The 276,818-nt window shown below is 37.1% G+C and overlaps 9 protein-coding genes and 1 long non-coding RNA gene across 14 annotated transcripts in view; 7 read left to right on the top strand and 3 right to left on the bottom strand.

Annotated features, from left to right (window-relative positions):
* Positions 1–8,191, top strand: part of LOC131440488 (peptidyl-prolyl cis-trans isomerase G) — a 21,304-nt gene extending 13,113 nt beyond the window's left edge. The window contains exons 3-10 of one of the 2 annotated variants that reach the window (XM_058611805.1): positions 3,567–3,672; positions 3,738–3,825; positions 4,344–4,373; positions 4,435–4,574; positions 5,885–6,011; positions 6,069–6,165; positions 6,334–6,513; positions 6,570–8,190. In XM_058611805.1, coding sequence (XP_058467788.1) covers positions 3,567–3,672; positions 3,738–3,825; positions 4,344–4,373; positions 4,435–4,574; positions 5,885–6,011; positions 6,069–6,165; positions 6,334–6,513; positions 6,570–8,066 — 2,265 coding nt within the window. In that variant the 3' untranslated portion in view covers positions 8,067–8,190. Of the gene's footprint in view, positions 1–3,566; positions 3,673–3,737; positions 3,826–4,343; positions 4,374–4,434; positions 4,575–5,884; positions 6,166–6,333; positions 6,514–6,569 lie in introns of both variants that reach the window. The other variant, XM_058611804.1, reaches the window with a different exon arrangement.
* Positions 8,192–19,288: 11,097 nt separating this feature from the next.
* Positions 19,289–20,903, top strand: LOC131438554 (uncharacterized). Its single transcript, XR_009230959.1, has 3 exons — positions 19,289–19,466; positions 19,529–19,826; positions 19,885–20,903. It is a non-coding gene; the product is annotated as an uncharacterized LOC131438554 (long non-coding RNA).
* A 3,796-nt stretch (positions 20,904–24,699) lies between these two features.
* Positions 24,700–73,925, top strand: LOC131440489 (protogenin). The gene is made up of 9 exons (XM_058611806.1): positions 24,700–25,774; positions 56,337–56,954; positions 57,015–57,189; positions 57,301–58,340; positions 64,735–65,294; positions 65,355–65,551; positions 65,642–65,769; positions 65,832–67,111; positions 69,126–73,925. Exons 1-9 carry the CDS (start codon positions 25,699–25,701, stop codon positions 69,726–69,728), a joined length of 4,677 nt encoding a protein of 1,558 aa, XP_058467789.1. The 5' UTR covers positions 24,700–25,698; the 3' UTR covers positions 69,729–73,925.
* An 11,166-nt stretch (positions 73,926–85,091) lies between these two features.
* On the bottom strand, positions 85,092–88,110 carry LOC131440490 (eukaryotic translation initiation factor 4E type 2). Of its 2 annotated transcripts, none has more exons than XM_058611808.1 (4): positions 87,831–88,110; positions 87,565–87,721; positions 87,390–87,512; positions 85,092–85,493 (listed from the first exon to the last, which is right to left on the bottom strand). In XM_058611808.1, the coding sequence occupies exons 1-4, from the start codon at positions 87,839–87,841 to the stop codon at positions 85,170–85,172; spliced, it is 615 nt and encodes a 204-aa protein (XP_058467791.1). In that variant the 5' UTR covers positions 87,842–88,110; the 3' UTR covers positions 85,092–85,169. The 2 variants fall into 2 exon arrangements, with proteins under 2 accessions (XP_058467791.1, XP_058467790.1); XM_058611807.1 differs by having other exon boundaries at positions 87,822–88,109.
* An 8,992-nt stretch (positions 88,111–97,102) lies between these two features.
* Positions 97,103–103,015, top strand: LOC131440491 (structural maintenance of chromosomes protein 1A). The gene is made up of 5 exons (XM_058611809.1): positions 97,103–97,330; positions 97,381–97,613; positions 97,678–99,101; positions 99,159–99,901; positions 101,724–103,015. The coding sequence occupies exons 1-5, from the start codon at positions 97,213–97,215 to the stop codon at positions 102,890–102,892; spliced, it is 3,687 nt and encodes a 1,228-aa protein (XP_058467792.1). The 5' UTR covers positions 97,103–97,212; the 3' UTR covers positions 102,893–103,015.
* Positions 103,016–111,327: 8,312 nt separating this feature from the next.
* Positions 111,328–128,171, top strand: LOC131440492 (bifunctional glutamate/proline--tRNA ligase). The gene is made up of 7 exons (XM_058611810.1): positions 111,328–111,529; positions 111,593–112,990; positions 113,048–113,562; positions 113,627–113,851; positions 125,117–126,694; positions 126,755–126,872; positions 126,938–128,171. The coding sequence occupies exons 1-7, from the start codon at positions 111,487–111,489 to the stop codon at positions 127,906–127,908; spliced, it is 4,848 nt and encodes a 1,615-aa protein (XP_058467793.1). The 5' UTR covers positions 111,328–111,486; the 3' UTR covers positions 127,909–128,171.
* LOC131440494 (NAD-dependent protein deacetylase Sirt2-like) lies at positions 127,940–130,298 on the bottom strand. The gene is made up of 4 exons (XM_058611811.1): positions 129,659–130,298; positions 129,251–129,607; positions 128,800–129,179; positions 127,940–128,695 (listed from the first exon to the last, which is right to left on the bottom strand). The coding sequence occupies exons 1-4, from the start codon at positions 130,131–130,133 to the stop codon at positions 128,456–128,458; spliced, it is 1,452 nt and encodes a 483-aa protein (XP_058467794.1). The 5' UTR covers positions 130,134–130,298; the 3' UTR covers positions 127,940–128,455.
* An 8,172-nt stretch (positions 130,299–138,470) lies between these two features.
* LOC131440495 (phosphoglycerate mutase 2) lies at positions 138,471–139,661 on the bottom strand. 2 transcript variants are annotated; one of them, XM_058611813.1, is made up of 3 exons: positions 139,416–139,661; positions 138,688–139,348; positions 138,471–138,622 (listed from the first exon to the last, which is right to left on the bottom strand). In XM_058611813.1, the coding sequence occupies exons 1-3, from the start codon at positions 139,516–139,518 to the stop codon at positions 138,619–138,621; spliced, it is 768 nt and encodes a 255-aa protein (XP_058467796.1). In that variant the 5' UTR covers positions 139,519–139,661; the 3' UTR covers positions 138,471–138,618. The 2 variants fall into 2 exon arrangements, with proteins under 2 accessions (XP_058467796.1, XP_058467795.1); XM_058611812.1 differs by having other exon boundaries at positions 138,471–139,348; positions 139,416–139,659.
* A 17,025-nt stretch (positions 139,662–156,686) lies between these two features.
* Positions 156,687–157,911, top strand: LOC131440496 (splicing factor U2af 38 kDa subunit). Its single transcript, XM_058611815.1, has 3 exons — positions 156,687–156,865; positions 156,945–157,099; positions 157,154–157,911. The coding sequence occupies exons 1-3, from the start codon at positions 156,822–156,824 to the stop codon at positions 157,666–157,668; spliced, it is 714 nt and encodes a 237-aa protein (XP_058467798.1). The 5' UTR covers positions 156,687–156,821; the 3' UTR covers positions 157,669–157,911.
* A 4,686-nt stretch (positions 157,912–162,597) lies between these two features.
* On the top strand, positions 162,598–261,763 carry LOC131440497 (leishmanolysin-like peptidase). 2 transcript variants are annotated; one of them, XM_058611817.1, is made up of 9 exons: positions 162,598–163,321; positions 228,262–228,338; positions 242,908–243,039; positions 243,098–243,292; positions 243,349–243,734; positions 243,789–244,014; positions 244,076–244,263; positions 260,420–260,712; positions 260,770–261,763. In XM_058611817.1, exons 2-9 carry the CDS (start codon positions 228,264–228,266, stop codon positions 261,234–261,236), a joined length of 1,962 nt encoding a protein of 653 aa, XP_058467800.1. In that variant the 5' UTR covers positions 162,598–163,321; positions 228,262–228,263; the 3' UTR covers positions 261,237–261,763. The 2 variants fall into 2 exon arrangements, with proteins under 2 accessions (XP_058467800.1, XP_058467799.1); XM_058611816.1 differs by lacking the exon at positions 228,262–228,338.
* The last annotated feature ends 15,055 nt before the right edge of the window (positions 261,764–276,818 follow it).

Below are 276,818 nucleotides of genomic sequence, written 5' to 3' on the forward strand. Positions count from 1 at the left end.
GTTTAACAAGTTTCTTGAGCAAAATATTGTTCCACCTGACTGGAGGCAAGTGAAAGTTATCGCCATTCAAAAGCCGGGGAAACCAGCTTCCAATCAGAACTCATATAGACCCATTGCGATGTTGTCCTGCATCAGAAAATTGTTCGAAAGAATTATTCTACGACGTCTCGACACTTGGGTCGAGACAAACGGGTTGTTGTCTGATACTCAGTTTGGCTTCCGTAGAAATAAAGGGACGAATGACTGCCTTGCATTACTTTCGTCTGACATCCAAATTGCCCTCGCTCAAAAGCAACAAATGGCATCTGTATTTTTAGACATTAAAGGAGCATTTGATTCAGTTACCATTGATGTTCTTTCAGACAAGCTCCACCAACATGGACTTCCACCGGTTATAAATAATTATTTGCACAACCTTTTGTCAGAGAAACGCATGCATTTTTCACATGGCGATTTGGCAACATTCAGAATTAGCTACATGGGTCTACCGCAAGGCTCATGCCTCAGTCCGCTCCTTTATAATTTTTACGTGAATGACATTGACAGCTGTCTAGTAACCCCATGTACACTAAGACAATTGGCAGATGATGGCGTGGTTTCAGTTACTGGACCCAAAGCTATTGATCTGCAAAAAACATTGCAAGATACCTTAGATAACTTGTCCGTTTGGGCTGTTCATCTGGGTATCGAATTCTCTGCGGAGAAAACAGAGCTGGTAGTCTTTTCAAGAAATCATGATCCCGCGCAGCTTCAGCTTCATATGATAGGAAGAATGATCCAACAGGTTTTGACTTTCAAATACCTTGGGGTGTGGTTTGATTCCAAATGCACGTGGGGAGGACACATTAGGTTTCTGATAACAAAATGCCAACAAAGAGTAAATTTTCTTCGAACAATAACAGGATCTTGGTGGGGTGCTCATCCGGAAGATCTAATAAAATTGTATCAGACAACGATACTTTCAGTGATGGAATATGGATGCGTTTGCTTTCGTTCCGCTGCAAACTCTCATATTATCAAACTGGAGCGAATTCAGTATCGTTGTTTGCGAATTGCTTTAGGGTGCATGCATTCGACACATACAATGAGTCTTGAAGTTCTGGCGGGAGTTCTTCCATTGAAAGATCGTTTTTGGGAGCTTTCATCGCGACTGCTAATAAGATGTGAGGTACTGAATCCCCTGGTTATTAATAACTTCGAAAGGCTAGTTGAGCTTCAATCTCAAACAAGATTCATGACAGTATATTTTAACCATATGTCACAGGAAATCAACCCTTCAAGATATATTCCTATCCGTGTCAGCCTCCTAAATGTCCCTGGCTCAACTTTATTTTTCGACACATCCATGCAGCGCGAAGTGCGTGGAATCCCGGAACACCTACGCTCGATGGAAATCCCAAAAATATTTACAAGTAAGTTCAGGCATATTGACTCTGAGAAAATATTTTACACGGACGGATCACGAATTGAAGAGGCTACTGGGTTTGGTATATTCAACAATAATGTTTCGGTCTCATTTAGGCTTCAAGAACCTGCATCTGTTTATATAGCAGAGTTAGCAGCAGTTCATTATAGCTTGAGTGTAATCGCCACATTATCTCCAAACCATTATTTTCTTTTCACAGATAGTCTAAGTGCAATTGAAGCTATTCGCTCAAACGCCGCTTGCAAAAATGAACCTTTTTTCTTGGCCAAAATAAAACAGTGCCTGAACGTCATATTGAATAATAATTATCAAATCACAATAGTTTGGGTTCCGGCTCATTGCTCCATTCCAGGCAATGAAAGAGCCGATATTTTAGCCAAATGTGGTGCTATTGAGGGTGAAATTTATGAGAGACCGATTGCTTTCAACGAATTCTATAGCGCGTCTCGCCAAAGAACACTTGCCAGCTGGCAAGCTTCTTGGGATAAAGATGATTTGGGTCGGTGGATGCACTCAATTATTTCTAAAATATCGACAAAGGCATGGTTCAGGGGACTGGATGTGAGTAGAGATTTCATTCGTGTGATGTCCAGACTCATGTCCAATCACTACACGTTAGATGCACATCTCCTTCGAATTGGACTTTCCGAGACTAATCATTGTGCTTGCGGCGAAGGTTACCGCGATATTGACCATGTTGTTTGGACATGCGTGGAGTTTCGTGATGTCAGATCTCAACTAATAAATTCCTTGCGTACCCAAGGTAGACTATCCAATGTCCCAGTTCGCGACATTCTTGCTTGTCGTGACCTTCCATACATGAAACTTCTTTATCATTTCATTAAATCCATTGGAGTTCCAATTTAAATTTTATTTTATGTTAGACTGTTTTCTCTTCCATGAGTTCAACCAATAGCCAACTATAGGATATTGAATATAAGTGGTGAACTGATACAAACAATCCTGAAATAGTTATAAGATCATGTACAAAATAAATGTATTTTATTTAATGTAATTTAAAATAGCAACTCGCCAACATACTAATATGATATTCGAAATGTATTAGGTTTAAACTACTATGTATTGTGGATGCCACGGCGAAGAAAAACTTATGTATATTGCCTATGAAATAAACGTATTTATGAAAAAAAAAATCAAAAACTATCCGATTGAGGTCGAAACCTCGAGCAAAGCAGCGATGAAAATGATTAAAACCACTAAAAAATTTTTATAAAACGACTAGTACGAAAATCACACAAACAATAACGATGTCTTATATATTTTGTGCGTTTAGGCTATTCAGATGGGTATCGAATTCTTTACGGAGATAACAAACAGAGAGAGCAGGGTCTTTTCAATCCTCATACCTTCTCCTTTTGAAATTTTGTCATCTCAACGCTCAAGACACTTTTTTGCGAATTATTCTCACCACAATCAATCAACGGATTGCCATAAAATCACAACCAATATATTTTACTCGGCTATGAAATGTAAAACTAAATGTAATGTAATGTAATAATTAACCTAGTCATGTGGTGTTCTTTGCTGTATCTACCAAACATGTTGGCAACACTGCCTTCGTCTTCAAAACGAGACCAAACCGAGGTTAGTGTGTTGAAAACTCTTGACGCAGATAGCATCTCTCACGAAAAATGACGAACGTATCTTTCGCCTAATGCGGTATTCTCGCCGGCATTCACTACCTCGTTGCGAACAATAAAGCTCTAGAAAGACGCTAAAAGTTCAAAAGGTTCAATAAAAGGAGGGACATGCTGACCAAAAGAGTCTGTCTGCTGCACGACAATGCCAGACTTCACACGGCCAACGCCATGAAGATACTCCTGGATTCTTGGATGGGACGTTTTGAACACCCTACTATAGATGATGGATATGAGATGAATGTTTTAACTGGGATGATTGAGGGTACGGTTACATTAAAATTTTAGTAGTTTCAACTGCTATAAGCGTAATAATTTTTCCGTTACTTATTATCATTTGTACAGGTCATGTCAATTTAAATACACTCTATTGGTTACAGTATTTCTCCTACGGATAAGCGTAAATGATTCAACATAACGATTTATATATGTATGTGATTCGAAATAAATACTAACATTGTCTTGATTTGATTTTTTTACAGGGAACAATTTTCCATCGGGTCGTCAAAAATTTCATGATTCAGTCGGGTGATTTTTCGAACAGTAATGGTACTGGAGGCGAATCGATATACGGTGGAACATTCGATGGTTTGTCAATGAACTTATAATTGGAACACACAATTGCTCACATGTTCTTTTACGTTTCTTTTCAGATGAAGATTTCATTTTAAAGCACGATAAACCATTTCTTCTTTCTATGGCAAATCGTGGAAAGAACACAAATGGTTCGCAATTCTTTATGTAAGTGTTTATTGCTAGGTTGTATGGACCAGGTCCCTTCATAATCCTACATATACGACGAGTTAATCCATTACTTTCCAGCTTTTAAAAAAGTTTCAGCTAGTTCTGTGATTTTAATGGTATTGTACAATTTTTTGTACCTCGTTTATGTTGTGTGTATAGAACAACAGAATGATCCAACTGCTTCAACACGTTAAGTGACCTCCATGGTGCCTCGTTGCTAAGGAGCCAAAACAACAAAAACGTTAAGGAATAAGCGTTACTTTATAGATCGAGCCTATCGCGATAGACATTGGGCACGGTGAAATAACATGACGCAGTGCTCAATTTCTATCGTATGCACACGTTCGTGTCGCGGCTCGGAGCAGCAGCTTGTACACAAATGGTATGCCAAAGCCGCACCAAATGACGAAGCAACCAATATTTTTCAAGAACTCGCCCAATATCAACTCTACCCGACTAAAAACCAAAAGCATATGCAATCAATTTTGTGTTTTGTTCTTTCTTTTCTATTGTAGTACAACGCAACCTGCCCCTCATCTTGATAAGTGAGTACATTTGCTATATTTGAATAACATAATAAAAAGCATTGCAATGCTTCCATCACAGCATCCACGTTGTCTTCGGACACGTAGTTTCTGGTCATGACTTAGTGCGACAGCTGGAACAACTGCCGGTCGACAGAAATTCTCGTCCCCTACAGGACGCTGTCGTCTCCAATTGCGGCGAGTTGGTGCGACAGATCAAGGGTAGGTATTCCTATTCACACAATATTCCACAGAAACTGTTTCCGTTATTGTTCTTAAACTAGATAGAACTGAGATGCAAAATCTCAAAACTTCGTCTTCGTCAGTCACTGAGACCAATTATTTTTCGATTGGTCAATATATCGGTCAGAGAATTCATTAGCTTAGGGACAAAATCGATCTTGTCCGCAGCATACCACTTCAGCACTACTTTGGAGTAGTAGCTGCTGGTTAAATCGAGCCAAAAGATGATTTTCCTCCTATGCTTGTGGATAAACGGCTTTCACAGGTATTCTTCGGTGTATATTGTCAATATAGTAAATGACGCACTTTTCTTTTAAATTTTTACATCTTCCCCATATTTTGAACACCCCCTCTCTTAAACCCCTTTTTTCTATAATTGTATTAATTTTTTTCATTTTTAAATAGACACTTATATTTTTAAACTGTGTATTAGACTAAATAAATATTTAATGAAATCCCAATTAGTGGCAATAACGGACTTAACTCCAGATGGGAAACGACTGCATGCCCGAATCAAATGCTTTTTGTTCACGTTGATCATTGTTGTTATACAATGAAATAGTGCTATGGGGCAGTTTATTGGTCTGTCGCTCAATTGTGCCCCATACGTAATAATCAAGGGCACTAAGATCCGGAGAGCTAGATGGCCATAAGCTTGAAGTGATGAGGTCGTAAAAATTTTCGGCCATCCAATCTTGTGTCGTTATTTGAAAAATTTGGTATTTCTAGTAGTACCCGAACGTTCGTCATATATTTTGCATTTTGCAACAGTTTCTGCATGGTCAGTTGATACTTTCAAATCACAACGAACCTTATTTACGAATTATGGGGTGTAGTTGAGAAAATTGAAGATTTCTAAAAGAATATAAATACAAGAAAAACAAAAAAAAATGTTCTTTTTAAATTACAGCCACATTAGGGTGTCATTTTTTTCGGGTCATATCTAATTTCGTGAAGGTTTAAGTTTAAGCACCTAAAAAAAGTTCTTATGCAAAATTTCAGCTAAATCGGATATGGGTAAGGGGTGCCGCCAGGTTTATCGATCTAGAAAAATTGCCATCCGAAATCAAAAAATTGTGTTTGGCGTCAAATGTCAGAATTGCATGGAACGTCGAGATCTAGTGTCATCCCGAAAAAAAAAAGTTTGCTCGAGAATTAAAAACAGATGTTCAAATAACTATTTGATGAAAGAAGCGATAGTTTCATAAAAAAGAGCAAAAAGATTTGAAGCACTGAAATTCCAATTGCCAATTCTTTTAACTTGAACTTTTGTTGGTGTGTCGTTGCAGAAAAAAAAGAAAAAAAGAAGAAGAAGAAAACACATTCAAATGACGATTCGGAAAATGATGAAAGCACAAAAAAACGCAAAAAGGACAAGAAGAAGAAAAAAGACAAGAAATCGAAAAATGAGAAAGAGTATGTATTTGTAGATACTAGTGATGAACGCAAAAACAACACTCTGTATATTTTTAGAAATGGCAGTAATTTAGAAGAAGGAGAGTTAAGGGATGACGGCGAGGTGCACCCGATGACTACTGTGACCAAAATAGATCCAAATGAAATTCCCGAGGTGCGATATTCTACTATTACAAAACATCTCTCTCGAAGTATTGATTGTTTCGTAGATTACATAGCTTTGGTTCAGTTGTTTGCCAAAATATGTTGAAATTTATCGAACTATATAAAAACTATTACAAATTTATATTGATGCAAAGCATTGATCATCTGTTCTTAACAGGTTTCCAACAAATATCTTATGCGTAGTGGCGGCAATAAACAGAACGATGACAGAGATAGCGACGACGGTAGTCGTGTTCGACGGCGAGAGAAGACACGGGAACAGCGTGGCTTCGGATGGTCAAAAAAACGCGTACCGGTATCAAAAAGTGGCAGAATCATTAAAGGACGCGGTAACTTCGTGAGTATAATTACTAAATCATTCTACCCTATAAAAACAATTTCAAAAATTTACAGCGTTATCGAACACCTTCTCGCTCACGATCTCGTTCACGTAGCTTCACGCCGATCCATTGGAGAGTTGCTCAGAAGCGCACTATTAAAATGACTGACCTAGAAAAGATGGAAGAAGAAAAACGATTGCGCGAATCGGAAATTAAACGTCGCGAAACCGAACGTAAGAAACGGCACGAAGAAATGGCAAAGAGTGCCTCGAAAAAATCGTTTTTCGAACTGAATCAGCAAAAAGAGTCAGATTCTCATACTAATGAGGATGGAAGTGGCATGGATCAGCACCCTGAAAAGGGGAATAATAAGCCAATAGATATGAACGCACTAGACTATGAACATCATGGAGCTTACTCAGATCTAGAAGGTGATGAAGGAAGCAAAAATCAACACAATGAAACAATTGCAAAGGCCGATTCAAAAAATAAAAACGCAAGTGAAAAACAAATAGTTCGTGAGACAGATTTGCAGCAAAAACGTGAAGAAATTGCTAAGAAGTCGCATGTAGAAGATAAACAAACGAATCAAAAGAAAAGTGACAAAGAAGAAAGTCGAGAACAAAAGAAGGATAAGGATAAAAATCGAACTCAAAAGCGAGAAGACCGCAAAAAGGACTTTTCTAGAAGCATCTCAACAGAACGCAAAATGGAAACGTCTAGAAGCCGATCTAGAGAACGTAATTGGGATTATCGAGACAGATCTCCCGCTTTTTTTCGAGGTGGGAATCGGAGACAATTCGTGGGACGGTGGAATAATCAAAGACGAGGCGGATTTTTTTCGCCCCGTGGAAGAGGTGGTCGGTTCGACCGTTATCGACGCTCTCGGAGTTACGATCGCAGATCGCCAGTGAGACGTCGAAGAAATCGCTCTAGATCCAGAAGTGTTCGGTCTTATGATCGTAGCAGTAGAAGTCGGTCCGATTCTCGTCACCGCAATAACGACCGCCGTCGCAGTAGTGATTCAAGATCTAGATCACGATCCAGGAAATATGATAAAAAAGATTCTTCTCAAGCCAAACATCAAAAATCTCCCAAATTCGTTCCACAGATCAAACAAGAATTAACTGAAGAAGAAAAGGCGCGGCTTCAGAAAGAAAAAATGCTTAAGCGAGCAGAAACGCTGCTACTTTTAAAAAATCACATGGAAAAGGAAATTGAGGAGCAACAAAAGAAAGCACGAGAGAAACAAAAAATAAAGGAGGAAAGAGAAAAACTTGAAGCTGCATTAGAGCTTGCTCAGCTCGAGAAACTGAAAAAGGAAACAATTGAAAAATTACACGCTCACGACAGCATGCAACTTGTAGCTGCTCATAAAATTCTGGAGACTGTAGTTTCGTCAGTAAAATCTAAAGGCGGTCCTAACAGTGTAAGCAAGAAAAAACAAAGACGAAAGCACAGGTCAAGTTCATCATCTTCTGTGTCATCAGATAGCGACAAATCTCGCAGAAAGAAAAGAGACAGAAAGAAGAGCCGGCGTCCGTCAACATCTTCGTCCTCGTCAGAGTAAATTAGTGAAGTTGTCAAATGAAGCATTTTCTAATGGTTTGGTTTGGATAAAATTGATTTCCTTATAGTGCTAGTGATAGTACATTAATTGTCATGGATTGAAGAGATCTTGATAAATCTTTTATTTTACAAAAGAATTAAAAAATGTTTAAAAGTAAGATAAATTTTGTTATTTTATAACTTGAAGACAACTAGTCATTATTTTCAATTCGCAAAATTTTATAGACAACAGGAAACTTGAAGACTAGCACCTTTCATCAACAGAATACTTTTTTAGCATTTTTCATGCACATTTTTTCAGGTTTGCTGCCCGAAGTTAACACTTATCTGGGTTTTCGTATTTTCACACTAGTGCTAAACGTTACAGAGCTGATGAAATGTCTTTTTTTTTATTGACCGAACTATGATGCCGTGGGTAAGGCAAATATGTCTTGATTATAACCAAATCCAAGTAAGTGTGCTCGGTGCTACACTGTTGATTTTTTTTAAGACTCACCGCATTGTCACCCCGGTTTTGTATTTCAATCGAATAGAAAAAAATTTCATTCTGTAGTTTTTGTATGAAAATTTCTATTGAAATACAGAATCGGGATGTATATTTTCCAATACATTCAAGTACACGAATCGTTAACTATCGAAATAGTAATCTAAGGGAGCACTCTTTGAAAAGCACTACAGAAAATGATCCATTTTCTTTCTTTTTCTGTGCAGAATCAGAAAAAGGCGACAACTAGCTTTGAATTGACTGAGCGAACGAGGCGGTTACAGATCTGTATACTAGAAAAAAGCAAAGCATTGGTATTACATTCCTGTAGTGGAATTTGACCTTCTGTTTCAAGACTTCGCAGCCGATTCAGAGTGTACAGAACCATTGCATGGCTGGTGCTATGATTCTACTGACACCACGAAATCTTCCAGATCTGGCTTGAACATACGACAGCTGGTTTGTAAGACCAGTTCTTTATGCATTGAACCGCCAACCCGGGACCTGTATACTAGAGGCACTTCCGATTGGTCGACCTGTATCATATAGGCTAGACTCCTACTTTTGACTAGGACAACCGGGTGTATTATAGTTTTTTTTTTTGGAAAAAGGTTAAATCCTAGTCGAACGAGATGACTCAGCCGGCGTCGCATCGTTTAGGCTTTGAATCGCATAGTATCCTTGCCTTTACTTATTAGGCGTCGCATAAATTACGTCACGCCAAATTTTAACTTTAACCCCCCTCCTCCCTTGACAAGGTTGGTCACAAATTTTGAAACCCCGTCTAAAGAATTACGTAACAACTTTTGAGAATATCTTCATGGAAGACGAAGGAAAGTGAATCGGATTATTTACAGCTCTAAAGTATTTAACAAAAATATTTATATTACTATGGGATTCATAGTAGAATATTCATTTTACTCTCTATTTTAAATTTAACTCAATTTTTAGTATCGAAAACCAAAGCGATCAATTGCACTTTGCTTATTTTTTTTATTCAATAATGTAATATAATTTTAGGTACACTGCTTAAGCTCTAAGATGCCAAGGGTATTTTCTAATCTTAATTAACGACTAACTTATAACTATAATAGTATCATTAGACTATGTCATCTCGGGTTCTCGTAAATCGTGATGGCGATCGGCAGTGGTCGATGAATTGAGTGTTGCATGAGTGTTCCAGATGGCGTTGGTCCGTGTGGGTCCGCGGGAAACACCCCCAGGCTACGAAGGCCCGGCGGGTGACCCGCATGCTGGTTTTCGACTGGAGCGGTCTTCCGTGGGCGGTGATGATGATATTGTCGAAGAGAATAAAAGAGAAGTAAATATTGTGGAAAACGTGGTAAAAAAGGGGATATTGGAACAAAATGTTTGAAAACGACAGAGATCTAATTAGTTGTCATCGAGATGGTGAAGAGACAGGGAAGGGGAAACGAAAAAGTTAGTGACAAAAAAAAAGATCTTAGTTCCAATGAAGATGGTGGACAGGGACGGGGATCGAGAGAATCGGGCGGATGTTAGTGTCGAACCTGTAGGTGGAGTATATACTTTCTGAGCGAGGAATATCACATTACACTTGTGTATCAATGTGTTTAAGGTACTGGTATATGAAGCAAAGCAAAGTCATTTTGTGGAATTTGGCCTTTCTGTTGCAACAGACTTCGCAGCCGATTCTTAGTGTACAGAATCATTGCATGGCTAATACTATGGATCCTACTGACACTAAAAATCCTTCCAGGTCGGGACTCGAACATACGACAACTGGCTTGTAAGACCAGCGTCCTATGCATTGAACCGCCAACCCGGGACTGGTATATGAGAAGCATATATAAACTATCCCGACTCGCCAACACATCCCGAACCGGAACCTCAGGCGGTCTACCTCGGGCCCTAAGGGATTCCAGTAGCTTCGACCTGGCGTCACGATACTCTACGCACGACCACACGACATGCTCGATGTCCTGATAACCGTCGCCACAGGTGCAGAGACCGCTCTCCGCGAGCCCAATACGCCGGAGATGTGCGTTGAAAGTGTAGTGATTTGACATGAGCCACGACATAACACGAATGAAGTCGCTACTCACGTTCAACCAAGGTTTCGTTGATACCCTAGGGATAATGGAATGTAGCCATCGTCCCAGTTCGCCATTGCTCCATGAAGATTGCTAACTTTCGAGAGTTTTCTGACGAGAGATATTGAAAAATTCATTGAAGCAGATTGGTCTTTCATAAATATCACCTTCCAATGCGCTCACTTTTGCCAATGAGTCTGCCTTTCCATTGCCCGGAATGGAACAATGCGAAGGGACCCAGACTAACGATATTGAGTAAGACCGTTCAGAAAAAGTTCTCAAATGTTCCCGTATTTTCCCCAGGAAATATGGGGGATACTTTCCTGGCTTCATTGCCCGGGGAGCTTCTATTGAACTTAGACTGTCCGTGACAATGAAGTAATGGTCTTTGGGCAAGGTTTCAATGATCTCGAGGGTGTACTGAATAGCAGCTAATTCGGCGACGTAAACTGAAGCCGAATCACTGAGTTTGTAAGAAACGGTGATGTTTTGATTGAAGATGCCGAAGCCTGTGAACCTGTTGATGTTTGATCCGTCAGTGTAAAACACCTTTTCAAAGTTGACTGTTCTAAATTTATTATAAAAAATATTTGGGGCCACTTGAGGGCGCACGTGATCCGGAATTCCACGAATCTCTTCTCTCATGGAAGTGTCGAAAAACAGTAGAATCAGAAGTATCCAAGAAATGAGCACGGTTTGAAACAAACGAAGAAGGATTAATATTCTGAGCCATGTAATCAAAATACAAGGATATAAAACGGGTCTGAGAATTGAGCTCGACAAGCCTTTCGAAGTTTTCAATCACCAAGGGATTCAAGATGTCGCATCGGATTAGCAATCGATATGAGAGATCCCAGAATCGATTTTTCAATAGTAAGACGCCCGCGAGCACTTCGAGACTCATCGTATGAGTTGACTGCATGCAACCTGAGGCAATACGGCAACAACGATACTGAATTCTTTCCAGTTTAATGAAATGGGTGTTCGCGGCGGATCGGAAGCAGAAGCATTCATATTCCATTACGGACAATATCGTTGTTTGGTACAGTCTGATCAGGTCTCCTGGGTGCCCACCCAGTTCCGGTTACTGTGCGAAGAAAATTGATTCTCTGCTGGCATTTTTGTTTCAGATACCTAATGTGACATCCCCAGGTGCCTGTGGAGTCGAACCAGACCCCGAGATATTTAAATGTGAAGACCTGAGCTATGGTTTCACCCCCTAGTTGAAGCTGTAATTGTGCTGGTTCTCGCTTCCTTGAAAATACTACCAGCTCAATTATCTCCGTACCCGATACCCATTTGAAGAGCCGATGTCGACAAGTTGTCGAGGGTATCTTGCAGTGGTTCTTGGAGATCGGCAACTTTGGGTGCTATAATAGACACAACACTGTCGTCGGCAAGTTGTCTTAGCGTGCAAGATGTGTTGATACATTCATCAATGTTGTTTACGTAAAAGTTGTATAAAAGGGGGCTTAAGCATGAGCCCTGAGGAAGACCCATGTAACTGAATCGTATTGTCGACAAATCACCATGCGCGAAATACATGTATTTCTCGGACAACAGATTATACAAAAAGTTATTCAAAATAGGTGAAAGACCATGCTGATGCAACTTCTCAGATAGGATGTTTATGGAAACTGAATCAAAAGCCCCCTTGATGTCTAGAAAAACTGACGCCATTTGTTCTTTATGAGCAAATGCCATTTGAATTTCGGTTGAGAGCAACGCAGGACAATCGTTCGTTCCTTTGCCCCTGCGGAAGCCGAATTGTGTATCTGAAAGTAAACCATTAGTCTCGACCCAATTGTCTAGACGAAACAGAATCATTTTTTTGAACAATTTCCGGATACAGGAAAGCATAGCAATCGGCCGATACGAATTGTGATCGGAGGCTGGTTTCCCTGGTTTTTGAATGGCGATAACTCTTACTTGTCATGTGGGAAAATATTATCCTCGAGAAGCCTATTGAATAAATTCAATAAGCGCCTTTTGGCAGAGTCAGGCAAATTTTTCAACAAGTTGAATTTGATTTTGTCTAACCCCGGAGCTTTATTGTTACACGATAAAAGCGCAAGTGAGAACTCGACCATCGAAAAAGGTGTTTCGTTTCTGTGAGATGAGGCGATGCGCATGATCGTCTGTTCCGGAACAGTATCAGGACATACTTTTTTAGCGAAATCGAATATCCAGCGGTTAGAATATTCCTCGTTTTCGTTCGTGGTGTTTTTGTTGCGCATTCGTCGGGCTGTGTTCCAAAGAGTGCTCATTGATGTTTCTCTCGATAATCCGTTCACGAATCGACGCCAAAAACCGCTTTTCTTCGCTTTAATCAAGCTTTTTATTTTAGCGTCTAATGCCGCGTAGTTTCTAAAATTATCAGGTGTTTCGTTTTTCCTAAACTCGATAAAAGATGAAGCCCTCTTCGCGTTTAATTCTGAGCACTCTTTGTCCCATTACGGGTTGGGGGAACGGATGTTAGTTTTCGCGCCGAGTACAGGTTTCGTCTGAGCTTGAGTCGCGGTGTCGAGAATCAAGCCAGCCAAAAACGTGTACTCTTCCTCCGGAGGGACTTCTTGTGTTGTTTCTAGTTTCTCAGATATCAAATTTGCGTTGCATTTCCAATTAATATTTCGTGTAAGGTCATACGAAACATTGATTGTCTCCGATGGTCTTAATCCGTAGGCGATTGAAATCACGATAGGTAGATGATCACTACCGTGGGGATCATGGATCACCCTCCACGTGCAGTCCAACCGTACAGTCCAACAATACCTGGTATCGAGGGGAGGTTAATGCGATAGAAAGAATAGCACTTTTTGACCCCCAAAAGTACTCCTCCATAGGGATCATCTCGATCCAGACGAATCAAATTGATATTGCTAGTCGACCCAAATCTCTGGAATCCGTAGTCGGTGTTTAACAAAATACAATAGCAGTTATTGTACCTCATATACACCTTTAAATTGAGGGGGGATAGGGCTCAATGGATGATTGATAAAACCTATTATCTTTCTCCGAATTGCAGGAGTTACTTTCAGTTATTAGAATACCATCACTTCAAGGAATTTTTTTGATGTGGAACACATCTTTATTAGGGGTGCAAATCACAAACTACACGTAGAAATGTGGTCAGGTTTTAAACACTTACAGCTCAGTCTGTTTTGTATCAATTATTAATATTATTTCATCATTTGATAGGAAATATTTCTACGTATTGATTTGAATGTTCATAGCCATGTATTTTGAATTGTATATCATTGAAATGTTGATTAATAGCTAGCAGTGTCCTATTTTGTCTGCAAAAAATCTCCAGCATACCGGATTTCCCTGCCATAGTCGACGGTTTTGAAAGAGTAAGCGATGTATCAAAGAGAGAGCATCGCTCTGATTGGTCAATCGATGCAAAAGCGAAGCTGTTGGAAGCACGCGAATCTATAAATAGAAGCGAAATTAAAGCTAACGTTTCAGTCCTATTCCTAGCATGCTAGAGATAGGTTGTTGCTAGACAGCAAGACAAAAACGTGCCATAAAACGATTTGAAGCTTGGGCTGATGCCTGTTGTTAGCGTAAAACCGTGTCGCTCGCTGTGCGTATTACATTTCTCTTCATGCTCTCTCGTAAATGTGTAAAATGACTCTCGATGTGGCCGGGTGGCCAAGAAAGTTTTGATATTTTCGGTTACAAGTTTGACTACATCACATAAAATCCAATAAAGCTACCGCTTGTTTGGCAGCGGCATATTTCTCTCTCATGTTTCGTTACGTTACCAGGGAACTAAAATTACGCCGACATAGAAATCGACTAACCTCCACAAAAATAACTTTCACTTAATTTTCATCGCGACAACATATATGTTTTTATGCACTAATCGCATCTAAACTAAATTATCTAAACATTGTCAGGATAGATTTTTGATCTATGCTTTTGAAGGCGGGATTTTCAATGAACAAGTTGAAAGTTGCCGTTTTCAGCTATGCAATTCTTCCTTAAGAAAAAAGACTTTCCCGACCGCTAAAGTCAAACAATCATTCTGAAATTTTCACAGAATAATCTGAATTAAATTTCTAAGAGATTGTCTGTTGGGTTTTTTGATATTCGTCACCGTTTCTGAGAAAATCAGATTTGAAGCGTGAAAATAGCCCTTTAAAACGCCCTAAAACACACTGGCCTCAGCCCTTAATTGGTATACTCTGATCTTGTGTCATGCATGCTCGGAATTCCATGTTATGTCGTTTCCCCATGAGAAATTGACAACTACCTCTGGATAAATTTTGAGTGCTTAAGATTAATTTCTAATTTATATTAGATGAGCTCGATTGATAATGAGAAATAGTTTATCGCTTCAACCGAAATCGCAGAATGGTAGAGAAACTTAACGCTAAAAAACAGCTTGCATAAAAAAACTTGAACACAAGCTTGGCGAAGAGAAGCTTAATTATCGAAATCGCAAGTATGTACAAAGATATAATTGCATATATTTGGGATAATGGTGTAATTTCGTCGGTCATAAAACAAATGCAAATCAAGACAAATGATGTTCGGTGTTGGTTCGGATTGATTGAACTTTTTGATTGTAGATCATTAGAAATTTTGGTTGCCTTGTTCCACATCAACGGCTCGAACAACCCCATGGGGCTGGTCCTTGTAGTTTTTTATCTATTTCCTCGAGTTATTAGGAATGGTCTAATCAAAAATGATTCATACACGTTTCTCATCGCTTATTCTCATGGGGTGATTCGTTAGCGGAGCTTTTATTGAAATTGTGTAACCTTTTTGTTAGTAGTTTTTCTTATTAAGCATGCTTGTATAGTAACTTATTTTAAGAATTCAGTTTTCTAATGCATATTGCGAGCCTTTGGTGGTGAGTTCAGTTTATTCGCATCCTTTGAATCTTTTTCGAATATGACTATTCGTCAGCAAGAAAACTGTTCCACTAACATAAATGGCCCTCAATTAAAATCACTCCATAGTTATCTCTCAGCATCTGGTTGTCTGGGGGATTGAAAAAACTATAGGTTTAAAAACGAACATTTCGTTACAAATTTAACAATACATGTTATAAATCAAGCGGCTATTGCGAATAAGTTGTCATTTCCATGTTTGTAGATTGTTCTTACAAAACAATTGTCATTGATATCGTATTATGAGGTAAGATTGATGGTTCGGTTAGTTTCAAATTGATTGACCTAAGAATTTAAACTGATTCCACTTTAAAGAGAATTTAAATTCATTCCACTGAATGAAAATATTGCATTATTGAAATATGGCGGAATTATGCGTCGTTGTGAACCGGTTTAATATGATAAATAATTCATATTATTTATACACTTTAAGATCGGCTACAAATGAGCGTACTATCTACTAAGTCAATCCTGATCGTTTCCTCACTCCACTAACCCCACTCCGTAACACTTGTGGTGATGCAGAGAATTCCTCGGTCACTAGTAGTAGCAAGTGTTGAACTAACATTTCTTTCCTTCCCACAGTGACGTTCATGTCATACTCTAAGTCAATTTAGGTTACATATTAAGAATGAGCATGATTTGTTTTCTGATCAATCTTGAGAAACCCCCTCTTGTCACAATTTGTCACAATATTCGAAACTTGGATTGTGTTCGATCAAGTTCAAATATCAAACATATGACACTTCCGGTTCCGAAGATATTCTCGTAGAATTGATGTAATCATAAAACCGCGCTCAACTTGGGTTTCAACAAGCTCAGGCTCATTTGTAGGCTAATATTGACTGGTGGATAAAGTTCGAAGATCAAACCGTTGACACTTTTGGTTCCGGAGATATTCTCGTAGAAGTGACATATCCGTCAACTCGTACTTGTTTTACGCTCACTTTTATCGATAATTTCTCACCCAATTCAAGCAAGCTTAGGTCAGTTCGAAGGCTACTATGGGATTCTGGATCAAGTTCAAATATTAAATGGAAGACGCTTTCGGTTCCGGAGATATGACCGTAAAAGTGACGTATCCGGTAAATCGCACCTTTTTATACGCTCACTTTTCTCGGAGCTTAGGCTAAATCATACTTTTGTATTGAATTTGTATAAAAAATGAGACCAGATTTGTGTTTTTAATGAGACTGTGTGAATAACAAGAGAAATACATTATCACACCACTAGGTGAATTAAAAATACATTTTTTTTTGTGGAAGAGAAGCCTTTTGTCATATGCGAAAAACCTCTCTCGTGTTTGCTCGTTGAAACTCATATACACCTTCCGGTTTCGGAACCACAAGATGATGTGTGTTGAAAACGTTCAAACAGTCAAATAAACGACAACTTAAGAAAGTGACGAAATACTCTGATCTTGAAACTCTTTCCAAATTCAGGTCTTGTCTTGTAAGTTGTAGGATAATGTTAAAAATTTCCGAACTTCATATAATTGATAACGTAAAAACAGGGACGATGTTATCAAGATTTTCATCAGCATTATTGTGATTTGTTGATCTGATAAGTATGATTAGCTTTAAAATACCGAAATGAGTCACGGTGAAATTTTCGAAATTTTCTTGAAGCACATCATGCCCCCAGAACAAGCCCTGACTATTATTGTTATTATCATCACAGAGAACAGAAATCACCGTTGCGCACGACTTTGCACGCATGAATTTCCATTGTATGGAAGCAAGAGCCGATAAGGGATTACTGGACTGCTCGAAGCGCTTCTACAGAAGAATTGCTACTTGGTGGTTGCTTTTTAAAACAACCGTAAAATTTCTTACACTTTTCTTATTTCTCTACTTGGATGTCTCTTCTCTGTGGAGTAATCATCAAACAAATCACAGATTATCATCAAACGTATAAAGTGCTTAGTCCACCTAGCAGTGAGATTATACCATTTTTCATCAATCAGTATGTGTTTTTCGTATGAATATTCTTTGATGTTTTGAGTTTTCGTAAAATTATTTTAATGAATTTCGTTCTAAATGACAGTATAAAATTTCGATCACCTTGTGATTTTGGAACTACAATATGAATCGAAGAGAGAAATTATATGAAACCCTAAAATAATTCCTTTTAATCTAAACTTGTGGCAATCGATTAAGTATTCCATGAGATGTAGAAGTGAGTTCCTCTTTAAAGTTTTTGTAATTCATTCGGTATTCAGAGATCAGCATAACCAAAAATAGTTCGTATGGCCATGAATTAGTATAACGAATAAATTGATATAGTTTTGAGCCCTGCTTTGAAGATTTTTTGGTATCGTCATCTTCTAGGACGGATTGAATTTTAAATACTCATCACTCTGTAATTTCAAATTGGAAGTTTGAATCGAATAAAATTTACTAATTTTTTATGGAACCATAAGTTTATTCTAATATGAATTTTTGTTTATTAAATTAGTGTTCGCCTTATTTCAGCTTCTCTATTCTCTATACTTTAGGAAACGGAATTCGAATATCGGTGTAGCCGAAGTCAGTTAAATTCGCCCAATGGATTGTTAACCATTTCATTAGATTTGAAATACTTGAAAATCAGTGTAGCCATTTTAGAGAAATCGTAGTGCGTTCCTTATAAAATTTTTGAGTACCTTTCGGGATCGAAAACCAAATACCGGTAAAGCTGTAATAAGTTCTTTTGGTCATCGGCTCTCAAAATCTGTGAACCCGATAAACCCGATAAATTTATGTGAAATTTTTATACTAATCACGCTGTATCTCCTGAACCGGAAGTAGAATCAGATTAAGAACAATTAGTGTCTTTGGAACCTCAAGATCATTTATTGGAATGTTATATAATTATTATTATTTTTTTCACACACAAATGTGCTTCTCTCGACGATGTTCTTCGAATGATATAAGGGTGTAAGAGTTTGTGTTCTTCCAGTAATCATAAAACAAGCAGTATAAATCAATATAAACAATGAATATTGTTTTGAATTTGATAATACTACCATCTTTCTAACACATATGTCATATTCGAACGATTATGATGCTAAAAACTAACCGTGCTTAAATTGAAATGTCATGAAAAAGGGTGCTGTGCATAATCTTCTAGGTACCAAAAACAATTGCAAAGAACAGTATTGAAAATCGTTTTTCACTTTGCTCTAAAACATCGCTTTATCATCAAGCACCTAAAACTCCTACTACTGGAATAAGGTGAAAAGTCGCTTACACAGAAATATCGATATCTCCGTTAAAAATGGACGGATTTTGACAATCAATGGCTTGTTGGATAGCTATTACCGGAATCTAAGTCTGAAACATATTCTGTTTTTAAGGTCTATAGTGACAGATATTGTCAAAAACCTGAAAATTTTTACATAAAACTTCGTATACCTCAAAAAGTAAACATCCTATCTCAAAACTTTTCAATAGCGTTCAGGGTGACGGGAAGACCTTTCATTTGCGACTAGTTTGGTCAAAATCGATCCAGCCATCTCCGAGATCTCGACCTCTTTGTTGACAACACACATACACACTTAAATTTTATTGCTGAATCTCGTAAAAAATGCCGAGATTTGCACAGCCGAGTCGACGACACGACCAGACACTCCGAAGAAAAATTGAGATAAAAAGTGTCTGTGAGGGATTTACCGCCAGTTACCACGAATATAGCGGCCCCTTGAAAATGATAAAAATATTCTTCTTGCGCAACACTGTTTAAGTTGCTACGAACTAGTTACCAAGGAGGCCCCATAATAAATAAACAAACCATAATGTCGAATAAAACCACAACAGTTTTTTCTAGTGATTTCAAACTTTTGCAGTACCGAATATATATCATTTATTCATTGTATTGAATTGTGTTATTTGTAAAATTATCCTGAGTGTAAACTAGATCTTGCTGGATTACTCTTCGGGGGACGCTTCAACAAGGCAGAATTGGTATTGGAAGATTAAAAAGTCTTAATGTTACTTCGGGGTTTTATTATGATGGATCGTTTCAGGACACCAAATATAACACCTAGACTAATCGTCATGATAATAAGTATCAGGACATAGTGAAAATTACCGATGCAGTAAGCTCAATGCATCTTCAAGCTCTCGTGAGGCTATTTGCAAAAATCATATCTTCGAAAATCTTGTACCCGGTAAAACATGTTGGGAAGAAATAAGGCTCTTTGAGGATCAAAATTTGGCTGGCTGTGCGAATGCGGTTCGATCAATAGCTGTGATTTCGAATGACACGCACTTTATGATTTTTGAAGGGGCTTGGCGTCTGAAGATTTTGATTTGGAAATGATGGTTTGATCTAACGTTTCCAGAAGCTTAGTGTTTTATTTTTATTTATTCGCAATTACAGGATTATCCTGCACCAGTGCCAGGTTCAACAATTGATCATGCAGGATAGAGATGGGCAAAACATTTCATTTCAAAGAGGCGTTAAGTGATGCAGAGTTCTATTAAAAGAACTAGTTATGTTTGCTTGTTGAATAACTAACCTGAGGTTTCGCAATAAACTGTTTTCTACCGTTCTCGAAAAAGACGGGGCGATAAAAAAATATAAGGTCCACAACTATAAACTGAAGAACTATCGTTCTAGAAAAAAGAACTGTTGGTCATTAATACTTTCAAAAGAACTATTTCTTTTGAACCGATCGCGAACGAATCGCTTATCTCTAATGCAGGGTAACGGAGATATTTTAGCCACTAATATATTTTGGTCCAGCGTACATATTTCTGAAAATAATCAAAATGAAGTACATCGTGACCCAAAATTTTAAAGATGTTTCCATTCGTAAACATGTTAGCTATGAATATGTACTCCATTTTGATTACAACCAAAAATATGAGCGCCAGTCCAAAATATATTAGAGTAATCAAAATATTTCCATTAGCCTATTTCTTAGTTTAGGAAGTCTTTTACCGCTACCGCGAAAGATAAAGATTATATAACTGTAATAAAATTAAATTTAAAAAAACTGGCCCCATGAATTTTTTCGCGACCATGAACCATTTAAAATTTGTTTCGTATGAATGTTTTGTTTGATTAGAATCTATGTATTAGATCAGAGTTTTCACTTGAATATACCGCAAAGTACAATTCAGTATCTGTTAAAAAAAACACCCAGAAACAGGTCAGGGTAGGTTCGATTGTGAAATCTGGTATGGTATCAATAGATCTAATAAATTATGCACAACGAAGATCAATCCTATGAATATTTCCTAATACGTTCCGTTGTCGACTCTGATTTCTTCCTTATACGAATAACTCATATCAGACTTCTTTAAAATATACAACAGTGTGGCTTCGAATACCAGTGCAAAGAAACCGTAGAAACCCCAAAAGAATGGTTTCTCTTTAAAAATGGTAGAGCTTCTCCGTAGCGGAACAACCTTCGCAGTTAAAAATAGGTATATTTAAATCCTCTCTTTCGACTGTTGTGAAAATATTAAGGTAAATAAATGTAACTAAGGCAACAATAGCTGTTATTCCAAAAACCACATTTTTCAGGCTGAGTTGCCAGTTTCAAACATTTTTCAAGCGTTTTCATTTTGACATTACGAGTTACTGAGGGGTAGTTAAATTTGTGATACAGTTTTGAATAGCGAGTGGCAGGTCGTGTCGTCGGCCGAGTGCTCGGTAATCGTTTCGGCAAAATGTATAATTACTGAGAATCCCGGCATTCCTAAATTCGTTAACTGTCAATTATTGCCAAGCTTGTCAGTAGCAATTTTGCTGTAAGCTCGCAAAGGCGATCAGGGTTGAATCATAAATCAAATAAACATAGATTTCCGACTGTACTGTGACACTAACAGCACCTCTAGTGAAAAACGGGTGTACTTTTTTCCATTAGCTACTGTGGTTTTGTTAAATGCTCAGGCAACTTATGCATGCATTTTAGGAGCATTTACGCACCCATTCTCCACCAGACGGTGCTTTTGCTGTCACGGGTTGCTCAACTACATTAGTATTACACTGGGAAATCTATGTTTATTTGATTTATGGTTGAATCATGAATTGCCGATTCATATAGGTAAAACGTTCTTCCTGTTGCTGAGTTTGATCTAAGGGACTTAATCCCTCCTAAATTTCTAAGATTCTCTGTTCAACCTTTCTGAAATCTAAAAGCATGTTCAATAGTGTTCTAGTTCTAGATGCATGTTATGTCAGTTTTACCATTTGAATCTGGATTCTCTGTTCAACGTTTCTGAAATCTAAAAGCATATTCAGTAGTGTTCTAGTTCTAGATGCATAGGTTATGTCAGTTTTAGGGCATATTCAGTAGTGTTCTAGTTCTAGATGCATAATTTATGTCAGTTACAAAATTTAAATCTGAATATTATAACAAGAAAAACTGGCAGCTCCAGCGCAGTGTTTTACTCGTGTTTCAAATGTACAAAAAATAGAACGGCATCGTAGACCAGTTTTAAATTTGACAGAAGAACTGGTCGAATAAATACAACTAGAACGGCTTGCTGGAGATACGTTTGTTCCAGTTTCTGCTCTATTATAGATCTTCCATATAGACTGCTTCTAGCTGCTGAATTTGATCTTATCATTTAAATCTGGATTTTATAACAAGAAAAACTGGTAGTCGTGTTTCAAATATAGAAACAATAGAACGGCATCGTATGCCAGTTTTAAATTTGGCTGAAGAACTGTTCGAATAACTAAAACTAGAACGGATGGCTGGGGATACGTTTGTTTTAGTTTCAGTTCTATTATAGATCTTCCATATAAAACTTCTAGATGCTGAATTGCACCCGCACAATCCCTCCCGCATACGCATGGCTGCCAGATGGCTGACTAAACGCTGCCTGGAAAAATATGGCTGGCAGACATTCTGGTGACCGACTGCCTCACCGCTGCCTCAAACGATACAACCGACGACACGACCTGCCACTCGCTTTTAAAACTGTATCGTAAATCGAGCTACCCCTCAGTAACTGGTAATGTCAAAATGGAATCGCTTGAAAAAATGTTGGAACTGACAACACAAGTTGGTAAATTATTGATTTTGAAAAACAGTTACCAGTAGCCTTGGTAACCACAAAATAAATGTAAACAAAAACAAGAGATTCTCACTTAAAACGAAACCACTGAGTGTAGTTGGCACGCTGGCAGGTATTAAATTTATTCTTTCAGAGATCTGCCATAGCTGCATAATCTGCAGCTTGGCAGCTGCATAATCTTCAGCTGGCGCGTTGTATTCTCGACACTTTTGGAGTACTTGTCTCATAACGAATATGTAATTCGTAGTGGCGTACCGTACCGGCAACGCAAATTATTCACTACTAAAAATTTGATTTTGGATGTTTAAGGCAATAAAAAACTTCTCGTGTGTTATCTTCAGGGGGAACATATTCATTTAACTAAGCAAAAAAACTAAAACTAGTCCACCAAGCCGAATGAATGTAGATTTTTTGATAACTCGCTCCAGGCGACTTGTAACTTCACTAGTAATGATACTAACCGAATAATCATAATCCATCATAATTTCTTGGTGTGAGGGCAGTTTTGAACGCCGTTAATAAGGCATCGACTTGCACTATAAGGCATTGTATAAATGTTTCCCCAGCTTCATACGATGCCAACTCTTCCTCAGCGAGGTTGTGATTGTGATTGATAAATTGGTCAACACACGGATGCAAACGAGGTTTAAAAAATTTTTGCACGTGCCTGTTCAACGTCACTAGTTTGTAATCGCCCTTGCTAGATTGAACTTTGAAGTGCCGATTGGGCTAGATCAGGGATTCCCAAAGTGGTCGATATAGACCCCTTGGGGTCGATATGCTTTTTGTGGGGGTCGACGTATACGAAAACTGACTATGGGGGTCGACGAGGTCTAGAAATTGATATAAGTTGTTATTTGAAATATTTACCCTAACAAAATTGAAAAAATTGGTAAGTATTTTACATCAATAATAAGAAGTAAATTTTTTGAATTTTCAAATGAATTTGTTGATGGGGGTCTGAGGCCTAAGTCAGTTGTAGTAAAGGGGTCCAAGACCCAAAATAGTTTGGGAACCCCTGGGCTAGATCTATGTAACCGGTAGGGTAACCAGATTTCAGAGGTGATTTCAAAGCATTTATGAAGTCTAGTTCCAAGCAACTAGCAGCGTTATTAACAACAGCACACACTCCGTCTAGCGATTGCGTTCCACGTTCCACGTCGAATGCACTTCCGAATAATGAAAAATACATCATCCAACATGCTGGAGCATTGCTGCCCCGTTTCAATGCTGTACAAAATTATCGCTTTCAGGACGCTTTCTTCCATTTTCTCTAAAAGTAAATATGTCCCAAGAATTTCCTGCATTTGCGTACTCAATCGGGACTTTTCAATCAACTCATTTAAAGTTTTTAGCTTTGCTTCCTAAGTATTTGGTTCCAGAGAACTTTTTTCGAGGTCGAACTAAAAACACAAAGCGATTAGAAATTCATTTATACAAATTAGAATATCATTTACACTCACCAAGCATCGGCGTTTGACAAACTTTATATACAATTCAGCCCTCGAATGAATTATTGTTATTTTTTGCAAGATTTTTAAAAACCATGAAATGTGGAATTATTCCACAACTGTTTCAAACTGTTTGTTTATTTATCCTTGTGCTCCTTGGTAACTAGCTCATAGCAACTTAAACAGTGTTGCTCGAATAGTTAGTTTTTGTCATTTTCAAGGGGTCGCTATATTTATGGTAATTGGTGGTAAATCGCTCACGATCACTTTTTATTCCGATTTTTCTTCGGAGTGTCTGGTCGTGTCGTCGATACAACCGTATCCACCAGGATTTTTCCACATTGAAATCTTTGAAATTTTCAGCGAAAGTGAGAAGATGAAAACGCTCGGCTAACTTAGATACAGGCGACTTTGTTTTGTCAAATTGGATTTGACAACCGTCACTGAATCAATTTTGGTAGCCGTCTGGTGGCAATGGCTGCCCAGGCAGCCAAAACGCTATGCGGGCTCCTGATTTTTTTAATCCCTGTATTTGCTCTGAAAAACTCCGTCGACAATCACACCATCTAGTGTAAAATTGCAACCAAGCAACGCATGTCGAACGCGTCGCTTCGCTGCACGAAATTTATGTTCCACAGAAACACCAACACATAACTGTTCTTCAAACAACCAACACAGAGTTACAAGATCGTCAGTTTTCGGTCGGTCGCCTTAGTGTTGAGACGTAATTTACGCGTTCATGAATTGTACTGAAAAACACCCGGAAAAAACCATTATGGATGGATACAGCAAAGAAAAAATGAATTGGATTGATCGCGGAATGATTCTTATCAATAAATAAAAAGTATATCTGTAGACAAAAAACTTACAACACACCGGAAGCTTAAATATAAAATCGATATTTTTCGGAACTCAACGGATTGCGGTGTGTGCAAATTAAGCACATAAAGCTGAAAGGATAGGGTATGGATTTTTGCAAACAAATCTAAATGGTGGTTTGATTCGATTGTATTGGTCTTTTGGAACACCTCTTAAAATCGAGTCTAATAAAAAAAATCGTTGCATAGAAGCTGTTTCTACTAGAAGATGCTGCGAATGGTGTAGTTGTTAGATGACAATAATATATTTGTGCTTGGAAAAAGAGCAGTCATCAGTGTGACGCACAAGTGTTTGAAATTTAAATTGATAGAAATAGTTTGTAGAAGAGCGCTAATTTGTATTGCACGTATGAATTGAAAACGCAAAATTCTGTTTTTGGTGTTTGTATAGTGTTCGACGGTTTCATGTTCAAATTCTGCCTACGCAAGAAATCTTATTTTCGGAGTGTATTTCGGCCTGTTACCTTTGGTACTGAACTGAAAAGCATCTAGTGCAACAGCAACAAATGATTCATTAGTATGAAGAAAGTGTCTAAAACGGAGATGTGTGTTTGCTGAGGTTACTATTTATGGTAATCGCACATGTACGCAACTTGCCGAAAATTGAAAAAGAAAACTAAGTGAATTCTATATAGATTAGATCGTTGATACAATGATGTTACTGGAAAAAATTGCAAGAAAGTGTTTATGTTTACATTATAAACAGCAAAACTAAAATAAGGCTGCAAAAGTATACTCATATTAGCAGCATCCTCCAATGGGCCACGTTTGCTGAAAACGTGAAAAGTATCGTCAAATCTGGAAGTGAAGTCCAAATGATTACATACTTTTATGGCGCTGCTATTTCGATACTGCCCAATATTTGTTTTAGGACTACTTTTTCTGAATGCGTTTACAGATACTTCAGGTGAGTGAGTCTGTCCGACTATAAAAATTTATAGAAATATTGATGGTTTATTCCGTATCGATTCTTTTTGTTGACGAGGAAGGTGTTGGTAGAAATAAAAAACAAAAGTTTAAGGTCAGCTATTTAGCCATGGCAGTATTATTGAAACGGTATAAATATTTAGGGACATCTTTACTGAAATAACGAAAACAAGTTCAGCAATTTTTAAATCATTGTACGGTACAGCACATGTAACTTTTTTGATCAATGTAAAACACATTTCAGGTTTGTTTTCATTCGTGGTTTTCTTGTCAAAACAATCAAAATGGCGAACGAGCCGTGGCTTGATTGCAGGATAGAGGGGCAAAACAGCGAATGCGCCATGCCGTGTGTTAGAGAAATATTTCTATGTAGAGAGTGGTTTCGGTATTCGGTATTCACTAGGAGAGATCACGTCGCCGAACAAAATACAGTAAGAAAAACTAAACGCCAAGGAGAGAAATAATTATATACAAAATTCTCCACGTGTAGTTGTGAACTAATTTTAATAGAATGGGTTTGTATTACTCGAAAAAGGCCAGAACTGATTAACTATTCTGCTTGCACATATAGTCTACCATTTCATGATACTTCTCTTTCAATATTTATGATTAACTAATGATGCATGTAGAGCAAGCATCAATTATAGCACAATACTACATTTATTTACATCATATCAAAACTTTCGGAGGTAAAATCTCGAAACAGATGACTAAGTTTCATATTGGAATGTAGAAAGGCTGTGCATTGTTTTGATCACAGAAAAACTTGTATTTTCAACAAAATTGTCGAATCTTATATATTTATAGCTCCATTTTTATAGCTAATACACTGAAGTCTTTTTTTATGCGAGTTTACGTACCGCATAAAAAAACGCATAACTCTGAAAATTCGCATATAAAATCGCATAACTCTAAAACTTCGCATAAAAAAAACCGCATAACTCTGGAACTTTGCATAAAAACAACCGCATAACCTTGAAAATTCGTATAAAAAAGTCGCATAAAAAACACCTCAGTGTATATTGTTTTGCCGATGATTGAAAGACGTTCGCATTTATTTTTAATTTTTCGTTACTTTTTTTTTATTTATTGTTACTTTTACAATTCATCGGACAATATATGTCCGTATATTCTATTAGATGTATTTACTATAAATTGTAATTTTGTTTTTGCCTTTCTCTTAAGAAAGATAGTAGAATTGATGGAAAAACCGACTTCTGAACGGTGTTTCGGAGACATGTGGTGTTATATACCATTCGGCTCAACTCGACGAGATAGGAAAATGTCTGTGTGTGTGTACCTTTCAACGATTTTTATATCGCTCAATGTTCTCGGAGATGACTGAGGCGATTTCAACAAGCTTCGTTTGAAAGCTACTATTAGGTCATCGATCAAGCTCGAAGATCAAATGGTTGTCACTTCTGGTTCCGGAGATATGATGGTTTAAGTGACTTAAACGACAAAACTCATCACTGCTCAATTTTCTCGGATATGGTTGAGCTGAATTAAACATTTTTTGACTCGTTCGAGACTATTATTGATTTGTGAGTCTAATTTGAAGATCATGTGGCTGCCTCAAATTTCTTTTTTTTTTTCCTTTATGGGCTACTTTGGCCGAGGGTGGGGATTTCCAGGTTCCACTACTAGACGGAATAGTGTCTGGTGCCCAAATGAACACAAGTAACACTGGAAAAAAACCAAGGTCATCATCGAAATGATAAGTTCCTTTCTATCTAGATGATAGGATAGCTTGTATCCAAGGCGACAGATTCCTTTTAAATCAAAGCCTTGGCACTACATTTCTTTAAAGGAATTTGACATTTCTGTTTCAACAGACTTCGCAGCCGATGCTTAGCGTACAGAATCATCGCATGGTTAGTACTACGATCCTATTGACACTAATGGCGTTTTTCATTGAAAAACACTGGTATCGTGGATTGCTCTGGTTTTGCACTTTCGAGCAGAAATCGCAATGAAACACCGTCAGAATGTTGCATTTCTGCTCGAAAGTGCAAAATCAGAGCAATCCACGCCACCAGTGTTTTTCAATGAAAAACGGCATAAGATCCAGGTCGGGACTCGAGCATAAGACAACTGGCTTGTAAGATCAGCGCACTATGCATTGAACTGCCAACCCGGGACGACAGATTGCTTTGCGGTAACAAATTTCCAACGAGTCGATTTAAAAAAAAACCCCTTCTTAATCCACCTAGTGGTGTGATAATGCCTTTCTCTTCTTTCATAACAGTCTCATGAAAATATGTTTCATATGTTATAAAATAAATTTAGACACCAATTGATTCAGATTGATTCGAGTAGTTCACAAAAGCATGCTTCAGTGTTTATTTTACACAGTCAGCATCATTTTTCCAAACTAGTGCTTGACATTTGCGTTGCCTATTTGTATGAGAACAGTAATGCTAATCTAAAAAAAGCCTTCTTAGTCCACTTAGTGAAATTTTCATATATCTTGAAAAATCACCATAGGGGGGAGTACATGAAATTTTCGAAATCGAAAAAAAATTTTTGATGCCAAAAGGCTTAGAATTGCATGAAACGTCGAGATTTAGTGTCATCTCGAAAAAAATTTTTTTTGAAAAAGTCGACTTTTTGGGACTTAGAAAAAATATGAAAATTTTTCTAAGTCCCAGAAAGTTGATTTTTTCAAAAAAAAATTTTTTCGGGATAACACTAAATTTGGATGTTTCATGCAGTTTTAAGAGTTTCGGCATCAAAAAAAATTTCGATTTTGGAAATTTCATGTACTCCCCCCTATGGTGCTTTTTCAAGGTCGAAAATTGTCAAACCTTTACCACCGGGCAGCACCCCTTACGCATGTCCAATTTAGGTCAAATTTTGCATGAAGGCTTTTTTCGAGGTGCTTAAACTTTTGAGCACTAGAACTTAACGAAAATAGTTTGTTAAAATCGGTTCAGTTATCTCTGAGAAAATTGAGCGCGTTCAAATACAACGCTTTTTGTCGGTTACGTCACTTATACAATCATATCTCCGGAACCAAAAGTCACAGCCATTTGATCTTCGAACTTGATCATTGGCCCGATAGTACCTTTCAAACGAGCCCAAGTTTGTTAAAATCGGTTCAGCCATCTCTGAGAAAATTGAGCGCGTTCAAATTCAACGCCTTTTGTCGGTTACGTCACTTATACAATCATATCTCCGAAACCAAAAGTCACAGCCATTTGATCTTCGAACTTGATCAATGGCCCGACAGTAGCTTTCAAACGAGCCCAAGTTTGTTAAAATCGGTTCAGTTATCTCTGAGAAAATTGAGCGCGTTCAAATACAACGCTTTTTGTCGGTTACGTCACTTATACAATCATATCTCCGGAACCAAAAGTCACAGCCATTTGATCTTCGAACTTGATCAATGGCCCGATAGTACCTTTCAAACGAGCCCAAGTTTGTTAAAATCGGTTCAGCCATCTCTGAGAAAATTGAGCGCGTTCAAATTCAACGCCTTTTGTCGGTTACGTCACTTATACAATCATATCTCCGAAACCAAAAGTCACAGCCATTTGATCTTCGAACTTGATCAATGGCCCGACAGTAGCTTTCAAACGAGCCCAAGTTTGTTCAAATCGGTTCAGCCATCTCTGAGAAAATTGAGCGCGTTCAAATATCTTCTAAAAGTGCACACACACACATACACACACACACACACACATACACACAGACATTTTCCGATCTCGTCGAACTGAGTCGAATGGTATATAACACTATGGGTCTCCGAGGCTCCGTTCGAAAGTCGGTTTTTCCAGCAATTCTAAAGGGTGATTTTTTAAGAGCTTGAGAACTTTTTTAAACAATAAAACGCATAAAATTTGCAAAATCTCATCGGTTCTTGATTTTAAACGTTAGATTGGTACATGACATTTACTTTTTGAAGATAATTTCATTTAAATGTTGACCGCGGCTGCGTCTTAGGTGGTCCATTCGGAAAATCCGCTTTTTTATCGACAAATTTTGTTCAGCGATGAGGCTCATTTCTGGTTGAATGGCTACGTAAATAAGCAAAATTGCCGCATTTGGAGTGAAGAGCAACCAGAAGCCGTTCAAGAACTGCCCATGCATCCCGAAAAATGCACTGTTTGGTGTGGTTTGTACGCTGGTGGAATCATTGGACCGTATTTTTTCAAAGATGCTGTTGGACGCAACGTTACAGTGAATGGCGATCGCTATCGTTCGATGCTAACAAACTTTTTGTTGCCAAAAATGGAAGAACTGAACTTGGTTGACATGTGGTTTCAACAAGATGGCGCTACATGCCACACAGCTCGCGATTCTATGGCCATTTTGAGGGAAAACTTCGGAGAACAATTCATCTCAAGAAATGGACCGGTAAGTTGGCCACCAAGATCATGCGATTTGACGCCTTTAGACTATTTTTTGTGGGGCTACGTCAAGTCTAAAGTCTACAGAAATAAGCCAGTAACTATTCCAGCTTTGGAAGACAACATTTCCGAAGAAATTCGGGCTATTCCGGCCGAAATGCTCGAAAAAGTTGCCCAAAATTGGACTTTCCGAATGGACCACCTAAGACGCAGCCGCGGTCAACATTTAAATGAAATTATCTTCAAAAAGTAAATGTCATGTACCAATCTAACGTTTAAAATAAAGAACCGATGAGATTTTGCAAATTTTATGCGTTTTATTGTTTAAAAAAGTTCTCAAGCTCTTAAAAAATCACCCTTTAATACCTTTCTATAGAGAAAGGCAAAAATTGTTTGAGATTACTCTAAATCTCGACGTTTCATGCAATTCTAAGACTTTTAACATCAAACTTTTTTTTTCTGATTTCGGAAATCTCATGTACCTTACCCGCCGGGTAGCACCCGTTACTCATATCCGATTTAGCTAAAATTTTGCATGGAGACTTAAACGTTTGAGCTCTACCGCTTTACGAAATTAGAGGTGGTCCCAAAATATTGGTACCCTTATATGTATTAGAGCGGTAAAAAACAACGTTTTGTCGGTACGTCACTTATACCATCATATCTCCGGAACCAAAAGTCACAGCCATGTAATTTTCGAACTTGATATATGGCCAAATAGTAGCTTTCAAACGAGCATAAGCTTGTTGAAATCGGTTTAGCCATCTACGAGAAATTTGCGCAACAAAAAAAACAACGCGTTTTGTCGGGTCATCATATCTTTGGAACCACAACCATTTGATCTTCGAACTTTATCAATGCAAGTTGGATCAAAAACAGAAATTCTTCGAAACCATAAAATTTTGCCTTTGAATCTAATCATATAACAATCGATTAAGCCAAAAATCCAAATCGAATTTCATAAAAAAAAATTTAAATTACAAGATTTACATAGCTGATGAAATTTATCCGCTTCCAACTTCCAAAAAAAGCTACGAGTTTTTAAAACTTTAACCGTTATGGAAGATGACGATACCCAGAAAAAAATCAACGAAGACTTACGAAACATGTCTCTGAAGGAAAAAACATTCAACAGTTTGTAAAAGATAGGAAAAAAGTATCAAAACTCTTCGCCGCAAAGTCTGCGCTGGATCTAATGAAGAACGTTTGCTAGAAGGTGCGCCAGCTAGCCTTCAATCGCTAGATAATAAATACTAATCTGTTATAGTCCGACATTAACAGTACACTGAAGTATTTTTTATGTGAGTTTACGTACCGCATAACTCTGAAACTTCGCATAAACAAAAAACCGCAGAAAGGAAACCGCATAACTCTGGAACTTCGCATAAAAAAACCAAGAAAATTAAGGAAGAGAACATATAGAAAAATGGTCGGGATTTGTATACTTACAACCATTCATTTTTTGGATTATTATTGTTAACATTTATTTGCTTTCAGTTCTGTTTGTTTTGAACAAAGGTAACAGCTTTTACCCAATGAGGTAGAAACAGGTGGGACAAACATAACTTTTTTTGTATTAGTGAACTTTCCTTTAGCAAACCAAGTAAAACTAAAATCCACGTACTTACTTTCGTCACACCGTTCGAACTGATTGGAATATAATCAAAACATGTTTATATTACATGCATCTCGTCATACCGAACTGTTTACAAAGTGTCGGTTACCAAAGCAAGCAAGCCATGTGGTCTGCACCACCTTTTTATACCACGGCTTGCACCCGCTTTTTGACATTTCGCGTGACGCTTAAACTTTGCATCAACCTTAGGGCATGTTCAGGAGTGTTCTAGTTCTAGATGCATAATTTAAGTCAGTTACAAAATTTAAATCGGGATTTTATAACAAGAAAAACTGGCAGCTCCAGCAGTGTTTTACTCGTGTTTCAAATATACAAAAAATAGAACGGCATCGTAGAACAGTTTTCAATTTGACAGAAGAACTGGTCGAATAAATAAAACTAGAACGGCTTGCTGGGGACACGTTTTTTCCACTTTCTGTTATCTAGATTACAGATATTATAGATCTTCCATATAGAACTTTCAACTGTTGGATTTGCTCTTAGGTTACTACCAGAACGAAGCGTCTAGATGCTATTATTCGAGTAGATTATAAGTTCTAAGCGGACTCAAGTCAAGTTGTCAACCTACAATCAATAGATTGCGTTTTTGTTGACGTCACCATATTTGCTCTCGGTTCTAAAATCACAGCAAAAACAGTTTGGAAGATGTGCAATGCTTCTGATATTGATTTGCCAAAATTTGAAATGAAACACCACTTTTAAACGTGAAGGGCTCTAAGAAGCAATACCATAGAAAAATTAGTTTGGCAAATACGTAGTACTGTTATTATAGCGATGCGAAAATTCGCAGCAAATGCATCTATTTTTATATTACACTTTAAGTATGTACACTGTGCAGCAAAAAGGAAGAAAAGCTGGCTTATCTTCATAATTTCATGGAAATAAAAAAATACAAATATACAATCGATGGATGATGATAGTAGCCGCAAAATTCATCCCTGTTCTGGTCCAATTATTCTCTTTTTCTGAATTTACTTCGAAGACTGACTGAAAAAACTATGAAAATTGATTGCGTCTAACCAAAATGTATTCCTAACATAAGGATAACTCCAATGAATGGATTGCTTTTAATTAGAATAACGGCAAATATTTCTATCCTGTTTTACACCAAGTCCTCTCATTACATGAATTTTTAGAAAAAAAAGTTGAAAGTGATGAGTATTTGAGAAAATTTTGGTAGCTTCAATGATCGCATGAATCGGATTATATCGTCTCATCCAAATTTTTCCTTAAGCTTATTTCTGAGTTGAATTCTGATCTACAATCCTGAAGCAGTTAAAGGAAAACTTAACTCTATTTGTAGTATACTCTAAAGAGCATTCTTTTTTAACCCACCGCAATCAAAATCTCTTTTCGCTATTTGTAAGAAAATTTAACTGAAGATACGAATAATGAGAAAAATTGGGGCTTAGCGGTCTTATGCTGTCAGCGCTGAGGTTTCCTAAGTAATATGGACTAATATTTATAGGTCGTATTTGACCTACTCCAGTATTACATATGAGAGTACAACTTGGGGTTGTTAAATATTGGGGTAAAACGGTACTACTCGTTTCATACGGTTATTAAAACTATAATCTATTGAAAATTGACTTTTGAATCGAGGTTCGGAGGGTCTAGTTCATTGTACTATTCAATTCAGTTCGTAGTTATCTCAAAATTTCTGTGTATTTGCAGAAAATATGCACTTGATTTTCCCGGAAATGGCTAAGTCGATTTTTCTAAACTTAGATTTATATGAAAGGTCATACTTTTTCATCAAACGCTATTGAGTTTTATTCAGATTCGACTTCCGATTCCGGAATTACAGGGTGAGCGAAAAATTGTAAAAATAAGCACGCGATTTTCTCCGAAATGGCTGAACATATCTTTTAGAGTTAAAGCCTTACAAATCCTATAGAACGCTATTGAAGTTTGTTCTACACGGAACTTACTTCATTTTAGCAGAACCGATATTCAAATGGAAGGCCTTACGGTCGCATAGACAACTATTGAATTTCATACGGACTTCCGGTTCCTGAATAACAAAGTTAAGTGGGTTTTAAGTTCTCAAACCGTCATTCAGAACGACGATGCAAAACGGGGAAAAATCTAAAACAAAAATAAATCTAGGAAAAATAGATAATGGATATAAATCTCACATAGGAAACACTTTGAAACAAAATATTATTATGGAAAGCTATAATTTTAGTTCAGTTTCGGATGCCCCACGTACTTCCTGGGGTCATATAAGCTACAATTTGAAAATGTTTGAAGTCAAATTTCCCTGTAATTGCTCATTAGACTCAGATCACGCGAACTGATTGCGAAAACCGCTTCCTAATCCACCTAGTGGTGTGATAATGCCTTTCTCTTGTTATTCACACAGTCTCACGAGAGCCATTTATTTTTTATTAAAATAATTTCTAACACGAACTTGGGCTCATTTTGGATAGATAACAAATGTATGCTGCAGCGCTTACGACACATATTTAGCAAAATTTCTCAAACCTGAAATCTCAAAATAATACATTTAGACTTTGATATAATTTTCGGATTGAAAAAGTGCTGTTTGTCAAAATAGTATCACTGAAGAAAGATGTAATTAATATCCGAAATACGTATCTGTATTATTACGTCTGTTATACATGTTACGTCTGTAGTCATTTTACATTCCAATTTCTAGTTACAATTAGTGCTATTTGTTTGATTGCGTCACTTATACTTATCTCCAGAATAGAAAGGGTTACTCATATGATCATCGAACATGATCAATAATCTTATAGTAGCTTTCCAATGACTTGTTGAAATCGGTTTAGCCATCTGCGATTAAGAGTGAATGGTTTGGTGGTTACGTCATTACTACGATCATATCGCCGGAATCGAAAGTGTCATCTACCTGTTCTTCGCGCTTGATCCACAATTCAATAGTAGCTTTCAAATGAGATTGTCTAAATACCTAAAAAATAACATTCGAGAACTTTCCAATAACTCTTTAATTTCACAAGAACGTGGGAGCAATAATACACATTTAAACACACAACCATTTTTTGCTATACGCACGTGATAGAACCTTACAGACAAACGTTGCTTGACAGGTATCAAAGGATTGTTTACATGTTCATCCTAATCAAATCACAAGCATTCATGTGATAGAAAATGTAAACAAATCACTGATAGTTGTCGAACATGTCATTCGTGAACCTCAAGTTTTAAAACGAAACAGTCACGAGTTGGGAAACGCACCGGTGGATTAGGCACCAATAGGCATCGAAACACCAGAAACACCTTTTAGTTTTTCTAGCATCCGCTAGAGCAATTATAAACGTTTATGCACTAGGGTGAGAATCCACGTACTGTACTACTGAGATGGACCAAAACAATTTGTTGCAATGTACCAGTAGCGTCTCGAGGCAAAGTTTACGGATTGTACACTAAAACTAAAGATTGAGGAGTTGATTTTCGCTTGTGTTTTTCAATACAATGAAATATCGACTTACTTTTGGATGTGATTTTTTTATTGAAAACTTATTTCGTATCATCGATAAAATAGAAAAAAATCCGCGTCATCAATAAAACCGCTTCGACGTTGCAACTGAGACAACCAAGGATTTCAGGTCGTTTTTTTAATGTGTGTTCGAATAAAAAATCAGTCCGATTAATCTGTGAACCTGGCATCTCTGGAGACAGCAATTTGTTTTCAACTACTTGAGCATAACAGTTCGGCTGAAATGTTCGTATCGTTTAATAGAAACACACATTTTTTTGCCAAAATTCGTTTTTATTATTCAACATAATTGCCATCAGATACAGCGATTATAGCGATCTTCCAACTTTTCGATACCATTTTTGTAGTTCGATTTGTCCTTTGCCTCAAAATAGGCCTCAGTTTCAGCGATTACCTCTTCATTGCTTCTAAATTTTTTACCAGCGAGCATTCTCTTGAGGTCTGAGAACAGGAAAAAGTCACTGGGGGCCAAATCTGAAGAATACGGTGGATGAGGGAGCAATTCGAAGCCCAATTCGTTCAATTTCAGCATGGTTTTCAATCATCAATTCGTTGTTGTTTTTGATCGATTGTGAGCTCACGCTGCACCCATTTTGCACAAAGCTTTCTCATATCCAAATATTCGTGAATAATATGTCCAACACGTTCCTTTGATATCTTTAGGGTGTCAGCTATCTCGATCAACTTCACTTTACGGTCATTGAAAATCATTTTGTGGATTTTTTTCACGTTTTCATCGGTAACAGCCTCTTTTGGACGTCCACTGCCTTAATCGTCTTCGGTGCTCATATGACCAGTACGAAATTTTGCGAACCACTTACGAATTGTTGCTTCGCCCGGTGCAGAGTATGGATAACACTCATCAAGCCATTTTTTGGTATCGGCGGCACTTTTTTTCATCAAAAAGTAGTGTTTCATCAACACACGAAATTCCTTTTTTTTCCATTTTTTTCACAATAATAAAAGTAGCTTCACTCAAAATGCAATATCTCACAAACTAATAATCAGACAGCTGTCAAATTTATACACGTATCTTTTGAAGGTTGGTACTAACTGAAAATGGTATGGATTTAATTGTAGTGGCGCCCTCTCATAGAAACGATACGAACTTTTCAGCCGATCTGTTAAGCCATTGAAGCCTCTCCTGAAAATGAGAGTTCAAGTTCTCACAGAGCCAAACGAGACAGAGAGAACAACAAATTTCTGAGCTGAGTTGAATAATTCCCTCTCTTTGGAACCTATGCAGTAACTCCTATGCACGGAAAAGAAGCTAACACTGCGACAAGAGATACTTGAAATTTTAAATTTGATGTGTATGAGATGTGTGTAAATGTCAGAGCGTCACGTATTGACAATGCGATATGAAAAGATCGTTTGGCTGTCATTGACCGGCAAGCGCCAGTAGCTTAGAGTGAATTTGTGCATATTGTGCTGTGGACAAAATCGCTCATTATTTTCTATTCGGTACAATCCGACCTGATTTCGTCGAGAATCTTAAAAATAATAGAATGCTGATAGAGATGCTGTTGATTCTTTCAATTTGACCGGTTGTGCAGTGCACGAGGTGCACATAAGGACGAGACCCCACTGCAATATACATCGAAAAATTGTGTCGATGTAGGTTAAGCAGTGTGTGAATCTATGTGTGTATGCAATTTTCGCGTTTTCTATCCGCCTAATCTTAGGATCATTTTGAAAATACTATTGGATCATTCGTCAATTTCGAAAGACAAATAAATCGGTATTATAGTCGTATAAGTAAGTAAAATTGATATCGGCAATCTCGTCTGAAATGGATCCATCAGACCATCGATCAAGTTCAGAAGGCTTATGATGAACACCTCCCTTTTCGGAGATATGAATGATGGAACCAATATACCACACTTACTCTGAGATAGATGCGGACGATTCCAACAAACTCAATGTAAAGTGTGTTTAAGTTTTCAAACCGTCACTTAGAGCAAAAAAGTTCTAAATTTCTTATTATTATTCAAGACACAATGAAGAGTTTTTTGAATACCATGGTATAGGCGTAATATGAGAAACGCACCATCATACAACTGAGGGGATTTAAACTGGGTTTTCTCCTAACATTGACTTTTTCAAAGTACTGCGATGTTTCATTTTATTCGCTTACGAACTGTTTCGATTTCCTCATGTATCGCTCGCATAATTTGGGTGACGAACAGGTGAAATTGAAAAATCATTTCGAAAATATACCCGAAGAGCGACTGAATAACTAATAACTAATAAAACATGCCTTTCAAAAAACACTCTTCAACACATCGGCCGGTATTTCACGAATAAATGATTCAATATTAACTTTCATTGCGTCAATCGTTGCTGGTTTATCCTTGTAGACATGAGACTTAACATGGCTTCACAAGAAATAGTCAAAAGGCGTTAAAACACACGACATAGGCGGCCAACTGACGGGCCCAAAACGTCAGATAAACTGTTCATCGAAGACGGCTCTCAATTTAGTCATTGTTTCATGTGCCGTGTGGGATATGGCACCGTCTTGTTGAAACCACATATCACATATGTCCAATTCTTCCATTTTGGGCAAGAAAAAACGTCAGTCATCACACGGTAGCGCTCGCCATTCACAGTAACGTTCCGCTCATCGTCTCCTTTGAAGAAGTACGACCCAATAATGCCACCGGTCCATAATCCACACCAAACAGTAACGTTGTTGGGATGCATTGGTAGCTCTTGCAACACTTCTGGCTGGTCTTCACTCCAGATGAGGCAATTCATCTTGTTGACGTATCAATTAAACCAGAAATGAGCTTCGTCGCTGAACGCAATTTTTCAATAAAAAGTGGATCTCACTCCAACTTTGCCAACGCCCTATTCACCAAATATTAGTATGTTAGTATGATGTAAGTCGATTCATGATTAAATTATAGACCAAACTGAACAAGTTTGATAATGACACAAGACACGATTCACGCGTGATCTGTCAAAAACAGTGTTGCCAAAGAAAATCCCGCAAACAAAATTTATTGGGGTGCGAAATAAAAATATGGAAACTAAAACCGTACAAACAGTAATCGGGTTTTGAACATCTATATATCAACCAAATACCTAAAGATTTTTGATATTCTTACACCTACAGTTGGGGAATATTTCTAGATAAAACAATACATTTTAAATAACTGGTGGTTGACATTTTATTTAATAATGCGCAATATCTCATTTTCCCTGTTTTCTTTGCCATTATCATGGTTTCCTCTAATCATGGGTTTTTATAGAAAATTCGCACTTCAATGTGTGTGTTCTCGTATAAGAAAAATCGCTCTCACAGAATTATAATCAGTATCGAAAGGTTGCTTGTACCCATCAACGAGTGGACCTTCTACGGATTTATTTTATGCGCTGTTCGCCGCACCCGATATGCAAAGGTCTTCATAGGAATTCGCTTTTCAATGTGTATGTGTGTGTTCACGTTTAAACAAACCCCTTTACAAAATAAGTGAAATTTGTTTTTTATCCCCAATTTAAAAAAATACCCCCGAATTATAGCCTTCAAAGTACTCTCCTCCTGCGGCAATACATGCATGCCAACGCTTGATCCAATTTTCCATACAAGTTTTATAGGCCGCCGAAGGTATGGCTTTGAGTTCACGCAGCGAATTCTCTTTTATGGTCTCTATGGTCTCAAAACGCGTTCCCCGCAATGGCAATTTAAGTCTGGGGAAGAGGAAAAAGTCACACGGGGCCATATCTGGAGAGTACGGTGCTTGCTTGATGATATTGGTTGAGTTTTTGGCCAAAAATCATCTCTTTGGCCACATCAACACGACGCTGTTTTTTAATGAAATTCAGCTTTTTTGGCACCAGCCGAGAAACGACGCGTTTCAAACCCAAAACATCAGTTAAAATGCGTTCGGCTGATCCACAAGAGATGCCCAACAACACAGCAATCTCTCTAATCGGTACAGAACGATTTTGCAACACGATTTGCTTCGCTGATTCAATGTTTTCTTCAGTAACAGATGTTGTTGGACGGCCAGGGATCTCATCATGATCCAAGCTTGTACGACCACCTTTGAAGCGTTTATACCACTCGTATGTCTGTGTTTTTCCTAGACACGATTCACCAAAGGCCTTTTCTAACATTTTCAACGTTTCGGAACACTTAAATCCATTTGCAACACAAAATTTGATGCACGCACGTTGTTCTAAATTTTCATCCATTATAAAAATCGCCACACGAAAATTTTTCAACTTCTTTGTATAGACGCCAAACAACAACTAATCGTACGATATGCGTCCAAATTTGACAGAATGTGTATAAAAGTGTTGCCAACGTTGAGAGAATAAAAGTTTACCGATAGGACATGCGCGGGAATTTTAAAATGAAAATTCCGGTTCTTTTTTGATCATAAGGTATATTACCCATTTTGATCTGATTTTACGTTTCGTCTGTGACTCATCAGTGCATAGCAGTTTATGTTGAACTGTTAGCGTGACCTGACGGCTCGACATAAACCGCTAGGCAGACGTAAAGTTAATGCCACTTGAAAAACACTTTTTACACCGGAGTGTAATGTCTTAACTGACGTCTCGGACGAAACAAGTTTCGGCTTGCTAGCCATACAGATTGTGGTAATTTGCAGAAGGGAAAAATTTGTTACCCACAAGTTTAGGCTAGGCGCACATATCCGTAACGTAAAACGCAAAATCAAATCAAAATTAATATGTGCATGTGCAAATTTATGGGTAAAATAATTTTTTTCACTTTCAAATTACCCTTAGTTGTGTAGTCCTATGCCAACAGATCGAACAACCTCATAGGGCTGTTCTTTGTACTGACCAAAGGTTTTTTTTATATATGTCGCAATGACTACGCTGTAATGTAACGAAATGATGAATGCAATGAAAGTGATTAACATAAATAGACAAATGTTAGTACATTATGTTCGATTTTGTAATCGAAAGTAAGTAGTAGTAGTAGAAAAAAATATTGTTTACTGTAAGTTCGTCCAAGCATAATTGCGGAGAATTTTACTAGAAATTTTGTTTAATAAGATTTTTCTTTGCCACAATTTGAAAACCAAATTTTTATCTGTTTCATTACGTCAAAATAAGAATCATGAATTATTCGATACTATTTGCATCCTACCGACTTTGGGCGTTTCTTCTACTCTTAATCATCGGTCTATCGGTCACTTGTCAAGATAGAGTTAAGTGTTCCATCCACATTCAGACACATATACAAAATTCCGAATGGTTCAAATTTAAACGAAGTGCATTTAGATTTCTTCCCCGATTCCAGACAATTTGACTTCCAAAACAGTCGAATTTACCCTCAAGGACAATCGAAAGTGAACACCATCTATACATAGAAATTGTGAGTTAAACATAAATTCACAACCGACACAACCGCGATACGTTACAGCATGAGGAGAATTTTGCACTAAAGAACACTTCCCTCTCAAATGTAGTCAAATTCACGCAATGACGTCCGATTCGGTTAAAATTTTAATATTCAAAAACCATAAGAAAACATGCCTTGCCTTGTACCAGAACTGAATCTTCATTGCAAATGATATATGAGATAGTATATCGACACCATCCATCAATTATTCAGTTTGAAGTTCGGATCAGATTCAACATACTTCTAAAATTATTTACTACATTTACTATCGTGTAGCAAAATTGTATCAATCTAAACAACTTGCTTTAAATAAAAAAATAAGGAAAATATTTCGTTCTTATTATAATTTAATTGCCTCGGATAATTCTAAACCGATCAGAACGTTTCTAGAAGTCGATCAGACCATTCTTTTTAATCAGATTTTCGCTATCATAAATTTATTTTTTTTTTGATCCTATTAACATTTTTTTCGTACTGTAATTGCTCTTGAAAAACTACTATCTGCGTGCCATTATCTTGCATTATTTTATTGTTTAAGTTATTGAAATCACACAATATTAACACAAAACTAGCATACGCATAAAACGACAACGTTCAAGAAAACACTGATAATAATAATATAGTTGCCATACATGAGTGGAACGTAGATGGATAACAATCAAGTAACGAATGGTTACATGGTGATACACATTGCTGATCAAAGAAACCATAATTTTTATAATTAGAATTTTTGATTGTTAGCAAGAGAAGGATCTGAATTGTTGAAGATATCGAAGAACTTTAAGGTTCAATTTTTTTGTTCGATCGCCTTCTGAATTTATGTTTAAAATCATCACAATACATTCCTTCGCCCCACCGGAAGCCAGATGATGTATCTGAAAACCAACCACTGTTCACAACCTCATCGTCCAAGAGGAAAGGGATAATTTTCTTGATCAATCTCGTAGTGAAAAACATTGCAATTTATCGACACGAATTGGCATCAAAGTTTCTGGAAACCTCACTTGCCCTCAGTTATGACCTTACTTTTAATACCAATAGGTAATGACTTTATTCTACAAATATGCTGGTGGGTAATCCCAACTGATCAAAGGTAATCAGTAAAAGAATCATGATTTCGCAAAAATATCATTATATCTATTATTTCTTTGTATGATACAGATAATTAACGCTTCAAAAGCGAGGCAAAGATTCTTGCTAATTAGATGAATCCTGTTAAGCTTTTGAGTTATTATAATTTATGTCTTGCAGACGCATGCGAGAGTACACACACAATTCCAATGTGCTGTAGTTGAAAATTGCACCCGAAAACGATCTGAATCTTTTGTAGAGTCAGCAATAGTTCGCATTTTCTCTGCTCAGTAATAATATGACGATTTTTCATAGACGATTTTGTCGGTATAAAAATGACACGATCAAAAAAATTACAGGGTTGTACGAGACACGATCTTCATAATGACATTCAAAATGCAATTTTCAAACTTTCTCATCAACACATTTAAATTTGAAAAATAGTTAAATAATTGTGGAACACTATCTAGGATTCTGAAGCAAATTTTAGAAAGTTAGAACCTTCATCATCGTCAAGTGCGTTCAAGAAGTATTTATAATGATATTCATAACAATTTTTTGCAAACTTTCGCCTCCTTTCGTAAATAGAGGTTTCTATTCACGACAAGCGCAGCCATTGATGCATGTTATTGGGTAACGTTGAATAATCGTCGTACGTGAAGTCCGCAACAGATTTGCGTTTCTGATATAATAAGCCTATATGAAAATTTTCAATGTTGACGCATATCTACGGATTTCTGCTCCACGGAATTACTTCTTAGGACTTATGTATTTTGATATATTTCGTTAGAAAACTACAGAAAATTAAAATAGAGAATTATTCAATTATGATCATTGCCAAATTAAAGAAAAATATTTCTCCCCGGTTTTCCTTTTCATAAATCTTCAATCTAATTAACACCAATATCTACTTCTTGGCAAACTGCATTTATCCCATAGAAATAAGGAGTTCATGACGATCCATTTTCTCATACTATATTTTCCGGATATCTGTCGATTCAATACAAATTGCCATCAGGAGAAACTGGAATCAAAGATAAACTCAATATTACAATGTCCCATACGATCCATCGAAAAATATCGGATCAGTAATCGTGAACCAGTGAAATTAGTAATAGTGTAATTTGGTTGACCCTTCGTTAATAAGCGTCGATAAACATTTGAAATTGACGGTAAAATACCATAGGGGGCTGTCCATAAAAGACGTCACGCTTTTTTGACGATTTTTGACTCCCCCCTTTGTCACAAATAGTCACAGAAGCAAAGAACCCCCCCCCCCCCCCCGCTTCCCCCCTCCCCCCCCCCCATGTCACATGTCACGAATTCAAAATACATAAAATTCATCTCAAAACATTCTTAATATGTATGACAAACCATACAAATATGAGGGAAAAATCGATTTATTACATACTGTCATTAGATTAAAAAATATCCCTAAAACTTCAAAATCATCGGAATTATTTTATTAATATCAATTATATAAATTAACAAAAGTATTTGGTTGGAATTGATGAAACATTTAAATCATCTATTTTATTCCTCCTAGGGGTACACAGATATATTATTGTTTTAGGTAAAGAATAATATTTCCTTAGTGTAGCATATAGGGCTGAGAAAGTAAAGATCAAAACCTCATCAAAACGAGACCACTGCCGGAGAATCTTTTCATGATCAGTTGATCAGTGAATTTTAAATCACATTGATCAATATCGGTACTGATCTTCCGTCACACAATGGATAGTGATTTTGAGGTAAAAAATGCGTGCACTTTTGCTGATCACAACAGAAATGATTTCCTGCATCATTCATTTCCGAATTTACAAGAAGAAGCTTTTACATCAACAAATACACGTTTTCCTATAGAATGTAAACGTTTATTGTGGAGATTTTTTCAGGAAATAGGGCAAAGCAGTAATATAATTAGGTTTTTCAAAAATGCGCTCATTGAAAATATTGGACGTCACATTCCAAAAACCCTTCTTCCCCCGTGTCACAAAAGGTCACGTTTTATGAAACACCCCCCTCCCCCTTGCGGCGTGACGTCTTTTATGGACAGCCCCTAGTAACAATACAAGTTTGGAAAGAAGTAAATCTTTGTAAACATATCACACAAATTGTGTTACTTCCATTCACTTTAATGCTTCGTAATTGCTCATTCGATGCGACATTTTGAATCCGATGGTGATTGAAAATTTCAAAAGATTAGTTAAGCTTAATTCTCAAACCCGTTTTATGTCCTTGTATTTTGATTACATGGCTCAGAATATTAATCCTTCTTCGTTTGCTTCCAACCGTGCTCATTTCTTGGATACTTTTGATTCTGCTGTGTTTTTCGATTCATCCATGAAAGAAGAGATTCATGGAATTCCGGATCACGTACGCCCTCAAGTGGCCCCTACTATCTTTAATAACAAATTTAGAACAGTCAACTGTGAACGGATCAAACATCAACAAGTCCACAGTCTTCGGTATCTTTAATCAAAACATCACCGCTTCGTACAAACTCAGTGATCCGGCTTCAGTTTACGTAGCAGAATTAGCTGCTATTCAGTACACCCTCGAGATCATTGAAACCTTGCCCAAAGACCATTACTTCATTGTCACGGACAGTCTAAGCTCAATAGAAGCTCTCCGGGCAATGAAGCCAAGAAAGTATCCCCCATATTTCCTGGGGAAAATACGGGAACATTTGAGAACTTTTTCTGAACGGTCTTACTCAATATCGTTAGTCTGGGTCCCTTCGCATTGTTCCATTCCAGGAAATGAAAAGGCAGACTCATTGGCTAAGATGGGCGCATTAGAAGGTGATATTTATGAAAGACCAATCTGCTTCAAAGAATTCTTCAGTATCTCTCGTCAGAAAACTCTCGAAAGTTGGCAAACTTCATGGAGCAATGACGAACTGGGACGATGGCTACACTCCATTATCCCTAAAGTATCGACGAAACCTTGGTTCAAAGGGATGAACGTGAGTCGCGATTTCATTCGCGTTATGTCACGGCTCATGTCAAATCACTACACATTCATCGCACATCTCCGGCGTATCGGGATCGTGGAGAACGGGCTCTGCACCTGTGGCGACGGTTATTAGGACATCGACGCCAGGTCGAAGCTACTGGAATCCCTCAGGGCCCGAGGTAGACCGCCTGAGGTTCCGGTTCGGGATGTGTTGGCGAGTCGGGATGCTTTGAAAGTTCCTTCTATTTATCGACGTTGTTTCAACTGTGGCTAAGAATAATCTTCACCTGCAGGTTCGACACTAACTTCCGCCGATTTTCCCGATTTCGCATCTGTTCACCATCTTCATCGGAACTAACAAGATCTTTTTGCTGTGACTAACCTTTTCGCTTCCCCCCTCCCCGTCTCTTCATCATCTCGATGCTAACTAATTAGATCTCTGTCGTTCTTAGTCATTTCATTCCCATATCCCCTTTTTACTCCGTTTTTCTGTAACAACACCATCATCGCCCACGGAAGGCAGCTCTAGCTTATCAACAGCATGCGGGCCACCCGCCGGGTCTTCGTAACCTGGGGATGTTTCCCGCGGACCCACACGGACCGAAGAATGCGGCCAACATGGATAATAATTTAATTGGTTTTTCAAGTTCCAAGATCTACTCGATATGCAGCAAAATACCGAGATTTCTTTCATATTGCAGCCTAGGATTAGTACTAGGTACATAAACAAACATTGTTATAGTAACGACGCATGTAGCGATTGGACGCTTGTTGTTTTGTTTCAAATAATAATTGAACTACAACTGACGGTGAACCGAAATCATCGATGGGTCGTATTTGAATAGTACATGAGAAATCATAGACTATTCCATCTTGAGTTTATCTTTGCAGGAATCACTGGTGGTGCTGTAGGATATTCGAAGTAAAAAACGATGTATAAGCTACTCTGATTGGTTTAAACCAACGATATAACGAGTTTCATACTGACTTTCAAAAGCAAAACTCACGGTGGTTAATGTCAGAAACAATAGTACAGAGTCGACGTTGATATACTATTGCCTTCTAGCACATGCTAATGGAAGAAGGAGAAGCAGATTATTTTCTGCTTTTCCGTTAAAAAATAAAGGGAAGTATATAATACACCACTTATATTGGGGCCTTAACCTAATGTGGAATTTTTGATTATCGACAAGTTTTCAAATCCTATTTGACAACCCAGATGCCATCTTAGATTTGAAAATAGTTCAGAACTTGACTTTTTGGCATCAATTTGCCATATCCGTTCCAATGGGGGCTGGAGTCCACTTGGAGATTGATAGTACCTATTATCTTTCTCTGGACAGTACCAGTCTAGATGCCGTGTGGAATCCGGCGGAAAAAACTTAACCAAGAATAGGTCCATTGGGTTCCTGCTTCCATGTCGTAAAAGGTGACAATTGCAGGAGTGTCTTATTCCCTTCAGTTATCAGATTTTTTCAACGTTTCACATCTGGTTACTCTATTCTTCTAAATTATCTTAAATTATTAGCTTCAGAGAAAAGTTTTATTTGGTATTTTTTCTTCTTCCATGTTATTGCTTGTCTTTCACGATTATAAATTGAATGATAAAATCAACTATGGCAAAGATTTGTTGATATTACAATGTTAATAACAGAGATAACGTAGATACTTGTTTGTTTCAAAAATAATAATGTTTTCTTGGTAGCCGGCTGCCCAGTTTAACCAATATAACAAATAAACCATTATTCGCGGTGAATAATAAAGTGGTAATAATAAACAATCCCTGGGGACGGGTATAGCGTGATGGGTAAGTCGATGCCTTTCACGCAGCCCGCCTGGGTTCGATTCCCAACCCCGCACATAGGGTCAGAAAATTTTTCTGGCCCGAAGAGGCGAATGACATTAATGTTAAAACCTCTATAATTGAAACAAAAAAAAAAAAATAAACAATCTAGACGCGCGTGAAATCTGTTGACCTTTGTTTGGCGACTTAAAATTATTTGATATAATTTATAGAATATGTGACTACAATGAATCAAATAATTTGTTTAAATCATATTCACTCGTTTTGTAGCAGGTAGTTCCATTTAGAAAAAATAGGTTTTCAATCGTTACGCGATAGTATTTAAATTTTTCCATTTAAATTGTAAAATGGCATATATTAATAGATTCCTTTTTGTGCGTTGTGTTTGTACGATGCAGAAGGGAGCCGATACGATCTTACATGGTGTAAATTCTCTCTATACCTATCGAAGCACAATTGCTACTAAATGACATTCGAGGTGTAAAGCAACAATCCAAACCGTCGGCCGTGCGAGAGAAAAAAACGTATGACATTAGGATGGCATGCTGTGTCTGGCTAATGAAATCATATGTCTATTCAAACCAATTTTTCAATAGTATGCTATTAAAATACTGAAACTACTTTGGTTGTTCAATTATATCAATCCATAAACAAATGACTAATGTCGTTTTCGTTTTTAAATTGCACTACACCGGTGTAGCGAAAGCTGCACCTAAACCGTTCGTTTTTACCAATTGCACTACACCAGTGCTACACTTTTTCTACACCGATACCACTGGTGTAGCACTCATCAAAAGTTTGGTGTAGCTCTGTGCAATGGTATTGTTTATTGTAGTCAATGGTTACTGTTTATGTTTTCGTCATTTTTGTTCGTTTATTCATGCCTCCGTGTAGCACTGCACCGGTGTAGTGCAAATTAAAAACGAAAACGCCATAAGTTATTATCGTTCAAAATTATGATAAAAATAGTTTTAGTGGCTATTTTTGAAACTTTTAATTGAATCCTGGCCCCGTATAGTGAAGCCTAAAGTGTTTTTAATAGTAAAATGTATACTGAATTATACAATTGTATACATTCGTTTTCGAACGGGCAAACTCAAACTGACACCTGAAAAAATATGGCGGTTTTAAAAGCTGAGTTCAATTTCAGCACTCTTAAATTGCTTACAATTACTTTACATACTATACCACAGTAAAATATTGATTATCAATTATGCTCTCTCAATTTGTTACTCTTACCAACACAGTTCGAAAAAATCTTGTAATTTTACATCTTAAAACATACACATAAATGATGCGTCGTATTTCACATAAATTTATATTCAAGAACATGCAAAATTGCGGGATTTGAAAATTACATGGCTCCAAATCGAATGAATTAAAAAACAAAAGATCGATAGCAACAGCGCGACATGAATCAAGAACCATTAAATCACAAAGCACGTCAGTAAATCGACTGAACCACAGCTTGAATAATTGATACGTATGAATCCATACAGTGTCGTTTGTAGAATTATGTCACCTGACAAATTCATTTTTTTTTGTGTAAGGATATGGGAGCAAAAAGATCATGACATGACATGACTCAATCTGAAACCGTTTTTTAGTGTTCGGTGAGTTTTACGTTTTTGAGAATATTAGCAAACCAAAGTCCGTTTATGAGTCTTTGAATCCCTAGTTACAAAATTTATTTACAACTGTTTTTATGTAACTCGCATGGATTGTTCAGTTCAGTCGTTTGAAAAAATTTCTCCATTTAGCTAAAGTGGGGTAAAACGCCAACATCGCTTTTAGGTACATAAGAGAGAAAATGAACATCTCAATTTTGTTTATTGTTAAAAAGTGACTGATTTTCACGAAAGACAAGAAGCCTCCTTCTGTTTCACAATTAGGTTTCGCAAAAGACCTTGAAAAAGATCGTACTTTTTTGCCATAAAGTTGACTTTGGCACCTTTTCTAAATTTCTTTCAGAGCACGCTTAATGGCGTTGTCGTCCGGTTTAGGTAATTTTCTTTTGAATTTGCTAAGCATAATGCCAAACAAGAATCATTTTCTATCTGGCTGCATGATGAGAAGTTGCTGTTTTATCCCACCCATTGCTTGTTTTTTTACCCCACACTCTTTTTATCTTCATCATATAGAAAGGATATGCAAACGCTGTGAAAACCGATCTTTGCACAAACGCCTGGAGGCCCAAGTTTCATATACCATTCGAATCAGTTCGTCGAGATGGCAAAATGTCTGTGTTTGTATGTGCAAAAATTATGCACTCGATATTCTTGGAGATGGTTGAACCGGTTTTAAAAAACGGATTCATATGAATATGGATATGGTAGTCTTGAAATATAGTTTCGGTTTAAAAGACAAACTGAACAAATTTTAGCACGTATTGTAATTGCGCAGAAATGGTTTCAACTGATTTCATTTGGGACACAAACATGTGTATTAGGAAACTCTAAATTGATCTTTTATTTGTGTAAGGTGGAACAGGGATCTGGAAATTTATATATTGGTAATCAAATTGACTAACACAATATACGCAAGTTAAGAATTATATGACTTGTTGAAAGGATTTTATTCGTTTTTACGTTACGATGTAAACATAAATAGGCGTGAATTCGAAGCTTTTTACATATCATCCTGTAATTTCAAAGCCAGGTGTTCTATGGGATCGTAAAACCAAATACAAAATATTTGTATTTGATAAAACTTTCATCTGAATATAAGTTTGTTAAAATTCTATTTCTACCCCTAAATAACTTGTTAAAATTTGTTCAGCCGTCCCCGAGAAAATTGAGTGCTTGTTTTTTTTTTTGCACATATAACTTCCGTAATTCCGGAATAGGGTTCAAAATTCAGTAGCGCTCTATTTCTCTATGGGAAAATAAGAGCTTTCATATGAATCAAAATTAGGTGCTAGCACTCAAACATTTTGCGATCTCGACGAACCGATTTGAAAGGTAGATGACACTCATGCCTCCTCGCGAAAGTCAGTTTTCACAGTGTTTGCTTATACCTGCTATATGTAAAAGTCAGTTTTAACAGTGATTGCATATTCTTTCTATATGAAAAAGTTAAAAGGAAGTGGGGTAAAAAACAAGCAACAGTTGGGGTAAAATAACCACTTCTCATTATGCGGCCAGATCGAAAATAATTATTTTTCAGCATTATGCCTGAAGTATATATGTTATGTATTTCTATGCAAAATCAAGTTCCACAAACAAGTTATCGTTAAGCACAACACACCTAGAACAGCATCTAAAGTTCCTAGAAATATTTAAATTTCGCACTTAAAGCAGTGAAAAGAAGAATATTAATATTACGTTGTTGGTAATTATACAAAGGATCAGAGTAACTCTAACTGGCATAAGTGCTCAGAGTGGGTTTATGACATAGGAAATACGATGTAGAATTAATTGCTATATGGTTGTATATCTGACCATTTTACTCCGCCTACATCCACTACACCAATACGGCTAAATCTCACTTATTGGTTGTGTAAACTTCAAAAGAAGTCTGTCGAACTCAATATTTGGTCTACGCACTTATTAATACATGGTCGAAAAGGAAGAACGCATTTGATCCATTAAAGAAAAATACCGGTTGTTAGGTGTTTTTGATCATGTTTCATCGCAGTTCTTCTACTTTACCAGTCTCGTAACACCTAGTTCCATCACATGGAGGAATGAAAGCTGGGCTAATCCTATCTCTCTTCGCGCAAACTCAAATCGTCCCACGAACAACAACAACAACAAACAGATGGAATGCGAATTTGATTCACGCATAATTGCTACCTTCCTTTTCACAAAAAGCTTTCGTAGCTCTTCTGGTGCCTCTCCCAAAACAATAAGAGAGCACGCATCGCCGTTTCGCGGGTTGATGAACTTTTTCGGTTAACTTGGATCTACAATTTACGCGTGGCTGCGTACACTGTACAGTTATGTGCTCTTCATCAAAGAGGTACTTAGTTCGGATCCGGGATACATCACGCACAAAAGTATTATAGTAAGGTTATACCAGGTGGGGAAGATTTGTGCTATCACTGTTTAGTTACTATATTGAAACACATAAGTATTTATAATAAATTTTTAAAACTTTCATAATTTTTTTACTAACCCTGAAACTGAAAACGCATGAAAATTTCATTATTTCAATCTCTACAACAACGATGTATGTTGGAAGTGCACTGCACTAAGTCAGGGACTCGCTCAAACTGTATGATTGATTTTTTCAATAAATCTCCCAGGTGAATGGAATTGACATATTCGCTTTAACTGAACCGAAGGCTATCTACATCTGATATTTCTCCGCTGCATTTGTGGAATCACCCACGCACGTACATCCAGTATCGACAACAACGGACTCAATCTACCTATAGACATTCCATTGTATAGTCTGGTTAAAATAAGCTGGTGATATACATACAAGTAAATATTTGGAAAATCAAAGTGGGAAGTGAGCTTAATTTGAACCTTTGAAGGAAATAGTGTGGCATAACCTAACTTTTCATGACAATAATCAAATAGAAATACAATTGCGAATAAAAGTTTGTATTACTCGGAAAGTAATCATCAGATCCAAGTGCAATGTGTCTTCAAAATTAGATTATTGAATTGACAAAAAAATCAGATCCTAAAAAAAAACAATAGTGCATAAACTTCCTAGAATGTCATTTTTCAATGTTTGAGTGAACTGTATATATTTTCATTTATATTTATGAAAAGGAAAAATTTTAAAACAACATTTTGGGGCCTCCGATAAACTCGGCAATGATATGATTTACAACTTCTCCGAAGAAATGAATTCTCTATCACACAATATAGACAAATTATAACTTTAACCTGACTTCTAGGAGAACTACTGACAATTATATCAAGTGAAAGGGGCAATTCCAATCAGAAATTCTTCAGAATGCATTACGGCTCCAAAATCAACCAAAGGCAAACAAAAAAGCGTGTTGATGTAATTGAGACCACTGTGTACGGGCGTAGGGAGGAATGTCGCTCACTCAAAAATATCGGTATCTCCGTTAAAACAACAATCTTCAAGCTTGTCGGATAGCTATTACTGTGTAGAATTTAAGTCCCAAAACATATTTGGTTTACAAGGCCAATTGTGACAAGTTTTGTCAAAACACAGCAATTTTTTACATAAAAGTGTGTATAACTCGGAAAGTAATCATCAGATCTAAAAACGTGCTTAATCCACCTAGCAGTTAGATGATACATTTTTCTATCAGTCCGCATGTGTTTTTTACATGACTATTCTTTGGTGATTTTAGGTTTCATGAAATTATTTCACTAACCGTCGTTTTAAATGGCAGTTTGACATTTCAATCACTCATTACCCTGTAATTTCGGAACAGTAAGTCGGGTCGAAAAGAGAAACCATAAAATTATACCTTCGAATCTTAACGTGCGATAATCGATTCATCATTCCATGTAATCCCCATGAGGTTTTTGGTCATGATTTACGGTACTTCCAGAATCGATATTCAGGGACCAGCATAACCCAAAACGGTTCGTATGACCAAGAAGTAGTATGACGAATGAATTGGAATAGTTTTGAGCCCAACCTTGATTTTTTTTGGTTTGAATTTGAAACGAACATCAGAATTGGAAGTCGAAATCGGATAAAATACACCAATTTTCCATTTGCAACCAGTCCGAATAAACCGGTCCAGTCATCTTTAAGATCTACGCCTCTTTGTTCTGTACACACATACAAACACACACACACTCACACATTTACTCAGTTCGACGTGCTGAATCGACTCTTGTGAAGGTGTAATGACGTCAAATTAATATTGTAGAATCCAATGTTACAAAAAAGTTAAAGTGCACATTTTAGGGTTACACATCGTCCCGGGTTGGCGGTTCAATGCACATGACGCTGGTCTTACAAGCCAATTGTCGTATGTTCGAGCCCCGACCTGGAAGAATTCTTAGTGTTAGTAGGATCCATAGTACTAGCCATGCAATGATACTGTACACTAAGAATCGGCTGCGAAGTCTGTTGAAACAGAAAGGCCAAATTCCACAAAAGGAATGTAATGCCAAGACTTTGACTTTCAACACATTTTGGGGCCTCCGACAAACAATCCTTCATATTTCGACACCAATCCATTTTGAAGAACAGTCTCACTTCTAGGTGGATAGATGATAAATTTAATTATATAAAGAAAAAGGGGCAATTCCAATCGTAAATTCTTCTGAAGGCATTTAGACTCCGAAATCAACCTCAAAAGCGCAAATAGAAAATGCGTTTTGGAATAATTGGAACCACTGTGCACTGGAATAGGGAAAAAAGTGGCTTACACAAAAATATCGATATCTCCGTTAAAAATGGACCGATTTTAACAATCATTGGCTTGTTGGATAACTATTACCGTGCAGAATTGCGACAGATATTGTAAAAAAAACTGGAAAACTTCGTATAACTCAAAAAGTAAACATCCGATCTCAAAACCAATCAATAGCGTTCAGGGCGACGGGGAAACCTTTCTGTTGTTTGCGACTAGTTTGATCAAAATCGGCTTTTGAGAATGCATTATATTAACACTACCCTACTGATAATACAATGTACACTATCCTATTTGACATTAATAATACTCTATACTGCCCATACTTGCATATCAGTCCCATATGGAAAATCGGCATAACGAGAAAAAGACGATCAAAATTTTATTTCCGAATTTTTTGATTTATTGTGCTACCTAATGCTAAATCATTATTACATGAAATATCGATAATACACTTTTGCTGTTCCCATATGGCAACAAATGAAATTATTGAAATTTGCACTGAATGGTACTGATATGAGGGTATTTTGCATATGGGACAGACATGAGTTGATAATTTGTTCACATTTTACTAAACAAACCTGAACTTTTGTTGCAATTTCTCGGAGTATATTACATGAAATATCGATAATACACTTTTGCTGTTCCCATATGGCAACAAATGAAATTATTGAAATTTGCACTGAATGGTACTGATATGAGGGTATTTTGCATATGGGACAGACATGAGTTGATAATTTGTTCACATTTTACTAAACAAACCTAAACTTTTGTTGCAATTTCTCGGAGTATATATTTAATTTCTCAAGCTTACTCAAAATTGGCGAAAATCGATATGGGACTGATAAGCGAGTATGGGCAGTATACACGGAAAGACCGAAATCAGCATTTGGGCGAAAAAATTAGTTGATTTTCTGATTTTAGTTAGTTATTTTTTGAGACAACTAAAAAAATCTTGCTTTTGCTAATTTAGATTTTTTCATTCTAATTCCCTTATCAATAATTAAAATATTCGTTGAAATGGCTATTTTTTTAGTTGAATTCACCAATTAAACGTGCTGTCATTTCTTAGCTACGGCAAACTTCATTTCCATTCAACTAATTTTTTAGTTGAATTAGAGAAATAAAACGTTGTTTTCAACCAACATAAATAGTTGAATTGGTTTCTGCAATTTGCAGCTATATGGCGCTCTGTCACCGAAAAAACGTTAACACCGTAATGACTACTAGCCACTAGATGTTCACTTCACTGTTCCGCGTAAAAACATTATTACTCACAATCGCTTCAAATGCGCACAAATTCTGAATAAATACACTTTCCTCTGAGAGTTTACGTCATTTTTACATATCGGTTAAAAAATGTATATATGGATATATCGTAACACATGCGAAAAACATCTAAACAATTTGCAAGCAGTTTCAACAAGACTGTCCTTTTAAGGTTTTTAATGGATTGTCTTGCTTTGACTCTTCTCAGTTTTTGGCTAATGAACTTGTTAATAAGACCAATTTCAGTCTTGTTTTCTTTGTGCTGTCCTTCAGTAATGTTGGTGATAGATAAATAGAAACAAATTTTCTGATTTTATTATCAAAATTAGTTGTCAATGGGAATTTCGTGTTGGATTGAAATATTGCTGGTTTGTGTCCAGGATATTCGGCAACTAAACACATTCTCTAAAAATAAGAGTTTTTTCAGCAAAGTAAATTCTCAATGTTAACTAATTTTTTAGTTATTTTGGAAATTCTGCTGTTAAAATCAACTAATTCAAAACCAGTAATATGAATTAGGTGCATAGCTAATTTCGGTCGTTCCGTGTATAGTAATGTATTGATACATAACGTGCAAGTATACCCTAGGGCGAATACGGATAGAGCTTTCACAATAAAGCTTTCTAACGTGAATTCAATCACCGGTATTAATTGTATGCAGCTTTCCGTGAATGTCAAATTGAATGTTTACAGATGAACATGCCACGGAAGACTGCTAAGTTTACGTATTGTTGACCGTTTTCGTTCCATACGGCGTGCAGGCTGTTTGTCCCAATTACAGGTCTTAACAGATCATCTCTAGAGGTTTTGGAACTTCAATGGTACAGGTTTGTGACTCATCAATGCATTAGCAGATTATCTTAAGCTGCTAACACCACTTCGTGTTTCAAGATAGATAAACCGCTAAATAGACGTAAAGTAAATGCTACTTGCAAATCACATCTAACCTAATCAAAAACTAATTTTAAAGGATCATATTAACACAAACGCACGCTGAATGCATGCACTCGAATACTCCAAGAAGTGTGGTGCGCAGGTTAATTATTTTTAAAACACATCTCTCAATTGGTACACGGTTTTGCGTACAGTGAGACATGTGGCACCGTTCACCCCAAGTTCTTTTGGGGCAAAATGTGTGTTATCAGCGAAAAATATCATTTTCCATTGGATCAAGTCCATAAAATGCGCCAAAAAGTTTCAATTTTTAACATTTTTAATGATTTGTGTTCTGAAAAATCAGGAAATCGAGAAGTATGTTTTTAAATGGAGCCGTTCATGACGTGCCCTTCTTGTTCGATCATTCGTCCCATTTTTGTATCTGGGATCAGTGCTGATTAAACAGAAACATATATTAAGATGATAAACTGCCAAACCTCAGTACTTTCGAAAATGGATTCCCGTTTTGATACGGAATGACATGTCAGTGAGTTTGCACCAATTTTTAGATTTTCTTGACGTTTTGAACAAAACTTTTTGTTCTTGATTGTCAAATACAGTAAGTACCTTAAGTTATTTTCAATGTCGAAACGGACAAAATTGAAAGTACGAAAATAATGTTTTGGAAAAGAAAATCGTCTAGAGTCATCTCCTCAAATTCTACTCAAGCACGATCTCCTTAAATTCTATTCAAGTACTAGATATATTGTTCTAAGAGCTAGTCTCACCCGGACTTGAATTTTCTATACAGATTTTTTTTGTGATTTTTTTCAACGCTTAATGGGTGCGTGTTCCCTGCATAAAAAAACACTTCACAACAAAAAAGGTTTTATGGTCACTTAGGCTGCTATTGAATTTTATCCTGATGCAAGTTTATGTCCAAACAAATTATTTTTGTTTTTGTTCAAAGTTATAAAAAAAAAGATTATTTCGAAGAGCAGTCATTACAATTAGAACAGATGTTAAACACATGAAACATACTTTAACATTTTTTAAAATTTCTTAGAATAAATGTACACTTTCAAAATTACTCTTATGTTATATAATCATGGGATCACTCTCAAATAGTGAGCTGCAAAACAATCTAAAATATTCGAACCATCCGTAAACCGATAACATATGTTTGATGTTTATTGATTCCAATAACTAATAATTACCCGTTCTCTACTTACCTGACAGCTCAATGCTGAAAAAATGCCTTTACCCTTAATAATTTTACAACAGGATTCTGGTTAATCAAAGCTTGAATTGGAAATTTATAGATATTATCAGTAAATACTCCAGTTCCAAATGCTAAATTATTTGCAAAGATTCTGTTAACATCTTTCTTTTCTTTTGCTTATAGTGTCGGCTTTCGTCAACAAAGCGGGACCCGACAGACTGCGTCTCACGGTGTCTCCACCGGCACACGTGATTATAACAGCGACCAAGAATTCTCCTATATTTGTACCATGCCATGCAGAAGCCGACATCGACCCGAACGACTGGGTCGATTCCGAAATGGACATGGATGACGTAGAGTACGAGAACACTGCCAACGAGGAAGTCGACATTCTGCAATCACCACAAGTTGAACGTCAGGGATTCTATGAAGATACGATAGATCTTAACAATCTAGCTCATGATAATATCAATACCAACAACAATGATAATGATCTAGAGGTAGAAGATGAATACGACGAAGATAGTGCAGACCGATACCGTCGTTCGCTGTATGGTCGGGAGGACCTGATTGAATACGTGTGGTATCGGAATGGTCTAGAATTTTTTAGTACATCTTTTCAGAATCAGAACTACAAGCAAACTCATAAAGGATTTCGTCTCTTTCCTAATGGAACGCTTAAAATACCGTACAACCGTCAATTGAGCAATATTTCAGCTGGTGTTTATCGCTGTAAGGCAAATTTGACACGGCATGGTACAGGGTCAATTTTGTCTACTGAGAGTGTGGTTACTGTTGCATGTGAGTTCGTAACAATTGTGCTTTTTTATTGGTCTATAATAATATATACTTGGTTTTTAGATTTGGAAAGAGATAATTCCCTTATATTCGAAAACAATACCGTGATAGCTACTGCCCGAAGGTCGTTGGTACTACATTGTCCATTTGTAAGTCATCCACCAGCGAACATCACATGGATGGTGAACAGGACACAGATAATCATCAATAACAATGCACTGGACGCACAAGAAAATAGGCGAGTGGAAGGTTTATTTATAATTTAAAATCAATTTTTATTATTTATAACATGGAATAAATTTATCAAGTAAAAGTACACTAATTTAGGTAATTCTCATATTATTTGCAGGTACTATCAGCTAAAAAATGGTAGTTTATTACTCGTTGGCACTAAAGTATCAGACGCTGGAAGATACCGTTGTAATGCAACCAATAGTTATGCTGCGAAAAACTTTCGAAGTTATGGATATGTTGTCGTAGTTCAGACAAGTTCTACAACTGATACCCTTGAACGGCTATTACCAAGAATGCAACAACAGATCCAACACATTCATGCTGGTTCCACTCTTCAGTTAAATTGTGCAGGGGAAATGGATAATCCTCATTGGACATTTACACCCCGCCAAGGGAAAATACCAATCCAGTTGACCAACTTCACAAATCAAGTTTTATTCACTAATGTTTCTGTTGAAAGGCATGAAGGGATTTACAACTGCTCTCTCGGTATTGATGCTCATATTTTCAATGTTACGATAATCGAACCACCTAGGTTCCTCAACAACATGTCTTCGTATACATCGTCTGTTGTCGCTTCGATGTCGTTTAATTGCAGTGTAAGTGGGAACCCTCAGCCGAAAATTACATGGTTCAAAAATGGCAGGGAGATTAAAAACAGCTATATCATCCATTACAACTATCCTATGCTTCGAATCCACACAATCGATCCTGAAGATGAAGGTCTTTATCAGTGTATCGCTAAAAATGAAGCTGGAGAAAGCAGTGTCTCTATGTACTTGTCCATCCGCGATAAAGATAAGTACAGACGAATATCAAAACGACCCGAAAGCATCCAGTGTTACCCACTCGATACAAGTAGTTTGTATGTGCGATTTGAACGTAGCGTTCAGCATGTCAACACGGAATACGTTATGTACTATCTCGCATCCGATGATCCATATAGCTGGTACAGTTCACCTCCAACTCAATTGTTAACTAACAATAGTATGAAAATCACCGGTCCAATGGTAGTTCCATTTCGGAACTATACAGTATATTTGCGAGCTTGTTCGGTAACCAGTGTTCCTGATGCGGAAAACGCCGGTCCAGCGGGAAAGAAACAAGTTATTCCGTCAAAGTTATCCAAAGGTGTTCAGTGTACATCACAAGGAGGTATGATAGCCATTATTACTCTAACTCTTTTTTTTTTTTGTTTATTTTTTTACTTCTTGTTTAGGTCGCATTTTCTATTATCCCCCTATAGTTGGGATATAGCGATCAAAAATTTATATTTAGTTCATTCATTTATAGTTTGTATGCATAAACGAACTCTGCAGATTTTTGTTTGTGGTGGGTGGTGGTTGATTCGTCACCGCTGTTGTTGCATTCGTAACTGTAGCAGTTGGAAGCATCGTTATAAGTTGGATTGACGGAGTTATTGTTAGCGTAGTGGACGTAGATTGCTGTAATCAATTTTTGTTGCAGAAATGCTAGGGTTGCCAGTATAGAAAAGTTTTCAGTATCTTTGGGTGTAGTTGTTCTTTTGTTCGATTTCTCGCAAGGCCTACCGATGAAGGTAGATTTTTGACAGTACTGGCATGTGGTCAGTTGATTCTCGTATGTGATATGTATGTGATCATTGATTTCAATTGGATCTACCGCTTCGAAAACCAAATGAGAAGGAATTGATTTGAAGCAAAGCCTTGGTATTACATTCCTGTAGTGGAATTTGACCTTCTGTTTCAACAGACTTCGCAGCCGATTCAGAGTGTACAGAACTAGTCCATGGCTGGTGCTACGATTCTACTGACACTACGAATCCTGCCAAGTCGGGGCTCGAACATACGACAACTGGTTTGTAAGACCAGCGCCCTATGCATTGAACCGCCAACCCAGGAAGAATTGATTTGAAACGCATACGTATTACACGAATACCATTCGACATGCCAGGGAAATAGTTCCTCCTCACTTTCTTCCCGAAGGAAAAAAAACATCACTGTGCAGCACCATTTGAGCTCGAATAGAAGTATCACTAACACCTTTTACGGCCATAAACATCTTACATGCATAAGAACAACGCCAATTTTACTTTAAACCTTCAGCTCTGGTACAGACTTAGGTAGAGTCTATAGGGCGATTTTTTTTGTGTACAAAGTCAGTTTCTCCATACTAAATCCCATAGAAACTTTTAACCTTTATGCTTTCTATTTTTTTTATCCAAAAAACTAATCTACTATATGGAATGAGAAGTCCCGGGCTCAACAAAAAAAAAGGTTGATGTTTTACCGTGAAAATTTTTTTTTTCTTCAGTTTCAGTTCATCGGTCCTCCAACATTGTGATGCCCTTAAAAAAAAAAGATTTTGAAGGCTTTAAAAAAAGGCTTCCGCTTCTGCAATGACCTCAGCATTCGACGAAAATTTCTTTCCCTGGAGAAACCTTTGGAACCTTTCAGATTTGGAAACAGATAATAGTCGCTGGGGGCCAGGTCAGGAGAATACGGGGGATGGTGGACCAATCTGTACCGCAAATCATTCAATTTTACCGTTACTTTTATGCATGAATGCGCTGGTGTGTTGTCGTGGTGGTGATGAAAACAAGGTCTCGTCTGACACGATCAGCAGTTATTCAAACACTATTGTCATGAAATTTCATAATATTTGCTCTCACACTAGTGTTCATTCCATGTTAAATGAACCGCGCTAGTTTCATATTCGTGTGGCGATTTCAGGATCTCTTTGATAGCACAGATCCATAAAACCCCCCCAACGATAATCCTGCGTACAGGCCTGACACGGCTCGAAACCATTCACGTCTTTTCTGTGAAAGGTTCAGCACTTTTCGTTCTATGTAGTCGAAATGATTGCAAATCACTTTCACATTCGAAAGGAAAGTTGTTGAAAACTGGTTAAACTGTTTTCGATGTATTCAAACAGTAAACGAGAATTGAGCATTTATTTGAAGAAGAAGTTGATATTTCAACATTTTGTGACAAACTAGTCGCATTAGAAAGCATTCGAGGGGAAACAATCGGAATGACGACGAACTCATTATCGGAATGACATCAGACTATCATTTAATCAGCGGAAAAAAGATCTTGGTGACTGTTGCGTTTGTGTACGGGGGATTTTGTTTTGATTTGTTTGAGCAAACCTGGAGCATTGCGACGTCATCTAAACTTTGAGCGACGGTCAAACAAGGAACCGCTTTTGAAAAAACAGTACACGGAATTCATTCACGAACAGTGCTGTAAAAGTTCATTCAATTCAATTGAAACTGAATGTGGAACACATTGACGATCCCTCTAATGCAGTAAACTTCACTCTCTGACACACACACAATGTTTGCTGACGGACCGAACGGGCAGCATTCAATTCATCACTCGTTTCTCTTCAATTGAGGCTCAGTTTAACCACCGTCAGTTGATCTCTTGAAATGACAAAATATATTTTCAATAGTGTGAGAGCGGCCTTCAAATGAGATTCATGTAAACATTCGAATTGGTTCAAGATAATAGATGAAAGACAAACCAGATAGCTGAAATATCAATCACAGAATACACATAAATTAATTGCTTCCTCCTTTAGTTTTCATTTCTAATACTTTACTCCATTTATAATTCTATTCGTTCGAATTTGCTTACTACCAAGAGCGAAGGCATTGAAGCAGGTAGACTACTTGGCACTCGAAACTGAGCAAGCAAAACTTCAAATGACTAGGTACGATTAATCAACTGACGATGAATTCCGGGAGCTTCACTTGAAAATGGCAGCAAAAGTCAAATGAATTAGTAGGGATATGCTGACTGTCAGCGGCCATAAAGTTCATTTTCATCTTATATTATTCGATTGAAAATGAAATTTTACCGCACTGTTCACGAATATGAACACCGACCCGTCCGTACCCATAGAAAATGAAAAAATAGACACACGTAACCGACCCGACCCGACCCGAACAAATATATCTTTTTCTGTGCCAGAACCCGATCAATACCTGTCGGTTTCAGGTCGGGTTTGTTCACAGAATGCGGAGTATCAGAAATAATCACTAAATGTTGGAAGATTTTTTGTGAAGAGCTACCGGTATTGAATGAACTTTAAATTCCGAGATGGATTCTTGCTGAAGATGTGAACATCGTTGAATTGAACGGATTCTGTGATTCTTATAATCAAGTTTATGGGTCCTGCTTATGCACGAGACTCGTTTATGCGAATGGGTATTCAACTATGAGACTAATTTACAGTAAATCTTACCTAAGACAAAGGGTAAAACCGAACCGATAACGACGCCGAGATCGGAGCTTCTTGCAGTCGTACTTCTTTCTTCTTTGAGTCTTTGCGTCGGTGAATCTGACTTTTCATGCAATTAATTTGTGGAGCGACTCTCAAATCGCCTTATGTTGGCTTCGTAAACCTTTTGAGCTGGAACTTTTTGTTTCAAACTTACTTACCTTACTTAACAGCCAGACGTCCGATTTTACTTGTCCGTACGATAGGTGGTTCTCCTAGCAGCTGTTGCAATTTGTGATTAATACGCCGTCTCCACGTTCCGTCTTCCATATGCACTCCGCCATAGATGGTGCTCAGTACCTTTCTTTCGAAAACACTGAGGGCGCGTTGGTCCTCTGCCAACATAGTCCAGGTCTCGTGGCCAAAGAGAACAACCGGTCTAATGAGCGTTTTGTAGATGGTCAATTTCGTGCGTTGTCGTATTTTTCTCGATCGAAGGGTTTTTCCGAGTCCAAAGTACGCACGATTCCCTGCCAAAATACGTCTATGGATTTCTCTACTGGTGTCATTATCAATATTCGTGGTGGGAGGCGTAGTGTTTCTTCTCTAGAGCCTCTTCCTCTCATATATTTTGTTTTCGACGCATTTATGACCAGTCCGATACGCCTAGCCTCGGCTTTCAGTCCGATGTAGGTTTCCGTCATCTTCTCAAGGTTACGTGTCACAATATCACTATCGTCAGCGAAGCCAAAAAGTTGTACGGACTACCGAAAGATCGAGCCACTCGTGTCGATCCTCGCTCTTCGAATCACACCTTCCAGGCAATATTGAATAAGATACAAGAAAGTCCATCACCTTGACGTAGCACATCACTCTATCCATCGTTGCTTTGACCAATCGCGTGGGTACGTTGTATTCACGACACTTCTGGAGTACTTGTCTTATCGCGAATATGTGATCCGTAGTGGCGCGGGCTCCAGTAAATCCCGCTTGGTACGGCCCTACGAATTCCTTAGCTATTGGTGATAGACGATGGCAAAGGATTCGGGAGAGTACCTTGTAGACGGCGTTCAGCAATGTGATTGAGCGGTAATGGCAACAGTCTAGCTTATCGCCCTTTTTGTAGATGGGACATACCACTCCATCCATCCATTCCTGCGGTAGAATCTTCTCCTCCTAAATCCTAGAAATCATCCAGTGCAGCGCTCTAGCCAGTGTCTCTCCTCCATGTTTGAGCAGCTCGCCTGGCAACTGGTCATTACTCGCGGCTTTGTTGTTCCTCAGCTTGCCGATCTCCTCACTTATCTCCGACAGATCAGGGACTGTGAATCTGTCGTCGGCTGAGCGTGCACCCAGATTGATTCCTGTACCGTTCTCTGTATTTTGTGCTTCGCCATTCAGATGCTCGTCATAGTACTGCTTGCACCTGTCGATCACCTCACGTTCGTTCGTGAGAAGGTTACCACTGCTATCTCTGCACATTTCGGCCTATGGCGTGTAGCCTCTACGTAAGAGGTTCACCTTCTCATAGAACTTCCGTGTGTCATTTGCGCGGTACAGCTGTTCCATCGCTTCACGATCTTGGTCTTCCTGGTGGCGCTTTTTCTTTCGGAAAACCGTGTTCTGTCTTCCGCGCCTGTCTGTATCGTTCCTCGTTCACTCTAGTGCGGGGTTGCAGCATCCTCGCCCTTGCTGCATTCTTCTCTTCGACCAACTTCTGACATACGCCGTCAAACCAGTCATTTCCTCGATTCGATAACCTCGTACCTAGAACGGTTGCAGCAGTGCTACTCACGGCGGGCCTTACGTTCCTCCAGCTGTCTTCAAGAGTCGCCGCGCCAAGCTGCTCTTCCGTTTGTAGCTCCAGTTGTTGCGCGTATTCCTTTGCAGTGCGAATGCTACGTAGCTGCTCGAGATTGAGTTCCGGCGTTCCTGTGTGACGAGTATTGTGTACCGTCGATAGTTTTGAGCGCATATAAACCGCGACAAGGTAGTGGTCAGAATCAATATTGGCACTGCGGTAAGTGCGGACATTGATGACGTCGGAGAAGAATCGCCCGTCGATGAGAACATAGTCGATTTGATTTTCCGTATGTTGATCAGGTGATCTCCAGGTGGCTTTGTGGATATCTTTGCGAGGGAAGAAGGTACTTCGAACTACCATTCCTCGGGAGGCTGCAAAGTTTACGCATCGTTGACCGTTGTCGTTTGTTACCGCGTGCAGGCTCTCCAGCCCGATCACGGACTCGTATATTGCCTCCCGGCCTACCTGAGCATTCATGTCGCCGATGACGAGTTTTACATCCCGCCGTGGACAGCTGTCGTAGGTTCGTTCCAGCTGAGCGTAGAATGCTTCCTTCTCGTCATCGGGTCTCGTCTCATGCGGGCAGTGCACGTTGATGATGCTGTAATTGAAGAAACGGCCCTTGATTTTCAATACGCACATTCTATCACTGATTGGCTGCCACCCAATCACGCGCTGGCGCATCTTGCTCAACACTACAAATCCCGTTCCTAGAACGTTGGTTGTGCCACAGCTCTGGTAGAAGGTACCGCTCGATGCCCACTTTTCCACACCTTCTGTCCCGTCCAACAAAGTTCCTGCAGTGCTACGACATCGAAGCCGCGGATTTGAAGCTCATTATGCAGCATTCGGTCGTATACTGGGAAGCCAAGCGATTTGCAGTTCCATGTGCCAAGCTTCCAATCGTAGTCCTTTGTTCGTTGCGTAGGTCTTTGCCGATTACTCCGAGTCATATTTCTTTCTTGATCGTACGCAACATGTGTTTTCCGGGCGGCTTGTTAGGCCTGCACCAACCTCCTATCTCGCTTGAGAGCCATCGTGTCAGCAATGTTTAAAGTTCCACACTGACACAAGGACGGTAATCAGCCGCTCCTAGCATGGAGAACAGACGCTGTTTCGAGCCGCCCCAACATGGGGAACAGACTCGGATAGGCTTGCTCTCTGTAAAGCCTTATTTTACACCACAAGGTATTGTTCACTACGCTGTATTGTACTTTGTATCTATCACCGAGACTGTAACAACACGTCTGATTTAGTCAAGGCACGTACTGGGCCTAATACTTAATTTACTACGTTTCTAGATGAAGTAAATTGTTTTTCATCTAGTTTCAACGAAGAACCAAACATATTAGTCTATCAAATATCGCAAAAGAATTATTAACATTTTCATTTTGTTGTTTTTATTTGATTGTTTTTTCATTATGTAACATTTCACTCATTATAATAACTAAAATACGTGAATTCTAAATGCATTATATACGTCAATGTTGTGGATTGATTCCAACTGCTCAATAAATTATGCATATTTGTTTCTAGTTCCTGTGCTGTCGATATTTTATCAAAATGGTATATTTATTTGGTGGCCACGATTCACTAGTTTGCAACCGACGGCTTATGTGATTCAAATTAAACATAACGATAACGGCAGCTTGCCACTGGTCACGGAACAAATCAATGGTACTAGACACATTTTGGACGACTATATAACGCATGAAGATGTTGAACCGCTACTGATGAAGATAAATGTAACTACAACTCAAGTTTACGAAAACATACTAGAAGAAAACAATGGAAAGCGGAGGCGAAAGCGACGACGTCGTGCTTTTGATGTAGGAAAAAATCCCAAAAAGATTTTCGAATCTTTAACTGGTACACAACTGGACCTAGAATCATACAATAGTAATACAGGAATAGACAACTATTCCAAAAATGACAAAAAGTATCGTCAAGTATTGATCACTCAGATCAAAGTATCAGGAAATGTTACAGGAATACTAATCCCGGATACTAAAAATGCTGTCGTTAGGATCTTAGGATCAATCTCACCTAGTGGAGACCCAATGCAACAAGATCTGCGTTTTGTTCAATGGAAAACGGTAGTTTTGGAATGTAGAATACAAAACATGATTTATTCTTCTGTGTTATATTTCTTATAGATTGATTCATCAATACGCCGTCCAGATACAGTAAATCGTTTCCAAGCAAATCACGTTGATGCGCGTAGTGTACAATTCACCTGGAGTCGTTTTATCGCAACTGATCTAATCAACAAATGTTTGATGTTGTGTTACAAAAATGTTAATCATGATGTTTTCATTAGAAGAGGGTCCAACCGAGTAAACTGTCAGAACATGTGAGTCCGTATGGAAGATATGAAAATTTTCCGATACCATGCGATTCTATAGCACGTAAAGTAAACAATAATTTTGTATTTTTTTTTCAGACAAAAAGATGCAAGCCATTTCAATTTGGTAGGATTGTTACCATTCACACTATATAAAGCTTTCCTTAAATCATGTCACTCCAAGGAACCAATAAGTGATGTTTTGGACTTTCAAACGAAACAAGATGGTATTTTGATTCTAATAAATCGAATGAGTTCAAACTATAAATTTAAGTCATACCTTTTCCAGTCCCTGGACCAGTAACAAATCATGGCTTGGAGAGGAAAGATGGACTCACACTTACATGGGGCCCACCAGAGAATAGGAATGGCATCCTACAGGGATATCTGATTGAATGGGTTGATAAAGATAGAGTGCACAATGCAGTTAATTTGACAGTTGGCGCGAATCACTTCCAGTTTCCGAACGTTTCGTCCGATGAGAAAATCAATATTTCTATCAGAGCCATCGGAAGCACTGGCATCGGTATACCAATTTACATGAATCTTTTAAACCATGTGGATGTCGCATACGATGAACCTGAAATGTACATTCCTTGGATAGAAATAATGATTGGAACTTTCATCGTGATATTTCTTCTGCTGTTTTGCTGCTTATTACTAGTACATCGAAAAAATTGCAGGAAAAGACATCATAATCATGCAGCAACAGCTGCCTCAACGGCTTTACAAATTCACTCCTCCAGCTGTAATGCTGACATGCATGAAATGCAAACATTGATCAGGACACCAGAGCAACTACCAGTATTAATACCAAATGGAAACTATAAACAACCACAAAACCAGAAATCTGGAGCTCAGCCACCAGTTGTAAATACTTCAGAAAGTGTTATGAATCCTTCCGTTATCCCAAACTCAACTTCAGTTTCTGACCCCACAAATGCAAAACTTCAACCGACGCTATCCAGCATTAGGGTTGTATCGCATGGGGGCAATTCTTCCCTATCTACAACTACACTTCCTATCCAACAACCATCAGTATCCCCAGAAGTTTTAGGTAGAAATATAAGTATACATAACAAAATTCCGTTAAAGATTAGCAGCAGAAGTGAAAATCCTATCCTCGATCTAAAACAGATACCTTTCACCACTAGTAGTATTTGTAGCCCTAATAGTAGTTATCTGAATATATGTCAGCAATCTGACAAAAAGGCAGAATGCTACAGCAGGCAAAATGGTAAAAATAACCATTCCAATATTACGGGTGCAGTAGTTCAACGGCAACCGAAACATTCCTCCAGAGCTAAGGACACTTCTATGGCAGTGGAACAAATACCAAACTCTACTGCTACTTCGACGTCGCTTTCATCGGCCTCAAACTTCTCAGGCATATCGACTGGTTCGAGTGGTTCGACTGTATCCTCCTGTTCTTCCCAAACGCAACCGCACCGATCAAACACTGCTAACGCAAATGCCTCCAATCTATGCGACAACAGTAATGATTATATAGTTCTCAATGCAGCTCCAATAGCATTAAATGCAGGAGTACGTATTACTGAGAATCCACAGGTAAGTGTCGAAAATGTTGCTTGACTAGATTACACATGAATTGATATCTGTAGATCACACATGATTCTGAAGATTGCTTAGACAATAACGGTTTATGATGTGATAAATTATTCTTTTTAACATGACCTTAGTACATAGCACTGTCCAGTTCTTACAATACAACTTTTTTCTTTATTTGAGAGATTTTTTAAGCCTTAATACGTGGGGCCGCCTTGAGCTAGTTTTAAAATTTGATCAGTATCCAATGAGGAGAACAGACTGGAAAAATACCTACGAATACAACTAGGGCGGTTCTACACATTTCCCCGAAAACTATTCTCCAGAACATAAAAAACCGAAGCTTTTTCCTCTCGTTTGGACTTAACTGAGAGATAGCCCCTAGCTTTGAGTAATCCGGGCAAACGCACGGATCTAGACAGAGGTGATTTCTGCGGGGCGCATCAATTAAAACTGAATTTTTATCGAAATCATTTCTTCCGCGTCATCTCCAAGCGCGTTTACAAAGTCAATCTATGAATTGAAATATTAGCAGGTTGATAAGATATTTAAGCTGTCCAGTTTAACACAAATCTCCAATTATCAAGGGGAACGTGCAATTTGAGCCAATTTGTTCTGATTCCTGATTCCACTAATTGATACCTTCGTGACTATGGTTTTCTGGAAAATGGTACATTCTGGGGAAAATACTTCGTTGCTTTCTTTTCTGGGAAATGGTTTTCGAGAGATTGTCGTACAACCAACTAGGGCTATTGTACCAATAACCATCTCAATAGTAGAGTCGCCATGTTAATTAGCGTATTACACGGCTTTGAATCAACAAAATGTGTTAAAATCGAAGACGAATATCTTTGCTTCGGCTCTAAGAAGCAGAGAAAAAGGTCGAAAATTGTTCAATACTTTTGATATAGAGACTTGAAGTGAATGGCCCTATTTTTATATTACCCTTAAAGTATTTTTTTTCGTTTATAAGATGACTACTGGAGCTGAGATGATAAATGGGGTTACCATATAAAATAAACACTGCGTAAAAGTTACTGCACAGACGGGACTCGAATCCTTAGCTTCCTCCTTACCGATGGAACAGCGTGACGTTCTAGTACAGCTGAACATGCTCGGTTGCTTCTGTTAAATTAGGTTGCTTCTTGGTGTGTTTCACATTCACAGGGGAAGCATGTTATTTGTTTTTAATATAAGATTACTGGAAGAACAATTCCTTCCATGCAATAGCATATGTACATCGACATGGAAAATGTTTTTTTTTATTTCATCAATTAGCGTGCTTCAAAAAAACCTAAAATTTTGAATTGAGATACTTCAACTAGGGCGGGTAAAATCACCACTCTTTGGGAGTTAGACCAACATTAACTTTTTATGGAATTCATGACTTGAACTCAAAGATTCATTTTTTTCAATTGACCTCAATCATATCTAACAATCCGCGAAATGATAGTGAAAATCGAAGTCTGCACAGATGCACAAAGACAGATAAAAAAAATAACTTTTTACTGATAGCAGATAGAGAGTTTACGTCTTCGATCATATTGTACCAATGTAATTTGACTTTGCTGAAAACAACATTTCGCTAACTGAAGTTTTCATTACTAATTGGAGTTGTCAACAATACTAGAAAAGCTTAAAATGATTAAAAAACAATATCTCAAGCCTTGTTATTTGGTTGTCCATGCATATTCTCTTATAACGTGTTGATTGACGAGAATCTAAAAATTTCCAGCGCCTTATAATCTCATTTCTCTAATATAAATTGCTTTTAAAACATCGTTACTATAAAATCGTTCTATTGTTTCATGACAATGTTGTTATGCAGATTGACAATTTTATGAATAGTTCTCGTGTCTCATAACAATCCTAAATTCAAGGCACCTTTGCAGCCTAGCACTTTGCTGAAGGGTTTATCTGTTCGAAGCTTTCTATTGAAACATGAGACTATGAAACACTAGAAGCTTTTCAATTCCATATGAGTAACTAAAGTATAAACTTTTTTTTTCAATTCCAGTATTCAAATAAGAACAACATGGTAGAAGGACACCATCCTACAACAACCGTACTAAACACTTCGTTGTTCGACAATAGTCAGCGCAGATTATTAGACTTAACAATAGATAGTAATAGTATAGAACAGTATGACGATGACGTAACTAACTGTGATCATAACGACGATACCAAGCAACTAGCAACTGACAGCGTTTATATGTGTAGCGAGAACTCCCCAGAGGTGATCCGGAAGTCACAACAAACAGTGCGGATTCACTTAGAGCCGATAGTAAACACCATGGAGGAGGACGACAACAACAATGAACAGCAGACAAACGGAGCACTTAATAATTTCCGCAATGAGTGTGCACATCTTCATCATCAGCAATTGCTCAATCCAAGACATTTGACTTATTGCTGTACTGAAAACAGTACCGTTGATTCGATCGATTGCAAAAACGATAGCAGCAATGAGAATGGCGAAGTCTATGATGATACTTCAATAGATGATGCAGACAACTCTTCGTCGTTGCTGGATGGTAGTAATATCAGTTCCAAACCCCTGCACCAGCAGCATACTGCTAATTGGAGCTTCAGGAGACCAATAATTGGTCCAAACGGTTAGTTACATCGTTGTCGTAACTTTTCTTAGCACCATTTCTTACGCATCATGAACATTGTAAACAAGATGATTTAGACATTTTACAATTCGGTATCTTAAAAAAAACGTTCTTTTTATGTTCAGTGAAATTAGTTGCAGTTAGGTTCGATCAACAGACAGAGAATTCAACCACATGTTAGAGGCTTATTCCGATTTATACGGCAGTTAAAATAATTAAAAACAAGATACTCAGCGTTGAGTGTTGACGATCTATTTGTTCTATCCAAATGCTCATTCTAAACGATCAAAAATATTGAGAAAAAATAAGTTCTAGTTCATAATTTGCAAAACAAGAATGATATGAGTGTAATTACTACGTTTAAGCACAATTTTCAGCATTGATGTTCGAAATTAACTGCTTCCTATACGGTCATCTCTCACGATCACAATGAAAACCAACGTACCTAAATGCAATAGAGGTTAATTTGCAAGTAAAAACTGTTCCCGTGAATAAAATATTAGCTGCTACGAGAAAAGTAAATTAATGAAAACCGTTATACCCATTGACGATGTGCGATGGCAAATGCGAAAGTAAAGTGTTGGACACTGTTGGCATAGAATACCTAACTTTATGTAAAGTAAATCAAGATGACAATTTGGAGTGTATAGTGATCGAAAATTCATAAACATAAGCATAATTTGTATAACAAACTGGTACCTGAAACAAACAGTAGAATATAAGATGAACCATCAAACAATAGCATTGTAAGAGAACACCTAAACTAAAGCTAAAGTTCTGAAACTACGGACACACAACAATACTGGCGAATACTATACCACGTAATGACAAGTTTATTGACAAATTTTTACTGTTTGAATAGTTTCAGCAAAATATTTTGTTCTCAAATTTCTGAAAAAAAAGAACACTAACATTTTCTACTAAGGTTAGAACGTTTAAGCCGTTTTGAGAAGTAATTGTAACTAATTTAATATACATAACAACTTAACACATTGATAGCATACTATCCAGTATCGAAATCAAATTTCGAATAGCTATCTAACGCTTAAAACTGAAATTGTGATTTAAACTGTTATGCAAACCAATTGAATTATAGTTACGCAGATATGGAAAAAGAGACAGGTGTCTCATACTGAGTTAATTAGATTTAAATATTTCTTTAACTAAAATTATGCATCGGATAAGTTTACCATCTCTCAATCTCGCTGTTGCAGCAATTAACTTGAACTCGAACATTGGCAATTGAAAACGTGATTCTGTAACCGCAATGGAACAAAGGAACGAAACAGAAAAAAAATCATCGGCAAAGAAACGTATTGAACGTGCCTTGCTTGTACAAAACGACACAAAATATAAAAAAGTAAAACTTTGTAACTCAAGCCACACAAACCGTAATGGCGATGCTCTCAAAACGGTCTACTATCATTAATTTTTGTTATTTTATTCGATATTTTTTCGTTAGCTAGGTTTATAATTTTCATTTCCACAACAACAACAACACAATAACACACTTTTGGGATAATACTGGTAATGAAGCATTCCTCAGAGGTAGATGCGGACACTTTTGAGTTGATCGCAACTCATCCTTCAGTGCCATTTGTAGTTTAGTACAGAAATGACAACAAAATGAAGATTTAACACACGTGCAATATTAACAATAAGAAAAGAACTAAATATGTACTTTATAGAGGGGCGCGTCCGTTTGGTCTAAAGTCATTTGGAATAATCGACGAAAATGAATTATTACTATTATGGAAAAAATGTCGTTTGGGTTGGTTGTTAATTTACATAATGCTTTTTGACCTTATAACCCAAACTTTTTGGAGTTAGTCAAAATCTGATATCTGACTATTTTTAGTTAACCAGTGTTTTGTGATACCATGCATGAACGTAAGCATGATCAAGTGTATCACAAATCAATCAACAAATTTATGGTTCAATGTGAATTACAGAGTAGTTTCTAAATCCATAACGATAAAGTTTATTCCAAACAATATACACTTAATAAATTAAATTTGAAATGGTATACTGACATTTCACAAATGATTTTATATTAATTATTAACGAAATACCAATCGGCCAAATAGAGGTGACCCCTTTTTAATTACTGTAGATCATCAGCTTAAAATATAATCTCGTTCGGTTACAAACGAAATGGCCCATTCCAGTTGCTTTATGGATTGCTATTTGATTTTTGTGGTTAAACACTTAGAACTGCATTAAAATCATAAAATCAGATGTACTATTTAAAAAAAACTTCATAGCAGTGAAAATTTATCCTCTTGCATTTTTGAAAAATGATCAGATTTCCAGGTTTTATTTCTCTGAATCTGGTTCTGTATTTAACTTTACGTGATTAAACTCAAGTAATTGTCGATCGAAATTTTGAATCTCTATTATTTTCGGACCATTTTAGAACAAAACCTCAGCATTCAGTTCAGTTTGTTGTCATTTCTTTTTAAATTCAATGTCAAAAGAAACAAATATAACAACATTTAACTAATACACTTTCCTTGAACGCGAAAATGTCCCTAATTTACATTTCAATTTCGATACCTATGATTTCTCGTCGAAAAATGTTTACATCAATCAATCGAACAGACCAAATCAGTTATCATTCATGATACATTAAAAAATAAACGACTTATGTTAATAAGAAATCAAACGCAAGTTAGTTCCATGTATAATTCGTTATACATTTGAAAGCAGTCAAAAAAATTTACAATTCAAAAATGATACTCATCGGATGACATTCAAACGTAAAACCTCTTCTTAAATGTATCTCCATTCATCATCCACACAAATTCAAAATGTAAAACGCAAATAATTTTTCAGAAAAATAAATGTATTTCTTGCTATTCGTTGAGGTCTAATTTGTGTATTAAAAATGCTTCAGACACTAGTTTATAGATTCATAAAGAGCCCGTGACAAGACTCGACAATCTAGTTAGAATCACCCTAAACCGAGCAAGAATATTACGTTGCAGTTTCAGTTAAACTTGTTTCAATGCTTACAGTGTTTCTCTATACAAATCGAAAACCTTCTACTTACGATAATTAGTTCCGTAAACATAAATTAGATAACATTTTGTATGATATATGTTTAGGTATCGCCGAATATAAATTAAATCTATAGTTGAACACAGTTACCATTAACAATGCACTCCATTTCATTATTTCACTTTGTATTTTTAAATGAGTTCATTATTGTATCATGCATTTGAATCATTTCTTATAATTCCAATCCTGTGTTCTGTGAAGTTTACTAAAACATATCACCAACCACAATCATTACCTGCTCACAGTTACTGATAATCGCAGCAAAACACCTCCCATTTTTTGTTTCAAGGCATCCGGATATTCAATCATCCCCACCGCACAGACATAGAAGAAAACCAAATAGAATTATTAGATGCAAGTATCATTACTACTCGCCACACTCGAATACATCTATAGCCAAAGCATTTCTCAGATATTGTTTTTAGATGTATAATAGCAACATATTATAACAGACACATTCACACACTCTTAGTAGTGTCCGGTAGCAAGAAAAGAAATATGTTTTAATCCAAACAACACCCAACAAGGCTTTTGTGAACATTTTTCACATTCCATAGGTCCGTAAGCTGAATTCCAACTATTAGTTGGTAGTTTTGTCCACTGTTTCCACACAAGAAATCTTATAGTATTTATTATCAGTTCATTTAACTGTGTTAATTTCAGTTTAAGCGAATCCATTAATTATGAAAGAATTATTTAACTAAACAGAGAAAGAATCTTTATTTATTCCACCCCTTCCACACAGATACAATCATGCAGATGCACCCGAATCAAAATATAGCGAAGTTCATTAGTTTCGGAGCGAATTGTTTCCATTCAACTATACTTAACCATGATCATAAATATTTATTTGCTAAGAACAATTATTGTGAACAAGTGAAGAAATCTAAAAATATTAGGCTTGCAAGAAACTATTATTTTACACTTAATCTGTTAGTTTTCACAAGTTAACAAGGCTAACGAAATAATTGTAATTGTTTTATTTTTATCTCCTAGTTTTCAAGCAAGCTAAGCGCGAATGAATGATTGCATTTTTGGATGAATTGTTATCTACCTCATAACAACAAGATCATTTTATGACTTTGTTTTTAAATTCTAGTAAGAAGAAACATAATAAACGAAGTAAATTTTATTAATTAATTTTAGTTATCCATGTATAATATATACAGTATACAATAAATTAAATATAAATAAAACCATTGAATATGATGTAATTATAAAGTTTTTTCTTCCGAACCTCCAATGTAATATACAAATTGGTATACAGTTTGTTAAGTAAGAGCATGCGCAGCATAATTTTGAAATGGTTTATTTAATTATAGTTTTTTACTTATACATACATTAAATATATTCTGAGGTAACGCACATTTATTTTAATAGTGAGTCCAACCAACACCAGCATCAATCATTGCTTGGCATACTTTCCACTAAATTTTCGGCATATTCGAGTGGAAGGACCTCACAAATGATTCCAATTGTCTGGCGAGCTGCTTCGAGGTGTCAACATGCTTTCCACGGTGCTTCAGCTCGATGTAGGTAGCGAAGCCCAATCAAATGTTACGATAAAATTTCCCGTTTCCATTCAGTACAGAGCCGGCTCCGGTGTTTGGGATCATTCTTTTCTTGCAAGATACAGGTTTCGTTTTTACATTTTTTTGGGCACAAAGGATCCTGAATGGTTATTCAAGACCCTTTTGCTTCAATTTCGCTTGTCCTTGACGCAAGGAAAAGACAGGCTCCTTTTGATCACTATTCTTATCGAACAACGACTTGGAAGTAGAAATGGAAAACTTATCGATAACTATAACTTAAAATCGACGAGATCGAGATCGGAATGTCGATATTCCTAATATACATATGGGGATCCTCACACAATCAGCCACCAACTTTTTTTCGGTTTAAAACTTAAAAATATTCGATACGTATTTTTTAAATTTCAATGTGATACGTGGAATTTTCGAATGTTTTTTTAAATATTCATAAAAAAGGTAAAAATGTGATTTTCTTATAGAAATGAAATTTCAAAACTATGAAACCCTGGTACGCCACAATTGGACATAGATGCAAAAGTTAGGTTAAAGTATATGCTTTCGAATGATCATTTAGCGTCGACTTGCGCAAGATTTTGCACCTGGGTTGGTGGTTCAATGCATAGGACGCCGGTCTTACAAGCCAGTTGTCGTATGTTCGAGCCCCGACCTGGAAGGATTCTTAGTGTCAGTAGGATCCATAGTACTAGCCATGCAATGATTCTGTACACTAAGAATCGGCTGCGAAGTCTGTTGAAACAGAAAGGCCAAATTCCACAAAAGGAATGTAATGCCAGGACTTTGCTTTGCGCAAGATGTTGAAATTTGGATTATGCCAAAATGAACTTGACATCAAATTTGAAGCACCTATTTCCAAACATCAACACTTCGCATTTAGGCACTGGAAACCGTATATTTTTTGCTTATTCGAACAATTATTTATTGAGAATTTTCCTCTTACGACCTTTACCCGGAGCGGGTCGAACAGTAATAATGAATTAGAAAATTCGGGTTATTCATCAAAATTATCTATTTGTTTTTATATCTCCTGGATAGTTGATGTGGCGCTAACTAACCGAAGCCAAGATGGCTTGGCGACAACAGCAGAGTTGGCCACCGACCCGCCGTCGGAGGCAGCGGCCTCTTACATACAAACCTGGAGACCAGTAGGGTAACAGAGGTATTTTGGTCCGCTTTAGGATCGATTTTATTTTGGCCCACTTTGTAAAAATATCCACCAAATGTTTTAATATCTTTGAAAAATCCTTCCGCAATAGGTAATTTAATGTGATTAACTTCAAACTGATGCAACATAGGTTACCTAAGATCGATTGAATCCATATAGTTTGTTAGGTGGGCCAAAATATATGAAGTAACCAAAATACCTCTGTTACCCTATTAGAATTATCACACCATTAACATTTTGAATAAATAAATAAAACATTCTGAAACGATCTCACTATTATCCAGCATTTCATCAATGCGCTCGGGTACTTGCAGTACGTTTGATAAATTTGCCATCAGAACAACCAAACTCATGTCACCGAAAAATTAAACGGCAATGACTACTACCATAAATCAAATAAACATAGATTCCCCAGTGTAATACTAATGTAGTTGAGCAACCCGTGACAGCAAAAGTACCGTTTGGTGGAAAATGGGTGCGTAAATGCTCCTAAAATGCATGCATAAAGTTGCCTGCGTATTTAACAAAACCACAGTAGCTAATGGAAAAAAGTACACCCGTTTCTCACTAGAGGTCCTGTTATACCGTTTTCGTTTATTGATCAGAGCAGCCCGAAAGCTGACCCAGAGTCGCCCAAACAACGTTTTATATGTTTGTTTTAGCAACCTGAGGTCGCTCTAGATCGGACTCCAATCGCGTAGTTTCGCTCTGAATATTTTCTCGGGTCGCACCACGCATCCAGCCGAGTTTGTTTATTTATTCTTTTCTTCATGAGTTGTTGTTGTACCACGTGTTCGTTTTACTCGGAATCAGAGTAGCCCGCGTCTAGGTTCAAAAACGAAAACGGTATTAGTGTCACCGTACAGTCGGAAATCTATGTTTGTTTGATTTATGCTATACCAACTAGATGGCGCGCTACACCCGAAAAGGATTTTTCACTAGCGGTTATCTTTTCTAATTCGGTAGGTAGAATACCTGCCTGTATTTACGGAAAAAATACACAAACGAAAAAGAATTCTAGCCATTCTGCTATCAGCGAAGCTATATGTCTTTCCAATCACTATCCGCTGATCGAAAGTGCTATTTCATTGAAAATCTCAAGTACTCGGAAAGTAAGGCCCGAGTACAAGTTTTAGTCCGGATGGCGTAGCCCGAGCAAAACATACAATGAAGCAGCGACAGAGAAAAGCAATCGCCCGCTACGAGAATTGTTTGCAAACTGGACTTCGATCTCTCCTCTGCACACACAAGATACTCCTACACAACACAACACTTGAACTTTAAAAAAAAAATGGCACCCCCATCGTTGGTTTACCCAATTATTACTTTCCCGGCCTCCTAAAATTGTTGCGACCGGGGCGGATGCCCTCTTCGCCCTCTGATATTTTAATATTTTGTGGCGAACGTGTCGCGAATACTTTATACGTATTTGTTCAAAACTATTGCGTTCGAGAATAATATGTGAAATATTATATTTCAACTTGACTGAAGACTGTTTGCGACTAAAAGAAATAACGGAACATTTAAGAGACATTAGCGGACCTTACACTATCATTAAAAGTGTCATTACTAAAAAATAATGTCATTTTTATGAACGTGTAATGGTGCAGTAATGACGAGATTTCTATCAAATTTGAAATACATCATTACTTAGACATCATTAAAAATGACAATAATAATGCTCGTGTAAGGGCCGCTATTCAAACCCATTCTGTTGATATAACACAAATTTGCCAACTTATCTAATTGTTCCAGTAAGAACTCAGAATCCGTTTGTGGATTTGATAATATGAAATAGTTTGAAATCACCAGCAAAAGATAATCACCCCTATTCTGTACGTCGTTCGATTCGAAATATTCCGATCGAATGTGCAATTTCCATTCTGCATTCCGTTCGAGTTGGGTATGAACTCGAATATCATTAGCGGCCCTTACACGAGCATTAAAAATGTCATTTTTAATGTAACTAAGTAATGATGTATTTCAAATTTGTTAGAAATCTCGTCATTAGTACACCATTACACGTTCATTAAAATGATATTATTTTATAGTAATGACATTTTTAATGACTCGTGTAAGGGTCGCTATTCGTTCGAGTTGTTAAAATTTCGAAAATTACTCGATCGACTTGCGTTTGTATTACTTCTGTTCAATTTAGAATCGTTCTAATTTGTTTATACAAGTGTGACCGTTTTCTTTACCAAGAAATGAATAATATAAAAAGAAAAAGAACGTGTAAGTAGTGTTGACAGCTTTGATAGTTAGTGTTCGAAATTTCAAGTGTCCCGAACGAATCATACAAGTCGAACGGAATAAAGAATGCAAAATTCGAACTCGAACGACAGTGTAGAATCGTTCGTATCACAAATCCGTCGGATTGCAGAATCGGGGTGAATGTCATGTACTCGGAAAATTTAAATCTCATAAAGTAAAAATATGAACGGTCAAAGATGATTCCTTGAGGAACTCCAGAAGTAACAGTGGATGGTAAAGTAGTACAGTATGCTATTCTCACTAAGATTTCGCGGCCAGATAGATATGATTGAATCCAATTCAAGAATGCACCGCCTAATCCCTGCTTACTCAACTTAGAAACTGTTATGTATGATTGATCTTGTCGAACGCTGCGGAGAAATCGGTTCTGTTGAATAAGAGCGTGGTCTTGATTTCTCGCGATCGGTAAAGTGAAATGGTGTGATTTTTTTTAAATAGAGGGATCAGCTGACTATTGTATCGCGTACGCTTCGCTAAAACAATATTCAAAAGTGTACTCGTGCTGAGTCTTTTCATTTTCTCACGACAGTGACCACGCTTTTATGTAACAGACTGTAGATAGAATCGACTTGCAGTCTTGCTTGCAAACAGCATATGATGAAGGAAGTGTAGGATACTAAATTGGTGGAAGTTGAACGCTTGGGCATATATCCATGTTGATTCTCAGCAGACCCTGTCATTTTGGCGCTATTTTGGCGCGCACGAATTTGACATTTCTCTCCCTTACTTCTATGTACGAGATTCGATACGGACTCGCAGTTCGTGTTGAACACTCAAAGCGATCGGTTCATATATCGTTGCTGCTCATCACATTTCGTTTTTCTGTCTCATCGTATTCTATAGTGCGTAAACGACAACTCGACATTCGGAGGAAAATTTTTCAATAGTTAGTTTTTTGGAATAACTGGTGATTATCCCGTTGTTGCCGTTACTTGCCGAACCACGCACAAAGATAGGCCTCCTCGGAGTGCCGATTAGCACGTGCCCCGCTCGATATTGAGGTTGTGTTCTAACCTTTCATTTACCGCGGAAATCTACGATATACATCAAGGTTCCAGTTCTGCCTCGCCGCTCATGGCGAAGGCACTTGATCCTTTTCCCCTTCGATAATGGCTTTGCCGGCCCCCTTCTACTGGACTACATGGACAAAACCGGCCTTTCCGGTCCGATTCACGTGCTTCGCATGGAAGCAATATCGGGTGTTTTACCTAAAAACCCATTCGTGATAAGGAAATCAGTAGAAAATTGCGTTGGATCGAAAATCGACTTTTCCAGAAAATAAAGGTACAACGTATGCCCTCAAGATACGGAGTAAAGCTCAAATAAAAAAAACTATTAGACCTAACCTCACTCATCGATAAAACTGAAATCAAAATCACAGAACACCCTACTCTTAATATGACCCGATGCGTAGTGAGATGCAGAGACGTCGTAGATATGCCCGATGAAGAGTTGAAGCAATGGTTATCCGGACAAGGTATTCGCGGCATTCGCCGTATAACTAAACGCGTCGCCGATAAAAAAGAAAACACACCAACCATAATACTCACGATAGCCGGTACGGTGCTCCCCTCACACATAATTTCGGATGGATCCGATGCAAAACAAGTCCATATTACCCAGCCCCATTGCAATGCTTCAAGTGCTGGTCCTTCGGACACACCCGTCCACGTTGTCAGCAAAGCTCACCAACATGCGGACACTGCTCAAAAGACCACCCGATAGAAGATAACACCCAATGTGAAGCCGAAAGCTACTGCAAACGATGCGATCAATAGAACCATCCCATATCTAGCATAAAATGCCCCGAGTATTGCAAAGAACAAGACATTCAGAGACTAAAAGTAGACAAAGGTATTTCCTACCCATTGGCCAGGAAACTATACAAACAAGCTCACCCCCATGTATCCTTTGCATACATCACCGTCGCCAGTAAAGATCAACAAATTAAGGAGCTTTCTGCTAAAGTGGATAAACTCCAAAACGAGCTACTTAAAAGAGACTGTCCTACCGCACCCATCGAACCGCTCGATAAGGATAGAAATCTTATTTCCGAACTCATGACCAAAATGGATTCTCTGACCAGAGAGATGAAGAAGAAAGATGAACGCATCAAAGCTCTAGAAAAATTCTCGATTAAACCTCGTAAGGAAAAATGGAACTATCGAAGATCTTGTTGCCAAGGTTACAGGCCTCGAAGCTAAACTAAACAACAAGAACAAGGAAATATCGATTCTCCGAAACATCTTCGACCACCAACGTGAACAAACAGACAAAGTATCACCAACAACGTCTCAGAACCCTTCTCTAGTTCGCTCCGGCAGTAAAAAACCAAACAAGAAGCCTAGTCAGCCTAAAACTCAAACAAACCATATGTACGACAGTGATACCAGTCCAACACCTCAACCTCAAACTCCGTCTGAAAAACACTCCAAAAGAAACCATTCTCCGATGGACTCCGATGGATCATCGGACAGACCCAAAAGTAAACAACCTACCGGAAACGACATAAGCATCAATCTCCCTGCCTCAAGCTGGGATGAAAGTATGTCAGAATAAACCAGCGCTAATTTCAACTCATGCAATCAGTCACACTCCGAAAAACTAGTCATACCAGCAATTTCAAACTTCCCAAACAACAACAACGAACACAAAATCAATCAATAACTCACCGTCCACATACATCGTGGAGTTGACTGAACCGTCAACCGCATCAAACATTTTAAATGCAAGCAACCTCACACAGGAAACATTTCTCCGCCCAAAACCGAAAGGAAACCTCTACCAACTTAATATTGTGACTTCACACGGAACACAAAAGAGTAAACCCGCTCAGACTCTAGTTTTCCCGACTTCTCCTCGGGACAGTAGAGGCACCGTCGGTGCGGAAGTTACACCACCACCGGAACCGGCGGACACCCCTCTACATCCCGGGCGCGTCGGAAGAGGGACGGACAAGGGCAGTGCTGCCTATTCCCCTTCGGACAACGTGGGAATGAAAAAAATCGGAAACACAGTTTCGTTACCTCTGCCGCCGGCGGGCCCCTCACCGAAGCCTTCCTGCGGTGGGGCAATGACACCCATCCGCTCGCCGCACCATCGGATACACGCAACGCTGAAACATACGACCGTTTTTTACTTCTTAATTACGGATCCGGCGCAATCACCCCGGCCAGCACATCTTCAATAACAGCAGTGACCAGTACTCACCATGCCAGTTCGTCATCCCCAGCAACGCCCACCTCTTCCAGTAGAACATCGCCGGATCTCTCTTGTTCACTATCATCATACGCTAAACTACATCAGCCAAATGAACAAACCAATAACCAACAACCAAACCGAACTAAATTAGCACTACAATGGAACATAAATGGGATACACAACAATTTAGGTGACCTCGAACTACTCATTCAGGATAACCCTCCAATGATTCTCGCAATACAAGAAGCACACCGTACTACCGTGGAACAATTGAATCGTTTACTATCCGGAAAATATCGATGGACATACAAATGCGGAACAAACATCTACCATTCCGTAGCTATAGGAGTACTTCAGGGCATTCCTTTCTCCGCGGTTCAACCAAATACAGATCTTCCTATCGTCGCCGTTCGGATCGAATACCCCTTTCCTCTATCGGTGGCATCAATATATCTACCATGTGAAAAGATACCAAACCTCCAAAATCGTCTTCTACAAACTATAGAAGCCATACAAGATCCAAAGCTAATACTGGGCGACGTCAACGGTCACCATCCAAAATGGGGAAGTGTCACTCCTAACAACAGAGGCATTATTTTGTCTGATATCTCTGAGGCATTAGACTTGATAATACTTAATGATGGATCCACGACATTCACCAGTGGACAACGTACATCCGCCGTAGACATCTCCATGGTTAGCCCTAGCATTACACACAAGCTACTATGGCAAGCAAGCTCCGATCCACGAGGAAGTGACCACCATCCAATCACGATTCGCGTAGCAGACACACCACCAAAGACCACACGTCGCCCACGATGGGTTTACGAGAAAGCAGACTGGGAGAGCTTTGTCCTCTCATTACAACAAGAAATGGTTTCGCAACCCCCACAAGATGTGTCTCAACTGGTGCAGTTGATTCACCAATCGGCCAGTACCACGATACCTAAAACCAGTTCTAAAGTCGGACGCAAATCATTGCACTGGTGGTCAACCGAAACCAAACTAGCAGTTAAAGCAAGAAGAAAGGCACTTAGAAACGTTCGCCGAATCACAGATGGACACCCGGCAAAAGCGGCAGCCGCCGAACACTACCGTAAGACACGAAACGAATGTCGGCAACTAATTCGAGACGCTAAGAAAAAATCATTCGAAGAATTCCTCGACGGCATAAACTCCAATCAATCCCTCGCTGACCTATGGAACAGGGTTAACGCTTTGAGTGGCAAACGAAAAACTCTCGGTATGTCTCTCAATCTCAACGGCTCAGTAATCAGAAACCCCGCAATTATAGCCGACGTACTTGGAAATTATTTTGCTTCGTTGTCGGCCTTGAACAAGTATGACAGCCCTTTCACTCGCAAGAACGAATGCTCTACCGATTCATTGGCAAATCTTATAATACCAGAAGACACCGAATACCGCCTCGATATCAACAAACCGTTTCGTATGTCAGAACTCGAATACGCATTAGCCCGTAGCAAGGGCAAATCAGCCGGCGCTGATGAAGTGGGTTATCCTCTGTTAAAACAATTACCTCTTGAAGGAAAAACCACCCTACTACGTCTTCTAAATAAGGAATGGGCAAACAACACGCTTCCAATCGACTGGACGCACAGTTTAGTTGTACCAATTCCAAAAAATAATGCCGCTTCAACCCCAAACGATTTCCGCCCAATCTCCCTAACTTGCTGCTCTAGTAAGATACTAGAAAGAATGGTCAATCGTCGGTTAGTCCACCTTGAAAACGGAAACTACCTTGACCATCGTCAGCACGCCTTTCGACCAGGTTACGGCACCGGAACTTACTTTGCAACTTTAGCACAGGTCCTACAAGACGCCAAAACAGCTAATCTGCATACGGAAATCGCCACGCTCGACTTAGCTAAGGCCTACAATCGAACTTGGACACCAGGAGTAATCAAACAACTCGCTATGTGGGGTCTATCAGGACACATACTGTATTTCCTACGAAATTTTCTCCGCCGACGAACTTTCCAAGTCGTCATAGGCAACCACAGATCAAAGGTCTTTCCAGAAGAAACCGGCGTACCATAAGGCTCTATTATATCCGTTACTTTATTTTTAATAGCAATGAACGGAATTTTTAACGAGCTTCCGAAAGAAATCTACATATTCGTATACGCAGATGACGTAGTGTTAGTTGCCATTGGCAAAACAACGATAGCTTTAAGAAGAAAAATACAAGCAGCCGTAACAGCTGTTGTTAAATGGACAGTTCGAACCGGTTTTCAACTTTCCCCGGAAAAAAGCACCGTAACACACATATGCTCCTTACGACATCGTCCAAGCCGAACTCCCGTTATAGCCAACAAAATTGCAATCCCGCACAAATCTTCAACACGCGTCCTCGGTATAAGAATTGATCGTAGATTAACCTTTAACGACCACTTTAAAGAGGTAAAATAGGCGTGTAAGACAAGGTTGAATCTGCTACGAGCACTATGCAACCGACACCAATCGAACAATCGCGATGTCAGATTCCGCATCGCAGATGCAATCGTAGATAGTAAACTGATGTACGGTATCGAGCTGACGGCTATATCGACGGACTCTCTCATATCAATTCTATCACCGGTGTACAACAAAGCAATCAACATAACATCTGAACTACTACCTTCCACTCCTTGTACGGCAGCCTGCATCGAAAGTGGCAGACTTCCCTTATCTCTCCGAGTAACAGAAACCATCAGCAAAAGAGCCGTGTGCTTCCTAGAAAGAACTACCTCAAACTGCGACAGAGTCTTTCTCCTCGACGAGGCGAATCGACTTTTATCAAGAGACACCAATCAAGAGCTCCCCCCGGTGGCTGAATTCCACTGGAATGGAGCCAGAGACTGGAACGCACCCCGCATAAAGATCGACCTCACCATTAAGAACAATTTTAAAGCAGGCGCTAACCCCTCTGCGGTCAATAAAGCAGTCACGGAACTACAACAAACTCGCTACAAAAATTACCACGTTCGTTTCTCGGACGGCTCAAAAGCTAATGATCGAGTTGGAATCGGTATCACAGACCTTGTTACCGGTTCATCTTTCCGTCTTCCAGATCAATGTTCCGTTTTCTCCTCAGAAGCAGCCGCGGCCCTTATCGCTGCAACCACGCCCGCGCCAGATTCAAAACCGATCGCTATTTTCACAGACTCGGCAAGCGTTGTCAGTGCTCTCTCCTCAGACACTTGCAATCATCCATGGATCCAGGATATCCAGTCTCTGACTCCAGCCAACACAGTATTCATATGGGTCCCAGGACACTGCAAAATCCGCGGAAATGAAGAGGCCGACCGTCTAGCTGCCTCAGGAAGAAAGGCCCCCTTTTATACTAACGAAGTCCCAGGTAAAAACTTAAAACGTTGGATATCATCTGAGCTCAGATCAACATGGGCCACCGACTGGTGGAAAAACAGAACCCTTTTCATACGGAAAATTAAAAACGATGTCGAGCGTTGGGAAGACGTCGGAGACAAAAAACAACAAAAAATCTTATCCCGCTTACGAACAGGACACTGTAGAGCATCACACAACATGGGGACCGAGGGTCCCTTCCGGAAATCATGCATCGTGTGTAATCAGCATAACTCAGTAGAACACTTTATATGTCACTGTCCACAATATCAAGGCGCCCGAACGCAATGGAACATTTCAGAAAACATCCGAGAAGCTCTGAGTAACAATCCTACTTTCTTAGCCGCACTTATAAACTTCCTCAAGGATACACATTTATTCGAACAGATTTGATTTAAGCAGTGACCTACTACATGTACTATACACACCTAATTGTTTATACCACCTAGCTTCTAAGCAGAGACGAACCAGCCACCGGCTGAAAGTCTCTTTAATAAAGAAAACTAAACTAACTACGGACTCGCCTGAGGGCGACATGCTCGCAAAAAAGGATGTTGCCAATGATTTGTTCGGGAAATGTGAGAGCTGGATATCTTGTTAATATGATGTCTTTGGTCTCAGCTAAGTAGTTAGAGCAACTATGAGTTATGAAATCTATAATTTCAAACAACTTCGATACAGCACCCAAAGCAGATATTCCTCGTTAGTTTACTTATGAGCACACACTCCTACGATTTGAATTAATTCAACTATTTTGAACTGTTTTCTAGTTTTCGAAACTAGCAATTTATTTTTATAAGCGCCGTAACTTTTGAAAAGAAAAGTTAATTTCAAAGATACTTGAGACTGTCGCAGTGTGGTTTGTATTCCATGTGTGTCGAAGGAGGTAGATTTAGAATCCGTCTTAATGTGTCACGGATACGATTTGTGCTTGTGGTATCAGTAGCTGTTCGATTCCAAATGGATAACAGGTCCTCCGGGAACTGAGTGGAAAGCACTACTCCGCATATTTCAGGTCCAACGAGAAATTGTTCCCCAAGCATTGCCATGCATACGTTTTCCCAAGCACGATCAATTTTATTTTTCTTTAAGCGGATAACCCACTTTCCACCTCGTACATTTCCAGGATCTTCCCACATGGGCTTTATACCACTCTGAAACGAAAATAATGCAAATAATAAAAATTAGACAGATTTCCTTCTACAATTCATTAGTCTATAACTACATCAAGACAATTACGTTATAAAAGCCAAATCAGGGGTACTACATTCCAACACAGGAAACAGACATCCAAGTAGAGATTTCAATATGTAAGAAATTTAACGATTATATGGCAAAGTGATCGCCAAGTAGCAAATAGGTATCGTCCGTTTAAACCAGGCTTTATTTAATGAAATCAATTTCTACACTAAGAAAAAAACCATAGTAACCGTAACCTGTTTTTCATTGTCATTTCAACTATACGCTTAAAAAGTGTCAACAATCATGATATATGACTATTCACCATTTGTATTGTATAAATTACTAGACAACAAAGACTACGACTTGACTAAACTATTTGTATTTATGACTTTTCTGGCATGGTCATCCTGACAATGGTAGTCATCTCAAATATAAGAACAAATAGTTAGAATCACAATTTCTAGTAAGGTGAAATTGCTCTCGAGCCTTGATATATATGAGAAGCGAAATAGTTATTGCTACTAGTAAATATGTTCACAATAAATGTTACCATAAATAGATACATGGTTTAAAAGACGATTATGAAGTTTGAAAACACTATTCATGTAGTCCATATCAACAGAATTTATGTAGTAAGCACATTATCGTATAGTGTTTTTCAACCTACTATGTATTACATTTGTGCTGACTATACAAATTGTCAATGAACGGGTGTACTGTTATTGTCACATAAAGTTACAATTTAGCAGACAATTTCGTACATGGGTAACACATCAGTGATGGATTTGAAAAAAATATTCTATATTGTGCCTGTGTACTTCGGTAAGTCTTACAGGTAAATAAAGTTTGTAGCCTTACTAGTTTCCGTCATTGAAATTCGATTTTTCAACAATTTTGCAGGCAACGGTTATGTTTTCCAGTGAAATCAACGTCTCGTATACGGTTTATTATTTATTATCGGTCGCTGTAGAAACAACAGCAAGCGATTGATGAAAAGGGAGATTATCATTTGATTCCCGGATTCAATTCGCTTGAATCCGACGGAAAATCGCAGGTGTGTATCGAGGTTTGCATCTGGACTTGGCTAATAATTTATTTCCTGCTGCCAATTCCTTCTTCAGGAAAAACTCCACCGGACAGAGCCTTGGATCAACTGATGCTCTCAAGCAATGCTAAGCAATATTTCACCAGGTATATTATCATTTGATTTGATGCGAAAATAAAATAGAGTTTAATGAAATTATTTTGTTGTTCTTATTTTAGAATATAAATTCATAAAACTTTTCAACATTAGCTCATGTTTTGCTGATCTTCAGCATTGTTGAATCAACCACTGCTTTTAGTTTCAAAATAACTAGAAGTGAAATGTCAAAAATACCATGACTCTGGTTATAGCAAAAACTACAATGTAAAAAAAATCGGTCATGGTTAGGCCAACCATCTCAATCGTATTAGTTATTCATACAATACACTGTTCAATATTACTATTCTAGAGCCGATACCATTCATAGTAAACATGAACTTGACTATTGTTGAAATCATCTGATTTCATAGTCGGCTGAAAACCACTATACTCGCATGGTCAGGTTGGCCCTCTATATAGTAACAGTTACCATACTATTTTTCTGAGTGTACTATTCATAAGCCATGTCTTATGGAACTCAAAATTGATTTTGATCTGCTACATCTTTTTAATGCATAGTCAATGTAAGGTAAGATAAAAAATGGTGCAAAGCTTTGAATGAAAGCAGTATTGCACATCTGTTGAACTATTTTTTCTGTGTCAAAATCTGAAAAAATGCTTATTTCTATCACTATATGAACACATAATTTCAGGATAGATGTTTCATGTCACATGAGAAACTTACCTTGAAGAGATGCAATCTTCTAAAGGGATTCAGACCAGTCGGTTTTATAAGATGACAATAGAGAGTCCACCACTGTTCAACACTGGCGCAGCGGCCAACAAAATGAAGCGATTTCCCATATTCCTAAAAGTTCGAAATAGGTATTTTCGGAATTAAAATTTATAGTTCCACTCACCGCAGCTCGATGTGAGCCTTTCTTTCCAAACCATAGGCAGTAGGTGTATTGCAACTTGTGTTCTCCTGGGCCAACATCCAAGGGTTCCAGCTTATCAACATCGAAATCGCTTCCCTCATCACCACTGTCATCGCTATCACTAGCATATGGCTTTAATCTAAAAAGCAAAGTATACATTATTGGAAATAATAACATGTGTAATGAACCATAAATGTAACCTAGAATCTTGCTCGATACCCAAATAGTGACAAACTTACGCATCGTACTTGTTGGTCATATTTTCGTCCAAGATTATTATACCAAACTCGTATTCAACTCTCTACCGCAATCTCAATCTTATCACAGATTTTACTTTAGATTTAATGTATTGACACTATACACTACAAACTTTTCAAAAGTAGTTAGCTATATTCAATATTTTCGTTTTCACAGAGAAGATTTTGCTTTACTAATCATTAATAACTGCTTTATATCTGTCACAATTAATCATCATTATCATCAATAAACGAAGTACATGTTCATTCTTCTTGACTACAAATACAACTAACCTCAATTACTCAAAAACTACAAGGAACAGCCCTATCGACGACTGTTGGCCCTATCCGCTTGCATGAGTTCTTGGCAGATTTTCCCCCAGACGCCTGGCAGTGTCTGCAGAAGATTTTGCCACAATGCTGGCAAAATTTCGGCAAGAGTGTGGCAACAATACAACAACCGTTTCTGGCAGCGAATTTCGCCTAGCGGTTATTAACGGTTCTGTTTCTGCCTGATTTTTGCTAAACAAGATTAGCAGAATCGTTTGAAATCTGTTTTTCAATTAAAGTGCCTACCCGCTTGTGACGAATTCTGGCAACCGCCAGAAAGCTGGCTGCATTCCGGCTGCTGTCAAAATTGTCCAGGTGAAATTGCGTCATTATCTCGCAGTACGTGTCTTTTTTATTTCCCTCCTATTTCTTTTTTCTTATTCGACTTCATTTGATATTCGTCAATCCCGCATGTTCTTTTCTGTCCGATTCTTGCCATACAAGATTGGCAGAACCGTTTTGAATCGGTTCTGCATTTTAAGCGTCTTGGTTTTATTTTTTCAATAAAAGATACATATGAAAGGCAATAAGTTATTGCCCTTCATATATGCTAATCATGGAAAATGTTATTGTAAATAACATTGCTTTCTCACTACCAAACATACCCATATTTCAATCTCATTTACCTCGTCTCAAGATTCGCTTTTTTGTACGTACATGCGGGATTGACGAATATCAAATAAAGTCGAATAAAAAAAAAGAAAAAAGAAATAGGATGGAAATAAACAAGACACGTACGGCGAGATAATGACGCCATTTCACCTGGACAATTTTTACAGCAGCCGGAATGCAGCCAGCCTTCTGGCGGTTGCCAGAATTCCTCACAAGCGGGTAACCGCTAGGCGAAATTCTCTGCCGGAAACGGTTGTTGCATTGTTGCCAGACTTTTGTCGGAATTCTGGCAGAATTCCGGCAAAAAATGGCTGGCAGACATAGCCAGCCGTCTGGGGGGAAATCTGTCCGCCGCGTACAAGTGCACTCAAAATAATAATCATATTATAGTTACGTGAAAAGCTATGTGAATATTTTCCACCCTACTTTTCACGTAGGTTTTAATGGACTGGCATTTAAAAGCTGTTTAATGCATAATCCAGTAAAAGTTACGTGTTTCATAGGTAAAATGTAATGTACTGTTCATATCACATTTATCTATCAGTTCATATCAAATTTAGATATCAGAAAATTACTATATATTTTATATGTTGGTTGAAGTCAAAAGGGAGATTTCAGATTTTGATATAAATCTATGAAATGAAAAATGCCATGAAAAATAAAACATTTATTTCAGAAAATTGTCATATAATTCCAATGGCTTAAAAAGCAACTAATAACGTCGTGCTATCTCAAACCGATGCAGGTTGAAGTCGCATTACGTGGTTCCAGTGTCTCTAGCTTCATACCGACGGCCTGTTTGAAGCATTCGGCAGGAGCGGGTAAACTTCCGGACTCACGCAGGCACTCGGTCCAGTTGAACACATGGAAACTTTTATACTGGAATGGTCCGGTCGATGGCAAAAACGACACTTACGTCGTTTTGTAATTTGATTATGTACATTGGACAGTATGATAGGTCGTTTTTTCCTGGTTGACTTGACACATAAGTCGTTTTGCTTCTGTTAGTTACGTCGTTTTGCGGAAGTCACAGTGTTCATTCGTCGTTTTGTTTCTCGCACTTGTGTGAAAACCAGTTTTGTTCGAAAACATTAGTAAGAGCTAGTTTTTCATGTCAAGTGGAAAAAAATGACAGTCGACTCGTTTTTAGTGTGTTTTGATATTTTCGCTTTTGTTTGACGAAGGATTCATAACGGTTTCTACGATTGGAAAAAAATCAGTTGCTTTCCAAATTATTCAGCGCATTTTTCAACAAGCTTAATAGCAACTCGATCCCATTAAATACTCTACAGCAAGCTCATTTTCATAATATCACCCTAGATCTGCTTTTTCGTGGAAAACTATTTTGTCGTAAGTCCGCGCATACACTTTTGTTTATGTCTTGGTACATTGGTCAAAACATTGCCAATTGACGAAAGTAGCATTAATGATTATTTTTCATTGACTTCGACATACGTCAAATGTATTGACAGATTTTTTAGTGAATCTATAGTGAATCGAGAAACGGTGGTCGGGTAGTGCGTTTATTAGAACATTCCTAACAAAATGCAATAAAAATCTCGGTTTGTTTACTTTTTTTACTTATGTCGTAATGAACATTTTATACAGGTTTTTTTTCATTAGAAAATTTGAATGAAGGCAATAACAAACAGCTTTTGCACTACCAAACATTATATGCAAAGCTTCTTATCTCAATATACCAGTATTTTCATTTCATTTACCTGGTCTCAAGACTTTTATTTTTGATTGTACGTGCAAGATTGACGAATATCAAATTAAATAGAACAGAAAAAAAGAAGGCATAGCGATCTTGCAAGACGCGACGTGGCAAGAGAATAACAAAATTTTGCCTGCAAAACTTGACAGCTGTCGGAATTTTGCCAGGCTTCTGCCGACTGATAGTAGCTGCATACTATTAGATTAGGAAATTCGAAATTCACTCTAAATTTCCCTCGAGCACGCCTTGCTTATTGTGCAACAGAAATGCCAGGTAAAAAAATCAAATATCTTCAGACAGAGTTGCAAAAGTCAGTAAATCCGAAAAAATGTCAGAAGTCAGCAATTTTCTCTAGAAAATATCTCTTGCAGGCAGCAATTTCTCTACAAAGTATGATAAGCTGAACTGACTTGGCGAGCAAAAAAAAAATAGGTCGCGGCAATTTCAAAAGTCTGTAAATTTTGACGAAAATCTGCAAAAAACTCGTTTTCAAAAGCGAAAAAATATGCAACAAACAATGTCCGCGATACTATATACGAAATCTGCAGATTTACAGACAAATCTGCGGATCTGGTATCTCTGTTGTGCAACCCCTTTTTTCTTCTTTTTCGCCTACCAGTTTCTATATTTCCCGTTCCCATTCAGCACGACATTTGCATAATCGCTACGCCGGGTTGCCATTTATTCGCTAATATTGACACCAAGAGGTTTCGAAGACACAATCATATTCTAGCTAAAAATCATTGGAAATCAAATTCAAAAATGCACTAAATATTTTGTTATTTTAAACGTGCTCCCTTTCTATGCGTGTACTAAAATAGAACTACTATATACACGATCATTCTACTTCACTTTCAAATGAGCAATTTGTACTCACTTTTGTTTATTTAGTTCAAATGTCAAAAAGCGAGTAATGTTGATTAAGAAAACTGAATAACTTCTACTCTGTTTCTAAATTGACAACAAATATTACTCATCGTGCTTTGAAAACGTTGTGCGAGAAAATTGTGAAAAACTTGACCGCTGACGCAATTACAGGTTGTCGACGAATATTCGAAGAACTTCTTGTAAGTTTCGTACCGAGCCCCGGTTTTCTCACCGTAATTGTGAGAGCAGATTCTGTTCAGTATAAGGTGAGTTTGAAGTTGTTCTATTTTTTCAAAGGTATGTTTGAAGTTTTTATTCGAAAATTGTAAATATGTTTGATCATGTTCAAATATGAATAGGAATTATCACTACACACAAAGAAATGTTATTGTACCAATGAAAACGTCAAACTTTGCTTCTAAAAGGCATCAAAAATCATAATTTCAACCAGAAAAACTTTTAACTGTCTTCTACTAGGTTCATAAGATCATAGCTTACACACTTAGAAAATTTTGCAGTATTCGGTAATTTATTACCGAATTTTCAATTTTCAAGAAATTTAAAAAGTGTCAGATGTTCTGACTGACTGGAATTATGAGCGCCTTCCAAAACACTGCACAATCCGTCGAGTTCAACAAAAATTACCCTTGAACGATTTGTGTTGGCAGCAAGTGGACAAGTGATACAAAGTTATTTTCTGCCTATAAGTAAACAAAAAGCTGTTAGTGGATCTAATGTCTTAAAAACTTTTATCACCTGTACCTCAATCCATTCGATGAACCCTTCAACATTTTTTTCGTTTGGTTAATAAAAAGACACTCACTGAATATTTTAATAACTGTTCGACAGTTAGTTTCATGACAATCAGTTTTCACAGAAGTTCGGTTATTGGAAGATAACTTTACCAAACGGACAGTATGATTTTTACCGTATTCGGCGACTATTCAGGTTTACCGTATCAATTGTATATTTAATACAGAATTCTGTAATGAAAATTTACGTTAAACTGATCGTTCGGTGAAAATTTGCATAATTGTTGTAAAATAAAACCCATGTACCGAAATATCGGTTATTTCTATAGTTTACCGAAAGATCTCGTCAAAAATATTACCGAACAAAGGAATTAAATCTTAGTGTGTACGACACTATATGCATTTTCCGCAGTGTATGATTATGAGTCAAAAATGTTTTTACCTCAGTGTAAGATTGAACCCATAACCCTAAGAGCAAATTCAGCAGCTGCAAGATTCATATGGGTGGTCTATAATGTAAATGAAACTGAAACAAACGTATCCCCAGCAATCCGTTTTAGTTTTATTTATTCGACCAGTTCTACTGTCAAATTTAAAACTGGTATACATTGCCGTTCTATTTTTTCTACACGTTGCCAAAAAAAACCCAACGGTTGACTTAAATTCACCTAACGTGAAGTAATCAAGCATGTTTTTAATTGTTGGGTGAAAAGTACTGTATCGATTAAGTAGTTTTCACTCAACAGTGTAGTTTACTTCAATAAGTTGCTGTTGGGTGAAAAAATTTCGTGTGTTGCATTGCAGAAACTATCGGTCAGATTTGAAGTGAGTGAAATTATTTTGTAAAATTGCCAGTTTTGAAAGAATAATTACACCGCTATATCATTTCAGGCGATGGAAGATATTGAGATGCGTTCGATCGCTCAACGGTGCAGTTCCAGCAGCTGAATAGAACCATCGAACGAAAACTGAAATCAAATTACTCAAGTTGATATTTATATCGCTTGCGTAGTTTCTACCTAATCAGTACTATTGATGCTTTTACTCAAAAATAAGTAAAACCCATTTTACCCAAAATTGGCTTCCTGCACGCAACCCCTCTATTGAGTGAAAAGTACTTAAAATTAGGTAATTTTTTGGCAGCGTGTATATTTGAAACACAGCCCCGCATAGCGTTTTGGCTACCTGGGTAGCCATGGCCACCAGACGGCTACCAAAATTGATTCAGTGACGGTTGTCAATACCAATTTGACAAAACAAAGTCGCCTGTATCTAAGTTAGCCGAGCGTTTTTATCTTCTCACCTTCGCTGAAAATGTCAAATATTTCAATGTGGAAAAATCCTGGTGGATACGGTTGTATCGTTTGAGTTGTATATCTGGCAGCGGTGAGGCAGTCGGTCACCAGAATGTCTGCCAGCCATATTTTTCCAGCTGGCAGCGTTTAGTCAGTCATCTGGCAGCCATGCGTATGCGGGAGATAAAACACTGCGGGGGCTGCCAGTTTATTTTGTTATAATTTCTAGATTTAAATTTTAAAACTGACATAAATTATGCATCTAGAACTAGAACACTCCTGAATATGCCCTAAGACAAGACCTGACAACTGGCTTCTTATTCTTCCTTCCGAATCATCCTTCTCGTCATTTTCGCCCTGTGGAATAAATACCAACGTAGCGGCTACAGTGTAGCCATATTTACAGATTTTTTTAATAACTATGCTAGGAAAAAAATATAACATTTAAATTTTTAGACTTTAGGTTTTTGATTTGAAATAAACATAAAACATGTTTTAATGAATGCATTTCTTTATTATATATTAATGCTTAAAACAATTAATTGAGCTTTGATGACAAAACACGAAATATCTCATGTTGAACGAAAAATCGAATCCATTGTTGGCGTATTACCGGATCTTTTGGAAACCGGAAAAAAGTCAGATTTGGATAGAAATGCTTAGTGCGACCACAGTGTGGAACACAACAGTTCATTCTTCTCGTAAAACTAAACACACATTCGAGTTTTCACTCATTTAACAAATCTTTTTTGGTTACACTTTAATTCACTAAAAAGAAAAACGGCTTGATGCCTATTTTAATTACACAGTCCTGTCACTATAAACATTTATTACCAATGAAATTGAAAAAAAAGTGAAGCATTCTCCGAAAATTTTCATTTTCATTGGTGAGCTAAAATTTTACATTTTAATAAATTTGTTTTCTGATTTTTTTTTATACTTGGCATCATTGCTCGCGAACCCTGCAAAAGTTTTTCCTTTTCACAATGTGCAGGTGGCAACATCAAAATCAGCCAATCAGAAACTGGTTCATTTTGGAACAAAAGCAGCCCCCCCAGATGTCAGGTCTTGTCTTAACCATAACCATTCGGAATCCATTCGGATCTGATAATGCCCACATTATCAGATCCGAATGGATTCCGAATCGGCGAGAAATTTTCATTCGGAATTTCATGTGGAAATCATAATGAATTCCGAATCAATTCCAACTCCAGTGCAACAACCGATACCGAATGAATTTCGCCTACAACCGGATGATTCGGAAATCAGTCGGAATTGAGTGAGAAGATGCGGACTGAATTGTCAATTTGTCTTCTTCTTCTTCTTTCCCGATTTTGCACGTTTTCGTGCTGACTTTCAGTTTATTTTTAAATGAAAACTTTACATAACTGATTATACACATTGAAATCTTCATATTTTTCGGATATACAGAACCAGTAAATAACCAGTTCTTCTTAGAATTCCAACATAAACTGTTGAAATTCGCTGGAAATTAACAAAACGGCCTACCTTAGTCAGCATCATCCATTCCTCTAGCTGGAGTGTAATGAAATGGCTTAAGTCGCCTAAATTTTACACTAACACATTCATAAAATGAGCGAATATTCAATGACATTTATAATGACAATCAGGTTGATCGAGCAGCCAACTCAGACGAAAATTCTAGCACTGAACCGATCGAGCACTGAAAAATCATGCAGTCGAGTAAGAATTCATTACGCATTCCGTCATTTCGATAATGTGGGTGTGGGTTCTAATTTCGTATCAAAGACATCATATTAACAAGATATCCAGCTCTCACATTTCCCGAACAAATCATTGGCAACATCCTTTTTGCGACCATGTCGCCCCCAGACGAGCCCGCATCGAATCTTATACATAGAAGTAGGGGAGAAAAATGTCAAATTCGTGCACGCTAAAATAGCAGGGTTGCGCACCCATACAATTGACGTGATATGTTGAATGTTATGCCGTGCGATGGCGTTGCTGATTTGAAGATTGACTTCGCTCCAAGCTGACAAGGTCTGTTTCGTATAGAAGAAGCCCGCTTGTGAGGAATTCTGGCAACCGTCAGAAGGCTGGCTGCATTCCGGCTGCTGCCAAAATTGTCCAGGCGAAATAGTGTCATTATCTCGCCGTACGTGTCTTGTTTATCTCCCTCCTCCTTCTTTTTTTCTTTTTTTTATTCGACTTCATTTGATATTCGTCAATCCCGCATGTACATACAAAAAACGAATCTTGAGACAAGGAAAATAAGATTGAAATATTGGCATGTTTGGTAGTGAGGAAGCAATGTTATTGGCAATATCATTTTCCATGGTTAGTATATATGAAGGGCAATAACTTATTGCCTTTCATATGTACTTTTTATTGAAAAAATAAAACCAAGACGCTTAAAATGTAGAACCGATTCAAAACGGTTCTGCCAATCTTGTATGGCATGAATCCGACAGAAATCTGGGAATCTGACCGCAACGTACAAGTGGGATGGACAATTCAATTCGCCTTTTCTCACTCAATTCCGACATATTGTGATTTTCAGCGGGGCATAGAATGCGACGGAATCGCCGCAGAATAGCGAAATAATGAGCGTCAGAATCACAGGTGCCAGGTTGCAGATTTGCATGTACATTTCTTTTGTAAACAGACTCTGAAATTTTGCAGACTTAAAAAAATTTGGATTGTAATTTCGAAAAGGGTGAATCGATGCGAATGACAGTTTTGCTATCGTTGCGGCATTTTGTCGCATCGCAGTCTTTGTTAACCGCCAGTGAAAATTACAATATTACAGAAACAATCATTTTTCGACGAAATTCATTCAGAATCAATTGTTGCACATGACTCTACGTTAATTTGGAATTTGTATGGACTTCCACTTGGTATTCTGATTGTGAAATTATCGCTCATTCGAAATGGATTCGGAATTTATTGCGAGCTGTATGAGTGTTTTGCTTTGCTGTGTAGGATAACTTGGGAATGGGTAGATAATAATTGTAGATGATGATTCTACTTTTAAAGTACATTTTATACAAAGTTTCAATCAGAGTTGCCATGTTATTTTTTCATTGGTCTGTGTTGAACTATGTACAAGGCAATTTCGACCGAGCTTCATTTTCAGTGAGCAAAAAAAGGTCTCTCCACCTATCGCCTAATGCCCCGTTTACGCTTCTGCTGGCTGCCAGCATGCTGGCATAAATCAGATAAACATAGATTCCCCAGTGTAATACAACTGTTGTTGTGCAACCCGTGACACCAAAAGCGCCGTCTGGTGGAAAATGGGTGCGTAAATGCTCCTAAAATGCATGTACAAAGTTGCCTGCGCATTTAACACAACCACAGTAGCTAATGGAAAAAAGTACAACCTAGAAGCGCTGTTAGTGTCACCGTACAGTGGGAAATCTAGGTTTACTTAATTTATGATGCTGGTGTCAGTGTACTGCCCTCTTAGGAAAAAAACGTTCAACGGTGGTCCTTCGGTGGTCTAATACTTTGGATCATTGGACCACAGTTGAACGTTTTTTCCTAAGAGGGCAGTACACTGACACCAGCATGCTGGCAGCCAGCAGAAGTGTAAACGGGGCATAAAGGCCAAAAGCGTAAAAATCTGGTGAGATCTGACAAAATCTGGTAAAATTTGTAAAATCTGGCAAAAGATCTGGTTTGTTAGTGTCTGTCGAAACGAGAAAAATCTGGCAATAATGGCAACGCTGGTTTTAATACATTTTCAAAAGTGTGCATAAGTTGACGCCATTTGATACATTCATTTGATGCTGAATTTGAAATAATTCCAGTGAAAAAAAAAATTTATTTGCTATGCAACAATGTTAACTTCGGCTTTTCTCCAGTTCATAGAGGTAGAGAATTTCAAGTCCTACCGTGGAAAGGTTACAATAGGACCTCTGAAAAAATTTTCCGCTGTAATCGGTCCTAATGGCTCAGGTATGTGTTTATTTTTTCATGTTATCCAATTTCTATGAGCGTTGTTTCAGGAAAATCCAATTTTATGGATGCTATCAGTTTTGTTATGGGTGAAAAAACCACGAGTTTACGTGTTCGAAAACTTAATGAATTGATACACGGTGCGTCTATTGGAAGGCCAGTAGCCAATCGAGCTTCTGTGATGGCAAAGTTTATTATTACCAATAAAGAAGGAGAACAAAGCCAAAAAAGTTTCCAGCGATCTGTTATTGGTTCTTCATCGGAATACAGAATCAATGGGAGTGTAAGCGTGAAATGTTCAAAAATAATGTATGTAGTATAATGCGTATATTTCATTGTTTTTCAAGGTGGTCGCTACCAATACCTATCTGCAAGAGTTGGAACAAATCGGTATTAACGTAAAAGCAAAGAATTTTCTCGTTTTCCAGGGAGCCGTCGAAAGTATTGCAATGAAAAATGCAAAAGAAAGGACTGCATTATTTGAAGAAATTAGTGGTTCTGGTTTACTAAAGGAAGAGTATAACAAGCTAAAACATGAAATGCAAATGGCAGAAGAAGAAACTCAATTCACTTATCAAAAGAAAAAAGGTATAGCGGCGGAAAGAAAGGAAGCTAAATTGGAAAAACAGGAAGCGGATCGGTATGCACGCTTGAAACAGGAATATGGTGAAAAACAAATACAATATCAGTTGTATCGATTGTATCATAATGAGAAAGAAATGAAACGCCTGAATGAAGACATAGAAAGTAAACAACAAGAGTTAGCCATAGTTGAAAAAAAGAAAGAGGAAACCGACGAAGTTCTCAAGGAAAAGAAAAAAGAAGCAGGAAAAATTGCTAGAGAGTTAGCAAAGTTCGAGCAAGAAATCCGAGAAGTGGAGAGCGAAATGAGTAAGAAACATCCTATGTTCATCAAAGCCAAGGAAAAAGTGGCACATACTAAAAAGAAACTGGATGGAGCTATGAAAACACTGGAACAAGCTCGTAAGGCTGACGAAGCACATCAAGCTGATATTCGTAAACTTGAAGATGAACTACATGGCGTTGAAAGTAAATTGAAAACGTTTGAAGATGAAATTGCAGGAGAATCGAAGAAGCGTGGAAGTAATATTCATTTGGAGCAGAATCTGGTACAAGAATATGATCGCTTGAAACAGAAAGCCGATGCTACATCAGGAAAATATCTTATCAAATTAGATTCCGTTAATCGGGAACAAAAATCTGATCAAGATTTGCTTGATAATGAATCTAATAAAAAAGCACAGATTGAAGAGAATTATAAAAAATATGAGTCTGAGAAAAATGAAGCAATCAAACGACAAGAAAAACTCATTGATCACATCAAATCCAGTAAACTTGCTTTGGAGGAGCAGATTCGATTGAAACAAGAGCTCAGTCAGGACGTTGGATCGTCCAAAGAACGTATTCTAGAACTGCAAGCTGAATTGGATAATGTACGGGAGCAGCTCGGAGATGCGAAAATTGATAAGCACGAAGACGCTCGACGGAAGAAAAAGCAAGAAGTAGTAGAATTATTCAAACAGGAGGTTCCCGGGGTGTACGATCGCATGATCAATATGTGTCAACCAACCCACAAACGGTACAATGTTGCCGTGACGAAGGTTCTTGGTAAATATATGGAAGCTATCATTGTCGATACAGAAAAAACTGCTCGCCGTTGTATTCAAATTCTGAAGGAAAAAATGCTGGATGTTGAAACATTCTTGCCACTGGATTATTTACAGAAAAAACCGCTCAAAGAACGCCTAAGGTGAGTTGCATGGAGAGTATAATTCTGCAAAGATTTGTTCATTTGTGTTGATTTCAGAAACATTGAGGATCCTCGAAATGTGAAACTTATTTATGACGTGCTGAAGTTTAATCCACCGCAGATTGAACCAGCAGTTTTGTTCGCAACGAATAATGCATTGGTCTGTGAGACACCGGATGATGCTATGAAGGTAGCATATGAAATTGACCGCAGTCGCTACGATGCATTGGCACTAGATGGGACATTCTATCAGAAATCCGGTATCATTTCAGGCGGTAGCCATGATTTGGCACGTAAGGCCAAACGTTGGGACGAAAAGCACATGGCACAGCTGAAGGCACAGAAGGAAAAAATTACCGAAGAGCTAAAAGAGGTGATGAAAAAAACTCGTCGTCAAGGTGAACTTACTACAGTTGAAAGTCAAATACGCGGTTTGGAGAATCGCCTAAAATATAGCCAAAATGATTTGGATGCTTCGAAAAAGAACATTAAGGAGTATGACAAAAAATTAGATCAGTTACAAAACGAGCTGGATCAAATAGGGCCAAAAATCAGCGAGATAGAACGTCGTATGCAACAGCGTGACTTGAAAATCCAAGAAATTAAAGAAAATATGAACAATGTGGAGGACGATGTGTATGCTGAATTTTGTGCACGACTTGGTGTTGCCAATATTCGTCAGTTCGAAGAACGGGAACTGGTTCTCCAGCAAGATCGAGCTAAAAAACGAGCCGAATATGAACAGCAGATTGATAGAATTAATAACAATCTCGAGTTTGAGAGGTCCAAGGATACGTCAAGTAAGTTTATTGGATTTCTATATATTATTATTTATTTATTTACAATCTACCAACACACACAATTTGGTCCTAATGATAATGCCTAATAATATTAAGGAAGTTTGTAAGTATTCTATTTCGTAACACATTAATACTTGTTTCATTTTACCTGTTTGTGTGATGATGCTTTCCTCATTAACGGGTACAGCGTGATGGGTAAGTCGATGCCTTTCACGCAGCCCGCCTGGGTTTGATTCCCATCCCCGCACATTGGGTCGGAAAGTTTTTCTGACCCGTAAAGGTAAATGACCTTAAGGTTAAAACCTCTTCCTTTCGAGCCCAGATTTGAAGATTATGTTATTCGCATCGTCACTCGGACGGTTGTAAAATTTTCTTCACCTTCTAATTGTATATTCTAAAAGTTTTCGGACTCATTTTTAGAATCCACTACGATTTTATTCCAGCTATTCCAGTCCTGTGTGCGGATTGGGTGACAGAGTTTTCTGAATGTCGTCACGGCAAGTAAGGTAACTGAGGTATTTTGGCCCACTTTAGAATTGATTTTATTTTGGCCCACTTTGTAAAAAGTTCCACCAAATGTTGTAATATCTTTGAAAAAAAAAACCCATCCGCAATAGGTAATTTAATGTGATTAGCTTCAAATTGATTCAACATGAGTTACTTAACATCGATTGAAGCCATAAAGTTTGTTAGGTGGGCCAAAATATATGAAGTGGCCAAAATACCTCTGTTATCCTACATTTTCGTGTTATAGCATTCAAGTGCTGATTTTTGCCCTATTAAACATATTGTTAAAATTAAATTGAAAAAATGCTGATTCTATCTCACTCATAGCCTGTCAGCTTAGAGAGAAATCAATCGTCAGTTCACCTATGCCATCGCATGGCATCACATGGAAAATATCATGTAAATTGTGTGGGTGCTGTGCTGCTATTTTAGCGCGCCATCTAGTGGTGCGATGGTGCCTTTCTCATGTTAATCATGCTCTCATAAATATTACACCATGTAATTTCGGAACCGTAGTGCACAAATAACAGTCGGTATCGTTATACGAGTATATGAGATCTTTCATTTGAATCTATGTTTGTAAAAATCTGTTTAGCCATCTGCGAGAACAATGAGTGCATTTTTTGGCACATATCACCCTGTAACACTGGAACCGGAAGTCGAATCTTTGATACAACTCAATAGCGTTCAATGGGACCATAAGACCTTTTATATGAATATAAGTTTGTGAAAATCGGTTCAGCCATCCCATCTCCGAGAAAATCAAGTGGATATTTTTTGCACATACACAAGCATTTTGCGATCTCGACGAGCTGAGTCGAATAGTATATGCCACTCGGTTCAAAAGTAGGTTGTCACAGTGATTGCAAAGATTTTCTATTAGAGAGATAAACGAAAAGTATGTAGCTGCTGATTTGTTCGTAGAATGTGAGAGCTGGATATCTTGGTAATATGATGTCTTTGCCTCACTCTAGATGTCTGTCTCTTACTGAATCGGATACCGTTTTAATTACCTCCATAATAAGTTGTTTTATCTATTGGTTATGTTTTTGGAATTCCGCCCATTTCAAATGTTGGCCTAGAAGTAAAAGCGATCAATTATATGTATAAACACAGTTCACTTAATAGAAATCTCTGATACCAGCCATCATCAGGGTTATCTGGAAAACAATTCTCTTTCGAGTAAAAGCAATCTCTATCATCGCTTCTATACACAATAGTATGAAATGTAGATAATGAAAAAAATGTTTGAATTTGTGAATGTTGTATCGACTAGTTGTCAATGATATCTTTTTTTTCCTATTTTCAAACGCAGAGAATGTTCAACGTTGGGAACGTGCGGTTCAGGATGACGAAGATTCGCTGGAAACGTTTAAACAAGCTGAGACCCGTCAACGCCAAGAAATAGAAAAAGATAAGGAACGTATTGAAAAGCTGAAAACTGAAAAACTTTCGAAAAAAGCTGCGGTAGATCAAATGGAAGAAGAAACGGCCAAAGCCCGCAGAGATGTTCAACAGCAGGCCAAAGAGTTGGCCGCCGTTCATCAGCAAATATCTGGAATCGAATCCAAAATTGAAACAATGAAAAATAAGCGACACAATCTTCTAATGCAAAGCAAGATGGACGCTATTGATATTCCGATGGCACATGGTAACATGGATGATATAGTGCAACAAAGCACGGATAATCCATCGGAAAATTCATCTCTCACATCGATTTATGAACGAGAAAGTAAGATACATATTGACTACAGTTCTCTGCCGAAGAATTTGACTAATCCGTCGGAGCCAGATCAAGTAAAGAAGGTAGGAGATAGTTTGGCAAGAGAACTTCAGTCCAAATTGGACACACTAGAAAAAATTCAAACTCCGAACCTCAAAGCGATGCAGAAACTAGACAGAGTAACAGAAAAAATCCAGAGCACAAATGAGGAGTTCGAAACAGCTCGTAAGAAAGCGAAGAAAGCCAAAGGCGCTTTCGAAAAAATAAAAAACGAACGCTGTTCGTTGTTCACCAACTGCTGCAATCACATCTCCGATGCAATCGACGGCATCTACAAACAATTGGCTCGCAACGAGGCAGCGCAAGCATACCTTGGTCCGGACAATCCTGAAGAACCATATTTAGATGGAATCAATTACAATTGTGTTGCACCAGGAAAACGTTTTCAGCCAATGAGCAATCTCAGCGGAGGTGAAAAGACTATAGCCGCATTGGCCCTATTATTTGCCATCCACAGCTTTCAGCCGGCTCCATTTTTCGTTTTGGATGAGATAGATGCTGCTTTAGACAACACTAATATAGGCAAAGTAGCATCATACATCCGAGAAAAGTGCACGAATTTACAGACGATAGTAATTTCATTGAAGGAAGAATTCTACAGTCACGCTGATATTCTCATTGGTATTTGTCCAGAACCTGCCGAATGTCTCGTCTCACAGACCCTAATTTATGATTTAGAACAATTTCAAGCAGTTCCATAAAAATCTTAAGCTCCTACATTTGTTCGAACATTTGATGTATTAATTGCATACTCTGATTCCTTATTTCATACCGAAAACCTATTATACTCTTTTTGTACGCATAAAATGTTAATGTAATTTACTTTTATAAGAGAATAGATAACGATCTTAATCTTTTTACACCGAAGTTTTTCTGCCGAACCTAATTATTTTTATTTATTAAGTTATTGAAGAACGTTTTCGTTTTGTTACTTTCAAATTCAATGCATCCTGAAACAAGTCTCTACTTCATAATAAATTATTTTTGGTCATTTCAACAAATATTCCGATCATTATGTTTTAAGTTCACAGAAAAGGCCGGATCAGTTTTCCATTAGCAGGTAGGCAAATCAACGTACATTACAGTCATAAATAACGTGTTCAGTGATGATGGTTGTTAATATATTCATAAAGCTCACTTAGAGTCCCTTCATGAAATTTTTTCAACTCACGCGCGTCCAATCGACGAAATTTTAATTGTTGGAGACTTCAATTTTCCCGGAATCAAATGGCAAGGAACTTCCGGTGGATTCTTTTTCGCTGATCCGACGCTTTCAACATTCCATGTTGGCATTACGACCTTGCTCGACGGTTATAGTGTGAACTTACTTCGCCAATCGAATCCTGTTGCCAACGAAAACGACCGAATGCTGGATCTATGCTTCTCGAGCAGAGCAGATGTTGCACCTATAATTAGTGCCTCACCGTTTCCTTTGGTCAAATCTGTTCGACATCACCCGCCACTTCATATTGTGCTCAACTCTAATCTTCCACCAGATGGCTACAACACGACCGACATCATCAGCTATAATTTTAATAAAGCTGACTACACTAAAATGACCGACTTTCTAATACATATTGACTGGGAGGAAATTCTCGACAATGATGATGTCAACGCTGCTGTACAAACGTTCTCTAACGTCATGAGCTACGCGATTGACTTCTTTGTACCAAAACGATCCAAACGGCTGTCCCTGCATCCACCATGGCAGACCACCGTAGTGAGACAACTGAAAACGACTAAAAGAGCCGTCCTAAAACGGTATTCAAAACATGGCGGATACACACTGCGTAATCAATATGTCCAGATCAATCAATTATATAAGAAAACTGTCAAGCGTTGTCATGTCAGCTACTTGAAAAATGTACAACGGAAATTGAAATCCAATCCGAAGTCTTTTTGGAAACACGTGAACGAGCAAAGGAAGGAGTCTGAGTTACCTTCTATAATGAAGTTTGGAGAGTTTACTGGTTCGTGTAAGCGGGAAATCTGCCAGCTTTTTTCGGAAAAATTTTCTCGTGCCTTTACAAACGAAACTTTAAGCCCGCAACAAATAACACTCGCCGCGCTCAACGTTCCAGAATCTTATAATTCTTTAAATCTCATTCATATTGACGAGGATTCGATTCGGACGGCAATCGCTTGCATGAAGTCGTCTACCTCCTCTGGCCCTGACGGTTTACCGGCAGTTATATTGAAAAATTGCTCGACTGGTGTAATTGCTCCCCTTTGTCGACTATTTCGGATGTCACTCTCTAAAGAAGTTTTTCCCAACTTATGGAAATCTTCTTTTATGTTCCCAGTGTATAAGAAAGGTGACAAAAAAGACGTGAACAATTACCGTGGCATCACATCGCTTAGTGCAGTTCCTAAACTGTTTGAAAAGGTTATTCTGGCACCGATTTTCAACCACAGCAATATATTGTTGACACTCAACATGGTTTTATGCCCAAGCGCTCCTCAACCACCAACCTATTGTCATTCATGTGCTACGTGACTGATGGTATGTCAAAAGGCTTACAAACAGACGCTATTTACACCGATCTCTCTGCTGCCTTTGATATAATTAATCACAATATAACAATTGCTAAATTGGAAAGACTTGGATTCGGCTCTAGCATCCTTCGGTGGCTGCAGTCATATCTTGTAGATCGTCGTTTAGCAGTGAAAATCGGCGATCACGTTTCCAATGAGTTTATCGCTTCGTCCGGAATTCCGCAGGGTAGTCATCTCGGGCCTTTAATATTTTTACTGTATTTCAACGACGTCAACTTTACTCTAGAGGGCCCTCGTCTATCGTTTGCCGATGACGTTAAGATCTACTATTACATTCGAAGCCCAGAAGATGCAGGTTTTCTTCAACGACAGTTGTTGAGCTTCGCCGAGTGGTGTAAAGTAAACCGTATGAAATTGAATCCTGACAAATGCTCGACCATCACATTCTCGAAGAAGAAAGAGCCATTTCATTTTGATTACTTTCTGGAAGGATCCCCGATAGTCAGAACGACGTGTGTTAAAGACCTTGGTGTCTTTCTCGATGAGCAACTGACATTCAAGCAACACATCAGCTATATCATTTCTAAAGCTTCTCGCAACCTAGGATTTGTTATGAGGATGGCTAAACATTTTACAGACGTGCACTGTTTAAAATCTCTGTTTTGCTCGCTTGTTCGTTCATCCTTGGAGTACTGTTCTGTCGTTTGGAACCCTCACTACATAAACGGAGCTCATAGAATCGAATCGATACAACGCAGATTCATTCGCTTCGCCCTACGGCGCTTACCGTGGAACAATCCTCACCAACTACCAAGCTACGAAAGTCGCGGGTTATTAATCGGTCTCGATACACTACAAGTTCGTCGAGATGTGGCACGTGCTTCACTGATAGCAGATGTTTTGACCGATAGGATTGACTGCCCTGCTTTGCTCCGCGAAATTAATATCAACGTCCGACCCCGGGCTCTTCGCAACAGTGCATTTCTTCGACTTCCTTTACGACGAACTAACTACGGTGCTAACAATGCTATTATTGGCTTGCAGAGATCATTCAACCGCGTTTCATCAGGATTTGACTTCAATCTATCACGCAGTAGGATACTTGGAAATTTTTTATATATTACTAGAAATTATCATTAGGACCATATTGTGTCTGTTGATTATACCTAAATAAATTACACCTCAAAGGATAATTAAGCGCTCGCAAGTTTCGGTCTGTGTCTTTGATGACATTTGGTGAATAGAACGTCGACTTCTGTGTTAGTATCAAAACGAGAGGGTGTGAATTAGTTACCTTGCGAGCATGTAAACAGTACTACTGAATTGTCAAATGAATTGAGGATAGCAGTGACGGTAAAAACCTAAGACTGGACCAGACTGAGATGCCATGTAGATATTTCAAACCGGGCTATTGTATCAGTAGTCATCTCTTTAGTAGAGTCATCATGTTATTTTACCGATCACTTGACTTCCAATCAATGAATTAATTATGAAATCGAATACAATACCTAACGGTGCTAAGAAGCAATACCGCAGAGGAAATAGTTCGAAAATTGTTCAACACTGCTGTTATAGCGACTTGAAGCGACTAGTCATCTAATTTAATCTTACACTTGAAATCAATCTATCGAACAGAGACAAAAGATCTCACTCTAATTATCCGGAATCCTGCCATCTACAACTAGTAGCTATCGAATGGAGTAGTTTTGAGACAAGTTTAGAAAAACTTTTACATATTTTGTTTTGCTAGTTTAAGTGATGGTATAAAATTTTTTATTATTAATTGATTATAATTCCGGAAACGGAGTTCGGATCCAAATGATATTTAGAAATTCTGTATTGGACTATAGGACCTTTCATTTGAATCCAAGTTTGTAGAAATCTATGAGAAAAGTGAGTAAATAATATGAAATTGGAATTTTTACACTAATCATTCGATAATTCTAAAACAAAAAATCGGATCCAGATAAAATTCAGAAGTTTTGTAAAAAACCATAAGACCATCCATTTGAATCAAAGTTTTTAAAAATCGGTTACGCCATCTCTGAGAAAAGTTAGTATAAATATTTTAATTTTTTGCACATTTTATTCCATAACTCCGGAACCGGATTCAAACAAAATTGAGGCATTTTATATGACATCATAACACCTTTCAATTGAATTTAAGTGTAAAAATCGGTTCATCCATCTACGAGAAAAGTTAGTGCACTTGTTTTCATATATTTTTGAGCATTTTATCCTATAATTTTGTCTGGGACAACAAAACCTTTCATTTGAAATTAAGTTTATGAAAATCGATTTAGTCATCTCCGAGAAAAGTTAGTGCAATAAAACGTTACATACACACACAGACATTTTGTGTACTCGACGAACTGAGTCGAGTGGTATATGACACTCGACCCTCAGTTCAAAAGCATGCTTTACAACAGTCTGCAACAAAAATATGTCTTCAACTTTTTTTAGAAAATTTCTACAGACTATGGTATTGACAATCTAACGCAGAACTTATTTTATCTAACCCGCCATCTAGGTTATATTGTTTGAACTTTTCTTACGATGACGTTTGAATTTTACACTGGCTGTTCTGGGGAACTCATATAATTTTAATTATTTTGTAAAAGTTTTGGATCTGTTACAAGAACTAATCATTTCTTAACGCAAGAAATTATTTTTTTTTTGTTTGGTGTAATAGTTTTTGATTTTATAAGATGATATGTTAACCAATATCGAGATCAGGAATTTGTTTCGCTTCAGTTGATGTTATTTTGAACGCTTAGAATAAATCAAAAGTCGGGGGAAAGCTCATAATGTTTACGTTTCGGCTTAGATTCGTCAGTGCATAACAGTTTATGCTTAACTGTTATGCCACCTGCAATTCAACATAAACCACTAGGTAGACGTGAAGTCGTTGCTATTTGCATTACACTTATAAATAGCACCGAAAAGCAAAGTTCTTCATGACGTGCCGAACGAAAACAAGTTTCGACTAATACTGGCCGATTCAGATGGTCATTTAACCAATCACATAACTAATTTCATTATATTCACGGAAGATCTTAGTTTCCACCTAAAAATCATTTATTGGCAATCTAACATAGAACTAATTCTACGAGTACTTGCTTCTGCCAATTTGGTCCAAAAGCAAAGTCTTGGTATTACATTCCGTTTGTGAAATGTTATGTAAAACCAAGACTTGTAGGGGGTACATTCACATTAACAAACCGTTCAAAGTTATGTGTAGAATTAGAATTAAATTTGTCCTCTTCACATTCGAAGGCACATTTGTAGAATCAAAAAATTGTAATACCCAATTCGAAAACGTTGGCGAAATTCTGGAATTGGAGTGAAAGATGAATTCGTTCAATTCTGCGTATATATTGAGTTTTACATAGATTGAAAATAAATTTCACATACACTAGAAAAAAAACATTGTAACAATCTCGATGTGATATTAGTACTGAACATCAAATGCAATAATTTTCTGCATTGCAGATGAATCACACGTTATTACATCGAAATAACGTATTGAGTACATTACGTCACCCTAACTAAATACTGTATGTGATTCTGATATGAAATTATGCATCGTCTCGTGTAATATTAGAACCTTTAGAACGACACCAAGATTGTGATATTCACCCCTATTCTGTATTTCGATCGAATCAGATTTTATCGAACAAATGTAAAAAATTGTATTCTGTAATTCGATCGAGTGATGCTTTTGTATGGAAAACTCAAACTCGATTGAGCTACAGAATGCAAAATGTCGTATTCGATCGAAACAATCCGATTCGAACGAAATACAGAATCGGGGTGATTATATCGTAATCGCTGTACATCAGTAGTCGATCAGTAGTGAGTAGTGGAATCTGCTGCGTAGTCTGTTGAAAACAGAATGATCAAGCTCCACAAAAGGAATGTATTAACAAGAGTTTGCTTCAGCTGAAGGTTCCCGCATGGACATGGCTGCCAGACGGCTGACTAAACGCTTACAGCCTTATTTTGCCCGCTGGTGACCGACTGCCTCACCGCTACCAGATATACACCTCAAACGATAAAACCGTATCCACCAGGGTTTTTCACATCGAAATCTTTGACATGTTCAGCGAAGATGAAGACGCTCGGCTAACTCAGGTGGTTTTGCCAAATTGGATTTGACAGCCGTCACTGAATCAGTTTTGGTAGCCGTCCGGTGGCCATGGCTGCGGGTATTAGTGACCTTTTTTGGCCACAAAAGGCTGTGCGGGTGACCTTTTTTGCCACCGCAGTGTTACTGTGATATCCCTCGTGAATCACAGAAGTGATCCATATTAATAAATAATACATTTGAAATTAAACATTTTAACGGTTGTTTTGTGCGGTTATTTTGTGTCGAGTAGTTAAATTTAACTAAAACTGCGGCCCATTTCAAAATATGACGAACGGAAAGTTATTTGGGTTCATTTTCCACTGGAAATAATTTCAACTAAAGAATTAATATTAGAATTTGTATTGCAAGATTTTTTTCAGTGTCGGAAAATAACCATTTTTACATCAAATCAACCGCTCGAGTGTCAGATTCTACCCAAAAGTTAAAATTACCCGCGAAATGGTTCACAGCCTCAAAGTATTATCGTTTTATCGTTAAACAAGCAGCGCCTCTATATTTCATTCTAGCGTCATTGTATCAATCTCGAAAAACATCTTTCGCCATCAGATTTCTTATGAAGTGCTTCACATTTTTTGTTGCAGACTTTTGAAAATCGAGCTTTTTGCAGACTTTCGTCAAAATTAACACACTTTTCAATTCGTCTCACTGCTTATTTTTTGTTCGCTAAGCCAGTCTTGTGTGACTTACTTTATTGTCATATTGTCGCAGAACTGAAATGTAGAGGCGCTGCTTGTTTAGGGATGATACTTTCAGCAAGAGCTGTCAAGTCGGTAGGAAAATTTCTAATTACTCCACCTCTTCAACGATTTCTTATGAGAACAGGCAAATTCATTTGAAAAATCATAGTAGAAGTTGAAGAAAAATTTTTAACTCTGAGGTGGTAATGTTGATCTTAGTTCATTGTGCGAAATCTATCGTTTATTCAGAATGGAGCATTTAACTTGGTTTGATACCATTTTTCAAATGCCTGGAAATAACAATAAAAAAAAGTATCCAAAATAAATAGTACTCGATCGCTATACATTCTAGTACTCGAGAAATCAACATTATACTGGTGTCTGTTAAAAAAAATGTTTATCCGAAAAAAACTAACCTTACCCAATTTCACACATTTCTGAAGATTTACCATGTTTAATCGTAATTTACACTAAAAAAAAGTAGTAGTAATCACTTTGAAATCGATTTTCTTTTACTCCGAGTGTACTTTTATTGCTGATATCTATTTGTAATATTCAATAAACGATAAGAATGTTGCAAATCACTACTGCCGTTATGAAAATTTCCGAAAGAATCCTCCGTTTCTTGGTTCCATTTTTCATTGGCAGGTGTCGCTACCGGTAAATCAGCTTTGCGACAATGTGCCAATTGGCATATTGTCGCAAAACTGAAATGTAGGGGCGCTGCTTGTTTAGATGATACTTTCAGCAAGAGCTGTCAAATCGGTAGGACAATTTTTAATTTCTCCACCTTTTCAACGATTTCTTATGAAAACGGGCAAATTCATTTGAAAAATCATAGTAGAAGTTGAAGAAAAAGTTTTTATTCTGAGGTGGTAATGTTCATCTTAATTCATTGTGCGAAATCTACCGTTTATTCAGAATAGAGCATTAAACTTGGTTTGATACCATTTTTCAAATGTCTGGAAATAACAAATAAAATAACCAAAATAAATAGTACTCGGTCGCTATACATTCTTGTACTCGAGAAATCAACATTACACTGCACAGTGGTTCAAAAGCGCAATTTCGCGCTCTTAATTGATAACTCATAGGAACGTGGTTTTTGAGGTACAGTATCTTCAGCAAAGTTACTCAGAATGATAGACGCCATCTTTTGGCAAATTTTATCAATGCGATTAATCCCCTTAAAAGTCAGATAAAAATATTATTTTAGTTCAGAGCCAACATAAGTGCTAAGTTACTTCGAAAAAGTTGTTCAGAAAGTTATTTCAAACAAATTTGCTGAAGGTACTATTCCCGTAACTTGAGTGTAATTTATAATATAATGTATTTTCTGAAAAGGGTGTCCTATAACCAGTTTTTGTATGAAAACACGTATATTTTCAGTTTACATGAGTTGTTCATGTTCTACAAAGTTTTTCATCATTAAAAACTACACAACTTTCTAAAACATACTATGCTGCTATCATTTCAGTTTAATAAAATAGAGCCATTTTTCATGTTTTTTATTACAAAATTTCAACAATCGCAGACGAGTAATTCAAACACGGTATGAAAGCTCTTGTCAAGTAGTTTAATATGTAAGTAATTAGAGTTGTTCCACTTTTTCTGTAGATGAGTGAGATCTTACTCATTTTTGAGTAACTATTTTTAAGCGTGTCGTTTTGAACTGGGAGCTGTCATTCCAAACGAACAGCTGTCGCCACTCTGATTATAGTCACTCTACCCCAGACATATTGTCGGATTCACACCCTGTCTGGACTTTTGCAACCCTGTCTGAAGGTATTTTTAATTTTTACCTGGCATCTCTTTTCGACACATCTCTTTTTTATCATATAGTTGGACCAACTAGTAGTACAGAACCAAAATTAGTTGCATATTTTCTTGACTTTTGAGCACTGAATCGAATTAAAGATAGTACTGTAGTGATTATTTTGAAAGTAATCTAAGGCAGTTTAATTGTTGCAGAATGGCTAAAAAGCTTGTTTCCAGTTTCAACGAACCAGCAATCGGTAATTTATTAGCAAAATGTGCTTTTGTTACATTTACAAAGATGATGAAATCTATATTTATAGGTGGGTTAATTGTTGCTGAATTAACCAAGAGCACAAATCCAATTGAAATAGGATGGGGTAACGAAACATCTATTACATTTTCCAATCGAACTTTAATTTGTGTAACGAACAATGATGTTCTAAGAACACTTGCTCGTGATGCCCCAAAATATCAACTCTACGGCAAGACCCCAATAGAGCGTACCCAAATAGATCACTGGTTGACCTACACACTTTCAGTAGAAAAAGACCCGGCCGATGAACTGAAGTATCTTAATAAATGTCTAGCCCCGTTAACGTTTCTTGTGGCAAATCATTTGACAATAGCAGATCTTGCGGTTTTCAATGAAATGTTCAACAGCTATGATGAGTTGAAAACAATCGGAATTCCAACTCATGTCCAGCGCTGGTATGAACTAATTGCTGCTCAACCGGCCGTTCAAAATGTTTTGAAACATTTACCTAAAGATATCAAGTTAGTGAAACGAATGATTCGAGGCGGAAGTGCTGAGAAAAATACCGAGAGAAAGCAGGAAGGAAAATTTGTAGACCTTCCAGGCGCCGAAATGGGGAAAGTAGTAGTTCGTTTTCCACCGGAAGCATCTGGATATTTACACATTGGTCATGCAAAAGCTGCTCTACTGAATCAGTATTACCAGCAAGCGTTCCAGGGAAAATTAATTATGAGATTCGATGACACCAATCCTGCTAAAGAAAATATTCACTTTGAACAAGTGATTTTAGAGGATTTGAAAATGCTTCAAATTAAACCTGACTTATTCACGCATACGTCACAATATTTCGATCTAATGCTACAGTATTGTGAACAATTGATGAAAGAAGGAAAGGCGTATGTTGATGACACTGAACCCGAACAGATGAAAAAAGAACGCGAAGAAAAAGTTGAATCGAAAAATCGTGCTAATTCCACTGAAAAGAACCTTCAAATGTGGAACGAAATGCTTAAAGGTACAGCACAAGGACAGAAATGTTGCGTCCGTGCTAAAATTGACATGTCGTCTGCAAATGGGTGTATGCGAGATCCTACTATTTATAGGTGTAAGAATGAACCGCATCCTCGAACCGGAACCAAATATAAAGTTTACCCGACATATGATTTCGCATGTCCGATTGTCGACGCAATCGAAAACGTAACGCACACACTTCGTACAATGGAATATCATGATCGTGATGATCAGTTCTATTGGTTTATAGAGGCGCTAGGGTTACGACGACCTTACATTTGGGAATATAGCCGGTTGAACATGACCAACACTGTTCTTTCGAAGCGAAGACTTACGTGGTTTGTGGAGCAAGGACTTGTGGATGGATGGGACGATCCTCGATTCCCAACTGTTCGAGGTATTCTTCGCCGAGGAATTACTGTTGAAGGATTGAAAGAGTTTATCATTGCTCAAGGTAAATCAACCAAATATGACCAATACTGTAAAAGAAATAATTTTAACTTGTTTTTAGGATCCAGTAAATCTGTGGTTTTTATGGAATGGGATAAAATTTGGGCATTTAACAAGAAAGTAATAGACCCCATCGCTCCTCGATATACAGCACTAGAGGCTACGAACCAGGTGATCGTAAATGTTGCGGGTGCTAAACTCGAATCTGTAGAAGTACCTGTACATCCTAAAAATGTCGCTATCGGTATGAAAACTGTTTGGCGTGGACCACGCATACTGATCGATTATGCTGATGCCATTGAGTTGAAAGAAAAAGAAAACGCTACATTCATAAATTGGGGCAACCTCATGATTGATAAAATTCATAAAGATGCTAGTGGCAAAATAATGTCGATAGATGCTTCCTTGAATTTAGATAACAAGGATTTTAAAAAAACACTAAAGCTAACTTGGCTTTGCGAACAGAACCCGAAAGAATATCCGCCCACTTTTTGTGTATATTTTGACCATATAATTAGCAAGCCAGTATTAGGCAAGGATGAGGACTTTAAATCTTACATAAATCAGCAAACAAGAGTACGCTATCAATCCGGTTTAGAGTACAGGTTAAATATGATCGAACGATTCGTTTTGCTTGCAGGTAGAAGTTCAAATGTTGGGTGACCCCGAGCTCAAGAAACTACAAAAAGGCGATATTATTCAACTACAACGCCGAGGATTTTTCAAGGTTGATCAAGCTTTTAAACCAGCTAGTGAGTTTAGTTCTGTTGAAACTCCAGTTGTATTGTTTTCGATTCCTGATGGACATACAAAAGAGCAACCTTCAACAGGGGCTCCGAAAAAAAGTGTAGCTGAAGGAACCAAGGTAAGCGTGTGTTGTAAATATTAATTCATCATAGTACGTGTCCATAAAAATACGTAACTCTCCACGTTCTTATTTTGCAATGTTAGGGTTAATCAAAGACATCATATTAACAAGATGTCCAGCTATCATATTTCAAGAACAAATCATTGGCAACATCCTTTTTGCGAGCATGGAACCCTCATGCGAATCCGTATCGATTCATGTAGGTGAGAGAAATGTCAAATTCGTGCGCGCGGAAGTTGCAGCACTGCGTACCCATTAGGGTGGGACAAGGTTGTATGAGGAAAAGATGAAAAGGTTTATTTTCTCGCTAAACCAAACTTTTCGTTTTCCTTTTGGGTTCCTTAAGCATCATGCAAAATTTTAGCTCGGAGAAACTATATTTTCGCGCCCACGGTGTAAAGTTTGTATGGGATTTAGTATGGAGAAATTCACTTTTAACAAAAAAAAATCGGCTGGAGATCAACCTATGAACTCTAAAAATCAGTCTATGTGTTATTTTCGTAGAAAATTTATCGAGGAGGAAAACTTTAGAAGACAGAAAAACAATCCGACGTTTGTAGAAAAAAAGTTATTAAAGGAAAACCGGCACAAGGTCCGAACAATGGCTCATTGCTTAATATATTTAGCACCACTACTGCTAGTGAAAGTAATATGATGTGACTTCCTTTTAATGTGCTATAAGGTTTGATCCGAGTTGTAGGGGCTGGGTCCACTAGGAGATTGATAGTACCTATTAGCTCTCTCCGGACAGTACCAGCCTAGATTCCGCGTGGAATCCGGCGGAAAAAATGAACCAAGAATAGATCCACTGGGTTCCTGCTTCTATGTCGTAAAATGCGACAATTGCAGGAGTTTCTTGTTCCTTTTAGTTATCACATATTTTCAATGTTTCACTTCTGATTACTCTATTTTACTAAATTATCTCTTCATTTAACCTATCAATTTCCGTCTTCGAAAAAAAGTTTTATTTGGAATGTTTTCTTCTTCCATGTTATCGATTGTCTGTCAGGATTATAAATTGAATGATAAATAAATAAATAATCTATAACTATTGCGCAAATCCGTTGATATTACAAAGTTAATAACAGAGATAACATATATCGATATATCGAACACTTAGTAAAAAACACTTAATAATAATATTTCAAACAATAAATTTATATTTTTCTCGGTAGCCGGCTGCCCAGATCAACCAATATAACCAATTAATAATTTTAATAAGTAATTAAAATAATAAAGATTATTAAATAATAAATAAAGACGCGCGTGAAATCTGTTGACCTTTATTTGGTGATTTAAAATGATTTTATAACAACTGTTTAGAATATGGCAATGCAATGAATCAACTATTTTGTCTAAATCCTATTCACTCGTTTATATTGTATCACGTAATTTCATTTATAAAAACGTGCTTAATCCACTTAGCAGTGAGATGATACCTATTTTTTTATCAATCCGCATGTGTTTTTTGCATGAATATTCTTCGGTGTTTCATTTCTCGTGACATTATTTTACTGGCCGTCGATTTAAGCGGCAATTTGAAATTTTAATCACTCATTACTCTGTAATATCGAAACTGCAAATCGGATCGAATTTGAATCTAAAAGTGTGACAATCGATTGAACATTACATGATATGCCGGAGTAAGTTCCACTTTAGAGTTTACGGTAATTTAAGGTACTTCCAGGGCCGGTTTGAATTTAAAAAATTCATCATTCTGTATTTCCAGAATCGGAAGTCAGAATTGGATAATATTAATTAATTTTGTCTTCGTAGATCTGGCTTTTTTTAGAAAACGATTGAGGTTTGAGAAACGATTCGATACTGGAACCGGAATTCGAAAATCGGTTTAGCCGAAGCCAGTTAAATTCACCTGAGTAGCTGTTTAGTTTACATTTGTTTCAAAATGTTTGAAAATCAGTATAAACATCTTTGAGGAATCGTAGTGCGAATTAAATCCGAATCGAAAACTGAATACCACTAAAACTGAAATAAGTTTATTTGGTTATCGACTATCCAAATCTGTAAACTTGATAAACCTGATTAATTTATGTGAAATAGACATTTTTATACTAATTATCCTGTATCCCCTAAACCGGAAGTTGGATCTGACTGCAAAGCAAGATGTTTTACAGGATCTTAAAACGTTTCATTTGAATTTTTGATCGGTTCAGCCATCTACGAGAAAAATGGGTCCACAATTTTCATTTCGTTTCACATATCATCCTGTAGTTCCGGAACCAGAAATCGGATCCAAACATAATTCAGGAACCTTGTTTAGGAGCATACGACTTTTCGTATGAATCTGAGTTTGTTGAATACGATTGAGTCATCTCCGAAAAAAATTGAGTGAAATTATTTGTCACACACACATTTGCCGATCTCGACGAACTGATTTATTACTGTAAGTAGTTTAAATCAATATAATTATGAAATTGCTTTCAACTGGAAAATACTGCCATCATTTGGTTCACATATGTCATATTCGAACAATTAAGTTGCCAAAAACGAACCGTGCTAAAATCGATCCGAGGCAAAATGTCATGAAAAAGGATACTGTACACAGTCTCTTTGGTACTTAGAAACAATTGTATGTAACAGTATAAAAAATCGTGTTTTACGTTGCTCCCAAGCATTGCTTTATAATATAGCGCTCAAAATTCCTACTGCTGGAATAAGGGGAAAAGTCGCTTACACAAAAATATCGATATCTTTGTTAAAAATGTACGGTTTTTGCCAATCTATTGCTTGTTGAATAGCTATTACCGTGCGAAATCTAAGTCTGAAAACATATTCTGTTTTCAAGGTCAAATGTGACAGATACTGTCAAGAAACTGAAAATTTTGACATAAAACTTCGTATAACTCAAAAAGTAAACATCCGATCTCAAAACCAGTGCTGGAAACGGTCCCTTCACGTGACAGTTTTAAGTGAAATTCCTATGTTGGTATTTAAAACTGTAGATGTTTGCCTTGAATGTCGTGTGCTGGAAACTTTCATGTTGCCTACTATCTGGGTAGTCACACATGAATGTCGCGCGAACCATACAGATGAAAGTCGCATGTGACAGTCATGAGCGAGCGCTTCATGAATGTAGTGGCGACAGTCTTACTCGTGTTGGGCGATGAATGTAATGAAAGAATGATAGAATAGAATCGGCTGCATTTTGTTTTCGGTGCGAATTTCTTTTCTGGCAATAAACTTTCATGAAGAAATTCAAAACGGCGTCATTAGTGATAGTTTTCATTTCGATACTGTTCCATAGCGGCCCTTACACGAGCATTAAAAATGTCATTTTAAATGATGACTAACTAATGATGTAATTCAAATTTGTTTGAAATTTCGTCATTAGTGCACCATTACACGTTCATTAAAATGATATTATTTTTTATTAATGACATTTTTAATGACTCGTGTAAGGGCCGCTCATGAAATGGTCAAATTTCATAACATTATTGCAAAAGGAGAACGTCAATGTCAATGAAAAAGCGCGGGTTAGGGTTGTCAATCAACGCAAATTATCAATATTTTGAAAATTTTCAAACATGAATTGAATGGCAAAAGGAATGAATATTAATCGAAAATCACAACATTTAAACATTTACTAGATGCATAGGGTTGTCAACCAGCTAAAATTTCAATTTTTGAAAAAAAAAAAAAATAGTAACTGAACAAAAAAGCAAGTCTTTAGAGTACAAAATTTACTATACAGGGTCCGGCACTCGAAGTGTAACCAATTAGAAAGGCCATAAATTCAGTTTGGAAAATTACTTTTACTTAATTCAAAGTACAAAATGTGTAAAAATAATACAAAATTGCTCGATATGACCACCTTTTGCCTTGACTTGATGACTTGAGAGAGCGAAGGAGTTGCTTCGTTTGGCCGAAAGCGGTCAATTTCCGAACATTGTATTTTCTGACGAGAAAATTTTTCCAATTGAGCAATTCGTAAACTCTCAAAACGATAGGGTTTACTTGACCGACCGTTCATACGAGAAGTTGAGTCATCGATTGGTCACCAGGAGGCAGCACCCGCAACAGATAATGGTTTGGGCCGCTGTAACCGCAGATGGGCGCTCTCCAATCGTTTTCATCGAGCCTGGCGTCAAGGTAAATGCGACATATTATCGGGAAAGTATTCTGGAGGTTGCTTTGAAGCCGTGGGCAGACAAACATTTCGGTGGCAGACCATGGACGTTTCAGCAGGACTCGGCACCGTCTCACAAAGCTCGAGTGAACCAAGAATGGCTGAAAAACAACGTTCCGAACTTCATCACGTCCACACAATGGCTTTCGAATTCACCAGATGCGAATCCAATGGATTATTCTCTTTGGGCCATTTTGGAGAGCAAAGTCCGAACTAAAAGATACACCAGTCTCGAGGCGCTGAAAAAAGTTATTGTCCGCGAGTGGACCAAAATACCTGCAAGTCACATTCGGCCAAACGAAGCAACTCCTTCGCTCTCTCAAGTCATCAAGTCAAGGCAAAAGGTGGTCATATCGAGCAAAAGTGAATTGATTCTGAATTTTGTATTATTTTTACACATTTTGTACTTTGAATTAAGTAAAAGTAATTTTCCAAACTGAATTTATGGCCTTTTTAATTGGTTACACTTCGAGTGCCGGACCCTGTATTCATGTACTTTAAAATTGCATAGAGTTGTCAACCAGCAAAAATTTACTACTTTGGAACAGTTTCTATCTTTATTTCAATGAATAGTAAAGTTGAATTTTGAAAAAAATTAATGCATTAGTTGAATGAAAAGGCGAATCAATAGAGTTATAAAATTGTTAGGATCATGCCCTTTTTAAAGCGCATAGGGTTTACCAACAGCGTAAATTAACTATATCTGTAAGAACTCCAATATCACACCAAAACCTCCATTTACGTAATAATCGAGGATTCGTCAACCGAATCATGAAGCAAAAAAAGTATATGTAATTTATTATTTTCATTACGTAAAATAAGTTGACGATATTTCAGATTTTCCACATAATTTTTATCTTATGTACATTATTCGACATAATATAATGAACATTCATATCGACATTTGTAACAAACCATAGCAATATGAGTATTTCTCGAACGGATTTGATGAGTGGATGTTAGAAAACGATGTTGGAAGCCGTTTCTAAATCCAAGAGGGCGACTTCCGGCTTATCGATATTGGTTACAAACCATCACAATATGAGTATTTTTCGAACGGATTCGATGAGTAGAAGTTGAAAACGATACTTACAGTCGTTTCAACATCCAAGCTGGAGGGAATGAGAATGAGCTGCATTATCTCTTTGGTGCGAATTCCATTTTTGGTTATAAACTGTCATAAATAAATTTATAACTACGTATTCGTGATTGTTTTCCTTTCGATACTCAGATAAATCTTATATTGCTGCTGTGGAGGCGATCAAAAATCGCAGTTTTGTGGTTTTTCATAAGGAAGTATTTTGGCACAAGCACATAATGCAATCACTTGCCTACTGCTGGTTGTCCCTAGTATCAAAAGTTTCGTTTTGAATTAAATGCTTGTGAGTGATGCTGGTGAAGAAATTCAAGATAGCGACAGAATGAAAATCTTGCACTTTTTAACGGAATTCATGATTTGTTCCGATAAATTGAGACAATATAAAAAATTGGGAATATGTTACAGATAGTAGTATTATACAGCAATATTAGTATATATTATTACAGCAAGAAATTTCGCATCAAAACAAATGTTCATCCCGTCCAGATCAAATCAAAACAAATGCACATCCTATTAAGAACGATTCAAGTAGGATTTCTTGTTGTTTGTAATATGACAAATTCTGATAAAAAAATTTTTTTAAGAAGTAATAAGTTTGGAATGATATGTTATTGCGTTCAACGATTATGTTTTTGAAATCCAAAGATAAATTTTAAGCAAAGACGAAGTTTGCTGGGACAGATAGAAGAGTATACATTTAAAAACCAGAAAAAAGAATTTCTTTATTGGTATGACAAGCGTTTTCTTATTAGACGTTATCAAAATATGCGACAATTTTCTTATTCAACAGTCATACCAATAAAGAAATTCTTTTTTCTAGTTTTTAAATGTATACTCTTCTATCTGTCCCAGCAAACTTCGTCTTTGCTTAAAATTTATCTTTGGATTTCAAAAACATAATCGTTTATTGCTATAGCAATAAAAAGTCCATTTGAAAATGTTTGATAATTTTCTACCACAAATCAAATTAAAAATAAATTCAATCGTATCGTGCAACATTACCTGCAGCGTTGCGATGAATCCGTTCGAAAAATACTCATATTGTTATGGCTTGTAACGAATATCGATATGCCGGAAGTCGCCATCTTGAATTTAGAAACGGCTTCCAACATCGTTTTCTGACATCCACTCATCAAATCCGTTCGTAAATACTCATATTGTGATGGTTTGTAACGAATGTTGATATGCCAGAAGTCGCCATCTTGTATTTAGAAACGGCTTCCAACATCGTTTTCTTACATCCACTCATCAAATCCGTTCGAAAAATACTCATATTGTGATGGTTTGTAACGAATGTTGATATGCCGGAAGTCGCCATCTTGTATTCAGAAACGGCTTCTAACATCGTTTTCTGACATCCACTCATCAAATCCTTTCGAAAAATACTCATATTGTGATGGTTTGTAGCGAATATCAACATGCCGGAAGTCGCCATCTTGAATTTATAAACGGCTTCTAACATCGTTTTCTGACATCCACTCATCAAATCCTTTCGAAAAATACTCATATTGTGATGGTTTGTAACGAATATCAACATGCCGGAAGTCGCCATCTTGAATTCAGAAACGGCTTCCAACATCGTTTTCTTACATCCACTCATCAAATCCGTTCGAAAAATACTCATATTGTGATGGTTTGTAACGAATATCAACATGCCGGAAGTCGCCATATTGAATTCAGAAACGGCTTCCAACATCGTTTTCTTACATCCACTCATCAAATCCGTTCGAAAAATACTCATATTGTTATTGTTTTGTAACTAATGTTGATATACCGGAAGTCGCCATCTTGTATTTAGAAACGGCTTCTAACATCGTTTTCTGACATCCACTCATCAAATCCTTTCGAAAAATACTCATATTGTGATGGTTGGTAACGAACATCAACATGCCGGAAGTCGCCATCTTGAATTCAGAAACGGCTTCCAACATCGTTTTCTTACATCCACTCATCAAATCCGTTCGAAAAATACTCATATTGTGATGGTTTGTAACGAATGTTGATATGCCGGAAGTCGCCATATTGTATTTAGAAACGGCTTCTGACATCGTTTTCTGACATCCACTCATCAAATCCTTTCGAAAAATACTCATATTGTGATGGTTTGTAACGAATATCAACATGCCGGAAGTCGCCATCTTGAATTCAGAAACGGCTTCCAACATCGTTTTCTTACATCCACTCATCAAATCCGTTCGAAAAATACTCATATTGTGATGGTTTGTAACGAATGTTGATATGCCGGAAGTCGCCATCTTGTATTTAGAAACGGCTTCTAACATCGTTTTCTGACATCCACTCATCAAATCCTTTCGAAAAATACTCATATTGTGATGGTTTGTAACGAATATCAACATGCCGGAAGTCGCCATCTTGAATTCAGAAACGGCTTCCAGCATCGTTTTCTTACATCCACTCATCAAATCCGTTCGAAAAATACTCATATTGTGATGGTTTGTAACGAATGTTGATATGCCGGAAGTCGCCATCTTGTATTTAGAAACGGCTTCTAACATCGTTTTCTGACATCCACTCATCAAATCCTTTCGAAAAATACTCATATTGTGATGGTTTGTAACGAATATCAACGTGCCGGAAATCGCCATCTTGGATATAGAAACGGCTTCAAACATTGTTTTCTTACATCCACTCATCAAACCTTTCATTTCGTTATTTAATTAATATTTTTTTTTTAAATTCCCTTTTTCCATTCGTTGACAACCCTACGCATCTTGACAAAGTTAAAAGCTACGATATTTGATCCCCTCCACAGCAGCAATTTAAAATTCAACCATTTCATGGAACGGTATAGATATGAAAACCGTCACTAATGACGTCGTTTCGAATTTCTTCATGAAAGTTTATTGCCAGAAATGAAATTCGCACCGAAAACAAAATGCAGCCGATTCTATTGAGGACTATCATTCTTTCGTTACATTCATCGCCCAACACGAGTAAGACTGTCGCCACTACATTCATGAAGCGCTCGCTCATGACTGTCACATGCGACTTTCATCTGTATGGTTCGCGCGACATTCATGTGTGACTGACCAGATAGTAGGCAACATGAAAGTTTCCAGCACACGACATTCAAAAAAAATGTCAGCAGTTTCCACCACTGCTCAAAACCATTCAATAGCGTTCTGGGCGACGGGAAGACCTTTCATTTGCGACTAGTTTGATCAAAATCGGTCCAGCCATCTCTGAGATCTCGACCTCTTAGTTGACAACACACATACACACACACGGACATTTGCTCAGTTCGTCGAGATGAATCGATTGGTATATGACACTCGGCCCTCCGGACCTCGGAAATTTTTCTAAAGTTTGAGCGAATTCTATACCTATTATATATATATATATATATATATATATATATATATATATATATATATATATATATATATATATATATATATATATATATATATATATATATATATATATATATATATATATATATATATATATATATATATATATATATATATATATATATATATATATATATATATATATATATATATATATATATATATATATATATTCAGTTTCCTCGAACAAGAGCTGTCAATTAAGACTTGCCGGGACTTCAATATAGGATATTGTTGAAACGTTCACTCGGGAAGTCAATGAGTTTAGTGGTGCATCCGAACATCTTGAAACCAGAACATACTGAGTCGCGCGCGATCTACGTTCGGGCCTGGCCGGCGCCGGTACTGATCAATGAATTCTGGGATTACCAGAAGATGTACATTGAAGGATGATTTACCAGTCCCAGGTCGGATCATCTAGAAACTCCCTGTACAATTTCAGCTAATCCCGATCAGTAACGGAGTAGCAACCAGGGGTGGTCGCTCAAGCTATAACGTTTGATCCGAGTTGTTTGATGTCTTCACGTTAGTTACTCAGCAGAGTATAAAGATTATTTTTAAGTGACAAACCATGCTCCAAACTTTACTGTAAAGACACAAAAAGTCATGTAATTTGTGTTTTTGTTGGCATAAAATAGTACCATCTATATCTTCTAAACTATAAAAGATAGAACGTTTATATATTCGGCTAAGTTATTGGATTGGAGTTTATCTAAAGTCTTGTAGAAGATTCCAAAAACCTATTTCTTCAAATTAAAAAGTTTGATTTTTTGGGTCTTTACAGTGAGTTTTGGAACATGGCTTGTCACTTAAAATTAATCCTCATACTCAGTGGACAAACTTTTGTGAAGACATCAAACAACTAAAATCAACCGTTATAGCATAATAAAAAAAAGCACAATCATGTCACCACCACTAGCAGCAGTGATGCTAGATATATTAAGGAGTGTGTCATTGTTCGGACCCTTGAGTCGGTTTCCCTTTAATAACATTTTCTTCAAACTTCGGATTGTTTTTCTGTCTTCTAAAGTTTTCCTCCTCGGGAAATTTCCTACGAAAATAGGTTAATCCAGCAATCCGATTTTTTTGTTAAAAGTGAATTTCTCCATACTAAATCCCATACAAACTTTAAACTCTGGGCGCGAAAATATAGTTTCTCCGATCGAGCTACAATTTTGCATGATGTCTTTAAGACCCAAAAGGAACACGAAAAGTTTGGTGAAGCTGATATCAATTTTTTGTCCCACCCTAGTACCCATACAATTCACTTAATATGTTCAATGTGATGCCGTGCGATGGCGTTACTAAACTGAAGATTGATTTCGCTCCAAGCTGACAGGGTCTGGTATAATCTAGGACTGTTTTTTTGCCAAAAATAAATGCATTTTCTTATTCTCTTGGCCCATGTTGCCAGAACTAAAGGAAAGATGAAAAATATTCAAAGTATTTTTAATTACAATTCATGTAAAAGCTATAATCTTGAGTTCTGGATTTTTGCACAATTTACTTCGCACTTCACATTTATTCCATTTGCAGATTATAGCAAACAGTAATCAACTAAAAACACTTAGTTATTACCACATTAAAAAACAAAAACAATTGCCGGTGGTACATGACAACAGTTTCATTTCATCCTGTAATAACATTAATTTCTAACTCGACTAATTGCTTATGCGAGTTTCAACCAATCATGAGCTGATCAAAATTGGCTCTAAAAGCGGAACATAGTTGTCTGGTTCTTCCCTAGGGTATATTTATTATGAATTATTTATTTAAAATAATCTTTCCTTGTTTGAATATATATTATGTTTAGTAGTTTACATTACTTGCCATACGATTACGAAGCGCAAAAACTTCTGTATGAAGTCACACCAGAAATTTCAAATCTGGTAATCTGGTTTAATTAATAGAATTGGCAAACAATGAGAAACTTTGATTTGCCGATGCAGACTTTTGAACTACTAGTTACTAAAACCATTTAACAAATTCAGAGATCTAGGTTCAGAATTTCAAAGATTATTCTAATTTTTAACATACTAGGTATGAGTATGTACCTAATTTGGATTATAACCAAATATATGAGCGCCGAGCCAAAATATATTAGTGTCCAAATACTTCCGTAACCCTACTATCTCTGCTATTGCACATTTCACATTGGTAGAACTAGTTTTTCTGTGATTTGCTTCTTAGAGCCAAAGCGAAGCTGGAAATCCATAAAATAACCTGGTGTGTTTACTAATGGGATGACTGATAACCTTAGCTATACTATGGCGATATTTTCGTTGATCTTGATCTCGGAAGTAACGTGACTTGCATTGAACCTTGCTTGCAATTATTTATAAAAGCTTCAAGTTACTCACTCGCCTCAGCATGTATAACTTTATAACAGTATATAATTCAAGAGGCTTGAGCGAGTCGATGAAAGCTCATTCAAAGAAGAGCTTACCATGATCAATGTTTTAGTTGTTGATGTGATATCCTATGCCCACCATCATATAAAGACTCTTACTCGCATAATAGCAGTAATACAATCGTCTACGCGTCAAGTGAAAGTAAATGAACAATTTTTGCCACACGTTAAAGTTCGTCAAAGGTACTTTAAGCAAATATTTTATGTTTCTGTTTTATATGCATTTTTTCAGGAAAACATCAGATCATCTAACAGTTCATCAAAAGGTTTGTCCACAGAAGAAATCAACGAATCAATTGTGCAACAGGGTGAAAAAGTAAGAACACTTAAAGCAGCTAACGCTGCAAAGTCAGACATCGAGGCTGCCGTCAAAACTTTACTAAATCTAAAAGGCACATTTAAAGAAAGAACTGGTCTAGATTGGAAACCGGAAATAGTTTCAATCAAAAAAAGCATTACAACAGAATCTACTGATTCAATCAACCTGAAAATTGTTCATCAAGGTAACGTGGTTCGGGATTTGAAAACTAAGAAGGCCAGTAAGTCTGACATCGATGCTGCGGTTAAAATTCTGTTGGATTTGAAAGCTCAGTATAAATCGACCACCGGGAATGATTGGAAACCTGACATTCCAATAAACAAAACAATAACAAAAGACGATTCCAAATCCGCCGATTCTATCAATGAACAAATTACAAAGCAAGGAGACGTTGTCCGTGATTTGAAAGCAAGAAAAGCGTTAAAAACCGAAATCGAACCACAAGTGAAGGTTTTGTTAGATTTGAAAGCAGAATATAAATCGATAACCGGTAAAGATTGGAAACCTGACTCTGCATCGGTTTGTGTAAAAGCAAACGAAGAACCGGTCTGTCCCAAAAGTAAGGAAATTGACCTGTCGAACAAAATCACTGCTCAAGGAGATAAAATTCGTGGGCTTAAATCCAGAAAAGTCGATAAGGCTGCAATAGATGCAGAAGTCAACGTTTTGTTACAGTTAAAAACCGATTTTAAATCACTAACCGGAAAAGATTGGAAACCGATTCCTACCACCGCCGTGACGCCGATCGTCAAAGGTGACAAAGAAAATATGCCACCCACAAACAAAGAGTCCACCTCCGCTTCCGGGAATGACGCTTTAATAGCGAAAATAAATTGTCAGGGTGAAATAGTGCGAAAATTGAAATCTTCTACTTCATGCAAAGAACAGATTGATTCTGCTGTGAAAATTTTATTGGATTTAAAGGCGGAGTATAAAAAGCTGACCGGAAAAGATTTCCCTGTTGCTGGAAGAACCCCGAAAACAACTGCCAACAAAAAAGAAGAAAAATCGAAACTTAAAACAGAAACAGGGAAACCGAAAGAAGACACCCAAAGTGGTACAAAAAAACAAACCAGATTGGGTCTTGAGGCTACCAAAGAAGACAACTTGCCCGAATGGTACTCACAGGTTATCACAAAGGGTGAAATGATTGAATATTATGATGTGTCTGGTTGTTACATTTTACGTCACTGGTCTTTTGCTGTATGGAAAGCTATCAAAACGTGGTTCGACGCTGAAATAACTCGGATGGGTGTGAAAGAGTGTTATTTTCCCATCTTTGTTTCCCGAGCTGCATTGGAGCGAGAAAAAACACACATAGCCGATTTCGCTCCGGAAGTTGCATGGGTCACCAAAAGTGGGGATTCCGATTTGGCCGAGCCAATTGCTGTCCGCCCAACGTCGGAAACTATCATGTACCCAGCTTATGCTAAATGGATCCAGTCGTATCGTGATCTGCCAATTCGTTTGAACCAGTGGAATAACGTTGTGGTATGTAAGTTTAGCATTCAAAGTAAACATTTTTTTTTAAATTTTTATTGGTTATTTCAGAGATGGGAATTTAAGCATCCGCAACCTTTTTTGCGCACTCGTGAATTTTTGTGGCAAGAAGGGCATACTGCATTTGCAACCAAACCGGAAGCTGATAAAGAAGTACTTGAAATCTTAGGTAGGTTTGATTATTGGTATAATTTGAAAAATCAAAGATTAAGATTTTGATTAATAATATTTCAGATCTATATGCCAAAGTTTACACCGATCTACTCGCTATTCCAGTTGTGAAAGGGCGTAAAACTGAGAAAGAAAAGTTTGCCGGAGGAGATTACACCACAACCGTTGAGGCGTACATTTCTGCATCAGGTCGTGCTATCCAAGGAGCCACCAGTCACGGTTTGGGTCAGAACTTTTCCAAAATGTTTGATATTGTTTACGAGCACCCAGAAACAAAAGAGAAGGAATACGTTTATCAAAATTCGTGGGGCATAACCACCCGTACTATTGGAGTGATGATAATGGTGCATGCCGACAACCAAGGACTGGTTCTTCCTCCGCGCGTAGCCTGCATTCAGGTGATTATCGTTCCATGTGGTATCACAGCAAATACAACCGACGATGAAAGGAAAGCGCTTTACGATAGCTCTAAAGAGCTAGAATCTGCATTGAAAACGATGGGAATCCGCTGTGAAGGTGATTATCGCGACAATTATTCTCCTGGATGGAAGTATAATCACTGGGAACTAAAAGGAGTGCCGATTAGAATAGAGCTTGGGTTTAAGGATTTGAAAAATAAGCAGTTCGTTGCAGTTCGACGCGATAACGGAGAAAAGAAGACCATTCAGCGCGACAGTATCGCAGATATCAAAACTTTGTTAGAAACTATCCATAATAGCATGTTCCAACGCGCGGAGCGAGATTTACATGATCATTTGAAGGTTACTAAAAAATGGGACGAGTTTTTACAATTCCTGGAAACAAAAAACATCATAATGGCCCCGTTCTGTGGCGAGACCCCATGCGAAGACAAAATAAAGTCCGACAGCGTTCGTGATGATGTGGAAGCTGAACCTGGTGCACCTGCTATGGGTGCCAAAACTCTTTGTATACCATTCGAGCAGCCAGCCAAGATTACTGCCAATGACAAGTGTGTTCATCCTGCTTGTGGCCAAGACGCTAAATTTTATTGTCTCTTTGGAAGAAGCTACTAGGCAATGGCGAGGTAAAATAAGACAAAACACATTAATAATAATGATTTATTTCGTCAGTACTGAGTACATGTTTTAATTTTGTTTTCTTGACACTGTTATCGGATAATGAATTGAAGAATACTAAACGAATCAAAGTTTCGCAGAAAAAGCAATCAAAGTGTAGCTTTTCATTTTAGTAGAATCTGACACATGCTTTAAAATGTAACCAAACCATTCGGATTTTCTAAAATTGTCAACATTATAAAAGATTTATATTATGAAAAGATTGCGTGGAATTTTTTTTTTATACACTATTAGATTTAGAAACTGTTCATACTACGCTATTGGCTCTCGTTGCTACACATATACCAATAACCTTTTTTCACAAATTCTGGTAAACCCTATACCCTCATGCTTTCTAAAGCACCATGTTATTTAGTATGTCAAAGCATATATCTAATAGGTTCGCAAAGGATTTCTGCGTTTAAACTTTTTAGAGATGTTTTGAATCGATAATATTTCTTCTAAACCCCAGCTTGAATAATAAATATACACCCGTCTACCTATCTTACTCATTATCATGGACCTTCACTCCTTTGCCTTCAGATATTTTCACATCATCCGATAGTATTGTGGCAACCGAACCAGATGAATTCACCACTTCATGTGGTTGTGAATTTTCTGTAGTCTCGGGATGTTTAGTATCTACAGTGTGTTCGGATGACGCACCTGGGACACTTGAAAGAGATCCTGGTTGACTATGATCCAGTTTTTCGTGCTCTTCTTTTACCATTTTGCGAAGCTCGTCCTGGAAGCATATAATGCGGTAAACCAGTGTAATAACCCAAGTCATTCGTTAATTTGAATCACATCAATCATCCAACCTACTGCTCAATGTGTAAAATTCCTTACCCCTAATCCCAGTCTGTCTGCAAGCATAAAACAACCGTCATCGCAGCCTCCGGTCCACGCTACATCTCGTCGATTACCTGGTAAATCAAAGCACAATCCTTCGCCATACATCATCGCTCGGAAAATGCCATACCCTCCTCCGCCGACTTTATCTCTGTTTATTAACAATCGCACACAGTCATCGGTGACGTATTCGACAAGCGATGCAAAAGGTTGCACCGTTAATGATGTACCCATAATGATAAGCAAATCACACTCTGCGAAGTCTTTTTGCGGTAGAAGATGAAATTTTTCCGGCAGTCCTTCTCCGAAGAAAACAATATCTGGTTTGATTACACCACCACAGATACATGTTGGTATTTCATCCGCAAAGATTTTTTCTGTAATGTTTTGGGAAACGATAGAAGTTTACTTACTAGATTTTACTGGCATATAGTCGGATTTTATATACCTTTCACGAAATCCAAAGAATATGCAGCTTTGCATTGTAGGCAATGATTAGTGAAAAATGTTCCATGAGCTTCCACAATCTTATCCTCGCTGATACCAGCGATTCGTTCAAGAGTATCTATGTTTTGCGTATAATGACGAATCAGAAGTCCTTTATTCTCCAGTAGTTTCACAAAATAATGTGACGGAGTTGGTTTAAATGTTCCTGGATACAATTCTTTTGCCAGTTGAAAGAACGGTTTTGGGTTTTGGTAAAAATATTCTAACTCAAAAATTGCTTGTGGGTATGGTAAATTGTACTTCCATAAATTGTTGTATAAACCAGTATTTGGAGAACGGAAATCCGGTATTCCAGCAGCTGAAGTAGATAGTTAGTTTATTGAACAGATATACCGGTATATGTACTTACATGTAGATATTCCTGCTCCAACCATGGTAACGATCTTTTTAAAACCTCCATTCTTCCAATGTTTGATGACACCATCAATATCCACAGTTTCCAATACTTTGCGCCTAGGAACACTGTCCTTGTCGTCATAATTGTCCGATGTGTAGAAACCTAGTTTATCCGATAAATACTGTCGAATTCGTTCGATGCTAATCGTATCCGAATGCAACCCATCACCACTATGATAGTGCTCATCATCCTCGCTATCATCGAATTGTGAGAAGTCCGGCGGATTCGTAACTGACGAAGGAGCTTGATCCAGCGAGCTACTATCATTCTCACCAATAGCCGAATTGAACAACGGCGACTTGATGACTACCTCCTCCCGGTAGTTTCCATCGATTGGGTGACTATTTGACACTACAGGGTCATCACCAGTGCTTTTTTGTGAGCATCCACTATCATTTATATCTGAAATAGGATTTTCAGTCGACATTACAACTTTACTCTTATGACGATTTGTCGAGATCGCTAGACTAGGGACAAGTCTTCTGGTGAAATTTCTTATAATAAAAAAAATCAGCTTGATTTTATTTTACTTAGCAATAAACCAAAGATACATTTGTTGATATAAAGTTTAAATCGTAGTACACTCTTATTCGCCGCTACTAAGTTCTGAGATGTAAAGTTTAACTTAAAAATTAAAAACACTATTGGCCTTCTAACGACAGTTCGACATGTAGATGGCGCTGTTGTACAAACGATGATGTTTTCAAATGAACCTTCAAATAGAATGTTTATTCTCCAGTGAATTTTTATTTGTTTGTAGATGAAATTCGAATAAATAAAAAATATTCTGTTGTAATTAGGGAAAAAACATTGATTTCTATCAATTAGAATTTCAACCAATATTTTCAATATTCCGCTTGGGAATAAATCTAAGTTTTTTTGCTTTCAGAATGACCTACAGATTGATAATATTGACTTTACTTGTTAACACCGCTCTGAAATAATTGCTCTGGTCGTTTATTCCACCATTCCATTTGTTTAAACCTTCAATTTCGATTACCAAAATTGATGATATAACCACAGACTAACAGACAGGACACTCAAATTAGATTCTTCAATCATTTTAACGGTCATTTTGAATATTCCTTTATTTGGGACAGTACTCACATGTGTCATGATGGCGCCACGTAACCCTATCAAAAACATCCTGTCTGTCATCTAGACTGTGTTTATTTTTTTCATTTACCAACAGAGTTGCCAATCATACAGAATTACCTGTAATGTTTTGATTTGTATACGTCCATGTGAATTTCATGCAGGATACAGATTTAATACATATTGCCAAAACTATGTACATAATTTTGCCTACTTCTCATCCTCCAACGCAATACAAAATCGAACCCGCTTTGTTACAATATTTACTTGCTTCTGGTCTGCCGCCACTTAATTTCGGGTGAAAACTACCAACACAATAAAAAATAGTCTAGATGAACAACGTTGAGTCAAATAAATGGTTACCTTCTAACATCGCGAAAAAGTTAAATATATTATCAACATAATCCAATAATTTATTGTGACGATTCATTTTCAAATATTTTGATGAAATCAGGCAACCCTGCAAGCAGCTGATCGGTGTTGACAAACGAGGGGAAACCAACTAGTAAAAAAAACTTTTACATAACACAAGGGGTGTACAGATAGTAAATAGTTCGCGCAGTACAATATAGGTGGAACTAGTGCATCACGAAAAATTATTTTTATAAGAAATTACTCATACTGTCATGTCTGTTAGTCTGTGATATAACCACAGACTAACAGACATGACAGTATGAGTAAATTCTTATAAAAATAATTTTTCGTAATGCACTAGTTCCACCTATATTGTACTGCGCGAACTATTTACTATCGGTACACCCCTTGTATTACGTAAAAGTTTTTTTACTAGTTGGTTTCCCCTCGTTTGTCAACACCGATCAGCTGCTTGCAGGGATGCCTGATTTCATCAAAATTTTTGAAAATGAATCGTCACAATAAACTATTGGATTACGTTGATAATATATTTAACTTTTTCGCGATGTTGGAAGGTAACCATTTATTTGACTCAACGTTGTTCATCTAGACTATTTTTTAATGTGTTGGTAGTTTTCACCCGAAATTAAGTGGCGGCAGACCAGAAGCAAGTGAATATTGTAACAAAACGGGTTCGATTTTGTATTGCGTTGGAGGATGAGAAGTAGGCATAATTCTGTATATAGTTTTGGCAATATGTATTAAATCTGTATCCTGCATGAAATTCGCATGGACGTATACAAATCAATACATTACAGGTAATTCTGCATGAATGGCAACTCTGTTGGTAAATGAAAAAAATAAACACAGTATAGATGACAGACAGGATGTTTTTGATAGGGTAACGTGGCGCCATCATGACACATGTGAGTACTGTCCCAAATAAAGGAATATTCGAAATGACCGTTAAAATGATTGAAGAATCTAATTTGAGTATCCTGTCTGTTAGTCTGTGATATAACCTCATCAAGTATCAATATCTAAATATAGTTAAGTATTGAAGAAATTACGCACAAGTAGAATGAATGCAAAAGTTTTACTCACTCCGTAGGTTTGTTTAAAGAAAAATTACTATGTTAGTAACTATTTCCGCATTTAATACTTGATTAAAATATTTCTCTATGTGATAATTTGCTAACATCATTGTTTTCTTGGTCCATAATGTGAAACATAGAAGGCGCGGAGTTGATATGAGGTTTGCGTTTGAAAGCCAATTGATTGATGTTAGCAAATTATAACATAGAGCGATATAGGAATCGAGTATTAAATGCGAAAATAGTTAATACATAACCAAATATACGGTATTATGATGAAAAATTGCTTTTTACTGCCTTTTGATTTATTCCTCTAGCGTTCAAAATAACTTCAACTAAACCGAAACAAATTCCATTGGCCAACATATATAATGAAATCAAACATTCCGAATGTGAAGAATATTAAAGCGGAATATTGAACCAAATTTGTTGTTGCTATTTTGACGCGCACGAATTTGACATTTCTCTTCCTTACTTCTGTGTACGAGATTCGTAGAGTGCCTATAACCAGAGTGACGACATCTCATCCGTAATTTTGGCAACAATTCAAAACATTCCATTAGCTTTACATTGAATTGACAGGTCGTTTGCTCGTTTGAAACTGGGAGCTGTCATTCCAAACGAACAGCTGTCGCCACTCTGATTATAGTCACTCTAGAGATTCGATGCGGACTCGCCTGAGCGCGCAATGCTCGCACAAAAGGGTGATGCCAATGTTTTGCTCGAGAAATGTGAGAGCTGGATACCTTGTTAATATGATGTCTTTGCTATCTTTTAATGTTGAGAGCTGCGGTTCAATTTGAACAATCCATTCCGCGTGGTCACCACGAGATAGCGTTATGGTGATTGTTTTGACATATCCCATGTATTTAGAAAAATTTTTGACGAATTTTTCAATTTACTTGAGTTTGAAAGAATGCAGATGGCAAAGCCTTACAAATATGGGTAAGAAAAACGATTATTCACGTGTTGTCATCAAACATATGATTTCAAATTGTCCTATACTCTTGGCAATCTAGGATGAAATTTAAAATTTTCAGTTCACATAAAGATTTGATTTAGATGATAAAACATGAGTAAATAGACTAGTCATACAACTTTTGATCATAATTTATCAATTAATCTCAAAATCCAACCCAAAAAACACAGAATGTCCCAGATATAAAAACAGTACCCAACCTCACTTCTTCGAATTTGGTATTTCATGTTACGATTTCTCCATAAATATCAATCAAACATACCAAGGAAAGTTACTGAATCATTAATGATTGATTTTTTTACCAAATTTTCACACGTTTTTGTATGTTAATATTCGATTCATAAGAAAACAAATAAAAACCCTGCATTTTGTTCGAATCTTCAAGCAAAATCTGAAAATTATCACCATCGCTTAGTTCAAAGCTCGCCACTCGGGCAGCGCAGCGATCGCAGAAGAGTTGGTTGGATTCTTCAATTGGCACATTGTCGCAAAGCTGAATTACCGGTCCCGACATCTGTCAATGAAAAACGGAACCAAGAAATGGAGGATTCTTCCGAAAATTTTTCATATCGGCAGTTGTGATTTGCAACGATTGTTTTGTTTATTCAATAGTACTAATAGATATCAGCAATGCAAACAAACTCGGAGTAGAAGAAAATCGATTTCAAAATGATTACTACTACTTTTTTTAGTGTAAACTACGATTAAACGGAAAATCTTCTGAAGTGTGTGAAATTGGGTAAGGTTAGGTTTTTTTCGGACCAGCATTTTTAAAACCGAAACCAGTGCAATTTCTCGAGTACTAGAATGTTTAGCAATCGAGTACCATATTTTACATATTTTATTTGTTATTTCCGGGCATTTGAAAAATGGTATTGAACCAAGTATAATGCTCAATTCTAAATAAACGTTATTTTTCGCACAATAAATTAAGAATGTTATTACCAACTCAAAGAAAAAACTTTTCTTTCTCTTCTAATATGATTTTTCAAATGAATTGTCCCGGTTTCTAGGGAAATCGTTAAAACGGTGAAGTAATTAAAAATTTTCCTACCGATATGAATGCTCTTACTGAAAGTATCATCTCTAAACAAGCAGCGCCTCTATATTTGATTGCTGCGTCATTGTGCCAAACGGTTCGTGAGCGTTCGCCAGAGAAGCCAGATCTGCAGATTTGTCTGTAAATCTGCAGATTTTGTCAGCCCGGTGGCAACAATAAGTCGCTCCAGCTAGTGCTATCGTAACCAACATCTCAGTCCTTCGGGGCCATCAAAGCTAGCAAGTCAGTGAGAGCAAAGTAAACAAAATGAAGTAAAATACAACACTTCATTGATTGTGAAAGTCAGTATTACAATTTGGCAGCGCACGTTTCATAACGATATCACATTTATAATCAAACATAAAAAAAATCAACTTTCACAGCTAAATATCACAGATATTTAGCAACAACGAACTTATATACTTCTTCGTTGTTTTCGTCTTTGCGGAAAAGATGATGGTCACGAAAACATGGCAGGGACTTGGATTTTGGACATAGTGCTGCAGACATTTTTTTGTTGTGCAATCCCGAGTTGCCATTTTAAAATCTGTGTTTCAACTTGAAAAATCTGTGTACCATCTGTGTTGCATATTTTCGATCATAATCTGTAAAAATCTGTGAAAAACATTTTGAAAATCTGCCTTTTTCATGAAATTTTCATAAGAATCTGTAGAAATCTGTGAATTTTGATAAAATCTGTGTTCTGTGTTCAGAATCTGTGTGGCAAAATAGTAAAAACATCTGTGGTTTTACAGAAAAATCTGTGAATATGGTAACTCTGGTGCAGACTTTTGAAAATCGAGTTTTTCGCAGACTTTCGTCAAAATTTACAGACTTTTGAAATTGTCGCGACCGTTTTTTTTTTGGCTCGCCAAGTCAGTTTAGCGTATCACACTTTATAGAGAAATGGCTGCCAGCAAGACATACTTGCTGACTGAAGATTTTTCCAACCCTGTCTGATGATATTTGAAATTTTTACCTGGCATCTCTGGCGCTCGCCCATCACTAGACAGCACTAGACCAAGTTCCTGCTAGGCCGCCATGTTTTCGTGACCATCATCTTTTCCGCAAAGACGAAAACAACGAAGAAGTATATAAGTTCGTTGTTGCTAAATATCTGTGATATTTAGCTGTGAAAGTTGATTTTTTATGTTTGATTATAAATGTGATATCGTTATGAAACGTGCGCTGCCAAATTGTAATACTGACTTTCACAATCAATGAAGTGTTGTATTTTACTTCATTTTGTTTACTTTGCTCTCATTGACTTGCTAGCTTTGATGGCCCCGAAGGACTGAGATGTTGGTTACGATAGCACTAGCTGGAGCGCCTTATTGTTGCCACCGGGCTGCACTAGACCTTAGACCGAAGCAGAAATGCCATTTATACAGATTTATCTGTATAATCAGATTTTTACATACGCATACAGAATACAGATTTGAAACAGGTTTTCTAAATTTAATACGGATTTCCCAAGAAGCAAAAAAAAGCTTTTTCGCATTAGCAATCTATTACTTTGAATGCAGTGACGAGAAGCAAAGTCTTGGCATTACATTCCTTTTGTGGAATTTGACCTTTCTGTTTCAACAGACAGATGGAAAGAATTATTGCTCATTGAAATTTAATTTTAATAGTGAATACAGATAAATACAATTTTTTATACAGAGTAATACAGATTTCTTATAAAAAAATCTGGCATCTCTGGACCGAAGGCAGAGTGGTCGCGAGAAGCTGTGCCGAACTGATGACTGACATTAGCAAACTCTGACAGGGCTCCTTTGATTTGCTGCTAATATCATCCCCGCTCAGGTATGTCAGGTTCACAGATTAATCTGTTTTTCACAGATTTTGATTTTTCTGCACAGATTGTCACAGATTTCTGAAAATGATCACAGATTCTTGAATAAATCACAGATTTTCACAGATTTTTGGAAATCAAGAACAATTTAGCACCAAAAAGTACAGAGCGATAGAGGCAAAAGGTACAAAGCGTGTTGGTAGTGAGACCTTCTTTTTTGCTCACTAAATTGAATTCGATCTGCTAAAATGGTACGGAAAATGAGTAGTGAGACCTTTTTTTTTGCTCACCAAATTGATTTTGAACTGCTATTGGGGTACGGAAAACGGTCACAGATTTTCACAGACTGGTTTTGGGTTTGATCACAGATTTTTGAAAAAATGACCTGGCATCCCTGTCCCCGCTCTAGGTTTGCTAAAGTCAGTCACCAGTTCGGCACAGCTCTACTAATTTGAAATGCCAATAATTAGTAATCATTAAAACTGACATTATAGTGATTTTCACAGTCGGCTAGTAAAGATTGCGACGCGATAAGATAGCGACAAAATGCCGCAAAGATAGCGAAACTGTCATTCGCATCGATTCAACCCCTTCGAAACCACAAGCCAGAAAAAAATGTTTTTTAAATTGACCGTTACAATGACTAATTTTTTATTTATTATTAAGAAAACTTCAGTCATCATGAATTCATATTGATAATGCGTATGTGGCAGATTACGGCTACAACATAACATTTGACATAATGTGCGATTCGTCACCGTCACCGGAACGTCAGCTTCCGTCAAAATTGATTTAATACTTTCTTTACCGGAACGTTTACACGCTTCGTCCGTCAAGACGTTCCGTGAAGGTGACGTTACGAGTGAATGGCTCCATAAGAATGCATGTAATTAATGTTGACGGCCGGTGGCGGAGATTGACTGTGACAAAAGAAGACGGATCGTCTGAATCGTACATAATGGTTATTTTGTGCTTAGTATGTTCCCTTTTCATTTATATTTTGTATTAATCGACCTTGGTTTTCAAAACCTCGTGCTTTATTCGATTGCGCTATTTGTTTACTCCAAAAAGTTGGTCGTCTTTGACAGATATACATTTGTTGATGCTTTCGATGAACAATGAAATAACAATTGTCGCTAAGGAATTTTACCAGTTGAAAATGCAATTGTCCTCAATCTAACAGCCGATTAATTTTTCTTTTGGCTCTAATGCTAGTTAATTTCAATACAACAGACAGCGAAGCGGTTAAAACAACTGTCCAATTTTCTGGCAGCGATGCCAGATGAAATTTTAGACGTCTGCGTATTAGAAATGGTCCTATGCGACCTCAATATTTAGAAGTATGACGAAAAAACTAAACGAAAACCCTACAGTAATAGCAAATGTCATTAAAATGGACGTTTGTTTATAAAAATTTCGAAAATCTGCAAAAAAGTCGGGTTAGTTGCAAAGTCTGCTAACAAACGAAATTGCAAATTTACATATCAATCTGCAAACCTGGCATCAGTGGTTCTGACGCTCATTATTTCGCTATCCTGCGACGATTCCGTCGCATTCTATAGCTGGAAACTTCATTGGATTGACGAAAATATTGTCAAAAAATCAAAACTGCTCATCAATCCAACAATACTTTCTCTCCAGAGAGGAAACTGCCAAATATGTGCAATGAATTCATCTCTCAATATTTCAATGTTCATTTGCAATATTTGAAGCTCCAAACGCTTGATTTTCTCGAAAAAATGCGGACTCAAGTTACCAAGTCAATTGGATTGACGGTATTGACAATACTTTGGATTGACAATAATATTGTCACGTGTAAAATGGAAACTTCATTGGATTGACGAAAATATTTTCAAAAAAATCAAAACTGCTCATCAATCCAACAATACTTTCTCTCCAGAGAGAAACTGTTAAATATGTGCAATAATCTATTCTCTCTATATTTTAATATTCATTTGCAATATTTGAAGCTCCAAACGCTTGATTTTCTCGAAAAATGCGGACTCCAGTTACCAAGTCAATTGGATTGACGGTATTGACAATACTTTGGATTGACAATAATATTGTCACGTGTAAGGGCTGCTTATGTCCAGCTGAAAACCACTATACTAATTCTCGTTTAAGGGTCTCTTTAAAGTTACACAGTTAAATGTTATGTTCAATGTATTCGATATCAACATGCCCGCACTTAAGAAGTAAATGTGATGACATTCGCACATGTCATATGACACTTCATATGTATGCGCTAAACTTTGAAAAACAAATGGAACGAACTTGATTACTTAGTGCGCTTAGAAACATAAAATTTATGTAGAGAAACACTTTTTTAGGAGTGTAGCGGGTTCCCGTGAATTATGATTTAAATTCAGAATTTCGTAGCATTTGAATAAAACCGTTTTTACAAATATTTTTGAAACATTTTATGTATGATGAATACTTCAATGCTTTGGTTTATTAACATCAACAGTTTCAAAAGGATTAGATGGTATAATTACTTAATGTTTATTGATTACTTTTTTCGTATGTGATAATTCTACAAATTTGTCCACGATTTCATCTAAATGGTGCAAGTTATAATAAATTAGTAATCAATATATCGCTGTCTAAACTCAAATATTTTACTTAGCTTTGCCTTGGTTTGCAACAGATTCAATAGCTTTTCGAACAGTTTCTTCGTCCCCGAGGAATTTCATAGAGACCACAGGTTTCAAACTTTCATCCAGTTCGTAGACAAACGGGATACCGGTTGGCAAATTTAAACCCATGATTGCTTCATCGGTCATCTGGTCTAGATGCTTAACAATACCACGGAGGCTATTTCCGTGGGCAGCAACAATGATGTTCTTGCCCTCCTTGAGTTGTGGAATGATAACATCGTTCCAATAAGGCAGTGTACGCGCAATAGTTAGCTTAAGAGATTCGGCCATCGGAAATTCTTCTGGTTTTGGATCCCCTTTGTAGCGATCATCTTTAACTATAGCATTATAGTATGCATGGTCTGGTTCCATATTTGGCGGTGGAACATCAAAGCTACGACGCCAGATTAATACTTGATCCTCGCCGTATTTTGCCGCGGTTTCCGATTTGTTCAACCCAGTTAAACCACCGTAATGACGCTCGTTCAAACGCCATGTCTTCTGAATTGGAATTCCTGTTTGCCCAGATTCTGTTAGAATAGAGTTCAAGGTGACCTGTGCACGGGTTAAAAGGGATGTATGAGCAATATCAAATTTCAACCCTGCTTCCTTGATAGCTTTTCCGGCGGCCAATGCCTCTTCCTTTCCTAAAGTAGTTAATGTACACAAAATTATGTAACATTGTGATACTAAAAAAACTTACATTTTACTTACCCTTATCGCTAAGGTTAGCATCGAACCATCCACAGAAGAGATTTTTCTGATTCCATTCGGATTCACCATGACGGACCATCACAATACGGTATTTAGCAGCCATTTTTCGTACACAGATCAATACTTTAATTTTTACTGACTTAGTAGTTTATTTCGCTCAGATATTCCGAGAGGAAACGAAGACTAGCACCGTACGGACCGACTCTCAAGGAACTGTATTTTTGCTATTCGGTGACCTCTCCTTGACAATCACAAGGTCAATAAGCCCTTCAGAATATTAGAATATTTTTGATAGAATGGCGAAAGGATATACACGCTCGTTCAATGTTTCTCTAAAGTGAGTACAATTTCACTCACTTTCGTTAAAAGTGGAATTACTCTATTGAGGTTTCTATGCCCGGTGAAAAATGAATGGCGGTCCTACTGAAAAATGGGTGGCCAACACGTTTCCTGATGAAAACAAAACAATATGTAAAAGCGATTCACACGCAGCATCAAGCGACTATCACCAGCATGGAACGAATACGAAACAACAACATTAATAGTATGCAATTAATCTGAAAGGACACTACGTCAAGTTCACGGAACATTTTAACGTTGGATACGTGAGCAATATTCGGCTTAAATGATTCATAAATTAATCTGGACGTCGACCGAAGTTGGTTGATCGTCTGAATCGTGTTTAATGCATGCGTTTCCTGATGAAAACAAACCAATCTCATTTGCATTTGTGGTTGTAAGTGAGCTGTCAGAGAGCCTAATAGTGAATCTAGAGTGCCTTAGACCAGAGTGACGACAGCTGTTCGTTTGGAATGACAGCTTTGTTCCAAACGAGCAAACGACCTGTCAAATACAATACAAAGCGAACGAAACTGTCAACATTTCGGATTATACGTTTTTAGTTGTTGCCAGCATTACGGATGAGATGTCGTCACTCTGGTTATAGGCACTCTAAGTGAATCAAAGACAAGACCTGACAACTGGCTTCTTATTCTTCCTTCCGAATCATCCTTCTCGTCATTTTAGCCCTGTAGAATAAATACTAACGTATCGACTGTAGCCATATTTACAGATTTTTTAATAACTATATGCTAAGAAAAAAAATTTATTCAATTTAAATTTTTAGACTCGGTTTTTGATTTGAAATAAACATAAAAAATGTTTTGGTGAATGCATTTTTTAATATATAATAACGCTAAAAACAATTAATTGAGCCACAGAAAACAGATATACAGGCTCACATATGGGCTGTGTGTAAAATTTGCTCTCCAGTGTGGCGAATAATTGCAGATGTCGTTCTGATCGCCAATATGTGTTCCAGGGATCAGATCTCACTCACGCCAATTTGTTTGTCATTATGTGTTCCAGGAGTCAGATTTCAATCGAGCCAATTTGTTTTTATGTAGCCTAATACCACATGCCAAATCGTCGTGATTGTTCTGCTATTGAATTTAATAGCAGCTTTTACACGAGACAATATTATTGTCAATATAAGGAGTATTGACAATACTTTTGATCGTGTAATGGAAACTTCATTGGATTGACGAAAATATTGTCAAAAAATCAAAACTGCTCATCAATCCGACAATACTTTCTCTCCAGAGAAGAAACTATCAAATATGTGCAATGAACTCTCCTCTCAATGTTTCAATGTTCAGTTGCAATATTTGAAGCTTCAAACGCTTGATTTGTTCGAAAAATGCGGACTCAAGTTACCAAGTCAATTGGATTGACGGTATTGACAATACTTTGGATTGACAATAATATTGTCACGTGTAAGGGCTGCTAATGTTATTAGATTTTGCTGTTTTCTGTTACATGGTAATCAAAAGACATGGGAAGAAAATGTGAATTTTATACTTGTGGAAATCGCGAGAGCGGGTGTAGCCGCAGTGACGGTATTTCGTTCTATAAATGTCCTAAAAACAATAAACTGTAAGTAACTTATTATTGTAGAGTTGAATTGCGTTTGAAAAAAAAAATCTATTTCTTAGGTGTTCTTTGTGGGCATGTTGCTCTCCCGAAGCAACTCATATTTTTTAAACGAACGGAGTAGAAACTTTTCGAATGAGAAAAATCTGCTCTAACCATTTTACATCAACTGCATTCAAAAATATTGATAGGAAAAATAAAGAGTAAGTACTTCAATGTTAATTCCTGCGTATATTTTAATAGAATAATATAAATTATAGATTGACGCTTGGTGCGGTACCGTTAACTTGTGAGGAATTTGTAAACAGAAGTAAAGATATTACACCAAAGATGATTTTCGAAAACAAGGATCGAAACCCTGAAATAAAATTGTGGGATCAGAAGTACATTGAAAATGAGAAACTAAATAATGATCAGATTCTCGCAGACTCTTTATTGTCGATAGTGTGCCATAGAGATAGTTATCATATATTATTAAAAAATGAAGATATCAATCTCAAAGCTGAAAAGTCAATACAGTTTTTGTCATCTGATTGTTTTCATGACATTATTGTCAAAGAAGAAATTCTGGATGATGAACAAATTGCCACAGAGTTACCTTCGTTACAGAAAACTACCATTAAGAACGAGTTTTTGGAAGTATTAACCAGTAAAACAGACGGTCTTGAGGCTTCTTGTTATTCTATATATGACCAAGTTCAACAAGTTGCCAATGACAACACTCTGAAAAATATATCGATGATTGAAAACCAGAAAAACACGTTCAACGATGACAGCGAATCGTGGAATAAAACTAAAAAAAGGAAACGTATACAAAATAAAAAGAAAACTATTAAAATCCTTAAGGTTAAGCTTAAGCCCGTTCATCGTCAGCTTTTTGTATCTATGCAAACCAGTAATCGTCGATTAAAAATGATCAATCGAAGCAAACGTGTTTCAATTAAGCTATTAAGTAAGATAAAAAAAAAAAATCATTGCCGTTTCAACCTTCCGAGCGAACGGACGTGCTTTGTGTTTACTGCGAAAAAAACCAGTGCCGTGTGTGATAACGTGACCGGACGATCAAAACTAGATTATATCGCTATTGTGTAATAGACAATAGTGCTTTTTTCTGTGAGAGGTTTTTTGTACATTATACACTGAAGCAGTGCATTGTTGTGAGCGGACGATCGAAACAGTACCGTTAGCCGGTGATTGTTTGATCGATCAAGGCCAGATTTCAGTGGCCATTGTGATTATACTGTGCGGATTATAAGTGAGTGTGCTTTTTCCTCTCGGAGGTTTTTTGCACACCCTCGAAGCGGCGATACGCCGATCGACGAGGGCTTGGCCTTGGTGGCCCCCGTTGGATTAAAAGTTAAGTACTATTATTTTGTATATTTTTTTTTCTTCTTCATTCGACCGTTCATGACCCCCCTCCCCCCCCCCCCCCTTCGAATCATTTATTTCTGCGCGGAGGTAGCTCCGCGACATGTCAAATTTGACTCCCGACCCCTCCGTTCTCGATGATCAGATGGAGACTTCTGTTGGCAGCAATAAGTCTCGCATAAAGAGTTATCCCGATGGGCTTGCACTCTCGGCCGGGCCTTACTCGGTTTATTTCCGGACCAAGGCTAAAGAAAAAAAATTGAATGTTTTGAAAATATCGCGGGATCTGTCCTCGCGATACAATACTATAAAAAGTATTGATAAAATACGACCAGATAAGCTCAGGGTTCTGTTCACCAGCTCAAAGCAGGCAAATGAGCTCGTTCAAAATGACCATTTTACGCGGGAGTACCGCGTCTACGTGCCAGCTCGCGAAGTAGAAATCGACGGTGTGGTCACCGATTCGAGTTTGACTTGCGAGGACGTTCTTAAGTACGGAGAGGGCTGTTTTAAGGACCCCTCACTTAAGAACGTCAAGATACTGGACTGCAAGCGATTGCATTCAGTATCGATCGCCGGGGATGGAACAAAGTCTTATCCCTAATCTGACTCTTATCGTGTGACCTTCGCCGGCTCTGCTTTGCCCAACTACATCCTCTTGGACCGGGTTCGTCTGCCTGTTCGTCTTTTTGTACCTCGAGTAATGAATTGTACCAATTGCAAACAATTGGGGCATACAGCTTCTCATTGCTGCAATAAGCCCCGGTGTGCTAACTGTGGGGAGGCTCATGCGGATGGCTCTTGCGGTAAGGATGCTGAAAAGTGTCTCTACTGCAAGGAGGGTCCGCATGACCTAATGGCATGTCCTGCGTATAAGCTGCGAGGAGATCGGATGAAGCGTTCCCTGAAGGAACACTCCAAGCGTTCCTTTGCCGAGATGCTTAAGAGTGCCACCCCTCCTAAACTGACAACGAACCCATATGCCTGCTTGTCAACTGACGAGAGCGATTCTGACGACCCTTTGGAAGGTCCATCATCGGCGGTCCCTCATAGCTGTAGGAAAAGAATGAATAAATCCTCTCATAAGCTACCTAGTAAGGGCTCGAAGGTGTCTTCCGAAGGGCTTCGAAAAGTTACAGCTAACGGGAATCGGGACAAACCACCGAAGCAAAAGGCTCCTGGTCTCGGAAAACTCAGTTCCGAGATGGAATTCCCACCACTTCCCGGGACAACAAAATCCCCAAACGTCCCTGAAAATCTATCAGAGAACCAACTAGGTGCTGGACTTATCAAGTTCTCTGATGTTGTGGACTGGATTTTTACAACTTTTAATATTTCTGACCCTCTTAAAAGCATTTTAATTGCTTTCATGCCAACAGTAAAAACATATTTAAAGCAGTTGACTGCAAATTGGCCCCTTCTCTCAGCGATTGTATCCTTCGATGGCTAAATCATCCATCGAGGTCACGGATCTAATCACTGTTTTACAGTGGAATTGCAGAAGTATTATCCCAAAAATAGATTCCCCTAAATTTCTAGTAAATAATCTGAAATGTGACGCATTTGCATTGTGCGAAACTTGGCTAACTTCTGAAATATCCTTAAACTTCCACGATTTTAACATTATTCGCCTGGATCGAGATGATCCCTACGGAGGAGTACTTTTGGGGATCAAGAAGTGCTATTCTTTTTATCGAATTAACCTCCCCTCGATATCAGGTATTGAAACTGTCGCATGTCATGTTACAATCAAAGGCAAGGATCTTTGCATTGCTTCAATCTATATTCCCCCAAGAGCCTCGGTTGGGCATCGGTGGCTCAGTGATATCATTGAGCTCCTTCCCGCACCGACGTTGGTTTTAGGAGACTTTAACTCACACGGTACGGGATGGGGCTGTCTTCACGACGATAACAGATCAGCTATGATCCATGATATCTGCGACAACTTCAATATGACAATCTTGAATACGGGAGAAATGACACGGATTCCTGCACCACCAGCAAAACCAAGTGCGCTGGATTTATCACTTTGCTCGACATCGCTACGGTTGGATTGCACGTGGGAGGTAATTCCTGATCCCCACGGTAGCGATCATCTACCGATCGTAATATCAATCACCAGCGGCTCAAAACCATCGAAGACAATCAATGTTTCCTATGACCTCACACGAAATATTGATTGGAATAGCTATGCGACCGCGATATCTGAGAAACTTGAAAGAACACAACAACTTCCTCCGGAGGAAGAGTACACGTTTTTGGCTGGCTTGATTCTCGACACCGCGACTCAAGCTCAGACGAAACGTGTACCCGGCGCAAAAACTAACATCCGTCCTCCCAACCCGTGGTGGGACAAAGAGTGCACAAATTTAAACGCGGAGAGAGCCTCCGCGTATAAAATATTCAGAAAAAATGGAACACCTGATAATTACCGGAATTACGCGGCGTTAGACGTTAAAATTAAGAACTTGATTAGAGCTAAGAAACGCGGTTACTGGCGTCGGTTCGTAGACGGCCTAACAAAAGAAACATCTATGAGCACTCTTTGGAACACAGCCCGACGAATGCGCAATCATAACACAACGAATGAAAGCGAGGAATATTCTAACCGCTGGATATTCGATTTCGCTAAAAAAGTATGTCCAGACTCTGTTCCGGAACAGAAGATCACCCGCGCCGCGACACCAAATACAAACGAAACACCGTTTTCGATGGTAGAGCTCTCACTTGCGCTCTTGTCATGTAACAATAAAGCCCCGGGATTAGACAGAATAAAATTCAATTTGTTGAAAAATCTGCCTGACCCCGCCAAAAGGCGCTTGCTGAGTTTATTCAATAAGTTCCTTGAGGACAACATTGTTCCACATGACTGGAGACAAGTGAAAGTGATATCCATTCAAAAACCAGGAAAACCAGCCTCCGATCACAATTCGTATCGGCCGATTGCTATGCTTTCCTGTATCCGGAAATTGTTCGAAAAAATGATTCTGTTTCGTCTAGACAATTGGGTCGAGACTAATGGCTTACTTTCAGATACACAATTTGGTTTCCGCAGGGGCAAAGGAACGAACGATTGTCTTGCGTTGCTCTCAACCGAAATTCAAATGGCATTTGCTCGTAAGGAACAAATGGCGTCAGTTTTCCTAGACATCAAGGGGGCTTTTGACTCAGTTTCTATAAATATCCTATCTGAGAAGTTGCATCAGCATGGTCTTTCACCAATTTTGAATAACTTTTTGTACAATCTATTGTCCGAAAAATACATGTATTTCGCGCATGGTGATTTGTCGACAATACGATTCAGTTACATGGGTCTTCCTCAGGGCTCATGCTTAAGCCCCCTTTTATACAATTTTTACGTAAACGACATCGATAAATGTATCAACACATCTTGCACGCTGAGACAACTTGCCGACGACAGCGTTGTGTCCATTATAGGACCCAAAGCTGGCGATCTGCAAGGGCCGTTACAAGATACTCTTGCCAACTTATCCACATGGGCTCTTCAAATGGGTATCGAGTTCTCTACGGAGAAAACTGAGCTGGTTGTATTTTCAAGGAAGCGAGAACCAGCTCAACTACAGCTTCAACTAGGGGGTGAAAACATAGCTCAGGTCTTCACATTCAAATATCTCGGGGTCTGGTTCGACTCCAAAGGCACCTGGGGACCCCCACCCAGGAGACCTGATCAGATTGTACCAAACAACGATATTGTCCGTTATGGAATATGGATGCTTCTGCTTCCAATCCGCCGCGAACACCCATTTCATTAAGCTGGAAAGAATTCAGTATCGTTGTTTGCGTATTGCCTTGGGTTGCATGCAATCAACTCATACGATGAGTCTTGAAGTGTTGACGGGCGTCTTACCGTTGAAAAACCGGTTCTGGGATCTCTCATATCGTTTGCTCATTCGATGCGACATTTTGAATCCTCTGGTGATTGAAAACTTCGAAAGGTTAGTTGAGCTTAATTCTCAAACCCGTTTTATGTCCTTGTATTTTGATTACATGGCTCAGAATATTAATCCTTCTTCGTTTGCTCCCAACCGTGCTCATTTCTTGGATACTTCTGATTCTACTGTGTTTTTCGACACATCCATGAGAGAAGAGATTCGTGGAATTCCGGAACACGTACGCCCTCGAGTGGCCCCTAATATATTTTATAATAAATTTAGAACAGTCAACTGTGAAAAGGTGTTTTACACTGATGGATCAAACATCGACAGGTCCACAGGCTTCGGCATCTTCAATCAAAACATCACCGCTTCTTACAAACTCAGTGATCCGGCTTCAGTTTACGTCGCAGAATTAGCTGCTATTCAGTACACCCTCGAGATCATTGAAACATTGCCCAAAGACCATTACGTCATTGTCACGGACAGTCTAAGTTCAATAGAAGCTCTCCGGGCAATGAAGCCAGGAAAGTATCCCCCATATTTCCTGGGGAAAATACGGGAACACTTGCGAACTTTATCTGAACGGTCTTTTTCAATATCGTTAGTCTGGGTCCCTTCGCATTGTTCCATTCCGGGCAATGAAAAGGCAGACTCATTGGCTAAAGTGGGCGCATTAGAAGGTGACATTTATGAAATACCAATCTGCTTCAATGAATTTTTCAGTATCTCTCGTCAGAAAACTCTCGAAAGTTGGCAAACTTCATGGACGAATGACGAACTGGGACGATGGCTACACTCCATTATCCCTAAGGTATCGACGAAACCTTGGTTCAAGGGGATGAACGTGAGTCGTGATTTCATTCGCGTTATGTCACGACTCATGTCAAATCACTATACATTCAACGCACATCTCCGGCGTATCGGGATCGTGGAGAACGGGCTCTGCACCTGTGGCGACGGTTATCAGGACATCGAGCATGTCGTGTGGTCGTGCGTAGAGTATCGCGACGCCAGGTCGAAGCTACTGGAATCCCTCAGGGCCCGAGGTAGACCGCCTGAGGTTCCGGTTCGGGATGTGTTGGCGAGTCGGGATAGTTCATATATGCTTCTCATATACCAGTTTCTCAAACACATTAATATACAAGTGTAATCTGTTACATCTGGCTTAGAAAGTTCCTCCTATTTATCGACGTTGTTTCAACTGTGGCTAAGAATTATTTCTCAACTGCAGGTTCGACACTAACTTCCGCCGATTATCCCGATTCCTCATCTGTCCACCATCTTCATCGGAACTAACAAGATCTTTTTGCTGTCACTAACCTTCGCTTCCCCTCTCCCCGTCTCTTCACCATCTCGATGTCAACTAATTAGATCTCTGTCGTTTTAGTCATTTCATTCCCATATCCCCATTTTACTTCGTTTTCCGCAATATTTACTTCTCTATATTTTTTCGTTATATTTACATCACCATCATCGCCCACGGAAGGTCGCTCTAGTCATGCGGGCCACCCGCCGGGTATTCGTAGCCTGGGGGTGTTTCCCGCGGACCCACACAGACCGAGGGATGCGGCCAACGTCATCTGGAAGACTCATGATATATTCCACCCACCGGCCGGTGCCGATCGCCAGCTGAAGGTTGGATCTGCCAAAGTCGACCACTGCGACCCCAATACAACATTATCCAATCATACTATCCTAGTTTTAAGTTAGTCGTTAATAAAATTAGAAAAAGTCCTTGGCACCTTAGAGCTAAAGCAGTGTGCCTTAAAAAATAATTATATTATTGAATAAAAAAAAAAAAAAGATTAAAAAAATACAGAGGACAAAAATCTGATAGGGAAATGCTCGGGGAATTGGCTGAGGTTAATCCCATAGTAAAAGATTCTTTGCTTAATGCAGCGCGACGCCCAGCGGCTCGTCGTTATCATCCAGCTACGATGAAATTCGCAGCTGGAGTGTATCTAAACGGACCTCGAACTTACCGGTATATAAGAAACTCAAAGCAAATAATGTTACCACACATAAACAGTGTGTACAATTTCAATCGAAACATTCGTTTAAAGCCAGGGTTGGACGGAGCAATCTTGAATCGAATGAAATCTAAAACTAAGTGGCTGCGAACTAAACAGAACAAATTAGTAATGATCTGCCTAGATGGAATGTCTGTTAAATCAGAACTGACTTATTGTGCTAAGTCCGACACGTTCTACGGATTTTCGGATTACGGCATTGTAAGGAAGGTCGAAAGGAATGATCCTACAAAACTGGCAACTGAAGCAGTTTGTTACAATATTTACTTGCTTCTGGTCTGCCGCCACTTAATTTCGGGTGAAAACCTAGGACAGGACCTGACAATTGTTAATCCACTTTTAGGACCAATTTCAGACCAGCTCGTGATTGGTTGAAATTGACATAAGCAAGTACAAGTTGTTGAAATCAAAATTACTGCAGGGTGGTAGAAAAAGTGTTGTCAGTATCGTCGGTAACAATGTAGCTTGATATTGGATATTTTATTTTTCGGGTCATCTTTTCAAAATTATTGATTTCAATAGGATTTAAGTTCAATTTGTTTTTAAATCCTGTCAATGCGAAAAGTATACGAGTACATTTAACAATCACTGGATGATACAAAGAGAAAGCCTGAAATCACGAAGTGTGATATGGACGAGAATATTGATTATGTTGGTTGAGAATAGCACCCAATCTTTGGATACTTCTGTATGTTATTATTTTTCTCAAATAGAATATGTTGAATACTTTAGTTAATAAAGCTGCAAAAATTAATTACCCAAAATTGAGTGTTTTAGAAAAATTTTATTAAGTTGTTTCAACTAAACGTTTTTTTCAAAACAAACATCTGATCAAAATGAATCCAGAGCTATATTTTTGACCGATATAACATTTGTCTAAGTGTTTTCAAATGATAAATAATTGCATGTGCGAAAGTTTTCAGAATGAATAATTATCTCTACTGGCAACAGTGATCGCGAGGCATTTATTATTTACAGCAGGGAGCAACCGGAATAAGAAGAGAAATATTTTTCTAGAAAAAGAAGCCTGGTCCTGTCCTAGGTGAAAACTACCAACACAATAAAAAATAGTCAAGATGAACAACGTTGAGTCAAATAAATGGTTATCTTCCAACATCGCGAAAAAGTTAAATATAGGTTAACAGAGGTATTTTGGCCACTTCATATATTTTGGCCCACCTAACAAACTATATGGATTCAATCGATCTTAGGTAATCCATGTTGCATCAGTTTGAAACTAATCACATTAAATTACCTATTGCGGAAGGATTTTTCAAAGATATTAAAATATTTGGTGGATATTTTTACAAAGTGGGCCAAAATAAAATCGATTCTAAAGCGGGCCAAAATACCTCTGTTACCCTATTATCAACGTAATCCAATAATTTATTGTGAATATTCAATTTCAAATATTTTGATGAAATCAGGCATCTTTGCAAGCAGCTGATCGGTGTTGACAAACGAGGGGAAACCAACTAGTAAAACAACTTGTACATAACACAAGGGGTGTACAGATAGTAAATAGCTCGCGCAGTACAATATAGGTGGAACTAGTGCATCACGAAAAATTATTTTTATAAGAATTTACTCATACTGTCATGTCTGTTAGTCTGTGATATAGCCGTTATGTTTGATCCACCCCATTTGTTGAAAAATGCACGAAATGCACTGTATAAGTACAACGCTGTATTCGAAGACCAGATAGCCTCATTTAATCACATCAGTTGCGTTTAGTTCCCAAACTTCTTTATAAAGACATTCAACTTCCACCGTTTTCGAAAATGAATGTTTCTATAGCAACACGTACGTTAAGCGAATCATGTGCTATTGCCATTCGACATTATGTGGAAATAGGATCACTCCTAACAGCAGCACTACAATCAGTGTCTTTCATCGCACTCCACGATAAACTATTCGATACATTCAATTCGAAAGAACGTTACGTGAATTCAATTGGCAAGGTAAAAAGAAATATTGTTATTTTGAAACCAACCTATCTAAATCAGATCTATGCAAGCTAACTTAATTAAAAAATCGTTCAAAGTTTCTATCGAGCAGTGGTTCTAGTTTTCATGGAATATATGACTGAATAACAGTTGTCCTAACCACATTTATTACTTCAGCCTTACAGAACTCCAATAACAGACAATTCCGTGCATCTTAAATTTCTAGAGGAAACACAACGAGTCTTCAAGACAATATACTATACTGTAAATACGTGCTTCAACATAAAAAAGGTAAAAAAAATTTGGGCATATTAGAACTCATTACTTATACCAAATATATTAATTATTTTCAGGCAAAAAAATTGTCCAGAGCACTAACTAGTGCCCAAAACCGTCCGGTATACCTTAAAGGTTTTATAGGGAACATCAACGCTTTGAACCATGCACAAACCCACTGTGCCAGGACCACAGACTAACAGACAGGACACTCAAATTAGATTCTTCAATCATTTTAACGGTCATTTCGAATATTCCTTTATTTGGGACAGTACTCACATGTGTCATGATGTCGCCACGTTACCCTATCAAAAACATCCTGTCTGTCATCTAGACTGTGTTTATTTTTTTCATTTACCAACAGAGTTGCCATTCATACAGAATTACCTATAATGTATTGATTTGTATACGTCCATGCGAATTTCATGCAGGATACAGATTTAATACATATTGCCAAAACTATATACATAATTGTGCCTACTTCTCATCCTCCAACGCAAGACAAAATCGAACCCGTTTTGTTACAATATTTACTTGCTTCTGGTCTGCCGCCACTTAAATTCGGATGATAACTACCAACACAATAAAAAATAATCTAGATGAACAACGTTGAGTCAAATAAATGGTTACCTTCCAACATCGCGAAAAAGTTAAATATATTATCAACGTAATCCAATAATTTATTGTGACGATTCATTTTCAAATATTTTGATGAAATCAGGCATCCCTGCAAGCAGCTGATCGGTGTTGACAAACGAGGGGAAACCAACTAGTAAAAAAACTTTTACATAACACAAGGGGTGTACCGATAGTAAATAGTTCGCGCAGTACAATATAGGTGGAGCTAGTGCATAACAAAAAATTTTTTTTATAAGAATTTACTCATACTGTCATGTCTGTTAGTCTGTGCCAGGACTGCTTAGATAACTTTTTTTTCCTGAAATTCGACGCCGTTGTGGGTTTAATCATAAATCAAATAAACATAGATTTCTCACTGTACGGTGACACTAACAGCACCTCTAGTGACAAACGGGTGTATATTTTTCCATTAGCTACTGTGGTTGTGTTAAATGCGCAGGCAACTTTTTGCATGCATTTTAGGAGCATTTACGCACCCATTCTCCACCAGACGGTGCTTTTGGTGTCACGGGTTGCTCAACTACATTACTATTACACTGGAAAATCTATGTTTATTAGATTTATGGTTTAGTGAAGCTCCTAATGCTTTCCAATTTTGAACTGCATTTAAATATGCCATGATATCATCTAGTAAATCAAGTAACATCTCCAATGAAGGTATGAAATGTGAGAACGAGAGGCTTCCAATTTTCCTGAATGAGGAAGATCTTGAAGAAACTTTCACGGCGGTGTCAAACACTCCCACATTTGATTTCGAACCATTAAATGTTGATGCACCCTATTAGTTCCTCGCGAAGGACATAACTCGGTTGATTTTTCATTAGGGCGTATAAGCAAGTGACAGTTTCTCTTTGTTTACTTTCTCTTCTATTAATTACCAAGCGGTTTCCACGTTTATCACTCAACTCTTTGCATGAAATGATACCCGAAACTTTCGACTTTCAAACAGAATAGTGATATCAAAGAAAATCTTTTTAATCACATCTCAATAATGAGAGTGATTAAAGAGAAACTGTCACTTGCTTATACGCCCTAATGAAAAATCAACCGAGATAAACGCATTGATATATTATATCATTGGAGCAGCAGTTCATAAACTGCCTCATGCAAGATGTCGTTCAGTGTTGAAAATTGCAAATTAAAATCTCAATTTTCTTCTCGTCAGATTAATATTCCTAACAACAAACTGTATGATATTGCGATAGTTTCATTTGCCGTATTTAAACAAAAATTTAAAAAAAATTTATATGAAAATAGAAAACATGTTAAATTGTGAATGAAACAATATGTCAAATATGAAAGCCTCGAAACCGCAGTTTGAAAGCATGTTTTACCAAATTAATGGATTGTATTTTTAATACGTTTGTTCAGGGATTTTTATAAGAGACTCACTTCGGGAACAAAATAACAGCGAATAATAATGTCGACGCTTAAGAAACGCAACCGCAAAGCTGTTCGCATGAATTTATTTAGAAAGCTCCCGTACTCTTGTTAATTAATAGAATCACAATGAAATTGTGCGCATTTTTACTTATTTTATATCTAAGCTCTACCATCTACAAAGTACGACAAAGTACTACTTAAGCTGTTAACGATTTAGGCATAATCCATATCTTGGTTGTCTCCTTGCCTATTATCGAGTGATTTTACGAAAGGTTCAATCCTAGTACTCGTTCTCTACGTACCAAATCCGCCATTCAGCACATACTTAAGGTTCTTATTGTGACATTCAGATCTTTATTTACAATCCGGGAATTGGATGTGAATTCAAAATAAGATTGGCGTACACTGCCGTAGTCGGTTTGAAAACGATAAGCATGACCAAACACTGCGAATTGATAAACAAATGTATGGATTAGAGACTCCCGTTATTGTGTCTTACCTTATAATTATTATTTACCATATGTAACACATGGATCAATAAGTCCCGAGACTAACAATGGAAACAACATTTTTATTGCAAATTTTTTTTTATTCATCAACATAATCACCTTTTAGGGTGATACAATGGTTCCAACGGTTTTCCAATTTTTCAATACCATGTTTATAAAAAAATTATCTTTTGCTTCATAATAAGCTTCAGTTTCAGCGATGACCTCCGCATTTGAGCCAAATCTTTTTCCCTGGAGCATTTTTTTAAGATCAGCAAAGAGCCAGCCCAAGTAACATTTTTAATATTAATAAATACTTGTAGCTGTCTTCAATGCTATATAATAAATCTTGCATTAAAACTCTAAACTCCACGAAAGCCTACTGAAACCCTCTATAAAAGCATGTTCCTGCCAAGTGGACCATTCTTCATAAGGTTTATAAAGCAATGTGAAGAATCAGCATAAACCTGCGTTAAAACTCTAAATTCAAGAAAATTTTGAAACCAGCTTTACGATCAACATTAAATTTATTCGGATGGAATGAATTCCGCTATGAATAAACTGTCGTTTTGATCATATTTTTCTTGACTATGTGTTTGTCATGTCTGCTTTGAATGCAATCAGTAAGAATTTATTAGATTTTTTTTACTAGTTTAAGGATTTTTCCGAACGTAGAAATTTCATGCGCTTTTATTTTTATCGTGAATGTATGGATAAAAATATGAATTATAGCTAATCGCCTTGAAATAAATGCGGTTTTTGCGAAAGTCTCCAAAATTTATTAACATTATTTTCTGTGATTCATCGTCATTTTTGTATAAAACTATTTCGTGGCGTTAAAACTTGTGCATACGTCCTGGAAATGAATCATGAAAGTCCATCATATTTCCTTCTTTTTTGCATTTCGAAGTTCATTTGATGTCAATAAAAGCTACGGGAAAACACATCATAATGGCGGCCATGAATTTTCCTTTAATACAAATTACACTTAACGTAAGATGCAATAAATCAAATAGGCCACAACAAATATGTCATAAATGTACTTTAGAACCCTCAAATTTGCTCTGAGTGAAACTGTCATTCAATGAACACGCACACACACAAGACTAGATTTATGAAAGAATTTAACTGACAATAATGATTTAAAGAAAATGTTTGAAAGCAATATTAAGAGCGTTTGCATGGTTTTATTCTAGTGCAAATTGTTTTATTTTCAGCCAAGTTGTTAGTCTAGGTAAAGGGTTTTAAAGAAGCTTTAAAAACTATGATATTACTTTTCAAAAGAGACACTTATTATAGTTGTCATAAAACAGGTAGTGATTGAAAAATCAATTACAAAACTCCTATAAATTATAATCAAAACCATAAGGCATTCGAATTGTTACTTGGGAGTAGTCACTGGGGGCTAAATCTGGCGAGTATGGGGGGTGGGGAAGCAGATCAAAGCCCAATTCGTTCAATTTCTGAATCATCGACTCCTTGCTGTTTTTGTTCCATCGAAAGCAATCGCGGCACCCACTTGGAAAAAAACCTTTTTCATGCTCAATTTTTCATGAAGGATAGTAAATACACTTCCATATGATATCTGTGACATCTCAGCAATCTCACGGAGCTTCACTTTACGAACTTTCATTATAATTTATGTCACTTCACTCACATTTTCCGGTGTAACGGCTTCCACAGGTCTACCCGAGCGTTCCGCGTCATTTATGTCGGGACGACCACGTTTAAACTCGGCGATCCACCGACAAATCGTTGCTTTTGATGGACAAGAGTCCGGATAACATTTTTCAATCCATTGTTTCGCTTGCACGGTGTTTTTACCCATTAAAAAACAAAGTTTTATCAAAACACGAAACTCGGTTTTTCCATTTTTTAAACAAACTACAAAACGACTTTACTCCAACCTCGATAACTCAGCTGTTTCTGGTCGGATCGACTTAAAATTTTGATCCGTTTCAAGCAAAGGTTAATACTCTAGAAAGACGTGGTTACTGGTTTACTACGAGCGCCATCTCTGCTTTAGTCTCGGGACTTATTGATCCATGTGTTACTGTATTTGCCGGCAGTAGCTCAAGGGGATGCTAACCAATGTCGAGGACTGCAGTAGTAGTAGTAGAGGTTCAGTCAATGATGCGTTTAAGAGAAACATGATCATTCATAAACATCATATGCAGTCGGATTGCCACTGCTTAAAAAACAGTTTCGGTTTATTGATTTTTATGCAATGTAGTAATTTTCCATTCAAGGAACAAAGAGCCGGAATGCTATCGAGTTCTGTCAACTGCAGTGAATTTGCGATTCAGTGCATATTGTTTGCTTTGTAACAATAGTTTTGTAGCTCGTCCAGCTCTGTACCATCATAGGAAACCGGATACATATGATCATATGTTTAAATGTCTAGTAGAATGAAGAGGTCGATAGTAAACTTTAATCAGGAATTTTATATCGCATCTCCGTTGTTAATGTTGTACCGGAAAAATGTCCAAATCATATTCGATCAATATTACTTGGTTCCCGAATGCTAATTATTCACATTTTCTCATCGATCTCATCAATCCAACCAGCTTTAACAGCCTGGAAAAAATCAATCTAAATCATTAAATCATGAATTGATTATATAAAATCACCTCCCAAGCATCTACTCCACAAACATGTTGCTAAATGTTGGATATTCGATTCGATTTTAGAACTACTGCGGAAAGAAAATTTGTTCTATAAAAAAATAACCTTTGTTATCGTTCCGGAACGAAGAGGAACGTTTTTAAATATTGATGCTGAGTCCGAGGCGAACAGTCGAGTAAGTAGCAGTAGTGAGCCCAACGTACAGCAAATTTAAAATTTACACAGGAATTTGAAATTTTTTGTTCGAACCTGTATATATGTTTTCTGTGGAGTAAGAGTTACTCATTATCATGGATGGTTACTGCTCAATTTTTACGTTTCCATGTGTCATTTGAAAATGAGTAACTTACTCAAACTGTGAGTAACTTTTTATAAGCGTGTAACATTTGACATGGTGCTAATTTTTATTAGTGTAGGAAGAAGAGTTGCCATTTTAAAAATCTATGTTCCAAATTGAAAAATCTGTGTACCATCTGTGCTGCATATTTTCGATCATAATCTGTGGAAATCTGTGAAAAACATGCCATTTTTATGAAATATTCATAAAAATCTGTACAAATCTGTGAATTTCAATAAAATCTGTGCTCTGTGACACAGAATCTGTGTGGCAAAATAAGCAAAAATAGCTGTGGTTTCACTAAAAAGTCTGTGAAATTGGTAACTCTGGTATAGGAAGTGCATAATTTGTAGACTTTTCTTTAATCGTGTAGTGGTGGTTCGCCATTTTTGGTGCGCTTCAGCAAAATAATATAATTGTGCCGGAAATTTTTACTAACAGTTATTGATAGAGTTCTAATTTTGGCGTAAGATTTGAAAGGTAGCGATGGCTGAATATTTAGCTTCAATTTTTGGCACTGAAAAGGATAAGTATGTCAAACATTGTGCGGTTGGAAAAGCATTGTTTTAATTGTCTCCTGTGGACGCAATGGCATTGATTGTATTTTAGAGTTAACTGTTCATTCTACTTCAAAATCGGAGCTTGTCGTCATGGGGACCGGTGCTCTCGTATTCACAACAAACCTACGTTTTCACAGACATGTTTACTTCAGAATCTATACGTAAATCCTCAAAACTCAGCTAAGTCCGCCGACGGAAGTCACTGTGAGTATATTTTATTCTAGTATGTAACTTGATTACTGAATATTTTTCTTCAAGTGGTGGCGAATGTCTCAGATGAAGAAATGCAGGAGCATTACGACAATTTTTTTGAAGACGTTTTTGTTGAATGCGAAGACAAATACGGAGAAATTGAGGAGATGAACGTATGTGACAATTTGGGAGATCATCTGGTCGGTAACGTTTACATAAAATTCCGTCGCGAAGAAGATGCTGAAAGGGCGGCAAAGGATCTTAATAATCGTTGGTTTGGTGGGCGCCCGGTGTACTCTGAGTTATCTCCTGTAACCGATTTTCGAGAGGCTTGTTGTCGCCAATATGAGATGGGTGAATGTACACGTTCGGGATTTTGCAATTTCATGCATCTGAAACCGATTTCACGTGAATTACGACGATATTTATATTCGCGAAGGCGAGGGCGTTCTCGCTCGCGATCGCGATCACCCAAAGGCGCTCGACCACGAGAACGCTCACGTGAACGCAATCGGCGTTCAAGAAGCCGTGATCGCAAAGCACCAGAACGAAACGATAATAATCGCAAAGGAAGGTATTGAAATAGTGCCTGTAAAGATACAACTGGTACAAGTTTTTGATATTTTTATCAGGATGGCCAATTTCGATTTCTTTCATTTTGCTTTGATTTTATGTTTGTTTCCTTCTGCTGAAATGACGTATTGTTGACATATTGCCTGTTTAATCGACAGGCCTTTTGTACGTTTGCAAGCAATTGGGAAAACAGGCTCTTTATGATACAATTTTTATGTTCAAAATTGACTAAACAAGAGAAATTGAATAATCCTGTTTGTATTGACTTTATCCGAAATCCACGGTAAGTGATGCATGTATACATCCACAGTACACTTTCTACGTCATTTTATGCATAATCTTTTCAATCCACTATTTGGTACACAGGATAACCGATTTCGTTGTATTCTTGACGACAATTTATAAACGGAATAATGTTAGTTTTGTAAATGACAATTTATTAACCGAATGATGTTAGTTTTGTAAAGTTTTACATAGATTAAGATAAATTTTGCAATGAACTGAAGATAATTCGCTTCAGTTTGAATGAACATAATTGTGAAAGATCACAAAAACACTCATTTTCAAGAGCTATATTTGATAACACTCTAAAAATTCTCCGAATTTTTCAACCATATTTGCCCTGCAGATAGATAAAAGTTTTTCAAAGGTCTGTATGTGTTTGTAGAACCATCCGCGCGCAAGGTACTTTGAACGATGGCCTTAAGGGCTGAGGTCAGTGTGTTTTAGGGTGATTTAGAGGGCTATTTTCACGCTTCAAATCTGATTTCCTCAGAAACGGTGACGAATATCAAAAAACCCAACTGACAATCTCTTAGAAAATTAGTTTAGATTATTCTGTGAAAATTTCAGAATGATTCATTGACTTTAGCGGTCGGGAAAGTTTTTTTTTCTGAAGGAAGAATTACATAGCTGAAAACGCCGTCTTTCAACTTGTTCATCGAATCACCCCGATTCTGACATCCGACGGATTTTTGATACGAACGAATCTACACTTTCGTTCGAGTTCGAATTTTAAATTCTTTATTCCGTTCGACTTGTATGATTCGATCGTCTCTCGTTCGGGAACATTTGCAATTTCGAACACTAACCATCAAAGTTGTCAACACTACTTACACGTTCTACATTATTTATATTATTAATTTCTTAGTAAACGAAACCGTCACACTTGTAAAGGGTGATTTTTTAAGAGCTTGAGAACTTTTTTAAACAATAAAACGCATAAAATTTGCAAAATCTCATCGGTTCTTTATTTTAAACGTTAGATTGGTACATGACATTTACTTTTTGAAGATAATTTCATTTAAATGTTGACCGCGGCTGCGTCTTAGGTGGTCCATTCGGAAAATCCGCTTTTTTATCGACAAATTTTGTTCAGCGATGAGGCTCATTTCTGGTTGAATGGCTACGTAAATAAGCAAAATTGCCGCATTTGGAGTGAAGAGCAACCAGAAGCCGTTCAAGAACTGCCCATGCATCCCGAAAAATGCACTGTTTGGTGTGGTTTGTACGCTGGTGGAATCATTGGACCGTATTTTTTCAAAGATGCTGTTGGACGCAACGTTACAGTGAATGGCGATCGCTATCGTTCGATGCTAACAAACTTTTTGTTGCCAAAAATGGAAGAACTGAACTTGGTTGACATGTGGTTTCAACAAGATGGCGCTACATGCCACACAGCTCGCGATTCTATGGCCATTTTGAGGGAAAACTTCTGAGAACAATTCATCTCAAGAAATGGACCGGTAAGTTGGCCACCAAGATCATGCGATTTGACGCCTTTAGACTATTTTTTGTGGGGCTACGTCAAGTCTAAAGTCTACAGAAATAAGCCAGTAACTATTCCAGCTTTGGAAGACAACATTTCCGAAGAAATTCGGGCTATTCCGGCCGAAATGCTCGAAAAAGTTGCCCAAAATTGGACTTTCCGAATGGACCACCTAAGACGCAGCCGCGGTCAACATTTAAATGAAATTATCTTCAAAAAGTAAATGTCATGTACCAATCTAACGTTTAAAATAAAGAACCGATGAGATTTTGCAAATTTTATGCGTTTTATTGTTTAAAAAAGTTCTCAAGCTCTTAAAAAATCACCCTTTATAAACAAATTAGAACGATTCTAAACCGAACAGAAGTAATACGTACGCAAGTCGATCGAGTAATGTTCGAAAATTAAACAACTCGAACGAATGATATTCGAGTTCATACCCAACTCGAACGGAATGCAGAATGGAAATTGCATATTCGATCTGAATATTTCGATTCGATCGACGTACAGAATAGGGGTGAGTATCTCGCCCTCAAAAGCATGGATCAAAAATCTATCCCGACAATGTCTAGATAATTTAGTTTAAATGCGATAAGTGCATAAAACATATAAGTTGTCGCGATAAAAATTAAGTGAATGTTATTTTTGTAAAGGTAAGTCCATTTCTATGGCGGCACCATTTTTTTCTGCTCTTGTATCCTGATGGTAACGTGACGAAACATGAGAGAGAAATAAAATCAGCTCAGCAAGGCTGCTAAACAAGCGGTAGCTTTATTGAATTTTATGTGATGTAGTCAAACTTGTAACCGAAAATATCAAAACTTTCTTGGCCACCCGGCCACATCGAGAGTAATTCTGCACATTTGCGAGAGAGCATGGAGAGAAATGTAATACGCACAGCGAGCCACGTGGTTTTACGCGACGTACTGGTCTCAGCTCTTAAGTGACGATGTACAATATTAAACACACTTTACCCTATAACTCCGAAACCGGAAGTCGGTTCCGGATGAAATTTAAAAATTCATATGGAACCGTGAGACCTTTCATTTGAATCTAAGTTTGTGGAAATCGGTCAAACCATCGCTGAGAAGAATGAGTGAGATCCATTTTGGAATATATTACCACTAATTCCGGTACTTCCGGAACCGGAGACCGGGAACCAGGAAGTTTTGTTGCCTACTGATAATGGCTATCGATTTGTGTAGTTTTGAGACCAGACCACTGACGGTGTACAATATTGAACCCACTTTACCCTATAACTCCGGAACCTTCCGGATGGAATTCAGGAATTTCGTATGGGACAGTAAGACCGAGAAAACCTAGTTAGATTAGAGTTTAGAGAGAGCGAGAGATTGCTCAACTCGATGAACTGAGTCGAATGGTATATGACACATTTTTACTAGTTGGTTTTTCAAGTGGTTGCATAACCTTTCTATATGAGAAAGGCAAAAACATCTTCCAATCTTACCAATACTCGAGTTGGCATTCAATGTCACATTTCCTACCGTACCGAAACCCTCCAAACCTTCAGTCTTCTGAACCACCCAATGATATAGTATGATTATTGCACACTTCTGAATATTTTTTCTGAAGACGTTCCTGCATAAAACACTTATAGAATTCTTATGTCTACCCAACATATGGAAGGATGATACGAAAAATGCTATTGTATTAATTACAAGGATGCTGCATACAGTTTTCATGGAAATAAGTTGACAATTAAAAGTTACATTAAGGTGCTTACCACACTTCAGCAATAAGACGTCAGTGCGAAATACTTGACCTATTTGAAAGATTTTCAATAATTTTTCGCGTTTCAAATGAATTATTGCATACAAACCAATTCGCACCCTCTCGTTCTGCCACTAACGCAGAAGGGCACCCAGTCGACGACGTTCTATTAACAAAATGTCATCACACGGGGATGCATGAGATATGAGCTTGTGAGAACTTAGTAATCTAACCTTTTGACGAGCTTCAATTTTTTAGTGGAGCGGTTGCTTCGAAATTAAAATATAATGAAAATCAATAGAATCAAAATAGCCCCGTCAATCATTCTATTCTGAATAGCGACGTGTCGTTTTTTCGATCTTATTTTATTCGTATTCCTAATAACGCTAGCAAAATAAAAGGAAGCTAGGATTCGACCGAACAATATTCGATCGAAAAACCAATACGTCGTTATTCAGAATAAGGGCGAATATGTCAGTAAAAGGTTTGAAAATTCGGGAAAATTGTTGCCAGTCCAAGTTCTCTTTCAAATGGTGTGATATGAATTCTCTTTGCAGGCGGATTTTACTTGCTTGTCCGGCTATACACTGTTTTCACCAGTAGATAAGCTTGTATGAATTTTATAAGTGAAATTTTATTTGCTTTTTTTTTATTTTTTTAAACTGCTTAACAATCATAACATTATTAAAAAAATGAAACTGAATATCTCAATTTTGACTAGACTGATAAAGTACTGAGTCATTGGAAATGATAAAGATTTACTATTGCTTGATGAAGTAATAATAATTTACATACGGCGACCTTGGCCGTTGCATATACTTATTCTTTCTTTGTTTGATTGGAAAAGTTACAATGACCATACATCCAGCGGTTTCGTTTATAGTCACATGGACTTTACTATTTTTGACTACCAATTGTATCTCACAGCGTCGCACCGCCGAGCCACTTCAGCACGAAAAACCTTTCTTTCCTTCTCGCGAATTACTCGAATTTCTAACGCACTATCCGCGAATCACCGTGCTTACACGTTGAAAGCTCCACCGGAAGTGCGTTGCATATTCATCGTATGTATTTGGTTCCAATTTATTAGTGTTCAACGTTGCATTTTATAAATAACGGCCAGTATACAAAAATTTTCTTTGACGAAGAATTCTGAAGAATTTGGTACTCGCTAAAAATTAGTCATACCTAGTAGTGAACGAAAATGAAAAGAAACGGTTTGCCGGCAGTTCCTTTTCATTGTTGATGTTGACATGTCGCTTATTGGTCGGTTTAAAAAATGTATTTCTACACCGTGGAATTGGCCACCTTTCTTAACTTCACGCACACTTTCAAAGATAGAATAGTATCACACCTGATGGTGTATAAATAATCCATCGTTTGACAGCTTTTGTCATTATAAGTAAACACCATGCAGCTGTGTTGGGTTTGGCATCAATTGGTTGATGCTGTGTATTTATTGATCTCGTTTTCGACTAGTATAGCTTTGTACGTGGAGAGATACCTACCACCCCCTATGTAGTATCCTGCAGACAAGTCAGAGTCAGACAGACGTTGAGGGATTTTCGTAATATTTTACTCTCATAGCAAGTAAAGCTGATCGCTGAAGAGACAGAAGCTCAGTTCGGTGAGTGCATTCGTAGAGATCGTTTCGCGTGTTGTAAATTAAATTTGTATTACAACCTCAAGATCATTTTATGATAAACTATGTTTTGTAGTGAACCGTCGTTTCTTGTTGTTTAGAAAGAATTCTCAAATAAAAATTTATTTTACCTTAGCATTTATTACCAAGTCGAATTTCTTCGTATGCAATGAAAGTAAAAGTGATAGTGGTTTTTTACATATTGTGTATGATGTAAATATACTAAACAAATAGTGAAAATCTTTACATTACCATAACCTTTGTGTGTCAAAATCGGAAAAAAACTGTGAAATTGTAAAATATAATAGTAAGCACAACCAGGGATAATCAAATGAGAAATCTAAACATGCAATATTTTGAAATTGCATCCTGTATACGAGTATGTGGCATACTGGCAATTGCAATACAATTTCTAACTCTCCACTTAGTGGAAGGAGAATATTCAAATAATTTACGTCATGACGTCAAACATGAACTTCTGGGAAGGCATTGCAATCACCAACATCCTAAAGCTCATGAGGTGAGTAAACGAATGAAATAACAAATCGTATGTTTGAATTTTAGACATAAAATTATATTGAACATACAAAATCGTTGTGAAAGTTACGTTGTGCAGTGCCAGTGGGATTGCCGGACGTTGAGAGTTCAAATTTGATTGCGTATGGTTTGTGAAATTGCTAGTTTCATGAAGACGGTTTCCGGTCAGTCACTTTTTAGAGACAATAAACTGGCAATTCGATTAAATTCAGAAAACTACTGCATATGATAGAATGTTAATGTTAAAAAGATGTCAGCTGTTTTTCAAAGAAGGGCGAAATCTTACAAAAGTATACAAAATGAGTTTTTCTTTCTTACGAATAAATTCAAATTCTACAATTTTGCCTAAAAATTCGGATTCGTAAGTTTCGTCCTCCGTGTTTCATCCAACACAACGATATTACATTTGTTAGAAAGGAAGGGTGAAACTATTTATTTTCGTTGTTTTAAATGGTTTAAGAACTTTTTATCACTGAAAATAATAAATGAGACGCTAAAGTTAGCCGCAGTTTGGCTTAGTCGCGGAAACCAATCAATTTCACGAAAAATACGCACCGATTCCACAAAAAATTGATGAGTTTCAATCACTATAAAAAAACATTTTATTATTTAGCGGACAATCGATCTCTTCAACTATTCATTTTCGAATGAAGTTTATAGATAATAGTATTTGTATATTGTTATATGAGTTCAAGCAACGAGACTATATTGAAGGAGGAACGAAATGAAATTAAATTGATTATTGACTTAAAATAAGTGAAGGTGGCTGCATTCCACAGTAAAAGTTGACTAGAAATGTTTCTGTGAAAAAAGCCTATTAAATAGATTTGAAGAGTAAAAACTAATCGTATATTAATCTGGTTTTTGTAGTTTTTTCAACTTCTGCAATAATGCGTTTAGCAGGCTTTTTCTGTTTTGTTTTGTTTGTTTTGCACATAACAAAAACATTGGAACAGATGATGAAAAGTTAGTTACATCTACCGGATTCTAATCTTCATTCGATTATTCTATTTAAAATATCATTTATTTACCATGATTTTGATCTGAGTCGTTCATATATGCCGATGACTACAAAATGAAAATCACTCGAATCGTCTACTGTTAAATATCAAAAATGATTGGAAATTTATTTCAAATTTCATAATTATATGTTTCTCCTAGGACATACATTCTCTTTTATCTCAACGAAAGTGTGTACACCTTGTTCTTACATCGCTCTTCGTTTCATTATGTTTTTACATTCTTGGATTTTATTGACGTTCTTTTTTCGGAGACCAATATTACTTAAACTACTCATCAGCTTATTCCTGTGGTGACATTTGCTCCATCAAACAAACGGCTGCAAGTAGCTTTATCCATGGCCGCTCTTCGCCAGCTACTCAAGGTACGGATACTTCGACTCTTCACTTGATCGTTCAACATTGCTTGCAATGCTCCTCTTTTTCTTTTGTCTACCGGATCAGATTCAAGAACCATTTTCACTGGGTTGCCGTCCGGCATTCTGACGGCATGCCCCCAAGCCCATCATAATCGTTCCATTTTCGATGTACGTACGACAGGTGGTTTTTCAACCAGATGTTGCAATTCGAGATTCATACAATGCACCGTCTCAAAGTTCCATCTTCTGTATATAGGCGGCGCTATAGGGTTTGCAGCACCTTTCACCTAAAAAGGATCAAGCGGTCTGATGGTACCATCTACGATTTAGGGTTCCATTTACTTCACTATCCACTTTAGTCACCCAATTTGGCATCCTCGAACTATCACGATCTCCTTGCGCTTATTTGTTGCAAAATATTAAGAAATCGATATGAGTGTCATTTTGAAGGTTTCGACTGGTACTTCCGGAACCTGAAATCGGGAACCGCTGAAGTAAGTTTGTATGGCTATCAACTAATATGGCTTATAAATTGGAGTAAGGCGTTCAGAAAACTTTCTGTTACTCACGAGTCCAAACAAGGGAGCCAGCTTGGACCACTCATTGTCATACTATTCACGAATGATCTATGCAGTGAATTCAAAAAGTATATCGCACCATTGCAAATTCTTGAGAATTTAGTAGTCTTCAAATAGAGAGGGTTTTATAACCGAAGCGGTATCCAGACTGTTGCTGCGAATGCTAATGCAGTTTTGGTACTCATCACATGCAACACTCAAGACTTTAATGATGTGTATTTTCTCTGGAATGTTTATATTGCACTAGTACACAGTATTTTGGAATATTGAGCTACAATTTGGACTTTGTATCACAATGTTCACATCGATCAGATCGAAAGGGTATGAAGGTCAAGAGTATTTCGTTATGTTATGAGAATCATTGTGCTTTCATCAACCAACATGCTCTCTAAAATAGATGAATATTTCTTCAGTGGTTCTTCGTTTTCGATTCACTCGAAATGTCGCATCCCTACTAATATATCATAATTCACTTGAAGGGTTAATTATTTTCTATGGGAATTCGGAAATTCTGTTCAGTTCATGAATTACTTTTGAATCTGCATTTACGCTTCTAAGAAACAAGAGGTACTAAATGCGTAATATTAAAAGTATTAGTAATATAAAAAAGTAATATGTATTATGTTCGATTAGGGCCCCTCCCGAGACGAAATCCTGGGAACGGGCCTGGCACTGGCCACACTTGCATAAACGCAGGTTAATTAAGGTAATCGCAATCTAACGTAACAGTTTATGAAAAATGAGAGCAACTTTTGACACATACCAAAATTTCTGTTCTCGATGAGTAGAATCGAATGATTGTACTTTACGGTCTTTCTTTTACATAAATGTCAAGTTTCGCAGTGATTGCCTAGCTTTTTCTTTGAGAAAGAAAAACAACTTCCGAGTCGGTTTATGTTTATTTTCAAACAGTTCCAAATAAGGCACGATTTGAAACAATGAAGACGTATAGCACAATTAGTATGATAAACACGTATGTTCTTCGTTGCGCTTGAATCATGTTGTTCTATTGCACTAATACTGCATAACAGAGTTCCTTTGACTTGGTATGTACCTAAACTAACGGTAGTACTGGAAAACATTGAGATAGAATGTGAATTTCGATCCAGAACAGTAATGAATTCTATTCATGAGTTTTTCTTCTTCCTGTTATGACGGCATTTGTTATATATGTTTCGAAATGTTTCGCTGGCATGCTGGAAGACTCATTGTGTCAGTGAGGTGCGAGAACCTGGAATTGTCGATAAATCCCTTGTTTCACCATTGGAGAACTTCAATCACTTTATCAAGGCTTGGCCCATCGTATACAAATATACTGTTTGTGCTGTGCGCGATATATCTGTTGTTGTAAATGACATTCATACTTGGTAGTATATTGCCATTCTTTGTTTTATTACTGGCACGGGCTTAGCTCACGATCATTTTGTAACTCACTTAAAAATCATATATTTATTTCGATCTTAAAATCTCTATATCAGGTAGAACGCTTGACAATTATTTTAAGCGAGGGTTAATGGATGAATAGTTTAGTTTCAAAATTAATCGGCTTGATCGTTAATCTTTATATTATTTAATAGCTTTTATGGTATAGAGCTAAAGATGGCCTTCCATGTTACTACCAGTTGTTTCAAGGGATACTTCTATTATCAATAATTATCGTTTTCGCAATTGTAATCATTTTTGTCGTGAGCAAACCTGAACAAATATTCAAGTCTTCTATTTGGTTGCACCAACATGTTGTTCTTCGCTAAAATACTCATTGATTTGAACGGGTTGCCTTGACTGTCATAAACTGCTGGTTTCAAGCATCATCGATGGAGCAGCATAATTTTAGCGTGACTCGTGATCACGACGCCGGTTGTTTGCTTAGGTATTCACTGCCCTTTGGCGAATTTCCCGTGTGGTGCTACAGAATGCTGTCAATATTGTGCTGTATCAAAACGATATAATTATACACGTTTTTGTGCATAGCATTGGAAGGTTTTGAAAATGTCGCGATGATTCTTCATTTCTTCATATTCATTTGTATAGATGCGTACTGGTATTTAGGTCAAGGTTTTATCAAGGATCGTGTACATACTTGTTTTAGATCCCAGATTTTTAATTTTGTAACCTTTGCTACTCTTGAGTTGAACAAGTCAATGACCCGCAAGCAGAAAAGTTTACGCGCTCTTCAGCATAAATATCTATTTGAATCCATCCTGCAAGCAGAATCCACCTGATGGTTTGTTTTGAAAAGGGCGCCTCTGGTATACCCTACAAGTATTGGTATATTAGTTAACATATTTTCTTAACATTAAAAATGCTTTACTTTATTATTAATTAATCTTGTTGTCAAGAGAAAACTCGTCGTCACACTTTATTAGCATTTTCGGTTTACGAACTATTTTTTATCATGATCGACTGAATCTATATGTTTCTAACGTGATTTTCGCTTAACTTATATTTAACGAGCTAGTGCGACTGTATAAACTTAAATTTAATATGTTCCTGTCAAGCAGATATGTGATTTTGTTGCACAGTCGATAAATGAACCTATGTTATAATCCAAATATACGCAGTTAAAATCCCACTCGCTACCGATTGTTGTTGTTTTTATTTCAATGATTTCACGTTATGTTATTTTTAAATCGCACGTAAAGTTCTGTTAAATAGAATGGATGCCTTTTGTTACAGCTGATTCATGAAATTTCGCAGGTTTCTTTTGAACTGTGTATAATACACGTGATACTTTCTATAATATAATTATTAGGGTGGCAAGCGATCGGGAAAATCGGGAAAAAGTCACGAATTTGGTTTTATCGGGAAAAAGTCGGGAATTTTAAAACATTACTAGCCCAAATCCTAAGTATCGATTTTCAGCATCATGATTTTTCGAATTCAACAAATGAAAAGTCGAAGGAAATACTCAATTTCGCGTTTGTACGACAAGTTTAGTCAAATTTTTGAAACAACTTATTGTCCGACGCAGATTCTATGTTGAGCAATACATTGAAAATTGGGCCAACACCTCATGTCTCGTTCAACGATTTTTGTAAGCGTTTGGCAGTAACGTGAAATAAATCAGAACAGAAGCGAATCAGGTTATAGCTGAAATCTTTTTAAATAAAGACAAGAAAAATATAATTTTATACTAAAAAAATTTTTAGGAGCCTTCATGATTGCCCTAATTCTATCATAATTTGTCTCGGTAATGTCATCTTGAGACAATACTTGTGTTTTAGTATTGACATTGAATTCAATAGAACTTACCAAATCGTTAAAGTTGTCGACTTTGACCTTCTCCACCGATTGCAAGAAGTATTGGATTTGCTTCTTTGAGACCTGAAATTGGTTTCTGAGGACTAGTATATGATTTAAACATACAACTATATATGATTTAAATATACAATATATTATAATTATAATCAGCAGAATTTTTCAAAACAGTTTTTAATGGTTCACATTGCTTTCGATGTGAGATCTGTAACACATGGATCAATAAGTCCCGAGACTAACAATGGAAACAACATTTTTTTTGCAATTTTTTTTTATTCATCACCTTTTAGGGTGATACAATGGTTCCAACGTTTTTCCAATTTTTCAATACCATGTTTATAAAAAATTTATCTTTCGCTTCAAAATAAGCATCAGTTTCGGCGATGACCTCCTCATTTGAGCCAAATCTTTTTCCCTGGAGCATTTTTTCAAGATCAGCAAAGAGCCAGTAGTCACTGGGGGCTAAATCTGGCGATTATGGGGGATGGGGAAGCAGATCAAAGCCCAATTCGTTCAATTTCGCCATTGTTTTCTTCGACTTGTGGCAGGGTGTTTTTGTTCCATCGAAAGCAATCGCGGCACCCACTTGGAAAAAACCTTTTTCATGCTAAATTTTTATGAAGGATAGTAAATACACTTCCATATGATATCTGTGTCATCTCAGCAATCTCACGGAGCTTCACTTTACGATCTTTCATTATAATTTTTGTCACTTCACCCACATTTTCCGGTGTAACGGCTTCCACAGGTCTACCCGAGCGTTCCGCCTCATTTGTGTCGGTACGACCACGTTTAAACTCGGCGAACCACCGACAAATTGTTACTTTTGATGGACAAGAGTCCGGATAACATTTTTCAATCCATTGTTTCGCTTGCACGGTGTTTTTATCCATTAAAAAACAATGATTTATCAAAACACGAAACTCGGTTTTTTGCATTTTTTAAACAAACTAAAGGGTGATTTTTTAAGAGCTTGAGAACTTTTTTAAACAATAAAACGCATAAAATTTGCAAAATCTCATCGGTTCTTTATTTTAAACGTTAGATAGGTATATGACATTTACTTTTTGAAGATAATTTCATTTAAATGTTGACCGCGGCTGCGTCTTAGGTGGTCCATTCGGAAAATCCGCTTTTTTATCGACAAATTTTGTTCAGCGATGAGGCTCATTTCTGGTTGAATGGCTACGTAAATAAGCAAAATTGCCGCATTTGGAGTGAAGAGCAACCAGAAGCCGTTCAAGAACTGCCCATGCATCCCGAAAAATGCACTGTTTGGTGTGGTTTGTACGCTGGTGGAATCATTGGACCGTATTTTTTCAAAGATGCTGTTGGACGCAACGTTACAGTGAATGGCGATCGCTATCGTTCGATGCTAACAAACTTTTTGTTGCCAAAAATGGAAGAACTGAACTTGGTAGACATGTGGTTTCAACAAGATGGCGCTACATGCCACACAGCTCGCGATTCTATGGCCATTTTGAGGGAAAACTTCGGAGAACAATTCATCTCAAGAAATGGACCGGTAAGTTGGCCACCAAGATCATGCGATTTGACGCCTTTAGACTATTTTTTGTGGGGCTACGTCAAGTCTAAAGTCTACAGAAATAAGCCAGTAACTATTCCAGCTTTGGAAGACAACATTTCCGAAGAAATTCGGGCTATTCCGGCCGAAATGCTCGAAAAAGTTGCCCAAAATTGGACTTTCCAAATGGACCACCTAAGACGCAGCCGCGGTCAACATTTAAATGAAATTATCTTCAAAAAGTAAATGTCATGTACCAATCTAACGTTTAAAATAAAGAACCGATGAGATTTTGCAAATTTTATGCGTTTTATTGTTTAAAAAAGTTCTCAAGCTCTTAAAAAATCACCCTTTACAAAACGACTTTGCTCCAACCTCGATAACTTAGCTGTTTCTGGTCGGATCGACTTAAAATTTTGACCCGTCTCAAGCAAAGGTTAGTACTCCAGAAAGACGTGGTTACTGGTTTACTAAGAGCGCCATCTCTGCTTTAGTCTCGGGACTTATTGATCCATGTGTAATGTAGTTTAGTTCAAAGGTGGTAGAATATAGAACTAATTGAATCAATCATTGTTTTATTTGTGTCTGTTTTATTACCCATTGCACTACTAATGTGGTATTGATCTGTTAGAACCAGAGCTCAATTGTAAAGGAATTTTTCAAAGAGATATTTTTGAATTAAATTTGATTGGATGAGAATTGAAAATGTTTTGTCTGACAGGACATTGCCAATAATTGAATTTATGGTCTCCATCACAATAAGAGCATGAATTTCGACAATTGAACAGTGTTTGCAAGTGAATTATCGCGATTTAAACAGTGTATGTCATGTATCATGACCGAAGCCCAGTTTAAGAAAGACTGATTTTCCAGATAACCGTTATAAGACTGATTTAGTGGTAGTCTTGCAAAAGAAAATGATTATTTGAGTAAATATTCTTCAACAAGGCAGCAGATTAATTGTTAGGTTTTCAAATGACTGATGGTAATTCTGGCAACCTTGAAAAAGGTTATCGAAATCGGAGTAAGTTTAGGTAGCCACAAATCTTCTAAGTCTAAATACAATGTGTTGGCTTTTTGACAGAATTAACAAGAATTTTAATGGTTCATTTCTTCGTAAACTTCAAGACAGACCAGCTTTATCATATCCGTTGTCTTTGGTTTTGATCCTTCTGTTACATCGAATTCTTTTAAATTAGGCAAAAATGCAGATTTTTCTTAAAGAGCTACTAGATACGAATAGCATTGGTGGCGAAAGTATTGACGCAACCAAAAACCGCTGCCATTTCGCAATGGTTCAGAATCTGTTAATTTTTATAACTGCGTCCTGTTGTTCACACTCTTCTCTAACCACTTGTGTTGTTTATCCGTTTTCGTTAGTTTGTTTCGAAATGCGTGGACTTTCAGCAGAACAACATCGAAAAATTGTGTACAAATGGTGCACAGAACGCGGACTGTCACTGAGAAAGATAGCAAAAATGAAAGGAGTAAGTGAAAAAGCATGCGAAATGCTATCAGGAATTTCGGTGAGGATAACACCTTTGAGGATAAACCGAAAACGGGTCGAAAAAAGGTCCTGCTAACCCTCAGTTGAATAAACGTATACTGAAAGTGTTCGAGCAAAAGAAGGAGGTTTCAGTTCGGGATGTGGTAAAAAAGTGGGCACTTCGAAGTCAAATGTTCTTCGTGCTAAAGAACGTTTGAATCTTCGCACCTATAAGAAGCAGAAACAACCAAAACGTAGTCCGGAACAAGAAGCATCGATCAGGCCGAGGGTTCGAAAGCTGTACAATACAATTCTTGCTGGAAATTTGAACTGCACAATCATGGACGACGAAACCTACGTGAAACTCGATTACAAATCCTTGTCGGGACCACAATATTATACGGTGCGAGAAGGGCAAGTGTTAAACCAGTCCGAGACATCGATTGAAGTCGAAAAATTTGGTAAGAAAGCAATGGTCTGGCAAGCAATTTGTAGCTGCGGTAAAATTTCGAAACCCTTCATCACCACTGCTTCAATGAACAGCGAAATATACATCAAAGAATGTTTACAAATACGACTTCTACCCATGATTCGAAGCCACAAGGATCCTGTTGTCTTCTGGCCAGATCTTGCTTCTTGCTACTACTCGAAATCAACGGTAGAATGGTATACTACCAAAAATGTCACTTTCGTCCCAAAAAACATGAATCCACAAAATTGCCCATAACTTCGAACAATTGAGGAATCGCCTAAAACGTATTCAAAGACTTGTGGCTCAGTGTGTTATCATAATCACATAATCGATACAAGGAAGCTGTCGTATCGAAAAAAACAGGAAATTGTCCTATTTTCTTGACGCGCATGGTAGCCTCTAATGTTTCCATACGTTTGACCGTTGGTTCAATTAACATACAAAGAAATGTGTCACTAACATTTTCCGTTTTTGAAACAAATTACTGAACCGCGAGCAATTTTTGATAGCTCAATATTTGCGGATATTCCTAACATTTACAAAGTGTTTTGCTATGTAGAGCAGAATTTTCTAAGCTTGCAACTGTTTGGCATGGTTATCTATTCTATGTATTTTCGTTCTATAAAAATTCACGCAATTGTCGTGTGCGCAAAAAATCAGCAGCGAAGTTCAAAACCGAAGCTTCACAATATAATGTAGTACTAAGGTTTTTTTTACGTTTTAAGCTTTTCAAGCATATTAGCTTGCAAAATGTCTGTGCGTATGTAACAAAAATGTTCGTTTGATTTTTGTATGCGCCCGGATTGATTGGATTCAAATAATGGTTCCTTGATAATTGATTCCGGAAGCCACATAACTAACAGCCTTCCATATCGACAAACTTTTACAAAAAAGGCATGATCGCATTAATAGGTGGATGAAAACGGGTTTTTACATGCTACAATAACACATAGCCTGTAAATGTAAATCAACAGAACCAGAGTATGAGCTTGGGTAAATATTGATCATCATAGTCATTTCGATTTTGCTTTGCATCTCATCCGGTTCAGGATATTGACAATACAGATACAACTAAAGTTAGGATCACCACTTGAGTTCTGGTTGGGAACCTCAACAACGCCATGTCACAGACCCTTTAAACTTGATTCCACGATTATAGCAGTGATGAATACGATGGCTTAGTTTGGGTAAAGATTGTTACGTCTTACCAAATAGTTTTCGTCATTAATCCAATCACATCAACTCAATGCTAGCCTACTGTTTTCAGTCAAGTTCGATGCAGTGATAGTAAAAACATTTTCGCTCTATTGTACTCGTGATAGCATCTTTTGCACATCACTTAATTTGCAATTTGCTTAAGTAGTCCGCGCAACTTACACCTCGACTAAAGGTTCGGCAATTCCGCGCGGATGTTCAACGAAGCATGAATAGCAATTCAAAGGCCCCGGATTGTCATAAATCATGGTTGAGTGCGAATTTAAACTACAATGCAATCTCGATTGCGATGGCGTATGAATAAACGGAAATTGATATTTAGTGATCCCCTGGCCTCAGTTCTCAGTTTTGTTCAACGTAACAATTTCAAGTGATAAAAAGCATTCTAAAAAACATTTTAATACCTCAGTAACGTCTTGTTCACCATTAGACCGACATATAAAATTATTTTGTTTACTAATAAATTTCTCAATCTGAATCTATACTAATAGTTTTTCACAACACATTAATGATGCGTCAAATTGTATCATGAATTAGAAAAATAGTCAAACATAGCTGTTAATTGACTCTTTTTAACCGTCTACATTCACAAAGTCGACGATGTAAAAGAGGAAAAAATTCTTCTAAATTGGACTCAAATTGTTCCAATGCATAAGTAATGTAAACTGTTGGCCATACGAACCGACTTCGGCTATATCGAAAAGGAAAGCGGCTCCACAGCCCAAACAAAAGCTAATCCGAAACTACTCAGAGAAGTTTGTTTTAAATTTCAAACGTTGTTGTTGTTGTCGTTTATTAGCGGCTTTAACCACGTTTGGGTCGTTCACCGCACAAATTTCAAACGTCATTTAGAAGGATACTGGAAAAAATCTAATTTTGGCTCGAAACTATTTCTATTTCTAGGCTTTATAAGTTCACGCCAGAACATACTTCTCTGTTTCTATTCAATGAGCAGTTTTTTTTAGAATACCGCAGTAATATTGCTAAGAATACAAGTCACATGAGAAAAGCGTCATCACATCCCAAGGTATTCATAGGTAGAACAGGTTTTGACTTTCTCTGTAGAATGGTAATAGAATTGTTCGAAAAACCGACTTTCGAGGGGAGCTCTGGAGATCTATTGTATATATATATATATATATATATATATATATATATATATATATATATATATATATATATATATATATATATATATATATATATATATATATATATATATATATATATATATATATATATATATATATATATATATATATATATATATATATATATATATACCATACGACTCAGTTCGAAAAGATTGGATGTGCTTCTTTCAAAGATTTTTTACCGCTAAACAGTGGTGGTAAAGCATCGATTCCGAACACGCAAAACGTGTTCGTTCCGAACCAAAAAGCGAACCACCATCGCGAGTATGAATTTGCCGATACCATCGTTCGAGCAAGCATCGCCGAACCAAGAAGCGATGCTGATGGTGAAAGAACCGATGCTTCAGTTTGTGAGCCTATCGTTACTAGTATGTTCATGAACATCCGATTCGAGTACTATAGGCTGTTGCTTCGGATGAACCGAACAATGTCAGCTGCGACTGGGCGTTTCAGTTTTTGGGTAGCTTAGCAGAGTATGGTAATTTTGTACATTTCCAGCGAGCGTAGGGTGCCTCACTATGATAAATTGAAAATGTTTTAACATTTGCAAATTCGATATTGATTAAATTGGTGAGTGAATAGAAATTTAAATTGAGTAATTTTGGGCATTTCTAACGAGCGTAGGGTACCTGTATATGGAAAATAGGATTTTTTTTACTAATGTCATTTCGATGCTCTATTGATTGGTAAATTCGAATTGGATCATTTTTTACATTTTCAGCGAACGAAGGGTGGCGCTATATGAAAATTTGTAAATTTTTTGATTTTTACTAATTTGATGTTTTATTAAATATTGATTCGAAAGCAATTACAATTTAACAATTTTGGACATTTTCAGTGACCGTAGGGTGATTCAATTTGAAAAATCGACAAAAATTGTATCTCAGACTAATTCAATGGTCTGTTGATTCTGGAAATAATTTTTTACATTTTTATCGAGCGTAGGGTGGTGCAAAATGAAAATTTGCATATATATTTAGACTTTTGCTGACTTCATGTTCCATTTAAAAGTAAATCAAGAGCAATGTAAATTTGATAATTTTGGACATTTTCGACGAGCGTAGGGTGGTGCTATTTGGAAAATTTTAAAATTTTTGACTAATGTCGATTCAGTGTCCTATAAATTGGTGAATCAATAGCAGTTCCAATAGGATTTCCAATTTACAGCGAGCGTAGTGTGGTTCTATTTGAAAAATGTTAGTATTTGAATTTGCAGATCCGATGCTTTATTGATTGATGAATGAATTAAATTCGAATAGAATAATTTTATACATATCTTGTGGGCGTGGAATGGCCTAATATAAAAATTTGGGAATACTTTACCTTTTGCTAATTCAATGTTTAATATATAGCAGTTGGAATATTAGAATTTTAAGCATTTTATTCGGTGGTAAGGCAGCTTTATATGAGAAATTGTGAACTATTTTTCCAAATCGGATGCTGTATTGATTAATATTTAAACGACTACTGGTGAACCATCGGATTTAAACATGCAAATCGTCGAAGTGCCTGTGATTTTGATTGTAATTTTTAACGCGCTATTGCTTTGATCATCAACTGAAATAGAATTTAGTTTTGATGCTTTCATCGAACCATAAATAATAAAATTACGCATCGAATAGAATGCTTTGGTACATATTGCTCCGCCGAACAGCAAGCGAACTTTACCATAAACCGAATGAACAGCTTTTGCATATTTTTGCTAGGAAAACATTTCTAAACCAATATGTATAAAGCATTGGTGCTCGGTTCCCGCTTTACCGTTGGCATGAAATTGTAAATAGTTTAAAATTTACAATTTCTATATTAAGTCATCCAGCTCGCTGAAAATGTTCTTATCATCATAATGAAAATCATCTTATCTGAACTGCTATTAATTCATCAATCAATAGAGCATCGAATTGACATTAGTCAAAAACTTTGCCACTATACAGATAGAACCATCCTATGGTCCCCGAAAATCTCAAAAATGAGCAATTTGTAATTGATATTAATTCACTATTAAATGAAACACTTTATCAGCAAAAGTCAAAATATTTACAAGTTTTCATATTGCGCCATACTACACTCGCCGAAAATGCCCAAAATCATTCAATTCGAACTGCTATTGGTCCAACAATCAACAAACGATCGAATTGGTAGTAGTCAAAAATTTTTCAATTTTTCAAATAGAAAAACCCTACGGTGGCAGATAATTTCCAAAGATTTTTTACTATTTAATAAATCATCGAATCAGTAAAAAAATCTGAATTTTCAAATTTCGCCACTCTACGTTCTCTAAAATGTCTAAAATTATCCAAGTTGAACTTCTATTGATTCAACAATATAGAACAACAAATTTAAATACGCTCGTTGAAAATACCTGAAATTACTTAATTTTCTTTGCTATTGACTCAACAGTTTATTAAACATCGAATTTGCAAGAGTAAAAAAAATCCCTTTTCATATTGCTGAAATTTTCCAAAATATTCAATTCTTATTGTTGTAGATTCTATAACCAAAATCATAAAATTAGCAAAAGATCCAAAACTTACTATTTTCCATATCGAGCCACCCTACGCACACTGATAATGTCCAAAATAATGCCATTTCAATTGCTTTTGATCGTTTTATCAATCGAGCAAAAGAATTTTTTTTGTGCTGATCACGTGTGCATTGATAATTTCAAAACCAGGATGCGAGACTTGAAATCAATAAACCATCGTATCGAACGCAGTTTACTCGGCCCTCGCCGATGGTCCGCCAACCGAACGGTTCGAATCAGATTGCTTTGCCGAACACCGAGCACAGAACACCTTCGCATTAACCGAGGGAATAGTTTTCGAACCTAACGCATGCTTACGCTCGGCGAACATTTTTGAGTAAATTTGCAGAAGCATCGGCGTTCGGTTCGCAATTTACCACCACTGCCGCTAAATTTCCTCGGATATCCGCAAACATAGGCTCATATGAAAGATACTATCTTTTTTTATATCGTTTATTTATACCCGGCTTTAACCTAATTTTGGTCGTTCGCCGGGTAAAGATACTATCGGATCATTGATCAAGTTCGAAGTTCAAATGGTTGTCACTTCCGGTTCCGGAGGTATAATGGTATAAGCTACGTAACCGACTAAACGCTTTGCTTTCTTACTGCTTAATTTTGGCAGAGATGGCTCAACCGATTTTAACATCCTTAGACTCATTTTAAAGCTACTTTTAGGTCTTTGATCAAGTTCGAAGATCAAATGGCTGTGACTTCTGGAGATAAAACCTTCCGGAGATATAATGGCATAAGTGACGTAACCGGCAAAATGCGTTTTATTTTTACCGCTCAATTTTCTCAAAGATGGCTGAATCGATTTTAACAAACTTAAGCTTGTTTTGGAGCTACTTTTGAGTCATTATTTAAGTTCGAATATCAAATGTCTGTCACTTTCGGTTCCGGAGATATAGTGGTATAAGTGAGGAATCTAAATGCGTTGTTTTTACGCTCAATTTCATCATAGATGGATGAACCAATTAAATTATTTGAATAACTTAAAGCTCAGGTTTGTTTTGGAGCTACTTGATCAAGCTTGAAAGTCAAATGGCTGCCACTTCTATTTTCGGATATATAATAGAATAAGTGACGTAACCGATATAACGCGTTGTTTTTTACCACTCAATTTTCTCAGAGATGACTGAAACGAACTTGAATCCGTTTGAAAGCTACTATTGAGGCATTGATTAAATTCGAAGATAAAATCCCTGTTATTTCTTGTTTCAAAGATATGATGGTACATGTGACGTAACCGACAAAACGCATTTTATTTTTTACCGTTCCATTTTCTCGAAGATGGCAAAAACGATTTCAACAAACTTAGACTCGTTTTAATGCTACTATGTTTTCATGAAACAGGTTTGAAATTCAAATGGCTGTCACTTATGGTTCCGGTGATATAATGGTATAAGTGATCTTAACGTCAAAACTCATCATCGCTCAATTTGTCTCTGATATAGATTAACTGATATCAATAATTTTAGGCTCGTTCTAGACTAATATTAAGCTGTGGGTCGATTTCGAATGTCATAAACGCTGAAGCATGCTTTTGTGAACTACTCGAATCAATCTGAACAAATTGGTGTCAAGAATGGGCCAAATTAATGTCACAAATTATCATAATAAAAAGGCAGAAAATATTTTTATGAAACTATTTCCATAAAAGAGAAAGACATGATCGCACCATTAGGTGGATTAAGAATATGTTTTTGAATGTTAGTTTTGGTATGCAGTGAAATGAGTTACGTTTAGGATCAGTTATAGTTAGTGATTTACCGCGCATATTATCTGTTACTTGGAGAGTATTTTCATACCCTACTCTATGTGTAGATAATGGGTGGAAACTAAAATTATGGAATTTCTTTCTCAAGCTGTAAAAAAAGATAAATATACTTGAAGATGATCTTATTTTTTTTCATAAAATATATTTATTAAGGCACAATGCGTTAGCTCTATGATGCCAAAGGCATTTTGTAATAATAAGGATTGTATAGGTGCTGGCCTCTCATGTTTTACTGGTGACGTTGCTACTCAATGGTAGTGGCCGTATGCTTGTCCGTATGGGTGCACGGAAGACACCCCTGAGTCAAAGACCCGGCCGGTGGCCCGCGTGCTAGTTATCGACAGGAGTGGTCCTCCGTTCTTGGAATCAGCCAGGTGACGTGAAAATGTATCAAAAATTGCTGCATCCTTCAGTGGGCCCGCGGAAAACACCCCCAGGCTGCGAAGACCTGGCGGGTGGCCCGCATGTTAATCATCGACTGGAGCGGCTTCCCGTGGCAATGATGGTGATGTTGCCGAATGGTATGAAGAAAAAAAAATAGAGAAGTAATTGTTGTGGAAAACGGATTGTTAAAGGGGGGTATGGGAACGAAATAACTAATAACTACAAATATTTAGTTAGTTGACATCGAGATGGTGAAGAGACTGGGGAAAGGGGAGCAAAAAGTTAGTAACAGCAAAAAGATCTTGTTAGTATCGATAAAGATGGTAGACAGCCGGGGGATTGGGAGAATCGGGCGGATGTTAGTGTCGAACCTATAGGTGAAGAGTATTCTTAGTCTCGAAAAGAGTAAGGAAAACTTTCTATGCCAAATACAACGGATCACACTTGTATATTGATGTGTTTAAGGTATTGGTAAATGAGAAGCATATAGGAACTATCCCGACTCGCCAACACATCCCGAACCGGAACCTCAGGCGGTCTACCTCGGGCCCTAAGGGATTCCAGATAAGATGATCTGATTGATTGAAATTAAACATACATTGTCCATTGTTGAAAAAAATTAGTGAACATTTGAAAACGGTCCGTAATCGGATGTTCGGCGAAGCTTCCGTTTGATGTCGGAACAGGAGCGTTGTACGGCCTTCATGTCAACTTTGCGAATGCATCTCTTGATTCTACCAATCAACCGTTAGCAATTTGTGGCTCTCCAGTTATTTTTGTACACCAAGAAGCTTGTACTTCTTATTTCGACGGCATTTTGAGCAAAACTGAGCAAGCATAAACAAAACAGAAAATACTAACAGAAAGAGGAGAGAGAGCTAACACATACACACTCTTATTTTTCTCTGAGCTCGTTTGTTGCTAAGCATACAGGCCTCGAAAAAATTCCAAAATTTTAGGTGCCACCCGTTATGCGTGATCGTAAAATAGAGTTTTCTTTCAGTCGTCACTTATATGTCGATTTAAAATGTTTATACATTCATTATTCTGTTACCAGAAGTCGCATGCGGATAAAATGCAATGCTAGTCGATGGGATCCTACAACCATTCCTTTTCATCTTTTAGAATTCAATAATACACTTTCTTCAGGTAGTTGAAGTGAATCTTGCATTGATTCAAGTGATTTTAATTGCATTCAAGTTTTGCTGAGCTGTTTTTTCTCAAGACCGAGGTAAGGATATTGGTTACAAATTTAACAAAATCCGATGCAAACCTAGTATTAACTAAATATAAGTTCAATTGTCCTAGCAAGTACCAACCTAAATAGATGTTTATAACGGGTGGTTTTAGGAGGTTTGTTTTTTTTAAAATAGGGATTACTCTATTGTCTGAAAGTTGTTTTGACAGTGTAAAGTGACGTGTCTACTTAGTATTGTCTGGTAATTCACCATGAATAGGTTTACTCCAGAACAACGCTTCAAAACCGTGTAAATTTATTTTCTAAAACAGTGTTCAATTAAAACTGTCTGTAGAGCACTTCGTGAATTACCATAAAGAACGTATTTGGAGCAAAGATAATCCAAAAGCCGTTCAAGAATTACCGATGATTCTGGTATTTGTAAGTTAACCGCTTCAGTAGTATTTTCTTCATCAATTGATTGTCTATTTGTTTATTTATTTCTTTGTTTCATCTGTCAATAAATGTGTTAATGAAACTAAGGTCAAGTTATAAAATCGAGGGTTGACACACTTTTGGAAAAAACTTATGCGATGATTCACCAAAATCAAATAAATTTTCTACTAGGGAGAAAGTGTGAACACATGATGTAATAGGTTCGTTGGATCCAAACGATGTCCGATAGAATCTTAGTTGAAGCAAGCCTGTTGATTTTAGAGTTCGTTGTAAAATGCGGAAGTCGATGAGGGACAGGGTCTTTGGAGTGTCGATTTCGCCGTTGATAATCTTCGCCACAAATGCAGCTTGTTGAATCTTCCTTCGCCAAGGGATTTCGCCAGGGGAGATCTCTTAGCGCAAACCGAATAAATCTTTCTTGATTGTCATCCTATGTTTACGATGTTATTAATGCATATTTATCTATTGTTTTAGTGCTAAAGAAATAAATTTGAGTAATTTTTTTATATCGTTAGTTATGCTGTTGAATCTCTCTTCAACGATAAATTCTGCCTGAGCTATTAGATAATGCTTATGTTGTTCTTGCGTATAGAACATCCTACAAATCTCATATTTCGAATTATCTATGAATTATTATGAATTCATGTGCTGTATTGAAACTGTGTGAATTTTATCACTTACAGTTGCTCCAGTTATATATCTAATGCTCAGCATGGGTTTATGCTAGAACGATTTACGTTCACAAATCTTTTATCATACATAAATCTTACATCAAACGATCCTTGCAAGCACAACATCGAGTCATTTATCTGTTGCTTTTGATAAAATTAACATCAGATAGCAGTTACAAAGCGTTTTTTTAATGGACGTAATATGATAGTGATAGCATAGCATAGCACAGCATAGCAAATTTCAGAGTTACTTTGAGAAGCCATCTGGGGCCGTTATTAGTTTTGTTATATTTGAAAGATTTGAATTCTCATTCTGGTGTATTTTAAAACTGGTCCAACCTCGACAGAATGATGCCGAATATCTCTAAATGTTCCGTCATCCCTTTCTCTTTCAAACGACTAACGATCACATATGACTACTCTACTTCTCGAGCGGTCCTAAAATTGGAATCGTCGATCATCTAGAATCTAGGATTGCTATTAAATCCTAAACCTAATTCCGGAAACCATATAAAATATACTGTCTCTGAAAGCTTCAAAGATGCTAAAGGGTTCATCACTTACTTTTTTTTTTTAAATTTCGACAACACATACGCTAACGTTGTCGCCGATTTATAAACCTTGATCAGCTATCAGTTCGCCAAGATAATATCAAAGCTGTTCTCGTTGTGGGTTCCATCCAATCTCAATTAAATTTAATTGAATCCTTTTCTCAGAATTTATCGCACTATGAAGCATCTTCCAAAATTCCAAAATTCAATAGTTTTTCTAATGGATTCGATTTTCGTGTAAATCCGAATACTCACAAATCATTTAATTTAGACTCTTTTCCTTCCAGTTTTATCAAAGTGATTCGTAAGGAGTTTTTGTAATTATTGATGTTCGTTGGATTGTAGTAAGCGAAGGATAATAAATTAATCTTTGCTCCAGTAGGCTTTACATTTGCTCCTAAATTAATAAATAAAAAAAAATTCGTAAGTAATTATTATTCATATAATTCAAGGGTTAGCCTAATATTTGTGTCTAGGACACATATTTACTGCTTCACATAAACATTATGTCGTTCGAAAATAATGTATGCAGAGTTTATTCGAAAGGTTTACACTGTATTACATATCATCTGTGGTTTTTATAACCTCGTGAATCTAGAAAATGATATATGATATTTTACGGAATCAAAATTTTATCAATGGCCCTTATTATCGTTCTCACTTCCACTTTCATTTCACTCACATATCACTTCACTTGATTTTTTCTATTACCAGTATCACGCACAGTGAAGTAATCAATGTAGAAAAATACATTTTGCCAACAAAATTTGGTGATGTGTTGTTCGTAATAACAATAAGCTCATCTAAGTAATTACTTTTTTCTCTGAAGCGACTTTCGTGATAAAGAGCTTCACTTCACTTGATAACAAAATTATGAAAATCATGAAACGTGTCTTCTCATAAGATCATATCTATTATTAATGATATTATGAGCAAAATTGTTCAAATCATGAAAATTGTTATGGAATTTGCTCACAAAATCATCAGCAATATGCGTGGTCTTTTCATAATTACTTAATCGTAGTACCGGCAATGGATTTTTATCCGTGTAATAAGGGCCAACATATCATCTTGAATTTGAGTGTAATACAATTAAATCGTATTTGAAAGTAATACAGTTAAACCGTTAAATCGTATGATTTTTTGCGTTTCTAATTCATCTGTATGATTATGATATCCGACGCAGAGACACAATTCAAGCAAGGTTACTTAAATAAATAATGACTGACCCACATTAAGCTCCAGTTGCATCATCATTGTTCGGAAGTAGTGTATTTTCGAGTCTACGCTTTCATGACACACTACTCTGAGTATCGCCAATTTTGCCAATTGACTGGGCTATAAATGGTGTTGCCCAATGTACTAGAAAAAATGTGTTATGCTGATGCAGTCTCGCACAAGCGGATAATAGCTATTTACACATGGTATACATAGTACTAACCTAAAAAAATGTTTTGTGAGTATTGTGCTGCATCCCGGCGATTTCAAACCAAAAAATGTTGCCCGCAGATTTTTGTTGGCAGTTGAGCAAGTAAAATTGTCAATGTTGTGGCTAATAGTTTTGATACCAGTCTATAACTTTTCCTCTTTATTCGAAAATGCCATTTACCGTAAATTCATCCTAATTTCGAGCCACATCTAGATTAACTGTTGATTGATATTTGTCTCATTAATCAAGAACTCCCAGTCGTTGATTTGTTGATCACGTTTCGTTGAATGTCAAATCGATGAGAACAATTCATTCACCGATCGCATTTAACCCTGTGTCCAACGCTTCAGCTGCTCATGTTGTGTATGAATTATTTGTGATTTCTTTCTAAATATTTACATTTTTAATTTATAGTCATCTCACTATTGGATAGAGACGATGCATCGTTGGTTCTTGTTGCACAAATCTACAAATATCTTAAGCCTCTAAATAGATGCATTACCCTTTCTAGCATTAAACATCGACCGTACCTCGCAGGCAAAGAACAGAATGTTCTTCATGAACAGCAATGCTTGCAAATTGTTGAGCCACTCCTTATGCAAAGTGTCAGAAGAAACCGGTTATGGAACTCGGCTGCAATAATAGCAAAACATTTTCTGGGAAGTCTGGATTTACTAACGTAGTGCTAGGCGTGTTTGACTGCAGCAAATACAATTTTATTGAATAGGAATAATTAGGATAAGGCTTTTGTTTATGTTGCGGAACGGAGAGTATAAATAGTGAGTAGTAGAATGAACTCTGACGACAACAATCCGTGTTATCAACTAAGCAGCATGCACCCGATCAAACATATACAAGAAGCTTCTAGAAAGATGCATTTATCATAAATTTCGATATGATTCAAGCCCGATGTAAGTTCAAATAATACTGATTGACGAGTCGAAGACGAAACGTAAAGAATAGTAAAAACGGTTATGTGCCTCTAAATAGCCAAAATCTGTGGTCGTGGTTATCATGAGGACGTAATGGAAGAGGGAGATGCACTAGATACTGTGGTTGGAAGAGCATCTTTTATCCCCATGGAAACTCACGGCTTGAAATTCAAAAAAAAAAAACGGTGGCGATTGCTATTTGAACCATAGTTCATCGACTGATCCACAAAATCGCATATAAAATAATACCGTTGCATTTGCTAGTCGAGTGTAAATTACATTATCTGGAAAATCTATTCAAATGCGACATAAAATATTTACGAAAGGCACATTTCGTAATATGCTACACATTGAAGTCATTCTTGTAATACCCAGCTATTTGACAAGTATGGTCTTACATGTACTAGAGATGGTCGGGTATCGGGTATTTTACCCGAAACCCGACCCGTACCCGTACCCGACGGGTTTTTGGTCGGGTACGGGTAAAAAATTTTATTTTCAATCGGGTACGGGTAAAAAATTTTACTGCTCACTCGGGTACGGGTCGGGTACGGGTAAAAAAATTTATCGCTCACTCGGGTACGGGTCGGGTACGGGTAAATTTTTTTTTCGGATCGATTACCCGACCATTTGTACTTCACATAAATATGTTTACACGTTGACGAGATTTTTTCATTGCAAACAGTTTAATAATCAATTTGATTCAAGGGGTTTTGACATTCCCGCCTAGGACCAGACCTGTTAAACGACATCTTTTTCCAGAAAAAAACATTTTTTTCTTCATGAAAAGTTATGTGAATATTTCCCGCCCTACTTTGTTTATAACATATTTAATAAGACACACTGCCTTAGCTCTATGATGTTGCGGTCGGAATCTACTTTTCACGTAGGTTTTAATGGACTGCCATTTTAAAGCTGTTTAATGCACAATCCAGTAAAAATTATTTCATTCATATACTGCCCATACTCGCATATCAGTCTCATATCGATTTTCGCCAATTTTGAGTTAGCTTGAGGAATGGAGTCATTCCTCAATATACTATCAGAAATTGCAATGAAAGTTGAGGGTTTGTTCAGTAAAATATAAAAAATATCAACTCATTTCTGTGTCCCATATGCTAAATATCAGCATATCAGTCCCATTCAGTGCAAAATTTCAATAATTTCATTTGTTGCAATATTGGAACAGCAAAGGTGTATTACCGATATTTCATGTAATAATACCAATATTTTGCATTAGGGAGCAAAGCAAAGTCTTGGCATTACATTCCTTTCGTGGAATTTGGCCTTTCTGTTTCAACAGACTTCGCAGCCGATTCTTAGCGTACAGAATCATTGCATGGCTAGTACTATGAATCCTACTGACACTAAGAATCCTTCCAGGTCGGGGCTCGAACATACGACAGCTGGCTTGTAAGACCAGCGTCCTATGCATTGAAGCGCCAACCCGGGACCAGCATTAGGGAGCACAATAAATAAAAAAATTCGGAAATAAACTTTTGATCGTCTTTTTCTCAACATGCCGATTTCCCATATGGGACTGATATGCAAGTATGGGCAGTATATAAAATGTAGTGTAGTACTCATATCACATTCAGATACCAGAAAACTGTTATTTTAAATATTGGTTAGAGATTTTCAAAATTTTCATAAAAATCATTGGGATTCTTACCATAAAAACATGAACATTTATTTCAGAAAATCTACATAGAAGTTCTTATTATTCTGCACTTCTGGGTGGTGTCACCTCACTTTAAATGACACCGATTGATGGCACAGCAAGTTGGGCTATATTGCTAGTTAATTTTCGTTTCATTTCACTGGACTACAAATGAAAATCTCGATGCGTGACAACGTGAAGTCGCAAAAGTAAGGGTGAAAATCTTTTCTCGTGAAATACTCAAATTTTCACCGTGTTCACTCGTTTAGGGTTCCACCGGTTCAATGGCTGTAAAAACCACCAGCTACCGATAACATCGTGGGTGTGGGTTTGTGAGGTTTACAAAACGGGCATAGTTGACAGATTAATTTAAATCAAAATCATAATTAATTTTGCTTTGTAGTAAAAAATTGTAACCAAAAAAATTTCCTACGAATGTTCAAACTACTTACACTTGAAGGACTCACCGTTCACCATGTTCAAAATTGAATTTTTCACACCGGGAATACACGTACATTGTTTGATTCTTTGGTCGAACTGATAACACACTATTCATTTTAGGGGATGTTCGCATAACATTCATTTTCGTCACGTATAATATTCAATTTGACATTTAGAACTATTCTACGTGATTTTTCAAGTGATTCGAATGTGAATTATTATGTGTGTCAAGATAACGAGCACGCTTACTTATAGTTCTAAAGAATTGGATCAAAAGTCGCACTGTTTCGTAAAAACCATACCTACCCAAAATTGAGTACAACGGGTATTACGACATATTGGGTAAATATGCTTTTTGAAAAATTTGAGTAGATATTACTCGCTTTTGTTGACATTTGTAAATGAGTGTAAAGTACCAAAGACATTGGAAATCTACAGGGTCCGCCATCTAACATTTATTTTTGAGCTAGCGGTTATTTCGACATTGGTAACCTAAATGTCACTTCTGATTTGACAGAAACTTAGTTGTATCCTTCCGCTGAACGAAAATGGTTGTGTATACGCTTGAGGACCGCGTGAAAATAGTGCAGTTTTACTTTCAAAATCATGGTAATGTTGCGAAATGTGTGCAAAAAAATCATCTTCTCGGATGAGGCACATTTTCATCTCGGCGGGTATGTTAATAAGCAAAATTGTCGCATCTGGGGACGGAAAACCCGCACGTCATCATGGAGAAGCCGATCTCAGAGAGTGACGGTTTGGTGCGGATTTTTGTCTGGCGGTATCATTGGGCCTTTTTTCTAAGAAAATGAGGCAGGAGCCGCCGCCACGGTCAATGGCAGCGGTACCGCGTCATCATTAGCGATTGGTTCTTCCCGTTACTTGAAGAGGAAGACTTGGACACCTTTTGATTCCAACAAGACGGCGCTCCGTGCCACACAGCCAACGCTACGATCGATCATCTGTGCACAGTCTTCGGATATCGAATTATCAGTCGAAATTCGGATGTCGTTTGGCCGCCTCGGAGCTGTGATTTGACACCGTTAGACTATTATCTTTGAGCGGCTGTCAAAGATAAGTGTTATGTGGACAAGCCAGAGACAATTCAAGCCTTGAAGGATAACATTCGTGCATCCATAGCTGAAATAAAGCTGCATACAATCGAAAATGTATTAAAAAGCTGGACCGACCGTATGGCGTACTGCAAGGCCAGCCGAGGCAGCCATTTGAATGAAATTATATTCCACAATTACCCGGAAGGACTGTACTTTAATATGAAAAAATAAATTTTGAATTCGGATGAACCGTTTGTTTTTTTATGCATGTTTAAAAAAAGTTTCATTACATTATTCATGCTTCACAGTGTATTTATATGTTTAAAAGTAAACAATCATTTTAATGTATTTTTCTTACCAACTAGAGCCTGATACGGCTCGATATCTAAAACACTTTATTTTTTCCATACTGAATTTTGGTAAAATTTTTACTACTCATTCGGGTCGGGTACGGGTACAGGTAATTTTTAATCGGGTACGGGTCGGGTACGGGTAAAATAGTTTATTTTTTTTCGGGTACGGGTCGGGTACGGGTAATTTTTATTTATTATTGATCGGGTACGGGTAATTTTTTTAATTTTCGATCGGGTACGGGTCGGGTACGGGTAAATTTTTTTGCTGACCACTCGGGTACGGGTCGGGTTCGGGTATAAGAATTTCTATACCCGACCATCTCTAACATGTACAAAAGTGAAAAAATCAGTATATCACACGAGTAAAATATTTTTGTGTTTTTTTAGTTAATATAATTTTTGAGATCCGACTCAAAAAAGTGTTATAATAGATTTAATCTGTTTAAAAGGTTTTTAATTATGGCTTGAAATTCATGAAGAAACAATTAATGTGTGATAGCGCGTTACCACAAACCTACTTGGGATGCCAGTAGGCGAACAATCGACTATAAATGGAGTAATCACGTCACTAAAGCGTATGGGCAGATAGTAAAAAGCCTCATCCATCGCGAGATTTTAAATTTTCCCCTCATAATTGTTAGTACCCACCAATAGAAAGCAACCAAACCAGACGAGTTGCAATCGTTCAGTGAATGGAAAAAAGTGTTGATATGGAATATCTCATACAGTAAACACAATGGACGATAAAATGAGTCATTTGTGTGACTATTCACACTGTGTTACCGAATAACAAAGACACTGTATGTTTATTAATTGAAGCGGGCTGAATGCACGGCGATATACCATTTTTGAAGGTATGCTATATAAAGTGAATTGTTCGAATAAAAATTGGTGGCAGCGGGCTCAATGTCCATTTTATTTGTTTTCAAATGATAATTCTACATTAAAACATTCTTTAGAAATGTTTCGCTCTAATAAGAAATCGTAAATGCATAAGTTAATGGATCATCGCGAATTTAAGAACCATTTTTTAATCAGTTGAATACCTTATAACGCTACGTTGTACACTTTTTCCAAGTAACTTTCAATTCTGGTTCTGAAATTGGTGATGTCGACACCTAAACTTATGGAATTTAAAATATAAAGTACGCACGCAAAGCGAAGTCTTGATATTACGTTCCTTTTCCTTTGTGGAATTTCTGTTTCAAATTACTTCGGAATTGATTCTTAGCTTACAGAAATATTGCAGGGTTACTACAACTACTATTACAACTTTTTTGTGATGAATATTAGTTCTATACTGTAAGAGTTAGATTACCAAAAATTTACGTTGGAACTTATTGTAACTTAGTGTGATGATATGCCAATTCGTAACCTTATTTTGACTCTATTGCCACCTTCGACTTGTTTCCTCGTGTTGGTCATGCGACCATTATGAAGCAGTTGTTTTATTTTATTTTTTTATGAACAAGTTACATGTGCTACTTGGGCTGAAATCTGTTCGATCGAAACGATTGCTGTGCGAACTTCTGAAAGCCAAACGAGAGACGGAAAACGAAAAAGAAATGATGATGAAGTGGAAGAAACAGAGAAAAACCTGTTTTAATCCACCTAGTGGTGTAATGCTGTCTTTCTCATATTATTCATCTTCTATATGTTACATTACTTTTCAACTTTCATGCTTCTCAGTGAGCTCTACGCTTGGCTAGTTTACTTCAACTTAGGTTCCATCGTACTACATTCGGACTCCATGAACCTATAACAACATGTATCCGAGCATTTTCTAAAGTTGAGCATCTATTCGAATTTGATGAACCATCACATAAGTTTGCACAAAAATCAAGTGTTTCTTTATTTTAAATTGACCGTTTGTACCTCGTGTTATTCATTAAGACTATTATGTGTCAGATGAATTACTTTAATTAATAAACAGTAGAAATTTCCCGGAACACTACAATTTAAATACGTTTAGAAAAGAGCTTTGAAGATTTCTATTGCTACATTGTACTACTATACTACTACATTGATATATTACATTTGAATTTAAGTTAGTGAAAATCTATTCTGGAACCGAAAGCTGGATATCGGCATACACAGGAAGAAAAGATGAAACTTACACGACATGTAAACCGAAAGTACTATGAAATAGACATCAGTTGAAATGAAAATCTGATTTAAACCCATGATTGATGTAAAATTACATTAAAATTCATTTTTAGTTTTTCATCGAACAAGACTGTATATTTACAAACCGCTTAGTTTTGTAATGTAACTTTCCATTCAATTGCCTTCTCCAAATATGTGCATGAAAATAAATGAATAAATTCGGTTCATCCAACCATACACTAATATGACCTACAATTTTTTACGATTCTCTATGACGATTTGAATATTGGAAAAAATGTACCGGATTTGGATAAAATTCAGCAAATCATTTATGTAACTATCAATGGTTTATTTGGTTACAGAATCTCATGTTTCATTTCTTGCAATAAGAGAAATTTACTAGCTAATATTCTTGAAATTGACATTTTTGCACTAAGTACCCTAGCTCCGGAACCAGAGATTTGATCCGAATGAAAATGAAAATATTCTTAAAAGACGTCACGCTTTTTTGGCGATTTTTGACTCCCCATCCCCCCTTTGTCACAAATTGTTACAGAAGCAAATGATTCTTGATTTATGTAAGTTAAATCATTGGATGATTCGATAAGCTTTGATGTTAATGGAGGAAAATCACATATTATCAAGATAAGACATGACATGATCTACGTCTGAAATCGTTGATATCCCGCCCTTTTTCAAATGGAGTACAATTGAATAAACTGCATCAGAGTCAGATAAGAGAAATTCTTATGACATACTATTATCAATGCTAGAAAATCAAATTACTGAAAAAATTGTCAGTGCATAACTTAAGTTAAACCGTTTGAAGGCATCTTTTTCTTTTTTACTCATATTAGGCAAAATTTATTAATTTCGCTAATTTACTCGCTCCTCCACGGAACCACCCGCGATCCCATTTCAACCAGAATATTAGTTGATTTTCTGAATTCGATTGGTTAAAATTTGGTACAACTAATCGATTGTTGTTTTAACTAAACTGTCATTTTTGTTTTTCGATTAACAGAAACGATGGTTGAAACAACTAATTTAACTGTTTGAAAAAACATGCTGTCAATTAGTGAGGACACATACCTTTCAATTTCAACAAATATTTTAGTTGAAATAACTGGTGTTGTTATTGAAACAAAATTCTGTTAGTTGAAAAATAAATCGGTTTTATTTGTTTTAGACATTGCAAATAGTTGAATCAACTCGACCAATGTTATTGATTTGTGAATATAATCAAAATATACTTACTGATACACGTCATGATCTATTTGAAATAAGTTCGGTATGTTGAGATTCATGAAATAAATATCGTTGTTAAAATATAAACAGTATTTTATATTTACATGTAATATCATTAGGGCTGGGAAAACCACCGATCTTAACCAAGGAATAAATTATCATTACGAAATCAAAACTGATCTGATCTCTAAGTGCTTTTGATTTTTGTATGATCATGATCATGTCAAGTCGAGATCAGTAAAGATCTAAATTAAAAAAAAATACTTCTGATTCGATCGGAAATGATTTTCTTTTTCTTTTTTACTCATATTAGGCAAAATTTATTAATTTCGCTAATTTACTCGCTCCTCCACGGAACCACCCGCGATCCCATTTCAACCAGAATATTAGTTGATTTTCTGAATTCGATTGGTTAAAATTTGGTACAACTAATCGATTGTTGTTTTAACTAAACTGTCATTTTTGTTTTTCGATTAACAGAAACGATGGTTGAAACAACTAATTTAACTGTTTGAAAAAACATGCTGTCAATTAGTGAGGACACATACCTTTCAATTTCAACAAATATTTTAGTTGAAATAACTGGTGTTGTTATTGAAACAAAATTCTGTTAGTTGAAAAATAAATCGGTTTTATTTGTTTTAGACATTGCAAATAGTTGAATCAACTCGACCAATGTTATTGATTTGTGAATATAATCAAAATATACTTACTGATACACGTCATGATCTATTTGAAATAAGTTCGGTATGTTGAGATTCATGAAATAAATATCGTTGTTAAAATATAAACAGTATTTTATATTTACATGTAATATCATTAGGGCTGGGAAAACCACCGATCTTAACCAAGGAATAAATTATCATTACGAAATCAAAACTGATCTGATCTCTAAGTGCTTTTGATTTTTGTATGATCATGATCATGTCAAGTCGAGATCAGTAAAGATCTAAATTAAAAAAAAATACTTCTGATTCGATCGGAAATGATTTTCTTTTTCTTTTTTACTCATATTAGGCAAAATTTATTAATTTCGCTTATTTACTCGCTCCTCCACGGAACCACCCGCGATCCCATTTCAACCAGAATATTAGTTGATTTTCTGAATTCGATTGGTTAAAATTTGGTACAACTAATCGATTGTTGTTTTAACTAAACTGTCATTTTTGTTTTTCGATTAACAGAAACGATGGTTGAAACAACTAATTTAACTGTTTGAAAAAACATGCTGTCAATTAGTGAGGACACATACCTTTCAATTTCAACAAATATTTTAGTTGAAATAACTGGTGTTGTTATTGAAACAAAATTCTGTTAGTTGAAAAATAAATCGGTTTTATTTGTTTTAGACATTGCAAATAGTTGAATCAACTCGACCAATGTTATTGATTTGTGAATATAATCAAAATATACTTACTGATACACGTCATGATCTATTTGAAATAAGTTCGGTATGTTGAGATTCATGAAATAAATATCGTTGTTAAAATATAAACAGTATTTTATATTTACATGTAATATCATTAGGGCTGGGAAAACCACCGATCTTAACCAAGGAATAAATTATCATTACGAAATCAAAACTGATCTGATCTCTAAGTGCTTTTGATTTTTGTATGATCATGATCATGTCAAGTCGAGATCAGTAAAGATCTAAATTTAAAAAAATACTTCTGATTCGATCGGAAATGATTGATGTAGAAAAACGTTTTTAATCAGCAAAAGTGCCCGGAGGGGCGAGTAAATTAGCGAAATTATTAAATTTACCTAAAATGAGTATTGAAAGATGATGCCTTTAAACGGTTGAACTAAAGTTATTCACTGATAATTTTAGTCAATTTATATGAGCTTGGGTGCATCAACCGCTGGGAATTGGAATTTTGCGACGGCAATTCAAACGCGTTCTGTGTGTTTGAAACCCTTCGCTCCTGTTACTTTTATAAATTAAATTCATGTCAAAAAGCGTTTTATTGCCAATGCATGAACATCATCATCGGTATCAAACAGCTCTAAGTAAAACAGTCTGCTGGAAGTAAATCAATGATCGAATTAGAAGTATAAAATTTTTGCGCATACCTGAAAGATTACAAGATGATCATTAACATTTTCTAATTTTTCACCAAATCTTTTTCATCTTAAACAAGGTTAACTTTATCACAACACCGCTGTTAGATAAACACTTGTTATCATAAATTTCTCAAATCGAATGAACACAATTTCACCAAACGCTTTAACCATCGATGTTTTTTTCATTGACATTTTAAAGCGACGCGAACAGATTTCAACTAAAAAAGTTGTTGATTTTGCATTGCGATTATTGTTTTGCTTTCAACTGTCACCGGCATTTGACAGCATTCAAAACAACATATTTTTCAACTACTTGAATATATGCAAATCAAAAATCATATTGGTTGAATCAAAAAGAAATTAGTTAAATCAACTGTCGCAAAAATCAAAAACTGCGATATCGCAATTTTATGATCGAAGGGTTCTCCGTGTCCGTGCACTTTTGCTGATCACAACAGAAATGATTTCCTGCATCACTCATAGCTTTTTTATCAACAAATACACGTTTTCCTATAGAATGTAAACGTTTATTGTGGAGATTTTTTCAGGAAATAGGGCAAAGCAGTAATATAATTAGGTCGCTCATTGAAAATATTGGACGTCACATTCCTAAAACCTCCCCCCTCCCCCCTGTCACAAAAGCAAACACCCCGTTTTATGAAACACCCCCCTCCCCCTTGCGGCGTGACGTCTTTTATGGACAGCCCCTTGAGACCTTTCAGTAGAATCTAAGATGGTGAAAATCGGTCCAGCCATTTCCAAAAAAGTGAGTGACATTATTTTCACATTTTTGGTGCATGTCACATTTGCATATGAATGCATTTAATTTGAATCTAAGTTTGTGAAAATCGGTTCAGCCCAAGGGGAGAGTTGCCTAACACCAATATGTTGTGCCTCTAAAAAACACGTGATGTACTGTGTTTCACTTTGTGCCCCAGCTACTTATCAAAAACTGTGAACCTGAATTAAAACAAAAGTGCTAATATTGATTGTGTGTTTTTTTATTGGAATATGAGTTAAAATTAAATTATAAAGATTTAAATTGGGTGTTCAGTCACAAGTGGTGACTTTTCAGCCCTATTATATATATGATTTGGTTGTTACCATGAGGACATCATTTGCTTCCGCAATTCTGAGATTTTTGTGTAGGGAAAATTCTAAACCTACTTGTATTGTGTAATGGGGAAAAGGAACTTATATACTAACTTACTAACTAATACAGAGAGCGAATCGATTCAATTGAAGATTGCATCGATTTTTGTCGGAATTTTCTTATAATATTATGTGACATTACATCTAATGGTTCTATATTTATGAGTCTCACTCATTTGTACTAAACCAGGGAGGACGCTTCAAAATCATTTTCAGAATTTTTTTCTGAATCCTTTGAAGCGTTTTCTTCCTGGTGGAACAACAACTTGACCAAATTGGTACTGCATAAAGCATGGCTGGTCTGAAAATTTGTTTATAAATTAACAATTTGTTTTTTAGACAGAGCATAGAATTTCTGTTTATAAGAGGATATAAACATTTAATATATTTATTACACTTTGCCTGGATTCCTTCGATGTGATCCTTGAAAGTGAGTTTAATATTGATTGTGTTAATGTTTGTCAATGCATTGTGTTAATGTTTGATTGGCACTGCTCTAAGCGACCCACCCCTTGGTCAGCCATCTCAGAGAAGTGAGTGACATTCATTTCATATTTTTGGTGCATATCACCCCATAATTCCGGAGCCGAAAGTCGGATCCAACTTACTCTTACTCTTTCAGTCGACGCGAGTCTCTGCTGTATACAGGAGGCGTCTCCATTCAACTCGGCTCATGGCTGTTCGCCGCCAACCTCGGTAGCTGCGAAGGGTCCGCAGGTCGTCCTCAAGAGGATCCGTAGAGGATAACCGTTCTAATCAGCGTTTTGTAGATAGTTAACTTCGTACGTCGGCGAATTTTGCTCGATCGAAGCGTCCTGTGCAGTCTAAAGTAAGCACGATTTCCTGACAATATGGGTCTCTGAATTTCTCTGCTGGTGTCATTATCAGCAGTCACCAGTGAGCCAAAGTACACGAGCTCGTCGACCATTTCGATTTCATCACCACCAATCAGAACTCGTAATGGGTGGCTGACGATATCTTCTCTCGAGCCCCTGCCTTTCATATACTTTGTCTTTGACACATTGATGTCTAGTCCGATCCGCTTAGCCTCAGCTTTTAGTCCGATGTACGTATCTTCCATTTTCTCAAAGTTGCGTGCTATAATATCAATATCATCAACGAAACCAAGTATCTGGACGGACTTTCTGAAAATCGTGCCACTCGTGTCTATCCTCACTCTTCTTATCACACCCTCCAAAGCAATGTTGAATAGCAGACACGAAAGGCCATCACCTTGCCGTAGCCCTCTGCGAGTTTCGAAGGGACTGCGAGTTTCGAGTTTATCCCCGATACTCGAACAACGCACATCACTCGATCCATCGTAGCCTTGACCAATCGTATCAGTTTGTCCGGGAATCCGTAGTCGTGCATGATTTTCCATAGCTGTTCTCGATCGATTGTGTCGTAGGCTGATTTGAAATCAATGAATAAGTAATGTGTGGGCACATTGTATTCGCGGCTCTTTTGCAACACCTGGCGGGTGGCGAACACTTGGTCCGTGGTAGCGCGTTCGCCCATAAATCCTGTCCGATATTGTCGAATTTGTTTGCAATCGGTGAAAGTCGACGGCATAAGATTTGGGAGAGTACCTTGTAGGCGGCGTTCAGCAGAGTTATCGCGCGGTAATTGCAGCAATCCAGCTTATCGCCATTTTTGTAGATGGGACACACGATTCCTTCCATCCATTCCTCCGGTAAAATCTCGTCCTCCTAGATCTTGGTAACGACCCAGTGCAGTGCTTTCACTAGTGCATTACCACCGTGTTTTAGTAGCTCGCTTGGTAGTTGGTCAACGCCAGCGGCCTTATTATTTTTCAACCGGCTTACCACCTCCTCTACTTCTTGGAGGTCTGGGACCGGCAGTCTATCGTCCTCCGCACGCGTTCCCAAGTTCGTTACCGCGCCGCCACTTTCGTATTCCGCCACATCGCCATTGAGGTGCTCGTCGAAATACTGCCGCCACCTCTCGATCACCTCACAGTCGTTCGTGAGAAGATCCCCGTTGGTGTCCTTGCACATATCGGCCTGTGGCACATGGCCTCTGCGCGAACGGTTCACCTTCTCGTAGAACTTCTTTGTGTCATTAGCACGGAACAGCTGTTCCATCGCTTCGCGATCTCGGTCTTCCTGTTGGTGCTTTTTTCTACGGGATACCGAGTTTAGTCTGTTCCGCGCCTGTCTATATCGCTCCTCGTTTGCTCTCGTCCGGTGTTGCAGCTTGCTCGCCCAAGCTGCATTCTTCTCGGCCACTAACTGTTCACATTCGTCGTCGAACCAGTCGTTCCTTACGTTCGGAGCCCCCGTACCTAGCGTTGCTGATGCAGTGCTACCTATGGCAGAACGGATGTCTCTCCAGCCATCTTCAAGAGTAGTTGCACCCATTTGCTCTTCCATTGGTAGTGCCACTGCCAACTGCTGCGCGTAATCTTGGGCTACTCCAGCATCCCGGATTCGGTTTCGACGTTGGGTAGCCACCGTCGAAAGTTTTGAGCGCATGCATACAGCAACCAAGTAGTGGTCCGAATCTATATTCGCACTGCGGTAGGTGCGAACATTGTTGATGTCCGAGAAAAATTTTCCGTCGATCAAAACGTGGTCGATTTGGTTTTCGGTCTGTTGGTCAGGTGTTCTCCAGGTAGCTTTGTGGATATCCTTGCGGGGAATGAAATTGACTACCATTCCTCGGGAGGCCGCAAAATTGACACACCGTTGGCCGTTGTTATTCGATGCGGCATGCAGGCTGTTCGGACCGATTACCGGTCGGTACATTACCTCCCTTCCTACCTGGGCATTCATGTCACCGATGACAATTTTTACGTCTCTGCGTGGGCAGCCGTCATAGGCTTGTACCAGCTGCACGTAGAACGCTTTTTTCTCGTCATCGGGTCTCCCTTCATGTGGGCAGTGCACGTTGATGATGCTGTAATGTAATACACATCCTAGCGTTGATCGGCTGCCCCCTAATCACTCGCTGACGCATCTTGCCCAGCACTATACAGCCAGTTCCCAGCTCGTTCGTTGTGCCACAGCTTTGGTAGAAGGTAGCCGCTCGATGTCCGCTTTTCCACACCTTCTGTCCCATCCAACAAAGCTCCTGCAGCGCTACGATGTCGGATCCAAATGAATGGGTATAAGACCTTTTATTTGAATCTAATTTTGTGAAAATTCACAAAAAAAGTAATTCACAATATTTGTCACACACACAGACATTTGCTCGTCGAGCTGAGCCGAATGGTATATGAGATTCGGCCCTCCAGGCCTCGGTTCAAAAGTCGGGTTTCACAGTTATTCATCATTTCGAATAGCAATTTTGCCAATTAGTCTAAAGAGTCGCCATAATGAACGATTTACTCTTTAATTCGCGCTAGGAGCTTGGCAAGTTAGTTTGGATAAGTGGTCCTCAGACTTACCCTACCACTGCGGCTGCGAAATATCTTAAGCGACACCGTGTGCTGCTACGCACTGAGGTCGATATCGATCCCTTTGGGAATGATGATGAGGATGATCTAAACCAATCCTCGAGCTGTTTTTAGGAAAATAATCTTATGCCTTCTGCTATCGGTCCATCATCTAACTCTTCGCCCGCTGTTTGTGCAAAGCAAAGTCATTGCTTTCGTGGAATTTGGCCTTTCTGTTTCAACAGGCTTCGCAGCCGATTCATAGCGTACAGAATCATTGCATGGCTAGTACTATGGATCCTACTGACACTAAGAATCCTTCCAGGTCGGGGCTCGAATGTACGACAGCTGGCTTGTAAGACCAGCGTCCTATGCATTGAACCGCCAACCCGGGACAAAGTTGTTTGAAAAGTCAATCAAAAGTCGAAGTTTTGTATTCACTTATGAACAAATACTTACGTGTATCCAAAAGGCTAAAGATAAAATTGTATATTGAATTGTATATTGAACTGACTTGTAACATGAGATGATCAACATCATAGATAGCCATACAGATCACTGCAAGATGAAAGGAATGTTATGGCGTTTTTGGTTGAAGCAAAATCCAACCCGGTTTCGACCCCAAGTTGACAAATGTATTTGACAGCAGTTAGGGTTGGAACTGGGTTATTTTGGCTTCAAGCGAAAACGGCATTAGTTTAAAACTCCAACATATCGTGGAACTTTCTGCATTATCACAAGTGTCACGTTAACTTGGCCACATATCAACTTGACGAAAAGTAGCCTGTTCAAAATGCGTTCTACTAAATTTATGGATGCGCCAGTGTGTCTAAACGATACGAGTTCATTTAAAGGATAATTTACAATCTTAGGTAAACAGCCATTGTCGTAAAACGCAAAAACAGTTTTCTCCGCTGCGGAATAAGATTTAAAATAAGAAATATCAGTTTATTTGGTACATTTCTTTTAATAAATTGTTGTTTTTTGTCTTTCTCATATAGATAGGTATATGCAATCACTTGAAAAATCGACTAATAAAAATTGTGTGTGTCTGTGTCAAATAATCTCACTTGGTTTTCTTGGAGATGGAGACGGAGATAGCTGAATCGTTGAGAAACTTAGGCTCAAATGAAAGGTCACGTGCTTCCATACGAAGTTCCTGAATTTCATCCGGGTCCAATTTCCGGTTCCGAAATTACAGGGTAAAGTGTGTTAAAAATTTTAGCTTTGTTTTCTCGCAATCCTGACTTGTTCTTACGTACCGACTGCCGAAAATCATTTTATCACAAAAAACTAGACCTTGATTTTTCCAGAAGATAATGATCCCAAACACCGGAGACTGGATGGAAACGGGAAAAATGCATTGTGACACTTGGTTGGCCTTCGTAATCGCCTGATGCAATTTGACTCATTTGAAAAGCGCTTCCGTCGAAAATTTAGTGGAAAGAATGCCTCGGAAATACCAAGCAATAATTGATGCTGGTGATGATTGGACTCTCTATTAAACCAAAAGCGCGTTACCTCAGAATGTTTTAATGTATGTATAAACCGCACCTTAGGGAGAAATCAGTATTCAGTTCAGCTACGCCATCGCACGGTATCACATTGAACGTATTATGTCAATTGTATTGGTGCGCAGTGCTGCTATTTTGATACGCACAATTTTGACATTTTTCTCACCTACTTGCATGTAATAAATTCGATGCGGATTCACTTGAGGGTACCATGCTCGCTTACGATTTGTTAGTAAAATGTGAGCAGTTATAGATAAAATGTAATTCCATAACATAAATAAAATGATTTTTCTGTCTTATTTTTAATAAGAATAAAATTTCACCCTCTTTTGTTGAACAAAACGCACTCTGTTTTGTCCCCGGATTTAATTTACGTGAACTTCAGTATTTGGTATGTAATTGTAAGGTGCACACAAATCTAAAATTACATCCAGATGCATAAGTCGAATATTTAAATTATCTGTTTAAATCGTATTCCGGTATTATGTTTGTTTTTACCTAATACAAGACCTGACAGCTGGGAAGCTGGTTTTGTTCCAGTTTTATTTCAGAATGTTCCAGTTCATTAATTCAGATTCAGTTCCACTAAATCAGTTTTACCAAAAGGCATCCATTATATATAACATAATTCTATTGCATTTCAATGATCTTAAAATCCTCTCCACCTTTGCTTTTAACAGACGACGAACACCATAATGATACACTATTTAATATTGCAATTAACGGTACAAGTGTGTGGGATTTCAACAGTTGAAACTTTCCTTACACAATTATTTGTCAAATATCAAGGCGTCTTCCAATATAAATTTAATTAGCATAACAGTGTTACAGCGTCCTGGACATTATTTATGTAATATTTATAAATTGGATTACGAACATGTATTTGATAAGTAAGTGATTAATAATTACGCTTGTCGTCTTATTCATCACGCTTAACCCTCTTAAAAAAGACACCCTACTAGCCCTTTTTGTGAAAATCTGAGTTAAAGCATTTACAAAAATGTTGTGAGATTTCAACGAGTTCCTGTTTAATGCTTCTAAAAAAATAATTCGAGTCTTACTTCGATAGCTTTGAATCTGTCTACAAATATACCTGTATTGCTGTTCATCATTCTCCTGTTCATTCTGCCTTAATAAATCCTTCTCCATTTACAATATAGTGAGCAACTTATCAGGTGGCGGGTGTTGTAATCAATGAGTGAGTGTATCGACAGTTCCTACTACGTATAGCGTTCGTGTGAGTTTGGGCCCGGCATTTCCAACTGTACACTTATAATTTCACGCCTTGCTCTACACACATTTTAAAGCAGTATACCAAGGTCAACTGGTACCTTGCTTCTAAAGTCTGATGGGTTCGCTTGTATAACAATCGAGGTTTGCGTTTGTTTCACTTTCATTTCACACACCGCGCTATAAGTCAACTGAACGGTTTTAAGCATGTCTATTGAATTATGCCACAAATAGTCCAACGGATATGAAAATGATTGATTTAATTTTTAAGAGAGTGAGTTTGTGGGATAACTATGTTTTTCGGTTTTTTAATATTTAAACATAATTTAATAATCTGAAATATGATTTTATAGCCATGCGACATATACTATTCGGCTTAGATCGTTAGCATCGAAAAATGTATGCTTGCATACTAGAGTGAGAATATCAATCGTAAATTCTGATTCTCTTAGACAATTGAGCAGGTTTTCAGAAGCCGAAAATCAAATGAAATGTAAACAAAACCCTTTTCATAACTACTTTTGAATGTTATTCAGATGTGAGTTTTAGTTCCAGACCCGCAATATGGTAAGTGAGATAAGCTTCAAAGTAGGAAATCATCATGATTAACATTAGCAAATTATCATAAATAGTTTGACCATCAATGTCCATTCGATGGTTTTTACTGAATAGTTTCTTTTTCCTTCCTTTCAATTCTACAAATATATGTGAATAGAAATATTATCATTATTATGTCCAGGGTTAGCGACTCAATGCATAGGGCTCTGACCTCACAAACCAGTTGTCGTATGTTCGAGTCCAGACCTAGAATGATTCTTGGTGTCAGTAGGATCGTAGCATCACCCATGCAATTGTTCCGACACTATGAATCTCTGTGAACTCTGTTGAAACAAAAGGTCAAGTTCCACAAAAGAATGTAATACCAAGGCAAAAATATATCATTATTATCATAATGTTTCAGCTTTAAGACTGCTTAAGTATTAAAATTAAAATAATAAAAAATCCATAATTAGTTTGTTCGAACTAAGCAAAAAATAATAACCTTATGCAACTGTCAACATTTTATACACCCTTCGAATACAGATTTCAGCTCCATCACACATATTGTGGACATGTGTTCTCTAAATCGAGCTAACTCACGATATTTACCCAGTTTTGAAGACGGCTGAATTCTTTTCCATTTCGTTAAAAAATTGTTCAATATGATATAATCATTCGTCCAGGCGCTCGTCGTACGAAGTAAATATGATATTTAGTATGCGCATCATATCGTTGTCAAGCTAACTTAATACTCCTTTGTGAAAAGTGTGCTTTGGCTATCTAGTATGCATTGACCGAAGCAATCGCAACTCAGAGCTATCAATCTTTGTTTCGTGAATACCCATCAATTGGATTGCATGTTAATCAGTTTCGTTTTAGTGTTGTAAAGCATTTTGCTTATAATCGATCAATAACATCCAAATTAAACTAACAACTTGAAAATCCACGTATTAATATAACAACAGGAAACCCCTCGAAAATACGAGTAGATACGAATCAGGTCTGCCGAAAACCTAGATCATTTAAATGTTTAATTTTTTTTATGTTTAAGGTATCTTAAGGTTTTTTCACAATATTTGATCGGTATAGAAAATGAAGTATTTTTCACTGTTCTAGAGATTTTTTTCATTCAAGACTAATTTTTGATAAGACGTGTGTTTTTAGCAAAATTATTTTCAAAACAATTATTACTAGAAATATAAAGCTTCTACAAAAAATTTATTTTTAAAAATTCTCAGTTATTTTACCGCACGATTTTTTTAAATTTTATATCACAAGAAATGTCAAGTTACAAAGAAATTACAATTTCATGAGATTACGCCCGTTAATTCGAAAATTAAAAAAAAATATTACTTGAAATCAATACTCAATACAATTTTGAAAACAAAATCGAAGAAAAATCGCTGGTTTTTAAATTCACAGATTTAACAAGGGAGTAACCGCCATATTGGAAAAAATTACCTGCCTAGCAGAGAAGATGTGCGTACTGCTGGAGTACAGATGGACTGGAGAATGGTGATCTAAGTACAACTCGTACGGTATTGTCCCGGAGGAGAGATGTGCATCACATTGGAGTTAACCGATTATGTCCTAGCGTATGATATATGATACGCAAAATTTCCTATATTTAAATGCATGTTTACTTTAGAAGTTTAATACCTAACAGCTTTACTAAAACACTAGTTGATAGTTTATACTTCTAATTTCTTTGTATATTAAAATTGTTTTCAAGTGTCAACGTTTTATTTGTGTTATAACCTTGCAAAGTTCACACAAATCACCAAACAAAAGTAAGCAACATATTCGTGTGAATCTTATGTTTGAAACCATAGATAATACTTCTATCTTTTGACAAACCATTGCCAAAGATTCACATTAGTTATTTCAGAAGTGAAATTCCAAAAATATATGTTAAACAGTAAAAAAAATGTTGTTAACATTTGAACGTATGATATATCATACGGTGGGATAATAGAGTAGTATTTTTTTCCAAAGCATATCGCTAACCGATAGACTCGAGAATCCAAATTTTACATTTAGTCGAAGTCTTTCGAAAATCTCTTGTCATCAGCAAATCAAATCCATTTTGTTATATCTTCGAAATGTGGAATATTCAAAAACATGGCTGCAAAAAAATAGTGATAAGGATAGGGACCCTTCAAGATTTGACGAGCACGTGAATATGGAGTAGAACGCTAACTTAGAAAAGTAAGTATGAATACCTCCAAAACTTATTAAACATTGGAAACACTATCAAATGAGCTTATGATACCTCCAACAAATCGTACAAATATCATATAAATACTAATAGCTTCTTAAAAATGAAGAAATGGAAACAAATGAAGTAATTCTTTATTTTCGATTAGACAGAGTTCAACATTAAAGTCATTCACCATTTCGGACCAGAAAAACCTTCTGCCCTGTGTGCGGGGTTTGAAATTGAACCCAGGTAGACATCGACAAACAAAGTTGTTTATTGCAGCTTACAGTACAATGTATACAAATAATTATATAATTAATAACAATCCGCTAAAATCCTAAACGAAGGTATATTTTGGACGAAATGCATAAAATATTTCTATTTATATTGTGCCTTCATCTCCGATAGTACTTCTACCGAACTATTTAGAAGAAATTGAATTGTATATATAAATACCACTCTCAAAATATAGGCATATCTCTTATAATATTGTTGCTACTGTATTGTCCCAGCGTATGATCTATCATACATAGGATAATTTCGTTTGGAAAGGATTTCTAATAGTGATTTGGCATTTCTCAACATCTTAAACACAAAATATGATGGAATTGATGATATCTGCTCATTTGGTTGAAATTTGGGAACCCCTGGGTTATGATGGGTTAAGTAAGCCTCAGTCTTAGCATATTCTTAGAATAAGTAAGCTAAGATTACTTATTCTAAGAATTCTAATACTATTCTTAGAATTGTAACACTAGCTATGCCATTGTGCTGTACACTTATCAGTTGGCTGCGAAACCTATTCAATCAGTAGGTTAAATTCGGCATCGGGATGTAGTAAGCTTATGTTTGTGCTAAATGTAAACTTTGGTTATGCTTGTATATATCTTCATTCGGGGCAAGAGTCAATACGTCTCTTTCATTTAAATATTCAAAAACTATGTTCAACTACTTTGCTCAATTGGTATTTTTTATCTATCACTCGGTATAGTAGGTTTTATTTTTTGAGCGGCAGTATGAGTAAATTCTGAGCATAACGTGAAACGGAAAGTATGAGATTTTTTTGAATATGAAATATAACTGCAGGAATAAGTGGTATAATTATACCGACATTAGGTCGGGTATTGAACATACGACAACTGACTTGTGATATTTGCACCTCTTCCTCTGCATCTTAAATTATAATGTAATATATTTCGAGCAAAAAATAAATAAATACAAAATTAGAGTTAATAATTGAAACTTTTGAACTTATTATTAACCAACTTTAACTACTTAGATGATTATATTTCACAGTTAAATTTTAAATACCAAATATCGAATAGCGATACCAAACTGATTGGAAACTGATCGGATTGTTTTTGCTACTAAGTATTTTTTATTGTTAGTAAAAAATTTGAATTGGTTTTCGTCAATTTACTACTCAATACAAAATACTTGAATTTGAACGAAATATAAGCATACAGTCGCTCAACTGGCCGCATGGAGATTTACAATACCTGCCACCAAACTAACAATGTATTGCCATTGAATCAGTTATGAGAAGACCAAGCAGTGCTGGTTTGTTAAAGAGGAAACGCATGTAACGAGTTTTCGGCCGAGATTTATCCGTGGCATTACTAGCTTTGTTCGGGGGGTTTCTCTTGTTCATCTAAACCGTTTGCAGAATGAGTTTCAATAATCTATTTCTTGCAAAGGCATAAGAAAATGTCAAGAGTTGAAGATGTTTGTGGCTTCTGTACAAATGAGAACCGATATTGCAACGGGCAATACGAGTTTAAAAAAAATTGTTGTTTCTTGAATTTTTTAAAGCTGCTAATTCTATATTACCGAATGTATGTATTACACCAATTCTATTTTTGCAAATATAATACGCTATTCCGAAAATGTATTATTGAAAATTTTCCATAAATATATGCAACATGTTCATCCATCTTCACGCATTGGTGGAACATTTGGCTTGTTAATAATGTGCCGAGCTGTATAACAACCAGCAGCTAACCAGACTGATGAGAAACAAATTCAACCTTGAAAAAAGTTGGATTGAATGTCCTTCGAACTTTCACTGGCTTTGACAAATGAAACTAACGCGATGGTTCCCGGAGCGACTAAACCGGTGTTCTCTGAATAAAACCATTTGATAATCATCAGTTGCATAACGGTCTGTGAAATTTTCGTCCTCCATTTGTGCTGTTGTTTTTTTTCAAACACAATTTCAAATTGTTCAATTTCCACATACATAAGGGTGGTATATAAATATCGTATTATCGTACTAGAAATGTTGCCACTCGCAAGCTGCATATTGTTGTCCCGACTCAGTTGCAAAAGGCTCTTAGAGATCTGCAAATTGCTTGTCGATGCTGTTAAGTGAGTAAATCGTGATGTTTAAGTTTGCAAGCTCACATCTGGGCACTGAGCTTTTTGTTACTACGAATGACTTGATTACTTTTATGCAATCGACGAAGCCGAAGGTTGTGAGTTATACATTTTCTTTGGCTTATCGTAACCATCCAAATTGTGCCCTGTGACAAAACCTGTGTGAATTTAATAATACAGAACCTGGTTGGTAGCAAAAGCATGTCATGTTTGCCTACTTCTCTTGCAGACAGATTCTTTTCGAGCATGAGTCGTCTCATACGCCACCATATAATGATGCATCATACTCCTAGCGGTTTCTCTTATAAGGCACATATTGATGTAAATAACTGTCTGTGAGCACACAAAATAAGCTATGTTTTCGGGGCAAAGAAGACAAGGTTGTTGACTTTAATGGAACCTTTCCGAGTGAACCTGATGGAAGTGAACGTAAGTCTATCAAATAACATGATGTGTTAATCATTTTGCAGTAAACATCAAATGCTGCATTGCCTCTCACTATGATGAGATTTGTCAATGAGGATGATGACGATGGCGAACACTGATTCACCACCAATTGCTGAATCGTGGATTAAACTAATTTCGCATTTTTGTTAGCACCGACGAAATGATTCAATTGAAATGTGCTATCGTATACTTGCAGCTGACGAAGTAAAAGAGGTATAAATAACTTTCGCTTTTAAATTCCATCTTTGTTAGTAACTAAGCAATGAAAAACAAATCCATATACGTACGGATCTTGGTAGTAAGAAAATTCAAAACCAATTAATGAGAGGGCTCCAAAGAGAATGATGATATCATGAAGCGTACCTGCAGTCGAGTGTCGGTACTTTCCAATAATCAAGCGTATGAGTTTGCTATTATCAACCTGAAGTAGCCAACGCATGCTTAAATATTCAAATTGAACTGTTTAGAGGGTTAGGAAAACATTATGGCTTTTGTTACCCCTCAATAATATTGTTATTCAATTATCTTATGGCAAGTAGAGTATGTCTACAAACAAGCCATATCATTAGGCGAACCACCTCATTGCTTTTTCTACAATCAACAGATTGCAATGAGATCGGTAGGAATATCTTCGCTTCGTATCCATCAAACAATGTCACAGCAAAACTAGTTTGAAAAATGTTCAGAACTTCGGATGTACAGCCGCGTTAATTTGATAAAAATGCTCCAAGACAAAAGTAAACAGCTTTCAGTTGATCAATTTTGTGAACTATGATAGAATAGTGATACTGACAGCAGGATCATGAACACGATCTATTTGTTTCAAGATATCAACCCCAACAAGGATTCAACAATCGACTAGAATACCCTCGGAACCTTAGAGCTAAGGCAGCGTGCCTTGTTAATTAAAAAAATCAACTAGAGACCGATTGCATTTGACTCGATGTTCATTCGGAGATCGCGATGTATTCCAAAACTTACAGTCTTATGCCTGGAATTAGTTACCAACTCGTACTGACTTGATACGGTGAAAATGAATGTCGAATTAACAAATTGGGAAAATTTCTTGAGAAAAATAGTTAAGAACTATACGAAACAATTAAAAATTGATAGCCTGTGAACCGCAATTCTTCTCTAACAAGACTTACTTACTGATTGAAAATAAATAGCAAAATGAATCATGTTTTCTTTAAATAATTACAAATTGCGTTATCCTCATTTACCTTACCTATCAGCCAAGTCATGTAGTGTTCTTTGCTGTATCTAGCGAAACTATTCATGTAGCTCGATCCATGCCGCGCTTCGCCAGCTTCTCAAGGCCCGGATACTTCGTAAATCATTCTCCACTCGTTCGATCCACTTTGCTCCTTTTTTTCTTGTGCTTACAAGATCAGATTCAAGAACCACTGCACTGGGTTGCCGTCCGGCATCCTGATGACATGCCCAGCCGATCGAAGCCGTTCAATTTTTGATGTACGTACGATAGGTGACTCTTCAAGCAGCTGTTGCAATTCGTGGTTCATACGCTGTCTCCACGTTTTTTCTTCCATCTGCACTACGCCATACATGATCCGAACCACAATTCTTTCGAAAACACTTAAGGCGCGTTGGTCCTCTGTCCAGGACTCGTGATCATAGAAAACAACCGGTCTAGAAACAGTTTTGTAGATGGTAAATTTTGTGCGGTGATGTTGGTACTAAATAATTTTCCACTCTAACTCTGACCAAACCGAAAAACAATATCACATATTACAATTAATGTGTAATTAATTCTGTTACGTTTTCTACTTTCTACGCTTTCAGTGACGGTACAGATATCTTAACAATCTTCATGTAATTCCAGAATCGTATGTCGGATCCGGATTAAATTCATTAATTCAATATGGAACCACAAGGTTTTTCATTTGAACCGAAGTTTGTGAAAATCTGTCAAGTAAAGTGAGTGATATCCATTTTGTAATATATTATTACTACCGGTGCTTTCGGAATCGGTCTGTTTGATTGTCTACTGGTAATGGCTACCGATTAAAGTAATTTCGAGGAACCTTTCATTTGAAATTAAGTTTGCTAAAATCGGTCACGCCATCTCTAAGAAAAGTGAAGAACTAATTTAAAATAGGATATTTTTTCACTATTCATCCTGTAATTCCGGAACCGCAAATCGGATCGATATGAAATTCAGGAACTTTGTAAGGGACAATTGTAATTTCGTTTGAATCTAAGTTTGTGAGAATGGGTTCAACCGTCTCTGGGAAAAATTAGTGCACTTATTTTAATTTTTTTGGCCATATCACCCTGTAATTTCGGAACCGGAAGTCGGATTCGAATAAAGCTCAGAAACATTGTTTGATGCCACAAGACCTTTTATTTGAATCTAAGTTCATGAAAATCGGTTCAGCTATCTCCAAGAAAAGTGCAAAAAATGTTACATACATACATACACATACAGATTTCTTGCGTACTCGACGAACTGAGTCGAACGGTATGATACTTGGCCACCTGAGCCTCGGTTCAAAAATCGGTTTTCACAGTGCTGGAGAAAATGTAAAATTCTTTATTCTTTCTAAAACTTAAGAAGAAATGATTAAAACAGAATTGTTGAATAAATAAAGAGATAGTTTAGTAGAAAGGAGACTCTTCCTACTAAACTATCTCTTTATTCAACCAACAATTTTGTTTTAATAATAAATTTTAGATCTAAAACATTGAAAGAATCTGCTGATCGAAAGCAGAAAAAGAGAAACTCTATCAGTTGTCGCCTTTTACGACATGAAAAAAGGAATCCAAATTTCTTCTTGGCTGTTTTTTTCGCTGGATTCCACACGGCTTCTAGGCTAGTCCTGTCCGGAGAAAGATAATAGATGCTATCAATTTCCTAGTGCACCCCAGCCCCTAAATGTTCGCAAAGTTTTCGTGAGTCATTTACGCTCTACAAATACTCCGTCAGAATTCTGGACTTTCTGACGTTTTCCTTCCCGAAAACAGAATCGGAAAAATCCATGCTTGTTAATTGCTTCCGACACTCACGGCAGTTACTCTTTTTGTATATTTGTTTTCCATATTTACGATTTCTCATCCAAATGATCGCTTGACATTTGAGTTGCATGCAAACCGCAATAGTGGTTCCAATTTGATTATTTAATCCATTGCTTGATGTATGGGAATGTTCCTAACGACGTGATAAATTACATGTGTCTCTGGGAATTTATGTACTTACTTCTGTTGAGTGATGCAAAAGAAACTTTCATGCAAAATCAATACATTATTTGATCGTTATCCGATTAAACTATCAACAGGCTTATAAATAATTATCATTTAGTAATTTAACTGATAATCTTTAGAACCTTCGTTTGTAGAAAACGATTTGTTTAGCTTTTCTTTTGCAAGATAAAGTTGAAGTCTTATGGATAGTAAAATGTGATCTTCCCAAGGTCCCAAGATCCATTCATAGCAGCGTCGCTTTTGCGTATCAATGGGTCCGGAGGCAAGATTTTTTTTGTGTGCCCCTAGCTAACTGAATGTCTTTTTTTGCGCGGTCGGTCCTGTCCGGGGCCCCTTAAGACCGTAGGCCCGGGGCACTTGCCCCAACTGCTCCTATGGAAAAGCGGCCCTGATTCTTAGTATAAATTTCTACAAATAATATTAGATTTTTAGCTTTATTTATCTGTATTGTAGGATTCTTTGATAGAGATAAGACAGACGTAAACTATTGGTTCATTTAACTCCTTATAACGCAGGCACTCAACAGGCTGATTTAAGCGGGGTGGGTTTTAAAAATGTACCATAATAACCAATGGAACAAAATTTGAAAGGCTGAAACAAATATCACATAATATGATATAGCGTTGACACTGACTTTGAAAGTTGCTTGCTTCTGTTTTATGATACCGGTTGCCGTTTTCTTGTGTACCCTAACTAATCGCTATCTCGTTTGCGAAGTTGTTTTTCATTTTTGCTCCATCTGGTTCAGGATTTGCTTTTTTTGCGGCGACAAAAAGCTATCGTGAAATACGATTTGTGAGCGCAGTTTGCTCAAAAGAAAGGGAAATCGAGAAACCTGATGTGTTTGGTTCCAACGTTTATGATCCTATGGGACGATTGGGTGTCTACTTACGGAATTACTATAAAGGCAAACTAGTTTAGTAATAGTGCTTCCTGTACTAATTCTGTTACTTCGCATCATAGTTCGATTTTATGAGTTATTTAATTTACTGGATGATGAATATAACAAATTCGTGGAAAACCAAACACTAAAACCTACCTTTTATTTTCCAGGTAAATATAATAGGGCTGTGAATATGATCTCTTCAAATTGTTGGTAAGTCGTTAATTGATAGTTGATAGCTACGCCCTAGAACCACTGTTTATGTTTAGATTGTACACTGTAAATTTCACCGTCTTGCACTCAAATGAGAATTAAATGTATGTTGATCTAGTATTTTTGTTCAATTGAATCGCATGAACTTTCTTCAGGTCGATTCATTCCATTACCTGAATTTCTTGTATCGACGATCGATTACGACGCCACTTGAGGTCAATAATGGGCGTGGAGACATCAGTGATTTTTATTCATTAGGTTTGCTCATCTCAAATTCGTGTTAACAGTATCGTATCGTTTAATAGAAACATACATTTTTTGGCCAAAATTCGTTTTTATTATTCAACATAATTGCCATCAGAGGCGATACAGCGATTATAGCGATCTTCCAACTTTTCGATACCATTTTTGTAGTACGATTTGTCCTTTGCCTCAAAATAGGCCTCAGTTTCAGCGATTACCTCTTCATTGCTCCTAAATTTTTTACCACACGGAACGACCGAAATTAGCTCTGCGCCTAATTCGTATTACTGTTTTTGAATTAGTTGATTTTAACAACAAATTTTCCAAAATAACTATAAAATTAGTTAAAATTGAGAATTTACTTTGCTGAAAAAAATCTTATTTTTAGAGAATGTGTTTAGTTGGCGAATATTCTGGACACAAACCAGCAATATTTCAATCCAACACGAAATTCTCATTGACAACTAATTTCGTTATTAAAATCAGAAAATTTGTTTCTATTTATCTATCACTGTCATTACTGAAGGACAGCACAAAGAAAACAAAAATGAAATTGGTTTTATTAACAAGTTTATTAGCTAAAAACTCATGAGAAGTGTCAAAGCAAAACAATCCATTAAAAAGCTAAAAGGGACAGTCTTGTTGAAACTGCTTGCAAATTGTTTAGATGTTTTTCGCATGTGTTACGATATAGCCATATATAGATTTCTAAACCGATATGTGAAAATGACGTAAACTGTTAGTGGAAAGTGTATTTATTCAGAATTTGTGCGCATTTGAAGCGATTGTGGGTAATAATGTTTTTACGCGGAACAGTGAAGTAAGTTTCGAATGTTGCACTATAATTGTACACGTCAAATGATGTTTTTTGTATCTTCTAACATTCCGGGCTACGCCGTCCGGTGTACTATTGTATTCGGTTTTTGTTTTCCGAGTGCTCAAAGTTTTCAGTGAGAGAGTCGATTTTGCGAAGTCGAATGAAGAAAACAGCGATTTAGAAGTAAAATTTTCAAAAAGAAGTTTATGTTTCGCTTATGTCTCGTAACATCGTATTTATACCTGCCAATATAGACAAAACAACCGCGACTGAAATTTTTTTCGGTAGTAGTGTGCCATCTAGTGGCTAGTAGTCATTACGGTGACAGAGCGCCATATAGCTGCAAATTGCAGAAACCAATTCAACCGTTTATGTTGGTTGAAAACAACGTTTTATTTCTCTAATTCAACTAAAAAATTAGTAGAATGGATATGAAGTGTGCCTTAGCTAAGAAATGACAGCACGTTTAATTGGTGAATTCAACTAAAAAAATAGCCATTTCAACAAATATTTTATTATTATTAAGGGAACTAGAATTAGAAAATCTAAATTAGCAAAAGTAAGATTTTTTTAGTTGTCTCAAAAAATAACTAACTAAAATCAGAAAATCAACTAATTTTTTGGCCAAAATGCTGATTTCGGTCTTTCCGTGCAGCGAGCATTCTCTTGAGGTCTGAGAACAGGAAAAAGTCACTGGGGGCCAAATCTGGAGAATACGGTGGATGAGGGAGCAATTCGAAGCCCAATTCGTTCAATTTCAGCATGGTTTTTCGTTGTTGTTTTTGATCGATTGTGAGCTCACGCGGCACCCATTTTGCACAAAGCTTTCTCATATCCAAATATTCGTGAATAATATGTCCAACACGTTCCTTTGATATCTTTAGGGTGTCAGCTATCTCGATTAACTTCACTTTACGGTTATTGAAAATCATTTTGTGGATTTTTTTCACGTTTTCATCGGTAACAGCCTCTTTTGGACGTCCACTGCGTTCATCGTCTTCGGTGCTCATATGACCAGTACGAAATTTTGCAAACCACTTACGAATTGTTGCTTCGCCCGGTGCAGAGTCTGGATAACACTCATCAAGTTTTTTTTTGGTATCGGCGGCACTTTTTTTCATCAAAATGTAGTGTTTCATCAACACACGAAATTCCTTTTTTTCCATTTTTTTCACAATAACAAAAGTAGCTTCACTCAAAATGCAATATCTCACAAACTAATAATCAGACAGCTGTCAAATTTATACACGTATCTTTTGAAGGTTGGTACTAACTGAAAATGGTATGGATTTAATTCTAGTGGCGCACTCTCATAGAAACGATACGAACTTTTCAGTCGATCTGTTATTGTTTCACTACATTGTATTGTTTTTTTGTTTCTGAGATAAAAGCGAACTGCGATGACTGATTTGTATTACAAATCGTAATAACTGTAGCTCCATGACTTCGAATGATAGTCAATCACGCAAATCACGTATATTTTGAAATTCTCTTCGAATATTCTATGTTAGGAAACAAATTTTGGATTAGTTCTAATATAAAATGAGTAGAACAGCCAAAAATATTAGGAAGTGTTTAAATTCAGTTATGAAAATGAGAAGTATTCCAAATGTAATGTCCGAATCGCACTCAAAATTCAGTTGTAAACGTAGAATTTTGTTACAGCTAATTCGATGGAAATTTTACGAATTTCGTTTGAACAGTGTACTTTTTAGATCGCATTGCTGGAAATCGCATTTAGATAAAATTCAGCGTATGGAGCAAAATGATCTTACGAACTTACATGATAAAAAATTATAAATTAATAAACTAGAGAGAAGAATAAATACCGTATGATTCAGTATAAGTCAAATGATAACATTTTTCTTCGTCGTTGTGAAGTTGAAAACTTTTGAGTGTTTGTTGTACATTGCCATCGTTTGAGTTATTGATCTATATTTGGCATAGTTTGTTCGCTGATGGTATTTAATAAAGATATTTCGATTAATTAATGTTAATACAGAAGTACACCAGTGTCTATTTAGAAATGAGACCACTGAGAATTCTTTACGTTTTGTCTTTCTCTGTAGAAATGATATATAACTGCTGGGGAAACTTATGATCAGAGTTCCGGAGACTCCTAGTTTTTTATACTATCAGGTGTATAACTTTGCTTCCGCCTTTTTTCCAAAGTTAAAAGCTTCATTGCGAAAAAGTGCTTACAGATGTATTATTCAAAGTATTGTCCGTCGCTAGCGACAACTTTCTCCCATCTTTCCGGCAATTTTCGGATCCAAGCTCGAAAAAAGGAGTCCTCTTTCGACGCTATCCATGAAGCATTCCATTTTTCTAACTCTTCGAAGGATTGAAAATGTTGATCTGCCAGGCCGTGTGCCATCGAACGGAATAGGTGGAAGTCAGAAGGGGCGACATCTGGGGAATACGGTGTGTGGCGCCCATTTCAGCGTTTCCAGGTCCACTTTTGCGACGTGACCACTTTTGCGACGTGAGGCCGAGCATTGACTGAAGGATGACTTTGTCATGTCGCTCTTGATATTGTGGCCGCCTTTCTTTTAGCGCGCGACTAAGACGCATCAGTTGCGTTCGGTAGCGATCTCCTGTGATGGTTTCATCCGGTTTTAAGAGCTCGTAGTAAATCACACCGAACTGATCGCACCAAAATACAAATCAACACCTTAGCGCCGTGAATATTCGGTTTTGCCTTCGACGAAGTAGCATGCCCGGGCTTTCCGCATGATTTTCTGCGTTTAGGATTATCGTATCGAACCACCGGTCACGATTCGATGTAAAAACCCCTTACGATTTTGTCTTTGAAGCAGTTGCTCATATACAAATAGACGGCGCTCGATGTCCCTCGGTTTCAACTCGTACGGCACCCAGTTTCCCTCTTTCTAAATCATGCCCAGGGCCTTGAGACGTTTTGAAATGGCTTGCTGACTCACTCCCAACGTTTCGGCAAGCTCTTCTTGGGTTTGGCACGAATCTTCATCAAGCAATGCTTCTAGTTGTTCATCTTTGAAGGTTTTTTCTCTTCCACCATCATGTTTGTCTTCGACATCGAAATCACCATTTTCAAAACGTTGAAACCACTTCCGACACGTTCTTTTACTTAGAGCAGCATCACCGAAAGTTTCTGAGAGCATTCGATGCACTTCAGCTGCACTTTTTTCGAATTGTAAAAGAAAAGTAAAACTTCCCGCAAATGGCGAGAATTGGGCACATAAACAGACATTTTCGAGTGTGAATAATACGAAAATAAGAACAACTATCACTGAAACGGCGGAAGCAAAGTTGTACACCTGATATTTGACTCTTCTCGATGATATCAGAAAATGCCTGTGTGTGGATGTGTTCCTTTTCACGTATTATTCGCTCAATTTCTCGAAGATGGCTGAACCGATCTCAACAAACTTAGAGTCGTTTAAAAGTGTAGAAATGATGTAACCGACAAACGACATCGTTTTCTAGTTCTAGTTCTTAACTCTGTTTGTGATAATATTTTAATGGTCAAACAACGTAATTTGTTTGACTTCCTAGAGTGAGATTTGAGTCAGGCGAGTTTCGTTTCTTGCTGAATGTTATTTTACTACATTTTTCCATATCCTTCCTGGCATTCTATTTATTTTTAATTTGTTTATGTCGTCGGCATATATTAGAACTTAGCGTCTGAATTACATTCTTTTTGTGGAATTTGGCTTTTCTGGTTCAACAGTTATCGCAGTCGACTTTCAGCGTACAGAATCTTTACATGGCAAGTATTACGATCCTATTGACACTAAGAATCCTTCCAGGTCGGGAATGGAACATATGACAACTGGCTTGTAAGATCAGCGCCCTGTGCATTGAACCTTCAACCCGGGCATATATTAGAACTTAGCAAATGAAATGGCTAGAGGAGGGCCTAAATGAGTTCTTGGGGAGACCTCGAACGTGACGTGGAGTTACTATTTGTTGATGATTTGTTAGATAAGATTTCAACCATAGTAGTAGACCTAGCTCGATTCCCAATTTTTTAGTAATAGAAGTATTCTAGTTTTAATTTGACCAAACAGCATGACATCACCTATTGCTTCAAAGAGCTTCGGAATGCAAGAAACAATGACATTCCTCCATAGTTACATAGTTACTTTTGAACATTGGCAATAACGAAGAATACGCAAATGTGTCAGTAATTCGACCAATTGTCACTAAGTTTTCCGTTTTGTCCTTTTTTTGTGCTTTTGTTTTCGATTTTTCTTATATGCTCGTTATACCAATTTATACATTGAGTTACTTTGTCGTATATTTTCTTTTCATTGGTACATTTTTATTATTGTATCAAACAACAGTGTGAAGAAAATATTGACCGAAGTTTCTACATTTCCTTCATTTCTAGGAAATTCTTCTTAGTCTATTTCTCGTAACTTATGACTAATTTGGTGCAAGTACTTTGAAAATCCGGATATCTACCATTATGCCATCGGCAGAAAGCTGGGAATTGCACAATCTACGGTATATCTGATTCCGCACATCCTTTGGCGAGTAAAAACTTCAATCCGTCAATCGCTTCATGAATTACAGTTGTCTTCTCGATTAGGGTCATTGTAAGGTCTGAAATAAATAAAGTTTCTTAAATCATTAACTTGGGATGAACCTTATAGCAGATTAAACAGTAATCAGAAAAAGTCTGTCAGTTATAATACATGCGAGATTAATTGATTTTAGGGACACCGACCAAGCTGTACATGTGCTCTGACACTGTTCACTTGATAAACTCTGCGATATAGTATTCTCCCAAGGTAGATCAATTGTCAGTACAGATATTGAAAATTTACAGGTTCGAATTAAAATTTGAAAATTCAATTTATCTATTATTCCAATTTCAATTTGTCTCTGAAGTTTTGATTATTTTATAAGCTTCTGTTTCAATTGTCATGCAGGACGTTTGTAACAGATCGGCTGAAAAGTTCGTATCGTTTCTATGAGAGGGCGCCACTACAATTAAATCCATACCATTTTCAGTTAGTACCAACCTTCAAAGGATACGTGTATAAATTTGACAGCTGTCTGATTATTAGTTTGTGAGATATTGCATTTTGAGTGAAGCTACTTTTGTTATTGTGAAAAAAATGGAAAAAAAGAATTTCGTGTGTTGATGAAACACTACTTTTTGATGAAAAAAGGTGCCGCCGATACCAAAAAAATGGCTTGATGAGTGTTATCCAGACTCTGCACCGGGCGAAGCAACAATTCGTAAGTGGTTTGCAAAATTTCGTACTGGTCATATGAGCACCGAAGACGATGAACGCAGTAGACGTCCAAAAGAGGCTGTTACCGATGAAAACGTGAAAAAAATCCACAAAATGATTTTCAATGACCGTAGAGTGAAGTTGATCGAGATAGCTGACACCCTAACGATATCAAAGGAACGTGTTGGACATATTATTCACGAATATTTGGATATGAGAAAGCTTTATGCAAAATGGGTGCCGCGTGAGCTCACAATCGATCAAAAACAACAACGAATTGATGATTTTGAGCAGTGTTTGGAGCTGTTATATCGAAATAAAACCGATTTTTTTCGTCGATATATAACAATGGACGAAACATGGCTCCATCACTTCACTCCGGAGTCCAATCGATAGTCAGCTGAGTGGACTGCACGCGATGAACCGAACCCAAAGCGTGGAAAGACTCAACAATCGGCCGGTAAGGTTATGGCGTCTGTATTTTGGGATTCGCATGGTATAATTTTCATCGACTACCTTGAAAAGGGAAAAACCATCAACAGTGACTATTATATAGCGTTATTAGAGCGTTTGAAGGACGAAATTTCAAAAAAGCGGCCTCATTTGAAGAAGAAAAAAGTTTTGTTTCATCAAGACAATGCACCGTGTCACAAGTCGATGAAAACCATGCTGAAATTGAACGAATTGGGCTTCGAATTGCTCCCTCATCCACCGTATTCTCCAGATTTGACCCCCAGAGACTTTTTCCTGTTCTCAGACCTCAAGAGAATGCTCGCTGGTAAAAAATTTAGAAGCAATTAAGAGGTAATCGCTGAAATTGAGGCCTATTTTGAGGCAAAGGACAAACCGTACTACAAAAATGGTATCGAAAAGTTGGAAGATCGCTATAATCGCTGTATCGCCTCTGATGGCAATTATGTTGAATAATAAAAACGAATTTTGGCAAAAAAATGTGTTTCTATTAAACGATACGAACTTTTCAGCCGAACTTTTATCACAAGCTAGTTGTAGTATTATTGAACCTCGATGTGGTAACAGTTTTAATATCAGTAGAGTTGTAGCACTATAGTAGGCATACGATTGTTCTGTGCTCAAATAATTTGTGGAGAATTTTGCCTGAACCTAAAAATTGAGGTTAGTACGGGAGATTAATACCAAGACTATCCAAAAATCATCCATATAGGAATATTTCCGAAATTAAAAAAAAAACCATCCGTGTTGTTTATGCATATATTTTCTGGTTCATGGATCTTCATTCAAGTCGAAGCCATTTGGAATTCAACGTTTGCTTCACTATCGGAGTCAAAATGTGAGCGTCTTGTTGCAATTTATGCAATTATCGGATTAGCATTTCATGCACTCATTGCATGAGATCAAGAGAAAGTTATGTGTAGTAACACAATTTTGTAATTTATTTTCTTGACTGTGTGCACCGAACTATTCTTTGATTATTGCAAAAAAAATGATTGCAGAGCTCTATGGAATGGTGGGTTCTGAGCTTCAGACCCAGACGACGATATGGTCAAATAGCTATTGCTTATGTTTTATGGTTCGATGGCATGAATTTTTAATGAGTGCATCCGAGCACTTGAAACGAAATGGTGTAGGTCATAAAAAGGAAACCAGATAAAGATGTTTCGTTTTCTTTTCAACGCTACTTTTCGCGCATTTATCGACGCACAACTGTAATTCACAATGAAGCAGCATGTACGTGATTTTATACGGTAATTTAAAGTGATCGTTTCTATATTGACGTGTTCTGTCGTCATTGAGTCATTGAGTGATGGGTTTAGAGCCCAATTATATGATTTTTCAATAGACATCGCGCGATCAGTACAGTACGTATGGTTCGTGTACAATTTCGTAAACTTACAATGAAATTCGTGAAGCTTTCCATCGACAGATAATTTAGAAGGTAAAAATCGTCTGGCTCTCATTGAAATTGAGTTGCTATAGAAAAGTGATTATTCGATTTCCATGCTTTCTATTACCATGAGTAGAAAATACTAGTCAAGCCTGTACTTAGTAACTAAGATGATCTCTTCTGATGAATTTGATATACTAACTAACAACATTAAATGACATTAAGTTCCTAGTGAATCATTCGCTGCCTAAAGGCACAATGAACGGTGCGGTTAACTAAACTTATTCCCGAGACTTTTGTCGTTTTTTGAGACATTCATTATTTTGGTATGATTTGTTTTAATGTTGCAAAGCCGCTCAGAAAAGATATACGCAATTTTGCGGATTTCGTTGCTGTGTGGAATTTCCCAAGAGAGAATCGCAAGTTGACAATTATCGCAGAAAATCGAATCCATGATTCGACTTGATGATTCTCATACTAGGGTGCAATATTTCAAAACCCTTGTGTGGAGCATTCACAGACATTTTCATAGACACAACTTATACAAAGGTTATACGCACATAGTTAGAATAAGCGGCAATAGTAAAATGATTCTATCGCAATTATCCACTGCCCATACAGAATCGGATCGCGAAACGAGAATAAGCGACCGTTTGTTGCTTCAGAGAGAATCCTCACAGCAGCGTCCTAACCTTTGATTCTCAAAAATGTCATCGAGAGAAATTCGCTCACACACTGGTGTCTATTCTATGTTATTCTAGCCATGCCGGGTTTTTGTTGCTACGATGATATCGGTATCTCTTTGATGGCACTGATTGAATCGTGTGAAAAGTTGATAGCGAGCGTTCTTTGATACGATAAAAGCCATCCTTGACTGTAGCGCTCTTAGTTTTTTTTTTATTCAAGAATATAATGTTTAAGGCACACTGCTTAAGCTCTAAGATGCCAAGGGCTTTTACTAATTTAAAATTTACGACTAACTTAAAACTAGGGTTGTATCATTAAGTAATGTCATATTTGGGTCGCAGTGGTTGACTTTGGCAGATCCAGCCTTCATGTGGTGATCGGCCGGTGAATTGAATATTTCATGAGAGTCTTCCATATGGCGTTGGTGAATATTCATGTTGGCCGCATTCTTCGGTCCGTGTGGGTCCGCGGGAAACACCCCCAGGTTACGAATACCCGGCGGGTGGCCCGCATGCTGTTGATAAGTTTCCGTGGGCGATGATGGTGTTGTTACAGAAGAAAATGAAAAAAAAAATATAGCGAAGTAAATATTGCGGAAAACGGAGTAAAAAGGGGATATGGGAATGAAATGACTAAAACGACAGAGATCTAATTAGTTGACATCGAGATGGTGAAGAGACGGGGAGGGGGGAAGCGAAGGTTAGTGACAGCAAAAAGATCTTGTTAGTTCCGATGAAGATGGTGGACAGATGAGGAATCGGGATAATCGGCGGAAGTTAGTGTCGAACCTGCAGTTGAGAAATAATTCTTAGCCACAGTTGAAACAACGTCGATAAATAGGAGGAACTTTCTAAGCCAGATGTAACAGATTACACTTGTATATTAATGTGTTTGAGAAACTGGTATATGAGAAGCATATATGAACTATCCCGACTCGCCAACACATCCCGAACCGGAACCTCAGGCGGTCTACCTCGGGCCCTGAGGGATTCCAGTAGCTTCGACCTGGCGTCGCGATACTCTACGCACGACCACACGACATGCTCGATGTCCTGATAACCGTCGCCACAGGTGCAGAGCCCGTTCTCCACGATCCCGATACGCCGGAGATGTGCGTTGAATGTATAGTGATTTGACATGAGTCGTGACATAACGCGAATGAAATCACGACTCACGTTCATCCCCTTGAACCAAGGTTTCGTCGATACCTTAGGGATAATGGAGTGTAGCCATCGTCCCAGTTCGTCATTGCTCCATGAAGTTTGCCAACTTTCGAGAGTTTTCTGACGAGAGATACTGAAAAATTCATTGAAGCAGATTGGTCTTTCATAAATATCACCTTCTAATGCGCCCACTTTAGCCAATGAGTCTGCCTTTTCATTGCCCGGAATGGAACAATGCGAAGGAACCCAGACTAACGATATTAAATAAGACCGTTCAGATAAAGTACTCAAATGTTCCCGTATTTTCCCCAGGAAATAAGGGGGATACTTTCCTGGCTTCATTGCTCGGAGAGCTTCTATTGAGCTTAGACTGTCCGTGACAATGAAGTAATGGTCTTTGGGCAACGTTTCAATGATCTCGAGGGTGTACTGAATAGCAGCTAATTCTGCGACGTAAACTGAAGCCGGATCACTGAGTTTGTAAGAAGCGGTGATGTTTTGATTGAAGATGCCGAAGCCTGTGGACTCGTTGATGTTTGATCCGTCAGTGTAAAACACCTTTTCACAGTTGACTGTTCTAAATTTATTATAAAAAATATTTGGGGCCACTTGAGGGCGCACGTGAGCCGGAATTCCACGAATTTCTTCTCTCATGGATGTGTCGAAAAACACAGTAGAATCAGAAGTATCCAAGAAATGAGCACGGTTGGAAACAAACAAAGAAGGATTAATATTCTGAGCCATGTAATCAAAATACAAGGACATAAAACGGGTTTGAGAATTAAGCTCAACTAACCTTTCGAAATTTTCAATCACCAGAGGATTCAAAATGTCGCATCGAATGAGCAAACGATATGAGAGATCCCAGAACCGGTTTTTCAATGGGAGAACACCCGCCAGCACTTCGAGGCTCATCGTATGAGTCGATTGCATGCAACCCAAGGCAATACGCAAACAACGATACTGAATTCTTTCCAGCATGATGAAATGAGTGTTCGCCGCGGATCGGAAGCCAAAGCATCCATATTCCATCACGGACAATATCGTTGTTTGGTACAGCCTGATCAGGTCTCCTGGATGGGCACCCCACCACGACCCGGTTATTGTACGAAGAAAGTTGATTCTTTGTTGGCATTTTCTTTTCAGATACCTAATGTGACATCCCCAGGTGCCTTTGGAGTCGAACCAGACCCCGAGATATTTAAATGTGAAGACCTGAGCTATGGTTTCACCCCCTAGTTGAAGCTGTAATTGTGCTGGTTCTCGCTTTCTCGAAAATACAACCAGCTCAGTTTTCTCCGTAGAGAATTCGATACCCATTTGAAGAGCCCATGTGGATAAGTTGACAAGAGTATCTTGTAACGGCCCTTGCAGATCGCCAGCTTTGGGTCCTATAATAGACACAACGCTGTCGTCGGCAAGTTGTCTTAGCGTGCAAGATGTGTTGATACATTTATCGATGTCGTTTACGTAAAAATTGTATAGAAGGGGGCTTAAGCATGAGCCCTGAGGAAGACCCATGTAACTGAATCGTATTGTCGACAAATCACCATGCGCGAAATACATGTGTTTCTCAGACAATAGATTATGTAAAAAGTTGTTCAAAACTGGCGAAAGACCATGCTGATGCAGCTTCTCAGATAGGATATTTATAGAAACTGAGTCAAAAGCCCCCTTAATGTCAAGGAAAACTGACGCCATTTGTTCTTTACGAGCAAATGCCATTTGAATTTCTGTTGAGAGCAACGCAAGACAATCGTTCGTTCCTTTACCCCTGCGGAAACCAAATTGTGTATCTGAAAGTAAGCCATTAGTTTCGACCCAATTGTCTAGACGGAAGAGAATCATTTTTTCGAACAATTTCCGGATACAGGAAAGCATAGCAATCGGCCGATACGAATTGTGATCGGAGGCTGATTTTCCTGGTTTTTGAATGGCGATCACTTTCACTTGTCTCCAGTCATGTGGAACAATGTTGTCCTCAAGGAACTTATTGAATAAACTCAACAAGCGCCTTTTGGCGGGGTCTGGCAGATTTTTCAACAAGTTGAATTTTATTCTGTCTAATCCCGGGGCTTTATTGTTACATGACAAGAGTGCAAGTGAGAGCTCTACCATCGAAAACGGTGTTTCGTTTGTATTTGGTGTCGCGGCGCGGGTGATCTTCTGTTCCGGAACAGAGTCTGGGCATACTTTTTTAGCGAAATCGAATATCCAGCGGTTGGAATATTCCTCGCTTTCATTCGTGGTGTTATGATTGCGCATTCGTCGGGCTGTGTTCCAAAGAGTACTCATAGATGTTTCTTTCGTTAAGCCGTCTATAAACCGACGCCAGTAACCGCGTTTCTTAGCTCTAATCAAGTTTTTAATTTTAACGTCTAACGCCGCGTAATTCCGGTAATTATCAGGTGTTCCATTTTTTCTGAATATTTTGTACGCGGAGGCTCTCTCCGCGTTTAAATTTGTGCACTCTTTGTCCCACCACGGGTTGGGAGGACGGATGTTAGTTTTCGCGCCGGGTACACGTTTCGTCTGAGCTTGAGTCGCGGTGTCGAGAATCAAGCCAGCCAAAAACGTGTACTCTTCCTCCGGAGGAAGTTGTTGAGTTCTTTCAAGTTTCTCAGATATCGAGGTCGCATAGCTATTCCAATCAATATTTCGTGTGAGGTCATACGAAACATTGATTGTCTTCGATGGTTTTGAGCCGCTGGTGATTGATATTACGATCGGTAGATGATCGCTACCGTGGGGATCAGGAATTACCTCCCACGTGCAATCCAACCGTAGCGATGTCGAGCAAAGGGATAAATCCAGCGCACTTGGTCTTGCTGGTGGTGCAGGAATCCGTGTCATTTCTCCCGTATTCAAGATTGTCATATTGAAGTTGTCGCAGATATCATGGATCATAGTTGATCTGTTATCATCGTGAAGACAGCCCCATCCCGTACCGTGTGAGTTAAAGTCTCCTAAAACCAACGTCGGTGCAGGAAGGAGCTCTACGATATCACTGAGCCACCGATGCCCAACCGAGGCTCTTGGGGGAATGTAGATGGAAGCAATGCAAAGGTCCTTACCTTTGATTGTAACATGACATGCGACAACTTCAATACCTGGTATCGAGGGGAGGTTAATGCGATAGAAAGAATAGCACTTTTTGATCCCCAAAAGTACTCCTCCATAGGGATTATCTCGATCCAGACGAATAATGTTAAAATCGTGAAAGTTTAAGGGTATTTCAGAAGTTAGCCAAGTTTCGCACAATGCAAATGCGTCACATTTCAGATTGTTTACTAGAAATTTAAATGAATCTATTTTTGGGATAATACTTCTGCAATTCCACTGTAAAACAGTGATTAGATCCGTGACCTCGGTGGATGATTTAGCCATCGAAAGATACAATCGCTGAAAGAAGGGGCCAATTTGCAGTCAACTGCTTCAAATATGTTTTTACTGTTGGCATGAAAGCAATTAAAATGCTTCTAAGAGGGTCTGAAATATTGAAAGTTGTAAAAATCCAGTCCACAACATCAGAGAACTTTATAAGTCCAGCACCTAGTTGGTTCTCTGGTGAATTTTCAGGGACGCTTGGGGATTTTTTAGTCCCTGGAAGCGGTGGGAATTCCATCTCGGAATTGAGTTTTCCGAGCAGCGCTCTTAGTTATCGAAAGTTTTGACAGCAGTTTGTTTCGGAATGCTTACTCTCTCAGAGGTGAAAATTTCGGGTCTGGTTAAAAAATCACGTACTCGTTGAAATTGTCTAAGTCAACAGTGTGCCGCGTTCTAAAATATTTTCGTGACCGGCATACTATAGATCGGCAGGATCACATCGAGCTTCGTAGAGGAAATAGAAATCGGAAGCTGCGTTTGGAGGTATTGAGAACGATTATGCCATACTCTGGGTTGTAGGATTGTGATATCACAAAGAAATTCAATGCCAAAGCATCTATAGACGAGAAAGATTTAGCTCTTTTTGGGCCAGTAAGCAACCAAACAGAACACTAAATCGGAATCTCTAGGAAGTTGTAAAATTAAATTATTACGAAATACGAAGGATGCATCTTTATGGAGGACGAGACGAGCGAGAAAATGTATCATGGGAAGATTTACGGTCTAAAGTTCTTGGCGGGTTGTACATTGATATTATGTTTTCTGATGATTGGCTAATAAGAGCTGCTCAGGTAATGGTTTTGTAAATAAATACCATTCCAGCTCAGAATGAACATTTCAACAACATGATAGCTATCATTGCCCTTAGTTCGCAGGGAAGAATAAACCATAGGAAAAAGGACATGTTGATGTTTCACTTACTTTACGGAAGGACAACGACTCATGAGACTCTTGCATAGGTGTCGCGGAGAAGGAGATTCGGATTAGTAATAAATCTAGGATTCGCTCTAAGCTAGCGACAATGGAATAAGATTTTATATCATGTAGAAAAATAAATTTTCATTTAGGAAAGCTATTTTGTTTTGGTATCCTTAATTCCGTAGATAAGATAAAATATTGAACCGAATATGAACGGTTATTTGTTTTACCATACCAATACTCTAGTACTACCATACTATTCTTTTACAATTGATTAATGATGCTGCTTGAAAATATTTTCAAAATCTATATTTTATCTTGATATCAGCATATTGGTACCCTAACATATGTACAGCTAGTAACAGCTATTCAGTATATTGTGGAAATATTTTAAATACAATAATAGTGAACATCTACTGCATATGGTGGGCTCATGACACAATTATGAACTCAACCTCGATCGAAGTTGATTAGAAAACTTGTGGGTCAGGTCAAACAAGGGACCAAGAAAACATGAAATTGATATGTCACTGGCATACATTTCTGTGGTAATAATATTCAAAGACATCTGCAATGCTCATCAATATGCTACGACAGCATAGCCTATTCCAATGACATAACTGAATATCGGTCAAGAGGCTTGGTTATCTTGACACCATGCGATGTTGTCTGTCATCGTCAACAAGTCAGGGCGAGCAAACACCCGGCAAGCATGTATTATCATAAACTGCAGACCCCCGTGCCCAAGACTCTGTCGGTGTCATCCTTCTTCTATTTCATCTTCACTTTCGTTTTCTTTCAATCAACCAGGTGGTTGTGTTTTGTTCCACGATTACACAATTCGTGGGTGTCACATTTTTCAATCGGCATTATTTGACGGTTTACTTGTTTATAGTTTCAACGTAAGTTGCTCTTCGTGGAAACTAACGTTCTCGGTTCAGCTATTTGATTATATCCTAAACGTGTGACTGTTGCTCATTAAAATTATAAATAGATAACGAGAAAGATTTGGAGAATGATTATAATAATCCTAATGTATTCATATGATATGCAATCTAAATATGACGTCGAAATGAGTGGTCTACGATTGATTAATTCAACTTATTAAGAAATAAAGCGCTACAAAATATTTTTGTTTTGAATGCAATCAACAATACTGATACACCTGTGTATTTGAGAAGCATGTTGCAATTGATAAATAGGGAAGAAACCAGTTTTAAATGACGAATATTTCAAACATTGCTTTCAGTAAATATTCGCCTCGCTTTACTCAATCAGATATCATACCTTACTAGCTCAGCTTAGCCTCATTGACCGCCCGTTAGTTTCCCGTGATTTATCAGAAACCAGTTGAAATTGTATATTGAACCAAATGCATGATATTTGGAAGTAGAAGATCATGCTCAACGTGCAACCTGAACTGACTTCGAGCATGAAATGATCAATACCGTAGATGGCCACGCCCATGCAGGCCATTGTAGGAAGGAAATGAATGTCAGTTCAACACTTGTTGCTAGTAGTGACCGAGGAATTCTCTGCATCAGCATAAGTGTCACGGGAAAAGAGTAGTGTTAGTGGGACGATCTCATAGTGAAACTCTTTGTTTTGTAGCTTCTCAGCTTTTCTTATCTTAACAATTCTAAGACAAGTTTTGAAATTGTCGGGTTCTGATCTTCTGCCTGATATCTAGCTATCACAGTAAACACCCCGACACTTCAACTATTTGAACTAAAAATATCTAAGTCAACCATGACTTCTGAACCAAAAAAATAAGACTTGAAAATTCGAAGAAGTCCCAGGCTAAGTCGTATTTCTCCCGGATAGATTCCTAGTTGGTCATATAAACACAAAAGCATTAAAACAGTTTGTATGGTAAAAAAATATATGTAATTCTGATAGAACAATTTTATTGTATCGCCATATACGAAATTGAGACGCGGACAAATTGGGCTCACCACCATTTAGACGGCATAGAATATGCATTAGAAAACTAAATTTGTAATTCAATTTAAGTTAGCAAAAGAAGCGTAAGAAATAGAGAAAACTACAAACAACTTTTGAGCGGAACAGTCTCAATGAAAGCACCGCTAACGAATCACACCATGAGAATAAGCGAAGTGAAACGAGTATGATTTAAGCTCACCGTAACCTATAGAGTAAGAAGAACGAGACGTAACATGAAAGAAGAAAAAAAATTTCAGGGCAGACTATTCTTAAAAATTCGATAGAATAGATAAGAAAACTCGAAAAATTAAGGAAAAGTTCTATCAGAAGAATTTTCAACACATTTAAATATTTTTTCGTACAACGCCATATCAGAAATGCATTTGCAATTTTAATTTTTTGTGATTCTCATATAGAAAGGCTATACAATCACTGATAATTACAGGGTGATGTGCACCAATAATGTGAAATAATGTCATTCACTTTTCTTGGATATGGCTGAAACGATTTTCACACAATAAGATTCGAATGAAAGATCTTATGGTCCCATACAAGGTTCCTGCATTTCATTGGAATCCGTCACTTAGGGTGCTTAGTGTTAAAATGTCAATTTGAAGAGTTTTTTTTCCATAAACTACCTCTTTGAATTGTCCAGAGAATTTCTCTAGTTTGCAGATCATGATAGTCTGTAATCAAATAAAGGATTGATAGTCGCATAAATGAATTGCTGAGTTTTATCCAAATCCGACTACCGATACTTTTTTTCCAAATTCAAATCGTAAAAAAAATTGTAGGTCATATTAGTTTATGGTTGAATGGGGTGAGAAGTGTGAACTGAATTACTGATGAATGGTCTCTTCGACCTCAGTATGTTCAATGTGATAGTGTTCCGATTGTTGTTTAAATTACTACGTTGTGTTATTAATTGGCCCTTTCGAAAATAGTTTTAAAAGTGCGATAAAGTGATTGGCCATACATGTGTTATGGTATGGCGAGAGTACTATTTATTCAGTAATGTCGATTCGCAAAACTAAAATCGAATCGATGCTCAAGCGGCGGAAACTGAGAATTTACGCCCCAAAATTCAGCGATATTAACCGATCGAAGCGTCGTCTGCATATCATTGTCGGTGTTATCAGATTTCTATGGAATATTTGAAAATCTACAAGTTAATACTGTTATTCATGCTGAAGATCTAAAAGGGGTCTGCAGCAAACCCATCCGCGAGTGTTAATTTTATTTAATTCTTTCAGTAGTCGTTTTTCATCTCGCGTTGTTGACAGCAATGCGAATAGGAGAAAAGGATAATATATAGGAGAAAATGGATAAGAAGAGAAAGGCATCATTGCACCACTAGGTGGATTAAAATAGGTTTTTTTTGTAACGTGAGCCCTTCACGAGACTCATGTTTAGGTGCGCTTTTTTACAATTGTTTTGTGACGTCATTATCTGGAAGTAATAGAGCGAATAATAGTTTTAGGAAAATGTTCACCGCCTCCAATACTTACTGGCTCTGGGGTTTTACAACAATAATTCAATAATCGAAACAACAATAATAATCGAAAAATTCTTAAATGGAACTTTCATCGATAACTTAGATATGACGAGACCGGATCTGTCTGGAACTGTTACAGAACTCGGATTCGACTCCCGCACTTGTTTCCGGAATTACAAGGTAATGTGACTAAGCAATAATCAGATTACAAAATTTACATAATTGGTCATCAATTTCATCTCATTTGTTATTTGATTGCTAATATATGCACAAGGCATTAGATCCCTAAGTTTTCGAAATTAGTATGTGTATGAGAAATTATAATTAATTTCATTTAAACGAAAGTAACCTAGGTACAAAAGTAGTGGCGTTTCATACTTATTTGATATAAATTGTTCGTATACCAAATATGTAAGGCCTTACTCACTCTATGTTTTGCTTTGATTGATTGTCTTTGTTTGCGACTGTTTCTCATCGATAGACAATCATTATTTGCGGTGTCTTTCTCCGTTAAAAGCAATTGCGCGGAAAGGAAAACGATTACTTTCAACCACAGGAAATTATTAGACATACAAAATTTGATGCGTATATTGACCAACCGACAAACCGATCATAGACTAATTGCTGGTCGTATTCATTGAACCGTTACGCATCTCTCTTTCATTAGGTGTCGAGATACAAGTGATTCGCAAGTAAAGCAACATGGATAAAATCCATAGCGTGCTGTCTCGTAATTACACTAGGTTTTTTTCCATTGACGGTCAAGTTCGAGACCACCTGGTGTCGTTATAAATCACCAGCAAAAATCCATGACGGGGCTTCAACGATATAAGTAATTAGGCGTTGCATTATTACAATAGTATTTTCGGATGCTACATACTGTTATTGGATACCAACAACATTTGTATGTCGATTACTTTGGCATTGAAAATGCTTTCATATCTTCACATGAGGTTAAATGAGTAGTTTGATCATTTGTACATCAAGTTGTTAATACAATTTTTGGAAAAATGTTCATCACTTTTTCAGCGAATTCAGCAGAAATAATAGAAATAATTGATAACATATACTGCTTTACTTTTAATTTATTTCTTTATTGGTTTGAGCATAAAAAGATTTTTAGATTTTGAGAATATTAAAAGGCAATTTATAATCTTAGGATCTTCATCATTTTTGTATAATGCAAAAATAGTTTTCTTCATGGTTGCTTGAAATTTTCTAGAAAATATCAGCTAATTCAGTACATTTTGCAAAACAGAATGAAGTTTTTACGAAGATTTACGAACACTATTGTCTCCACGTTCAACATCAGAAATTCGATACTAAACAATTTCAGAAACCAACAAAAGAATAAATGGCAAAAACCGAATCGACATGCACCGATTGGATGTCTTGGATAGAGATATCGGTTCGAATCACATTAATTTAAAATAAAAGCGAATGTAGGGTAACGGTACCCCCATTCGTCTCTGCTCCAGTAGTCATCTCATATACGAATACTATTACTTAGAGTGAGATCTGCTGCCCCTGTTCGATAGATTGACTTTAAGGGTATCGGTATGAAAATCGGTAAACTCGCTTCGATTTTTCGAGTCAATGTATTCAAACGCGACTCGTTTGCCACAAAAAAATGAAATATCAGTAAGCTAAATGCTAAACCACTGAAAAATTCACTCATATTCGTGTGTTTAACCGTAAGAAATACGCTAGAATTTAGGGTAACGGCTCCCTATTTCATCTGAGCTCCTATTTCCATCTCATCCCGTCACCTCATTACTTTGAACATGAATAATATTTTACAACCTACCTGAACCAAACTGTGGAATGTTTTAAAATGATTATAAAAGCTATTGTCACACTTTTCCATCGAAAGAAATGGTTTTATATTCTTCGGTGATCGTTTTTTTCATTTAAAATAAACTTGCTTTTCAATTTAGGACACATTTTCGTCTCAAGATTTACAGTTCGTTATGTTTCTGATTATCTACTAATCGAATCGTCTCAAAACATGATCACTATTTCGCACAATTACACTACCATTGAATGCTGGATGACTTCATAGTTAGTAATATTCACGTGCCACTTGTTTAGTTAACGATTAAAAACTTCAAAAATTACCCGACAAGCAATAAAAGTCTTCAAAAATATGAGATGAAAGTTTTTCACTTAGTTCACTTGATTGCGCTTTGTTTTCATCTCATTTGGTTTCGCAAAGTTGCCAAGTTGTCTCATAATGATACAAAACAAAAATTGTTTGTCTTCTTCAAATTATCATCAAAAAGTATGTTTTTGGTATCCGTGACATTAGTTTAATTATATTATTGATATTTACATTTCAATAAAACTGTTTCGGCTTCGATTATTACCACAAAGAGCGTGTTAAATACTATCGAAATAACCATTGTGGCAAATTTAGTAGCACTGGTTTCATTCCGCTATACGTCAACATAACGCTGTGAAGTGTGTGTGTGTGTGTGTGTGTGTGTGTGTGTGTGTGTGTGTGTGTGTGTGTGTGTGTGTGTGTGTGTGTGTGTGTGTGTGTGTGTGTGTGTGTATGTGTGAGTGTGTGTGTTTCATCGGCTGTGTACAGAGATGCCAGATATTTTCATAGAAAATATGTATTACTTTGCATTGAAAGTCTGTATCAGTTCTATCAGTTTTCACTAATAAAATGGTGTTAATCATAATCAATTATCTGCATAAAAGATTTCCACTTTATCATGTGATTTGTCCTTTGATTAATAAACTTTTAAAGAATCACTGCAATCAAATACTAATAGATAGAAAAAAGTCTAATTTTTTACTTCTCACTTTTTATAAACCTGTACAAATCTGTATTAAATTTAGGAAATCTGTATAAAATCTATACTTTGATTTAAAACAGTATGCGAACGCAAAAATCTATACAATACAGATAAATCTGTATAAATGGCATCTCTGGCTCTGCATTTTGTTTTAAGAAGGTCTAATGCCTAAATAGTAACAATTCCGTTTTTGGTTTTATTTAAAATGATTTTAGTAAGTAAATCGGTCATTCAGTAAAAACCATTCAAGCGAAGAGGTTGTGTTTCGATTGTACTGGCTCGTGAGTTAACGGCTGCTACCGAGACAATTCTAAGCTTCAGGTAGTTAAACTGCCCATAGCAAACGCAATATTCGGGGCGTTTCCCGACTGGAAAGCTAGCAACGAAGGCCATCCCGTTCATACGCACAGAGGTGTAGAGACACAGAGGTGCGAGAGCATAGAAGTGACGAGTCACAGAGGTGCCATCGCATAAAGGTGCGAAGACGAAGGGGTGCAAAGGCACAGAGGTGCTAAAGCAACCCAGTGCTGATCTACCAGGTACCAGAATTTGTACGCTGCGTAGGATCAAAAGAGACGGCATATATCGCGAGGTGCTACACTGCAAGCATCGCATTTGATCGCCACCAAGAGCAAAAGCACTGTACCTGGGGTCAGGTACAGCAAGTGCAGTGGTGTTCACAACGACGGCAGAGCAACTGAGATAGCAGTAAACGACAGAAGACTGCCAATTGGAAACAGCAAAAGACTGCCAATTGGAAATCGTTGGAAGAGCTTCACGTCGTTCTTCACGATAAAGGAACAGAGACATCAGCTACAAGGTAGATTTAATTTAATTTATTTTTTATTTCTTATATCTGAAATTTTACTAAACATAAGTTTTTATTTTGGTATTATTAATTTACAAAAAAAATTTAATGTAATGGATGATCTCATGGAAGATCATCCGAATCCGATTCCGGATACTAGTAAAAGTTTAAATACTCCGAGGGCTAAACATTATCCACAGGGTACCACTGGGCCATGGATAGTCTATCTTCGAAAAAAAGAAAAGATTTTAAACTTGATGCAAATTACAAAGGATTTGACATCACATTTCTCTGAAGTTAAAGAAATCTGTAAGGTTAATAGAGATAAAATTCGAGTTGTAGTTAACGACTTGAAACAGGCAAACGATATTGTAACCTGTAAATTATTTGCTATTGAATATCGAGTTTACATTCCATCGAAGGAGGTAGAAATTGACGGTGTTGTGACTGAAGCAAGTCTGACAGCAGATGATTTACTTAAAAATGGAGTTGGCCGTTTTAAAAACTCCATGCTTGAGGGAGTTAAGATACTCGAGTGCAAACAATTGTACTCAGCATCTATTGTCGATGGAAAAAAGTCTTATCGTCCCTCAGATTCGTTTCGCGTAACATTTGCCGGATCTGCATTGCCTAGCCATGTCTATATCGATAAAATTCGTCTTCCTGTTCGGCTTTTCGTACCGCATGTTATGAATTGCACGAACTGTAAAAAATTCGGACATACAGCTACTTACTGTAGTAATAAGTCCAAATGTATCAAATGTCAAGGGCCTCATAAGGATAATCTTTGCGATAAAGATGTTGAAAAATGTGTTTATTGTGGGGAAAGCCCTCATGATGATCTTTCAGTGTGCGCTGCATTTAAGCTGCGTAAAGACAAAATGAAGCTTTCTTTAAAAGCACGGTCTAAGCGCACATATGCAGAAATGCTCAAAACGGTCATACATGTCTCCCCTTTGGAAACCGAAAACGGTTTTTCAAATCTTGCGGAGCCAGAGGAATCTGACTCTGACGGAAATAGTGAAGATACCTCGTTTGTCACTCCTCAAGGGTCTGTTAAGAGGAGATTAACAAACCACAAAATACCAAAAAAGACACCTAAAATTATACCTTCAAAAAAAGATCCCCGTGTTAAAGCTAAAAAGCCAAATTTAAAACCAAAAACTGTGCCTCCTGGTTTGTCAAATTCACAAACCAATCCAGGAACTAGCTCAAGAAAAGACAATAATCCAGTGGGCTCCATTTCACATTCACCAACAGGATTACTGAAATTTTCGGAAATTGTAGAATGGATTTTCGCTGCATTCAATATTTCTGAACCTCTAAAGACCATCATAACAGCATTCCTTCCAATAGCTAGAACTTTTTTGAAACAGTTATCAGCTCAATGGCCAGCTCTTACAGGTTTTGTATCATTTGATGGATAATTTATCATCCGCCGCAAATGATTCAATCACTGTCCTGCAGTGGAATTGTCGAAGCATCATGCCAAAACTTGATTCATTTAAAGTTTTGTTGCATAGTCAAAAATGTGATGTATTTGCTTTGTGCGAAACATGGCTTACATCAAACATAGCCTTAAATTTTAATGACTTTAACATTATACGTCTCGACAGAGACTCCCCGTATGGTGGAGTGCTTTTAGGAATTAAGAAATGTTATTCCTTTTATAGATTAAACATTCCTTCGACTTCTAGTATAGAAGTTGTTGCTTGTCAAATAAACATTAAAGGAAAGGACATTTGCATTGCTTCGGTATATATTCCTCCAAGAGCTCAAGTTGGACAACGACAGCTTAATGAAATTGTCGAAGCCCTTCCTGCTCCACGTTTGATTTTAGGAGATTTCAATTCGCACGGAATGATGTGGGGTTCCGTTTACAATGATAGCAGATCATCTCTAATATATAATATTTGCGACAATTTTAGCATGACGGTACTAAATATGGGTAGCATGACACGGATCCCAAGACCTCCTGCACGTCCAAGTGCATTAGATTTATCTCTTTGTTCGACTTCAATTCGACTAGATTGCACCTGGAAAGTATTTCCTGATTTACATGGTAGCGATCATTTACCAATCATCATCTCAATTAGCAGTAACAAAGGCATTGCTAATTCAGTTAATATTCCATATGATTTGACAAAAAATATTGACTGGATTAAATACCAAAGTAATATTTCAAGTGTCTTAACTTCAATGGAAGAGCTTCCCCCACTTGAAGAATATGACTTCCTCGTTTGTTCGATTCTGGAGGCCGCAGAACAAGCCCAAACCAAACGATTTCTTGGTCCATCGTCTAACAGAAGACCTCCAAATCCTTGGTGGGACAAAGAGTGCTCAGATGCTAAACACGCGAAACAAAATGCTTTCAAGACGTTTTTAAAACGAGGAGGAGGAACTCCTCAGAATTTTGAAAAATTCTTGGTTTTAGAAACCAAGTACAAGAACATACTTCGGGTTAAGAAATGCAGCTATTGGAGACATTTTGTGGAAGGTTTGTCAAGAGAAACCTCAATGAGCACTCTTTGGAATACGGCCAGACGAATGAGGAATCGTAACGTAGGAAATGAGAGTGAGGAGTACTCGAATCGATGGATATTTGATTTTGCGAGGAAAGTTTGTCCAGATTCCGTTCCTACGCATAGCATTGTTAGGGAGTCTTCTTCAAATGATGATTCCATTGATAGCCCCTTTTCAATGATGGAATTTTCCATAGCACTCATGTCTTGTAACAATAACGCTCCTGGATTGGACAGAATTAAATTCAACTTGGTGAAGAATCTGCCCGACCTCGCAAAAAGACGTTTGTTGGAATTGTTCAACAAGTTTCTTGAGCAAAATATTGTTCCACCTGACTGGAGACAAGTGAAAGTTATCGCCATTCAAAAGCCGGGGAAACCAGCTTCCAATCACAACTCATATAGACCCATTGCGATGTTGTCCTGCATCAGAAAATTGTTCGAAAAAATTATTCTACGACGTCTCGACACTTGGGTCGAGACGAACGGTTTGTTGTCAGATACTCAGTTTGGCTTCCGTAGAAATAAAGGGACGAATGATTGCCTTGCATTACTTTCGTCTGACATCCAAATTGCCTTCGCTCAAAAGCAACAAATGGCATCTGTATTTTTAGACATTAAAGGAGCATTTGATTCAGTTTCCATTGATGTTCTTTCAGACAAGCTCCACCAACATGGACTCCCAGCGGTTATAAATAATTATTTGCACAACCTTTTGTCAGAGAAACGCATGCATTTTTCACATGGCGATTTGGCAACAATCAGAATTAGCTACATGGGTCTCCCGCAAGGCTCATGCCTCAGTCCGCTCCTCTATAATTTTTACGTGAATGACATTGACAGCTGTCTAGTAACCCCATGTACACTAAGACAATTGGCAGATGATGGCGTGGTTTCAGTTACTGGATCCAAAGCTATTGATCTGCAAAAACCATTGCAAGATACCTTAGATAAATTGTCCGTTTGGGCTGTTCATCTTGGTATCGAATTCTCTGCGGAGAAAACAGAGCTGGTCGTCTTTTCAAAAAAGCATGATCCCGCGCAACTTCAGCTTCATATGATGGGAAGAATAATCGAACAGGTTTTGACTTTCAAATACCTCGGGGTGTGGTTTGATTCCAAATGCACGTGGGGAGGACACATTAGGTATCTGATAACGAAATGCCAACAAAGAGTAAATTTTCTTCGAACAATAACAGGGTCTTGGTGGGGTGCTCATCCGCAAGATCTAATAAAATTGTATCAGACAACGATACTTTCAGTGATGGAATATGGATGCGTTTGTTTTCGTTCCGCTGCAAATTCTCATATTATCAAACTTGAGCGAATTCAGTACCGTTGTTTGCGAATTGCTTTAGGCTGCATGCATTCGACACATACAATGAGTCTTGAAGTTCTGGCGGGAGTTCTTCCATTAAAAGATCGATTTTGGGAGCTTTCATCACGCCTGCTAATAAGATGTGATGTGCTGAATCCCATGGTAATTAATAATTTCGAACGACTAGTCGAGCTTCGATCTCAAACAAAATTCATGACAGTATATTTTAACCATATGTCACAGGAAATCAACCCTTCAAGATATATTCCTATCCGTGTCAGCCTCCTAAATGTACCTGACTCAACTTTATTTTTCGACACATCCATGCAGCGCGAAGTGCGTGGAATCCCGGACCACCTACGCTCTATGGAAATCCCAAAAATATTTTCAAGTAAGTTCAGGCATATTAACTCTGAGAAAATGTTTTACACGGACGGATCGCGAATGGAAGAAGCGACAGGGTTTGGTATGTTCAACAATAATGTTTCGGCCTCATTCAAGCTTCAAGAACCTGCATCTGTTTATATAGCAGAGTTAGCAGCAGTTCATTATAGCTTGAATGTAATCGTCACATTATCTCCAAACCATTATTTCCTCTTCACAGATAGTCTGAGTGCAATTGAAGCCATTCGCTCAAACGCTGCTGGCAAAAATGAACCGTTTTTCTTGGGTAAAATAAAACAGTGTCTGAACGACATATTGAATAATAATTATCTAATCACAATAGTTTGGGTTCCGGCTCATTGCTCCATTCCAGGCAATGAAAGAGCCGATATTTTAGCCAAACGTGGTGCTATTGAGGGTGAAATTTATGAGAGACCGATTGCTTTCAACGAATTCTATAGCGCGTCTCGCCAAAGAACACTTGCCAGCTGGCAAGCTTCTTGGGATAAAGATGATCTGGGTCGGTGGATGCACTCAATTATTCCTAAAATATCGACAAAGGCATGGTTCAGGGGACTGGATGTGAGTAGAGATTTCATTCGTGTGATGTCCAGACTCATGTCCAATCACTACACGTTAGATGCACATCTCCTTCGAATTGGACTTTCCGAGACTAATCATTGTGCTTGCGACGAAGGTTACCGCGATATTGACCATGTTGTTTGGACATGCGTGGAGTTTCGTGATGTCAGATCTCAACTAATAAATTCCTTGCGTACCCAAGGTAGACTATCCAATGTCCCAGTTCGCGACATTCTTGCTTGTCGTGACCTTCCATACATGAAACTTCTTTATCATTTCATTAAATCCATTGGAGTTCCAATTTAAATTTTATTTTATGTTAAACTGTTTTCTCTTCCATGAGTTCAACCAATAGCCAACTATAGGATATTGAATATAAGTGGTGAACTGATACAAACAATCCTGAAATAGTTATAAGATCATGTACAAAATAAATGTATTTTATTTAATGTAATTTAAAATAGCAACTCGCTTGATAAAAACAGTGTTTAGATTAACTAATGAGTACCAACATACTAATATGATATTCGAAATGTATTAGGTTTAAACTACTATGTATTGTGGATGCCACGGCGAAGAAAAACTTATGTATATTGCCTATGAAATAAACGTATTTATGAAAAAAAAAAAAAAAAAAGTAAGTAAATCGGGGTTTTGAGGCGACGTTCTTACAAATGAGATGAAATAGGGAGCCCTTACCCTATGCGATTTTAGTTTCGAACTGTACGTGTATTAACAGCGTTCGTACTAATAAAAGGTTCCATTTTTGTTTACAGACGAATAAACAAAATGCAGTGGTTTGGATTCGTTAGTTTATTGTTGCGAATGAAACGTTCGAATGCATTGAAAACAGTTCATCCGGTTTCCGACAACTTTCCCTTCTAATGTAAAGATAATTTGCAATCATAAGATAAATTTGTGTTTTTGAATAAAACATTTGGGAAGGACAGCGGACATAGTAAAAGGTTTGATTTTCTTTTATCTGGCGAGACTTCGAATATATGCGTGGTTCCATGTTTTGAGACATCAAATTTTACCATATCGTTTTGATGCTTTATGGAAAATACTCGATAAATAAACATTTTTTATTTTAGATTAAATGCATGATTTTACTATCGAAAACATGGCCAAAATAATTGTAATTATCAGTTACATGGTCTCCTTTCATTATTTTCGCAGTAAACATACGAGAAGAAGGTTTTTATCATGACGTACAAAATAAACTCAGATTCATCTTTGACAGTTCAGAAGGACTAAGCTTGTTGAAATCGGTTATTTATTTTATTTCGTCAAGCAAATGTAGACTACATATAAATGGTTTTCAATGTTTACTTAAATACTATGCATTATTTCTATGACTAAGCTGGAATTTCATTTCATTTTGGACATACCAAGGTCAAGATGTTCGTAATATTGATTGTAGTGGCGCATTATTCGATTGATTGGGCTATATTTGGCATAAAAATAAAGAAATAATGTCGCTGATAAAATTATGCATTGCAAGGTCGCGGCGTTCTTCAAGTGTTTGTATATTGATGAGCATGCAGCGTGCTTTAATGAATGCATGTCGTCTGCATATATAAGCACTTTTAGATTTTTGAGTAAGAAGGAAATGTCATTTATATGTAAAATGAAGAGGAGAGGCCCTAAGTATACGCCAGAAGTTACATTAATTGGTTCAGGCAGTATGTTTGGAAGCGAACTACCTGTACACGATTCGTTAACTATGATTTGAGCCATTCCAGAAGGGTATGATTTATGCCATATTTTTGTAGTTTGTATAGAAGTAATTGTATGTCAATACGGTCGAAAGCTTTGCTAAAGTCAGTGTAAAGAGTTTCTACGTGGTTGCCAGCGTCCATTGCATTCAGAGTGAATGTCATAAATTCTTAGAGATTTGTTATAGTTTGAGCGGTCTTTAAAAAAACCATGTTGTTTGTTTGTTATTACATCTTTAAGTTGATGAAAAAAATTTTCGTTTACAATTTTTTCAAATAATTTTGGATTGCATGAGGCTATTCAACGGTAGTACCGAATGTTAGATTTTGCACCAGATTTAAATATTGGTACAAGAAAAGAAGATTTCCATGCTTTAGGAAAAGTATATTTGTTAAGTTATAAGTGAAAAATAGTAGGTTAAGACATATCTGAGAAAATTGCGCGTAACAAATCGTTAAAAGGTGCACATGCATACAGACATTTTCCGATTTCGCAGAGCTGATTCGATTGGTATATAACACTATGGGTCTTTGAGGCTCCGTTCGATAGTCGGTTTTTCCAGCAATTCTAAAACCTTTCTACAGAGAAATGCAAAAATTCACTATCCCTGGGTAATGCTCATGGTCATTTAGGGGTTATCTTAGGTTTGTGCTTAGAGCACGTAACTGTATTTACTTTTCTTTACGTTTCGCCTTAGACTCGTCAGTGCAGAGCAGTTCAAGCTTCAACTTGAACGACTAATCAGATAGTTATGTTCAAATTTCGACTATTCAGACGTAAAGTTGCTACTTGCAAATCAAATTTTGCACCGAAGTACCACGGCTCTACTAACGTGCCAAACGAAAATGTTGTTGGCCGATTCAGGTATGATCATTTAGGGGTTATCCTATGTTTGTGTTTAGGGCACATAACCGTTTATACACGGAAAGACCGATATCAGCATTTTGGCGAAAAAATTAGTTGATTTTCTGATTTTAGTTAGTTATTTTTTGAGACAACTAAAAAAATCTTACTTTTGCTAATTTAGATTTTTTAATTCTAATTTCCTTGATAATAATAAAATATTTATTGAAATGGCTATTTTTTTAGTTGAATTCACCAATTGTCATTTCTTAGCTAAGGCACACTTCATATCCATTCAACTAATTTTTTAGTTGAATTAGAGAAATAAAACGTTGTTTTCAACCAACATAAATGGTTGAATTGGTTTCTGCAATTTGCAGCTATATGGCGCTCTGTCGCCGAAATAACGCCACGTAATGACTACTAGCCACTAGATGGCACACTACAACCGAAAAAAATTTCAGTCGCGATTGTCTTTTCTATATTGGCAGGTATAAATACGATGTTGTATTGGAGAAAAAGACATAAGCGAAACATAAACTTCTTTTTGAACATTTTTCTTCTAAATCGCTGTTTTCTTCATTCGACTTCGCGAAATCGACTCTCTCACTGAAAACTTTGAGCACTCGGAAAATAAAAACCGAATACAAGTAGTACATCGAACGGCGTGGCCCGGAAGGTTGGAAGATACAAAAAACATCATTTGACATGTACAATTAGAGTGCACATTCGAAACTCACTTCACTGTGCCGCGAAAAAAACATTATTACGTACAATCGCTTCAAATGCGAACAAATTCTGAATAAATACATTTTCCACTAACAGTTTACGTCATTTTTACATACCGGTTTAGAAATTTATATATGGATATATCGTAACACATGCGTAAAACATCTAAACAATTTGCAAGCAGTTTCAACAAGACTGTCCCTTTTAGCTTTTTAATGGATTGTTTTGTTTTGTCACTTCTCATGAACTTTGTGGGTAATAAACTGGTGATAGATAAATAGAAACAAATTTTCTGATTTTAAAAACAAAATTAGTTTTTTTTTTTTTTCATAAATACGTTTATTTCATAGGCAATATACATAAGTTTTTCTTCGCCGTGGCATCCACAATACATAGTAGTTTAAACCTAATACATTTCGAATATCATATTAGTATGTTGGTACTCATTAGTTAATCTAAACACTGTTTTTATCAAGCGAGTTGCTATTTTAAATTACATTAAATAAAATACATTTATTTTGTACATGATCTTATAACTATTTCAGGATTGTTTGTATCAGTTCACCACTTATATTCAATATCCTATAGTTGGCTATTGGTTGAACTCATGGAAGAGAAAACAGTTTAACATAAAATAAAATTTAAATTGGAACTCCAATGGATTTAATGAAATGATAAAGAAGTTTCATGTATGGAAGGTCACGACAAGAAGAATAACAAAATTAGTTGTCAATGAGAATTTCGTGTTGGATTGAGATATTGCTGGTTTGTGTCCAGAATATTCGCCAACTAAACACATTCTCTAAAAATAAGAGTTTTTTTTCAGCAAATAAATTCTCAATTTTAACTAATTTTATAGTTATTTTGGAAATTTTGTTGTTAAAATCAACTAATTCAAAAACAGTAATACGAATTAGGCGCAGAGCTAATTTCGGTCGTTCCGTGTAGTTTTTTTCACTTTAATATTCTCATAGTACTAATAGTTTTGTAGTCATTTCAGTGGTTACTAATCAATTTAAAAACAATTTCAATCGCTTTTTTTCGGTGTCTTGTAAATGATGTGTTAGTACTACCAATTGTGTCTATATAATTGCTCCGATACATCACTATTCACTCAATAAGGGTGGTTTCACTGATGTTTAGAATATGTTAACAATGAATGAGACTTCAATGTCTCTATTTCAATTGTTACAATCGTTTTTATATTATTTGCATCGATTGTTTAGTTTTTTATCGTTGATGTTCTGTTCCCTGTAGAATAAAACAGTAATCTGTATCTATATTTCTCTTGAAAAAAAAACCGAGTAATGACTTTTCAATGGTACAATTTTAAAACAATTTTAGTCAGTGTTATGAACTGGTCAAGAAACGGAAGATTTTTCGGAAGGAACCAGGTACTTGGAATGTTCAGATTTTTTTCAACGACTTGTGGTGTAAATTTTGCGATATTGTATTAATATGAAGATATTACTGAATGAATTTTAGAAAAGCGTACTTATCCAGAGAAATGTATATTAATTTCGTAATTATTGTCTTTAAATTTGATCATGAAGTCAAAAATAAATTGAGTAAAGGTACTGCTAATGACATTGTGGTTCGATGAAATAGATTAGTAGTCGCTGCGTCTAAAAGTTACATCATGAAGCGCATCACCGAAACAGCGTTCGTGGCATAAGCCGCACGGTTTGATTTATATTTTTTTCGTATTCAATGATCAAGCTCAGCAGCTTATCAACGAATGGAGAAAACTTTCAAGCGATGAATTTTAAATTTTACCGAATATCAACTAGTTGGCTTGGTGAAATTGTACAACACAACCGAATAAGTAGTGGTAACGCTGATGAGTGAGCATAGCTATAATGATAGTGCTTCATTGTGATATGAACGAGCGCGTTTCTATCGTATAAAAATGGAACAAATTAGTCGTTAATTGAGCTATGGAAATAAATCAGTGACGCAATCTACAGGTGGCTGTACTGTTGTGACGTTCCTTTTTTTGTCTAACCTTGAAATTGAAAAAGCTCTTGATTGTGATCTGTAAAACGGGTTAGTATACTTATTACTACGTCCCGGTCCCAGTTAAATATTGTCATCAAAGTTTGTTGACAAATTTTCCTATGGGAAGTGAGATTAATTAGTAGTTCAAAAGAAAATGATGTCACACGGTATTTATGGCAATGAAAAGCTGTAGAAGAAACCATTTTTTTATAAAGGTAGGAAATAGACTGTTTGAACAATTCATAAAGTAATAAGAGTGATTTAAAATAATGAATACTTTTTCCGACTGGTTAAATGATTTTATGTGCCTTACTCATCTACTTACAGTAAGTGCCCGAGCCTAAAGGTTTTTTAGAGAATGCTATTTCATAACAGTTGGATTTGGTCAATGGTTGCTTAACAGAGTCCTTTGCAGATTGGAAACGCTTTCTAATTTTACTTTATTTTAGGATGCAACCTGAGTAAGTTTTTCCAAAATCAAAAAAAAATTGAATTTTACAGGTGGCTTAATCTCTCTCATTCGATTGGCATGAATTCTACTGGCTTAGACTGTAACTTGCATTCTGCTAGCGATGCGACTGTATGCATTTAAATACACCTTTTACCAGCCAAGCAGATGTGTGCTTCTGTGGTTCAGTCGATCAACGGACGTACTTTGTGATCAAAAGATTCTCGATTCAAGTCGTGCGGCGGTCTCAATCAGTGTTCATTTTTTTTATTCAATGAATTTCATGTCATGGAATTTAAGACACAATATTAAATGTTTTTTGACATAAATTTGCCTGAACTGCGACGCTCAATTTATGTGCATCTAATAAGATGTAAAATCACAAGGTTTTTTCAAAGTGAGTACAATATAAGAAAATGGGTCGTCATGTACTACAAAGGGATTTTTCTAAGTATATCAAAAAGTAGATATTGGTGTCAATTAGATTGAAGATTTGTGATTGTTTCAAAATTGAATTTTTTATGTAATGTCATGTTTTGTCATAACGATTCGGATGTTAGATAATTAATTTATTTTGTTTGTTTGGTCTTTTAGGTGGTACACGGAGTACAACTTGAACCAATCCATGTAATTCGAAAAAGAAGCATTGATCAACCACTACGAATATTGTTGGTTTATGATGAATCTGTGTATCGACTAGATTCCGATAAATTTGCTCTAATTAATGTAAGTTTCTTTTACTGTTATTTTACGAAAATTATTTTGAAATGATTTTTTATTCTAGGATACAATACTTCCAGAAGCTGTCCGATTCTGGGAGCAAGCATTGATGGTGCGTCAAACTAAAGAGATTATAAGACTAAATCGAAAGTGTGAGAGCAGTCAGGTGTTTGTGAAAAATTCTCTCACTTATTGTATTGATTCATGTAAACCGATTACGCTTTGTGGTGAAGTACAGGTTCCGGAAGATCATCTAGATGTATATTATTAATTTACTTATACATTTATTTGAATAATAATTACATGTCAATTTAGGTGTGTCGCATTTGCAATTCAACGGGACAAGACTGTCGTGAGGATAGTAGTACTGTCACGGGATCAGGAATTTCAAATGCCGATTTTGTGTTCTATGTATCAGCGCGTCAATCCGAGCGTTGTCATAAAGGTCTTACGGTAGCGTATGCAGCTCATTGTCAACAGGAAGCAGCTCTAGATCGACCCATTGCGGGTCATGCAAATCTTTGTCCTGAAAGTATAAGTATCAAGCCACAAGAACTGCAAACTCTTCTGTCTACTGTGAAGCATGAAATTTTGCATGCGCTTGGATTTTCAGTTAGTTTATATGCTTTTTTCCGAGATGATGAAGGGAATCCTCGGACTCCGCGAAAGCCTGATACAGGAAAACCATTTCTCAACGAGAAGTACAAATGTTCTATGTATATTGTTAATGCCTATTCTAAAAAAAATGTTTTCAGATTACAAATTCATCAGTGGAGTAATCAAACTATTAAAAAGGTGATACGGAATGATTGGGCTGTTCGAAGTGGTTTTATCAATAAAACGATTGATATGATGGTAACACCACGGGTTGCTAAGGAGATTAGAGACCATTTCAGTTGCCAGAAACTCGAAGGAGCAGAATTGGAGGATCAAGGAGGTGAAGGTACGGCACTGACACATTGGGAGAAGCGTGTACTTGAGGTGATGTTATCTCTTTAGTATAACAATGTAAATTTGTGTGCTAAATAAGTTTCCATTGTAGAACGAAGCAATGACAGGAACCCACACACAAAGTTCTGCATTCTCACGAATTACGCTCGCATTGATGGAAGATTCAGGATGGTACAAAGCAAATTATAGTATGGCGTCGCCATTGACTTGGGGTCGTGGATTAGGTTGCAACTTTGCGATGAGAAGCTGCAAAGAATGGATAACAACGAACATCGCCAGGTAGTGTTATAGTGTTTAAGATTAAATTTCCTAATTTTCTTGGCAAAAAAGCGACAGGGACTATTATTTTTTCTGTTGATTTATTTAACCAAATTCTTTGCTTCTGTTCACCTGAATAGTAGGTCTTTTAATTTTTTACAACTAAACTGAATGACTAGTGGTTGTGATTTGACTGAATATGTTGATACCAGTGTAGGTTTTGTCGATTGGTTATTGGTTGCCGATGCATAAGAAAGGTTGGGGACAGTAGAGAAGACGGAGGTGCCTATTATCTTCCAGCGGACATACCAGCCAAAGGTGATCGTCATCCAGTAGCACAGAATTAAACAAGAATTGAGCTACTCCAAAACAACCAAAAATCTCGTAAAGTTGCATGAATTATATTGTTCAAACCACTATACCCACCATTCCATATTCATGTGACCGTAGTTTGCATTTCCTCATATATGTTATCTTTTTCTCTTTTTTTAAATGACTAAATGTAGTAGTCAATATTTCTTTTTTCTTATTGCGATATTCACCTAACCAGAGACAATTTTGTAGAAACAGGAACTGAACATTATAGAATGATAGTACTCAAGGCAGAGCAAGGATGTGAATATATAGAACGGAAAGGTGAGACGTGACAGAGGGTCATTTAAGCCGGTTAGTATAGTAATTCATCACTACTTTCCAACATACCAGACATTCAGGTGACTCGCATTGATCAGATGCTTAAGCCCGACCTCTCTGGTAGAAGGTAAAAGTTAAGTTGCTAGAAAATTTCAGCTTGCTTAAATGACCCTTTGTCACGTCTCATCTTTCCGTTCTATATATTCACATCCTTGCTCTCCCTTGAGTAGGGAAGAGTATTCAGTTATCGGCACCCTTTTCATTTAAGCTTCTAACTTCTAACTAAGTGCACATTATGCGGACATATATACATAAATGGAAAGCTAAAGTCCCTAGCTCAAAACTGAATAAGAAACTAAGTTGATTCAATCGATTGAAAAAACTTTATAAACAATTTAGAAAAGTGATAAATTTTTACCATTTCAAAAAAAGGTGTTCGGTTACTGGCACCCCAAGAAATTTCGCTAAAAATAGAAAAATATAAGTAAAAACCGCAATTATTAAAAAAAAACGGAATTTATTAATTTCGAAAGCGTTTTGGACGAAAGTCTTCATTATCTGATAGTGACTTGGCCTTGGCTCTCTTGGCCAATGATTTGGATGATTATGCCTTTGGTGTTGATTTGGCCGATCTTCCACCGACTTCGTGGGATTAAATACGTTGCTGCAGTCGAATTGATTGGATTCTTATCCACTAAGCAACGTTTAATGGCATTAATCAGTACATTAATGTTCATTTTCCTTGATTTGTACGATTTGTTTGAAGCCGCCATGGCTAACAGAACCAGAGAACCAAAGTTTTTATTTATATGACGGATGTATTGAAGCCGTCAAGTTGTTCACGTGCTGCAAATCACCCGAAATGCCAGGTAATACAATTAGTTTAGCTAGTAAAAACGGAAGGATCGGTAAAAATTCAACCAATTTTTTGTCTGTAATTTCTGACGAATTCTTGCAAACAATCGAAATTTCAAAAGCCTGTAAAAAGTCTCTAGACGAAAAGAGGTTTACATGTGAACTAAGAAACTTGATAATTTACAGAAAAATTTGCAGACTTGGCATCTCTACATATCACTGACAATTTTTCGTGATTTGTCGAAAAAATAGGGTACCGGTAACCGAACACCTTGGGGTGCTGGTAACCGAAATTGGTAGACATTTTGAAAATGACGAACAAAACTTTCGCGAAAAATTTAGTTGATTTGCTGATTTTAGTTAGTTATTTTTTGAGACAACTAAAAAAATCTTACTTTTGCTGATTTAGATTTTTTATTCTCATTCCCTTAATAATAATAAAATATTTGTTGAAATGACTATTTTTTTTAGTTGAATTCACAAATTAAACGTACTGTCATTTCTTAGCTAAGGCACACTTCATATCCAGTCAACTAATTTTTTAGTTGAATTAAAGAAATATAATGTTGTTTTCAACCAATATGAATGGTTGAATTGGCTTCTGCAATCTGCAGCTATATGGCGCCCTGTCACCGAAACGGTAACACCTTAATGACTACTAGCCACTAGATGGCACACTACTGCCGAAAAAAATTCAGACGCGGTTGTCTTTTCTATAGGGACCGTGCACGATAACAAGTAGCGCCATTAGTGGCGAATAGGCGAAAAAGCTCTACCATAGCTTTACACTGTTACCATATGTTCACGCTGAATAAAATAGTCAATTTTAATAGAACCTAGTGGTGTAATGTAGTATAACCAACAGAATGAAACAGTTCTCCGACATCCATGAGAAAACGAAGTGAGTTCCACTATTTTAGGTATTCCGGGCACTGGAACCCGAGAACCAGTATAATCGAAGTTGGCTCGTATGGCTAACATGACCTACAAACAGTACTTGTTTTTATTCAAATTTTGAAGATTTTATACGATTTTGACATCCTACTCTAAACGACGAATTTAATTGCATCCGAAAAATATGCACAATTTTCGGTAGGAGCATAAGATCTTTCATTTGAACCTAAGATTAGGAATACCGGACTGCTATCTCTGAGAAAAGTAAGTGCGATCCTTTCTTGAGTATATGACTATTATTTGCCGTCGTTGTTCAAGAACCGGGAACTAGGATAGCCGGAATCGATTTGGTTGGCTGTCTACTGATAATGGCTACCGATTGGAATACATTCAAGACCAATTTAGAAAATTTTTACTTGTTTAGTTTCGACTCTTTAAGTGACAGTATACAATTTTTAACACACTTTATCCTATAATTCCGGAACCGAAAGTCGAATCCGGATGAAATTCAGGAACTCCATGAAAAACCACGAGACCTTTTATTTGAATCTAAGTTGGTCAACATCGATTAAGTTTTTTTTTAGAAACACACACAGACATTGCCCAACTCGACGAACTGAGTGGAATAGCATATGACACTTGGTCAATTTTTACTAGTCGATTTTCAAGTGATTGTATAACCTTTCTATATGAGAAAGGCAAAACAGTTCAGCGTTTCAATAAAATGATTATTTGTTGTTAGCTTCGTGACTCGTATTTTCAATATACGTCAAACTGGCTATTGCTGAGATTGCTAGCATTTTTACGATTACAATTTATTTTCTTGCTATGGACCATCCTGTGAATTATTTGAACTTTTAGCTAAAATTTGACGGTCGGGCAGTTATTTTTTATCGAGTAGCTAAATTTATCTAAAACTGTGGCCCATTTCAAAGTTTGACGGATGGAAAATTATTTGGGTCTATTTTGCTCTGAAAATAAAGTAATAGCAAGTGGTGTAATGATTGCAATTCAGCGAAAGTAAGAACAACTTCGAGATAAACGTACTTCATTTAAAAAAATATTTAAACTTTTTATTGGGGTATTTTCTTTGAGTGAAAGTATAAAAAGAAATTACACAGAAGCAATTTTTACTAATGGTCTGAAATTAGAATGTTTTAGCAAGATATTTTTCAGTGTTTCCGGTCAAGTCGATTGAAAAATCATTTAATGTGCTGAGAATATCGTTCGAGTGTTTGAATTTGAGTGAATATGACAAATATTAGACACAAATCCAACTGCAATGACAGAAAATGACGTGGCCGTATTTAGATACAGAATGAATAATTCGATTCAAAATTTAATAGTCAGTCGATGTTGCACAATCGTTCGCACCACACGCGAATAATTCCATAGGGTTCGGAAAAAAAATCCCCAGAGAAAATACGCTAGAAAGTATTTTCAAACTCAGTTTACAAGTTTTGCTATGGTCGCATTATTTTATCCACTCGCCGCCTCGTGCGCTGTCGTCGCCGGCCACTAAACCACGCCCTCGTGCACGGTCCCTATATTGGCAGGTATAAATACGATGTTGTGTTGGAGAAAAAGACATAAACGAAACGTAAACATCTTTTTGAATTTTTTTTCTTCTAAATCACTGTTTCTTCATTCTCACTGAAAACTTTGAGCACTCGGAAAACAAAAACCGAATACAAATAGTACACCGGACGGCGCAGCTCGGAAGGTTTGAAGATACAAAAAACCTTCATCACAATTAGAGTGAAACATTCGAAATTCACATCACTGTTCCGCGTAAAAACATTATTACGCACAATCGCTTCAAGTGCGCACAAATTCTGAATAAATACACTTTCCACTAACAGTTTACGTAACACATGCGAAAAACATCTAAACAATTTGCGAGCAGTTTCAACAAGACTGTCCCTTTTAGCTTTTTAATGGATTGTTTTGCTTTGACACTGCTGTCCTTCAGTAATGACGGTGATAGATAAATAGAATCAAAGTTTCTGATTTTAATAACGAAATTAGTTGTCAATGAGAATTTCGTGTTGGATTGAAATATTGCTGGTTTGTGTCCAGAATATTCGCCAACTAAACACATTCTCTAAAAATAAGAGTTTTTTTCAGCACAGTAAATTCTACATTTTAACTAATTTTATAGTTATTTTGGAAATTTTGTTGTTAGAATCAACTAATTCAAAAACAGTAATACGAATTAAGCGCAGAGCTAATTTCGGTCGTTCCGTGGAGAATTTTGATAACATCCGGTATTAAATCACGAAATAGATCGATTTCACCTCATAAATATTCAATCCTCTCACCTTTTCGATTGATGCTTTTCAATTTATGATACTATAGAACAAGTCAGAAAAAACTTTTGTGTTGATTTTCACGCAATTAAAATTTGTTTTAGACGCAGCTAAAAATACAAGCGTCTGTTTGCTTTGGTATTTGACACAGAAAGAACGTGCTGCTATTACGCACACATGACATTTGTCGGAATGACGCTGTCTGTTTTCTGTCAAAAGTTACGGTGGGGTGCAGGCAATCGAACACTGCCGGCAACCGAACATCTTCCCCTACTATCATTCTATAAATTTCATTTCATTTTTTCATTAGGTGAATATGATGTTATCGCACAATCATACTGCGATGATTTCCACGAAATCGGATTACCAATGTAGAAGAGAAAACCAACATTCAACTGAATTACATCACCTTTACAATTTTCTCAAATAATTTAGGAATGCTTGAAATAATGGCTATTCCACGGTAGTTTCGTATATCAGATTTCCAGCCTGATTTAAATATTGGTACAAGAGAAGATGATTACAATGTTTTAGGAAAATTAGTGATAAATTCCAAAATTATAGAAGTGGTTATGAAAGTTCTTCTGCAAGATTTTTTAAGAATATAGGTGGTATTTCATCATGTCCAGGCCCTTTTGAGGCGTCTGGGTTTTTCAATGCAGCAAAAATGTCATGTTCTGACAGACAGTTTACAGCGATGTGATTTAAAAATTCAGATATGAACGAAAAGTATTCACGGTCAGAATGAGATGTATATACTTTATGAAAAAGGCGTTGGTGCGCTGACTTCAAACGTGGTCGTAGAGACACCGATGATGCAGAACGCAGTGACAGGGCTTGCATTGTGACTCAAAAATATTTCGAATATTGTATAGCATAAATTTTTCATTTGAGTCCGTTTTCAAAACGATTAATTTGTTTCTTGGAAGTTTATACTGTGTATATATCCTAGAAACACAACAAGTAATGTTTTTTCAATTAATAATTATCGGAACAAAAAGTTATAAATCTAGTTTTCTCGTAGGTCTCTTCAATATGAGAACCATTCATCAAATGCTAACATCATGAAGCATACTCATTAGCTGGCGCACATCTTCGTGAACTAATGAACGAACGAAGCAGCTCTCCTTGCTTGGGTTGCGCTGTGAATTCTACCTAACATACGAATGTGTGTGAATAGCACAGAGGGTGAAACTCTTTTGTTAATATTCGTTGCTTCAATTTGCAAGCCCTGCGCAGTGGACGTCCAAATGAGGCGGTAACACCAGAAAACATTAAAAAATCCACAAAATCGTTTTAAATTATCGAAAAGTGAAGTTGCGTGAGTTAGCTGACATTGTAAAGATGTCAAAAGAACGTGTTGGCTTTATATTGCATGAGCATTTGACTATGAGATAGCTCTGTTCAAAATGGGTGCCGCGTTTGCTCACTGTTGACCAAAAACGAGAACGTGTTGATGATTTTGAGCAGTTTTTGGTCATGTTTAAAAGTAACAAACCGCTCCCAAATCGGCAGTATTCACTAGATTTGGCTCCCAGCTACTACTGGGTGTTCGCAGACCTGAAAAAAAATGCTCGCCGGTAAGAAATTTCGCACGAATGAAGGTTATCGCTGAAACTAAGGCCTATTTTGAGGTAAAAGATAAATCATTCTAGAAAAGTGGTATTTAAAAGTTAGAGCGGCGCTGGAATGATTGCGTTGCTCTTGATGCAGATAACGTTGTTGAATAAAGTTAATTTTGAACCAAAAAATCGTGTTCTCTTTGTTAGGCCAGGGACTTTTCAGCCCATGTGTTACATTGATATTTCTAGCAAATACGAGATCAATACATGTGTCTTCAAGTGTATTAGCTTGTGAAGGAGCAGATTTCATATCCAACTTCATATATTTGCTCATGAAATCAATGAATTTGATATTATCTTGTTTTGAAGAATTTATACACTGAGGTCATTTTTACGCGGGTTTTTATGCGGTTTCTTTTTCCGCGGGTATCTGAAGTTGCGCGGTATTTCGGTTTTCTTGTTTTGCCTCAGAAATGCATGAAACGTCGGGATCTGGTGTTATCCCGATTTTTTTAAATCAACTCTTTGACACTTATAAAATTTTCAAAATGAAAATGTTCATGCATTTCTGGACGTTTCATGCATTTCTAAGATATTCGGTATCAAAAAATTTGTTTTCTCTAGTTGTGAGTTTTTCACGCGGATTTTTGAAGACCTCAGTGTATTTAAATCTCCCACAACTATCATCGGTGTATTTCTACGAGCATATAAAAATGGGACGGACTTGATTTCTTAATCCGTATACAAACATGAAATATTTTTAGAAAAACACCTTAGGGGCTGTCCATAAAAGACGCCACGCCGCAAGGGGGAGGGGAGTGTTTTACAAAACGTGACCTTTTGTGACAGGGGGAAGGGGGGGAGGTTTTTGGAATTTGACGCCCAATATTTTCAATGAGTGCATTTTTTAAATACTTAATTATATTACTGCTTTGCCCTATTTCCTGAAAAAATCTCCACAATGAACGTTTACATTCTATAGGAAAACGTGTATTTGTTGATGTAAAAGCTTCTTCCTGTAAATTCTAACGGAACGGTAAAAGCTTCTTCTTGTAAATGTGACGGACGATCCGTACCGATATTGATCGATGTGATTTAAAATTCACTGATCAACTGATCATGAAAAGATTCTCCGGCAGTGGTCTCGTTTTGATGAGGTTTTGATCTTTACTTTCTCAGCCCTATATGCTACACTAAGGAAATATTATTCGTTAACTTAAAACAATAATATATCTGTGTACCCCTAGGAGGAGTAAAACAGATGATTTAATTGTTTCATCAATTCCAACCAAATACTTTTGTTAATTTATATAATTGATATTAATAAAATAATTCCGATGATTTTGTAGTTTTAGGGATAATTTTTAATCTAATGACAGCATGTAATAAATCGATTTTTCCCTCATATTTGTATGGTTTGTCATACATATTGGGAATGTATTGAGATGAATTTTATTTATTTTGAATTCGTGACATGTGACATAGGGGGGTGAGGGTCTTTACTTCTGTGACAATTTGTGACAAAGGGGGGATGGGTCAAAAATCGTCAAAAAAGCGTGACGTCTTTTATGGACAGCCCCTTAAACAAATTTGAATTTTTGACGGTGTTAAGAAATTCGTTCCTTTCGTAGAATTGAAATCTGTTTTTTTTTCAAGAGAAATAAAATAGAGATTAATCTGTGTATGTGGCAACCCTGTTTCGTACGGCATATTTAGAAACGAAACCTATACTAGTATAAAGATGTGAGAATGAGTGCGTTGCCGTCAGCGTAATTGAATGTGTTAGTTACGGCGCAAACTTGTTTCAACTTTCATTTTGATTGAATCTGGTGCTTTTGGTAGGAAATGGAAGTAATTGCTATTAAAGCTTAACAGAGATGCCAGGTAAAAATTCCAAATATCTTCAGACAGGGTTGAAAAAGTCTGTATATCCGAAAAAACTACAAGGATCAGCCCCATGGGGTTGTTCGAGCCATTGATGTGAAACAAGGCAAAATTTCTAATGATCGACATTTTTAATTAATCGTCACACTTTTGAATCCGCAAATGCACGAGAGTCTGCTTAGTCTTTATTATGAACCAACACCGAACGCGCGAACCCAGAATATAGACTATATTTGTCGTGATTTGTATTTGTTTTCTAGCCGACGAAATTACATCAATAGCCCAAATGTATGCAATTATATGTTTATACAATATTTAAGCTTCTTTTCGCCAAGCTTGTGTTCAAGCTTTGTATGCAAGTAGTAATTTTTATAGCGTTTCTCTACCATTACTACCATTCTGTGATTTCGGTTGAAGCGATAAACTTTTTCTCATTATTAATCGAGTTCATCTTATATAAATAAGAAATTATTCTTATGCACTCAAAATTTACCCTGGGGTAGTTGTCAATTTCTCAGGCGAAACGACATAACATGGAATTTCATCCGAACTTGCATAACACAAGATCAGAGCATACCAATTAAAGCTTCAAATCGTTTTATGGCACTTTTTGTCTTGCTGTCTAACAACAACCTACCTCTAGCAAGCTACGTGTAGGACTGAAACGTTAGCTATAATTTTGCTTCGATTTATAGCTTCGCGTGCTTCCAACAGCTTCGTTTTTGCATCGATTGACCAATCAGAGCACTGCTTTCCATTTGATATATCGCTTACTCGTTCAAAACCGTCGACTATGGCAGGGAAATCCGGTAACATATGCCGGAGATTTTTTGCAGACAAAATAGGACACTGCTAGCTAATAATCAACATTTCAATGGTATACAATTAAAAATACATGGCTATGAATATTCAAATCAATACGTAGAAATATTTCCAATCAAATGGTGACATGATATTAATAATTGATACAAAATTGACTGAGCTGTAATTGTTCAAAACCTGACCACATTTCTACGTGTATTTTTCTTGAGTTTCTAGTTTGCACCGCTATATAGAAAACAAAAATGTGTTCCACATTAAAAATCTGCTGTCAGCAAATATGTGTTGCTGGCCACAATTTCTCTATAAAGTATGATACGCTAAATAGAGTTGGCGAGCAAAAAAAACGGTCGCGACAATTTCTAAAGTCTGTAAATTTTGACGAAAGTCTGCAGCACTATGTACGAAATCTGCAGATTTACAGTCAAATCTGCAGATCTGGCATCTCTGACTCTTAATGATGATCTGTTTGATTGAAAAGTGCCTTGAATTGTCACGACCAACAAGATCTGCATTTAGATTTTAGATGAATTTTGGTATGTATACTCGGTAAACTCGTCTGAAATTCGACTCGGAATTCATTGTGGTTTCCAAAGAAGATGAAACAACTGAGCTGCGCTCTCATGACGACTGACGACTTCCACTGACAGGCTTTTGGCGTATGCCTGTTTGCGGCACAATTCTGCTGTTTGGCGTGATGTCTTCGATGTTGCTCTCCCGTATGTCTCGCTTCGACAAGTGTTGCTCAGAAAATGATGGGTAAGGATATTTTGTTCTCTTCCTCAGAACGCGTTCTGATTGGCTGGTGCTGACATAGGTAAAACCAGACAGGTTTTTCAATAGTGTTCAATTGAAAAACTTCAATGTTGTTGCACTAAATATCATGATTATGTCATACAATTAAAAACTTTATCATAATATTATGATCATATTGCCGATGGCATGTAGCAAAAATTATGTTGATACGTTAGATACAAAAAGAGATATTTGTTTTCGTTTTCAATTTTGCAGATATAATCACAAAGATCTAAGTAATTTTGGAGGTTAGCTTAATTTTTCTCTTATTCAGAAAATGTATGTGCTTTCTGTTTTTTGTTATATTTCAGGTGTTTGATTTGTGGATTGAACTTCACAGTTAATTTACTGTTGTGATTGTTTCTTTTTGTTTTCATTGGCTGAGTTTCAGATAGTACATTATTTATAATATGATAAAAATTGTCCACTTCTTCGTAGACATTTCCTTCTACATCCAATACACTTTGCCAATTTATTATATGTAGTCTACGCTTGACTTTTTCGAAGTAGATTTTTATTATGGCACATCTTCATACTCCAAGTCGTAGGGAAAGTAAATGTAATGAATGTTCAATTGCAGTGTGGAATGTTTCATGTTTTATGCGTTCACGCAAATGTCTTTTGTGCAATGCGCATCGGTTGTACATATGCTATTACGGATGAAGAAAACACCGCTTTAACGAACAATGCACATAGCGTGTGGTGTTCGATTTCGTACACGCGCAAAGAAAACGAAACCCGACTCCGAAGCTCGGCTTTGAAAACACAACCGAGTCCATCGGAACCGAGAACACATAAGTTCGACTCTGTGTCATTATTCCACTAGCTTTTTATTGCGTCTTTTTGCCACTTGGATACTTCAGTTTTCTCATCAACATAATGAGCACGAATACATTGTAAAAGTGACCTGTGTGATATTGGCACGAAATATCTACAATTCAAAATCACATTGCTCATAACACCTCTTTTTCAATTGGCTAGGTACAGTGTTGGCATTATCATTCTCAAAATATCAAAAATCAGTTATTATCGCCGATAATAATTGTTGGTGATTATCACTTACAAAATCATCGCCGAACATCATGAAGAAAATCATTTGATATTCTGAGAATGATATTAGAAAACGATTATCACTTAATATCGGTGTGCGAAATTTTCAAAACATCAAATATCACCGCTGAGTATGGGGGAAATCATCACCCGTTCAATCTCACTTTAGCGATGTTTCGTAAACTCACACATGATTATCATTCAAAAGCATTATCACGATTATCACCCATGCGCGATTTTCACTACCACATGGTGATATTCCGTGAGGTGAGTGTGGTATTGAAAATCAATTTCAACCAAATCTTAACATGCAGTATGATTATTTTTGGAACGGGTGGTGTCGAAAATCATTGTCTGAAGTTATTTGAAATTGATGATAGTGAATTTCGGTTCGTAAAATTTTATCAAAACCCATGCAATATTGGTATTTTTGGAATGGGTATGATGAGTAGATGTTGATTATCGATGTCTGGAGTTATTTTGAAATCCAACATGGCGGCTCTCGGTTCATGAAAATTCAACTAAACCCATGCAATATGGGTATTTTTGGAACGGGTATGATGAGTAGGTGTTGAATATTGGTGTCTGGAGTCATTTTGAAATCCAAGATGGCGGCTCTCGGTTCATGAAAATTCAACGAAACCCATGCAATATGGGTGTTTTTAGAACGGGTATGATGAGTAGGTGTTGAATATTGATGTCTGGAGTCATTTTGAAATCCAACATGGCGGCTCTCGGTTCATGAAAATTCAACTAAACCCATGCAATATGGGTATTTTTGGAACGGGTATGATGAGTAGATGTTGAATATTGATGTCTGGAGTCATTTTGAAATCCAAGATGGCGGCTTTCGGTTCATGAAAATTCATCTAAACCCATGCAATATGGGTATTTTTGGAACGGGTATGATGAGTAGATGTTGAATATTGATGTCTGGAGTCATTTTGAAATCCAACATGGCGGCTCTCGGTTCATGAAAATTCAACTAAACCCATGCAATATGGGTATTTTTGGAACGGGTATGATGAGTAGATGTTGAATATTGATGTCTGGAGTCATTTTGAAATCCAAGATGGCGGCTTTCGGTTCATGAAAATTCATCTAAACCCATGCAATATGGGTATTTTTGGAACGGGTATGATGAGTAGGTGTTGAATATTGATGTCTGGAGTCATTTTGAAATCCAACATGGCGGCTCTCGGTTCATGAAAATTCAACTAAACCCATGCAATATGGGTATTTTTGGAACGGGTATGATGAGTAGATGTTGAATATTGATGTCTGGAGTCATTTTGAAATCCAACATGGCGGCTCTCGGTTCATGAAAATTCAACTAAACCCATGCAATATGGGTATTTTTGGAACGGGTATGATGAGTAGGTGTTGAATATTGATGTCTGGAGTCATTTTGAAATCCAACATGGTGGCTCTCGGTCCATGAAAATTCAACTAAACCCATGCAATATGGGTATTTTTGGAACGGATATGATGAGTAGATGTTGAATATTGGTATCTGAAGTCATTTTGAAATAGAAGATGGCGGCTCTTGGTTCATGAAAATTCATCTGAAACCATGCAATATGGGTATTTTTGGAACGGGTATGATGAGTAGATGTTGAATATTGGTGTCTGAAGTGATTTTGAAATCCAACATGGTGGTTCTCGGTTCATGAAAATTCAACTAAACCCATGCAATATGGGTATTTTTGGAACGGATATGATGAGTAGATGTTGAATATTGGTGTCTGAAGTCATTTTGAAATAGAAGATGGCGGCTCTTGGTTCATGAAAATTCATCTGAAACCATGCAATATGGGTATTTTTGGAACGGGTATGATGAGTAGATGTTGAATATTGGTGTCTGAAGTGATTTTGAAATCCAACATGGTGGTTCTCGGTTCATGAAAATTCAACTAAACCCATGCAATATGGGTATTTTTGGAACGGGTATGATGAGTAGGTGTCGATTATCGATGTCTGGAGTCATTTTGATATCCAAAATGTGAACTTCTAGTTTATGAAAATTTTTCGAAAAATTTGAACTTAGTTTGTGTAGAACGCTCGTCGCGTGCGATTGTATTTCTTTGTTGCTCTGCGTTGTTTCGCTGTGTTTCGGTCGGATTTTTCTGCAGGTTCCAGTGTTGCATTCAATATTTTTGTTGTTAAAAACGGAGAAATGATGAATTTGAAAGAGGAAAGAAACTACAACTGATGCCAGAAGGGTGGACAGTGCATGGAAGTTCTTTTTTGGTGTTGGTATTTTATTCTCGTGAATGCAATCTATCACCGTGTTTTACCCACCAAAACTGAAGTGAAAACCACGGAGTTTTAACTTTTTCGGGAGTTGAGTGTCATCTAGCGGCAAGTAACACTCATCAATTAACCATTTACTATATATTAAATGGCATTAAGTGTGAATTGAAAATATTAAACGTCACCGTGATTGGTAGTATCTGCTACACAACCTTGTAATTTTGTCGCTATAATCTGCATCTCTAAATTCTAATTTCATAAGCTCGTAGGTCTACTAGAAGACAACTGTGCAGGCTATTGCGCATTAACGTCGATTTTGCAGTAATGTTTCCGACATTACTTACCGTTTGTTTATAGAGGTAATTTTTTTCAAATTTCGAATAAAAACGGACAATTTTCTTTGAAAAATTAGTGCAACACTTCGAGACGGTATTGTAGATTTGAATTCATTGTGCGAAAGCAGACATTTATTTAAGAATCACTATCAAAAATTTATCATCGACAGTTCTGCAAATATTGCACTTGAACGAATACTACTGTTCTAAAGCTTGGGAAAAGTAAGGAACTCGTTTGTTGAACATTCTGGTAGTCGAATTGTTGACATCAAATTGGTTGCTGTCAACCAAATGATTGGCGATTGAAAACTAACACAATCCAATTATACATATTTTCGAAAATTTGCTATGTTTAATCTATCACTTCAAACAATTTTCTTACTTTCGTAGTATATTTTTATTGCTGATCTTGGATTTCAAAATGACTCCAGACATCAATATTCAACATCTACTCATCATACCCGTTCCGAAAATACCCATATTGCATGGGTTTAGTTGAATTTTCATGAACCGAGAGCCACCATGTTGGATTTCAAAATGACTCCAGACACCCATATTCAACATCTACTCATCATACCCGTTCCAAAAATACCCATATTGCATGGGTTTAGATGAATTTTCATGAACCGAAAGCCGCCATCTTGGATTTCAAAATGACTCCAGACATCAATATTCAACATCTACTCATCATACCCGTTCCAAAAATACCCATATTGCATGGGTTTAGATGAATTTTCATGAACCGAAAGCCGCCATCTTGGATTTCAAAATGACTCCAGACATCAATATTCAACATCTACTCATCATACCCGTTCCAAAAATACCCATATTGCATGGGTTTAGTAGAATTTTCATGAACCGAGAGCCACCATGTTGGATTTCAAAATGACTCCAGACACCCATATTCAACATCTACTCATCATACCCGTTCCAAAAATACCCATATTGCATGGGTTTAGTTGAATTTTCATGAACCGAGAGCCACCATGTTGGATTTCAAAAGACTCCAGACACCCATATTCAACATCTACTCATCGTACCCGTTCCAAAAATACCCATATTGCATGGTTTCAGATGAATTTTCATGAACCGAAAGCCGCCATCTTGGATTTCAAAATCACTTCAGACACCAATATTCAACATCTACTCATCGTACCCGTTCCAAAAATACCCATATTGCATGGTTTCAGATGAATTTTCATGAACCGAAAGCCGCCATCTTGGATTTCAAAATGACTCCAGACATCAATATTCAACATCTACTCATCATACCCGTTCCAAAAATACCCATATTGCATGGGTTTAGTTGAATTTTCATGAACCGAGAGCCACCATGTTGGATTTCAAAATGACTCCAGACACCCATATTCAACATCTACTCATCGTACCCGTTTCAAAAATACCCATATTGCATGGTTTCAGATGAATTTTCATGAACCGAAAGCCGCCATCTTGGATTTCAAAATCACTTCAGACACCAATATTCAACATCTACTCATCGTACCCGTTCCAAAAATACCCATATTGTATGGTTTCAGATGAATTTTCATGAACCGAAAGCCGCCATCTTGGATTTCAAAATCACTTCAGACACCAATATTCAACATCTACTCATCGTACCCGTTCCAAAAATACCCATATTGCATGGTTTCAGATGAATTTTCATGATCCGAGAGCCGCCATCTTGGATTTCAAAATGACTCCAGACATCGATATTTAACATCTACTCATCATACCCGTTTCAAAAATATCCATATTGCCATGGGTTTAGATGAATTTTTACGAACCGAATTTCACTATCAACAATTTCAAATTACTTCAGACATCGAGATTCGACACCACCCATTCCAAAAATAATCATACTGCATGATAAGATTTGGTTGAAATTGATTTTCAAAACTTCACTCACCTCATTGAATATCACCATGTGATAGTGAAAATCTTTGCATGGCTGATAATTGTGAGAATGATTTTCAATGATGATAATTTATAATCATGTGTGAGTTTACGAAACATCACTATGGTGATATTGGACGGGGTGTGATATTTTCCATACTCACTTCGAGTGATCACAATTATCATTGATATTGTAGATAGTGATAATCGCTGTCGAAAATCGCGCATGATTTTCTGCAGCGGTGAGATTTGATTATTTGATATTTTCGCAACACTGGCTAGGTATGACGTATAAAACCGACATAAACTTTTTACCAGTATCCGAAGAACTTATTTTGTTTTGAAAATTTTATGCCTGCCTTTTCATCTATCAGAATTTTTTCAATGTATTATTTCTCTTTTTAAAATTTCATTTATAACTAAAACCAGAATTTATTTTGGAAATGTATATATTAGAAACTTAAAAAATAAAGATATACCCTCGAGCTTCTGTTAGCTATCAATGTTTCTCTATAAAACGTAAATAGATTCCAGAATTTTAATCTAGAACAAAAAATAATTTAGCATAATCCACGAATACGGAATTCATTCCACGGAATAATTATGTTTTAAGATAAATGCTGGTCTGAAGCAAAGTCCTGGCATTACATTTCTTTTGTGGAATTTGGCCTTTCTGTTTCAACAGACTTCGCAGCCGATTCTTAGTGTACAGAATCATTGCATGGCTAGTACTATGGATCCTACTGACACTAAGAATCCTTCCAGGTCGGGGCTCGAACATACGACAACTGGCTTGTAAAGACCAGCGTCCTATGCATTGAACCGCTAACCCGGGAATGCTGGTCTGAACTAATGATAAATACAAATTAGTGAAAGTCTATTTCTATTTTAGGGGACGCTCCATACATCCATTCTGTGCGAAGGTTAAGCGCGATCCACTACAGACTGAATGTACTGATGATAGAAGCTCAGTAGCTTTATGCAACTTGATTCGACACGAAAATCCTCTGCCGCGGCAATATCAAAACTTTGATTCTCTTGCGCATGTGCCGATAGGAGATGAAGCCTATTTTGGAGGATCGGTATCACTGGCGGATCATTGTCCGTATATACAAGAATTCACTTGGAGAAGCAGGAATATTGTAGTGAGAGGTTCACAGTGTCAATTTGAAGATAACAATCCGAGTAAGTATTGTTGATTATTGTTAAAAAATAGTTTTTTACAATGTGTTTATTATTTAGAACCAGAGAAAAATTTTGCTTTGGAAAAGTACGGCCCGAAGTCCAAATGCTTTGATCATAGCGAACATATGTGGGAAGAGAGATCTTGTCGACAGACCCGTGAATGGCAGCATTGGGGTTCAGGATGCTATCAATACAAATGCGAACGTGGACGACTGCATATTATTATCGCCAACTATTCCTATGAATGTTTTTATGCTGGTCAAGAGTTAAGTGTGCGTCTTATGGCTGGTGGTTGGCTACACAAAGGCGCAGTAATATGTCCATCCTGCAAAGAAATCTGCAATCTCGAATTCGAACAGCGTGGGGAAAGGTGTAAAGCCAGTGAAGAGGCACCTCTGCTTGGATATTATCCAAAACACCAGTTGAAATGTAGTGCAGCTCGGACTTTATGTACAGGAAATAAACTAATATCAGTTCTAGCACTGGCTGTAAGCTTGTTAATAATTTTCCGCTTAGAAAGGTAAACTTCATTTATTTCAGTTTGTGGAAAATATTTTAGCACTAATTTATGCAAGTCTAGCATCATGTGATAATGTTTTTGTGTTTATTTTTTCTATTTTCTATACACAGCAGACACTTTTATTCTTAGTTGAGTTCTTGCAGCTACCGAGTGTAAATACAAACATTCTGTAAATAGTGTTTTGCGATGAGCAATTTAAAATTTGTATATAGCTAGGTAACAGAAGACACATTTAAATGAAAATGACAGCGAGATCGATCTCACTATAATTCAAAACCATGCAATTTAGTTTGTAAGTAGCAAGTTTTTTCAATTATTGATTTTAGTTTAGAACAATTGTCAATTGAAATTCGATTGCTTTCCCATATCGTCGTATGGGGGAAGTGTTCCTTATTTTAGTGCCGTCATAGTTTGAGCTAGATATAGTGAGTGAGTTAGAATCCGGATGTTATACTGCCAAAGGTTTGTTGATCGAACAAAGTATGTAAGAGTTATGAGATAGAAATAAAAAGATTTCAGTATTGATAGAATGTTGTGTTTATAAATTTGTTATGACGAAAATATTCATGATGACAATATGATTAAGTATAAATGAAAAAAAAATAGTAACAAATTTACGCATTTTATTTGTAATAGTTACACATATTTGATCAATTTCGCACAATTTTGTCATGTTATATTGGTTTTAAGGGCATTACCTAAAATTACATATCCAATTTCTTTGCGTTTCAAGGAATACCATAACATAACGGATATGATGTATTCGAATAAAAATCTTTTCGAGTAATCAACTCTAGCAAAAAAAAAATGTTTGTGATTGGAATTGAAAAAGTTAACATCATTTTATTCATCAATATCAGGCATGATAAACCATCAATATTGCATATTTCTTTAAGTTCCGCCTTAGATTCGTTAGTGCATATTTTGCGTGAAACTGTTATGTGACCTTGCAGTTTAACATTAACCGCTAAGCAGACATAAAGTTAATGCTACTGGCAAAACACTTTTTAGTTTTGCACCGGAGTGCAACGTCTACTGACGTGCCCCTAAATGATCATTACCTGAATCGACCAGCACAAGCGGAAATCAAAGTTTTCGTTTGGTACATCAATAAAGACGTTGCACTTCGATGCAAAACAAAAAGTGTTCCGCAAATAGCATTAACTTTATGTCTTACATTGAACGTCTAGATGCCAGAAAAGTTCAACATAAGCTACTATGCGCTGACAATTCTAAGACAAAACGTAAAGAGAAATATGGTTATGTGGCCTAAGCTCAAAAATAGAATAACCCCTCGGTGTACAGATAATCGCTTCCTTAATAAGAAAATGTGATATTTGGAACATCGAGTAGGTTTCTGGTACGACCTTTTTCTGTTTTGTTAAAATGTAGATCCCCTGAATAAAACAAAATCAGCAGGATAACCGATAACTAAAAGTAGGAAAGCAAAATATTGAAAATGATTTTGAAGAATAAACAGAGAACTGTAGATAAAGATTACACGTGCCGTGTTGTGAAAATCCAAAGAATCCTTCAATCAACTCGTTGATTTCGTTTTCCATTAGTCGCAACAAATCACCCACCGTATCATCTGCTCAACGTCTCGTTTAATAATGCCCCTTGAATCAAATCCACCAAACAACAGAATAAACTCGAACTCTGACAATATAGAGAACGGCGTCATTGTTTTTATTTTGCAATCATAAAGACTTTGTAAATATAAACTTGATAGGTCAATGATATTGGCTGGTCTTGAAATAGATTAAGCAGTTTTTATTACTTATTTTAAATTTTCCACTTGAACTGGAGAGGCACGCATGTGATCATAAGTTATTTCCGTTCAGTATTCTGGTGTAAAATAGCTGTCAGTTCTAGGGATGTAGAATGATGTGTTTATTTTTCACCAAACAACGAGAAGCTATTTGTTTCCGGCTTCGTGAATATTAGTGTGCTGCTTAGTTTCAGACTGTTTTGCATTGCTTTGTATTGATTTTTCGAGTAGAGAAGCAGATGTATCTGAGAAAATTGAATCAATAACTCGATTAATAACGACCAAACTTCTTAGTGGTATGATTTCAATTATGCGCATAGAAAAATTTACAACACTTAGCTTATGAATGTTAACTCAAAGACGCGAATAAATTATTTTGTAAATATAAATCGTTCTAAATTTCAGAAACAATCGGATCCGAGTAAGAAAGGACTTTTTTCTGTTTTTCATGTTATTCTCGGAGATGTCGCCGCACTTGAATAATGCATTACAGCGACGCCACTGTTTCTCATATATAAAAACCGACTTGAACCGCGGCCCGGACGGCCAAATGTCTTATACCATTCAACTCAGCTCGACGAACTGAGCAAATGGCTGTGTGTGTGCGCAAGTGTGTGACAAACTTTTGGAGATGGCTGAACCGATTTTCACAAATTTAGATTCAAATGAATTTTAAGAGTATTTTGATACTATGGTGCGCCTTTCCAAAATTCAACCTGTGGAGGAATTTAATTGTGAATATCTCAAGTTGTATTAATCGCAACATGTGTTATATAACACATGGGCTGAAAAGTTCCGGGCCTAACACATGGTTGGCGCTAGTTTATTGCAGTCACATTTTTTCAGTTAATACTAACCTGTAAAAGACAGCTGTTAAAATTTCATGATATTCTATTCATTAGTTTGTGACTTATTGTTTTTTTCAAAACAATGGAACAAAAACAATCTCGTGTTTTAATTTCACACTGCATTTTGAAAGGAAAAATACCGCTCAAGCGAAGCTTGGGTTTGAAAAGTGTTATGGACACTCCGCTTTATCAGAAACAACAATAAAACGTTGGTTAGCTGACTTCAAACTTGTTCGTAGAGACACTGATGATGCAGAACGCAGTGGACGTCCAAATGAGGTGCTAACACCAGAAAACAGAAAAATCCACAAAATCGTTTTGAATGATCGCAAAGTGAAGTTGCAAGAGTTAGTTAACATCGTAAAAGAACGTGTTAGCTCTATATTGCATGATCATTTGACTATGAGAAAGCTCTGTTCAAAGTGGGTGTCGCGTTTGCTCACTGTTGACCAAAAACAAGAACGTGTTGATAATTCTGAGCAGTGTTTGGCCATGTTCAAACTTAACAAACCGGAATTTTTGCGTCGATGTGTGACAATGGATGAAACATGGATTCATCAGAAAGCACAACAATCGGCTGGAAAGGTTATGGCCTCGGTATTCTAGGATGTGCGTGGTGTAATATTTATCGACTATCTTGAGAACGGAAATACATACATGAATTGAACTTCGAATTGCTCCCACATCCACCATATTCGCCAGATTTGACTCCCAGCGCTACTGGCTGTTCGCAGACCTAAAAAAATGCTCGCCGGTAAGAAATTTCGCACGAATGAAGAGGTTATCGCTGAAACTGAGGCCTATTTTGATAAATCGTTTACAAACGTGGTATTGAAATGTTAGAGCGGCGCTGGAATGATTGCGTTGCTCTTGATGCAGATAACGTTGTTGAATAAAGTTAATTTTGAACCAAAAAATCGTGTTCTCTTTGTTAGGCCCGGCACTTTTCAGCTCATGTGCTACTTCTTTGTACATTCCACCAGAAATATGATCAGTAATTTATGATAAAATTTTCATCAGTGTGACAAAACCTCAAACTCAAAAGTTTAGTTTTTCCAAACTTTTGGAAATACTGAGGAATACTTACCACACTTACTTGTCTTTTTCGCGCTCGGACGAAGGTTTTGAGGTAGTCTCAGTCCCGATGTTCAACTGGACTAAGTATACAAGGTAAACCATGCTCAAAAATCAATAGTTCCATAGATGTAAAGTTACGAACTGTATCACTTAAACATTGTATAAAAAAAATCAATAGTTTCGTCTTGCACTTTACACAGTCGCTTTCAACCAGCAGGAGAGTAGTTTTAGGTATACCCAGACTATATTTGCAATTAAGTTCAGATTATTTCAAGTATATATTTTGTATGCATTCTAATGACATTTTAAAGGGTGATTTTTTAAGAGCTTGAGAACTTTTTTAAACAATAAAACGCATAAAATTTGCAAAATCTCATCGGTTCTTTATTTTAAACGTTAGATTGGTACATGACATTTACTTTTTGAAAATAATTTCATTTAAATGTTGACCGCGGCTGCGTCTTAGGTGGTCCATTCGGAAAGTCCAATTTTGGGCAACTTTTTCGAGCATTTCGGCCGGAATAGCCCGAATTTCTTCGGAAATGTTGTCTTCCAAAGCAGGAATAGTTACTGGCTTATTTCTGTAGACTTTAGACTTGACGTAGCCCCACAAAAAATAGTCTAAAGGCGTCAAATCGCATGATCTTGGTGGCCAACTTACCGGTCCATTTCTTGAGATGAATTGTTCTCCGAAGTTTTCCCTCAAAATGGCCATAGAATCGCGAGCTGTGTGGCATGTAGCGCCATCTTGTTGAAACCACATGTCAACCAAGTTCAGTTCTTCCATTTTTGGCAACAAAAAGTTTGTTAGCATCGAACGATAGCGATCGCCATTCACTGTAACGTTGCGTCCAACAGCATCTTTGAAAAAATACGGTCCAATGATTCCACCAGCGTACAAACCACACCAAACAGTGCATTTTTCGGGATGCATGGGCAGTTCTTGAACGGCTTCTGGTTGCTCTTCACTCCAAATGCGGCAATTTTGCTTATTTACGTAGCCATTCAACCAGAAATGAGCCTCATCGCTGAACAAAATTTGTCGATAAAAAAGCGGATTTTCCGAATGGACCACCTAAGACGCAGCCGCGGTCAACATTTAAATGAAATTATCTTCAAAAAGTAAATGTCATGTACCAATCTAACGTTTAAAATAAAGAACCGATGAGATTTTGCAAATTTTATGCGTTTTATTGTTTAAAAAAGTTCTCAAGCTCTTAAAAAATCACCCTGTATAAACTGAAATAATTCAATGGTAAAAGTACTCCTTCATGAACATTAGAAATGCAGTTGACGATTTTTTTCAAGGGGCCTAAATTCATAGTTACTCACTCGGACCAAAAATGATCTACCGGGTCTGCTCGAGATATCGCAGATTCGAACTAAATATGCTTCAATTGCTACGCTTCGCTTTCGGTTAATTAACAACCATTAACGCCACTTAATGGTTCAAAATAAGCCGCCGAGCAGACGCAAAGTTAATGCTGTTTATACTTTTTGTCCCCTCCACCTAAAATTTAAATGGATGGGTCCATACAGTCCAATATTTCGATAATACAGGATAATTGCTGGTACCATGATTAAAAATCATGAAATCATTAATAATGTTTATCATGATGATAAGTCATGATTTCATGAGCATAATGATTTATATCATGAACAAAAATACATCTTTCATGAAAATTTTTATGATTTCAATCATTTTGCTCATGAAATTTCATAAGAAGACATGGATGAACCATGATGATTTCATGATTAAAAAGTCATGGTACCGGCAATAGATTTTTATCCGTGTACGAATAAATATTGGAAATTTGATAGAGATATTCTACACTGAGGTCTTTTTTACGCGTTTTTTATGCGGAGAGGAAGAGGTTTACAGGAGTATAAAAAGAACCGCATGATATTTTGTTGTTTATTTTTACATTAATTTCCTGTTTATATATAAACAGGAAATTAATGTAAATCAACGTATGTTTTCATGTTTTATGTTATGGTTATATCAATATGTATAGATTTAGCAACTGCAAAGTATACACTTTTCAATGTTTAATCCTAAAATAATAATATTTATACCAATGTGTAGAACATGCGGGCTAACAAATAGTGATTATGAATGAATCTTCTCTTAAGTCTGTGATTTCAAATATTTTGACGCTCATGGCAAACTTTGCTATAGATACTGTGATCTGGGATGTATGGTATCATAGCATAAAATAATTGAATTTTACGCCAACATTTTCACAAGCGATGGTTAAAAACGAGTAATGACATGTATGTATATAATATGCTAATTAATACTTCCCACTTGCCTCGTGTACAAAAACGTGTTGATGCAGCAGTAACGTCAACATCATATGTATTCCAATTACCTTCAGGTTAATCACATTCCTATTTGATTATGGTTTGCCGGTACGTGCATTTGAGAACAACTTGATTCGGTCGAAGTATCCCTGGCAATACCACATATATGACTGCCTCATAACTCTTAAATTCATGAAACTTTAATTAAAAATTTCCCTTTTGTAGACTACGGTTTCAATTTTCAATAAAATTTATCTATTTCTCATATTGGAGGAATCAGTATTTAATGCACAATGTTACATTATATATAAATAAAAATGTTTACTGAGTGATTAAATCGTGGGGGTGGAACGTACCAAGAAATATTGCTACCAGGTATATGAGTTTCAAATGAGCCTACACTAAATGGTACCAATCAATTCAATTTTTTTGCAGAACTGTTATATATGGTTTTTTCTATTGTTTGACATCTGCCAACAATAATATTCAGTATACAATACGATTTGTACATCATCGTACTTTTGTAGTCTAAATAAGACATAAAAAGTGCATAAGATTGGAAAATTGGTATCTCATGAATTGAACGAAAGATAGCAAGGAAACCTGTTTTAATACACCTAGTGGTGTGGTGATACCTTTCTCATATCTTCAGAAATATTACTGTGGTATTCTTGAAAAAACTGCTCATTGAATAGATCCATGATACATTGTTCGATCGTAAACTAGCATATCCTACAAATCAAAATAGTTTTGAGCATATCGTACAAATCAAAATAGTTTTTTTCCGTTTTTCCAGCATCGGTTTGAATGACGATTTGAAAATTAGAACAAACTTCTCCTTGTATTTCCGCCCTGGTATAGCCGGAGTCAGTTCGTATAGCCAGCAATTTATATGATCTATATACTATCTTGATCAAAAAGTTCCCTGAATCACCACCGTGTGGCACCTCTGTCGCCCGATTAGATTTTGTTTATCTTGCCGCATCTGTCATTTATATTCTATCAAATTTCCAGCTTGATATCTGGATATTTGTAAAAGTTATGCTGTATTGAGTACATCTGCGATTGTGCGTGTCCTCATTTGTACAATTGAATTTGTTATAACGAGTTTGCCTTGAATTTTGCGTTAAAAACGGTTTCAATGGTGCAACAACATTGCAAATGTTAGAAGAGGGTTTCGGCAAGGACACTTTGAAGAAAACAATAGTTTATTAGTGGCACGAACGTTTCAGAAGTGGCCGTGAGTCTGTGAATGATGATGAGAGAAGCGGTAAGCCATCGACATCGAAAACCGACGAAAACATGAACAATGTTAAAGAATGCATGACCGTAGACAGCAAATTTACTATTAGGAGTATTATTTGCTAGAGATGTCTGATACCGAGTCGATACTTTATGGTATCGGAATGCTATCAGAGCTAATACAAATCATTTTCATTGACTTAAAATAGACGAAAATGTCAATAAATTACTGTCACTCTCAGCTTTTCTTGCAAACTATGAGAACGAAATTCATGTCCAGTCAATGGCATAAGCGGGACAGTAATGAAATAATAGCAATAGCAATTGGCTTTTAGTGTACTATTCATGTATCGACATGAAGGTTATGACATGTAAATTGTTGAGAAAATAAGTGAAATGTAAAATCAACTCAAAGTTGCGTGGGGAAATTCTTTGACGTGGACCAAAAGTCGCGAAAGGCGAAGTGCAATCTATATGGCAAGGAATATGGTATACTGGTGGCAAAACAAATTTGTGCACAACAAAAAAAAAACGGATTGTGACAATCTTATCAAATACAACAATTTTCAGTTTTATATTACATCGAAACAACGTATTGAGTAGATTACATCAGCTTGACTGAAGACTTAGACGATTATAGTAGAAAATTATGCTCACTACTGATGTGCAGCGTTTACGATATAATATCACTACAATCTTGGTGTCGATCTAAATGTTGTAAAATTACACGAAAAGATGCATAATTTCTCATCAGAATCGTCTAAGTATTCAGTCAAGCGAATATAATTTACAAAATACGTTGTTTCGATGTCACAACGTGTGATTTATCTGCAAAAAAAAACTTTCCTACAACAGAAAATTATTGCATTTGATGTTCAGTACGTCTAATTTTTTTCACATCGATTAACAATCACATTGAGATTGATTTTTTTTTGCTGTGTGGAAACATCTTTCTGTACATCATAAAATAACGTCACAGTCAATAAATTTATTTTGAAATGATTGCTGCGCAATCCTTGCCTTTTAATACCTTGTATCGATAACCAAAATTTCGATATCCAGATACCCTAGGTATCGATACTTTACCTTCCGAGTACCATCCCTATTATTTACCACGATAACGCGCCGTCACACAATGCCATCGTTAGTCGTGAACATGTGGCTAAAAACGAAACAAATACCATTCAGTAACCATAGAATTCACGTGATTTGGCTCCCTACCACTTTTTCCTATTCGGTCGATTCAACGCGTTTCAGCACCCGAGATGAGATTATGGAAAAATCGCTTGTGACTCTAATGGCCATACCGGAAACTGACCATAAAAAATGTTTCGAGGAATGAATCAAACGCTGACATGGGTATGTTGCAGTCGATAGGGTATACTTAGAAGGGGACAATATCGATTTTGATGAACAATCTTGTGTTTTAAATTTTCTGAATAAATTCCGGAAACTTTTTGATCTATGTAGTATTGGACCAGCCTTGAGCCCAATTATGCAAATTTTTTCCCTTTTATGCATCATCACCCTTTAATTCTGGAACCGGGAATCAGATCCGGACAAAATCAGGAATTTCGTAACGGATTGAAGAACTTTTCTTCTGAAGTTGAGTTTAGTATATCGGTCAAGCTATCTCGGAGAAAAGTGAGTTGGTTCCGTTCCGGAGGGTTTGACCATTATTTTCGATACTTCTGGCTTGCGATGATCGATATGACCAGCAACTCATATGATCTATGCATTGGAACAGTTTTGAGCCCAATTTCATAGAATTTTTCTTTATTTTGCATCGTCGCTCTATACGATGATTTGACATTTTAAACACTTATCACACATTAATTCCGAAACCGGAAGTCATATTCGGACAAAATTCAGGAATTTTGTAAATGACCGCAAGATCTTTCATTTGAATTTAAGTACGAGAAAATTAGACCATCTTGGAGAAAAAAGAGTAAGTTCCGTTTTGAAGATTTTTGACCATTATTTTCGGTACTTCTGGAACCGAACGCCGGGGACCGGTATAACCGATGAGGGTTAACAATATACCAGAATTGTTCAGCTCATCTTTACACATTCTTATAAAATTATAACTTAGCTCACACAGAAAGAAAAGATGAAACTTACACGACATGTAAACCGATAGTACTATGAAATAGACATCAGTTGAAAGGAAAATCTGATTTAAAACCATGTTTGATTTAAGAATACATTAAATTCATTTAATTTTTCATTGAACAAGACTGTATATTTACAAACCGCTTTGTTTTGTAATGTAAATTTCCATTGAATTGTCTGCTCCAAATATGTGCATGAAAATAAATGTAAAATCACAAAATATTTTTATCTGTGCATCTTTACACATTCTTATATAAAATCAATGCTTCGCGTTTGGTAGAATCAACGTGATCTATAGTCTATAGTACCAAGTATACATAACTCGTTCCATGGCTACTCATCGCCAGCCTCTCAAGGCACGGATGCATCGTAGATCGCCCTCCACTTGATCAATCCATCTTGTTCGCTGCGTTCTTTTTCTTCTTGTCCCAGTCGGATTAGATTCAAGAACCATTTTCACTGGGTTGTCGTCCGACATCCTAATGACATGCCCAGCTCATCGTTGCCGTCCGATTTTAGCTGTCCATACGATGAGTGGCTCTCCTAGCAGCTGTTGCAATTCGTGATTCATACGCCGTCTCCACGTTTCGTCTTTCATCTGCACTCCACCATAGATGGTACGCAGCACATTTCAACATTCAAACGGTTGATACAAATAACAAATCTCGGTTAATTTTTCAAAAGGACGTATAAGCAAGTGACAGTTTCTCTTTAATCACTCTCTCTTTCGATTATTGTGATGTGATTAAAAAGATTTCCTTTGATATCATTATTCTGTTTGAAAGTCGAAAGTTTCGGGTATCATTTCATGCAAAAAGTTGAGTGATAAACGTGGAAACCGCTTGGTAATTAATAGAAGAGAACGTAAACAAAGAGAAACTGTCACTTGCTTATATACCCTTTTGAAAAATTAACCGAGAAATGATCGTTTTGAACCGAACAATTCAACAAGACGAAGGAAAGTGATACTCTTTCATGACAATACTCCGTCTCACACTTATTAATTAACTATTAATAAACAATCTCCTTCTCAAATAATCGTTTGCTTTTTCCCTTTCTTATATAGAAAGACTATGCAATCACTTTTTAACCGAGGCCCGGAGCAAATGTCTGTGTATGTTTGTATGTATGTAACAAAAATATGCAATCACTTTCCTCTGAGATGGATGAACCGATTTTCACAAACTTAGATTCAAATGAAAGGTCTCATGGTCCCATAGCCTGCTATTGAATTTCATCCAGATCCGATGTGTCCGGTTCCGGAGCACCAAAAAATGGAAAAATATGCACTCATTTTTTTTCAGAGATGGCTCAACCGACTTTTACAAACTTAAATTCAAATAAAAGGTGTTATGGTCTTATAGCCTGTTATTGAATTTCATTTAGATCCGACTCTTGGTTCCGGAGTTACGGAGTCATATGTGAAAATTTGAGAAAAAATGTGCACTCATTTTTTTCGGAAACGGCTTAACCGAATTTCACAAACTAAGATTGAAATGTAAGGTATTATAGTTTCCTAAAAATTTCTACAACATTTTATCCGGACCCGACGTCCGGTTCTGCAACTAAATCGTGATAAGTGGTAAATTACCAATTTCATGAGTATTTTTTCACGAACGATGGTCAAAAACAGATACAAATCCCATAACACTGTCTGGTAAATTCATCTAGTTTGCAGTACTTGTTAATTTGTGGGCATATAAACTTAATTCAGCACTTCCGGAAGTATCGAAAATAGTGCAGAAAAATTCCGATTTCTCAACGATGCTTGAACTGATTTTCAAAAGTCTTGGTTTAAATTAAAGTTCACATTGTCGTACTGTGAAATTTTATATACATTCAGTTCCACAGTTACAGGGCGATGAGTGTCAAAGTTTTCAAACCGTCATATAGAATGACAATACAACTCCGGTACGTGCAACGTGGAAGAAGAAAATACAACACGAAAGAAGCATGCTTTGTTCTATTTCGTACACGTTATAAAGAAAACGAAACGGTTGGGGATGTCTGCTAGTGGTGTGTAATATTGGTAAAAGACGGTTGATAGAAATTTTAGCTATTTTATGATAAGTGAGACCGAAAGACCAAAAGAAAGTCAATAAATTGAAATTTATTTAAAACAAAAAACATATATCGGAACTTTATGCTTCGCCTTGCATATGTAATTTTCACAGCCGGTAGTGCAGTAAACCGTGCCGGTGTTGTAGTGATGTCAATTATAGCAATAACAATAATAATAATAATAATAAAAATAACCCTCCAAAGCAATGTTGAATAGCTGACATGAAAGGCCATCACCTTGCCGTAGCCCTCTGCGAGTTTCGAAGGGAATCGAGTTTATCCTCGATACTCGAACAACGCATCGATCCATCGTAGACTTGACCAATCGTATCAGTTTGTCCGGGAATCCGTAGTCGTGCATGATTTTCCATAGCTGATCTCGATTGATTGTGTCGTAGGCTGATTTGAAATCGATGAATAAGTGATGTGTGGGCACATTGTATTCGCGGCACTTTTGCAACACCTGGCGGATGGCGAACACTTGATCCGTGGTAGCGCGTTCGCCCATAAATCCTGATATTGTCCCACGAATTCTCAATAGGTGAAAGTCGACGGCATAAGATTTGGGAGAGTACTTTGTAGGCGGCGTTCAGCAAATTATCGCGCGGTAATTGCAGCATTCCAGCTTATCGCCCTTTTTGTAGATGGGATACACGATTCCTTCCATCAATTCCTCCGGTAAAATCTCGTCCTCCCAGATCTTGGTAAAGACCCAGTGCAGTGCTTTCACTAGTGCATTACCACCGTGTTTTAGTAGCTCGCTTGGTAGTTGGTCAACGCCAGCGGCCTTATTATTTTTCAACCGGCTTACCACCTCCTCCACTTCTTGGAGGTCTGGCACCGGCAGTCTATCATCCTCCGCACGCATTCCCAAGTTCGTTACCGCTCGTCGAAATACTTCCGCCACCTCTCGATCACCTCACAGTCGTTCGTGAGAAGATTCCCGTTGGTGTCCTTGCACATATCGGCCTGTGGCACATGGCCTCTGCGCGAACGGTTCACCTTCTCGTAGAACTACCTTGTGTCATTAGCACGGAACAGCTGTTCCATCACTTCGCGATCTCGGTCTTCCTGTTGGCGCTTTTTTCTATGGGATACCGAGTTTAGACTGTTCCGCGCCTGTCTGTATCACTCCTCGTTTGCTCTTGTCCGGTGTTGCAGCTTGCTCGCCCATTCTTCTCGGCCACACACTGTTCACATTCGTCGTCGAACCAGTCGTTCCTAGCGTTGATCGGCTGCCACCCAATCACTCGCTGACGCATCTTGCCCAGCACTATAAAGCTAGTTCCCAGCTCGCTCGTTGTGCCACAGCTTTGGTAGAAGGTAGCCGCTCGATGTCCCCTTTTCCACACCTTCTGTCCCGTCCAACAAAGCTCCTGCAGCGATACGACGTCGAAGTTGCGAGGATTTAGTTCGTCGTATATTATCCTGTCGCAGCCTGCGAAACCTAGCGACTTGCAGTTACATGTTCCAAGTTTCCAATCGTAGTCCTTTTTTCGTCGCGTGGGTCTGTCGATTGTTCCAGGTCGTATTCTCTTCTGTATTATTTGTAATGATTATTTTACGGGCGGCTTATTAGGTCTACGCCAAACCCCTGTCTCGCCGGAGGATCATCGTGTTTGCTCTGTTTAACGTCCCAACTAGCACTAGGACGATCCCGTTGGTAGGGTTGCCACCTTAGATTTAGCTGGACGGGATGCAGCATTTCATACTCAGCCGCTGGATACCAGAACAGACGCTGTTTGAAGCCGCTCCCAACAGTACAAACGCTCCGACATCCACTAAAGGGGATCCCCTTCCCTGTCAGCATACGACCAAGGTCCCACCGGGGTTGGTTGCCCGATCTTTCCTATGGTTGCTCGTACCCTAGCCGGCACCGCGGGGAGGTAGGGATAGGAGTTACTGGACAAGAGGCTAAGAGCCACACTGGGGCCTGAATTACGCATTGTCCAGTCGTCTACCAACCAATGTGACAATGAATGAAACATGGATCCATCACTTCACGACGGAATCAAAGCGATCAAAATCTAAGTGGCTTAGTGGGCTCTTCATCAACTATCATAAGAAAAGTTGAACAATCAATAGCGAATACTACGTAGCATTGTTAGATAACGAAAAAACCACTGTTTTACCAAGGTAATGCACCGATTCACAAATCGATGGCATTCCTCATCCATCGTATAGTCCAGATCTGCTCCCAGTGACAACTGGCTATGTGCCGATCACAAAATGAATTTCAATTCAAATGAAGAAGCAATTGCTGTATTAGAAGTTCATTTTGAGACAAAAGACGAATCCTTCTACAAGCATGACATCGAGAAGTTAGAGAATGATTGGAATGATTGTATTGCTCTTGAAGGAGAACACATTGATGAATAAAAACGATTTTTGGCAAAGAATGTTTTACTTTTAGAACAAGACAAAATTGAGTGATGTGTTATCTGTTGTATAGGAACATATTGTGTACTTAAACAGCACCAATACAACTTTCTTATTTTTGAATTCAGCAATAGTTATGCTTGGGAAAGAATGTTTATTAATTGTGGAATTCTACAAATTCCATTCTTTTAAATAGTATATACCAGCACAGTATTGAGTACTAAAATGGACTTAAAAAGTAACATAAACACGGAAAGACCGAAATCAGCATTTTGGCGAAAAAATTAGTTGATTTTCTGATTTTAGTTAGTTATTTTTTGAGACAACTAAAAAAATCTTACTTTTGCTAATTTAGATTTTCTAATTCTAATTCCCTTAATAATAATGAAATATTTGTTGAAATGGCTATTTTTAGTTGAATTCACCAATTAAACGTGCTGTCATTTCTTAGCTAAGGCACACTTCATTTTTATTCAACTATCTTTTTAGTTGAATTGGAGAAATAAAACGTTGTTTTCAACCAATATGAATAGTTGAATTGGCTTCTGAAATTTGCAGCTACATGGCGCTCTGTCACCGAGCAAATGTTAACATCGTAATGCCTACTAGCCACTAGATGGCACACTACTACCGAAAAAAATTTCAGTCGCGGTTGTCTTTTCTATATTGGCAGGTATAAAAACGATGTTGTATTGGAGAAAAAGACATAAACGAAACATAAACATCTTTTTGAAAATTTTTCTTCTAAATCGCTGTTTTCTTCATTCGACTTCGCGAAATCGACTCTCTCACTGAAAACTTTGAGTACTCAGAAAACAAAATCCGAATACAAGTAGTACACTGGACGGCGTGGCTCGGAAGGTTGGAAGATACAAAAATATCATTTGACATATACAATTAGAGTGCAACATTCGAAACTCACTTCACTGTTCCGCGTAAAAACATTATTACGCACAATCGCTTCAAATGCGCACAAACACTTTCCACTAAGAGTTTACGTCATTTTTACAAATCGGTTTAGCAATTTATATATGGATATATCGTAACACATGCGAAAAACATCTAAGCAATTTTCAAGCAGTTTCAATAAGACTGTCCTTTTTAGCTTTTTAATGGATTGTTTTGCTTTGACACTTCTCATGAGTTTTTGGCTAATAAACTTGTTAATAAAACCCATTTCATTTTTGTTTTCTTTGTGCTGTCCTTCAGTAATGATGGTGATAGATAAATAGAAACAAATTTTCTGATTTTAATAACAAAATTAGTTGTCAAAAAGAATTTCGTGTTGGATTGAAATATTGCTGGTTTGTGTCCAGGATATTCGCCAACTAAAGACATTCTCTAAAAATAAGAACTTTTTTCAGCAAAGTAAATTCTCAATTTTAACTAATTTCATAGTTATTTTGGAAATTTTGTTGATAAATTTAACTAATTCAAAACCAGTAATACGAATTAGGCGCAGAGCTAATTTCGGCCGTTCCGTGAAGTGTTTATTCAGCCCGAAAACTTTATGCAACACGCATACTGTCTATCAGTAGTTTTACGGTTAAATCTCCTGGCATTATCTACTATAAATATTTCACCGTCATTGTTTCGGAATTTTTGATTAGTGCCTACCGGCGCCGACCAGACCTGAAAGCAGATCGATTGGGGAATGTGAAGAAATATAAGTCTTACGATTATTGTTACCAGAGACCGTATATATGTACTATTGCACATTCAAGAAGTATTACGGGGATATGATAATAGTTGGAATACATTTTAATAGCGGTAGAACATGCGTTCGAGGCGA

The sequence above is a fragment of the Malaya genurostris genome, chromosome 1 (assembly GCF_030247185.1).
Source record: "Malaya genurostris strain Urasoe2022 chromosome 1, Malgen_1.1, whole genome shotgun sequence".
NCBI classification, from domain to species: domain Eukaryota; kingdom Metazoa; phylum Arthropoda; class Insecta; order Diptera; family Culicidae; genus Malaya; species Malaya genurostris.

Bases quoted from the DNA above. Each gene is read 5' to 3' on its own strand.
- LOC131440496 (XM_058611815.1), top strand. From the start codon at position 156,822: ATGGCTGAATATTTAGCTTCAATTTTTGGCACTGAAAAGGATAA. The intron at 156,866-156,944 runs GTATGTCAAACA...ATTGTATTTTAG, and splicing joins TTTGGCACTGAAAAGGATAA to AGTTAACTGTTCATTCTACT. The intron at 157,100-157,153 runs GTGAGTATATTT...TTTTTCTTCAAG, and splicing joins GTCCGCCGACGGAAGTCACT to TGGTGGCGAATGTCTCAGAT.
- LOC131440492 (XM_058611810.1), top strand. From the start codon at position 111,487: ATGGCTAAAAAGCTTGTTTCCAGTTTCAACGAACCAGCAATCG. The intron at 111,530-111,592 runs GTAATTTATTAG...CTATATTTATAG, and splicing joins TTTCAACGAACCAGCAATCG to GTGGGTTAATTGTTGCTGAA. The intron at 112,991-113,047 runs GTAAATCAACCA...ACTTGTTTTTAG, and splicing joins AGAGTTTATCATTGCTCAAG to GATCCAGTAAATCTGTGGTT.
- LOC131440489 (XM_058611806.1), top strand. From the start codon at position 25,699: ATGGCGCTGCTATTTCGATACTGCCCAATATTTGTTTTAGGACTACTT. The intron at 25,775-56,336 runs GTGAGTGAGTCT...TTTTGCTTATAG, and splicing joins TGCGTTTACAGATACTTCAG to TGTCGGCTTTCGTCAACAAA. The intron at 65,552-65,641 runs GTGAGTCCGTAT...TTTTTTTTTCAG, and splicing joins CGAGTAAACTGTCAGAACAT to ACAAAAAGATGCAAGCCATT.
- LOC131440491 (XM_058611809.1), top strand. From the start codon at position 97,213: ATGTTAACTTCGGCTTTTCTCCAGTTCATAGAGGTAGAGAATTTCAAG. The intron at 97,614-97,677 runs GTAAGCGTGAAA...TTGTTTTTCAAG, and splicing joins AATACAGAATCAATGGGAGT to GTGGTCGCTACCAATACCTA. The intron at 99,102-99,158 runs GTGAGTTGCATG...TGTTGATTTCAG, and splicing joins CCGCTCAAAGAACGCCTAAG to AAACATTGAGGATCCTCGAA.
- LOC131440497 (XM_058611816.1), top strand. From the start codon at position 163,133: ATGAGAAATCTAAACATGCAATATTTTGAAATTGCATCCTGTATACGA. The intron at 163,322-242,907 runs GTGAGTAAACGA...TTGGTCTTTTAG, and splicing joins AACATCCTAAAGCTCATGAG to GTGGTACACGGAGTACAACT. The intron at 243,293-243,348 runs GTATATTATTAA...ATGTCAATTTAG, and splicing joins TTCCGGAAGATCATCTAGAT to GTGTGTCGCATTTGCAATTC.
- LOC131440490 (XM_058611807.1), bottom strand. From the start codon at position 87,841: ATGACCAACAAGTACGATGC. The intron at 87,513-87,564 runs GTGAGTGGAACT...TCGAACTTTTAG, and splicing joins AAGGCTCACATCGAGCTGCG to GAATATGGGAAATCGCTTCA. The intron at 85,494-87,389 runs GTAAGTTTCTCA...TTTTCGTTTCAG, and splicing joins GAAGATTGCATCTCTTCAAG to AGTGGTATAAAGCCCATGTG.
- LOC131440495 (XM_058611813.1), bottom strand. From the start codon at position 139,518: ATGGCTGCTAAATACCGTATTGTGATGGTCCGTCATGGTGAATCCGAA. The intron at 139,349-139,415 runs GTAAGTAAAATG...TAACTACTTTAG, and splicing joins TGCTAACCTTAGCGATAAGG to GAAAGGAAGAGGCATTGGCC.
- LOC131440494 (XM_058611811.1), bottom strand. From the start codon at position 130,133: ATGTCGACTGAAAATCCTATTTCAGATATAAATGATAGTGGATGCTCA. The intron at 129,180-129,250 runs GTATATAAAATC...AAAACATTACAG, and splicing joins TTCTTTGGATTTCGTGAAAG to AAAAAATCTTTGCGGATGAA. The intron at 128,696-128,799 runs GTAAGGAATTTT...ATATGCTTCCAG, and splicing joins CAGACAGACTGGGATTAGGG to GACGAGCTTCGCAAAATGGT.